This window comes from Aedes albopictus, chromosome 2 (genome assembly GCF_035046485.1).
Source record: "Aedes albopictus strain Foshan chromosome 2, AalbF5, whole genome shotgun sequence".
In the NCBI taxonomy this organism is placed as follows: domain Eukaryota; kingdom Metazoa; phylum Arthropoda; class Insecta; order Diptera; family Culicidae; genus Aedes; species Aedes albopictus.
The window spans coordinates 146,429,217-146,717,574 of record NC_085137.1 but is presented as its reverse complement, the minus strand read 5'-3'; the positions used below and the strand labels follow the sequence as shown (position 1 = coordinate 146,717,574).

The window sequence follows — 288,358 nt, the reverse complement described above, 5'->3', positions numbered from 1 at the left end:
AGAAATTCGGTAGCGAAAGTGGAGGTGGGTCAGCCACACTCTACGCAGGGGCGGAAAGGAAATCTGCAAACAAGCGTTAGACTGGAACCCAGCAGGACATCGCAGCAGAGGCAGACCCAGAGGCTCATGGCGGCGCAGCCTCAATAACGAAATCAAGCAAGTCGATAGAAATTTGACCAGGCCATAGGTCAAGGCGATGGCTGGCAATCGCCCAGGATGGAAATCTTTCAATTCGGCCCTCTGCACTACCATTGATGCCCAGGACTGAAAGTAAGTAGTAAGTACAAGTGTCAACCCAAATTTTCGAGTTCGCTTCTTCAGCTTTTGTTCAATGCTCATACACATGCTACGAAGTAATACATGTCTTCCCATCTGGCATCACTGCAGCTTACCTTAACGAAATAAAGGTTAGTGTGCAAAAATGATCATCATCCTCTTACTTTTTTATTACCCTCAATCTCGTTAAACATATCGAAAGAGAATGTACACATTCCTACCCAGTCAGTCGGTCCGGTGCGGAGTGCCGATGCCGACAATAACAAACTTGGAACGTACACAACAAACCGACATCGACGGCGGACGGGATCCAACCGAAAGAAAGAAAATAAGTGACCTTGTGCCGAGTAATGATGTAATACCCCGAGGCCGTTGCGCTGCTGCAGCCGCCGGCCGCCGCAGGTCTGCGATGGGTAAAAGTAATTCTCTTTTTTTGCCGTTTTTTCGACTTTACCTCATTCGAGCTATCACATTAGGTCAGATCGGATTTACGTTTACTTAATTTACGTACGCCGCTTGGCGTGGAACCACGCCGCCGCCGCAGAGAACTGGATGATGGGATGGCTTGTTCAATTATGGCGGCAGAGTAGCAACGCAACAACGTGGGGGAACTTGAGAGTTTTGCAGCGATGATGATAGCAAGGATGCCGGTGAATTGTTGCATGCATGTGAAGTGTTTGTATGGGGCATCTATGGAAATCCTCATCAGGTCATCGGCAGCAAATCTGCACAGTCACTGGCGGCGGACTCGCGTTGGACGAGTGGGTTTTTGACCATTGCAGCAGTCCAAGGTACCTTGGAAGAGGTCTTCTTCAGTGAAGGTAGCGAGTGTCCATTATTGTCCGATTGGACTTGTTGACATCTTTTGATGAGGTTAAGTGATCAAGTTGCCATCTGCAACGCTTCAAAAACAGAGAATGACAAGTTTGCGTTGACCATGACTTTGTCGGATGTGACGATATTAAAAAAGGTCCTATACTGGCAGCTGCTGTCATGAACCTGGGAACCTATTATTGAGAGGATAATTCAGAACACGGGTCCGAAACCTTACCATGATATAATGTTACGCGCCAACCGATGCAGCCAAATTTCAAGACAAAGACAACTGAATGTTGTCGTGGACAATATTTCGAAAGGTAATATCAAGATGCTCATGGGTGACTTTATCGCGAAAGTTATTTCCGACAACCATGGAAAGCCATGGTATCGGAAAAAATGAGCGAGAACGGTGAGCTGTTCGCAGAGTTTTGTGGCAACAATGAAAATTTAATCATTTAATGATGATTGGGTGATCGCTCTTTACTCATAGACCAGCGCACAAAGTGACATGACTTTCCCGTGATGGCGTCAGAGAAAATCAAATCGACCACATCTGCATCAGCCGAAAATGGAGACGGAGAATAGGTCCATCATCGAGGAGCTACACACTTAATCTCCAAATTTGATCTCGGTAAACATGAATAACGAACTCAATCGGTAAAGGTTATTTTAACTGAAATGTCGTTAAAATTTGACAGTTCATCAAAAATAACTTGTCAAAAATAACGAAATTCGGTAATTTGCGTTCATCACCGAATCTCGGCAAACTTTTTTGCCACAGCAATCGGCAATCTAATCATGTTGCTGAATTTCGGTAAAGCGCATCTGTCAAATATGAAAACGAAGCGCGTTGCCGGGTGCCATCTTGAAAAGAAAAGGATTTTTGAAGCGAATCATCGCTCGAATGATTTTCTCGTAAGTAAACCAATTGAATTCATTAACTTCATCAATAAATGGATGTCTTTCTTAATTTTCTTTGCAGTTTGTTATTTTGGTGGTGGAGCGCTGCAGGAGGAGTGTCGGATCCTCGCTTCCAAGGTGCATGTTTGTTTGCTGCTGGACTTAACAAGCCGAAGCAAAAATGGTCCGTACCGCTCGTAAATCCACTGGAGAAAAGGCTCCCCGTAAGCAGCTGGTCTCAAAAGTCGCCCACGAAAACGCTCCCTCGACCGGTGGAGTGAAGAAGCTGCATCGTTACCGACCGGGAACGCAAGTTGCCGTTCCAGCGCTTAGAGCGTGAAATTGCGCATGTTTTCGAGACGGATGTGTTTCCGAAAGTGCCGCCGTTACTGCCCTGCAGGAAGCCTGATCGGATTGTTCGGGAACATCATCTGTGAGCGATCGACGCCGAGCGGGTCTCCATCATGTCAACGGCGCATCCGTGGAGGAGGAGCTCGAGGAGGAGTAGGAGGAAGTGACTCAGAGGAAGTGTGAAATTTTGTTTTTACCATTGATGTATTGTTAAAGAAACGATTAAAAGCCAAAATGTCCTACCCAGGATTAGCGTAAATAAAATTGTTAACCTAATCATGATTTTCGTTTTATTTTACTTCTTCTTATCAATAAGCATGAAGGAAAATCAACATTTACTGAATTTCGGTAACCATGTATGCCGAACCTTTCGGCAATGTATTGCCGAACCACTCGTCAAAGTTTGACAGTTGATCTTTGTCAAGTTTGCAGACTAGTCGGCAATTTGAACTTTTACCGAGATTTTTACCGAGCTCTCAGCTGTTGGATTCTCGGCGATTTATTTTGCCGGCCTCGGCAAATTAAATTAAGTGTGTAGAGAACCATGCTGCGAATATTCCAGAAGGTGGAAGCGTAGAAGATCAATGGAGCGCCATCAGCATCGCCTTCATCGCCACTGGTGAGGATAGTAGGTGAGGCACGCACCCGAAGAAAGCAGTGTATCACAGATGATAAAGATAGAGGAGCGAGGGAACGCCAAAGCCGCGATAGAGCGAGCGAAAACGCGAGGAGCCAACGCCGTAGCCCATCAGCGATATTCGGCTCTCGAGAAGGAAGTGAAACGCTCATGTAGACGGGACAGAAGAGCGTGGGCGGACTCCCTAGACGACGAAGACGAGATAGCCGCAAACACCGGCGACATCTGTCTCCTCTATGATGATTCACGACGCCTTAGTTAGCCTTAGTTGCCTCAGCTAACCAGTTGAACCGCTCGTTCGAGCACCTTGGTGACCTTTTTTATGTATCGGCCACACCACCAACGCCTCAGCATGATCCAGCATGGGTTCGACGCATTACCCGTGTCAACACCGAAGCTCCATCATTACAGGAGAAGGAAACAGCCATCCGTAGCATAGAATCGAACTGAGTGAAAAGGATTTGGATCAGCGCGAAGAGTCGACCCTGTTAAGAAGAGCTTGGGAGCCCCTGGAGACAAGACCAGTTAGGTCTTGTCCTCAGCGAGCGATAACAATGTAAGGAGTTCTATACGAAATGAACTCTTCTGAAGATCCTTTAGCGACCAAGGAAGAACCGGATGAAGAAGACGTTCCAGCGAGCGCTCCTGAGTCGGAAACACGAAGAAATAGTGACAAGTTGCCGAAACGTTTTGAAGACTACGAGGTAGGTGTTGCTACTCACGTGGTCAATGAGCCAGCGAACTACGACGAAGCGATGAAGTCTGAATAGGGAAGATCCTGGAAAAGTACGATGGACGACGAATGCCTGTCGCACATGGTGAATGGGACCTGGAACTTTGTCGACTTGCCCGCCGGCAAGAAGGTAGTAAGCAGTCGTTGAGTGTACATGGCAAAATTGAGTGAAGTGGGCGAAGTGGCGTGATTCAAGGCTCGCATCGTAGCACAGGGCTATACGCAGAGATACGGTGTAGACTTTGATGCAGTCTTTGTCCCTGTCACTTGACACGCAACCCTGTAGACCGGTGATTCCCAAAGTGGGCGAAATCGCCCCCCAGGGGCAAGCCGCAAGCCGGAGGGGCGAAAATTTGAAAAATCAAAATTGGGGGGCGAAAATACTAAAAAGGGGGCGATTTCTTGAATAATTGAGGGATATCAAAAGTGTTGAAATACTAGACCAGAATGGCAACTGAATCATTAAAACTCCCTGGATCCCTATGGATTGTGGAGATCTAATATATGTTATGAAAATTCATGATTGATTTTTGTCGAAATTTTGAAAGGAAAGGTTTTGTTTTACTTGATGAGAAACTTTTATTTGTTTGAATTAAAATATGTAGTTTTTATTTCAAGGAATCATCAACATGAAGTTTATGACAAATCTTAAAAAACTTTCCGGATGATAGTCGTTCCACATTGTTTGAAAATATTTAAAAGAAGCTTTTAGGAGGAATTCCAAACATTGCGTATTGCTTGGAGCTATGTTTGAAAAATTTCCACAAATTCAACGTTGAATACCCTTAAAACCGAGTAATGACTAATGCATGTCTAGTTATTTGACAAAAAAGGGATCCAATTTATACGAAGCTTGTCAATTCGGATGACTGACTGGCTTTTCAGTATTTTCAATTACTGAGCAAAGTTGACTATATTTGAAAATACACCAGAGTTGTACTTTTTGCATAACAAAATGGTAATTATTTTTCAATTTCCCCCCTCCTCCTAAAAGCGCTTCTGGCACTAGCTGGGAGAGACGGACTTCTTCTGCGACAAATGGACGTTAAAACGGCCTATTTATACGGCGATATCGATGAGGAGGTATACCTGCCTCAGCCGCCGAGATACACAGTGCGCGGCCAGGAGAAGAAAGTTTTCAGATTGCGTCGAAGCATTTACGGATTAAAACAATCGGCTAGGTGCTGGAACTAGAAGCTTTTCGGAGTGCTGAAGAGTGTGGGATTCGTCGCTAGTTCGGCGGATCCGCGTTTGTTCACCGTGGTCAGGAACGGTATCAGGATCTACCTCATCGTTTACGTCGACGATCTGCTCGTTGCTTGCGCAAGTGAGGCAGAGATCCGGCATGTCTACGAAGCTTTGAGGAAGCATTTCGAGATCAGTTGGTTCGGCGAGGCGAAGAATTTTCTGGGTCTGGAGCTTCAGCGAGAATCTTACGGAGTCTACAGCCTGAGTGTCAAGAGCTACATCGAGAAACTTGTTCTGAAAGCTGGACTGGAGAACGGAAGGTGGTGAAGATTCCAAGGATTCCTGAAGAATAATATGGAGAGCGAAGCGATGGAGGACAGTATTAAGTACCAAGACCCGGCACGCACGTCGATCTTGGGGAGAAACTTAGCCTCGCCGACAGAGAATGACTGGACGGCCGCAAAGAGAGTATTCCGTTATTTTGATTGGAAGCTGAAACTGGGACGCGTCGAGACCAACAAACTAGTTGCGTTCTCGGCGACCCATAAACATGGAAGTCCATGTCTGGTGCTGCAACGTTCTTTACCAAAGGTATCGTATCGTGGATAAGTCGTCGTCAGGATTGTGTAAACCTTTCGTTCATGGAGGCGGAGTTTATCGCTTTTGGGGGAAACTTGCCAAGAAGTATTGTGGATGAGGGGCTTGCTGAACGACCTGAGCGAAAAGCAGCGATTGGGGAAGGTGAATAGAAGATCAAAGCATGTGGAGACTAAGCAGTGCTTTGTCAAGGACTTGTGCGAACAAGGACTGCTGTATTGTGAAACCGACAAAATGAGAGCCGACGTGCTGACTAAGCCACTTGGAGCGGTGAAACTCCATCGGTTCTCGGAGTCACTTAGACTAGGACCTCCGAGGGCTGACTGTTGAGAAGGAGTGTTAAGAGTAAAACAGGCTATCCCTTCTTACCTAACAGAGCATATATACTGTTGTACCTTTATTAAAATCTACTCTGATTGTTCACAGCAAAAAAATTCTTGTGATATCACATCACTATCGCTGCACATCAGTCGCGTCGTAAAAGTGATGTACAAATTACATCGTTTCCACACAGCAAATTAGCCGCCGCAGCTTGAAAGTGAGTCTAGCTATCGCTAGAACCGGACCGATAGATGTTTCATATATAAGTAAAATATTGGCATGGATTCGTACACTGATCCGCGGATTGTGAGGCATATCCTTTGCCTCTCGGCTATTTAACCGAGTTAGAAGGAAGGTGATAAATATGATACTGCTTCTAAGTATCCGTTGGAATGGGTTTGTTGACACTTTCCGGTGCCAACCAGGGTGTACATGTTGAGTGTGATAATTGTTGGAAAACGCTGTGTCCGAGTTTGATTACGTTCAAAAATGGATACATCGCCAAAAATTACGCGCCTGGAAATTACAAAATTATTTGCTGTGTTGTTGTCTTTGAATACAGAAGCGCTTTTCAAGAGTACCTTGTGCGTTATTATTTTGTTACGATTAATTCCTTGTTTCCCCGTCGATTCCCTTCCTGCGGACGCGTAATCCACTGTGTACCGGGTTCCGCCAAGCTCACATTCTTGACGTGACGTCGTCACTGGGAGAAAGCCTGCTTCTCAGATGCTTGTCATGCTGAATACCCATGGTCGGACGACGTGGGTTATCTGGGTCTTACCCTGGACCGAAGGCTGACCTTTGCCACTCACATGAAGAAAACTCTGGACAAGTGCGACAGGCTTACCAGAATGCTATACCCGCTTATCAACAGGCGCTCACACCTGGACAAGAAGTCGAAACTACTCCTCTACAAATTGGTGTTCATGCCGTCGATGACGTACGGTTTTCCTGCCTGGTTCGATTGCGCCGCTACACATCGTAAGAAACTCCAGGTGAAACAAAACCGGTTACTGAAGATGATGCTCAATCTGGACCCGTTTCACCCCACCGAAGATGTCCACAGATTAGCGACGGTGGAACTCATCGACGAATGGATCGAACGTGTGCTCCCCAAGTTCTGGTTGGGATGTGCAACTTCAGCAAACCCGTTACTAGAACAACTGATGGCGCGCAGACTGTGATATTAGCATAAGAATATTTTTACCTTTCCTCCAACTATCCCAACTCTATTTCCAATTTCGGAAGGGTTTTTCAATTGTTTTTCCTTTCCAATGTTTAGTTCATCCCATGCTACCAGTAAATTTTTGAATATAGAATAACTAAGCTGCTGCAAGGAAGTCCAAATCTCAGCTAAGGAAAAAAAAATAAAAACGAATCCAGAACGTATTGTGGATCATCACATCCGTGATGTTCATCTGGCCTCTTCATGTGAACCAACATGCCTACCAATCTGGTAAGTCCACTGTGACTCTTTTACACAAGGTTGTTTACGATATGGGGCTGTCCATAAACCACGTGGTCATTTTTTTGGGACTTCTTAACCAAGCTTTCCTGGACACCTCACATTGAGTTCAAAATCAAGAAAGCTTGTATGGCCTTCGGGCAATGCCGGCGTACTTTTGGCACAACTTGGGGTCTAAAACCCAAGTATATCAAATTGATTTACACAACTGTGGTTCGGTTAATATTGGCTTATGGATGTCTTGTGTGGTGGCAAAAGGGCGAAGTGAGAACGGGTCAATTAAAATTAGGTCATCTCCAAAGGATGTGCTTAATGGCGATGTCTGGAGCGTTCTCTTCAACTCCCACGGCAGCGCTCGAAGTTCTCTTTGACGTTGCCCCCCTACACATTCATCTCAAACAAGAAGCTCTTTCTTGCACTTACCGCCTATGGATACTCGGTTTACTAGAGGAAACTCCTATGAACCGCACATCAACACACACCTCGTTGTTTTCACTTTTGGTGAATTGGGACAAAATTGCTCTTGCTCCAAGTGATCTTACAATTGCTTGTAATTTTCCATATAGGACATTTTCCACGAAATTCCCTTCCCGGGAAGAGTGGACATCTGGTTATCTGGAAAGAAGTATTTCAGACGGCATCGTATGTTACACTGATGGCTCCCTTCTCGAAGGTCGAGCAGGTGCTGGTGTTTATTCTCGTCAGCTAAGGCTGTATCAGTCTTACTCACTTGGTAGACACTGCACCGTTTTCCAGGCCGAAATCTTTGCTCTTATGTGCGGAGTGCAATCAGCACTTCAGCAGCACGTAATGGGTGAAGTAATATACTTCGGTTCAGATAGCCAGGCTGCTATTAAAGCCCCTGCTTTGGCCAACTCTAGGTCGAAGGTAGTTATCGCTTGTCGAACTCAAATCGAGGAGCTGAATTCAGCAAACGCTGTTCAGTTCACCTTGTATGGGTACCTGGCCATTCTTCCATCGCTGGAAATGAATTGGTTGATGAGTTAGCTCGCACTGGAGCACCACATGACTTCATTGGCCCTGAGCCAGCTATTCCGATATCGAAGTGTTGGATTCACACCTGGACTGTCACTCAACACAGACAATACTGGAATAGTTTGGAGTCATGTCGTCAAACCAAATTGTATTGTACTGAGTCATCTCCAAGGGTGGCGAAGTATCTTACAAATCTGTCAAAGCAGAATTGCAGCATTCTGGTCAAAGCATTGACTGGCCACTGCCGACTCAGCTATTACATGGCGAATATTCAGCAAGCTGATTCATTTGCATGTGATAGCTGTGAATCCGATTATGGAACTTCGTATCATTTGATATGTAACTGTCCAGTTTTTGCGCAACTGCGTTTCCGAGTATTCGGTAAACACTTATCAAGTGAAACTGACTTCAGAAACCTGAATCTTCAGGATACTCTGTTGTTCTTAACCCGCTGTGGTAAAGAGCTATAGGCTCTCTTTCGCTTTATGCGTTATTACAGTGCCCTTTTCAGGGCGCTGTTTGAACCCATTGTGGTACGCTTGTGCGTTAGTATCCTCTTCCAGGGTATTTTTTCTATTTCCCTACCTGTCCCTATCCCCATCCAAATCATTTTTCCTTCCTTTTCCCTCAGGTAGATGATGAAATAGGCTGTTATTTTGGCGATGGCACAAACGTCCCAAATGGAGGATAACGTGCCTCTGGAGCCGGCCTTCTGATACCTGATACCTGATACCAACTGCTTCTCATGCAGAATACCCGTGCGCTTACCGCATCGGCTTTTCATACGAGTCAGTAGTGGTAGTCCTAGACTACCAAGCCCGTCAGTTCTTGCGCTGCTATTCACATCTGTCGAAAATCTCACTAAATTTGAAATTTAAAACGAATCCATGCTACTTCGTATGTAATAATTCAATGATTTTACATTCGTATGTAATGTTATGATTCATGTTCGAATGGTGTGACGACCTTGGGACATGAATATCACATATTCACCATCGATGTTTACCATTTTCGTGAATGGTCATGCAGTGTGATCTCTTTCAGTAGTGCTGTAAAAACACCTTCTTTCGCCTCATTCAGCTACCCATTACTGCCATCCTAAATTACAGTTTGATGCCACTCATTTCACATTAGTTGCGCCCTAAAGGCATGATTTGGAACGACATCGCTTCTCCGTGCCGAAACAGTAGTGGCGTAAATATGTTTAAGGTTTGATTAATTGCACTACACACGCACCCAACATATCGTTTTGGGCCGTGTTTCGGGAGGAACAAAAACTGCTGAGCAAAATGTTCCACAAACCACCAAACACGAAATGCGGTACAACAGTCTGCATGTGTATCTACATGAAGCAGCATTTTCGTAAATCAACGTCTTGGCGAAACTCCAAACTTTGCCAACTAAACCCCCTGTGAGAATGTGGCAAGTAACAAATGCACAATAGACAAAACGACCAGCCGGTGGTGGTGGCAGTGGGGCTGAAACCCGATTTTCGGAGAACTATACAATTTGTCCATACACAATCAAACCCACTTCACAATGCAGCAGTCAGCGACTAGCCTAGCCCGGCCGGGGTTTGAAGAGGGCCCTCGTTCCTCTCGGCTTGCAATAATGATGTGTGGTCATCTTTGGGCTAATTGTCCGGGTGGAAAGATATACCCATAGGCTATGCTCGTTTCTCACTTCTGGCATCAATCGGCTAGTAAAACGGTTTGGCGGCAGCATGTTTCACGCGCGCGCGGGAGGTGTTTCGAAATGTAGGTAGGCCTATGCAGACAGCCAGAAGATGATGAAGGTGGTTTGCAAAAATTGACCGGCTTCAAGAAGGTGTCTCATAATGACGGTGCAAAATTTGTATGCGCCAAATTTGGTTTTCCTTTTGGTTCTTTTGCTATAGCGCAGCGATGGCCAAAATTGCTTGAGAAAAGGTTAATTTGTATTGTGCGTACGCATGAAGCAAATGCATCAAAGAGGCAAAGTTTTTTTTTTTTGAGATTCAAATCAAAACAAAAAAAGACGAACCTAATTCCTGACATTATGCAAAGCTATCATCGGGAGGGGAATTTTGTTTATTGTTGGAGGTTACTAGCACTGATTTACTTGTTTCATAAGTTGCTTCTAAGCAGCCTTATGAAATAACAAAATCTTCAATTGGTCCCGTTGTAAAACAATCATCCTATCAACATACACGTTTTGGCTTCGTGGTCGTGCGGCTAAGGTCACCAAGCGTTTAGTCGCATCGTGCTAAGGAGCGCGCAGCTGTCAGGAAAAGTTTTCGGCTGTGCCACTGGGCGTTGCATGCTAGTCCGTTGTCTAGTGTCGTGCTTCCTTCAAAGAGCAAATAGCTCACTGGAAGCATTAAACGTGTCTGTGTCTTTTTTAAAAGTGACTGAGGGGAAAGAGTTAAGGTGAAGATAGATTAAAAAAAAAGGTTGTCCCAGCGAATGGTCGCGTTTGTCAGAATTCCAGAGGCTTGTCAACACTCAGTCTGCGTCCAAGTACGTGGCTTCAAGACATTATGTGTAGCGTTAGTATCGTCGGTGTATGTGTGTGCCTTGTTTGCATCACAATTTTAAGTAATCCGTTTTCCAGAAGCTGTTCATGGTTCAACGTCGAACAGTTGTAAAAAAAAAACTAAGCATGTGCTTTAACTGTACATATGAGAGAGGGCCACGGTTGCTTAGCGTGTTCCAAGATCAAGCCTTTAGAAAATTCAAGTATGTGCCAATCTCAAATTTTATGCCGCCGTCTTTCACCGATTGCAAGAGAGTTCGTGAGGTAATATCAGGCTGGATTCATGGTAGAACGCGATACAACGGATCAGATGTTCGCCACCCAGCATGTGTTGCAGAAATGCCGCGAATACAACGTGCTCACACATCATTTGTTTATCGATTTCAAATCGGCGTATGATACAATTGATCGAGAACAGCTATGGGGTGTGAAGAATTAGCTTAAGTTAAAATTCACGAATAAAAAAAAAATTAAAAAAGAAAACAGCTATGGCAGATTATGCACGAATACGGATTCCCTTATAAACTGATATGGGGCTGTTCATAAATCACGTAGACCAAAATTGGGCCATCTCAGAACATACTAGAAATTTCTGCAGAGATTGATCCAGCAAATTCTGCTAGGATTTATTTGGAAATTCTTACTACGATTCTTCTCTGAATTCTTCTAAGGATTCCTCTAAAAAATTATATTAGGATTGCTTCAGGAATTTCTGGTGGAATTATTCAAGCAATCTTCCTGGGATTCTTTCAGAAGTTCCTCCGGTGATTCTTCCAGGAATTCCTTCACAGATACCCTTCAGAGATTCGTCCAGAATTTTCTTATGGAATTCCTCCAGGCACTTATATTGCCCTTTAACAGGAAATTGTGGCAAGGGTTCTCAAGCAACTCCTTCTTCCAGCAATTTATCTTCTCCTATAAAAATTCTCACTGTGGTACCTCCTGGAATTCTATTAGCAAAGTTCTTCCGGAAGATCTCCCTGAGATTTTTCCATAAAATTCCTTCATTGATTCTTCCATACATTTCTTTAAGGATATTTCCAGGACTTTCTACAAAGGTTCTTGTAGAAATTCTACAGGGGATTTCCCCAAGAACTTCTATTGACCTTCTTCCAATAATTAAAGCTGGAATTCTTCAAGCAATTCCCATTAGGACGCCTTCAGAAATACTTCTAGGGATTTCCCCTGGCATACTTACTTGCTGTAATACTTTCGGCGAATCTTTCTGAGATTCCTCCAGAAATACCTCCTGCGATTCTATCAGGGATACTTCTACCGTTTCTTTCAAGGAGAACTGTAGGTATTCCTCCAGGAATTTGTTAGAGGAACTTCTCTTAAGATACCCCTGGCATTGCTGATTCTAGGGTTTCTCTAGACTAGAAATTACTTCTATGATAGCTCCCGGAGTTCTAGGAAGTCCTATAGATTTTCTAGCTGTGACTGCTCAAGCAATTCATGCGGTTCTTCCAGCTATTCTTTCTCCAGAAGTTCTAACTATGGTACTTCAGAAATTATGCTACGGATTCTTCTAGAGCTTTCTCCTGGCATTTTTGCTGAGACCTTTCCAGGCAATATTCCTGGAATTTTTGCAAAAATTCCTTTGGTTGCTCCACCAGGGATTTCTCCAAGGACTAATTCAGGAATTTCACCAGAGATTTTACCCAAAGATTCCTCCAGAAAATCATCATAGAATTCCTGCAGAACCTCTTTTTGGTCTTTCTCCAAGAATACCTTAAACAATTCCTCCTGTGATTCTTCCAGCAATTCCTCCAGAAATTCTTATTATGATACGTCCAAAAAATCTTTCTTTGTGATTTATATACGAATTTATTCTAGCATTATGACTGGAATTCTTCTCGAGATTTTTTCAGAAAATTCTCATGCGATTCCTTCAGGGATCGGATTTCAGCTGAGGTTTCTAAGAATGCCTCCTGAGATTTTTCCTGTGATTTCTTCAGAAACTCTCCGGTGATTCCTCCAGGATTTTTTGTCCAAGATATTTTGTCCACGGATTCTCTCATAAATTTCCCATGGGATTCCTACAGGAACTCCTCTTGGCCTTCATCCAGGAATTTCAGCTGGATTTCTCAAGCTATGGGGCTGTTCATAAATCACGTAGACCAAAATTTGACCATATCAGACCCCAACCCCCCTCCCTCCTCGTAAACTTTTGTCCATACAAAAACTTTGAAATTTGTATGGAGCGTAGACTTTGGTCGGACCCCCCTGCCCCTAAAAAGTCTACGTGGTTTATGAACGGCCCCTATTCCTGTTGTGGTTCTTCCAGAAATTCCTCCTAAAACTCCTCCAGTCAATCTTACTGTAATACCTTCCAGAATTCTTCAAAGGATTCTTCTAAGAATTTCTCCAGAGATTCCTTCAAAAACTTGCTGGGATCTCTTGGGAGTCTTGCAGAAGTACCTTCAGTGTGTCCTCCTGGAAATCCTAAAAAACAATTGGGATTTCTCCAAATATTTCTAGTTGGACTTCGCCAGGAACACCTCATGACTTTCATCCAGGAACTCCTCCTAGGATTCCAGAAGCGATTCCTGCTGCTTCTAATGTTTCAGGAATGCCTCCTAGGTCTCCTCCAGAAATTTTTACTGTGATACCTGCAGGAATCCCTCTAGAGATTTCTCCTGGAGTTCTTGCCGGGATTCTTCTAGGTAGTTTTCCTAGGATACTTCCATAAATGCCTTTGATTCATCCAGGGATTTTTCTAAAGACTCATTCAGGAATTCATGAATTACTCTTGAAATTAATCATGGTATTACACCTAGAACACCTCTTGGCCTTCTTCTAGCTGAAGGAATCCCAATAGAAATTTCTAGAGAAATCCCTAAACGAATTTCGGGAATAGTTGGAATTTCCAGAGTAATCCTAGGAGGTATTACTAGAAAAATATCTAGTGAAATCCTATAGGAATGTACGGGAAAAACTTGTAACTAATTAGAAGGCATAGACTGTTGCTATTTGACTAAATGAGAGATGAGTTTGTGGAAAAAAATCGCGTTCTCTTGGGATTCGTGAACACACAGCTCCGTATTTGCTAAACCGCAGTATGGAATTTCTATGAGGGTTCCTTGGACATGGTTGTTTTTTTTGAAAATTTCTACGGTAGTTTCATTGACACCCAACAAACATTTTAGCTTTATAGGATGAAACAACCCACTCTTAACCCGGGAGCGGTCGCGTCGTGTACTGAGTACACGCACCATGAAAAACGCATGCTTGTGATACACGGCGTGAACACAGTGCCGTTGCAAGTAGTCGAATACGCGAATGCTCGAGAGTTAAGCAAACTTTAGTTTAAGAAACTGATATTCAGCTAGTTACGTTTTTTGAGAATGCAATCAACAATTTCTTTGATTTTTTTTCATGTTTCAATAGCTATTCCTACGTAATTATTTCAGCAATTTCTTGTTCAGTTATTTTGCTAATTTCTCAGGCAATTTTATCGTGATAACTTTGGTAATTCCTTTTGATTTAATTGTATTTAAATTTATTGCTTCCGAACATTGTTGAACTCGAAATTCAAAAATTCTCAAATGAACTTGCTTAAAGAAAATCTTATGAAATTCACGAAAAATTTCCTGACAAATTCCCAAAGAAATTGCCGGAAAAAATCCATCAAAATTACCTTAGAGCTTTCAAAATAGTTGCCAAATTAATTTCCAAAGGAATTACCGAAGAAGTTTCTAAAGTAATAATATAAATATCAAGGATTTCTAAAGGATTTGCTGATAAAATTCCCAAATAAATATTCAATGCAAGCAAAATCGGAAATGCCGAAGGTGTTCCAAAATGATCTGCTGCATATTATTATTATTGAAGAAATCTAGAAGATATTGTCTAAAGAATTTTTATTTAAATTATCGAAGTGATATATAAAAGAACTTCCGAAGGAGTTTTCGAAGGCATTGGTGAAGAAAAACCTAATACCATAAATAATGGAAGTCCAAAAAATCAACGAAAATCCGAAAAAAAGTAGAATGACTTGCTGAAAATATTTTCAAAAAAAAATGTGTGGAATTTCCCAGAGTTAATGTCAAATGAATTCACAAAGGCTTCACTAAAAGAATTCCCAAAAAAATTGCCTGAAGAGTAATTGGAGAAATTCAAAAAGCACATATCAATAGAATTGCCGACATTAACAAAACATCACTTGAAAGACTACTAAAAATTTGGCAAAAGAACTCCCGAGATAAAATTTCAAAGGATTTGCCAAAGAAAAACATGTCAAATAAACTCCTAGTGGAATTGCCGAAGAAAATTCCAAAGTAATTTCCAATGAAATTCTCTAAGGATGCGTAAAAGGTGTTTAGTATCAAATTCCAGACACAATACCAAATAAATTATTAAAGGAATGGCCGAAGAAATTTGCCAAATTCAAAGGAATTACCGAGAGATTTCTGAAAGAAGTCCCAATTAAAATAAATTGTAAAACATTTTCCAAATAAATTACCGGGAATATTCCCTGAGAAATTACCGAATGGATATTTTAAAGTTTAAGAGATTTACACTTCTAATAACTGCTCTGAAAATGTATTCTTATTCTTAATCAATGTATTCAATCCACAAACAAAGGGGTTCCGCGACGTAGTATATCATTGTACTAATAAATTGAGGTTGGATCGGTATTTCTTTTCACAAAAAAAAGCAAAACAACCTGGAAGCCACTGAAACTGGCACCCCCCAGGCACCCCCAAGGAAAAAATTCTAGATACGTCTATGGATTCCATGTCTATTTGCATTTGAAGTAGAATCAAGAGCAATCAGCGTCCCAAGGAACTGAAACCGACTCTCTTAGATCCGGATCCAGTGGTGGAGGATTCTCCATGGGTTCCACATGACGAATTGTAGCCAAAAAGTTAACAAGCACAAACGACAAATTATAACCAAAACGAAAATAAAATCTACAATCCAAATCCAAAACAAACTTTCAAATTTGCAGTCAATAAATCAAATAGTAGCTGATTGGTATCACACATTTTGCAAACAACCAAATGAACTTGATTAGTCACTTTACCATACTGTCACACTTAGCGCTTATGCTGGTGTTGTATAATCTTTTCGGCAACGAACCTTTCAAGCTGAGATCAATCAGCAGCATGTAAGCATTAGTAAAAAAAATCAATCGTTGACAAACTGTTTGCCCAGCAAGAGTGAACGGTCGGTCATCCGAACAAGCTTTTGCATTTATTTCGATTTTTACGACAACTCAGCAAATCTGTCCGTAGTTTATCGCAAACCCATTGCGCAAGCTTTGTCGAACTGGTCGGTCGGTGGACGACGTCGTTACTACTATCAACCCAGGTCATAAACTTGCATAACACCTCTGACCGAAGAGTGTAAAATCGAAAACACTTCGCAAAAACAATGAATGACATCCCTAAATAAGGTTAACGGTGGTCGTACTACAAGCCATTACCGTTATCATTATAATCCAATGACCGTCAATATTCGCGCGAGCGCGCTTCTCGAATGCTACAACGCCTTAGGCAGGCAGGCTTACTGTCATCATTCCCGCACGTGAAAGTGCGCATCAAGCAAAATGCATTGCCACTGACTGCCCACTCGACTCGATGGAATATGTGTAGTGCCCCTGCGCTTGCATGCAAGGTACCGAGGACGAATACCAAATGTAAATGTCATTGCACCATAATTGGCCTACATCTTCGAGGCTTGGCTAATTTGCCTCATATGGACTGCAAATGCATCACGCTCGATTGAAATTCATGCCATGTGGTTCTTTCGATTCACTATTTTAGCTAAAAATCCAACCTCACGCACCAAATAGTGCCACGGAGAGATAGTTGAGCTTCACGGTTACGGGGAACGCGCGCTGCGGTGACATCGCCATCGCCGTGGTTGGGACCATTGCTAGTCGCCACCGCGACCGCGCACTTTTGGGAATGTAAAAACTTGTCGCGCATTTTACAACTCGGTCGGCCAGCTAGAGGTTAGTTCTCCTCACTACTATGCATATGGTGAGTGTGATTGCAATGCTATGCCGCCGCCGCCGCCCCTTATGATTACTGGGGTGAAGCATGGTGAATGCAGTAATGAGAACCATTAAACAGCCACCGAGTATTCAAATAATTGCCTATCAATTACGAAAAATCGTGCACCCCGTTCTGTTACCTCATCGCGAATAAGGGTGGGATTCATATTGCTCTTTGATTCTCAATGATTATGCACCTGTTTAGGGAATCAATTGCACAGTACCTTCGAGACATACTAAAATTCGAAACCCTTTCCAAATCAGGGCAACATTTTTACATACACAGTAAATCATTTTGTAATATCCAGGCGCGTAATTTCTGACGATGTATTATTTTTCGAATGTAATATCACTTCGTTACATCGTTTTCCAACAATTACCAAACTCATTATGTACACCCTATCCTGGTTGGCACCGGAGAGTGTCAACAAATCTATTCCAGCAGATACCTAGAAGCAGCATTATGTTCATCATTATCTTCTAATTCGGTGAAATAGTATTAATTATTTATTATTTTGACAAAGTTGTTCTTTGTGATAATATACACATCCTGCTGCTTTGTCTTCTTGCTTGAGTAACGCTTCAAGTGGAATAGCGCCTGCTCAACGGAGATATCTCAAAGCCGATTTCATGGTGGAGTTTATGAAAAAACCCTGAAGAAATAACGGTTGAAGTTTTAAAGAAATTCCTGGATGGATCCTAGGATTTCTGCAGAATTTATTGTTGCAGAGAATCCTACAAAAATCCTGCTCAAGGGCGTAGCCAGCTTTTCGGCCAGGGGGGCAAGCATCCTTAGCAATTTTTTACCTACTAGCTTTTATAACTAAACGCAACACGATGAAATTGAAAAGGATAAACCATAGTCAAAGTCAAAGTCAAAGGATATATGGGCCGAGGCGGTAAACGCACGGGTATTCAGCATAACCAGCAGGGTGACGGGTTCGATTCCCGGTCGGTCCAGGATCTTTTCGTAAAGGAAATATCCTTGACTTCCTTGGGCATAGAGTATCTTTTCGTGCCTGCCACACGATATACGCATGCAAAATGGTCATTAGCAGAGGAAGCTCTCAGTTAATAACTGTGGAAGTGCTCATAGAACACTAAGCTGAGAAGCAGGCTTTGTCCCAATGAGGACGTAACGCCAAGAAGAGAGAAAGAGACGATGAAATTGAATATAATAACAATATATTCTTAAAGCATTATTTAATCCTTCAGCCATTTGTTCAATACGAAAAAAGCTCACCTGTTCTACACAAATCAACGTGATGCTGATAGTGGTGACCAATTTCTGAAACATTAAGGATTTAATTTACTCGTGCATTATTTTGCTCCGTTTTTTATGTTGTAAATGTCTACAAAACAATCATAAGAAATTATAGCTGAAATCTTTTGGAAATTACGAGCTTTGAGGACTAACCTAGAATTTTCCGGTTCCTTAATGCATCCCTTTTAAATTATCTTCCAATACTTTTCGCTGGTGGAATTTCTCCTGAATGAATTCCTGGTGCAATTCCTACAGGAATGCCTGGAAGAAGCCCTGTAGAGTCCCTAGAGGAATTTCTAGAGGTATTTCCGGAAGAATCCCAGGAAGATTTTTTAAAAGTCTCCTGCATAAATTATGGGAGGAATACCTAGAGAAATTTCTGAAGAGATCTAATGAGGAAATCCTAGAAGAAATCCAAGATGATTTTTTTGGGAGATTCCTTGGAAGAATTCTTGGAGAAATCCCTGAAGGAATTCCTGGGAAAATCTCTAGCGAGAATGCTGGAGATACTTTTTAACAAATTCCGGGCGTAATTCCTGGAGGAATTCTTGGATAAGACCCAGCCGGAATTCCTGGAGAAATTTCTTGGGTGAATTCTTGGAGCAACTTTTGGAAAAATTCTTAGGAAATCTCCAAAGGAATTGTGGGAGGAATTGCTGTGGAAATTTCTAAAAAAAATCCTTTGAGGATTTCCTGGAAGAACCCGTGGAGGAATTTCTGGAGGATTCCCTGAAGGCATCTCTGGGAATATCCATGGAGATATTCGTGGAGGAATCCTTGGATAAATGTCTGAAGCAATCCCTGAATTCCTGAAAGTATTTCTGAAGAATTTCGTGGAAGAATCTCTGCAGAAACACGTAGAGGATTTCCTGGAGAAATTCCTGCAGGAATTGCTGACATAATTTCCGAAGAATGTCCAGGAGCAGTTCCTGGAGGAATTCCTGAAGAAATTCCTGGGATATTTCTGAAGAAGTTCCTGGATAAAATCCTGGAGGAATGTCTGGAGGAATTCCTTGAAGTATTCCTGTGGGAATTGCTTGAGAAATCTCAAGAGGAATTCATGAAAGAATTACTGGGTGGATTTCTAGAGGAATCTCCAGAGGGATTCTATGAAATTTCTATTTCTATTATTTTTCTAATTCTGAAAAAAAATCCATTGAGAAGTTCTCGAATCAATTCCTGAAAGAATCCCTGGGGGAATCCTTAAAGAAATTTGTGGAGAAATCCCTGCTGGAATTTCTGGAGGAATTCCTTGAGAAATCCCTGAAAAATTCCTGAAAGTATTCCAGGAGAATTTCCTGAAAGAATTTCTTAAGGTATTCCTAAAGGATTTCCTGAATGGAATTTCTGGAGAATTTCCTAGAGGAATCTTCAAAGAATTTTCCGGAAGAATCCCTGAGCAAATCCCTGGAGAAATTCGTGGAGAAATTTCTAGAGAAATCCCTGAAGCTATTCCTGATGGAACCTCAGGAGAAATTCCTGGAGGAATCCTTAGAGAAATTGCAAACATAATTTCTGAATGATGTCCAGGTACAATTCCTGGAAAAATATTTGGTGGAATTCCTGAAAAAAAATCCTGGAAGAGTTCCTTGATAAAATCCCGGAGGAATGCCTGGAGCAATACCTGAAGGTTTTCCTTAAGGAATTGCTGGAGGAGTCTTTGAGGGGATTTCTTCAGGAATCTCTGGAGGAATTATTACAATAATTACTGGATAAATTTCTGGGGGAATCTCTAGAGGAATCTTGGGAGAAATATCTGAAAAAAATCCCCTGAAAAATTCCTGGAAGAATTTCTAGAGAAATTTCAGGAGGAATTCGTTGAGAAATCCCTGGAAAAATCCCTAAAGAAGTAACTGCAAGAATTTTTAGCAGAATTCCTGGAAGAACCCTTGCAGCAATTCCTGGAGAAATCTCTAGAGAAATTCTCGAAAAAATTACTAGACGAATTTCTAAAGAAATCTCCTGAAGAATTTCCTGAAAAATTCCTGCAAGTATTCCTGGAGATTTTCCTACAAGAATTTCTAAAGAAATCCCTGGAGGATTTCCTGGAGAAATCCTTACGGGAACTTCTGGAGGATTTCCTGAAGGAATCTTCGAAGGATATCCTGGAAGAATCCCTGGGGAAATTCTTGTAAAAATTCGTGACGAAATCCCTGGAGAAATCCCTGTCGCAATTCATGAAGGAATCTCAGGAGAAATTCCAGGAAAAATGTCTGGACCTGGAGGTATCCCTGAAAAATTCCTGGAGAATTTCCTGAAAGAATTTCTGAAAAAATCCCCAAAAAATTTTCTGGAAAAAAAATCCTGGAGGAAATGCATTAGCAATTCCTGCATCAATTCCTAGAAAAATTCCTAAAGAAATTCTCGGAGTAATTCCTGGAGAATATCCTGAAGGAATTCCAGGAGAAATTCATGGATGATATCTTGGAGAAATGTCTGGAGGAAATCCTGACGGTTTTCCTTTCGGGAATTGCTGGAGGAATTCTTGCAACAATTACTGGATAAATTTCTGGGGAAATCTTAGATCTAAGGGTTAGAGAAACCTGGAGGAATTCCTCGCGGAGATCCTGGAGAAATTTCTAGATGATATCCTCGAGGAATGCCTGCATGAATTTCGGGAGGAATCCCAGGAAGAATTCCTGCAGCAATCCCAGGAGTCCCTGAAGCCATTCCTAGTAAAATATCTGGTGGAATTCTTGGAGGAATCGCTGAAAAAACCTAGACAAATCTCTGCAAGAATCCAAGGAGGATTCCTTGGAAAATTTATTGGAAGAATGCCTTGGAGAATTTATGATGGAAATATTGGAGGATTCCCTGAAGTAATTCCTGGAGAAATCTTGAGAGGAATTCCTGTAGGATTCACTAATAAATATCTACGGAGGAATCCCTTGAAGAATTCCTGGATCAATTTCTGTAGGAAATTCTTGGGAAAAACCCCGGAAGCAATTACTGAAGGAATCTCTGGGGGAATGTCTGGAGGAATTCATGAAGGAATACATGGAGGAAATCCTGGAGGATTCCTTGGAGGAGTCTCTGAGGAATGAGGAACGCCTGTATGAATTTCTGAAGGAATCTCCAGAGGAACTCCTAGAGAAATCTCTAGTGGAATTTCTGGCGAAATTTCTGGAGGAATCTCTAAATGAATTCCTGGAGGATTTTTTAGAGAAATCCCCGCAGGAATTCCCAGAATTCCCTGGAAAAAATCCTGGAGGAATTCCAGGAAAAAAAATCGTGAATTATCCACGATTTAATCAAGGAATTTGTAGAAGAATAATAATTCCAGGAATAATTCCTGAAGAAATCGCAGATGAAATTTTATGGAGAAATTCTGGAGGAATCCTTAGAAGAGTTCCTGAAGAAATACCAGATGGAACCCCAGAAGCAGTTTCAAGAACAATGCCTAAGAGAATCTCTTAACAGTTCTGGAAGTACTGAATCCATTCCAGGAGAAAATCCTTACTTACAGAATACAAATCCTGAAGAAATCCTAAGAAGAGTTCCTGGGAGAATCTTTGGATGAATTTTTAAAATAAGTTGTTCCAGAAAGAATCACAGAAGCAATTCTCGAGTTAAACCCTGTAATTCTTGGCACAATCCCTAAACGATGTCCTAGAGGAATGCCTGTAGGGATTAACGGAAGACTCTATAGAAACACTCCTGGAGGAATCTCCAGAGGCATTTCTGAAGGAATCTCTAGATGAATTTTAAGGGGAAACCCTGTAGTAATTCCCAGAGGAATCCCTGAAATAATTCCTGGAGAAATCTCTGAAGAAATTCATGGAAGAATCCCTTGAGAAATTCCTGGAGGAATTCCAGTAAGAATTCCTGAAGAAATTGCAGGTGGAATCCTTAGAGAAATCCTGAAGGAATTCTACGAAGAATTCATGAAGGAACTTCTTGAGGAATCTCTGTAGAAGTTCCTAAATCACGGAAGCAATCCAATGAGGAATTCCTCAGGAAATCCCAGGAAAGCTTTCTCAACAAATTCCTGGAAGAATTTCTGTAGGAAAAAAATATGAAAGAATCCATGTCTACAATAATTTTTGGAGGAACTCCTGGATTTTCCTGTAAGGGTTTCTGGAAGATATTGCTACTGAAATACTTCGAATTATCCCAGATTGAATTATTGGAGCAATCTCTAGTGGAATTCATAAGGGAATATATGGAGAAACAACCACAGAAATCTCCGAAAGAACACTTGTAGAAATACCTAAAAGAATTTCTGTTGACATTCCTTTGGAAATCCCTAAAGAAATTCTTGGAGGAATCCTTGAAAAAAGCACTGGAACAATCACTCTAACAATATCCCATGAGAAATTCCCGGAGGAAACTCATAGAAGAATTCTTGAAAAATTCTCTGGAGCAATCTATGAAGGAATCACCGAAGAAAGCTATGGAAAAAATCCTGGAGAAATTCGTCGATGCAGAAGTATCTGTAAAAAATGCTGAAGGAATCGTGGGAGAAATTCCTGAAGCATTTCTTGGAACAAACCCTGAAAAAATCACTATTGGAACCCTGTTCATGGAAGAATTCACGAATGAAAAAATCCTGGAGAAGTCCCTTGAGGAATTTTTGAAACAATCCCTGGAGAAGTTCTTGAATAAATGCCTCAAGGAATTTTTTAAGGTGTCCTCGATAAAAATCGTAAAGAAATCCCAGGTATTTAGCTCTCAGCATGACGTTTGTTTGAATTGAATACAAGTGAAAATTCGTGTATCAGTAGCACATAACTGCACTCTATAGGAGCAAAGTACTTCTTTTCTCTACCAGAATCAGTTCCGGCATATCTGGAAAATTTGACATGCTGTTTTTGTATTCCATGAATAAGCATCACAAAATTTAGCCATTCAACCAAGCTTATTATTTGGTATAATTCAATGATAAGATCGAAGTGGTTCTCTTGGAGAAATACCTTGCGAAATTTCCTGAGGTTCTCGTGTAAAAAAGTTTTGATAATTGTGGATGAAAATTTTAATTATTAGAATAGTTTATTTTTTAAGATATTTTTTCTGGAATTCTGAATTATCGATAATCTTTTAGCTGGCTACGCCCATCCTGCTGTGATTCCTCCAGATATATCTTTAAACTTTCCCACTGAAATAATACAAGAATATCTCCGAAAATTATAATTGTAATCGTTTTTGATTGACGTATAAAAAAGTTATGAACATTTGAATGAAAAATTATGTTGACCAAAAAATTGCTGTACGGACAATTGTTTGATAAAATGTACTTTATGGAGCTTATAATCGTTCGTTGCGAAAATTTCCTTGACCAAACAGGGATCGAACTCAGACACCCAGGTATATGTACCATTTCTTGGCCTAGTTTGCAAGCCGCCTTGACAATATTGACCATAACTCATGAATTAATAGCACTAGAAATAATATGTTGACCCTATTACACACTCTAGGCAATGCATGTTCCACCAATTGGAAGCACACTAACGTAAATATTCAAAAATTTACTTAACCCTTTATAAGGCAGTGGCAACTATATTGCCACCTTATACACATATTTTTTTTCTGTTCGTTTAGAAAATTTTTGCAACTTCTGTTTTAACTGATGGATACATAAGGCCTTTGTGAACACTCATGATTTTTTTGAGCCATAACAAATATGAATGGGCATTTTTAGAACAAAATGTCTCTCCAAAAACTGCCATTTTTGAGTGCATGAAGGTTTATAAGCTCGTAATTCTGTTATGGTGAGCGAATTGAAATTCGAAAGATGGGCAATGAAAGGCCTATGTTCCTTTTACAGGTATGTTCCGTTTTTATCAACACGGTCCGCGATTTTCAGTTGATAAAAACGGAATGGTGATAAAAATGGAATGATTTTCTTTGACAAAATATTTTGCAACATTTTAATATGAATTAAATTAATTTTACTGTAGAACACATTCCAAAAATAAAAATATGCAGTTTACTGTGAAATTTAATTGTTTTTTGATATCTTTTAGCACATCTTGATTGCACAGCTCAAATTACAGTTTTCTGACTGTGGTGCTGACAAGAGGTTTTTTCTATATTTGTGACCACATTTTTGAAAATTTATTTTCGTTGAACGCAAGAAGGACACATATTACAGTTCCAGTATCCAGATCGACGTTTTAAAATATGACATATTTGCAGGAATGATCAATCTCCAGGAACGTAATTTCGATATTCTAACAAAATGGATATATTTACTTCCTTCCGGAAGGCATTTCTCCACGAGTTTCGTATTCACAGATTTCTATAAAAGTTTCGTCTAGAATACTTTCACGAAATCTCCAGGAATTTTTCTAAGCAATCACTTGGAACTTCTCCAGAATATTGGATTCCTCAAGAAGTTCCTCCAGAATTCTTCTAGGTTACCTTGTACCATGCCGCTTGTTTATCTTTTGGAATTCGATGAGAATTTTTAGAGAAAAGAGGTTCTGCTCCTTATGATTTCTTCAGAAATGCCTTCTCAGATCAACCTAGATGTCTCTCTTTAAATTTTGGGGATCACTTCAAATATTCCACCAGGAATTGGAATTTATTAAACTTCCTTATGCATTATGATGGAAACAGCTCGCGCTGACGTAGTGTACGGTTTAGGTCTAGAAGGGCCCTAATGCAAAAGGTGGGCTAAGAAAATCATTCTAGGATTTAACCTAGACATCCTGTTGAAATTCATCCAAAAGTTGCTTAGGAGATTCACCAAGATTCTACTTTTGAAATATAGGAGTTTCTCAGTTTCTTCAGAATTTCTTACGGGAATTCTTCCAAGATTACTTTCTGAAATCCCTCCAGAATTTTTTTCTGATATTTCTCCAGGGATTCCTCCAGAATTTCTTTCTGGGATTCCTTCAACATTTTTTCTAGAATTTCATCAGAAGTTCTTTCTTGGATTCTTTAAAGAGTTTCTTATGATATTTTCCCTGGAATGTCCTCCATCCAAAAATTTCTTTGTAGGATTCCTACAGGACTTTGTTTTTGAATTTATGCGTAGAAAGATCTATATCTACTGGAACTTTTATTATGGATTCTTTCATGAAATTTTCCAAGAGGATTCTATCTTTCATCTTTGTTATTTCCCCTTGATTACAAGATGAATTAGCCTTGGGCTGAAAATCTCTTTAATAATAATATAATAGCAATAATAATTCTCACCGATTTCTTACTGTTTTTCCTGGGAATCTCCCAAAAGTTTAGTCTAGTAATCTTCCAGGAATTCATTCCTCAAACCCTACAGAAGTTTCTTCAGGGAGCCATCCTGATGCTCTGTATAGAAATCTCCGATGAGTTATTCATGAAAATTCTCCAGAAGTTCCTAGTGGGAAACCTTGAGAAATTCCATCTAGGAATCCTGTATAAGTTCTTTCAGGAAATCATCCAATTGTTCCTCAAAGGAGTTCATGAGATTTCTTTAGGATTTTAAGGTATCCTTCAGAAGTTGCTGGAGAAATCCCCAGATCGTTTTCCAAGATCCTAGACTTCTGAAAAGCTTTACTCCAAATTCACCTAAAGCAACTTCTGAAATATTTCCTGACGATTTCTCAGAAAAAATCCATTAAGGAATCTGGAGGAATTCAAGGAAGAATCGCTAGTGGGCATTACTGAAGAAAACCAAGATTGTATTTTTAAAACAATCGAAAATAAAATCCCGGAAAAAATCTATAGGAATCTTCAGTTAGACTAGTGAATATAGCAGTTTTGGTCGAGAAAATTTGGACAGGGTATCAAGGATGACAAAAGAGATCTCTGCTAGAAATTTGAGCCCCGTCGGGAAGAAATAGCGACCAGGAGAGAAAAATTCTGCTCATTGCGTAATTTCAAGAAAATCGTGTAAAAGATTGCGTGAAATTAATTTCACTAAACAAAGTCTTAGATTGTAATGTAAAAATTCAGGCAATGACAGGCAAAGAAATCCCTAAACTGTTTAAGTTCTCGAAGAAAACTTGAAGAGGCAGACCAAGTTCCAGTTGTTACGTAGAGCCATAAAGAAGCAGTAGAAGCAGGATCTTCAGAAGGAAATTCTTGGAGAAATACCCAGATGGACATCTTGGAGTAATCCCCGGAAGGGACACCAGTTAAGGTGCCCTAACACAATAGGCTAATGAAATAAAAATAATGTTCGATTATCTAGGGTGATTTTTTTTTCCTATTGGCGGAAAATCGAGTCCGTCCTTTGATGGTTTTATATGGACGTACTGTCTATTATTAATATACCATGATTAGCTACTTATGTTACACTTGGAAAATAATTGAGCCATTTTACAAAACTACAAAATTGTTGTTTATGATATTGATATTCACATGTTACCTCCTGCCACTTCCTGTCAGGTTTTCATTAATTAAATTGGCTCGGTTAAATTTTTCTATTGGACTATTGGTTTTATTTTTCTCATGTTCAAATAAGAAGTTTTACTTTGCGAAAGAGAAAATATGAATAAACATTATTTACAGCTGAATTAGAAATATGCTGAAAGCCACTGTAACGTAAACGTCTTCTATGTCATCATTGGTGATTGCTTCAAATTGATTCATGGATACATTGCCTCAACATTAATGTTTAACTATAAATAACTAGTGTTTGAGGGAACAAATTTGACAAAATTTTTGGTGTTGACAAAAACGGAATGAAATGTTGACGAAATCGGATAGTGACAAAAACGGATAGTGATAAAAACGAATAGTGACAAAAACGGAACATAGGGTATGTGTGCCATCAGTAATCTCATGCTCCCATTTTCATCCTATCCGAAAACAAGCGATTACGGCACCGATTGACTCCGTTCTTTTTGTTTTCATGGGTGCTCACTTCTAACAAAAAATACAAAAATAAGAAATAAAACAAACAGCGCTTCAATCCTTTGTTTTTCGTGGGATGAAAATGGGAGCCACATGCTTAATAAGGGAACCAATACCCTACCTGTACTTGTGAACAAAATTTCAACTTGATTGCTTCATTACTTTTAGAAACTCAGCCTTTTGAAAAAATGTACTATAATAAATGGACATGTACTAAAATTGCCATATCGTCCAAAATAATTGACCAATCGAGTTCAAATCCACAAAAGTATCTCATGAATATTAGGACAATAACCTGTCAAAAAATTAGCATGATTGATTAACGCATCACAAAATAACAACATTTTAAAGTTTGTTGACAAAAAGTTCAAATTTAGACCATTTTTTTTTCATACAAAATCGACCATCGAATTTTTTTGAAAATAAAAACGTTTTGTTCATTACACCACATGTACATTATCTTACAATGTAGAACGAGTGGATTCCGTGCCTGGTTCTCTCGGCCTTATAAAGGGTTAATTAAGTTGAAAAGATTCGATGCGATGGTATGCAACGTTGGTCTATGGTACAAAAATTGGCCTATTAGTGGATACAACGTTGGCCTATTGCTTTCCATGCGCTAGAATCACTTATTATCTCATTTTTTTCAATATTTCTGCTGAAGTGTTATCTCTGTTTGTTCACCAATCTTACTTATAAATTACATTTTCGGAGCCAATTTTCAAAAAACTGAAAATAAATTACGTAAACTAAAGTTCTTTCTTAATTTATTAACGAAAACAACGCAACCCTATTATTGTGTTATATTTTTACAGTCATCGTACACAAAATCTTTCTTCCTGTTCGTTCTTCCTGGTTCTTACGCAAGCAATGTTGTTGACGTCACTTTATCGATTTTGTTGACGTCACTTTACTGATGGGCCAAGATTTGGGTACATAGTGAAAGAAATGTCCTCAATATTCGGCCCATATTCAATTTGTAAAATATTTATTATTCGTTGAAAATAAATAAACAAGTTCAAACTAGCGTCTTTGACCGTTGCATCAAATGTTCAGTTATTGAAAAGTCAGTTCGAAATGTTCCAGAATCATGCCATTTATGATCATGTGTATAGACTACCCACTAAGCCGAAGAATCATGGCGTCTACAAAAGCTAAACAAAGTGACATTTTCATTCAATTTAAATGCTCCAAAGTGCTAAAATTAAAACGAAATTTTACAGTTGTTTGCAGCATAGCTTTTCCGATATCCAGTTATGCGTTTTTGGTTAACGTTGAGATAGGCCGAATGAGGGGACTATGCCAACGAAGCATCCCGATACCCTATCCCTTTCGGGTGGAATCAGAATTGCTCAAAACTTTTCGAGTAGCCGACGATTTTCAGGTAAGAGCGATTATGTTGAATGCGGAATCAGAAGCGCGCGACTACCTACTTTCGTTGGTCGGTCGGGTTTCTCGGTAGGGTGATGGGGACACGTGTGTGGATTCCGGGATCAGAATCGCGCGATAATTTTCGTGGAAGGTCGGTTTTTATGGTTAAGTAAACGATCAATGCGCTGACGCGTTTAATATTGATCGGCCGTTGACATATGGTGCATTACCCTATAGGGTAACAGTAGGTCGGCCCCAGAGGCACGTTATGTGGGGTGGTCATCGCGACAAAATAAATCATAATCCCGAGACAACTTTGGGAACGCGGATACCACGGGTTTTAGTAACAACGGTTGTCGAACTAACATTCCTTCCCTTTCCCGATGACCGTAAGGACGTGGCGGGCGCCGTTATTGACTTTCTAATATTGAACTCTCGAATTGTGCACACTGAGAGTGCGTAGCTAGTCCGAAGCATCATTCATTGGATCTCTGTGCAACTTCAATTGTTCTGGTCAATCACGGAGTCGCAACTACGATGTATACGGTTATCTTTGCTGTGCTGATATATCCCTTTCGTGCCGAACCAACATAATTGTGCTGTTAAGCAATCGCAGTTCTGCATTTTTTTGTACTCTTTGTTTTATGCGATGTAAATTGTTTCAAAAATTGAGAGTGTGCTATAGAATTTCGTCCGGGTGCCAGTTCGCGCGCGTTTGCTTCGGTGGTTCGATTTTTTTCCTTTTCTATTTTGTATTCCGAAGTGAGCATTTCGACGGCGGTGAGTGTGCGGTGAACGCGTCGTGGTCGTGGATCGAGTCGGTTCCGAATTTTTTGCTTCCCGTCGCGCTAGTTCCCAATACACTTTTAGTTGATAATAAATATTTTCTTTCATTTTTTGCATTTACACAAAAGAGTGAAAAGTGTTAGTTCGGGCTCACCGGTCGAAAAAATCCGAGTGCCGGCAAGTGAGTCGCGTTCAGTGTATTTCAGTGTGGAATAGACTACAGGTTTCTGCTCCCTAGTGGAGTGGAGACGCGCGGTAGAATTTTCTTTTTGCGTCGAAAAGTGGTCGGTTGTTAACGGCGGTTTGTGTATATTGATCCATTGTCAAATCATATCACCAACCATAGGTGACTCCCGGACTGACAATGTACCTTAACTTACTAACAAAAAAAATCCTTCCTGAGACAAACGTGGAGATGCAGCGATTCGCGGTCTTTATAACAACGTTTGTCTTACTAACATTCCCTCCCATCCTCGATGACCGTAAGGACGTGGCCGGCGCCGTTATTGACCCTATTAAAGTTGAGAGCTCTCGACCTGTGTACATTGAGAATAGTAAGCTAGTCCTAAGCCCTATTCATTGGTTCCTTGTGCAATTTCGATTGTTCTGGTCAATCACGGAGTAGCAACTACGAATTGTGCGGTCATCTATGCTCATGCTTATGCTCATGTAAATTGTTTCTAAAATTGAGCCATTACATATACCGTAATCCGGGGCCAAATTGATCACTTTAAAACCACTTTTGCGGATAACATCAGTGCCTGTTCAAATATTGCCAAAAGAATTACTGTAAAGCCAGTACCCAGTGGATCTCCATGGAACCATGTGACAGAATTTTGTTCAACAAATTTAAACTTTAAGTTAAATAACTTCAAATATCAAAATATTAGAAATGCCACTTTGGGGCGAAATTGATCAGTACACAATTAAGCATCAGTTGGAAAGGAAAATTTCCTTAAGAATTCTCCGCTTAATTTTGCTCTTCTGAAACCGATACTTTAAATACAAAATTAAATTTTGAAATTTCCCCTTAAACGCCTAAAGGTAGGCAATTTCATTTGAAATAAGTGATTTCTATCACAAAAAATGATTATTTCTTCATAAAATGAACTTTTTATAACTATTTCATTTTCTAATTAGCTGCATTACATCTCTACCAAGGCTCCACAAAAATATTAAAACAGTGAATTCACGGGAAGTCCTATTAGCAATTGATTGTTTAGTAGCAATGATTTCAGCTAAATGAGAAATACATTGCAAATTCCTTCAAAAAATAAGGCAAAACTAACTTTTTTCTAAAAAAATAAAAGTCTACACTCATCTCTAGACATCTACGAATCAGATGACATAAAAAGTCTAAGATCATTACGACGCTTAAGAGTTCCTAGTATGGAATTACAATGTAGTACCCGAGTGATCAATTTGACCCCTGTTTACGGTACTTGAATACGTGCAAAAAAATTGTCTTTTTTGTTGAGAAATCTGAGAGTTTAGGATCGCTAAAGTTGAGCCATTTGTATGGAGATTTTGCTTTTGTGCGCTCTGTCCCGAAAGGGATACAACATGTTTATTATTGTTTTTGGATGATCCAAATGCTCACAGAACAACATCAGTAAAATAATAAATAAAAATTTTACGTTGATGCATTCATTATTTGTTAGGTGTATTCAAAACACAACATTTCAAACAAGACAAATAGCGGTATACCAATGAGGCTTTCCTCCTAGTCACGATTCTAGACAACTGCTTCGCATTTGTTATGTGGGTTTTAATATCTTCAAATTCTGCTACGCTCCTTTAGGTATATCATATTTTATCTCCAAGTCAGATCGAATTGAATGCCGCTTAGTGTTGAGTTCTCCGTTGAATTCAGAAGAAACCTTTCCCTCCAATCCGTTGCATAAGGTACCATGCTCCAAGGCTGGAAATTGAATCCTCTTCTTTGCCATTGAAGTTTCATCCCTTTCTAGTCAGCTAGAATTGCATAATGCATCATTGGTATGCATACCCACCCCAAAAAGAGCTGCAGCGCGGCAGAACGTCGTCGTCGTCGTCCTTCTGGTTTCCCAAGAAGTAGCGAGTATCTCGGTCTCTGGTGCACTGGGGAACCTACTTTTCCCATTGCATAACACACAAGGTAAGCGCCTGCCTGCCTACCCACTGCTGCTAACCACACACAGGGCGCTCAGCTTACTCACGACTCAGTCTGCGGCCGCACTGGATGCGATAACACAGCACGTTGGTTATGTTTTTTACAGGTTGGCGAAGCTGGTTGGGATAGCCAACGTGCCACCAGTAATCTACTGTGAACGATACCTTTCAATTCAAAGTCTTCTGGCTGAAAGTTGAACCCGGTTCAGTCTGTACCTAGCTAAGATTTGTAGTGGAGAAGAGAGCGACACACCGCCGCGCCATGTCTTCAGATGGATTGAAAGGTGAAAATCGTTACTTCTCTGGGTGGACTGAAGTTGTACTATAGCTACAATTGGCGCATCGGTTCTGTAAGAACGGTGTAGTAAGAAATTATAAAAATGATATATTTGCTTTATCTGAATTTCAAAAACTAAAATATCAATGTACAAATGTGTTTCACTATTATGCTCTGGGCAAACAGTATCTTCTTGGCTGCTGCAGTGGTAGTCATTTATGGACAAATTTGGTAGAGTACAAAGATGGCCGTCACAATAGCCACCATTCATTTTACTGGAATTTTCTCGAGCACAAATCTGTAGATGCAGCAAACAAATTGATCTGAAAATGCTACTCGTTGTTTGCTTACTCGCAGTGAGCACTGAATAGTATTTTCAGACCATATTATATGATGCATCTCCTGATTTGTGCTCGAAAAATTGCGAGGCATAATGCGATTTTTAGAAAGTGGACGCTGGTGACCTTCACCTAAACAAAAAAAAAACTCACGATCAGTAATTGTGAACGTGCTCTAAATAGGCTAAGCCGGCAAAGCGGAGAAACAGGTCCAGTTTCAGTGTTACGCGTGTTTTTGAAAAAAAAAAACGCGGATTTTTTATACGACGATTTTCGAAATGACGCGGTTTTTTTAGGACGGACCGCGTAAAAAACCACGTAAAAAACTTCAGTGTACAGCTGTAATCTCCCAGGGTCGTCGAATAAATTAGTTGTCTTATTTTTATAGCTCGGAGCTAGACAATAACTGTAAAGCCTGAGAGGAAGTTGCACGAATTTAATGTTCACCTAAATGGATGCACAACCTACTATGGCCTAAACTGAATCTTGTTTGTACCTAATGGATTTCATGGCTTCAGGGGAGTTTAAGGAGCACAAGAGCTTAGAATATGTGAAGGTGACTTAAAAAGGTCTTAAGCGGCTCTTAAGGGAATTTCAGGGGAATTTCAGGGGGATTTCAATGCCGTTTGCAGCTGTTTCAGGGGAATTCAATAGGTTTCAGGGGATTTCAAAAGGGTTCTCGGTTTCAGGAGCATTAAGAAAACTTTTAGGTAGGGTTTCAGAGGGGTAACAAACAGATTTTAAAACATAGCGTTTCAGGGGGTGTTAGGAGTTTTAAGAAAATTTATGGTATTTCTAGCGAGCTTCAAGGGGGGGTAGGTTTCAAAAGCACTTCAAGGCGTTTCAAAGCATTTCCAGGCATTTCAGTGGGTTTCGGGTGCACGCAGGGGGTTTTTGTTCTTTAACGTGAAATTTCTGGGATCTAAGGCGGATTTCAAGGCGTCCCAGAACGTTTCGGGGACTTCATTGGAGCTATTTAAATAATATGTTTTAGATAAGTTCCAGCAATTCTTAAAGGGGGAGGAGTTTAGTGGGGTTTCAAGGTATTTTAGAAGAATTCATTCAGTATCAGAGGGCTTCAAGAGTGCATGGAGGAAGCTTACGGGCGCCTTAGGGGATTTAGGGAGTTTTCAGTGGATTTTGATGGGCGGTTCAGAGAAATTAAGGAGTCTCAAGAAAACTTTCAACGCATTTCAAGGGTTCAAGAGGATTCAGATCAAATCTGTTTCTTAGGAAATTTGGGGTTATCAGGTGGAGTTTGAGGGTGTTTTCAGTCGTTTCAAGGGGTTTCAGGATGCTTCAGTGGAGCTTCATGAAGTTTCAGACGGTTTTCATGGGGAAATTGATAAAACATATTTGAATGAGCCATTGATCCTATGTGAGTAAGTAGCTGATCAGATATACTGCAATACATTACTAGTTACACATGTAGATTCGATTACCCATACTTAATGGAGTTCTTGGAGACACTAAACATTACACAGAGGCATTGGACACACCACTTGACTGAACATAATTGCGTAAGGGCTGGAAGAGATTGAACTTTGTTCTTAGAATCGAAGATTTGAAGATCACCTTGTCGATCCATTACCCTATACTCAAGGGATTTTTCGGAAACCTTCGGACAGTTCCATAAATTCTTATGACTCCTCCCACCAACTTAAACATTTTTTGAATTCCCTCTTCACCTTTCCCCCGGAACCTCCCAAATCCCCATCTTTCACTTCTCTGGATACCATTTAATTCCACTAAGGTAATGTCACCTTAATGGAGGTAACTAATTTATCTGAATGGATGTTATCCATTCGAAGGTTCCAGGGTTTTTTATAGGAAGCTTGATATTAATTGGTGAAACCAAAAAAAAATCTCACATAAAAATACTAGAAAATCTCCTCCTAGATAAAAATGTGTTAAAGATAATCTAATCATTAACGGTTTATTAATCTTAGCTAAATGTTTAAGCAAACCGATGAAATTCCACTAAGTAAATGTCATAACGATGAAATAGTTGTGTATCAATCAATTTTAATAGCAAGAATAAAACATGAGTACTCTACAATGTAGGAAAAAAACACTAGTGCAATTAACCCAGCAGACGGGCTCAATTACTCCATAGCGAAGTTTATCTTGTTCAGTTTAAGAGCCAGCCTGATTATCACCCGCTGCTGCCGGCTGCATTTAGGAGAAGAAATGGAACCTGCTCTCTGTGCGCTGCACAAACCAACCTGGGTACCTACCTCGATCTAGCGGGGTTGCGACGCGCGCGCAAACAAACAACATTCGGATTGCAACTCTGCGATATGCACAAATCTGATATTATGAAACGAACCTGAACGGCGGCGATGGCGCGACTGACTCTCGCATGATCGTTTTATTTTTATGTTCTTCATCATTCGTCCGCGACCGTACTAGATGGGCATACCACACTAAATGCTGCTACCTGAGATCCTAAATAAGGGTAATTCACCTTTTCTCTAGTTGAACTTTACTTGCAAATAACAATTTCCAGAACATGGGAAGATCCTTGGTCGCGATCCAAAGTGATCCTCAACCGGATACAGGCGAAGATTGACGTAACTCTCCGACGGCAGCAAGCAGGATTCCGTGCCGGAACATCCTGTGTGGACCATAGGCGCCATCCACAAATTACGTAACGCTCTAGGGGGAGGGGGGGAGTACGACCAAGCGTTACGGCCCTTACAAAAATTTTAGGACTTTTATACAAAAAAGCGTTACGGAGGGGGGAGGGGGGGTCAAAAAATGTCGATTTTAGCGTTACGTAATAAATGGATGCTGCCATATCCCTTTCGGGACGGAGCACAAAAAAGTGAAATTTCCATACAAATTGCTCAAATTTGGCTCCCTAGAACTCTTAGATGGGGTCTCCAGTTAGCCTAGTGGTTAAGGCTATGGATCGCAAATCCGGAGACGGCGGGTTCGATTCCCGTTCCGGTCGGGCAACTTTTCTCGACTCCCTGGACATAGTGTATCATTGTACTTGCCACACAATGTACAAATTCATGCAATGGCAGGCAAAGAAAGCCCTTCAATTAACCCATATCCGCCCAGCGTCCTATTTATAGGACAGATGCCCCGAACGCCCAGCGTCCTATAAATAGGACAGTCCTTTTGATGTGAATATCTCCAGAATTATGCAAAATTTAAGAATACTTTCTTCAGAGAAGATGTTCTCCACACCCATACCTTGCTCATAGTGGACAATATAGTTTGTGACTGGTCCACTAGGTGGCGTAAACGATGCTGCAAAGAATGCATATTGTCACGATCTGTGAGCATAATTTTCAATGCGAAAAAAATGTGTTTCCCTGGAATCTTGACAATTTACAGTTCATTTCTTCGGCAGAGTTGTTAATCAATACATACAGAAGTCGATGTATGTATGATTGTATGTTTATATCTTTGTATGTTTGTCTATTTTTATGTTTATATCAGGCTTGGCATTGGTCGCGATGTTCACAAGCAAGCTACGGTTCTACTCATACGATGCGTCGCCAACGAACATGATGTTAGTAACCATACATCGCGAACGCAAAGCGCAACGACGCAACCAAGAAGCCAAAGGTAACCATAACGATTTTTTTCGTTATTCAACCATCATCACCCTAGACCATCGGACAGATTGACCGTCATGACCGGTAGTGCAGATCTTGAAATTAAAGGTTTGATTTGCAAGTTGTTCGCTTGGTAATAACAATTTTCATTTAAATACCTTAAATTTCTATTGTAGATGAGTACTTGCAGTGACAACTGGTTGAGTTTTCTATTCGGAAACTTCATGGGAGTGGGGCTTGGAGTGGGGCATGCCTATAGCGGAATTGTATAAATTGAAGATGATATTCGAGTTTGATTATCCACTTGTGAACCCGAGATTAGACCATTGGAATCAACGGCTCGCATTTCAACCGCGTTCAAAAACTAGAAAATGATAAGAAATGGGCGGGTAGTAGAAGGGAAGGGGGTGGCCAAACTATGCATCCATAAACCACGTGGTCATTTTTTGCGAGACTTTAAACACCCTCCCCCGCGTGGTTTTTTTGTTCATAAAGAAAAATTGTATGGATCGTGGTCTTTGCCCTAACAACCTCCCCACCCCCCTGGGGCAGGACCACGTGGTTTATGGATGGCCCCTAAACGATGGAGCAGACGGTCGGGTAGAGGGTTTGGGTGAAGGATAGAGTTGAGGGAGTGGAGTAGAAGGTTAGGGTAGAGGATAGGGTAGACGGTAGGGAAGAGGGTAGGATAGAGAGTACCCGAGAAACCACGGCGTTGAAGCCTTATTGCATGCTGATATAGGGTGTATTTAGAGCAATCATTACTTTACATGCAAACTTAAGGTTAATTTTAAGTGGAAATGGGCAATTATAGAATCAAAATACGATTATACTGGTATAATCTTAAATCAGTCGCATAATTGCTATTTCAACTTTAAATCAACCTTAAGTGTTCATGCAAAGTAATGATTGCTCAAAATACACCGTATATCTGCATGCAATAAGGCTTCATCACCGTGGTTACTTTGGTAGGGTTGAGGGTAGGAAAAATGTTAGGGTGGAGAGTAGGGTAGACGGTACGATTAAGCACAATATAGACACACAATATAGAGGGTACGGTAAAGGATACGGTAAAGGATAGGGCAGTGGTTATGGTAGAGGATAGTGTAGAGCATAGGTTCCCAAACTTTCTGGTGCGCGACCCCCTTTGGCCAGCAGAAGTACTTTTCGCGACCCCCCATAGACATTCTCTCATTTGTTGTCTGTTACAGAAAAATATACAACTGTCCCTCGCGACCCCCTGAATGAAGTCCGGCGACCCCCTGGGGTGTCGCGACCCACAGTTTGGGAAACCATGGTGTAGAGGGTAGGGCAGATGGTAAGGTTGAAGATTAAGATAGAGCGAAGGATAGAGGGTTGGAATAGAGGGCAAAGAAGAGTAGGGTGAAGAATTGAATTGAGATTAGATGAGCTGCGGTTCTTTTTTGAGGTACCTTCAGGAATTCTTTCCAGGATTTCTTCAGGCATTCCTTTCGAGAATCTTCTCAGGTTTATTCCAGAGATTCCTTCAGATATTGCTTCCGAGATTGCTGTACAGATTGCTCCGGAGTTTTCTTCAGGGATTTTTTCAGGTGTTGCTTAGGAAAATCTTGAAAGGATTCTTTTATTTATTCTTTTCTGCATTCCATTTGTGCTGAAAATTCTTCAAAGATTCCTTCCAGGATTATTCCTTTTCCTTTACGGGATTACTTCAGAAATAACTTCAGGGATTTCTGCCAAAATTGCTTCAGAAAATCCTGAAGGGGTTTTTTCAGATATTAACCAGCATTTTTTCACGGATTTCTTCTGGAATTACTTCACAGATTCGTTTTAGTATACTTTCAAAGTGATTTGTCGAAACATATTCAGAGAATCCTAATGGAATTCTTCCTACGAGCCGGGTTCCTCGTTCGGGATTTATACAGTAAATCCTCCCGGGATTCCATCTGTGATTATTTCAGAGATTCCTACCCAAGTAACTACGGTTTTGAAGTCTTATTGCATGCTGATATGGGGTGTATTTAGAGCAATCATTACTTTACATGCAAACTCAAGGTTGATTTAAAGTGGAAATGGGCAATTATAGAATCAAATTACGATTATACTGGTATAATCTCAAATCAATCGCACAATTACCACCGTACATCTGCATGCAATAAGGCTTCAGCACCTTGGTTACTTGGGTACCAAGCTTTCAGCCGAGATTCCCTCAGAACTCTTTCAGATATGCCTCTCAGAATTCGTTCAGTAAATCCTCCTGGGATTCCTTCGGGGATCTCTACCGGGAATGTTCTTCCCCCCAGCGTTATGTTTTTCAGACTTTTGTACGTAAATCTAAATTGCAATTGGTAGATCGAATAAAATTGAATTTTTGGGTAGTTTATCATTTTTCATGTAGCCGAAAGACACATTATCTTTTCGATGTAACTTTGATAGTGCCCAGAATAACACCATAACCCACACATTGTTCACGAATAAAAAATCATGGAGTAGTACAAACATAAATAGAGAAGCCGTCTAGAGTATATCTGGTTGAAATTTTATATCAAAACATGGAATGATGATGAACCTGGGCGTGTTAGTGGAATACCTGTAAGTACGAGACACCGAAGACGACCTTATAGTTGAGGTTGAAATACGTATCTGTCAAAGGATACAAATTAAAAAGAACAGTACTTAACACGATTTTCTTTTTAACATGCAAAATTTCTGAAAAGTTTACGTATGGTGAGTCGTAAAGAGAGTTTGTGGGGTGCTGAAGGCAAAACTCAATTACTTTATTAGAAATGATTATCTCTGTAAAATCTAACTTTTACAGTATATTAACGTTTGGTTATGCTACACATAGTGTGCTCTCTTAATTTGATTTGTTAAAAAAAATGAGATATGTTGAACACTGCAATCGAAATTACATGAAATTACAAGAACCATGCATTGCGTTTATCGGGTTATATTACTACCCCAATTTCAAAGTCCTTTTTCTATTCTTTTTGAGTGGTTATCATCTCTCTCACTTTTTTAGAGCTGTATTGTATCTTTACGGATCAGAATATTACTATAGCGTAGAATTTGTGCTGAAATAGAACACGAGAAAATTATCAGATATTGAGGACCTACAATGAAGATTTTTTTTGGAACTACACCATACACTTCCATATTTTTCATCAAATCATGTTTATTTTATTGGAACTCGACCTTTGATAACAAATTTATTTGAAGATTTAAATTGTGAGACACCTTGGGCGTTAACGGGTTAATAACTGAGGAAGTGCTTTAAGAAAACTAAGTTGAAGAGTGGCAGGCCAAGTTCCAATGCGAACGTCGAGCCATAAAGAAGAAGAAGAAGAAGAAGAAGAAGAAGAAGAAGAAGAAGAAGAAGAACTCTTAGATTTTCCGAAAAAGCAACAATTATTTTTCCTCATTTGAAAGAAATACTCTTTATCTTTCGATTTCTATCTTTGACTACCTAGATAAATCGGAAATAAATAATATGCGACAGATAAAACTTTTCCATGTTTTACGGTTTTTGCCCACTTTTTGTTTACCTTGTTGTGGTAAACTTCACAGGCAATGTAAACAAAAGTTTGTTTACACACAAATAAGTACAAGTATTTGCTGAATTATTGAAACAATTTACATGACATAAAACAAAGTCTAAACAGATGAAAAAAATATGCTGAACTGTTCCCGCTCAATAGCACAATTGTGCTGGTTCGTCACAAAAGGGATTTTGGCACGCTCCGTATCATTCTGGAGTAAATCAATGGATTCCAAGAGTCTCTCTACCTGGTGTTCATTGATTACGAAAAAGCTTTCGACCGTCCCAATCACGGAAACATGTGGGAAGCCATGTGTCATTGGCATTGGCGTAACTAGGATTTTTTCCTGGAGGGGGCCCAGGGGGGGCCTGACTTGAGATGAATTTTAAGCGGGATGGGCGCCCGATATGTGAATATGCAAATCGGTATTGTAGTTTTGAGTAATCAAAATGACTGTTTCAGATTTGTTCTCAGTTTCGTAAACTATATGAGTACGAACAATTCCTCCAAGATTATTTACCATAGCTTGCTTCAGTGATTCCATCATGGCTTCTTCCAGAAACTCAATCAAGAATTCATCTAGGGATTCCACTAGACATTTTTTCGGGGATTTTTCCTGGGATATCTTTAGAGGTTCCTCCAGTAATTGTTCCAGTGCTTTTTTCGAGGTTTTCTTCAGGAATTTCTCCAGAGATCCTTTAAGGTATTCAGAGATTTCTACATCGATTTCTCCATATATGCCTACCAGAATTCCACTAGAGATTGCTCCAATAATTACATCTGGAATGATTCGAAGTATTTCTGCAGGAATGTATTCCAGAAATTCTTTTAGAAAATTTTACTTAGAGTTTCTAAAAAAATACTTCAAGAATTGCTTGAAAAATTTGTACAAAAAACCTTTAGGGATCCTAGTATTCCTTTAACAATTACTGCAGACATTGATTTCTTCATTTTTTTTATCCAGGAATATTCCTACAAAAATTCTTCCAGGTATTCGCTAAGAAAGCTCTCCTGTGATTCGATAAAGAGTTCCTCATGGGGTTGCTTTCGGAATTCCTCATCGGGTTTCTTCAGAAATTACTTCAAGAGTTCCTCCAGGGATTAACCGGAAATTTCTTCTATTATTCTTTCAAAAACAAATTCCTGGATTATTTTAAACATTTCTGCAAGAACTCTTGTTTGGATTCCTTCAGAAACTCCCGCAGGAATTAATCCAGGATTTCCTCAGGAATTTCAGCGGTTTCTTCAGTATTTCCCCTGAGACTTCTTCAGAAATTCCTCCTATAATTTCCTCAGAAATCGAACTTTGTATTTCATCAGGAATGAATCTTGAGATTCCTCCAGGAACTCCTCAAGGGATTTCTTCGGAAATTCCTCCCGGATTTTTTTCAAGAATTATTCCTGGTATTCCTCCTGGCATTCCTCTAGGATTTCATTCAGGCATTTCTGCAGAGACTCTTGCAAGAGTTCTACCAAGAATTTCTCCAGGAATAACCCCAGGTATTTCCTCAGGAACTACTCCAGGAATTTATTCAAGAATAGATCCAGGATTTCTTCCATGAATTTCTCCGAAAATTCTTCCATGGTTTCCTCCAAGAATTAATCCAGGAATATTTTCTCTAGGGTCTCCTCTGCACATTCCTCCAGGATTTATTTCATGGATCCCTCCAGAAATTCCACCGATGATTCCTGCAGTAATTCATCCAGAAAATCCTCCTGGAACTCCACCAGAAATTCCTTTCCGAATTCCGCTAACAATTTCTGGATTCCTTCCAGAATTCCTCTAGAGATTCTTCCAGGAATTCATTCAGGGATTCTCAAGGTATTCATTTAGGGATTCCTCCTGGAGTTCTTCCATGAATTGAATAGTTCCACGGAATTTCCCCAAGATTTTTTATAGAGATTTGTCCAGCAATTCCTCCTAAGGTTCTCCCAGAAATTGTTTTAGGGATTCCTCCAGGTTTCTTTTGAAACGAGGTGGTCAATACTATCAGTGCCGGGCCGATTCAAGACCCAAGATTTCTCCGGCAGTCCCAGGGTCGGCTAGCTACTGGGTAATCAAGGGCACATTTCGCGATACAAAAACACTAAACCAAGAACTTCCACCCAGGAATTCTTCCAAGTAATTCTCTAGAAATTCCTCTAAAGATGCCTCCAGGAATTCCTCAAGAGGTTTCTTAAGAATTACCCTAAGAATCCCTTCAGAAAGTCCTCCAAGAATTGAATAAGGAACTCCCATAGGAATTCCTTCAGAAATTATAACCGCAATTCCTTCAGAAATTTCTCCTGAAATTCCTCCAAAAATTCCTCTGGGAATTCCTCTAGAAATTTCTCTTGGAATTTCTTCAGAAATTTCTCTTGGAGTTTCTTCAGAAATTTCTCTTGAAATTTCTGCAGATTTTTTTTTGTAATTTCTTCAGAATTGCGGAAATTGCTTCAGGGATTTCTCCAGGGATTTTCCAAGAATTTTCCCAGGGATTCTTCCAAGAATTTCTCCATAAATTTCCTATAGGAATTTTTCAAGAGGTTTCTTCAGGAATTTCTCCTGGGAGTTTCTCCACGGACTCATCCTGGGATTTCTCCAGGAATTCATTTAGAGATTGCTCCAGGAGTTCTTCTAAAGGTCCCTCCCAGAATTCTTCTAAAAACTCCACCAGGAACTCATCTAAAAATTTATCCAGAGATTGCTCCAGGCATTAGTCCAGGAATTTCTCCAGGGATTCTTCATGGAAATTCTTCAGAGTTTCCTCCAGGGATTTCTTAAGGAATTTCTAGAGAGATTCCTCCTGGAATTGATACAGGCATGTCTCCAGGAATTTATCCAGGGGTTCCTCCAGGCATTCCTCCAGAGATTTATAAAGGGATTCCTCCAGGCATTCCTCCAGGATTCCTTCAGAAATTACTACCGCAATTTCTCTAAGAATTTATCTAGAAAATCCTCCAGGGATTCATTAAGAAATTATCCCAAGAATTCCTCCCGGAGCTTATCCAAGAAATAATCCAATAATTCTTCCTGAAATTCCTGAATGAATACCTTCTGAGATTTCTCTAGGAATTCCTTCAAATATTTTTTTCAGAAATCCTCCAGGAAATCCTCAGGGGATTCTTTTAAAAATTTCCCCAGAAATTCTTTCCGGAATTTAATCAAGAATTATTCCTGGCATTCTTCCAAGATTTTATCCAGGCATTTCTCCAGGGACTCCTCCAGGAGTTCTACCACGAATTTCACAAAAAAAATACCCCAGGTATTTCTTCAGCAATACCTCCGGGAATTTATTCAGGAATGGATCCAGGAAATTCTTCGGAAATTTGTACAGCAATTCCATCAGGAATTCTTCCAGGAATTCCTCCAGAAATTCCACAGATGATTCCTCCAGTAATTCTTCCAGAAATTACTTCTAAAATTGCTCCTGTAATTCCTCCAGAAATTCCTCTGGAAATTTCTCCTGGAACTCCATTAGAAACTCCTCTCAGAATTCCTCTAGGAATTTCTCTAGGAATTTATTCAGAAATTCCTCCATGGATTCCTTCCAGAATTCCTCTAGAGATTCTTCCAGGAATTCCTCCTGAGATTCCGCGTGGAACTTGTTCGGAAGTTCCTCCAGGAATTCCTCCTAAGGTTCCTCCAGAAATTTGTAGCAGGGATATCTGCAGGGTACTTTCCGAGAATTCCTCCAGGGATTCTTCCAAGAATTTCTGTATAAATTTCTCTAAGAATTTTTGCTGAAATTCCTTAAGAGGTTTCTTCAGAAATTCCTTCAGAAAGTCCTTCGAGAATTCATATAGGAATTCCTTCAGGAATTCCTCAGAAATTACTACCGCAATGTCTCCAGGGGCTCCTCCAGAAATTCCACTAAGATTTACCGCAGGTATTTCTTCAGAAATTGATCTAGGAATTTATTCGGAAATTCCTACAGCACTCCTCCAGGAATTTCTGCAGGAAATCCTTCAGAGATTGCTTCCGATATTCTTTCAGGAGATTCTTCAGCAAATTCTATAGGAATTTCTCCAAGGGACTCCTCCGGAAATTCTTGCAGGTTTCCTCCAGGAATTAATCCATGAATTTTAACTCCTCTAGAAATCAGTCCAGGAGTTATTTTACGGGTTCTTCTAGAAATTCCACCAGGAATTCCTCCAAGAAAATACCAGAAAATCCTGTAGGGATTCCTCTAAGGATTCTTCCGTGAGATTCCTCCAGTAATTCCTCCAAGAATTCCTCCTGGAATTCCTCCAGAAATTTCTCTGGGAATTCTTCTAGAAATTTATCTTGGAATTTCATCAGAAATTTCTCTAATGCTGCAGGCGTTACTCCAGGAACTTCTCCAGGGATGCCTCTTTCAGAAATTTCTCCATTAATTTCTCCAGGGAATCCGCCAGGAATTTATCCAGAAAATTTTCTAGGATTTCTTCCAGAAATACATCTAGGAATTGCTGAGAAAATTTGCTTTTGATTTCACAAAAAAAAAATGTGTCTATGATGCTTCGTTCTAGAGTTATGATTTTTCAAAGTAGGTGGTGCCTGTGGAAAATGTTTGTTTTTCACTGGAGTTTTCCGGAAAATTAGGCAACCCTGATTTTTTTAGTTTAGTTTTTCAAATATATATGATCCTTACCTATGAAAAAAAATATTAACCTTCAGAACCTTCGTACCAATTTGTACGATAATAAAAAAAACCCCTAATGCTCCAGGCATTAGTCCAGGAACTTTTCCAGAGATTCTGCATGGAATTTTTCCAGAAGGTTCTTATTACGAAAAAATAATAAAGCACTGTAACTGCACAATAAAATATACCATATTATAGTGGAACACTACAAATGCGTAATGAAATTGGACATAACAGAAGGACAAATACAACACACAACATATATCTTGCCCTGTTACCTAGTGGATAACAGTTTCCGATGACAGAATGACGAGGTTTAATAAATGTTGTTGGTCCATCAGTCAATCCTGTAATCGTATTTTGTCTGGCAGGTTGCCCTTCGTTCGCAGCATGTGTTGCTTTCATAGCTTGAGTTTTGTCTAGGAATTTCAAATCCTAAGGGGGCCGTTCGATTCGGGTATCATCACTACAGTTCTATAACTTGAAGCCTGTGCCTGGGATAGGTTTACATCTTTAGTACTTAATCACGACCCGAAATGGCCTGAATGTTGGCAATCGAAATTGGATTGCGGGCCCCTATTCTGTTAGAGCCCTATGAATGTGAATTAATACTAGGAGAATATTTACAAGTTAAAATAGCACATTTAGCACAAAAATAAAACTTGTAATATTCTCCCGGATTTCCTCCAGAAATACATATTGGAACTCCTCCTGTGATTTCTCGAAGAATTCCTCCTGGGATTCCTCCAGGATTGCATCCAGAAATTTCTCCAAGGATTCATCTTACAAAAATTCTAGTAATTTCTACAGGGATTTCTGATGCGGATTCTTTAAACTTTTTTCCTGAAATTCCTCGCATAATTGCTCTTCGGATTCCTCCAGCAATTCATCCAGGGATTCCTCCAGGTATACTTTCAGAAATTATTCCAGGGATTCCTGCAGGTATTGCTCTGAGATTTCTTGTGATGATTTCTTCCAAAATTTCTTTCGGGATTTTTTCAAAAATTTATTCAGCGATTAGTTAAACATTTTCAGTATTCCGTTCATAATGTTTTTCCGGGATTCACCCCAGTTTTTTTTTGGATTACTTGTAGATTTTCTGAATAATTTGAAGGATTTCTAGAGGAATTCAACCAGCGATTTGTATTGAAATTCTTTTAAATAATTTTAGAGGGACACAGAAGTCAAGAAATTCTCCAAGAAGTCATCCCTAAATTCTTTCACAATAATCTCATGAATACCAAGTCTTTCACAAGTCCAATCATGAATACCTTCAAGATTGCCCCTTGCAGCACCAGCTTTTGAATATATTAAAACTTCCTCAATGACCATTTGAATTTGTGCGTTGTTTGATAGACGCAAAAATACCTTTGGTCCACGAAATAAAAGAAATCATTAATTATGTGACATCTATTCTCACTAGGAATTCAAAAACTTTTGCTGGAATTCCAATGCAAATTCAACCAGATTGTTTTCCTACATGATACTTGAATTCCATAAAGAAGCACCTATCCGAATTTTGCAGCAATGCTGCTAGAAAATTCTTAAAGATACTCATCAAGGAATTCCTGGAAATTATCATTTAGATTCAATTTCTCAGCGATTTAAAAAAAACGATGTACAAAGTATTGATTTTTATATAATTCTGGTTATATAAAATTTCAAAACAAAACTAACTAATTACCAAGCTAATTACATAGACCATTTTGGACAATGATCTTGTAAAGAGTGACAAGTTGAGAATTGTCTCTAATAACTGTCAATATAAACACATATTATGCCAAATAAATGTCTATTATAGATCTATGTTTGTCACCACGACAGTGGTTTTCAGATTTTTTTTCTAATTTCCATATATGAAGTCATGAAAAATTTCTGGGGGGGCCTGGCGGATTCTGGGGGGGGCCTGGCCCCCCTGGCCCCCCCTCTAGTTACGCCAATGGTCATTGGCCTCATTGAAGCACATTACAGGGCATTTTCGTGCAAAGTACTGCACAGGCGGTGTCTTGTCCGATCTCATACGGGTCGTTGCTGGAGAGTGGCAAGGATGTATCCTATCACCGCAAGGATGTATCCTATCAACGGCGCTCTGATATGCAGATTAAGCTCGATGCTCCTGCCGATCGCTCCTCGGCGGCAGGTCTCATCATCAACGTCAACATGTAACCACGGTTGGATGTAACCACGGTCAGCCCTTCCATAGTTTCACGGTAACTGGGTCAACAAACAACTTTAAATAGAAAATGCTTAAAACTCTGTTGAAAACAGGACAACTAACAATTAAACTTAAACTAACTTAAACAATTAAGTTATGGCAGAACGAAGCCTATGAGAACTAGTGTAACTAGAATATTATGCTGGTCAAGTGGAAACACTCATCGAGCAGAGCTGTACTGTGGTTTCACAAACTTTAAAAAGCCGCAGGGTTGCATATGCGATTGTTCGGCCATTTGACCGAATGCCATTAGGTCGAATCTTTATCAAAATAATTCTGAGGATCTTTTTTACTTCTTTAAATAATGAGCTGTTCTTTCAAGTCACTGATGTTGAGAAATATGGCATGATCACTTGAGTTCATCATTAACCTTTCGGCCAAACGGCAGACGGTCAAATTACCTGAAACCCACATGCTCAATACAACAAAACTTTGTTTATGAGGTACAAGGGTTTAGTGTACAATAGACGGGCTGAAACTGAGTTTTTAAATAATTTCAAAATTACCCTTCAAAATCTATGAATCTATTATTTTTTTTTCTAAAACAACGAAACGATTTGAAAGTAATGTGTTGACAACTTTTAAAAATATTTTAAAGGTACATGAAGTAAGCTTATCTTTTGTTGAAAAATATGAGCAATTCAAACAGACTGATTCCATGGCCATTCTTGAAATACAGCAACACATTATACGATGACGCAAAAAAAAACTAATTTCTGGAGTAACATTTGAAAAGGGCCCAAGAGGTCTTGGGTCTTTTTTCGAAAACGCTCCGTAGGGCATAACAGCAGCCCGCCCACCCAAATGAACACCGTTATCCGAAAGATCGATGTTCGCTCTATCTGATAACGGTCTTAGTTTGTGTGAATTAGCTGATGAGGGCTCTGGAGCGACGTGTGAAGTTATTGTTTATCAATGCTTGTATGCCCTTTTCAAACGTTGCTCCAGATTTGTCGTGCCCCATGTGTTTACGTTTGTTGATGCTCAGCGCCGGCACAAACCGACTGTTATCAATCCGATGTTATGAAGAAAAATCTCGGCGACTAATCTTTCGGTAGCTACACACTAAACGCTTTCAGCAATATTTTGCTGAATTTTGCCGAGCTGAAGGGTCCAGCAAAATTTTGTGCTGTACTTTCAGCAAAATTTGCTGAATTTCAGCAAAACGTTGCTGGTGATCAGCAGACTTTACTGAACATATCAGCAAATTTTGCTGAATTTCAGTATTTTTTTTGCTGAAACCTTCAGCTCGGCAAAATTCAGCAAAATTTTGCTGAAACCTCAAATCGATTTTTTGGTGTGTAAACAACCCAGCTTCCCCAATCGACCCGACGCCCGTCATTGCAATCGTCTGGGTAGTGACAGTTTAAAATTGGCAAATTTTTCCACCACACGCCTTATGCAATAGGCCACCTGTAGGTAGGAACGCCATGTGCACGCGCGAGCAAAAGTAACACATTTGATTGAACCAGTCCCCTCTGTCCGCGGGTCATTACCTGCTGCTATGCGTGAAGATCGGTCCAAAGCGGCGCGCAAGAAGCGATGCCCCGTTGAAATGCCACCAGTTTGAAGAAGCGTTTGAACTAACCAGCTGAGAAGATGCTGCACCAATCATGCTGCGATGATGCAAACCCCCATCCCATCGACACATCATCGCTGACAACTTCTGATAAATGTAATTGAAAGAACGCTGGATGCTGCGCGCGACGCCAACCGACGACGACGTCGCCGCCGGTACCTAGCGAAGAAGTTATGAATGAAGTGGTTCGATTAGCTGTTGGACTATCCCCTATGCAGTATCCCGGAGAACGAGTTTCCTCGTATGGGTTGTGTTCACGTAATGCCTGCGGATAATGTCGAAGAATCATTAGTAAAAAAAAAAAAACACAACAGCGAGTCTCTCTAGACCCAAGCATAACATTCATCGGCGTCTCATGACCGCGATCGATCGATTGATCTGCTGGGGCGCCTTCGGTGGCATAAATGAACCTTGGCTGGCTATAAGAAGCCATTACGGTTGTAAATCAATCGCTTTGGAAATTGATTTCATCTAATACCGGTGACGGTGCATCGAAACATCGACGTGTGGGAAACAGGAAGGTGATAGCAAATTTATGTAGGAGGTTTTATTACTCTTTTCTATATTCTCGTAAAAAGTACTTCCAGAAAGTTTCAAAATGGCAAATGAGTACCGGCAGAAGCTTGATTAGCGGACATAGGCTCCAACTTTTGACTTTCACGTATATATGAGCGGGTAAAAGTATTCAACAAACCTATTCAAGGTTTTAATTAGAGTAGAACCTTCAGTTTTGGCCATACATCGAAGTAGACGGTGACCGCGAGTGGAAGTGTTTTTGCGTTTGACAGCATTTTTTCGTGTGAAATTTTTCGCTATTCGGCTGATGATTCGGCTGGCCCTACGCCACCCGGATTACAGATATTTGAAATGAAACTGAATGTTTTGGAGGGTTAGCCGTGGTAATGTCAAGTGTTTCGTCTAATTGTCTTTACGAGTATGCTGATCGCAAACGGGTAAAAGAGGTTGCCCGGTTCACAACGATTGCATTGCGCCAGTCGTCGTTGTTTCGCGTGTGTATGTATCGGGTCGTGATAAGTGCTTGTTGTCTCGATTGTCGGATAGCGATCGATCTTAGTTTTGCGCCGTAGTATTGAGTGGTCGTACTATCAGTACTGAATGCAGTTCTGGTCACATGGCGCTCTTTCTTTGGCTGGACACCGGGGGCAACATACGTGGCTGGCGATCGAACGATTTGCTGTGGAGCACTCAATCGGAAGCTGCGGACCGAGTTCTCACAATAATCACCTGTATTCAAAGTTTCCAGTTGAATTCAATTTATCTTATTACTAGTTTATTTGTGGACGCAGTAGCGCCCGTGGCAAGTGTTTTTTTTTTTCAATATAAATGGTTCATGTTTTATTCACGCTTGTAGATTTTAAATACGAAAAGCGTTACATTTTTCTACGTTTCGAATAGTTTTTTATTCGTTGAATTCAATGCAGCTTATATTTACATCTGACCGCGTGTAAACTGTCGATCATCCCTCAATAGGTCTCCTTGCTGTGAATTAGGTTCGATGTGAACTTTTAACTGATTAGGGTTCCGAGATCGTGACAAAGCAACGTATAGTTGCCCATGCGAAAATACGGTTGACTGAAGATCAATTCTGTCCTTGCGATTTATTGATCGTCATACACAGTTAAAATAAAAATGTAATTTTAAGTTTAATTTGATGCACATATTTGGAGCATCAAAATAGACTCAAATTTCCATCACGATTTAATTTTACACGACTCAAAATAGGGAATCAATCGTGTAAATTTAAACGCCGTTGAATTTTACAACAAACAAAGCCGCGGCGGTGCCTTGCTTTGCTTCGATCCATTTTCCAATTGTTTCAACACTTCGTCCCGCCGCTGTTCTTCCCCGGTAAATCGGAAGTAAAAACAAAGAGACGCACTTCAAATAATGTGGGAAATTATTGATTTTATTGCCTTTTTGTGTGAACATTTTATATATAAACACCACTTTATACAGCTTGTCGGAGTCATCTGCTTCTTGCGTTCGGTGCTTGCTGATGCCATCATTGCAGTACCTAAAACGAGCAGGTTCGGAAATCGATTGTCACCGAATCAAATGGTTAAGCGGATCCTTACCTATGGAAAATTATCAACGATACTCTTGCGCCGGCGTATCCGCAGAAAGTATAACTTGCCAACTTCATTTTATTCCACGAAACTATCAGTCGATATCCAAAACTACCCGAAATTACTCAGCTCACCAGGTACACAACTGAACATGATGGCCATGTTTGTTTTTGTTTGGCACTAAACTTAGCAATTTTACACGTCGATTGAAAATTAAATTCTTCTCAATCGAAAAACCCATTGATAGAAATTCATTTTCACGACACTGGTTGAAAAATACATTGTATCGTAAAATCGTGTGCATAATAATGTACTATCGAGTGTTTTTTCGTGCTCTAAATATGTGCATTAATTTTAACTCAAATTTAAATCTTTCTCTTGATTCAAATAATGGAAATGTACAGTTTGAACGGTTTACACGTCGTTTAAATTTCACCAATTTTTGCTGTGTAGACTTGATGCAACACTCAAAAACATCAGTTCGAGTTCCTCTGATGACAACAGGCAAAGTATAGCGGAAATCTCCACCAACTACAAAAACTTTTCCACCAAATGGTTGCTGATTTTGCATTATGTCTCGTAACAGTCGGTCTATGCAATTCAGTCCATACTTTGACAACATCGTGATTTCATCGAATATGATGAGTAATGCTGCGCGAATAGCAGCATCTTCGGGGGATGTTAATTTCATCGAGGAAACGGATGTGTCCAAAAGCGGAACGGGGAGCTTGAAACCACTATGAACCGTTCTACCGTGGGTCTTTCAGCGATGAAATTTTTAGATTGACAAAATTGACATATTACGTTCATTGGGCCACAGGTATGAGGAACTTCTGCATCTACATCACTTACATTTCGCTGCCGTGTCAAACGAACAGAGGCAGCAACCGCTGTACGACGCGCTTGCGTTTGCTCCGGTGTTTCGCTTGCTCTACGATTCCGGTGAGCCTGTGCATCTCTCCGCCGTATCTCGCTTCGAACTGCATCACCCTGACGCGATCGCCATTTCTGCTTTTGCAGCCTTGCTAATCGTCGCCTCTTCTCGGCGGGAGACTCACTGGAATCCATCACAAAATAACTTTTCTTACCCGGGAGCACTATGTCACTCAACAAAAACTAAACAGAAACTTTTAACTTCTGAGTAACGCGTTTTTTGCGAGCGGTAATGACTACAAAATGTACTAACTTGAGGATTGTTTGCTCTTGAATTTTGACGTTTCGTGGAGACAAGCCAACTTCGCTTCGAGAATTTCCCCGCGTGCTGCGTCTGGTTGGCATGTCCCCGGACAGACAAACAGGGCTATTATATATATGAATGAATGAAATGTTATAAAGGTTGAATTATCTTATCTACTACAAATGTTTACTCTTTCAGCGGTAACCAGGTAAATTAAACTAAATTTATACCGATTTGTCATACGCTTTTTCGCCAAGGAAAGCATCCCATAAAACCCCATCCAACTTCCAACTCCAGATATCTATGAAGTGGCCCAAGTTCTTGGACATATTTTGAGTAGATATCTAATCAGCTTTTCCTCCCCATCCCCGCTGATCGTAAGAACCTGGCCAGGTGTCGAGAGTTCGTAAAATGAAAGGTTTGTCAAGTCCCAGGCAACTTTTCTGGCGCATTGAACGTCTCTATCGACAGCCACCCCAGGATGTGTACGGTCGGCTATGCTATGCTATGCTTTGCTATGCTATGCTAACCTTCAGTTTTGGCCAGTCCGGAGTTTTAGCCATAGTGCGGTATTGAACTTGTTGCGATCTAAATCGGCGTAAATTTATTTTTTACTAGTAGATTCTAATACAATATGATGATAACAGCTGTAAAAATCACACATTTTGTTTCAAAACTGGAAGAAAAAAATAAACTTCCTTATAAAATCAGCTCCCAAATATCTATTTTGGCCGGGGTGCTTCTAATTTGGCCACTCCCATAATAAATAAACGTGATTGGCCAAAATATAAACCAAACTTAAGAATATGGCCCAAAACTGCGGCAGTGCTTCTAGTCTGGCCAGTGTTACTTTTAATACAAAAATCAAGTATTGGCTTGATTTCTTCATTTTTCCTTCAAAATATAGATTGAAACCTTTCATTTGAGACATTTGTTATTTTCATAGGATTATTGGTTATTTTTATAAAAATGATTTCTCTTAGACTGGCCAAAACCGGTGCCCGCACCCTATGCTGGTTAAACTTCACGTGGCCGACACGGTACCCGGGTACCTAGCGCCCATTTAAAAAACACGGTGTAGAAAAAAGCAAAAAGTTTGTCGGACACATAACGGTTAAGCATTTTAATTTAGATTTAATATGTATTGTGCATAAGAAAATACAATAATGACGGTAACTATATCCACGACGGCCAGGAGTCGTTTATGGAGGAGAGCAAAAGGTGATTGCAGGGGTATCAGGTATCAGAAGGCCGGCTCCAGAGACACGTTATCTCCCATTTGGGACATTTGTGCCATCGCCATAATAATAGCCTATTTCATCATCTACCTGAGGGAAAAGGAAGGATAAGGATGGGGATAAGTTTAGGTAGGGAAATAGGAAAAAAAATACCCTGGAAGAGGGTACTAACGCATAAGCGTACCACAATTAGTTCAAACAGCGCCCTGGAAATGGCACTGTAATAACGCATAAAGCGAAAGAGAGCCTATAGCTCTTTACTACAGTTGGTTAAGAATAACAGAATATCCTGAAGATTCAGGTTTCTGAAGTCAGTTTCACTTAATAAATGTTTGCCGAATACTCGGAAACGCAGTTGCGCAAAAACTGGACAGTTATATATCAAATGATATGAAGTTTCATAATCGGATTCACAGCTATCACGTGCAAACAAGGGGACGGCATCCTATTTTTTTCACTATGGAGTTTGACAGGTTGGATTGTGCCTCCTTACGTGGAGCATAAATTTATGCTCCAGCCAAAATATTCACCAACACATTCGTGAAATTTGAATGTTTACCTTTTTTACGAGGGATATCGGTGCAAAACGCTCACATCACATTAGATCTCATAAAAGTGTTGATCATGAAAAAGCTGTATTATTTGATAATTTTCAATTTGAGAGTGTCGATGTTTAGGTAAAGTTCCTACAGAGAGTGATAATTCTTTTTTTAAAAAAGACACGGACAACGTCTTCAGCTTTCGGCTGTACAGACTGTTTTAACCTCACATTAGACAACGGACAACGGAGCATGCACCAGTGGAAACGGGGAAGAAACTATTCTCACGAAAAGTTTCAACGCCCGAAGCGGGAATCGAACCCTCACCCCATAGCATGGTGCGATTATAAGCTTGGTGACCCTAACCGCACGGCTACGAGGCTCCACCAATTCTTTGTGAATAGTCACCAATACCTCTTATTGCAAACTTTGTTCGCCAAAGTGCGTTTTTCCTTATTTTCTCCCGCTGCTGTATTGAGTGAATGTTGGTATTAGTGTGCTCTGGTTGCGCATGATAAGCGGCAACAAAATCAGATCACCGTAGCATCCCCGTGCGTGCAAATGAATCAGTTTTCTAAATATTCGCCATGTGATAGCTGAGTCGGCCAGTCATTGCTTTGGCCAGTCATTGCTTTGGCCAGAATGCTGCAATTCTGCTTTGACAGATTTGTAAGATACTTCGCCACCCTTGGAGATGGAACAGTACAAAACAACTTGGTTTGACGACATGACTCCAAACTATTCCAGTATTGTCTGTGTTGAGTGGTAGCCCAGGTGTGAATCTGAAGCTTTACCCAACACTTGAATACCGGAATAGCTGGCTCAGGGCCAATGAAGTCATGTGATGCTCCAGTGTGAGCTAAATCATCAGCCATTTCATTTCCAGCGATGGAAGAATGGCCAGGTGCCCATACAAGGTGAACAGCGTTTGCTGAATTCAGCTTCTCGATTTGAGCTCGACAAGCGATAACTACCTTCGACCTAGAGTTGGCCAAAGCAGGTGCTTTAATAGCAGCCTGGCTATCTGAACAGAAATATATTACTTTGCCCATTACGTGCTGCTGAAGTGTCGATTGCACTCCACACATAAGAGCAAAGATTTCGGCCTGAAAAACGATGCAGTGAGTAAGACTGATACAGCCTTAGCTCACAAGAATAAACATCAGCACCTGCTCGAGAAGGGAGCCATCAATGTAACATACGATGTCGTCTGAAATACTTCTTTCCTGATATCCAGATGTCCACTTTTCCCGAGAAGGGAATTTCGTGGAAAATGTCCTACCTTTAAGGGAAATTACAAGCAATTGGGTTTTTAAATTTTGAAAAATGTATTGATTTTTTGATTTTATACGAAAGAGCACCTTTTTCTGAGTCACTATGATTTTTTTTCAGATTTTTAGAACTTTGTTCTGATACCTAAAATCAATTTCAAAGAGATTTTTTGAAATCACCTTTTGACAGGTGAGCAACTGTTTGACAGCTCCGCCCAGTTCAAACTGCAACGAGGGGTGATTCGACAAATCGCTCCCATACAAACTTCAAATTGATTTTTAAATAGGTTCCCGGGCTCCAAAATTCATGAAAATTTGGTTTTCGGCTAAGTTTGACATGCAGATTCAGAATATCGAATTATCTCAACACCGTTAAAGAAGCCAATTGTAAGATCACTTGGAGCAAGGACAACTTTGTCCCAATTCACCAAAAGTGGAAACAACGAGCTATCCTAACCGTAGCCACTACCCAAACTAAGCAAGATTATACTCATCGCAACAACTTCACATCAAAGAACAGCAGCAATAAAGCCAGATCGGTATCGATTGGAAAACGCCAAAGGCGAGGATACACAGAATACACTGTGTAAATCGCATAATGCGAAACCATATAGGTGAAAATTTAAACTAATTAACAACATCTTCATAATCCCGCCCTTATTTAGCCTCAAGTGAGACTAAAGAAGGGCAGCTGATTGTCTCGGAGAAACACAAGGTCCAGTGCACCATTGCTCCGGTTAGCGCAGTAAAGGCAATATACTGTGGAGAGCGCCCTGGTATTGCACAGGCTCCGTTTGCGGTTAGGTTTTTACTAGACCCATTCCTAGGCACGGTAGGCATAAAGCCGCATCACACCATGAATTAGGGGTCACCTGTTGGTGGACTCTTACCACCGGAATAGGCGGTCCATGGTGTTATTCTTAGCCAATTGAGACCATCTCTACCGAAATAGGAAATACAATAGGAAATACAATAATGACGGTAACTATATCCACGACGGCCAGGAGACGTTTATGGAGGAGAGCAAAAGGTGGTTGCAGGGGTGACTCACAGGTCCCAAAGGGGTTTAGGTGGGGTATCAGGAGATCTAACGAGCGGTTCAGGGGGTTAGAGGGGGAACCAGGAGGTCTCATGAGCGTTTAAGGTGGTCTCAATGTTCTCTCAAGGAGCTTGAAGGAGTTCCAGGTTCCAGGGGATCCTGCGCTTCAGAGGGTTTCTGGGGCGTTTGAAGGGGTTTCAGGGGCATTTTAGGGGCCTCATGGGCGGTGTGCTGACTTATGGGTCTTTACTTACTTACGGGAAGGTTAAATCACTGTCCACGCGTATCCGTTCTTGATACTTGCTGTTCGGTTGTAAACAGGTGTGGTGTCGACCCTGTTTGCCTTACGAGGACGAAGGGAGTGGTGAGGAATACTCGGGAAACTGTCAACCTTGGGGGACTCTCCAAAGCAAATTATCGATGTTCGTTGCTGCAGACTACGCAGGTAATCTTAAGGGTACGATATGCATTAGCTTCTTTCTGAAGCAATGCCTTCTTAATGGTTCCAAAGAGACGAAGGGTTTGGTGACCATGAGAATATTGTTTAGGGTTTTTTTTTGCTAAGAGACGGTCCTTAACGATTCGACCTCCCTGTTCAGGTCTGTTGAGCAGATTATCCCCCATGGTTTAGAAGATAATATAAAAGAGGCATTTCAAAGGGTCTCAGGGGGTTCCGGAGGAGTTCCAGTGGGGGTTCCAGGGATGTTTCTGGGGGTTTCACGGGGCTTCAAGGGATATTAGGTGTTCTCAGGGGGTTTCAATGAGTACCAGGAGGTCCCAAGGGTTTCCCAGGTATCGCAGGGGCGCTTCAGGGTGTCTTAGAGGTGTTCCAAGGGGTCTCAGGGGCGTTAACGTGTGCGTTGCAGGGAAACCAAGGGTGCTGAAGGGGGGTACCTGAGGGTCTCAAAATGGGTTTCTGGAGGGTTTCACGGTATCTCAGGGGCGTTACAGGGGATTTTAGGGGTGCTTCTGGCAGTGAGCTGTACAGTATTTTGTTGTCACTATCGTCGTGATGCTTTTATCCTCATGGATAATGTTTCATACTACCATCACCCTCACAAACTACATTCATGCTACATTCGATGCATGAATGTTATTTGCCTTGAATAGCATATGACACCATGACTGTACCACAAATCAAGTTAAGGTGAGTATGAAATGACAGTTCCGCAAAATATACCTGGATTTGTAGTGGTTCCTAAAACTGCAAAAGAGGCATGCTCAAATGAGAATGTTGGGACATTGATTTTCGAAGCAAATTTCAGGGGCGTTTTCGGAGGTCTGAGAGGGTTTTCGAAGGCATTGCAGAGAGTTTCAGAGAATTCCACCAAGTTTTGGAGGCGTTGCAGATGCATTTTCTATGGTTTCGGAGGGTCTCAGGTGCATTACATGAGGCTCGAGGGGGATTTAGGGTGCTTTCGGAGGCATATCAGGAAGCTTCAGAGGATTTTCGGCAGGTTTTAGAGGCGTTACATATGCATTTTCGATAGTTTCTGAAGTTTTTAAGTGCGTTACGTAGGGACCCAAGGTGCTTTTGGGGGATTCCATGGATATTTCAGGCAGTTTCAGAGGATTTTTGGTGGTTTTCAAGGGCGTTACGGAAGCGTTCCGGTGATATCAAAAGGTCTTAGGTTCGCTACATGGAGTCCGTGGGGGCTTCGGAGAGCCTCAGGTGCGTTACATGGAATTCGTGGGGGTTGTAGGAAGATTTCGGAGGTATTTAAGGAAGCTTCAGGGGATTAGAGGTGTTAAAGGTGCGTTTCCTATTCGAAGTACCCCTGCAACCCCTTGGGTTTAAGGGTGTTCCTGCCTCGACTGTACATGCCTCGAAACGCCCCTGAAAACTCCGTCATTATATGGAAAATCCCTGGAAATTATCATAAAATGCCCCATGAAACCCTTTGGAACGCCTTTGAAACCCCTGAAGGCTCCTGAAACCCCTGAAACAAACCTGAAATGCTTTCAAACGCTCGTAACACCTCTCAGAACGCCCTTATATTATTCAAACGCCTCTAAAATATACGTTATCCCATTAAAACGCCAACGAAATCTGATGAAACGAGCTTGAAATCCCCCTGAAATTCCATGAAACGCCCCTTAGAACCCCATGTTCCCCATGGCTCTCTGGAAACTTCCTGGAAACCCCCTTGGTTCCATCTCAATTGTCCACAGAAGCAAGTCCGGTTCTCGCGAACTAGATTCCGCCAAGAAGCCCTGACCTTTATTTATGCACAAAATTCTCTCTTTTTATGCACCACCAGCCAATGGCAGAAAAGAAGTTCCACTTCCAGTACTACGTTCAACGTGATACAATAGGATGATTAAGAAGAGCATTGCCAGAAACCGGATGCTAGTGCTTGTTACTCAGCAGTTTAGGGAGCCAGAAGAGGGAAGGAATGGAAAACAGCCAAAAAAGAATTCAATCCAAAAAAATGAAAATGCAGAGAGTGTCATGTCATTACAGATTTGCAAAATAGTTAAACTTATAGTAGCTGCCAGGTGGAGAGAGCACTTCAACACTTGTTAATGTTGGAAGTTAGGTAGCGTTGAACGCTCGGATAGCGTCGAACCTTCAGGTACGTGAACGGCGGCAGTATTGTTGGTAGGTACAATTGTTGGAGAGATGGCAGAGGTATATTATTATGGAAGAAGATTGTAAAATTGTATATACCGTCGTGCGGGGCTTCTTTTTACACTTTTTCATGATTTTTCAACTTTATGACATCATAACTCCCAGAGTAGTGAATGGATTTCCACAATTTTTACACATAATAATTGTGAGTATGTATGTAGGATGTATGCAAAATTTGAACTAAATCCATCAATAAACAAAAAAGTTGTTCATACACCAATCGGACACATCTCATATAGAACCAGATGGGGGCTACTTTGGACATTTTTATCTATAACAAAATTGCATTTCAAATTCCAGGTTTATTTAGAAAACTACTTTGTACCAATACTGTAGTATACTATATCAGACATGATTTCAATAAATTTATGCGTTTGAAGATGGTTCCGTGCTACCTTGGTATTATGAGAAGCGTGATATTGCTATATAAATAGCCTGAAAAAAAGGACCATCAATCCTTTATTTGGGTGAAATGGTCATTTATAATGTATTACGATACAAATATTCGATTGTATATGCTACGTTGATATATTTTGAATGAATTGATCAACCCTTTGAAATTTACGAACTATAGAAACAATGCTTACAGACCAAATGTTCTGATACGTTATGTATATTTTATTGATTTATTCCATGTATTTTCGCGTCCTGCCAAGCAATAAACGGTCTGTTTGAAAAATAATTTCAACCAAATGGAGGGAAAACTATTGCTTCGTAATAGTCCCAAAGACATCAAACAGATTTGAACCATATTTCGAATTCAAAAAATCCACATTCGAAAGTGTCCAAAGTAGCCCCGCACGACGGTATGTACATACCTGAATGGAATAAAGAGAGTGGCGGTTGCTGATTGAGATATCAGTCGGCAGCCGTCTAGTTTGATGGAAGATGTCTAGCGTTCTTTTTTCATTGTAATTAAGAAACAGGCATCGACGGAGCTAGCCTCGCTATGGACTGCGTGGCCATGGTGGACTAGACTCCAATAGGTTATGGGCCCAGGAGCGTGTTCCACAGCACGTATCGGCCGGGAGAAGGATCGGCCGCATAAGTCGCGGAGTCGCAGCACGGGATCCTTGGGCGGATGGATTGGCTGCAACGGAGGACAGGATCCATGGGAATTTTGGCGATACTGGATGACTGCTGGCTGGTCACCGGACGGAGCTCGAGGATTGTTGGATCGGATGCAGCTCGGTGGTCGCATCTGGACGAAGAGGTTGGCGACAGGGGGAGTGATCCGGAAGACAACATGAACGTGGAGCTTGTAGATGGACCTGGTCGGAGCTCGGAACTGGTGTAGGGCTGGTGCAAGCGTCGGAGTTGGGCCACTTGCCAAGCGTTGGAGTGAGGAGGAGCTTCGAGCCAGGAGGAAGTGATCGTGTTTCGAAGGTTGCGACGCTAAGGAGGAGTGTTGGAAGTTAGGTAGCGTTGAACGCTCGGATAGCGTCGAACCTTCAGGTACGTGAACGGCGGCAGTATTGTTGGTAGGTACAATTGTTGGAGAGATGGCAGAGGTAGGGTCTGGGACCATTTAGGCAGGAGCACCTATTTTGGGCACTTGCTGCTATAACTCAGTCAATTTTGAACCGATTGACTTGATTTTTGAGATACGATCAGATACGCACTGTGTCTAGTCATGTGCAAAACTTAAGTCAATCGGTTTGAAATTGACTGAGTTATAGCAGCAAGTACCCAAAATAGGTGCTCCTGCCCAAATGGTCCCAGACCCTATATTATTATTGAAGAAGATTGTAAAATTGTATATACCTGAATGGAATAAAGAGAGTGGCGGTTGCTGATTGAGGTATCAGTCGGCAGCCGTCTAGTTTGATGGAAGATGTCTAGCGTTCTTTTTTTCATTGTAATTAAGAAACAGGCATCGACGGAGCTAGCCTCGCTATGGCCTGCGTGGCCATGGTTGACTAGCTTCAACAGTTAAATGGAGAGTGAATTCAAACAGGAGTTGAATCTAACTTGAATTCATCTTTTAAAAATTGTTTTGAACAGCTTAAATTCTCTACGCGTGTGATGCATGATTTTTGTCATATTCTGTTCAAGTTGTTTCACAGGGTGGAATTGTCACAACAACTGCAAAAAGTAGCATTGTCATTATCGTTGTACGATGCTTGCAAACAGATACGCTGCGTGGTCAGTGTTGATGTTGATAGCTTTGCATTGGTAACTCAAACATCCAAAAGTTCGGATTCCACTTGAAGAACGAACTCATAAGTTTGGTTCAATTCCGGTTTCGTTGAACTTAATTCTCCAAAAAGTTACTCATCCGACACGAATGCCTACTGTGGTAAAGTGTCGTAAATAAATAATAATAATAATAATAAAAGTTACTCATGTATTCCCAGGTAACCACTAAGCATTTGAATAAGCCATATATCAGCCCGTATTACGCATTTAAACTGCTTGCTGCTCTACATAAGCAGTTCGAATGCACAGCTGCCTTGAGTTAGCATAAGCTGTGCTGTTCAAAAGCTTTCGGCTGTTAATTAGCATTTCAACTGCTTGAAGCGGTTTCACTTAGGAGCATACAGAATGCTTTTCAACTGCTCTTTAAATGCTAGGAGCAAAAAGGTTGGGAGATATGTTACGCATTTGGCAACACATATTGTCTCTCTCTTACCAGAGCCTATGCTTCTAAATTTCCCCTACTCTTCCAAAAGCACCAAAGGAAACATTACTGCAGCTGGATTGGATTCGGAACTTGTCCATTAAAAAATCACCAATTATTTATCATTCATCGGAAGAGGTGGATGCTTTGGTGGATCATAGGATTGTTTGAATGAGGGAAGAAAGAATCATATTCCACAGATATTTAATCTATGGGATCGTAATGCTCTACCACAATGAAATATCTCAATGAAAACAAGTTTTAGATGTTGAATCTGAGGCTGTTATCGAATCATTCTCTATATTGGCGATTAAATCAACGCACGCCACCGGAACAGCTTTAGCATCGTGGATCAGGAGCAACAGAATCAGAAGCAGGTATGATTAATCAATCTCCGGATCGTAAGTTCAAACCTACATCACTACAAAAATCAGCAAAAAAGTACCACCTAGCACTGGCTGGAATATGGAAGGACGATGAAGTGGGGGAAGCAGGCTGAGAGAACGAGAAGCAGACGTCAATCTATTTTTTTTTTTGCTCGACGAGGCATTACGCTTCTTTAACATTCCGTCACGACGTTCCTGATGGGATAGCACTAAGACAGCCCGTTATTTTGCCAAAACCTGCTGTAAGGCAGCACTATAGGCGCATATACGGCTAATTAGCATTAAACGCCTTGTCGTAAAGGCTACTATAATGCTGAATGAATGCTATTTTAAATGCTTACTGGTTACTTGGGTTGTTTATGAACTTGCAAGTACATGTACATGCTTTTGACTTCTCTTCAAAACGACATTAAAATAGAAAAGAGGTCAAGAAAAAACTTTCTTTGAACTTTTGAGCAGAGTTCAATTAAAATTTAATCGAACTCATGTTAAACTTTTGCGTGCCTTTAAAGCTCAAATAAAGTTCAGTAGGACATATTCCAATAACTTGAAAAGTTCCGTTTTAAACTTGTTTCGTACTTGTTTTGAACTTACTACTCAAAGTTCAGATAAATATTAACCGCACCAAAAGTAAACTTCACTTGAACTTCGGCGACAGCGGAGCTCGGGAGAAGTTCTCATTCAATTAAATCACTCGGAAATTGAGCTCAGCAGCCACAGTAGTATGGGACAAACATCAAATTCTCGCTCCAGTCGACTTTTTTTATTCCATTTAGGTCCTATATGAACTGTGCAAAATTTCAGCGCAATCGATGAAACAACAAGCGGTTCAAAGTTTTCATAGAATTTACTATAAGAAAACTTTCACTTTCAGATAAAAAATCCCAGAGGTCTTCGAAGGAAAGCTTCATAAATGATTTTTCTACATGAAGCGTTGATGGATTTGAATTAAGAAGACAAAGCGCGACCTCTGGGATTTTTTCTTTGAAAAAGTAACTTTTTCCATAGTAAATCCTAAGCAAATTTATGGCTTTGCACTGCGAACCACAACAAACTGAAAATGTCAAACTGTGTAAGTTCACAAGAAGTTCCACGTGAACTTCTTTCGAACTTTCGACTTCAAAAAGTATTCCAAGTTCAGAGAAAGTTCACACGCGAACCTGATTGAGCTCTACTAAATGATATCAGCACATTGAGTAAAATTCTACACTGCCTAACAACACATACATGGAGTGGTGGTTAGGCACTGACTTTCAATGAGGAGAACCCGAGTTCAAATCTCAGTAAGTAAAAAACTTCAAAAATTATTTCAATGTATTAGTCAATTTGGATTCCACATGAACTAATGTCTCTTAATAATACATTACTTTTGAGGACAAAACACATTTTTATTCATTTTTTCGAAGCTTATTTTCAAGCTGAATAGCGTTCCTTTCAGCGATACAAGTGTACTTTTTGTAAACTCAAGTTCGGTTAATTACTTCCTTCAAATAGCTGATTAAGCCCAAACATGCTATTTTATCCGAACTTTTGGTTGCTTGGGAAGAACCTACACTAATATTTCAAGCATGCATTTTGTGTTTCTTTAAAACATCATGCTGAGTCACACACAAATAGCCTATCAAAGGTGATGTCGAAAACGACGAAAATTACCGCCAATTATGTTACATATGCATCTATGTATGCTTTGCCTAGCATTTTTGTTTAAATCTATCTACCATATACTTAATACCCACAAATCACATCGAAACTCGACTGCACCAGATGATGATATATCATATAAAAAAAACTTCACATGACGCCCAAATTCATCGCACTGGCGACCAACCGCAGGCACCATCAAAGTAAACGCTATTGTGTGGAAAATTTGTATCAGCACTTACACGAATAGATGAAATTTTTAATGACAACACGAACATGGCATTCCGGTCATACTCCGCAAAAAAAAACGCAAAATAACAAAACACTATCTCAACCTTTGGGCTAACCATATGACCAGCAGATTCGGTTCAACGACGACGTCTACGTCCTCCCTGCCTCGCATCAAAAGACGAGACCAAACAACTTCGAGACCAACAGACACAGCTCGTATGGAAATCTAAGCCACTAGACCTCCCTTAGATTGGAAAAGTAAGTTAAGTGATTGTACGCGCGCGAGCTGGTAAGTGAAGTTATGCTCTTCTAGCTGCCCGAGACGATCGACGGGGATTGCATCTCGTCTTCTATCATTTCAATCAAACGCGGTGTTGGTACACACAGCAACACAGCGACGACGGCGACAGAGCTTGTGGTATGGTGACGACTCGCGTGCCTTTGGGCATAGGTAAGGTAGTTGGTGGCAGTCCCAAGAAGGCCCATTTGCATTACAAATGGCAGTAAAGATGCATTTCACGGTAGCCCGGTACTGTGTTGAGGCAGGGTATGAGTTTTTGGACTGTTGGTTTGGTTGGTTGTTGCTGGTGCCTGGCGAGTCGGGTTGTGTGAACGACTACTTAGAAGATATTGCATTGCATTCGGCATCATTTTGTACGGTTAAGAGTAATTGACAACCACTACATCAGAGTTACACAACTGGTGTTACTTCTAGCGATGCGAGGGTGGCTGAAGCCCAGCGCTGCTCATCATAATTCAACGTCCTGCTTACTCTTCAGATGGTTATGTTCTGTTGCACACAGAAGCAACATTTGATATAATTGATTTGAGGTATACTGGGGACTTAAAATTTGGGATGTAAGCTATGTTAGATCATAATTGTTTTTTTTTCAAAAATTTAAGAAGTACAAAAATCACAATTTTGTCGTCTTTGAATAAAACATGTATTTTACCATAGACAATATCATTGTAGAACATTTGAAAATTCTTTAAAAATTTTAGAGTTACTAATGATACAATGAAAAATCTTATGTATAGGAGTCGTTTACAGAGAATGATCCATATCTTTAAAAATTCAGCATATAAAACAATAGCTTGTTCGGCAAGTGTTTGTATAATGATATTTCCTTAAATTTTCCTGAAGACATCAGCACACTATATGCACATATGATAAAAATTGAAACAGTAATATGTATTTTCAAAAGAACTTTAAGGTCCCATTACACATGACAAATATTTGGCCAAGCAAGCCCGATAAAAAGCCAACACAACGTGAGTCATGGCAACCTTGAATGAATGTCGGGCTACAATGACAAATATTTGGCATTACGACAAACAGTCTAATGGCACCTTATGCTTGTGAAACCAAAGTTTCAGTGTCAAAATAATTTACAACATGGAGTTGGGCTGTTCTTAAATATTGATCATGAATTGATAAAAATAATATTCTAAATAACATATCATTGTCATTGAAAGAAATACGTATTATATCAGATTTTTTTTTTGTTTTCGTAATTCAAATCGCTCAAAGGCGTGAACATTAGTTCGTGTCGATTTTTGCACAATTAATAGTCACAAATGGTTGCATAAATGCATATGCATATGCACCCAAATAAAGCCCTACAAAAAAACTAAAAAATCTGTAAGCTAGTCCGCAATTGACATGAAGTTTTATATGGAAATTTTATTTTTTCAGCATGGGGAAAGCATACTTTTCAAATTTAAAAAAAAAGGCACTTTTAAAGTAACTCTAAAAATTAGCTTCCTCCCCTGAAGATTTAGGGCATATATTAGTGAACATTTTGTTATAAGACAACTTTTTAGATGCACTTCAGATAAGGGTGTTATTAAATTTCGAAACAATGGACATTTGATTTGCATGATTTCTAAAATCTTTAATTGACATCACTGCATGTTTTGCGTGTGGATGAGGGTGGTAAGAGTCATCTGCGGCATCACCACCCGCCGCTGGATGGCGACGCAAGTACCTTATTAAAATCTAAAATTTTTAAAATTTGCAAGTTCACTAGCACACCTCGTGGCAAAATTTTGTCCATGACATACTGATCAACTTTGCCGAAGACACCAACTTAAAATTATTTATCAGGATTCTGAACTATGAGTTTTCTAAAATTTACAACTTCACTAGCGCCACCTAGTGGCAGAATTTCGAATCAAGTGTCCCGTTTTATGTAAGTCTCTGGCATGCTGATCAGTTTTGCCAACTCTCTATGTTATCAGGATTCTGAGCTATGAGATTTCTAAAATTTCCATGTTCCTTTCCGCCGCCTAGTGGCAGAATTGCGGAACACGTGTCCCATTTTATGGAAGACTATGTCATACTGACCAACTTTGCCGAAAACACTATCTTTCCAAGTGATCAGGGGTCCATCGTCTGTCAGTCATATGTCGGGCGACATCTTCACCGCAAACCAAAAAGGAATGCATTTAATGCCAGGTCCCCAACGCTTCAACGTTGATTGCTACAGTACCATAAAGCGGGGTCAAAGTGATCCTCAAGTTGAAACTAATCACACGTTTTTCCACTAGGTTAAGCATGTTTTAAAAAATTGTCTTACTATTATCGTATGTACATGATTAAAACATTAAGGAAACAATTTAAAATAAACATAATCTACTTGAAAAACATCTGATCAATTTCGACAAAAGGATCAATTTGATCCCGGTTTACGGTACTAACTGCTCAGCAAGTCATGAACGAGGGCAACGGTTTTCCCACAAACAAAGCTTTCCTGGGAAACTTACCAGACTGATAAACAGCAACAATGTATGGTATGCAAAACTGAGTAAATTTTAAGTTTTTCGGCTACGCAGTCTTTAATTACTAACGACGTTTATTGTTATCCCAACGTTTCAACGCTTGGTGGGCGTCTTCCTCAGGGGGTACTAAAATTTAAATTTATTATTTGTTTGAATTAGTTATAAGTGGGAATGTTTGGTTTGTGTGACTTTCAATACTTGTATCGTTATTTGTCTAATGTTTTGTCTAACTATAACTGTCGGGTATGTTGAATTTTGGTATATGCTGTGAATTTAAATTGTGTTACATTATAAAATAGTTTACATTGATCTGCTATTGAAATCTTACACTTTAAAATCTTTCACTTTTTCCCCACACAACTTGTAACACTGGCAATGGCGCAATTTTTCTATTTTTCAGTCTCTCTTTTTCTTAACTTGTGGATTGGTTAACATGCCCTATTGGAGAAATTGAGTCCCTCTCTTCTATGCTGGTTCTAGTGGTTTTGTTGCGCTCATCTATACTTTTGATGTCGTGCAACACTGCTGCGTATGTTGCACTGAGTCCGTCTATAGCTGTACGTCTATTGACTGTGTGATTTGTGTTTGTGATGTGACACATCTCTAAAAACGGCAGAGTGGAATGTCTGTAGCTATGGTCTATAATTTGTGTTTGTTCTAGATTGAATCTATGGCCTGTCTCAACGCAATGCTATATTAGCGCTGTTGTCGTTTTGGCTATTTCTGTGTTGGTATTGTTGTTATTGGTCAGTTTTTCTAATCTGTTTTTATTGGATCGGTGGCCTGTTAATCTTTTCCTCAAAGTGTAAGTGGTCATTCCAATATAGCAACTCTCGCACTGATTGCACGGTATTTTGTATATGATGTTGCTAACATTATCTTTGTTTACCGGGTGCTTTACCCGTGTGTGGATAATAAACGTGCACAGCCCTCACTCCGGAAGCACTGATGATGACAAAGACGCATTTTACGCGCAGCTCGAACGCGAGTACGACCGCTGCCCAAACCACGACGTCAACATCATCTTGGAGATTTGAACGCTCAGGTAGGTCAGGAGGAGAAATTCAGACCGACGATAGGTAAGTTCAGCGCCCACCAGCAGACGAACGACAACGGCCTAAGACTCATTGATTTCACCGCCTCCAAAACTATGGCCATTCGTAGCACCTATGTCCAGCACAGCCTCCCGTATCGTTACACCTGGAGAACACCACAACAAACGGAATCGCAAATCGACCACGTTCTGATTGATGGACGGCACTTCTCCGACATTATCAACGTCAGGACCTATCGTGGCGCTAATATCGACTCTGATCACTACCTGGTGATGGTTAAACTGCGCCCAAAACTCTCCGTTATTAACAATGTACAGTACCGGCGGCCGCCCGGTACGATCTAGAGCGACTGAAGCAACCGGATGTCGCCACCGCATACGCGCAGAATCTCGAGGCAGCGTTGCCGGACGAGGGTGTGCTCGATGTGGCCTCTCTAGAGGACTGCTGGAGTACAGTCAAAGCAGCCATTAACAACGCAGCCGAGAGCACCATCGGGTACGTAGAACGGAGTCGACGAAACGATTGGTTCGATGAGGAGTGCAGAGCGGTTCTGGAGGAGAAGGATGCAGCGCGGGCGGTAATGCTGCAGCATGGAACCCGACAGAATGTGGAGCGATACAGATAGAAGCGGAAGCAGCCGAGCCGTCTCTTCCGGGAGAAAAAGCGCCGCCTGGAAGAAGCGGAGTGCGAGGAAATGGAACTGCTGTGCCGTTCACAAGAAACACGTAAGTTCTACCAGAAGCTCAACGCATCCCGCAAAGGCTACGTGCCGCAAGCCGAAATCTGCAGGGATAAGGACGGGAGCCTTCTGACGGACAAACGTGAGGTGATCGAAAGGTGGAAGCAGCACTTCGACGAGCACCTGAATGGCGAAGAGAATGTAGGCACGGAGGACCAAGGCAGCGGAGGAAATGACTATGTTGGTGCAGCAGAGGACGGGAACGAACCAACTCCCACGCTGAGGGAAGTTAAGGATGCCATCCACCAGCTCAAAAACAACAAAGCGGCTGGTAAGGACGATACCGCAGCAGAACTCATCAAGATGGGCCCGGATAAGTTGGCCACCTGTCTGCACCAGTTAGTAGTCAAGATCTGGGAAACCGAACAGCTACCCGAGGAGTGGAAGGAAGGGATAATCTGTCCCATCCACAAGAAAGGCGACAAGTTAATGTGTGAGAACTTTCGAGCGATCACCATTTTGAACGCCGCCTACAAAGTACTATCCCAGATCATCTTCCGTCGTCTTTTACCTAAAGTAAATGATTTCGTGGGAAGTTACCAAGCCGGTTTCATCGACGGCCGGTCGACAACGGACCAGATCTTCACCGTACGGCAAATCCTCCAGAAATGCCGTGAATACCAGGTCCCAACGCACCACCTGTTCATCGACTTCAAAGCGACATACGACAGTATCGACCGCACAGAGCTATGGAAAATCATGGACGAGAACAGCTTTCCCAGGAAGCTTACCAGACTAATAAGAGCAACGATGGACGGTGTGCAGAACAGCGTAAGGATTTCTGGTGAACTATCCAGTTCATTCGAATCTCGACAGGGACTACGACAAGGTGATGGACTTTCCTGCCTACTATTCAACATCGCCCTGGAAGGTGTTATGCGACGAGCCGGACTCAACAGCCGGGGAACGATCTTCATGAAATCCGGCCAATTTGTCTGTTTTGCGGATGACATGGATATTATTGCTACACGCAACCTGAGATTGGCAGATTCTAATACAATTGGGTATGAAACATATACAAATATTGTATTAGGGCCTTGCAAATACAAAAATTGGTAGGTGGCAGTATACCAAAAATTGTATTGGCTTCCTAGAATCTGGAAAAGGAAAATTTCGCATGTGTGCGTGTGCTCTGTCGCACTGGTTTCTCATTATTTGTTCTATTTTTAGACTGATCATGGCAGCAGTGGCGGCATCAAATACCAATACATGTTTAAAAAGAAATACGGGCGGCGGCGGGAATCGAACCGAGACACTATCATAGTGATACAGAGTATCCTGCGCTCAAGACAAGAGGCTGAAAGCCATCATGATCAACACAAACGTGGCTTGGTGATGGAAGTGATACAGCCGCCACACTGCACAACGGGTCCACAGCCGTATTTGTGAAGACAAAACTGTTTATGTTTCAGCCTTAAGTTTTTAGACACATATTGTGTTTTAGAAAGTTTATTTTCAATTGTTGACCCTATTCCCTATTATTGTTATGTTAGGGTGGTTCGTCTGGTTAAACTGATTCAAAAATCTGCTTTCTAATAATTTTATTTGCGATGCCATGGTGGATGGTGATGGATCGTTTAATTAGAAATTCCACCAATAAACGGCAAATTCTAAATTTCATATATCTCAGGACTCTCACCACTTAGAAAGTTGGTGTCTTCGACAACGTTGTTAAGTGAATCAAGGGCTTTCAGTAAATGGTCCACTAGGCGGTGCTAGTTACACAAATTTGCAAAATCATTCAAATAATTGATATTTTTTCGTGAAGTAATCAACAAGCTGTAAGTTTGTTTTCTTTGAACGTGTCTAAGTCAAGTCAAAGGTTTTTCAAAGAGCTATGTATTAGTCATAATTGTGCAATGTCGCATTTCATTCGGTTCACTTGATCCAGAGATATAGCAATTAAACGAAGAACTAGTTTTTGACTTTTTTTTTCCTGTAGGGGTACACAACCACTGCGACCATTAATTGATCTATAGTGGTAAGACCCAGTTGCTTTATGCAGTACATTAGTACACTCACTAGTATTAAGAACTAGCGATTGTTTTTTTTTTAGGCCTGCATTATACCCCAGTCTGGAATAGCTTCCAAAATGAAAGTCACTATCTTTTTGGGATTTATATTCCACCAGATATCTCGGGGATGCATGATGCATCCACCGAAATAACGTTCTCTCTTCTTAAAGAGAAAACTACACTAACAAAGTAGATGTTCCGAGGTTTCAGAGTTGAAACCACAGAACCGACATTCTTCTGATTGAATCTTCTTGAGCTTCAATAAAAAGTGTCGAGATGGGCAGTGCCCGGTTAACAATCCTGTGTACACACTTAATTCGCGTTTACTAAGTTTCAGTAGTGTGTTCGTGTTTTTTACGCTTGGCACGATGAATCTCTTTGAGTGGGATATTCCAGGTGCAGTATGCCAGTTTGCTCCTACGCTCTGTTTCTCCCATTTTTTTAGCTCCATCGATAGAGCACTTGATGATACTCCACAGAAGGGTTGCGGTTCATACAAGCCACCCAGAGATCCCTCCCTAGCTAGCTGGTCCGCAATTTTGTTGCCTGCAATTCCACAATGACCTGGTACCCAGAATAATTTTACAGTATTCATTCCAGCCAGTTCCTTCAGTAGTGTAATGCACTCCCATACTAGCTTAGAATAACATTCAAATGTGCAGACTGCCTTTAAAGCTGCCTGACTGTCTGAAAAGATATAGATATTCGCATGTCTATATTTTCTTTTAAGACAGATGGCAGCGCATTCCAAAATAGCTTGAATTTCAGCTTGGAACACCTTTGGCGATTTACCCATTGGTATGGCGAGATTAGTCCTGGGTCCATATACTCCAGCCCCAGTTCTATCACTCATTTTCGATCCATCCGTATAGAATACAATAGATCCTGGTCGAACCGTTGGTCCTCCTGATTCCCATACGCTCCGATCATCAATCGAAACTTTGTATGGTATATCTAAGATGAATTTTGGTTCCATCCAGTCTTCATTTTGTATTACTAGTGGATTTACAGTAACATTGGTTAAGATTTCCAAATGTCCTGTTAGATCGCCTTCTAAGATGTTCTCATATCTTTTTAACTTCAAGGCACTTTTCTTCGCCTCTAGTTGCACAAATTGGTGCAAGGGTAGCAGATGCATTAAGGCATCTAGTGTTGAACCAGGAGTACTTCGAATAGCTCCTGTTATTGACAATGTTGCTAAACGTTGAAGTTTAGCCAGCACTCGTTGGGCTGTTTTGGTTTTGGTTTTAGGCCACCAGACTAGAGAGGCATAAGAGACTTTGGGTCTAACAACTGCCAGGTAGATCCAATGAACTATCCTGGGTTTTAGCCCCCACTTTCCCCCGATCACTCTCCGACAGGCCCAAAGAGCAGTTGTTGCCTTATTTACTACATGCTCTAGATGTTCACTCCAGTTCAGTTTTTTATCTAGTATGACTCCTAAATATTTCAAACTGGAGGAGAATGTCAACTGTACCCCATCCAAGGACGGTGCCTTTATATTGACATTTCTTTTTCTTGTAAAAATTACAAGAGTAGTTTTTGAGGGATTTACGTTTAGTCCCTCTCCTTTACACCAGGCAAGAGTGTAGTTTAACGCTATTTGCATTCTGTTTGATAGCGTTTCATCATGCTTCCCTCTTACCACTATCACGATATCATCTGCATAACCAATGACTTCGAATCCCATTGTCACTAAACTATTAAACAAGTCATCAACAACTAAAGACCACAGCAATGGTGAAAGTACACCTCCTTGGGGACAGCCCTTAGACGTACTTACTTTAATGGTTGATTCGCCCAGTCTGGAGACAATACATCGATTTCTCAGCGCTGCAGTGATCCAGTCAACGATTGAGCCATGAAAGCCCCGTTTATTCATAGCTGATCTGATTGAAGCATGTGTAGTTTTTGACTTCCGTTTATCAAATTACTGTACCTTAGGACTAAGCGAACCGAATTAAATTAAATTTTGAAAGTTTGTGACTAATGTATTGGTCTTCATGTATCGTTGGACTCGACTAAAATATGACCAAAGGCAAAAAAGTTGCAATTTATTGAAAACTTTTCGAAAAGTTCTAATGATTCGAATGTTTTATCCAAGGGCTGAAAGTCTCTTGAATAAAGACAAATCAATCAAATCAATCGAATGTTTTATTTTTGTAAATTTGCTATAACTTTGTAAAACATTCTGATATTGTATAGAGCAGCAGAATTTTGGATAAGCCACACTTGATTGACCGTAATTTCACAATAATGAAAAAAAAAAGAAATGACAGAACTTGGCAGAAACATTTTTGTCTTCGTAAATCGACTCTAGACCCATTGTGCACTGAAAAGCCCGCATCCAGCAGGTTGCTGTTTGCAAGTGGAAAATTCCATGTAGGCAATAGGACGCGAAGCTCAGCAGCGAAGCGAAAGTTATTTTTAGACGCAACCCGGTTCAACTTCTCGGGTTTCAATGGAGGTGTTTGTGTGTAGTGGTATGGAAGCTATGGAACCGTGTAGCGCATCTTAATACAACGAATGGATTATGATTTATCACATTTTCTGTACGTTTTTAATACATAAATTGGTAGAAAAGGCATATCTCAATTTTTGGTGGCTTTTCTTGTTTTGCGTGTAGAACATTTGGAACGGTGGCAGAACTTTTTTTTTTTTAAACGCGAAGCAGCAAAGGTCGGACTGGTGGTGAATGCGGCTAAGACAGAGTACATGCTGATAGGTGGGACTGAGCGAGACAGGACAAGCCTTGGCAGCAATGTTACGATAGACGGGGATACTTTCGAGGTGGTAGAAGAATTCGTCTACCTCGGTTCCTTGCTAACGGCTGACAATAACGTGAGCCGTGAAATACGAAGGCGCATCATCAGTGGAAGTCGTGCCGACTATGGGCTCCAGAAGAAACTGCGGTCGAAAAAGATTCACCCCCGCACCAAATGTACCATGTACAAGACGTTAATAAGACCAGTGGTTCTCTACGGACACGAGACATGGACGATGCTCGAGGAGGACCTGCAAGCACTCGGAGTTTTCGAGCGACGGGTGCTAAGGACGATCTTCGGCGGCGTACACGGTATTCCCTTTATCATCATATTCTCAGACTATTCCATTTTTTAACTATTTTCTGACACCAACAATATATATTCGCACTCACATAAGCGTAATAATAGACACATACAGGAATTGAAATATCAACCATTAGGCCAAAACATCCCATCAAAAAAGGCAAACTAAACGGAAGCAAAATCAATTCATTCCGGCTGACAGTATGGAATTGGTTCACTGATACAAGCCACGGGCAAAAGAAACGCACTCCAACCTAGTTTGCCAGCATTAATTTTCCTTCCCTGCAATCGATCTCCATAAATCTCCAACTCGATCCCCCATGTTCGGGTGGCTGTCGCCAACGTTCAACCGTGGTTGATGGAGCACGACAACCAATGTCATTATTAGAAACAGACACCGCAGCTAGCAAGTTACTCATTTTGATGGGAAAAAGTAACTTGCTCGCCGAACGAGTCCTTAACATGTGTGTCCCCTAATAAGGCGATTTGTAGGTACACGCACTTCCCCTTGAAGCAAACGGTCATCAGGCGAAGAAATGTGGCACTAGTAAGATGGATTTTGAGCTCAATGGACTGACTCTCGGTATTGGAGGTGAATTTATTAATGGAAAAATTTCAAACCGGTAGCTTTATCTGCTTTTATTTCCGCCGAGATCAAACCGTCCAAACGGAACATTTGAGTACAACGAACCTATGGAATATGAATTATGGGGCCTTGTGATTTACGTCTGAAGGAACAATGAGTGTTTTAATATGATGATAATTGCATAAAGAAATAGCGTTCAGTAGAAATTCACAAAAATATAAAAATTAAAAAAGTGATGATAGGGTATCGGGATGCTTCGTTGGCATGGTCCCCTCGTTCGGCCTATCTCAACGTTAACCAAAAACTCAAACAAACACGCATAACTGGATATCGGAAAAGCTATGCGGCAAACAACTGTAACATTTCGTTTCAATTTTAGCACTTGGGAGCATTAAAATTTAATGAAAATGTCACTTTGTTTAGCTTTTGTAGACGCCATGACTCTTCGGCTTAGTGGGTAGTCTATACACATGATCATAAGTGACATGTTTCTGGAACATTTCGAACTGACTTTTCAATAACTGAACATTTGATGCGACGTTCAAAGACGCTATTTTGAACTTGTATATTTGTTTTAAACAAATAATAAATATTTTACAAATTGAATGTGGGCCGAATATTGAGGACATTTTTTTCACTATGTATCCAAATCTTGGCCCATCAGTAAGTGACGTCAACAACACCGATAAACTGACGTCAACAACATTGCTTGCGTAAGAACCAGAAAGAACGATCAGAAAAAAAGATTTTATGTACGGTGATTGTAAAAATATAACACAATAAAAGGGTTGCGTTGTTTTCGTTAATAAATTAAGAAAGAACTTTAGTTTAAGTAATTTATTTACAGTTTTTTGAAAATTTGACTCCGAAAATGTAATTTACAAGTAAGATTGGTGAACAAACAGAGATAATACTTCAGTAGAAATATTGAAAAAATGAGATAATAAGTGTTTCTAGTGCATGGAAAGCAATAGGCCAACGTTGTATCCACTAATAGGCCAATTTTTGTACCATAGACCAACGTTACATACCATCGCATCGAATCTTTTCAACTTTATTAAGTAAATTTTTGAATAATTACGTTAGTTTACTTCCAATTGGTGAAACATGCATTGCCTAGAGTGTGTAATAGGGTCAACACAATATTTCTAGTGCTATTAATTCATGAGTTATGGTCAAAGTGGTCAAGGCGGCTTGCAAATTAGGCCAAGGAATGGTACATATACCCTATAGGGTGACAATGGGTATTATCGGCAGTTTGTCCTCTTCGTCATGGGGGGTTTTTGACAACCACATTTCCTGAAACTTGGCCATATATTTAAGTTTAGTTGGGAAGGATTTGAGACCAATTTTTGAGTTCAATAGGTTTCAAAAAACCCCCAAAGACGAAGAGAACAAAACGGCCGAGAATATGGAATTTCCCCTATCATCAGAGTTATAACTCTAGAAAACGCATTTTAAAGATGTGTTCACCAATAGTTAACTAAATCAATTCAATATAACATTGAGCCAGTTCAAAAACAAAACCATCAAATCAGAACATGTACGAACAACAAAAAGTGAAGGTTTAGATCAATTGATTTTCAAGAGACGATTCGTCAATAAGTTGTGCATCGCACTTAATGATCCATGAACTCATTGAACAGACGGTAGGCGTACGCACAGTAGTGCGTGCGTGCGTTGCCAGCCGTAATCGTTGATCGTAAAACAAATTTGAAGGCAAGATAACCTCAGCAAAAACCAATATTCGTTCAATGCTAGAAGTCACAAAAACATGTGGTACGGAGTGTTTGCAAGTAAATCAGCAGACTGACCTTTGCATTAATCTCAATCTTAGCTATATTACCAAATTTTCCAAATAAATTCCAGTCAATTTTTGAAGAAAATTCAACCTGCTTAAAGCAAACCCAATATTAAGAAATACCTACCCGGTGATAGAGGTGCTGAGGTGCATATTGCATATACGCTAATAACTTCCACCAACCGCTAATTCGCCACCCAAGAGGTTCGTCTGCGGTATGAAATAAAACACTTATAGCAACAGATGTAAAACTTGTTCCACTACATCACACGTACTTTTACGCCCATTTCGGCCGAAACAACCTGCGAGATACAGTTGTTGCTTGGGAAAATTTAACACCGAAACATACCTACTCGCGGCGAACACATTTTGGCAACCTGCTAGGCCCGGTAGGCACCCACTAGGTAGGTAGGTACCTGTTGTGAGGTGTGTGCAAATTGTGTTTGCACCCGTTTTATTACACAGCTTGGTCGCTGGCTGGCGCAAGGTGAAGGAGCTACAACTTCATTGCGGTACCTACCATTGTTCAAGGTGGTATCGATGTTTAGATTACAACAAATCGATAGCCGTGTGCGCGAGGATAAGCGTTAGTAGGCATTTGACAGCGATCTGATATTGCCAGAGCGTGAGGAAAATTTATATTTCTCGGTCGTACGAGAAATTCTTGTAGTAGGATCGAAATGATGACACGGTAAAGGCAGGTAATCCTTATTTCATGGTTTCCCAAACAGTGGGGTCGGCAGCCTTCATCCAGGGGGTTGCGAGGGTCAGTCGAATATTTTACTGTAGCAGACAACAAATAAGGAAATTACTATGGCAAGTCGCGAAAAGTACATCTGCTGGCGAAATAATAATTTATAGTTCATGTCTTCATGTCAAGCAATTTCCATCAAATTTGTCATACCGACGTGCGGGGCTTCTTTTTACACTTTTCATGGTTTTTCAACTTTATGACACGATTATTTTACACATAATAATCGTGAGTATGTATGTAGGATGTATGCAAAATTTGAGCTAAATCCATCAATAAACAAAAAAGTTGTTCATACACCAATCGGAGATATCTCATATAGAACTGGACGGGGGTTACTTTGGGCATTTTTAGCTATAACAAAACTGCGTTTAAAATTCCAGGGTTATTTTGAAAACTACATTGTACCAATACTTCATCTTCATCTTCATCTTCATCTTCATCTTCATCTTCATCTTCATCTTCATCTTCATCTTCATCTTCATCTTCATCTTCATCTTCATCTTCATCTTCATCTTCATCTTCATCTTCATCTTCATCTTCATCTTCATCTTCATCTTCATCTTCATCTTCATCTTCATCTTCATCTTCATCTTCATCTTCATCTTCATCTTCATCTTCATCTTCATCTTCATCTTCATCTTCATCTTCATCTTCATCTTCATCTTCATCTTCATCTTCATCTTCATCTTCATCTTCATCTTCATCTTCATCTTCATCTTCATCTTCATCTTCATCTTCATCTTCATCTTCATCTTCATCTTCATCTTCATCTTCATCTTCATCTTCATCTTCATCTTCATCTTCATCTTCATCTTCATCTTCATCTTCATCTTCATCTTCATCTTCATCTTCATCTTCATCTTCATCTTCATCTTCATCTTCATCTTCATCTTCATCTTCATCTTCATCTTCATCTTCATCTTCATCTTCATCTTCATCTTCATCTTCATCTTCATCTTCATCTTCATCTTCATCTTCATCTTCATCTTCATCTTCATCTTCATCTTCATCTTCATCTTCATCTTCATCTTCATCTTCATCTTCATCTTCATCTTCATCTTCATCTTCATCTTCATCTTCATCTTCATCTTCATCTTCATCTTCATCTTCATCTTCATCTTCATCTTCATCTTCATCTTCATCTTCATCTTCATCTTCATCTTCATCTTCATCTTCATCTTCATCTTCATCTTCATCTTCATCTTCATCTTCATCTTCATCTTCATCTTCATCTTCATCTTCATCTTCATCTTCATCTTCATCTTCATCTTCATCTTCATCTTCATCTTCATCTTCATCTTCATCTTCATCTTCATCTTCATCTTTATCTTCATCTTCATCTTCATCTTCTTCTTCATCTTCATCTTCATCTTCATCTTCATCTTCATCTTCATCTTCATCTTCATCTTCATCTTCATCTTCATCTACATTTTCATCTTCTTCTTCATCTTCATCTTCATCTTCATCTTCATCTTCATCTTCATCTTCATCTTCATCTTCATCTTCATCTTCATCTTCATCTTCATCTTCATCTTCATCTTCATCTTCATCTTCATCTTCATCTTCATCTTCATCTTCATCTTCATCTTCATCTTCATCTTCATCTTCATCTTCATCTTCATCTTCATCTTCATCTTCATCTTCATCTTCATCTTCATCTTCATCTTCATCTTCATCTTCATCTTCATCTTCATCTTCATCTTCATCTTCATCTTCATCTTCATCTTCATCTTCATCTTCATCTTCATCTTCATCTTCATCTTCATCTTCATCTTCATCTTCATCTTCATCTTCATCTTCATCTTCATCTTCATCTTCATCTTCATCTTCATCTTCATCTTCATCTTCATCTTCATCTTCATCTTCATCTTCATCTTCATCTTCATCTTCATCTTCATCTTCATCTTCATCTTCATCTTCATCTTCATCTTCTTCTTCATCTTCATCTTCATCTTCATCTTCATCTTCATCTTCATCTTTATCTTCATCTTCATCTTCATCTTCATCTTAATCTTCATCTTCATCATCATCTTCATCTTCATCTTCATCTTCATCTTCATCTTCATCTTAATCTTAATCTTCATCTTCTTCTTGGCGTAACGTTATAACTGGGACAAAACCTGCTTCGCAAAAGGAATCCTGGAAAGAATTCTAGGAGAAATCTCAGAAGGAATTTCTGAAGAAACTTTGGAAAAACTGCAGGAGAAGTGCTTGAAAAACACACACTCCTGGAGGTATCTCATCAAGAACTCGTTGGGGAATCCATGAAGAAACCTCTAGATTAATCCTTGCAGGGACTGCTGTACGAAACCCTGGGAAAACATCTGCAGGAACCCGTGGTGGGTCAAAAATATCTCTTAGAGGGAATTCTGCAGAAACTTCTGAAGAAATCTCAGATTGGAATTTCAGAGGAGAGGCCGTGCAAAAATTACCTCATGCTTTTAGGGGAGAGGAGGGAGTGCTTAAAGATTGTGATGAACCATCCAAATACTAGTGAGATCTTATACAAAAAAGGTCGGGTTGAAAATGCTTGATTTTTGCGGGACATAATTTATCACCAGAAGGAATCCCCGAAAAAAATCGAGGAGGAATCTCCGAAGAAGTTCAAAGGAATACGCCGAGAAATTCTCGAAGGAACTCAAGGAAGAATACTCGAAGAAAATTCGGGATGAATCTCAAAAAAAAATCAGGAGGAATTTCAGAAAAGAAGAAAAGGAATTCAGGAAAGCAATTTCCCAAAGGAATTAGAGCAGGATTCCCCAAAGAAATTTCAGCAGAAATTTCCAAAAGATTTTGAGGACGAATCCTCAGAGATTTTTAGAAATCATCGTAAGATATCCAGAAAGAATCTTCGAGAGATTTCCGGGAGGAATCATCGAAGGAATTCCAAAAGAAACCCCCAAAAAAATTCCAGGTAGAAACCCCGAAGGAATTCCAGGAGAAATACTAAAAGGAACTTCTAGAGGAATCCCAGAAAGAATTCCTGGAGGAATCACAAAGTAATTCCAAGAAAAATCCCCGAAAAAAATTCAGGAGGAATTCTCGAAAGAATTTCAGGAGTAATCCCCGAAGGAATCCCAGGAGAAATACCCGAAAGAATTCCTGGATTTATTCCCGAAAGAATTCCTGCAGGAATCCCCGATGGAATTTCTGGAGGAATCCCCGAAGGAATTCCTGGAGGAATCCCCGAACCCAAGTAACACAATTTGTTGTAATACTGTATATAATACATGTTTCATACAAACGTCCATGTTTTGTTTCAAATATGGGAAACGTATTTTCATACACCTATATAACCGAAAAAGCGCAAAAAATGGCGGCTTATAAAACATCTTTGATGTTACTGAAGATGTTTTTCAATACATTCTTATAACATAAAATTATGTATCGAATATGTTCTCAGCAACATCAAAACAACTTGCTTATTGCTGGCACGAAATTATTATTTATTAGCCACGCACAGCAAATAAATATGGCATCTATTATAAAAGCAGTATTTGGTGATGGCTCAAAATAATTATTGGGCCTTACATTTCGTTTGCAATTTACCATCTCGATGTTTGGGCACTATGACTTAATTTCATGTGCCGTTCAAAATTTATGGTGAAATAAGCACTTTTCCTCGTCATAAATTCATTCGCTTTCCATCGGATTGGAAATAAGGAGAAAATTTTTTGACATCTCTGTGGTTTGTAAGAAATTTTCAAACAAATTTTCAGACATGCAACATGGTGGCTTCTTGTCAAAGTACCGTCAGAATGTTTTGGGATGTTATTTTCAATTATGATGTATTAATGATGTTCTTTTAGACTGTAGAATTTGTCTTCATTATCAATAAGGAAATTATATTATTTCATTACATATTTAAAATGTTCCAGATGGATAATTATTGGCAGAAATATCAGTAAATGAACAAACGGCTATATATAAAAATGGTAGTGCGAAACTTTTTAGCAGGCACTGTAATTGGTCTGGCCTGATATACGGAAAAACTCAAAGTTCTAGAAATACGTTCAAGTTACGATTATTATACATCTCAATAACATGTTTGTCGAATACCACTAGAATCGAATGGAATATATTGAAATAACATCATAGAAACGTATTTTGAACATCTACTTCCCAATAGCATACGACGATGTCATTTTTGGTTTTGGATGATCTGTTTTGAACATACACTCCCGTTCAAAAGTTTGGGGTCACCCCCTCAAAAACATGTCATTTTTTAGGCCCATATCTCCGCCAATTTGCGTCCGATTTCAAAACCCTAGGTTTCATTCAAAAGATAATAAGTCAAAGAAACTTTAAACATGATTTAAAAGAAACTTTTTCAAAAAAAATTGTATGTAAACTTAACCCAAGGTTGCCAAATTTTCTAAAAAATGAATATAAACCTACGGCAGTGTCGCTGGAAGTTGGGTTGACCAAATTTTAAGAAGAGAGCGGTAATATGACCCATTTTCTATTAGCTTTCAACTGCTTTTTACAGAACTTAGCTAAAAAATCTGGAAAAAAAAGTTATTAAGTAAATTAATCCTTTATGTCATCGACCAAAAGTTTGGTCACCCCTCAAAATGCTGTATCGGTCAAAAGTTTGGGGTCACTATCGTAAAACATGGAAAAGTGATTTGATGATATCTTTGTCATCTTTCATTCAATTTTAATTCTTTTTGCCTTATTTGAAACAAAATGAATGATACTTACTGCACAGACATTGAACCACACATATTTGTTGAAATTTACATACTTAAACTTAACGTAAAGTTGCCTCATTTTTTGAAGCGTGGTAAAATGTGCTAACTTAACATAACATTTTTATATACAAAAAACGGTAAATACGTTAAGTTGAATACATCAAACGTAAATTTAGTTAATTATCTTTGAAATGAGCAAAAAATAATTTAAATTGAACTATAGATGACGAAGATATCACCAAATCACTTTTCCATGTTTTACAAAAGTGACCCCAAACTTTTGGCCGATACATCATATTGAGAGGTGACCCCAAACTTTTGGTCGATGACATCAAGGATTAATTTACTTAATAACTTTTTTTCTAGATTTTTTAGCCAAGTTCTGTAAAAAGCAGTTAAAAGCTAATAGAAAATGGGTCATATTACCGCTCTCATCTTAAAATTTGGTCGACCCAACTTCCAGCGAAACTGCCGTAAGTTTATATTCATTTTTTAGAAAATTTGACAACTTTGAAATAAGTTCACATACAATTTTTTTTGAAAAAGTTTCTTTTAAATCATGTTCAAAGTTTCTTTGACTTATTATCTTTTGAATGAAACCTAGGGTTTTGAAATCGGACGCAAATTGGCGGAGATATGGGCCTAAAAAATGACATGTTTTTGAGGGGGTGACCCCAAACTTTTGAACGGGAGTGTAGGTATAACAATAACAAAGTTTGAGTGCGTTTTCTAGAACGAATACCAATTAATTATTTTAGTATGTTTCGCGGGATCAAAAATAGTGTAAAAACTGTGCTGGTAAGTGAGATTTAGCCGCCACGTAAGTACCCCCAGTGATTTTTTGGTGACGGGAGACCTGCCATGCAAATAAATTTGAATAGTGGCGCCCATCTTTCGAGCCATGGTGATTGTGGTCTGCTTGGTGGTATGCGCCAAGTTTTCATACCCATTTGTTACCCCGTTTAGCGTACTTGTAGCGGGATCAAACCGCAAAGCATAAAATTAAAGTTGCTATCGTATTTGGATTGCCTTGAATTTTTAAGTGAAAGAGATGTTTCTTAAATAATGATCAAGTCAGTGAGAAGAGATATCAATCGGATAATGTTGTACATTAACGTATTTAGTACGTGAAAACAACGTTTTAATAACATGTTTGAGCTCAAAGGTTATAACTATGTGCTACTGATGTTATAAATATCATCTTCAATTGAAGGAAAACGATGACACAAATATCTTGTGTAACCAACGTTAAATTTACGTTATTTTAACTTGTAGTGAGGATGATAACATTTTTCAGTAACTTGTTATTGCCAAACACAGTTAAAACATGATTTCAACATAATATGTGTACAAATACGATTATAGTACTATACTACAACGTCTTTTTTAAAGTTTATTCTCAAAGATGTTATCTGTGTTACTTGGGAAGGAATTCGTGGAGGAATCCCCGAAGGAATTCCTGGAGGAATCCGCGAAGAAATTCCTGGAGGAATCCCCGAAGAAATTCCTGGAGGAATCCCCGAAGAAATTCCTGGAGGAATCCCCGAAGAAATTCCTGGAGGAATCCCCGAAAGAATTCCTGGAGGAATCCCCGAAGGAATTCCTGGAGGAATCCCCGAAGGAATTCCTGTAGGAATCCCCGAGAGAATTCCTGTAGGAATCCCCGAAGGAATTCCTGTAGGAATCCCCGAAGGAATTCCTGTAGGAATCCCCGAAGGAATTCCTGGAGGAATCCCCGACGGAATTCCTGGAGGAATCCTCGACGGAATTCCTGGAGGAATCCCCGACGGAATTCCTGGAGGAATCCCCGACGGAATTCCTGGAGGAATCCCCGACGGAATTCCTGGAGGAATCCCCGGAGGAATTCCTGGAGGAATCCCCGGAGGAATTCCTGGAGGAATCCCCGGAGGAATTCCTGGAGGAATCCCCGGAGGAATTCCTGGAGGAATCCCCGGAGGAATTCCTGGAGGAATCCCCGGAGGAATTCCTTGAGGAATCCCCGGAGGAATTCCTTGAGGAATCCCCGGAGGAATTCCTGGAGGAATCCCCGGAGGAATTCCTGGAGGAATCCCCGGAGGAATTCCTGGAGGAATTCCTGGAGGAATCGCCGTAGGAATTCCTGGAGGAATCGCCGGAGGAATTCCTGGAGGAATCCCCGGTGGAATTCCTGGAGGAATCCCCGGAGGAATTCCTGGAGGAATCCCCGGAGGAATTCCTGGAGGAATCCCCGGAGGAATTCCTGGAGGAATCCCCGGAGGAATTCCTGGAGGAATCCCCGGAGGAATTCCTGGAGGAATCCCTGAAGGAATTCCTGGAAGAATCCTCGAAGGAATTCCTGGAGGAATCTCCGAAGGAATTCCTGGAGGAATCTCCGAAGGAATTCCTGGAGGAATCTCCGAAGGCATTCCTGGAGGAATCTCCGAAGGCATTCCTGGAGAAATCCTCGAAGGTATCTCAAGCGAAATCTCTGAAAGAATTCCTGGAGGAATCTCCGAAGGTATTTCAGGAGAAATGCATGAAGGAATTCCTGGAGGAATCCCCGAAAGAATTTTAAATGGAATCCCCGAAGGAAATCTAGGAGCTATCTCTGAAGGATTTCCAGGAGGAATCCCCGAAAGAATTCCAGGAGGAATCCAGGTATGAATTCCAAGCGGGATCTCCGAAGGAATTCTAGGTAAGATTATCGAAGGGATTTCAGGAGGAATCTCCAAAGGAATACCAGGAGGAATCGCCGAAGAATTTCCAGGAGGAACCCCCAAAAAAAATCTCGGTGGAATTCCATAAAGAACTCCTGGTGGAACTCCTGCAGGAATTCCTGTAAGTACTTCTGGAGAAGACTCTGATGTCATCCTGGAGGCATCCGTTAATCCTCCTGGAAAAAATCTCAGAAACCACTCCACGAGCGATCCCTGGAAGAACTCCTGGCAGAATCGCTAAAGGAACTCAAGGAACTTCTGGCGCAATCTTAGAAGGATTCCTGGACTAATCCCTAAATGAACTTTTATATAGGAATCTTAAAGAAACTACTGAGAGAATCCCGTAATTCCTGGATAATGCTGTAAGAATCTCTGAAGGAACTTTTGGAGAAATACCTGAAGGAATTCAGGAAGAATCCCTGAATTAAGAATTCCTGAAGGAAATTCAGAAGGAATCCCTGGAAAAACTCCTAGATTTATTTCTAAAGGACCTCCTGTAGGAATTTCTGAGGCTTCCGGGTCATTTTGCCGAACGCTTACTTACCTTACTTACCGGTCAGGCTAAGGCCGGGGTGGCCTCTGCTGTACAGTACACAGTAGCCGCCTCTGAATTTCTCTGCTGGTGTCGTTGTCGCCGGTCACCAGTGAGCCCAAGTACACGAATTCTTCAACCGCCTCGATTTCATCACCGTCGATATGAATTCGGGGTGGCGGGCGCGGTGATTCCTCCCTGGAGCCCTTTGCCATCATGTACTTTGTCTTCGACACTTTAATGACTAATCCGATTCGCCTGGCTTCACTCTTTAGTCGGATGTACGTTTCCGCCATCGTCTCAAATTTACGAGCAATAATATCAATATCATCGGCGAAACCAAGCAGCTGAACGGACTTCGTGAAAATCGTCCCACTCGTGTTTATCCCCGATCTTCGTATTACACCCTCCAAAGCAATGTTGAACATCAAGCACGAAAGACCATCACCTTGCCGTAACCCTCTGCGAGATTCGAAGGGACTCGAGAGTGTCCCTGATCCTCGAACTACGTACATCACTCGATCCATCGTCACCTTGATCAACCGTATCAGTTTATCCGGGAATCCGTATTCGTGCATAATCTACCATAGCTGTTCACGATCGATTGTATCATACGCCGATTTGAAATCGATGAACAAGTGATGTGTGGGCACGTTGTAATCGCGGCATTTCTGCAACAACTGACGGATGGCGAACATCTGGTCCGTTGTAGGGCGTTCACCCATAAATCCAGCCTGATATTGCCCCACGAACTCTCTTGCAATCGGAGATAGTCGGCGGCATAAAATTTGAGAGAGTACCTTGTAGGCAGCGCTCAGTAGTGTGATCGCGCGATAGTTCCCGCAATCCAACTTGTCGCCCGTTTTGTAGATGGGACACACGATACCTTCCATCCATTCCTCCGGTAATACTTCCTCCTCCCATATCTTGGTAATGACCCAGTGTAGTGCTGTCACCAGTGCTTCTCCACCGTATTTTAGAAGCTCGCTTGGTAGTTGGTCTTCTCCAGCGGCTTTGTTGTTTTTCAACCGGCCAACCTCCGCAATCTCTTGGAGGTCAGGGGCCGAAAGTCTTTCGTCCGGTGCACATACTCCAAGATCTGTTACCACGTCACCTTCGGTACTTGCAACGTCGCCATTGAGGTGCTCATCGTAATGCTGCCGCCACCTCTCGACCACCTCACGCTCGCTCGTGAGAATATTCCCGTGATTATCTCGGCACATGTCGGCTTGTGGCACAAAGCATTGATTTTGCCGAACGCCATTTGGCCGAATGCCGTAAGGCCGAACGCCATTTGACCTTTTGTCGTTTGGGCGAAAAATGAATGATGAATTCATATAATCATGCAACTGTTCGTCGCATCAGTATAACTCGAATGAACAGCCTTCGATTCAGAGAAGGAAAAATCTTTGATAATATATTAGCAGTTTCAATGCCAACTAATTCCTGAATGTCAAAACTAGAAAGAAAAGCCTATGACCAAAAAAAGAAAATATTTCTGATGATCATATTGGAAGTTAGAATGTTCTTAACCTCCTCTAAATCCTTTGATCATTATTCGGCCAAACAACATTCGACCAAACGACCCATTCGGCCAAATGGCCGGACACCATTCCTGAGGAGTTTCTGGAACAATTCCTGAATGGTCTCTATAGGGAACTGCATGAAATTTTCTCCTTCTCTTTCACTCTCACAGAAATCTTGTAAACAACAAGGCCAAGAAACGTCAAAACCCCATACAAATTCAAAACAGTGCAGTGCCCTATAAGGCATCCCTAAATACACTTGAATTAATATCTGAAGGAGCTTCTGGAAGTCAACAATCGTCCAGTCAAAACTTGCCATCACTGAAGGAACTTTTGGAGCGACCCTGAAAGAACTACTATACTGCAAAAACCATGGCAAACACCTTCGAAGAATCCCTGAAGGAACTCTAAGGAAACCTTAAAAGAACTTCTGAACGAATCTTTGAAAAATCTTAATGAGGCATCCCGAAGAAATTTCAAGGAGAGATTCTACAAATAAAAATCCAAGAGGGACACCAGAAGAAACTTCAGGAGATCCTGGAGGAATCCCTGAAGGAACGCCAGGAGATATCCCTGATTGAAATTCTAGAGAAACTCCTGCATGAAGTCCTGGAAGAATCTCTGAAGGAATACCTGGACTAATTCTTAAAGAAACTGCTTCAAGAAATTCCTGAAGGAACTCCTAGACTAATCTCTATAGGACCTCCAATGGGATAACCTGATGGATCCTTCTTCTTCTGTATGGCTCTACGTTCCTACTGTAACTTGGCCTGCCTCTCTTCAACTTAATGTTTTTGAACACTGTCACAGTTATTGATTGAAGGGCTAAGTATGCCCAGGGAGTCGAGAAAATTTTCCCGATCGGAACGGGAATCGAACCCGTCGCCTCTGTATTGGCGATCCATAGCCTTAACCATTAGGCTAACTGGAGACCCCGTGTGTGTATGGCGCGTAAGATTTATCAAATCCATCCTTATATGATAAATTTAGAACTTAGATCTGGATCCTATTCACTTTAACTACAGAAGTGCGTTAGTATCATTATGACCCAGAGAGACACGCCGGACAATCACTAAATCAATGTACTGTTTGCAAATCAACCCACGAAGCAACTTATAAGTCTTAAGACCACCTATTCAAAAATAAATAAATGCCTTCGGAGCAGTTAGGATTTGATGAATAATCAAAGGTATGGAAAACACGGACATGTTTTCTGGAAAAAAATAACTAGGTCACTGTGTCGAACCGAAATTTGATACCTCACCGCAAGCGTGACTCCCACCTTTTTGGCGGCATTTATGAATGTGTGTACCTTTCATGTTCATTGCACCTTTCGAGGAAATACCCCATTCAGCCCTCGAGCGACAGTTATACGGGTGCACTTTTGAAACTTACTCAAAAGCTGCGTTCGGGTGACACTAACCGGCTGGACTGGAGTAAGATCAACCCATACCTACCGTCGGTTGGTGGGACAACAGCAAAAAAAAGCCACCAAGATAGTTACCTAACACTTTAATTGAGAAGAAGTGTGGCAGACAAAGAGGGAGCACAGAACTGAAATGAAAATGATGTTAACATACCTTACTATACGATTGTGGTGGACGCTAGTAGTCACTACTGGGACCCATTCATACACGAACGCAGCACCACCTTAGAAACTGGAATGCTGGTAGCATTACATGACGCGACCAAGTGGATCGTTGGCGTCGTCGTCTCCGCCGTTGTCATTGTAGTCGGGAGGCCCTTCATACCGAAGACTTGTCATCAGAGCACACGGAGACGCCATTCACTTATTCAGCTTGTAATCACAGACCCCCCTTGGGGTAAGTACTGACCCAAAATTCAGTTCAATCGGATCGGCTTGGCTTTGAGAAGAGAGAAAAAAATAGTCGGTGAACATGATGTCACAACACCTCTTGTAATATGTTGATTTTTTGGTCTGCTTCAACTGAGTGTGATGTAAGTAATCCCACTGACATGATATAATTGATTGATCTGTATTTTACATTGACACATGTCACTATAAGTAATTGACCCTTCGACTCATTCATGATGCTAAAATACATCCAAACCACCAGTCATTATGTCCAAAGTAAAACCATAGAAATATCATTGAGAAGCTGTCGAAGGCCTTAACAATGATCATAATAGCATTGACCCATGGGTAGCAAGATGACCTTTCCGCAGGCTGATTTACTCGGTCAAACGAACTCTAAAGTCTGGTACATCACGACGAGCTGTTTCGATGCCCGGTAGCGCTTTTCTCTTTGACCTCGTGTATAATACACATAAAGCCTACCTATCCCCACATTTTTTGTTACTTTTACCTTCCCCACATTTGAATGTACACATGTGGATGATGATTTATGATGGACCGCAGACCAACAGCCCATCGAATGGGTTTACTTAGGCATGCGCCATCGAAAAACCAACCAGCATGAAAGTGCACCATCATCATCATCATCATCATCGTTACCATCGGATCTGAAGACCCACACGACAGTTACGGGGTGGAAAACGAAAGCACCACCAGGGGTCATTTGAGTGAATGGTTCGTTTGCGTTTCATGTCAAATCAGCGGTATCTAAAATAACTCACCTTTAATGGAGTGTCGTCGTTCATTGTGAACGGTCAAATCGTTAGGGTAGTGGAACGCCAGCGATTGATGCGCCGGAATGGGTATGCGTGGATTTTTTTTTTTTTTTTTTCAAATGGAGATTGCGACTTGGGATCAAAAGACTACCTCTTCTGCCTTGCATTGAGAACAGAAATGGGTTCGAACAGCACCTCCTATCTTATACCTACTTTGTAGTTGCATTACTTTGTCTTCTATTACAGTTGTGACTTACCGAAATATCTTGGCAGCTCCTGAATGCTGAATCCTTCAGAAAATCAACAAAAAGATTTCTTCAGAAATTTCTCAAAAAAACACTTAGAAACTACTGAATGAATGTCTTTATTAAAATTCGGCATGGATTCTTTTTAAAAAATCTCCTATGGATTCCTTCGGAAATTTCTTCTTTTTTAAGAAAATATGCCTTAGAAACTCATCCATGAATATTTCCAGAAATTCCTCAAAAGTTTTCTTTTCTCCAAAAAAATTCTCGCTGAAACCGTGAGGTAGCCTTCCTTCAAAACATCATCCTTGGATTCCTTTCGAAGTTTCTTTACAGATTTCGATAAAAATGTCAGAGACTCTTTCGGCAATTTTCCACAGATTTCCTCAGTAGTCAGTCTCCCTTCAGAGATTCCTGCAGCGCTCTTCCTCTTCGCTATATTTTTTACGAAATTCATCTAGGGAATCTTTCAGATATTTTCATAGTATTTCTTTAGAAAGTCCTACATGGGATTCTTTATAAATCCCTCCAGAAAAAGTACAATAATTTTCCATAAATTCTTCAGCAATTGCTCCTGAGATTTCTTCAGATATTCTTAAGAAATTTCTCTAGAAATTTCTCAAAGATTTATTTTGGGAAAGTCTTTGATGGATTTCTTTAGAAATTTCTTCTACATAGATTTCTTGGGAAAATCATCCAGGGACTCCTCCTCAGAAAAAACAACCCCCTCCCTCAGAGTTCCACGGGTTACAGAAAATTTCTATGTATTTAAATAGAAATTAGTGTAGGATCTCCTCCAGATATTTCTTCAAGGATTCTTCTAAAAATCTTTCAGTTATCCATTCTGAAGATTTCTCAAAGGATTTCTTCATGAATCTATCCAAGAACACCTTCATGAATTTCTTTCAGAAAATCTGTCATAGATGGCTTCAGAAATTTTTCCACGATTTTTTTGTTTTCCTCTATGATTTTTTTCAAGAATTTCTTTAGAAAATTTTCCATCGTATTTTTTTCTGAAATGCCTCCAGGTATTAAATCTGAAATTCATCTAGGGATTTTTTAAAAGCTTAGTGGAATCTCTGGAAGAATTCCTGGTGCTAGAGGTTCTGGTGGAAGAGATCCACATGGAAGAGTTTCTGGTTGCATACTTGAAAAAGTTTCTGATGGGACTCTTGGCGAAATTCCTGGTGGAGCTCTCGGTAGAACTTCACGCGAAATTCCTCGTAAAGATCCTAGTCGCAGTTCCACCAGAAAGCGGGTGCAAACTGTGGAAGATTTTCTGAAGAGTTCTGGAAAAATCTCTGGAGGATTCCCCGGAGGAATTCCTGAAGAATTTGCTGGTAAAGGTTCTTGGAAGAACTCACGAAATTATTTCTGGTAGAATTCATGGAAGAAGGTGGAAGAGATCCTGAAGGAAGGGTTCGTGAAGGAAAATATTCTGGTGGGATGCTCGAATGAATAATTGGTGGGATCCCTTTTGAAGTTGCTGTTGGAATTCCTGGTAAAATGGCTGGTGAAATTCTGACTTTCTTGAGGAATTTCTGAAGGTTTTATTGAATGAATTTCCTGATGATTTACAGGAAGGATTCCTGGAGGAGTTGCTAGAGGTTTTCCTAGAGGAACTCCTGAGGGTATTCTTAGTAGTAAAGATCCTGTTGGAATTCCTGGTGACATTCATCGCGAGTTCGTGGTGAAGGTCCTGGTGAAATTGCTGGTTGGATTCCCGGTGGAGTTTCTCGAATTAAAGGATGGAATCCCTAGTGGAATCCCAAATTTAAAGTGGAATTGCTTGTAGCACATCTGGTAGAAATCCTGATAAAATTCCTGGAAAAACTCTTGCTGGAAGAGAAATTTCTTTAAGATTCCGGGTGGAATTCCTGGTGGAATTCGGTATGGAATTGCTAGCGAAATTCCTTGTGACATTGCTTGTGAAATTCTTGGTGGGAATTGTTGTGGAATTTCTGATAGATCCCGGAATGTCTGGTGGCTTTACTTAAGCGCTAAATACCTGGAAGATTCCCTGGAGAAATTCCAGGAAGATTCCGTGGAGGAATTTCTAGAGCTTTCTTTAGACGAATCCTTGGATGTCCTGGAGGATTTTCTGGGGAAATTTCTCGAAGAATTGCTAAGAGGTTTTTCTGAAGGAGTTCCTAAATGGAACTTCTAAAGGAAATTCGACCTGAAAGAATGTTTGATGGGAGTGATCCTGATGCAATACCAGGAAGAGTTCTGAGGCAACTCCTGAAGGAATGCGCTCAAGAATGCCTGGTGAAATGTATCGTGCTGTGATGTGATATGAAGCCACCACCAGTGCAGGACTTGCCATGTCGTACGGTTCCTCGTAACAGCAAGATCGAGATGTTGAAAGCATGGCACATTCTCAATGTTGTTGTATGAAGGGCCAAAAGGCAGTGTGGACCCATATATACTTTATCACTGGTGAAATGTCTCGTGGCAAAGTTCTTGGTGGAATTGCTAGTGGAATTCTTTGTGGAATTCCTTGTGGAGTTCCTGGTGGAATCCGAGGGACCGAGGAACTCGTAGAAAAGTCTCTGAAGTATTGCATTTGGAAATCCTTAGAGAAACTGGTGACGAAATACATGAAGTATTTTTTCAGTAATCTTCACGACAATTTCTGGAGAAATTCCTAGAAGAATCCCCAAAGAAGTACTTGGAAGAGTCCCACTGATATTCGAAAAGATTTCCGTAGGAATTTCTGAAAGCATTCCTAAAGGAATTGTTGGAGGAATTACCGATGGAGTCACTGAATGAATTGATGCAAACGTCGTTTAAGAAATCCCTTAAGCAGTTCTTAGAAGAATTTCCGCTGGAATATTTGAAGGAACTCCTGGGAAAATCCCAGAAGTTGTTCATTTGAAAAAACCTGAAGGGATTATTGCGGGATGAAGGAAAGGGCGAATGGCACCTCCTCCATCCTAATCTTCCTCGTGTTTGTTTTGGAGAGTGAACAAAAACAAGAAAGAGCTGGCTACGACCGTGTCGATGATTATTTACCAAACATACCTCGCGGTTAGTATCATACGGGCGTATCTACAATGATCACTTTCTCTTCGTCGATTTTCTCTTTGGTCAATAACTTGGCTGGAATGTCATTTTTGGTTGTTTTTGTTATTTTAGATGCTAGTCCTAGTCGTCCTTTACTGAAGCACACCGAGAGATCATCCGAATATTGGTCATATTTTCCGGAATAATCCGAAGAGAGAATCGATGAAGAGAATTCGATCATTGTAGATACGTCTGTATTACACTAAACGCGAGATATCTAAGAAATAGGCATGTAGTTTGAACAGCATAAAAGTGGAGTTCATGTGGTTTAGCCGTGACTAAAGTTTTCCTTAAGGTTGGTGATGATCTTATACATATTTGGCTTTTTCTCAACCAAAATGGGGAATAGTTCATATGAGGAAGAAATGGGGATTTTTTATTACCGTACGGGTTTGGGCCGAAGGGTCTCAGATTTTCATGAAACTTTTTCCACAGGCAGGGCTCATGGATATATGAACAAAAAAAATTGAGAAAAATTCAGGGTCGCCTATTTTCCCGGAAAACTCAGGTGGAATTTTTTTGTTTTCCCCTGACACTACACAGATAAAAACAATGAGATTTACACGTCATGTAAACTTCATTTTAATCATGTAAACTTAGTGTTATGATGGTTTACATGATATATCATGTAAATTTGTGTTATATGTCATGTAAACTCTCAGGGTTATGCTGAATTACATGACATATAATGGAAGTTTACATGATATTTCATGAACTTTACATGATATCTCATGTAAACTTCTGTGATATCCCACGCTCCAATCATGTGCATCATATGTCACATAATTTTACACTCTTTTTTCGATCTGTGTACTTACTTTGAAAAATCATAGCTCAAGAACGAAGCATCGTAGAAAAAAGGGTTTTTTTAGAAAATGGAAGCAAATTTTCGGAATGCACTTAATTTTCGTTCCTGAGTTATGGCAAATTTTGTGAAAAATGACCATATAATATAGGCTTACGTGGTCATTTGCACATAATTGACCATAACTCAGTAACGAGAAAAAAGTACGTTCCAAAAATTTCAAAGATCTTATAAAATTACATTCCCAAAAAATATTTTTTTGAAAATGTTTCCACGAGTTCGGACATAGTTTTTCCAGCTTATCTTCATGAATTTTCTCAACGGTGGAAAATTTTGTGGAAAACTTTTTCTACTTCATTTTTTTTGATTCCTGAGAAAATTTGCTTTCATTTTCATTAAAAACAAAACTTTGTTTCTACGATGCTTCGTTCTTGAGTTATGATTTTTCTAAGAAAAGGCTTTTATGGCACATTTGGACATTTTTCAACAAAATTGGCCATAACTCAAAAACGAAAAAAAGTGCATTCCAAAAATTTCAGCGATTAAAGCTTATAAAATAACCTTCTCAAAAATATTTTTTTCGAAAATTTTCCACGAGTTCGGGCATAGTTTTTCCGGCTTTTTTTTTACGAATTTTCTCAGCTGTGGCAAATTTTGTGGGAAACTTTTTCCAGTTCATATTTTTTTTTTTGGGTTTCTGAGAAAATTTGCTTTCAATGTTTCTACGATGCTTCGTTCTTAAGTTATGATTTTTCAAAGTAAGTAGTGTCAGGGGAAAATAAAAAAAATCCTCCTGAGTTTTCCGGGAAAATAGGCAACCCTGAATTTCCCTCAATTTTTTTTATATCCATGAGCCCTGCCTGTGGAAAAAGTTTCATGAAAATCTGAGACCCTTCGGCCCAATTTGTACGATAATGAAAAAATTCCCAAATGCATGGTGACAAGCCAATATACACGTTATTATTAAACATGGCAAAAATTGGGTCGACTACATTTCACTTCTAATCTTATAACTGGACGAAAACGAATGGGTTGTTCAAAAGGGAGTTACAGTGTTTCGAAATTGGTAACATAAACCAACGACCTTGCGCCTTGCATCGTCCACCAACGTGTTTTTGTTGCTCTTTATTTTGTAATCTTTTCAGCCTCCCATGACGCGATAATAGCGTAGACGAAAAAAGTAAAAGTTTATTCGGCGGACCCAACCTTCTCTGGTTCCCTCGATAACCCGTGACAACACGCTTGAAAAAAAAAATGCACGCGTCTACGCTTTTCAACCAAATAAGTGATCTACTTTAGCACATACCTACACACTCGCACAAACTTGTTGTCATCTTGTCAAAAAAAAGCAGTTCAAGTTATGAAACAAAATTCGAAAAATTAACTCCAAAAACAAGCACGTCGCGCCGCCGTGCCAAGTGCGGGATCAAATGGATTTATTGCACAAGTGCAGCCAGCCTCCTACCGCCCGAAATCCAAACACATATTTGGGCATGTCTTTCAGGGGGTAAGCGTCTCCTTATGATGGTTGGGGGTAAGCGTCTCCTCCTCTTGGTTGGAGAATCACGGAAAGGAGTAAAACAGGCAGCAGCTTTTATTTTCATGGCGCTTGATTTCATAATAAACAACAATCGGCAACAAACCATGCCAGTGAGTATAGGTAGGTAGGTACGGCCACGAGATGCCCGATGATCTCTGCTGATAAGGCGCCAGAAAAAGGTAGGCATAACAATAAAATAAATGCGGGTTTGTCGCCTCGCGGTAATTAAGGCGTTGATGTCTCTTGATTGGCGAAACCGAACTGTGTATGATTTATACCACCTGTGGTTGCGTTTTGAGTTATTGTTAGTTTGGGTTGGCAAAAATATGCGCTGATGTTGGCATATTATGATTCGTGTAGCGAAATCAAGACCGTGCATTGTGGAATTTGGTAGCAAATTGTGGAATTGATGTCTTATTGATTGTGTGTAGCTTAGATTCTCGTCGTTTCGACGGTTCGGGAAGCTCCTGAACATAAATAAAGCCTAAGCACTTTAGAATCGGCACATTTCCAACCGGCTGCAGATGAAAAACGGCTTCACCTAGAAAAAAAAGTGTTAGCAATTGAAGCTTATTAATTTTAGTTTGTAGGAAAAATAAATATGTGTGAAATATGTGCCGATTTTATTTTTTTAGAAGCAGTCATCTTAATTTATAATAAGTACCAGTTTTTTTTTTCAGTACAAATAGAACGAAAATCAATCATCGTCAAATTCAAGCTGTGTGTAGGAATATAAAATTGCCAAACCCGCCAATTACGCAGTATAGAATTGTTTGAGATATTAGGAATGTTGAATTAGGAAGGTAAAATATGCCATGGATGTTTTGAAATGACCCATATAGCTATGGTAAACCTTGAAAGGGTTTTATGAAAAATCAAAGGCTTTCACACATATTTAAAAGCAAAGCAAATCAAATCAATGAATGGTGCTTGGAACTAGCTACATACTCTCAATGTGCACAATTCGAGAGTTCAATATTTTAAAGTCTATAACGGCGCCGGCCACGTCCTTACGGTCATCGGGAAAGGGGAAGGACAACCGTTGTTACTAGAAACCGTGGAATCCACAGCACCCCCACAGTTGTCTGTCTCGGGAAGAAGTATTTGTTAGTAGGGTAGGGTAAGGCGTGGATCTTGGAGCCACCTTTGGTGATATGATCCACTAGTTATATGAAAATACACGACACGGTCTTCATCCCGATTATGATTTATTTGGTCGCTATAGTAACGATCGTTCAATATTTAACGCGTCACCGCATAGATCGTTTATTTAACCGTAAAACCCGACTTTCTCACAGTATTGAACTTAGAGTATACGGTGAATATACTTTCAAGCTTAGATTGCTTTTTCGAATTATGTATTTTACTAAGAGTAGTCCCATGTGTTAACTTTGTTCGACATCCGTTGAGGTAATGAAGCCAATTATTTTTAATTTGCTCAATGATTGTTGTGAACTGCAATTATTATTTTCTAACATTTTTATTGCTTCAATATTAGGCCAGCATCAGAGCTACAAGATTAATTTGCAGATATTACAGACTCCAGGAGTCCTCATGAAAAAGCATTGGCAAAATTATCCCAACTCTTTCTAGGATGTAAAGAAAAAAATCGGAATGATCTCTCCCAGTTCTAAGTCGTCGAATAACCGCAACCAGTCCTTGACTCCTTCAATTTTCTGCAATACTGTTGGCTACCAAGAGTGCATCCATTTTTATCACTTCACGAGAAAAGACAATGTGCACCTGCCCCAAACACGCGTCACTTTTCGTTTTTTTCTTCTTCGAACAATGCCACCCGATCGAGATCCCCATCGCAGCTGCCCCAAACACGCTGCTTTTTTCACTTTTTCCTACGAACAATGAAACGCGACCGAGATCCCCATCGCAACTGCCCAAAAACACGCGGCTTTTTCACTTTTTCCTACAAACAATGTCACCCGATCGAAATTCCCATTGCAACTGTCCAAAAACACGCGGCTTTTTCACTGCCCAAAAAATGTTCAAGTAATCGCCAATGAATTAATCGAACAACGTACCGGAAACCACAAAAAAAATGAGACACACAATTTTGACTCCTCGTGTTGATTCTTGTGGCTCTACTTTTCTCTTTGTCTTTCACATATTTTCTTCTAATGCTTCGCTTCCACGCAAACTATTACGGTGGGAGCGCTTAAAGATAAAAAGAACAAAATTATCAAATTTTGCCCATCTTCGTAGCAAATATTAAGCCTGCCTGAAAGGGTAATTGTAGAACTCCTCGGAAGAGCTTTTGAAAGAATCCTTAGAAGGAGGATTCCTTGGAGGAATTTCTTGGAGCAATTTCTGAAGAAAACCTTGGACGAAATTTTCGGGAATCCTTGAATGAATTTCCGAAACAATCTTTGAAAATATATCTAAAGGAGTTTTTACTAAAGGCATCTTGTGATGATTTACTGAAGGTGGAGGAATTTCTGTAGGAATATTTTAAGAAATTTCTAAATATATTTTTGAATCAATTTTTGTAGGAAATCTCGAAATAAGGAGCGTATAAAAACAAATAAAACAAATCGTATATTTTTGGCACATTGTCGCAGTAAATGACAAGCCTGTCTGAAGGAACAATTGGAGAAATTTCTGTAGGAGTCCAGTAAGAGTTTCTGAAAGAATCCTGGCTTACTGAAGGATCCCTTTGGAGAATTCCTTAAAATATCTTTGGAGAAATTTAAGAATCCTCAAGAAATTCTTGGAGGAATAATTGGAGGAAATTCCGACGGAAATCTTGAAAGAGTTTCTGAAAGTATCCTCAGAGAGTTTACTGAAGCTTGAAGGACTTTCTTAAGATATATTGTGAGGAGTTTTCAAAAGAATGCTAAATGAATTCTTGGAGGAATTCCTGAAGGATTAGGGCTGTAGTACAATTCCTAACAGAATCCTTGTAGGAGTTCCTGAAAAAACTTTGGAACAATTTCTAGAAAAAACTTTAGAGGAATTCCTGGAGGAAAATTGTAGACGTAATCCAACATGTTCCTTGACGAGATTTCCTAAAGGTAGCATTTGGGAAAATCCTATAGAAATCTTTGGATTTTTTAATCTATCCCATGAGGGTATTCCTTAATAAATCCTTGGAGGAATTCCAGAAAAATCTTTAAAGGAACTCCTGAATAAATATTTGGAAATATTTCCGACGAAACCGTTAGAGAATTTTCAAATGAATTGAAGGATTTCCAAGGAAATTCTTGTGAGATTTCCAAGTAAAATTTCCAAATAAATCCTGGAAAAACACCTCTCGATGGTATTTATGCAGGATTTCTTATTAGAATACTTGAAAGAATTCCGGGTTATTTTCAAAAGTTGATAGAATTATTAAAGACATTCTTGAAGGAGTATTCCCAAAAAAATGCAGAAATTTATGAAAGAATCCTTGGAGGAACTTATGCAGAAATCTGTTGTGAAATTTCTGAGGAAATCCATAGAGGAATTGCTGAAGAAATCCTTACTAAATTATTAAAGGATTCCTTGGATAATTATTTAGAATAAACTAGCTGTCCCCGTCAAACTTTGTCTTGCCTACTGCGTTTTTTTGACGTCCCAAGTTCAGGTCCCCGTTGAGTCCCTGATCAAAATGTATGGAAGATCGACTTTCAAAAAATCTCAATTTCTCCATGTTATTGCCTCATAAACCTTCCTTGGGTAAAAACTAACAGAACAAAACAAAGACGACCCAAATCCGGCGTTCCGTTCTCGAGTTATGTGCGGTCCCACGTATGCCACTGCATTTTTATACATATAGAAGAAGAAGATTTCCGAAGAAGTATTTCAAAGGATCATGGGAAGTATACTTATAGTATCCTTGAAAGGATAACTCAGAATTTCTGCAGATATTCCTGAAGTAAAAATAAAAATTTACGTCAAAAAATCCTTGGATTCGTTTTTAAGAGAATCATTGTAAGAACTAATGATGGATTCGTTGGAAGAATTTGTTAAGAATTTCTGTTGAGGAATTATGAAGGAATTGGGCAAAATTTCTGTCAAATTGCCAGGCAGAATCACGTAACGAGCTCCTGAACAAATCCTTGGAGTACTTGTTTAGAAAAATACCTCAAAGAATCAGTACTAGAATTCCTGATAAATTATTGCAAAAACCGTGGAGGATTTGTTTGAGAAAACTCTGAAGGAAATATTGACGGAATTGCTGTAGGAATCCAACAAGGATTCTGTAAGGAATCATCCTTGGATAACTCTATTGAAGAAATCTTGGAGGTTTCCATATTTTATTAGGAATCCTTGGAGGATTCTATAAATCCTTGCGGGGCATTTCGGAAGAAATCATTGGAGGAAGGAATGCTTCCTAGAAATGTTGGAGGAATTCCTGATAAATTTCGCGAAGTAATTTTTGAATGAATTCTGAAAAAAAAAATCGAAAAGCAACCCTTGGCCTTGGAGGATTACACAGAAGAATATGCGACGAAATTTCTGAAGAATTATTTGCATAACTTTCTGATGAGTATTGTGTTGTTCTTGGCTGTGCATGCATCACTCTTGTAGGGGTGAGTATGGCAGCATAATCGATCGCGTTCGCTATTGTCTCGAGTGAAAATCAAAACAATAGATGCGCGGGTGTTTAGTGTTCAGTATTGTGTTGTTCTTTGCTGAGTATTGTGTTGTTCTTTACAGAGAAGAACATTAATCAAGACAATTAGATGATCGGCATTGAACCACAAAAACCCCACAACAATTGGTGAGATCTTTCTAATATTATTTATTTATAAATATTTCTATTTCAGTATATTTACTTTATAACTGCATATAAGTTGAAAATTCGCTATTTTCAACATCCTTTCATCTATTGGAAGATGCTTCAGTTCTGGGCTCTTTCTAAGTTGATGAAGGGATTTATAAATGCTTGCAAGGACTTGGCCAGGTGTGTGGAGCTGAGTGAATCTATGACATTGTAGATAGTAGCGACATCAGCAATGTCAATGGAAATATTCAACTTTGCAACTCCATCCAAGATTTGTGCAAGTATTCATGCTATGCTATGCTATGCTAAGCTATGCAATGCAAAATTCTCGCAAAATGGTTGATATTTCATAAGTTCCCGTATTTCTGCTGTTTCGGTCATTTTTTCCGTTCTCGAGTTAAAGTTTTTACATTCATTTTTGCGGAAAATTATGATTAGAATTTTGCTATGGATCTGAAAGTCTTTAGTTAGTCATGGCAACAAGTGTTCAGTGCAAATTTTTTGTTCGAATTCTGCCTAAATTGTTTTCATGGAATCTTCGACAAAAAAAAGCTGTCTGTTCTGCAAAAAGTATATGAAATTCGCTACCATACAAATCACACATGTAAACCTGTATCGTAAAACTCCAACCATGCAGAAAAAGGTTAATCGCACGGGTTAATTGAACGGTGTGCAGCTCTACAAAGTAATAGTTAGGTATCCTGGCAGCAAAAAAAAACCTTGCTCCATTTAATTGCACACTTGCGACCCGTGAATTGATGTCCAACATGACCAGCATCAACGAGGGCGTGAAAATACTAAATCGAAAATTAAAACATAACAAACGGCGCAAAATTGGCACGGGGTGGGCAAAAACGTTAAGCATATCTACTAGCCCGATGACGGACGTCGCGTCGTGACCATATCGTTTCAGTTCTCGGGCTTGTTTGAGACAGCACCACTAGCAGCCGCCCGTAATGAAAACTATATATTTCTCTTGATAGTGGTTGCATAATGCTGTCGGTCGGTCGGTATCCCATATCCATCCACTCTCTATAGGGTTTTAGGTGAAATTCCACATCTCGGTAGGAATCTAGTCTAGTCTGGTGAGAGACGGCGACACCGGTGTTGTGGACAAGACATGCCTCGTTCATGGTGCACCCCAGTTGGTTAATCAGTGGGTAATTTTTCCTTATGTCTGTAAGATGTGGTTCACGGTAGGAAGAAATGGTGCTCGTTGAAGGGCAATCATTTGCCAGTCGGATATTGATGAAAAGTCTGTTACGGTTAGTTCAACCTGTCTGTGATCTATGGTGATCATGCCGGACAACTGGAATTAGCGTAGGTGAAACATATTCATTATGGTCAACGTGAAGTCTACCGGGTTTCAAGGGAGTTGCTTATTCTATATTTATAAAAATCATGAAAGAAAACCAGATAAAGTGTTACAATCCTGATTTAACGATAAATACTAGAACAAAATTAACAGGCAGTCAATCAATGACAAGGACAATATATTTTCTTCATATTTTCATTGACATCTAAAGTGGTCATCATAATTGAGAAAAAATACGTAAATAATCACCAACTGCCACAACAATTACCGCGTCAACAACTGTTCCGAACATCATCAACACCTGCTCATCCAAAGCACGTGATATCGCTCACAGTCAGTGTCATCAAGAAAACGTGTCGCTGTTCCGGTAATGCTTTCGTCCTTTCATTATCATCGGGTGAGCTCGAATAAAGTTAAAAAATAAACCGGTCGTTGGCGTTCAGTGCGGCCGACTTTTGATCAAAGCGTCCGACATTGAAATTCGTACTTAATACTATCCATTTGGTTCATCTATCACCCTGCGCAATCTGTTCGGTTGTTCCAACCAGCGATCATTTACAATATTTTGTGCATTGACAGGCAACCTCCAACACTCACGCAGTCGGTAAAAAACGATAAACAAACTTCGGCATCAACATATCGTACCGGACCGGCATCATGTCCAGTCCACCTCAGGCGACCGGCACCACCCGGCCTGAACCCGACGATGACCGGCCGACGACCATCGAAGACCCATAATTCAATTATCTATTCTGCACCACACTGCCTATACACACGATTTGACAGCGGCAAGCACCCGTCAACTGTACAATGTGTGTAAAGCACATAACCGATCAATGAGTTCACCACAGTTGTATGTTGGCCGCATACCAATTATCGGGAACTTGACACACGTTGGCGCAGTAATGGACCGGTAAGTTTTTTGACCTTAATAGATTTTATGGGTGTTTTAGGTGAAAAGAATAACTAAGTTTAGGAACCCTGGAAAACTTGAAGAACAACGATAAGTGCTTGTGGTAATGGTGCGTCCATACTTTGGTGATTTCCATAAAAAATTTAAAAATTGAGCATGAACTTTGGTGACAATACACTTCGTAGTTGCTACTCCATGATTGACCAGAATTAGCGGAATTTCACAAAGAACAGACGGAAGAGGTTTGGGATTAGCACAACATCCTCAACGTACACGTTTCGAGAGCTCTAACTTTATTGGGTCAATAACGGCGCCGGCCACGTCCTTACGGTCAACCGGGGAAGGGAAGGTTAGTAACTGTGCCTTCCACAGTTGTCACGGGAAGGAGGTTTTGTTAGTAGAGATGGATAGTTATATAGATCAGGATTCTCTTAGAAATGTGATATGATCCATGCAACTGTGAGCATATACAATACACATATACAAACAATTGAGTCACCTCATAATTTAGAAGATTCAGAATGAAATTTTGGAGGATGTCTGCAACGAGAGAGATCTTGCGTTATCTCGCAATTTGAACTGGTGAATCATTATGCAATGTTACTTGTTGTCCTTACCATGACGTCGAGATATTGAACCAAAACATGCTAACGGTGCGATCCTAACCACTCAAATACTAATTCGATCAAACAGAAACCAAATCGACACTCACAGTGGCGAGCCGAACAAATTTGGCTAATGATTGTTATATATACATGAGATAGACAAAAACAGTTTATATCTCAAACATCAACAGAAAAACTGTAATTCAATTCTCGCAAATAGAGTATAAATCCAAACATGAATATTCAACAATAATATGGAACTAGCTCACCCATTAAGATACACCTTAACGTCCACCAGAAAAAGTTCCGCATCAGCCAAAAATATTTGCATTGATTTTGATTTATTAAGAATGTCGTAACAGATCTGGTTGGATGAGTATGTTCCATTTATTGAACTGGAAGTAAAATAATCAGCAAGTTGGGTCGAATGTATGACGAGAATGTACCAAGAATGTAATCAAATTCACGACACTGCATTTGATTGATTATTATTGATTATTGTATATTTATTAAGTTTTATGACGAACACGAAGATCAGATTTAGGTTATCAATTTGATGTCTAACCGTTATGAAATATGAAATACAACTCAGGAACAGATGTCCAGAGTTTCGATTTTGACTGTTCAATCACACAAATCCAAGCGATACTTTGCTATCTACCCGACGTTTCGGCAGTGAAATGAGATCTATTTCACCCAGACGAAACCAGCCAAAAACTACTGAAATGACGGGCAGTTAACAATTTACCTTTTTTGAATTCGTGTCCGTGAGACTGAAAAGTCGAAACTCCTAATTTCAGATTATACTCGTCGAAGATTATTTATAGTGATTCGATGTCCGGCCATTTGGCCGAATGCCGTTTGGAGGAATTTAGTGGAAGTTCTTGACATTCTAACTACCAAGGTATGATAATCCGAAATATTTCCTTCTTTTAATCATAGGCTATTCTTTCTAGTTTTGACGTTCAGAGATTAGTTTGCACAGGAACTGCCAATATTGTATCTAAGATTCTTCCTTCTTTGAATCATAGGCTGCTCTTTATAGTTATAAATACTGATGTGACATGGTCACTTTAGATCATCATTTATTTTTCGGCCAAACGGCATTCGGCCAAATGGCGTTCGACCAAACGATCCTTTCGGCCAAACGGCATTCAGCCAAACGGCGTTCGGCCAAATGACCCGAAACCAAATAATTCAGGATGGATTTACATACGCAGTACTACACTTAATGTGCGTGATTACGTCAGATAGGGTTGATATCATTGAGGCTCTGTTTTATATTCGGGATGATGAATAATTTGGATTTAAAATCGTCAATAATTCGCATGGTACTTTAAAGGATAAACAACGCCTTAGTGACCTGTTTGTCCTATCATGCTTACATCAAGAAAAACCCAATATAACAGGAAATTCATTTTAAGAACAATTTCGACCCATATAAAAATGTATGGGAAAAAACCAAGATGGATTATTTTAAACCACACATTTTCTGAATCTAGAGGTCCAAAAATATGGTTCTAGCGAATAAATTTTGAGGTACATTCACTTTTCATAATACTTCCCTTTCGACATAGCGTGCCACATTAAATTTTGATCTTGCTATTTTTCTTACAAATATAGCCAGGCTGCTGTAGGAACATTCCAGGATCAAGACTTGATGTAATTTTTTTGTTCGGTGTTCCTGTTGGTGTGTTAAGCTCTGGGTGCAAAATGTTCATAGTCATTGACTGAAAACAGCATGAATTTGAATGATTCTGCACTGAATATTCAAAACAAACAAATTCATTTTCGCTCTCCCTCTTCACACATGGGAGTAAGCTGGCTGTCAACTGGGAGCAACTTACGCCTACAATTTATACTGTTCTGCAGATAAGGAATCGTAAATTACTCTACACTGTCAAAAGCTAACAGCCATTTTTTCTTAAAAATTAACAATTTACGTAAATTTGTAGGGTGTTTTCTCAAATCTGCCGGATACTTAAAATTTCGCGGTCAAGGCCCAATTTCGCGGATTTCTCGGCTTCCGTGAAATCGCGAATTTCCATTGTCCCTATTTATGATCACTGTTTTTGGTAAATATCAAAATGTCTTGAGATATAGTATTGAACTGTTCTCACATTTTAGCAAAACAGACGCTCAGGGAGTTTTGAATTTTCTACCAATTTCCACACTCCAAACAAAACATAAACAAAAACAAACGAAAGTAGACGCTAATATTCCATAATGGTGAAAGCCTCGGGCTGAAAATCTCTCTAATAAAGATACCTAACCTAACCTATAATGGTGAAAACAGACTACTGCTTTTTTCACAATAAAAGTTATCAGTTTAATCCAATTGACTATAACGTCCGTAAGGTTTGAATCACATGCTGACTTACTTTTAGCATGATAAAACAGTGTTTAAATTCTTTTTTTTTCAACGGAAATTGTTATTTTCTCGTTAGGCAGTTACGTCCTCATACTGGTTCTAAAACAGTATAAATGGTATGCGTAAGTTGCTCCCAGTTGACAGCCAGTTGCGCACTACTGGTTAAGCTGTCTACATCCTTCATAGGTGTTCAAAACTAACCATACTTTCCCATCCCTCAGCAGTCGTAAGGACGAGGCCACGACACCCAAGTAACAATCAGCATGCCTTGAAGTTTTATTCATGTTTTATCCTGGTTTTATACGAGCATGTGAAAAAGCTAGTTTTTCTATATTAGTTTTATGTGGTAGTTTTTTACTTTGCACCTTTGGCATTCCATAAAGGGTGTCCACGATAAAATTGGCACACAGAAAATATTGTATAACTTTTGATTGCGTTCGCCAAAATAGCTATTTTTTGATCATAAATAGTATATTATGTGTAGCTAATACCATAAAATTTTCATTAAAATCGGTTGAGTATTGGCGAAGATATCGTTGAAACAAGGGAATTGCCACTTGAGAATCTTGTGCAAACAAACATTTTGGAAAATATCACTTTTTCGCCATTTCAACTCTAGCGCCAAAAATACTGAACCGATTTCAATGAAAATTTTTATTTACACTCCCGATCAAAAGTTTGGGGTCACCCCCTCAAAAACATGTCAATTTTTTAGTCCCATATCTCCACCAATTTGCGACCGATTTAAAAATCCTAGGTCTCATTCGAAAGATAATAAGTCAAAGTAACTTTGAACATGATTTAGGAGAAAGTTTTTCAAAAATATTTGTATGTAAACTTAATCCAAAGTTGCCAAATTTTCTAAAACATGAATATAAACTTACGACAGTGTCGCTGGAAATTGGGTCGACCAAATTTTAAGATGAGAGCGGCAATATAACCTATTGTCTGTTAGCTTTCAACTGCTTTTTACAGAACTTGGTTAAAAAATCTAGAAAAAAAGTATTTAAGTAAATTAACTCTTGATGTCATCGACCAAAAGTTTGGGGTCACCCCTCAAAATGATGTATCGGCCAAAAGTTTGGGGTCACTATCGTAAAACATGGAAAAGTTATTTGTTGATATCTTTGTCATCTTTCATTCAATTTTAATTTTTCTTGGCTTTTTTGAAACATATTGAATGGTACTTACTGCATCGACATTGAACCACACATATTTGTTAAAATTTACATACTAAAACTTAGCGTAAAATTGCCTCATTTTTTTGGAATGTGGTGAAATGTGTTAACTTTACATAACATTTTTAAATATAAAAATCATTGAACACGTTAAATTAAAGACATCAAACTTAAATTTAATCAATTATCTTTAAATTAAGCCATAAAGAATTAAAATTGAACTCTTGATGACGAAGATATCACCAAATAACTTTTCCATGTTTTACGACAGTGACCCCAAATTTTTGGCTGATACATCATATTGAGGGGTGACCCCAAACTTTTGGTCGATGACATCTAGAGTTAGATTTTTTAGCCAAGTTCGGTAAAAAGCAATCGAAAGCTAAGAGAAAATAGGTTAGATTACCGCTCTTATCTTAAAATTTGGTCGACCTAATTTCCAGCGACACTGCCGTAAGTTTATATTCATTTTTTAGAAAATTTGGCAACTTTAGCAAAAGTTTATATACAAATAATTTTGTTAAAGTTCCATTTGAATCATGTTCAATGTTTCTTTGACTTATTATCTTTTGAATGAGACCTAGGGTTTTGAAATCGGATGCAAATTGGTGGAGATATGGGCCTAAAAAAATTACATGTTTTTGAGGGGGTGACCCCAAACTTTTGATCGGGAATGTATGTAAAGTATGTATGTAGAAGTAGATTGTCAAAATTTCATTCAATTTGATCATACCGTTAAAAAGTTATAGCCATATATGTCGCACTATGTCACAATAAGCAGATGTGGTTTTTGGTATAGTGCTCTTACTTTGAAAGTACTCAACAAAAATGGCTGAAATTTTCACTGTAAACAGTTCAACACAACAATTTTACACTGTCAAAGTTTCATAAAAATCAGGACTGTGTTACCAATTCTACAGTCAAAATAGTGCACGCGGAACTAAAAATGGTCAAAAAGTACCTAAAGTTTACCTTGAAGCGATTTGAGCTTTGAAAATTTACTAGAAAAAGTACTGAGCCGATTTTGATCAAATTTTTACCACTTAATTAACACTATTTAAAGAATATCGAGTGAAATTTTCAAACGATTTGATGAGGTAACAAAAACGTTATAGCCTAAGCAATTTTTTGAAATGAGTGCCCAAATTTTCTAAAAGCCCATTTTATGATATCGACAATATCTGCGCCAATATACCATTCATGGTAAAAAATTAGCTATTTATAAGTTATACAATATTTTCTGTGTGCCAATTTCATCGTGGACACCCTTTAAAACTATCATAAAACTTCTGCTATAAACATCGTCAGTTAGAGACTTGCAAGTGGTCATGCATTTGTTTTATCACTATTATATGCCATTTCAATAAAACTTGCATTTGCGGTTGTTGTCGGAGAGATTTCTTTTTGTAAGCAAATATACAAAACTGTAAGGCAACGCCTAAAACCAACGAAAAATTCCTTGGCCGTATCATAGACCAAGAAATGCTGTGATAAAACCGTTAGTTCTATCATGAGCACTCATTTTTTGTCATTATTACAGTCACATTCACCACAAATTTCCCGTGGCATGTCTCCTGACACGTATTCAATAGGAAAACAAACCTGAATTCCAGATCGGAATCTTTCCAATTGATGGCTGGATAAACAAGCAAGCATAATTTATTCTGACAATCGAACATTGATAGAGAAAAATAAACAAAACAAGTAACCCAGAAGGTTGTATCGGGGATACGATAAAATTATGATACAACCCAAAATCCTAAGCCGGTATGCATACGAAGTCCTGTGGATCATAATAAGATTGGGCCAACTAGCCTGAACGTGGGCTTTTGGTGGCATATAAAATCTCGAGATGACTTTCAAGTCGGCATCAATGGTTTTATTATTAGGGTTTTTGAATCGCTCAGCAGAGAACCAGGAAGGGGTCGTCGGCTTCGTGGAAGGCCGCGCACACGTTGACTTTTTGCAGTTGAGGAGGACCTAAGGACTCTAAACGTTCAGGGCGACTGGAAACGATTGGCCCAGGACCGAGGCCAGTGCAGGTGGATACTTCATTCGGCGTAGACTCACCGCTACGAGTTGTAGCCCATCAAGTATCAAGTAAGAATCGCTAAAAAACTTCGATAAAATCAAAATTGTTACTTGGGCAATTCTCGACCAGTGTGAAGAATTAGCTTAAGTTAAAATTCACAAATCAAAAGAAATTAAAAAAAAAGTTCTCGAACATTGGAGGATTGCGTCAGTCTTGTCTAAGAGTCAGAGATTAGTCCCAAATCTTTGTGCTTTGGTTCGGACGGGAAGAAGGCAAGCCTCATAACAGCGGTCTAGGACTGTACCACCTAGGTATATGAAGTTGTGCGACTCGCTTAATGCTATTGCTAATTTCTTCTCTTTTTTCGAATTTGTGGAAAGTAATAATTCGTGCCTTACCGAAACAGCAAATATAAAATATAATTTTATAGTGCCGAGTTGCAAAAAAGAATTTTTACAACTCGGCACTATAATATTCTATTTTATACTTGTCGTTTCGGTAAGGTAACGGCCTACTTTTCCGCACGATACCAAACAATTGCATTATGGTTCATAATGCAACTCATTTTGGTTGCATTATGAATCATAATGCAATTGTGTAATTAACAACCTCAGTCTGATCTCAGTTTCCACGGCTAGAGCTTGAAAAACTGGCATGCTTGATCCACATTTTGTGTCTTGCACGATAGAGCACGTGGCCATTCTCATTCAACCATCGCGAAGCACGATGATATTGATGGAAACGGTCATATTCTAATAAAAGTTTTTCTTTCATTGCAAAAAACAAATTGGTATGCAACTCGGCAAGCCTCGTTGGATACATGTACAACTCGTGCTATAAAATCACCATTTTGCAACTCGTTACATAAAAAACTATTATGTAAAATCGAAAGAAATGAAAAGAAAATTTATACGCTCTTTTATTTACGTAACGTGTAGTTTTCAGAATTTCTTTCTGTGTAGGCTATACTTTCACAGCATCGGTTAAATAGGGTCTTGTATCATTTGGGCAGGTGTACCTATTTTGGGCACTTGCGGCTATAACTAAGTTAATTTCAAACCGATTGATTTGAATTTTTGTATAGAGTTAGGCACGTGCAGTATCTAACTCTTTACAAAAAATCAAATCAATCGGTTTGAAATTAACTTAGTTATAGCCGCAAGTGCCCAAAATAGGAACACCTGCCCAAATGGTACAAGACCCTACTATCAGAATAATTTTAGCCCCTCATATTGTTCACAAATTGTCGAATCATTCTACAATCGTTTTCAAATTTCCAATCTAATTTTTGATTTATTCTGATTTCAATTCAAACTTGTGTATAAGAAAAGCCTTTTAAGCAAACTTAGGGTAATACTTATGTGTGCCTCTATAGCCACAGCTGTAAAGGCGTGGGCATTCAGCATGACCATGCAAAATGGTCATTGACAGAGGAAGATCCCAATTAATAACTATGCGAGTTCTCCATAGAACACTGAGCTAAGGAGCAGGCATTTTCCCAGTGACGACATAACGCCAAGAAGAAGAAGTGTAATTCTTGCATAAGATGCAAATAGTGGAATGGAAAATAATATTTCAATTTTTCAATGGACATGTCAAAAAATATTTTTTAAATTCTATATCAATTTCATAACTTAGAAACATGCCACCCCCTCGATGACAGTCTCATTCCATAATTGCATGGTAGTGTCACTTTACTTGCTCTTATTGACTCAAGCGGATCAATTACGCCAAGGTGTAGATTACGCCGCCGCCGCTGCGCTGGTGCACGAATTTCGCTAAATTTATACAAAACGAAACTAGGTGTCTCCATTCAAATTATGTCACGAATCACGAAGAGGGTAATAATTTGTCGTTCACTGGTCTAGGCCAAACCAACCCAACAACGGTTGGGAGTTGCAAAGTTGCTACTGCTGCTACATATTCCGAACGTCAAATCGTCGTTAGAGCGTACGCCAGGCAGCCGCCAGCAGTTGCACAATTTAATCGCGCATCAGTTTAAAGTGGATAACAATATCCTCTATCCTCTATCATGCTTCGATTGACACTCCGGGTGGCGGCGGCATCACCGCGTGGCTGATGTCATTGTATAGCTAGCGTATGACTGCCACCGAATGCTTCTCTATCATTACACGCTGTAGGTGTCCGTGGCATGGTGTAATTCTACTTTTTTTGTTGTGTGACACACTTAGATTGGTGCAGGAAATCGTAAGCGTTAGTGGTTGATGCGATCCGCATCCCAATTATGAAAATTACCGCGTAAATGGTAAGATATGGATTAGAGCTGGGATTAGAGCAGTGGTTGTAAAGTTCTGGTAAGGTAAAACTTCAAAAATATGACTATCACAATGGTCGACCCCTACCCGAGCAAAAGATTCTAACCAAAATATAACATAATTATAACAAATCATCGTAACTGAATGTAGGGGACTTGTTTACTTTACGGGTTAAATATAAAACAGACCCTTCTAATTGAATGGTAAACATTTGCTTTATGGAATTCAACCCAGCGGGGCAGCGCGGACGTCAACCACGAATAGATGAGCCGTAGTCCACATGAATTTGACATGTTTGGGAAATTGACACTTTTGGGCACTCTGACAGATCTGGGATGTGAACGACATTTGCGAATTAGTCATTACCATAAGTTATTACTTGAGTAAAACGTGTAAAACTAGCAAAAGGTTATCAAAATTTTAGCGTGCAATCGTTCGAAATTACACGACAACGCGAAGATAGCAAATAAATCAGTAAGAAATTGTGTAATGCATCGATTTACAGCACAAACAATTTTGGACGTGTTTTTGTTGTGAGCTACGGGGATTTTGGCTTTCGCTGCCCCCCTGATTCAACCGGCATTTCGCTGATAAATAACTTATTGACAGAACAGCTTCGTCGGTGGTACAACATGGCATGTGGGAAAAGGTATCGCCCCGAAGGGGGCCAACAGTAAAAAAAAAACCCTTATCGAATTTATCAACAACCAACAAAATGCATAATCAAACGAAAACAATGCACCAAACAAGTTGAATTTCAATAAACAGGCAGGTAAAAATGTGCATCCACCCATCCATAGGTGGGCAATGGGCATACGAACGTGGCTACTATAACCAAGTGAACTAGTTTCCACGCCTCCGGCTCGCTGCCCGATATAAAAACAATTTTCCTTAACTGCGTGCTCGTGTGGGCGGCTTTGACATATTTTCATTCACGTGTTCGTTGTTTCAACCGCACCCTGTTTTGTATCATCGAGTGCCGGTCATTGATTTGATTCATATTTTTTCCGACACATACATGAAACGTGCGATGATGCCCAACACCGACCGACAGTTTTCAATTTGCTTTACAACTCTCTGCGAACACATGATTGTCGATATTCAATTAAATTTGAAATTTAAATTCAGATTTAGCCGATGTTATTTTCATTGCACAAGTGGACAATCGGACAACACAGCTCTTCTAATTTTCACAATTTCTTATCTCATAACTCCGGAACGATTATCTTGATCACCAGTGATCGCCTAAGCGATCTGAAGCATGAGTCGGAAGAATATGTTGAGGTTTTATGTAGTTATCTGCACCAGTGAGTGTTCGCCATGTGTAATGACCGAGAAAGGAATTTTCTGATGGAGAAAACAATGGTGGCAGCCAGGTAGAACGAAGTTTTGACCCTACCCAGCACCTGATTTAACATATTTAAGAACATAGTGGATCCTTCAACCTTCACAGACAATTTTTTGAAAGCCATTTCTCCTAATCCAAAAATGTGTTAATGTTTTTTGGAACAAACAGCATACAATTGGAAGCTACCGGATTCCCACGGCACTGCTTCTGATCTGTCAACACCAATTTAGGCAGAAGCAGCAAATTTATTCCAGCAAACAACAAATAAGTACAAATTTTCACACTTCATTATCTCAATTCATCACAGTCTGGTTTTTGGTTTGAATTCAAGTGCAGCATTGGCACCAGATGCTGTTTAACCAACAAGCCACGGTTGGTGGTCAGTCAGTGGCTCAGCAATATTGTGGAACCAATAAAAATGGCATGAAATTGAGCGTCGCGAGTACCTATGCCGCCGGCCGTTTGATCACGTTGTCCCATCACCGTCAACTTGATTGGCAACACTTGCTACTTTTGACTACTATAAAACGGTGATTGATCGATGGTAATCACACCCAGTGATGTAAAATAGAAAAAGTGAACGGTAGAATGGGATAAACATAATGCTGTTGTATTTTTATGTTGTCTGCAGATTCCATCGGATAGCGAATGCATGCAAGTCATCAGGCAACATTTGTCTCTGTCTGTGACATAATGTTGCATGCTTAAGCATATTCATCTGCTGGTGTTTGTTGCAAATTTGTGAACTTCTTTAGAGTTAAAACTTTGTTTTTGATGAAGATGAAAGGCAAACTAAGTGTAGAATAGGCCTTAATTAAAATACACGTAAATAAAAGTTAAAAGTGGAGCGGACCTGGTGTGGTGGTCAGAACACAAGACTATCACGCCGAGGACCTGGGATCGAATCCCACTCCCGACATACTCACAAAATGTGGGTTCTTCCTTCAGAAGGGAAGTAACACGTGGGTCCCGAGATGAACTAGCCTAGGGTTAAAAATCTCGTTAATACAGACAAAAAAAAAGGTTAAAACCCGGATTAATCAACCTAGTGGTGATAGTGCCTTTCTCGTCGAATATTTACTCATGATCTCTCCGTCCACGTAACTCGTATTCTTGAATGCTGTGAATACTTTAAAGCAAGAATTTTATCCAAGCCGTCATAGAGTTGGGAAACTTATTGATGGCACTCCGAAGTTATGTTCAATGTATTTGCAGAGCTGAAAAATATCGGACCTCTTAACCCAGGCCCGTGCACAGAAAAGGCGACAAGGGAGGGTTTTTCATTATTTTTGGCAAAGGGCGGAGGGGCGCCTAGTATCTGAAATATCGACAATGGGAGGGGTTTAACACCCAAAACCCCTCCCTTGTCCACGGGCTTGTCTTAACCACCTTTACTTTTACTGGAGGCCGATCAATACCAAGACGATAATAACAAGCTGAAATACATATAACTTATTTCACAATCAAAAATCAGTTTGCAGTCTTCGACAAACTTTTTTCTGCATACTTTAGGTTATATTCTACTATCATCAATTACTAGATTCATAAAATTTGGCCAAAACCATGGAAGCAAGTGAAATTTTTTATACTAAATCCAATTCAAATTTGAACCATATCACAGAGCGGGAGGTGCAACTAGTCGGATAAAAATTTTGCGCAGTCATTTTAGACGCAAAAGGGGATTGAAAAACTTTGTTCGAGGTTGATGCGATTAAATTTCAATTTTCCCATGCAACCCCCACCCTGTATATTTAAATCTCAGGAATTTTAAAAGGTGTGATTTGATGAGCCTGCTTCAGTTTTGTCACGATTTTGTTCTCTTACACATATTTATCGCTTGCATTGATTATTTTCACTGTTTTTACCACTTCCTGTGAGATACCGTAAACCGGGGTCAAATTGATCAGCGGGGTGAAATTGATCATTTGGGAACTACATTGTAATTGCATACCAGGAACTTCTAAGCGTCGCAATGATCTCAAACTTCTTACCTCATCTAGTTGATAGATGTCTAGAGATGAGTTTAGAATTTTATTTGTTTAGAAAAAAGTTAGTTTTGCCTTATTTTTTTAGAAATTTGCAATGCATTTCTCACTTAGCTGAAATCATTGCTTCTAAACAATCGATTGCCACTAGGGCTTCCCGTAAATTTTATGTTTTAACATTTTTGTGCAGCCTTGATTGGAAAGTTATGAAGCTATTCTGAATAGGAATAAATTAAAATAAGTTCTTTTTTGACGAAAAAGTCATTTATTGTAACAGAAAACACTTATTTCATAGGAAATTGTCTACCTTTAGGCGATAAGGGGGAAATTTCAAAATTCAATTTTGCATTTTGAGTATCAAATTCACTAGTTGTAAGAGTTTTGACGCGTTTTTCGTGTTTAGAAGAGCAAAATTAAGTGGATAAGGAAATTTTGCTTTTTAACCGATGCTTAATTGTATACTGATCAATTTCACCCCAAAGTGCCATCTTCAATTTATTGACTTTTGAAGTAATTTAAATAAAAATTTAAATTTGTTGAACAAAATTGTGTCACATAGTTTCATAGAGATCCACTGGGTACTGATTTTACAGAAATTCTTTTGTCAATATTTGAATCGGCACTAATGTTATCCGCAAAAGTTGTTTTAAAGTGATCAATTTGACCCCGGATTACGGTACTTGGAACCGGTTCCAAGACTGTACCTATTGTCTCAAATATGGTCTAAGACTAGTTTCTTGCTAACTGTTCTACAGGTTTTCTGAAAAGCCGCGAATTGATGCGCATGCATGGATTTGATTCATTTTACATTTTGGTCATTCTGGCGGGACATACTTTGGTTCACTTTTATGTTCGCCCAGTTCTGACTATAGACACTAAAGATTCCATAGACTCGCGGAGGCGAAGACAACTGTAGCCAAACGAACTGTCAGTTCGTGTAGCCAAACGAGCATGACGTCACGATTTCAATAGCGATAATGGATTACGTGACGTCATATTTGCTTGGTACACTCTAAATTCACGGTAAAACACACTAAAATCGTATTACTCAACCATGTCTCCGCGAGTGTATGGAATCTATAGTGTCTATAGTTCTGACGGGACACCTGGAATCGATTCCGGAACACTACCGGTTTAGCTATGGTCTGAGATTATTTTCCTGCTTACTGTTCATCAGGTTATCGAAGTGAGGTGTCGCATGCATGGGTTTGGTTTATTTTTGCACTTGACCAATTCTAGCGGACAACCGGAACTGGTTCTGGAACACTACCGGCAGTCTCTGATGTGATCAAAGGCTGTGTTCTTGCAAACCGTTCATAAGTTTATTTAAAAAGCCGCGATTTAATGTGTCGCATGCATGGGTTTGGCTTCCATATACATTCGACGGCTTCTGGCGGGACACTCGGAACCAGTTTCGGAATACTACAGGATTTCACAAATATGGTCTGAAACCATTTTCTTGCTAACCGTGTATCAGGTTATCTAAAGAGCCGCGATTTGATGTGTCGCATGCATGGTTTTGATCTAGGGTTTGGTTCACTTTTATATTTGACCACTTCCGGCGGGGCAACCCGATTCCGGCACACTACCGGTAGTCTCTGCTGTGATCTAAGGCTATTTTCCTGCTTACCGTGCTTCAGGTTATCGAAAAAGCTGCTATTTAATGTGTCGCATACATGGGTTTGGTTTCCATCTACATTTGACCACTTCCGGCGGGAACACGGAACCGGTTCCGGAATACTACTCTCTCTCTCTCTCTCTCTCTTCTTGGCGTAACGTCCTCATTGCACGCTCAGAAAACCGTTCTGATAAACAAGCAAATATACACCGTGAACTGGAACTAGTTCCAGCTGTCAATATGGGCGTTCTAGAAAACGTGAAATCTAGTTCACGGTGTACATTTCTTATTGTTGTTATCGTTGCTATGCATAGTTCCCGTTGCCGTGATTGGGAGTGCACGTATATCGAAACGGATTTTTTTGCGTGTGGGACAAAGCCTGCTATGTGTTCTATGAGCACTTCCACAGTTATTTACTGAGAGCTTCCTCTGCCAATGACCATTTTGCATGCGTATATCGTGTGGCAGGCACGAAGATACTCTATGCCCAAGGAAGTCAAGGAAATTTCCTTTACGAAAAGATCCTGGACCGACCGGGAATCGAACCCGTCACCCTCAGCATGGTCATGCTGAATACCCGTGCGTTTACCTCCTCGGCTATATGGGCCGGAATACTACTGGTTTCCCTAATATGATCTGAATTCATTTTATTGCCTACCGTTCATCAGGTTATATAAAGTGCCACGATTTGATGTGACGCGTGCATGGGTATGGTTCACTTTTATATTTGGCCACTTCCGGCGGGGCACCCGGATCCAGTTCCGGGACACAACCGGTAGTCTCTGCTGGATCTAAGGCTGTTTTCCTGCTCACTGTTTATCAGTTTATCGAAAAAGACGCTATTTGAAGTGTCGCATGCATGGATTTGGCTCACTTTTAATTTTTATCACTTCCGGCGGGACATCCGGAACCGATTCCAGAACACTATCGGTTCAGATATGGCCTGAGACTATTTTCCTGCTTACCGTTCATCAGATTATCGAAAAAACCGTGGTCTGATGGGTCGCATTCATGGTTTTGTAGCATTTTCATATATGGCCCCGTGGGGTACCGGTCCGGAACACCATAACTCCGGAACGGCTGAACCGATTCGAACCATTTTCAATAGGAAACAATGGAACCAGATTCCGCGTATCGGTTGAGGTTTACTGCCAAAAAGTGATGTGAGTTTTTTTGTACACATACACACATACATACACACACACAGACATCACCTCAATTCGTCGAGCTGAGTTGATTGGTATATGTGACTCGACCCTCCGGGCCTTCTATCAAAAAGTCATTTTAAGAGTGAACATATAGCCTTTCCAGTATACTTAGTGTACGAGAAAAGCAAAAAAACGAAAAGCAAACTTAGAATACGAACACTTATACCCACCCATGAATATTGTTGAACCTTAGTCTTGTTTTTGGTAACAATCTAGTATCTATCTAGTAGTACTGTCCCTAAAAGTATTTTAGCTAAATACAAATTTCTCACATAACTAAAAACGTTAATCAACTTGCTGGCTGTTTTTGACGAGAGTATCCATATTCTTATAGTTCTTATAGCCGAAGTAATAAACGCGCGAGTATTCAGCAAGACCACGCTGATGGTGACGGATTTATTCTTGATCGATCCATTGTCTTTTCGTCATGGAATTCCTTGAGTATCGAGTATTTTTCCGCCTGCTAGGCGATATACAAACGCAAAGTGGCCATTGGCACTGCAAGCTCCTATATAATAATTGTGAAAGTGCTCATAGAAACGGAATAGCTGAAAAACAGGCTATATTCCAGTAAGAACGTCACGCCAAGGTAGAAGACTGGTTGAAGGGAAGCTGTGAATTGAACGAAGAATAATTGAGAATCTACTTGCACTAGGTCACTCGCTACGTTTCCACTGTACAATAAAGTCTCAATGAACGTCTGCTAAATCCATAATAGACCATTTGTTTCTTATGTCTTCTTGAAACGAACCTTTGGGAGCCCGAAGCAATCTGGCCACAATCGAGCACAAACATTCCATAAACAGCCTCACACCCGCAAGGATTGTCTGATTGCTGTTGGCTGATGTTGATTATCTAACCAAATCGGGCCGGCCGAGCCTACAGCAACAGGGCAGAAGAATCACGCGGCGGCGTCCATCGTCAGTCGATAGGCCTCTGCTATATGTTAGGTTCACAAGACAATCTTTCCCGTCAAAGGTTGGATCGTTGAAAGCCGATGGTAGTTGGTGGTTTTGTTGTTTCTAACTGCCATGGAAGGAATTGGGCTCTTCACGTTGTTGTTTGATTTGACCACACAGGACATAGGCCTAACTTGAAGAAGGGATCTACCATTTGACCGTTGGTGGTGGGCTAGTTGACGACAGACAGCTTGTCAGCAACGCGGCTGTTTGAGTTGAACCAGCAATAACCAGCTCAATCGAAAAGTGAATGTAATGAATTACTTCATTTTATGTTCATTTCAACACACTAGGGCCCATATAGCCGAGGCGGTAAACGCACGGGTATTCAGCATGACCATGCTGAGGGTGACGGGTTCGATTCCCGGTCGGTCCAGGATCTTTTCGTAAAGGAAATTTCCTTGACTTCCTTGGGCATAGAGTATCTTCGTGCCTGCCACACGATATACGCATGCAAAATGGTCATTGGCAGAGGAAGCTCTCAGTTAATAACTGTGGAAGTGCTCATAGAACACTGAGCTGAGAAGCAGGCTTTGTTCCAATGAGGACGTAACGCCAAGAAGAAGAAGAAGAAGGAATGATGATGCTGGCTGAAGTGAATCGTTAAGGCAGTGGTTCTAACTCTACTGAATCTTCAGGTCCAATGGTCATGAATTCAATTTGAAGATTTCTGCATGTAGTACCTATGTCTGCCAAACCATAGTTATTGCATTCAAAGCAAGTTTCTACACTTAGTTCAAGAACCACTCCACTACCCTCCAATTTTAGTATTAAAATATACCTATAAAGTACCGAGTGAATGGATAGTACCTACCTAATCGCAGCACCAGCAGCCCGCGTAGTCGGTTCAAATGGTCAATGATTGGATGTCATACAAACATCGTAGGGGAGATCGAGGTAATACGCGCACCTCAAACAAAACTTGCCACATGAAAAAACATCCAGTGAATTAAGGCATGAAGTTCACGTATTGAACGAATACATCGAATGGGTGAAACCTTTGCCAAACGACCTGGAACAGATCACTTGGTTGATGGTTTACGACACCATACCAAGGCTGGAGTCACATAATTTTAAAACCATTTAGGGTAGGGCCCATATAGCCGAGGCGGTAAACGCACGGGCATTCAGCAAGACCATGCTGAGGGTGACGGGTTCGATTCCCGGTCGGTCCAGGATCTTTTCGTAAAGGAAATTTCCTTGACTTCCTTGGGCATAGAGTATCTTCGTGCCTGCCACACGATATACACATGCAAAATGGTCATTGGCAGAGGAAGCTCTCAGTTAATAACTGTGGAAGTGCTCATAGAACACTAAGCTGAGAAGCAGGCTTTGTCCCAGTGAGGACGTTACGCCAAGAAGAAGAAGAAGAAGGTAGAAAGCTATTTCGAGAAAATCTTCAGTAAATTCTCCAGGAATTTATTCAGGGATTTCTGCAAAAGTCCCGTCAGGAGATTCTACTGAAGGTAATTCAAGGATTTCTCTAGTAGCTTCTTAAGAGATTCCTCCAGAGTTTTCTTCATGAATTTCTCCACAAATTTCTTCACGAATTTCTCCAGCAATTGCTGCAGAGATTCCTCCAGGATTTTACTGTAATTAAAATATCTTCAGGGATTCCTTTTAACCCTTTATAAGGCAGTGGCAACTATATTGCCACCTTATACACATATTTTTTTCTGTTCGTTTAGAAAATTTTTACAACTTCTGTTTTAACTGATGGATACTTTAGGCCTTTGTGAACACTCATGATTTTTTTTGAGCCATAACAAATATGAATGGGCTTTTTTAGAACAAAATATCTCTCCAAAAACTGCCATTTTTGAGTGTATGAAGGTTTCTAAGCTCGAAATTCTGTTATGGTGAGCGAATTTAAAATCAAATGATGGGGAATGAAAGGTCTATGTTCCTTTTACTTGTGGACAAAATTTCAACTTGATTGCTTCATTACTTTTAGAAATTCAGCCTTTTGAAAAAATGTACTATAATAAATGAACATGTACTAAAATTGCCATATCGTCCAAAATAATTGACCAATCGAGTTCGAATCCACACAAGTAACTCATGAATATTAGGGCAATAACCTGTCAAAAAATCAGTATGATTGATGAACGCATCACAAAATAACAACATTTTAAACTTTGTTGACAAAAAATTCAAATTTAGACCATTTTTCCCATACAAAATCGACCATCGAATTTTTTGAAAATAAAAACGTTTTTGTTCATTACACCACATGTACTTCATATTCCAAAGTAGAACGAGTGGTTTCCGTGCCTGGTTCTCTCGGCCTTATAAAGGGTTAAAGCTCTGTTAGGGGTTTCTCCGGAGTTCATTCGGAAATTCCTTCAGAAAGTTCAGGGATTCATTCAGGAGTGCCTTCCAACATTCCTCTAGAAGTTCTGTTGGAGAGGTCTCCTGGAGCTAATTCAAGGATTCCTCTAAAAGTTCCTTCAAATACATCACCAGGAATGTCTTCTTGTATTCCTCCAGGAATTCCGTAAGGAATTCCTCCGTGGTTTTGTCAGGAGATTGCTTCAGCGATTCCTTTTTTTCAGGAATTCCTCTAGAAATGCATTAAGCGATTCCTCTGGAACAAAATATTTTTTCAGGGATTCCTTCAAAAATGTCTTAAGCGATTTCTACAGGAGCTCTGTTATGAATTATGGATTCGGCCAGGAATTACATCAGAAAATTCTCCTTGAATTCTCTGAGGAATTTCTCTTGGAGTTTCTTGAGGGATTTTGTTCAGCAATTTCTTCAGAGATTCCTCGAGGAACTCCTTCTAGGATGGCTACTGGGATTCCTCCAAGAATTTCTTCAAGTTTTTTTTCCTTGAATTACTTGATGGATTTCTTCGAGGGATTTCTCGAAAAACTATTTCAGGGACTCCTCCAGGAAACTTCTTCAGAGACTCCAGGGATTACCCCGGAAATTTCTCCAGAAACTCTTCCTCTGGGAATTTCTCCAGGAAGAATTGCTCTAGGTATTTCTTCAAGAATTTCTCCTAGAATTCTTTGTGTATTTTTTTGGGGGATTTTTTAATAAACTTCTGCAGGGATTCCTCCAGGAACTCTTTCAGTGATTACTCCATGGACGCCTCTTTGAATTTCTTCTTGAATTCCTATGTGAATTGCTTCAGGGGTTTTCCTGACCATATTTGAAGGATTTTCCTTGGAATCGTATGAGAGATTTCTCCAGTAAATCCATCAAGGATTTCTCCACAAACTTCTTCAGATTTTTTTTTCTCAAATTCTTTCAACGATTTCTCAGGAACTCTTTGTTACCGGTATAAATATTTATTACATTAGTAAGACAGATTAATTGTTTAATGTGCTACTTGTTTCACATTCGTGCGTCGTTGAATTGCCAACGTTCAGGCCATTTCGGGCAGAGGTGAAGTACTAGAGATGTAAGCCTTTCCCTGCCACGGACTTGAAGTTATTGAGCTCATGTAGAAACCCGAAACGGGATGCCCGATTAGGATTAGTTTTCCTAGACAAAAACAACTATGAAAACAGAAGCAATGACTGCCAACTAAAAGGCGAACTGCTCACTAAAATGCAATTCCAGGATGACTGATGGACCCAAACCAATACATGAAACCTCGCCATCCTGTGAACAGAAGATGTTATCCATCTGGATAACAGGGCTTTGTTGTGCTGTGTAAATTTGTGATGTTTCTTGTTTGTGCATTTGTAAGGTTCTGTGTATCGTGATATGCTAATCCTTTGTAAATATTTTATTTTCTTTTATTTTTGTAACATCTTCCATCGATTTCTGCAGCAGCTTCTTCAGGTACTCTTCAATGAACTCCTTTAGGGATTCCTCCAGGAACTTCTTTATGGATGGCTTCAATAAATCCGCTAGAGATTTCTCCAGGAACTTGTCAGGGATACTTCCAGGAATTAATTCATGGATTTCTTCTTTAATTCATTATTTATGTTATTTTTCCTGTAATTGCATGAGAAAGATCTTCATAAACTCTTCAAGGATTTCTCCAGGAATTCATTCAAGGGTTTCCTCCTGGAATTCCTTCAGAGATTAGTAAGGAACTTTTTCAGGGATTTCTCCAGAAACTCCTTCTGGAATTTCTACAGGCACTCCTTCGGGAATTTCTCTACGAACTCCTCCAGGAATTTCTCTTTAGATTCCTTCAGAATTTTTCAGGAATTAACAAGGAACTTCTTCAGGGATCCACGCAGCACGTTCTTTCGGGGTTTCTTCACGGAACCATTCGCGACTTGCTCCTGGAATTCCTTCAAAGCTCCGTCAGGTGTTTCTTCTTGATTTCATTCAGAAATTTATTCTGAAATTCCATCAAAGATACAATCAGAAAGTTTTTCAAGACATTCCTTTAGAAGATCTATCAAGGGTTTCTCTTGGAGCTCAATCAAGGATTACTCCGAGAATTTTTCATGGATTTCCCAAGCAATTTCTTCAAAGATCTCACCAAGAGTTTCTACAGTAATTCAAGGACTCCATCAGTGATTCTTCTAAAAACTACAGCAGTTCCGTCAAAATTTCTCCTAGGGTTCCTTGAAAATTTTCTATCTGAGTTCCCTGGGATTTATTATTATTATTAGCTTTATTAGGGAGATTTTCAGCCCGAGGCTGGTTCATCTCCATTGAGGGGTTTCTCAAGGAACTTCTTCAAGGACTCCTCCAGGAGTTGTTTGAGGGATTTCGCCTGGAGTTCTCAGATGATTTTATAGAATTTCTTCAGGGATTTCTCCAGCAGTTTTTCATGCTATCACCAGGAAGTGCTTCAGAGATTTTTCCACAAATTCCTTCAGCGATTTATCTAGGAACTTCTTCAGAAATTTCTCCAGAAACTCTTCCAGGGATTTCTCAAGTAATTCTTTCGGGGACTTCTACAGGAACTCTGCAGAAAATCCTTCAGGGATTCCTACTGAAATTCATTGAGGGATTTATTCAGGAATATCCTCGGTGATTCCTACTGTAACTCTTCGAGGGATTTATCCTGAAGGTCCTTGAGGGATTTCTTCTGTAATAACTTATGGTATTCCTCCAGGAGTTTCTTCATGAGTTCGTTCATGAGAAAGTTTTTCATGGATTTCTCCAGTATGTAATTTCTTCCGAGATTTTCCCATGAATTTCTCCTCGAAATCTTTCAGGAATTTCTTCAAGAATTCCTCTAGAAAATCTGTCAGTGGATTCTCTTGGAGTTCATTCAAGAATTTTTCTCGATGTTTCTCCATGGTTTCCTGCATGAATACCTGCAGTGATTTTTCCTGGTTTCCTTTGAAGAATGTCTCCTAGAATTGATGAAGAGATTTTTCCTGATACACCTTCAGGGATTGCGAGGGAGAACCACCGTCTTGTATTCTTCTAGAAACTCTTTCAGGGATTCCTCCAGGAATTTCTTCTTGAAATTCTCCATTAATTCATTCAATTGGCAAAGGCCCCTTCTTTCTCCCCGCTCTTTCTCGTGATTATCAAGGAGAATGAGCGAAAAAAAAAGAAAAAAATAGACGGTTTCAGAAATTATAGATACACTTTATTTGTTTAATAAAATGAACTATTTTGATGAATTCATCCAACTTTTTTCAGCATACAGCATATTGTGATCCATATTTTTGTATTTCCTTTCAATTGTCTATATTTTGGAGAACAGTCGAGTTCTCTAACAATTCACTTCATTCTTCAAATTTGCATTTGCACAAATGAGTATTTTAATGATTTCAACACTATTTATCACTAAATACTAAATTTTATCTAACTTTTTATCATATTCGCTTACTCAACAAGATGTCTAAGAAATGCTTTGATCGAAACCTAGAAAAAATCGATAAAGGCATCCGCACAAGATTTTTTTCCGACATCAAGTTTCTTATTTTTCAAGGTTTTCCACGGAACATAAGAACTACCGCACAGTTTCTCAGCTTTTTTGAACACATTTTATCTAAACTAATTTATTTTTTTAGCTCATTCGATCCTTCAGATTGCATAGTTTATCATACAATACAAACGAAATTATCTAGTTTACATGTCCCTTTTTTTATTTTTTACAAGAAACATCAACAAAATTGGTATTATTTGCTACGTCAGAATGTGTACTCTAATAGCTAGAAGAAACTTTTTTAGATATTGTGCTCGAATTGAAATGGCAATCAATCACATTAAGTGTATTTTTAATTTCTGAAACAGTCTATAGCTACGCCAATGTCCTCTTGAAAATCCGTCGGAAGTTTCTCCTGCAGTTCATTCAAGAATTCCTCTAGCTGCTTCTGCACGAATTCCTACAGCAATACCTTAAGGGATTTTCTTAGGATTCTTTGAGGAATTTCGCTTGCTGCAGAGATTATTTCTGCTTTAGGTTTTTTTCAGGAACTGCTCCGGCAACTCCTTCAGGGACTCCTCATGGAATTCATTCAAAGATTTCTCCAGGAACCCATTCCGAGAACCATCAAAATTTCTTCCAAAAGTTTCTTAAGATTTCGCCACCCCCTGTTAATTTGGCATGCAATATCTTTATATAACGATTTAGAAGACCGGTAGGAATAACAAAATATTCTATCAATTAGTGCAATAAAAAGTACATCATAACTCTTGTTTAAAGAAGATATTAGGGTGGGTCGTTTTACTCCAACTGCGCATTTTAAACCAATTCTACACACCGAGAGATAGAGATCAGCCGCAAATGTAGGGCACTAGGTGGTAGGCACAAGCAGCACACGATGGGCACGAAGGAATTGAGCGTAATCGAGCATTTTCTGAATGAGTCCTCCTTTCCTACGGTGCGACTGTTTGCGGCTGCGACGAGCCTACATCGGACCTATAAACCCTCTTGAGGGCTGGACGGACACTAGCATGTGAAGTGGTCAAGTTTACATGGCTGGTTGGGTTTCTGCGTTGCTGCTGGCTGGTGGCTAGTGGCGATTGTTTCTATTATAGGTACGTTTCTTTGATTGGACTTTGGGGGGCAGTGCTGTTGCTGCCGCCACGCCGTTCGAGAGCTGATGGCTGTGTGGTGGGTTGTTTTGGGGTGTTATGCTCAATTGAAGGGACTGTAATTACTAATTGGTGAATGTTACCTTTGTTGTCGATTATGAGTTTTTATCGCATAAATGGGCCCTTCGAGGGAAGAATTACTTTGTACATTAAGACTGAATGGGCCTGTGGTAATAATTATTGTGTGAATGTTGGTTTTAGTTTGCCGTCGCTTTGAGGAGGAGGATTATTGTTGAGTTGTGAAATTGATCATTTGGCTTGATGGCTCCATTAGAAAGAGCTTCATGGTTGTGTAGGTGTTGATTTATGTTTCCATAATCTGTGATGTATGAGTTGATGAGAAAAACAACATTGAGGGCATCTATTGGTAGTACAAATTGAGTAACGAACGAATATATGTGCAACATGCGCAAACTGGAAACTGCTTCCATCGTGATGGGCGATATGCAGAGGCGTGTGATCGGTTGGTAGACGATCGACTAAATAATGTGCATGTTGAAGATCAAATGCCGAGCTTGTCCCAAGAAATACTTCAGGATTCCTACCACGACTCCTTCAGAAATTCTTACATTTCTGCAAGAATGCATCGAAGAATTCCTCCAGGAATTTTCCCATAGCTTCCATCAGTGATTCCATCACAGATGCATACAAGGAGTTCCTCCAGGGAGTTCCAATGGAATTTCACCAGAGTTCCTTTTAGGTATTTCTGCAGGTATTCGTTCAGAGATTTTCCGCTAGAGATTGTTCCAATAATTCTGCCTGGAATCATTTAAAGTATTTCTGCAGGAATTTCTTACAATAATTCTTTCAAAAAATTCTACCAGAGATTATTCAAAACCGAGGAATTTCTTCTAAATTTTATATAAAAAGTTCTTCGGAAATTCTTCCAAGGATTCCCTCAATAATTCGTCCAGAAATTACTGTAGACATTGAATTCTTCACAATTTCTTTGAGAGATTCCTACAGAATGTCTTAGAGGAATTCGTTTTGAAATTCATCATGGGATTTCCTAAGGAATTCCTCCAGAGATTTACATACTAAAGAATGCCTCCAGGAATTCACTCTGTAATTTCATATGGTATTCTTTCAGGAACTTTGCCAGGAATTTCTCTAGGAATTGTTTAGATTCCATTAAGAATTCTTCTTGAAATGGCTTCCAGGATTCCTTCTGGAGATCATCCGGAATTTCTCCCGGATTCTTCCAAAAGTTCCTCCACGAACTCTTCTTGGGATTTTTACAGGAATTCTACTAGGGATTCCTCCATGAATCCTTACAGAGATCTCTCCAGTAGTTCCTGCCTCCGGGAATTACTTTAAAAATACCTCCTATGGTTGCTTATAATAAACATTGCGAAACGATTGACCTTACCACGTTTAGCCAAAATTCGTGTAGTCTACATCGCACAATGGTCGGAAAAAGATAAAGTTCGGCCAAAACTCTTTTTATGTGTTTAATCGAAGTTATAGGTTGTCTAGATATGTTAGAGTAAAGTGGGGCAAAAGTTCGAGTGGGGCAAGAGTTTCTTTTGAAGTTTTTGAGCTCAATTCAAATTATTTCTTTCGGGTGTCAAGGTTGTTCGAACCCTTTTTGAAAAAGAGTCTTTCACTCCAAAAATTATGAAAATTGATCAATATTTCGAGAAGTTATGACAAAATGTTGGTTTTTGATCAAAAAATTGTAACATGCGATGGCCCTTCCAACGCATGGAATGAAATTTTAATGAAATCGAATTCGATATTTTATTTTGGGGCGTAACTAGGTATATTTTGAAGATGCTCTAGCATGTATAACTTTTTGCAAAAAAGATTTGGAAATCGTATTTTACACATAGTGGGGCAAAAGTTCGAATTGTGGGGCAAAAGTTCGAGTCATATGGCAACTTTAGGTATAAACCTAAAATTCTGCAAAATGTACATATTATCTCTAAGAGTGGTGGAATTAGTGAGAAAATTCGATTAAAGTTGAAAAAAATGTTGTTTTATCTGAATTTGACGGAAAACTACTAAATTTAGGTGTAGTAAATTTAACCCTGATTTGGGTAAAATCCAAATCGAATTTTAAAGTGTATTCCAGTTCTAACATCAAATATTAAGTGGTTTCAGGTATTCCTATTACCAAAGTGTCAAAATAGTGTGCTACGGTTAGCAAAATTCCACAAACACTAGATTCGAACTTTTGCCCCAGTGGTGGGGCAAGAGTTCGAATAAAACACACACATACAAAAAGTGTTGTAACTCAAAATTGAAAAGACATTTGGCGTAACTTTGTTCAGCAAAATTTTAGCTCATGGATGGTAGAATCACCACACGCTATTTGTTTATTTTTATCTGCTTCGATTTTTTTAAATACGTTGAATTTTCAACTAAGGTCGAACTTTTGCCCCACCTTACTCTATATAGTATTTTTAGTGTTTAAAAAGGGGTATTCAAAAATTACGTAACTTCAATAATTTCAAAAAACGGTAAAAATCAGTAAACCCCACATTTTTGCGATTTTTGTTAAAAAAAATCAATTTGAATTTAATTAAATGATCATCTTTCGATCAAAACCAATTAGGTTTGTTCAAAACGTTTGAAAAATGTGGGAAAATAAATACTATTTCAGTCAAAAATGGAAAAATAACGTAAAATATATGAAAAAACATGACTTTTTCAAATGGCTCTAATTTGAAAAACTGCAAATTTCTGCAAAATATTTAAAGGATTTTATGCAGCCCTAAGCATGATGTTTCAGATGTACTATTCGAAATTGCGGCGACACGTGACGACACGAACCGTTTTTTTACTTAAAAACTACCAAAATTTCTAAGGTACAATATATGAAAATTTGAAAAGTTTTGTGACATATTAGTTTTGCACCATGCGTGCATTCAAACAGTCCAATAACAAGCTTTCATATGCTGGATAATATAAAACATGTATTCCATTCTCAAAATACTATTATTTTACTTTTTTCGAATAATTCCTTTTTCAATTTTATGACTTAGGCCACTTTGGCAGTGAAAATGTCATTGAAATACAAAAGCTGGTATGCTTTTAATTAAGAATCATAAAACTACAACACATTATCTTTGTTATAAGGTGAAATAAAGTTTAAAAATATCAATTTCGTTTTTTAAGAGTTTTGGCCGCCCCTTTGTATGGAGCCCGACCAATGTGCATCGGTTGACGTAATAAATATCAATAAAAAAAAATCTCCAGGAATTTCTCTAGCGATACCTCCAGGAACTCCTCCAGGGATTCCTCCTGGAATTGCCCCAGTCATTCTTCAAGGAATTCCTCCAGGATTTTCCTACAGTAATTTCTTCAGGAAGTCCTCTTCGGATTCCTCCTAGATTCTCTCCAGGAATTCCTCCAGGACTACATACTGGTATTTCTCCAACAATTCATCCAAGAATTCCTTCAGAGATTCCTCCAGGAATTCCTCCAGACATTCCGCTTGGGATTCTTCCAGGGCTTTTTCCAGGCATTCCATCAGGCATTCCATCAGGTATTCCACCAGGAATTCTTCTAGTAGTTACTCCAGGAATTCCTCCAGGCATCCTTCTATGAATTCATCCAAGAATTCTTCCAGGAATTACAAAAGGTATTGCTCCAGAAGTTCCTCCAGAAAATATCCCACAAATTGATCCAGGCGTTCCACCAAGATGTGATCCAGGGATTTCTTCAGCAACTCCTCCACGCATTTTCGCTTATTTAGCATAACATCATAATCATAATCAAACTATCAACAATTATTCGCCACAACACTCAGTTCGTGGCTGCAGTTCTCCATCCTCGACCGCGTCCAACACTTACCAGATCGTGCTGTACTTGGCCCGCCCACCTTGTATGCTGCCCGCCAGGTCTTTTTGTACTATCCGGGTCTCTTGCGAACACCAGCTTTGCAAGGTTCTTGTCCGGCGTTCTCACATGTCCCGCCCATCGTATCCTTCCTGTTTTTGTCACCCAATTTCCCTTGGAAATCCTACTAGAATTCATCCAGGTATTCTAGGAATTGCTCCGGGAATTTCTCCAGGAATTCCTTCAGAAATTTCTTTATTAAATCTTCCAGGGATTCCTCTAGAAATTCTTCCAGGCATTCCTTTAGGAATTCCTCCAGGAATTCTTAAGAAAGTTCTTCCATGAATTCCTGTGGGAACTCTTTCAGAGTTTCCAACAGGAGAAGGGATTCCTCCAGGGATTCCCCCAAGAATTCCTCCAGATTCTTTTCTATGAATTCTTTAAGAGATTTCTTCAAAAGTTTTTCCAGGGATTCCTCCAAAAATTCATGTAGGAAATTTTCCACGAAATCATCCAACGATCTCTCAAGAAACTCTTTCAAGAATTTCCCCAGGGATCCCTTCTGGAATTCTACTACGGATTCCTTCAAAAAATTCCTTCAAAAAATTCATTCACTAATTTCTCAACAGATTCCTCCGAGAATTCCATCAGGAATTCCTCTAGGGTTTTATCCAGAAACTCCTCCAGATATTTCTCCAGAAAATCATCCCAGAGATGCCTTCAGAAATTCCTCCAGGAATTTGGCCAGGCATTCCTGTAGATACTCCTCCAGGAATAACTCGAGAAATTCCTTCAGGAATTTCTCCAGGCATTCGTTTAGGATTTTCTCTAGTACAGACATTTTTCCGGGAGCTCCTGGAAATACCTCCAGGAATTCCTCCATAAATTCATCCAGGAATTATTCAGGCATTACTTCAGGACCTCCTCCAAGCATTCTTCAAGAATTTCTCCGGGAATTCCTCCAAGAATTCTTCAAGAAATTCTTTCAGAAATTCCTCTAGGAATTTCTCCACCGAGTCCTTCAGCGACTGGATTCATTCAGGAATTTTTCGAGGCACACCTGCTGGTATTCCTCAAGAAATTCCTCAAGGTATTTCTTCAGACTTTTCTCCAGAAATTCCTCCCAAAATTTTTCTAAGAATTGTTCCAGGGATACCTCCAAGAATTGTTCCAGGAATTTCTCCAGGAATTGTTCCAGAGATTCTTCCACGAATTCTTAAATGGATTCCTTCAGGAAATTCTCCATAGATTCCACAACGGATTCCTTCAGAAATTCCTTCAGTGATTTCTCCAGGAATTCCTCCAGGGATTCCTCCAAGAACTCTTCCATGAGTTCTTCCAGAGATTCCTCTATGGATTTCTTCAAAACTTTCCCCATCGAGGAATTTCTCAAGGAATTCCTCCAAGGATTCCACCAGGAACATGTCAGGGAATTTCTCCATGGATTCCTCCAGGCATTCAAGCGTTCCTGCTGTGATTTAGCGAACTCCTCTAGTGATACCTTTCGGGATTCCTCCGCGATTTTCTTCAGGAATTCCTCCAGGGATTCCTTCAGAAATTCTTCCAGGCATTCCTTCAGGAACACCTTCCGGAATTCCTTCATGCATTCCTTCAGAAATTACTCCTGGGATTCTTCCTGGAATTTCTCCAGAGATTCATCCCAGAATCTCGCTAAGGATTTCTCCGAAAATTCCTCCATGGATTACTCTAGGAATTTTTCTTGTAATTCCTTTAGAAATTCCTTTCGGGATATTTTGAAAAAATATTCCTTCAGAAATGTCAAAAATGCTTCCATCTTTTTTCTTTAGGGATGCCTCCAGGAATTTCTGCAAGTTTTCTTGAATTACTTTAAGGCCGTGGTCACCAAAGTGCGGCCCACGTGCCGCACGTGATGTCGAGTTCTCTATGTTTCCGTAGAATTTCTTGCAATGTTTGTTATGGAGGTTGTTCTTCTTCCAAAATAATCTAGAATAACGTGTTGAATGTTTCGCAAATGGATCCAGGAGGTGCAATACAAGCAGTTGAAAAAATAGGGTTGAGGATCACTGCTTTAAGGAATACATGAGGAATTACTCCAGCAATTTATATTGCAATTCTGTGCGATAACTTTAGATGGAGGCATACATGAGGCAGGAAATTCTCCCATGAAGTCATCCACAAATATTTTCCCAATTTTTTCCAAGAGATCCTTAAGGAGTTATTCAGGAATCAATCCATGAACTCCTTCAAGAATACCCTCTGCAGCTCTAACAAAGTTTTTTTAACCATTTGAAGCCGTGTATGCCCCCAACATAGAAACGGCTGTACAAATTCACCCGTTCAATAAACAGAAAACTGTCGGTAAAGTTTTTGCAAATTGAGTCCTTTGTTAAGGAAAAATGGGAATATTTGTATTTGAGGCTTTATTGACAACCTAGAACATCCTGAACACCATGGAATTTGGAAAAAAAAAAAAAAAAAACAAATAATTGACATACCAGTGCAGAGTTTGGATATGGGCTACGTTCATATGTATTAATTCAACCTTCGTTACGAATATCAAAAGGTGTTCTATATTCTGGGATGTTCTAGATGTTCCAAACTGTCCTAGAGTGAAGGCCTTCAAATCTACAAGAATAGTTTTATGTGTTTTCGCCATAAATAATAACATTGCAAAACCTACTGGGATCCGTGAAGCTTTTGACATCTACAATTGAAATGTTTTATAGACACTATAAGGATATTCCAGGTCAGCCAAACTATCTTGGAGTTCAGAACTTCAGGTCTACCTACACTCGTAACAACAGTCATATCTGAGAAACGTTGCATAATCAATCGCGTTGACTGGACCAAACTGAAGTCCAAATACTGTATATTATTTATGAACCTTTTGGGAGATTGAAGGTCGTCCAAACTATCCTGAAGTTTAGCTCTTGATAGTAACAGCCTTTATTCGCACTACATTACACATACAACAGTAATCTGTAATTCCCCTGGCATTTCATGAGTCGTTCCAAGATAGTTTTGAGATATTATGGGATTATGGGCCATCCTTACTGTTATGGAGCTTAGTTCATAAAAACAACCACTGTAACTTGAAATGATTTTGTGGGGCATCCATTAAGTACGTCACGGTCCTAGGTGGGAGGGGGGGGGGTTGTTGTGAAAGTGTGACAAGCAATGAATTAAGTATAGGAAAAACCCGTACGAAGGGGGGAGGGGGGTCAAAATTCCCGATTTAAGCGTGACGTACTTAATGGATGCTCCCTTGTTTTAGATAGTAACGTTACCAAATAGGATCCATGAACCTCTTAACTCTCAAGGGTCACTTCATGATAGTTTGATTATTTATGTTATTCAACCCTTCATGGACCACAACTTTATATCTACACTTGCAATGCTAACCTGCTACACTGAATTATGATTCATTATGAACCATATTTACTTATATTCTTCAAAAAATAGGAGGCTGTTCTACACCTTGCTTGCTCAAACTTTTATGATACTTTTTTTTCAAATCTGCATTGGTTATAGTCATTATTTGTGCTAGTAATAGTTACGTTACTCAGTCTAACCCACCCAAATCCGTGAACATCTGTGAAACTCAGAGCCAAAATACCTTTGAGATATTTCAGGATTACTAAACTTCCCTTTAACTAAGAACTTCCAGCTAAGGTGAAGATATGACGAAACCACATCTCGAGCACAAATCTTAAGGCAAATGTGGGACACGACCGAGGATAAGGACTTCAGTCACGAACCGAGTGTTGTGGTGAAGATTTGTTGACTTAGTTTTATTAGTTATAACCTAAATGAAATAGATACAATCATTGCGGTTGGTAATGTTGTGTAACTCAAAACCGCAAAAAAATTTATTACGGCTGTAGACTCCATGTAATATATTACAGGAATGTGTACAATTCTGAATATCTCGAAGCTATGTCATAGTCTCTAATTGTGTTCTGTGAGCTCCAGTATGTATAATAAGATGATACATAATAACTCTATATTAACAAAACGGAAACTTCAAGTGCTGTGGATGCTAGATTATGAACATCATAATTGTACGGATGACCTCAGTTGATCTAATGATGTCCTTTGAACATTCAGAAGATTACCTGGACACGATACCCCGACTGATCTAATACTGTCTATTGAACTTTTAGAAGACTTACTGGACATGATAGAATACAAATTGTAGCTTTGTATGATGAAAGAAATTACCGTTACACCCGTAGACTTTAGGATCTAAATTCAAGAACAATTTAGATGACCTAGAATATCCGCACTGATCTAATACTGTCTAATGAACATTCACAAGACTTACTGGGCATAATAGAATACAAATCATTGCTTTGTATGATGAAAGAAGTTACTGCTACACCAAGATCTCAAAGGCATCTAAACTCAAGAACAGTTTGGATGACCTAGGATATCCCAACTGACCTAATACTGTCTATTGACTGCCTTTCAGAAGACTTACTGGACTTCTTCTTCTTCTTTTTCTTCTTAATGTCTCGACGTTCGCACTGGAACATGGCCTGCCTCTTTTTAACTTAGTGTTCTTAGAGCACTTCCGCAGTTATAAATTGAAGGGCTTTCTTTACCTGCCATTGCATGAATTTGTACATTGTGAGGCAAACACAATGATACACTATGCCCAAGGAGTCGAGAAAATTTTCCCAACCGGAACGGAACCCGCCGTCCCCGGATTGGCGATCCATAGCCTCAATCGCTAGGCTATCTGGAGACCCACTTACTGGACATGATAGATTACAAATCGTAGCTTTGTATAATGAAAGAAGTTATCGCTACTTTCGTAGACTTCAGGATCTAAACTCAAGAACATTTTGGATGACCTACGATATCCAGAAATAATATTTTGCATCATATTCTACCCTTTTCAAGTTGTTGAGAGCCAAAAGCACAGAAATACATAGGAAAAATTCTATCACATCGCTTGGAAAAATTCCGACTTCAAAGGGTGAAATGATTCTTTCAGGAATATATCTTGAGATTTTTTTTTCCAAGAAATCCTTCAAGAAATTATCCATGGGATTCTTTAGGAACTCCCCAAGAGATTCTACTAAGAGTTTTTCCAGGGATGTTTTGAGGGTGTTTCTTTAGAAAATCGTTCAGGGATTCTTCCAAAAAAATGACAAGAGATTCCTTCAGAAATTCCCCTGGGAATGTATCGAGAATTCCCTTCGATAATTGTTTTAGGACTTATCCTAGGATTCCTTCAAGAATTCTACCATGGAATCAGTACCACGCTGATGTGTGTAGAACAGGCGAGTTTTTTTATCGTATTGTACAAAATACAACAGCATGACTGTTGAAGAGTAAAATCATTCTTTCACGATATAATGTTATCATATTCAATTTCATCGTGTTACGTTTAGGTATAAAAGCTAGCAGGTATAAATTTGCTATAAGGATTCTCAAATCAATGTCCCTCGCCTTTCCCAGTAGGAGGATGTCCAAAACTTCAGATTTATGAGTTTCTAGTCGGGAGCAATCAGAAAATGTTAAGTTTAGAGCTGAGCTGAATAAAGTTTGTTATTTTGTCGGACCGTATTATCATCGTGTGGTAACAGGTGGTACGTGTCTTCATTTGATCAAAAAATCTAGGTATTTTGCATGTGATCACAATCCTAATTAGCACCATGCAAAACTTTTACACTGTTCGTCATCCCAGATCATCCAAACAAGTGTTTCTATATAATATATTTTTACTGGCAAAATTGGATTCAAAGCCATTACACATTGTTTGACTTTGTCCATTATCAAAGTCAAGCGATCAGTCAATTGCCACCGCCAGCTCTGTCATGCTAATCAGGTGTCCTAAAATCTAATTTTCCTCCGTCCTCAGCAAACTCACCGGTCAACATATTACGGAGTCCACATGCCGATGACGTAAATGTTGTTTCAATCGTGTAACATACACCCAATTGATTAAAACTAAATAAAAACGCAAGATCATGTGATCGAGCATAAAATTGGCGCCAAATGACACGCTTTTCGTGCACCAACTGCGACACATTGCCACATGATCCGGTATCAGAGATTGAGCCAGCCCCCTAAATTTAGTTCATGCAGTAACAGGGTTCGTAATTTTCGTTTCAGCGATACGAAATATGGCTATTCTCACGGCGGCGGGAGAGCTTATTTTCGCTATTTTGCTTGAGGAACACTTTTCCCCTCCAGCACTTCTTTCGAGAGTAGCGATTCATGATAACTGAAAATCGCTTCAACCTGCAGATAATTTCTTTTCGTTCTGTTAAATTTTCTCTCACCCAATTTTCACGAAAATCTTTTCAAAGCAGATTAACAAAAATTGTGCCCGCGACGGGATTCGAACCTGGAACATTACTAAAAACATACGCGACACGCGTACTCTATCCACACTACCACGCCAACCACACAAAGGGTGTAGAAAATATAATGCATAAAACCAATCATCGTCGGCGTCGTATGAGTCAAGGAAAGACAACATAATCGGCCGACAAAGGGCATACGGAATTCTCGCACCTTTGGGAGTGAGTGAAAAAATGTTTTCGCTCTGCTCTTTGTGCGGGAGATTTCTCAAGCCAGATTTTCGCTGAAAATTGGCGTGAGGGAGAATTCTATTTTCGTGAGAATGAGCGAAAATTCCGACCGCTGTGCAGTAGACAAATAATCCAGCTGGTTGGCATCTTTGAACCCAGATCAATGTGGTCCTTTGCGTCCGTGAATAAGCACGCGATAGCTACTGTGGCGGGTATGCCATACAAAAGTACAAACTTTCACTGAACACCTTTGAATCTCAACGGCGAAGGAATCGAGCGTGGCCGCATCTCGTTTAGGAGTTCGCATTCCGTTATTCAGGGGGAAGCAGCCGATTATCGCATACTTGCCCGGCATTTGTCCCCGCACCTGCTCCCACAAAAACAGAGGTTTTTTTTCGCTTCGTGCACATATGCCAATCCAGTTCAGTTACACAGTCAACGAACCGGCGCGGCGCGGCAGCAGACCTGTTGTGCCTCGGTCGGTCGTGGCATGTGCTCATGACTTTGACTTCGCATTCGATCTGGTTAATGACAGAAAAGTCGATTGTTTTTCTGTTTGGCGATCAACCACCAATTCCAGACGGCATCCGTTTCAATGCGAGGATCAACTTTGTATAACCTATGGGCCGCTGGCTGGGTGTTACCGTGCGACAATCAATGCATGGATCGAGCGTACAACCTCGATCTCGGTAATGCGGCGAGTGACTTCAATGCTATTACCAACGACGAACCCGAAGCAGAAGTCAGGTGACAGAGCGGGTGCAGTTCAAGAGTGACGACGACGACTCCGATGAACACATGGCAAACGGAGGCTCAACAAATCTTCGCATGTTGGAATGTTTGAATTTTGGCGCGCAGGTTAACGGAGCACTGAAATGGCTGAAATGGACTTAGTGTCGACTGGCTGGTATTACGATCAATCGGTGGATTATATCCGTAAGCTTATTTTGCGTGTGCTGCATGTGATTTGGAACAATTTCTCGGCACAGCAACTGATTGGAATCCAATGAAAATTCCTACATCACGTGATTATATAAGCGCCTTATGGGCCAGCTGACTGATCGAACTTTGTCCTATTCCAAATGTTCACATAGAAGCATAGGACTGATTATTTCCGTGAGTAACTGGAACATGTGTCCGCCGTACTCACGACTTAAGTCATTGTGTTATTTGTCACCGAAGATTGAGACCTATAGGTATACATGTACATGTTTGATTAATACATGTTTGATAAATCGACTCACATGAATCTGTCGTCTGCGAAGCACACGAATTCACACAAAAAAGTATGCTGTCCTATGTAAAATCCCATACGAATTTCAAACACGTTGCACAAAACGTAGACATAACCAATCGCGCCCAAACTTTGTATAATTATTTGGGTCCTGAAATGGGACCTAAAAAGCTTTGATCTGATGGGTTCCCATCAAATTTTCCATTTTTCCATATAACGGATGACCCACTCTAGGCATGACAGTCGATCACCTTGTCACAGTCCCCGGAGAGATCCGAATGAACTACACTGTGATGCAGCATAATTGATCGGAAAACGTCGATTTTCATACAAACCGGCCAAGTTTAGGATGCTGTAACTTTGGTTTGCGGTGATGGATTGAACTCAATTTTTGGCACGAATTTACCAATATACTATTTTTTTACGTACACAAAGTACAGAATGTTTTCGTTCACAGGTTTGGGCGTGGCAAGGCGTTCAAAATATGAAAAACTGATCAGACAGCGGCACTCGTGTAAATCAAAAGGGTACCGCTGGCGCTGTCCGATCACGTTTGCACAATTTGAACGCCTTGCCACGCCCAAACCTTTAAACGAAAACATTTTGTACTTCGTATACGTAAAATTCAGCATATTGGTAGTTCCGTGCAAAAAATTGAGCTCAATCCATCAACGCAATCCATCAATGTAACTAAGCAGCATCTCAAACTTGGCCATTTTTATGAAAATCAGCGTTTATCCGATCAATTATGCACCACAGTGTATGTAGATATTTCTTCCGAAATCCTTACGCATTTTTGCGTACCGTCCGTCGTTGCTTTGATATACACTACCAGTAGAGTAATTCGCCAATCGTTGAACAGATAGTACTACAGTGGACTAGCCCAAATACAAAAATGTCGAAAAATTCCACGGGGCACCCTCTAGAATCGTGCCTTTGGATGAGAAGAGCAACCTGTGAAAATTTCAGCTCAATCGGTTTAAAACTGAGTTGGCGCAAATGAGTTGAAGGTTTGTATAGGATCTTCAGTCCAAATATATGGGAAATTGGATGACCTCCAGTCTCTCATTCAGCACGCTAGTTGAAAGAGTTTGATTTGGCTCATTATTGAAAAAATAATAGTTGATACCGTAAGGAACAACTTTGTAGAAGACCATAAAGCCTGTATCCGCAATAATCGGGACACCGAAATACAGCTGTAACTCTGCAATAGATACATTAAAATTGCTCCAATTTAGCCTAATAACAACTTAAGATGTGTTCATTTCACCTACAAAATTTCATGTGAATCGATGTAGTACTTTTTTTTATAACAATGAAAGAGCAGAATGTGCGCCATTGAATTTTGTACAGCCCCTTGTTTTGCTTGTCAGCGCTGTAACTTCTGAATTTGGCAAAGGAAATGGCTGAAATTTTGAACACAAACCTCTTAATCTACATCTGTTGCATAGGCAAAATTTAAAAAAAATCGATGCACTATCAACAATGTTATAGCCGAAACATGTATTGGGACTGAACGTGATTTTAGTCCCTCAGACAGCAATTAGTCAGCACCCTTTATTGTTTCGATTGTACTACTGAAAGTACTATACCAATAATCATCAAATTTTGCAGGCATAATAAACACAAAATCAACTATCGTCTGCCAAAATTTCATGAAAATTGGCAGAGAAATTCAAAGGTTATGAATAGGCAAATATCGCACATGAAAAACACGAATAATCAGGGCCCTACATTTTCAATTTCAATTGAAATTTTCAGGTGAAGTTTGTAAACAATGTTTTCAATCGTCAATGGAAGCAAATCGCCGTCGTCGTCGCCCAGTCCGACTGTCATCGTCACCGATGAATCGACGGTGCTGCGCCGTCGCAGATGCCGCTTTGTTTCGCACTCACAAGCTCACGCACGCTCGTTCGACATCAAATGAATTTCTCTGTTGTAACTCAATTAATGAGTGTAACAACCAACAAATCTGTGTAATGTTGATGTATGCTATACATATTTTACTGAAATAGTCTATTACCCATAAAAAAATTAAGCAAACAAACATTTTAGATAATTTGAAAATTTCAATTGAAGCCCAGTCGGTGTCAAAATGAGCCGCCGCCCGTCGTTGCGTCGAAGAAAGCGACAAAAAGAACGGATGAAGCGAAGCGCTTGGATGTTGTTGTGAATGTTCCCGTCGTCGGCGTCCGTCCGATGCTGATGGGCGCTCGCTTTCAGCGTCATGTTTTGGTTTCGACGATGTAGGCCCCTGATCAACACTAGTAGCTTTCAAACCAATTGATAAAAGTTGATGAAATTTTTCAAGAAAGTGTCTCCATAAGTATAACTGCTAACGAAGTTTCATAATTATCATCACAGAACTTTGAACTGTGGCGTAAAAGAGCTATCTATAATGTGAATGAAAATTGGTCATGATTGTACAAAATGCTTAAAACCACATCTGTTTGTTTTTCATCCACAATTAAAAGTAATGCATCGATTTTTATGAAATTTGGCACAAATAATAAACATACACCCAAGAGTTCTCAGTCAATTTTTAGGCCTATTTTACCGATTCATTTAAGAGCTACAGCCGTATTTCTGTGTCCCGATTATTGCGGATACAGGCTTTATCATGATAAAACTTAATTTAGTTGCGGTTTCAGCTAACAAAAGCAGGATGAGGACATCTTCCCTCGCTTAACTCTGGTGGTTACATGCAGCACGTGTTTGCTGTTCGAAACTTGCGCTCTACATCATAGGCGGCTGGAATACCGTTCAAATCTCCCGGAACCCCCTGGAATTCCCGTGGAACTTTTCTGAAAGCGCTTGAAACTCTTTTTAACGTCCTTAACCCTTCTTAAACTCCCTGAGATTGCCTGGAATACTCCTGGAACGCTCTCTGAAACTTTATAAATCCCCTGCCACAAAAGTTCAGCTTAGTGGACGCAGGGGCCTAGATGGCTTCAACACTATTCTTTCTGTATTTGCATTTAGGGAAGTTTTCTGCCCTTCTAAGTAAGTTTACAGGTAAGTAAGTAAGTTCACATGAGTTACTTTCGACCACAACCGAATCAAATGCAATTGACAAAATTTATCTTTGTCGTAGAGCCATCTTTAACGTATCGGTTCGGGTTCGCTTTTCAACCCAACATATATTTGAATCGAACTTGACAGTTTTCTCATGAGTTGTTATGTATTTCAAACTTAAGTAAAACAGGAGCCTCAATATTTCAATAACGATTAAGCACGCTGTAATGATACTTATGTACCTCGTCACCCACTTCATGCAACTACATTAGTGGTCTAATAATACTTAGCGCGCTCGGCATAGTTCCATCATGCCGCTCAAAGTGTTGCCCCCCCAAATAATGCTTAATTTGCAAAACCCGGTTATCTGGCTGGTGGGGCATGGGAGCCTAAGCTTCAACTGTTAATGCAATCAGAGACTACTCAGACTTAGACGTGGGCGATCCAATATATGAAGGGTTATCCAAGACGCTCTAGAGAGTGCCCAAGGCGCATTCTAATAATGTTGAACTTGATAGGTTCTAGTCCGCACTATCTAAGATAGTTCTATTTAACATTGTTTTCAGCTTAGTTTAGCTAGAAACCCTAAGATGCCATTAACAGGAGGAAAATGACAAGATCAAGGACAAGATAATATAACATTATATGGTTTATGTAATGTAAATCAATACAACATAACACAAGAGAATTATTTCTAAACCATTTGATTAAATGTATAGTCAGTAGTGAAATTACAATTCAAAACAATACATTTACGATACATTTTATTGTTTAAACCACACATGTACCATACAATGTACGGTATATTGAAACCCACGTATCAGTATTCAGAACAATTCATTTACAATAAAATGTATGGTTTTGCAAAAATATATATGGAGAAAAATATTGTTTGTATTGTTACGATACTTAACAACCTGTACAATATATTCTAAAATGCTTATTTACAATTCACTGTATGGTGCCTACTTTACATTTTATTGTGTTTGTAATTTTATGCTTATTTACCGTGGTGCGGGCAGTGGTGTTTATTGTAAAAAATATGGTTCTGAATAGTACTGTTACAATACAACGTTCGGTTTTTTTACTGTTTTTATTCGGGATTGCATTGGTCTGGAAATGCTGCCCCTCGTTTAATGTAGGGTAAGAAATCAAACTTTGAACTAGTCAAATTGTAATCTTAATTTGAACCATTTCGAAATCCATTAAAACGACGTATTTTTTAGGCAAATATTGTCCCGAAAAAGATGTTAAACAGTTTTCCGTAATATAACCTGATTACATGGTCTTTGAAAGCATTGAAAAAAGCGTTCTTGTCATGGAAAACAGGCAATTGAAAAATCACTGCGATTTCACCCATTTCCCCCCAGAGAAAGCACATTTTCGGTGCACTCGTAAAGCTCATGCATTGTATCACACGCAATATGTGAACACGTCAAATGAAAGCTTATTTATCGTAGAATCGACCAACCGAATGATATTTCGCATTATTTGTCATAAAATTATCAAATTTAAGTAATTCTTGCTTGGAGAAAGTTAACCATTTGTAATCAAAATTTGAACTAGTGAACGGGGGCGAGCTTCCAGTGTTGGCCTGCAGACTGCGCTAGTGGTTGTTTTGTTTACTCTTGGGGGATGAAAAATTTCAAATTTAGTTTCCAAGTTCCTGAAGAGTTTAGAACTTTCTTAGTTGAAATTCCGCTGTCTAATGAAAAATAGTTATGGGAATTAGCAGATCCATGTGTTTTTCTATTGATCAGCACAAAATTGGCTGTTGTGGGAGATGCTCGAGCTGCCGCCCCCAGTAGTTCAAATTAAGATTAAAATTGGTTCAAATTATGATTACGATGGTTCAAATTAAGATTAAAATCATTGTTGACGAATAATCGAATTTTTCAATGAAATTCGGTGCAAATACAAACTTTTTACCACTGAACAGAAAGCTTATACTCGTGGCTTTCATGTACATAAGATTTTGCCGTAGTAAATTATTTCCATGTGAGAGAAAAAATCACTCAAAATTCGCACTACTTCGGAAGGCCACAATTTGGTTCAATTTTTGATTACCTACCCTATAGGACTATTTCTTCGCTTCTTGATTGCTGCGCGCATCAGGCCGATGTTTACGAGCTTCAGTTGTGGTGTTTAGAAAACGGGATGAAACTGAACACCAAAAAAATGCAAGTGCATCACATTCACCCGGCGTTCTTCAAGCATTCACTTTGTGTACGCAATTGATCCGGAACGTGTTGAATCTATTCGCGATCTAGGAGTCACCATCGACTGTAAACTGCAGTTCAACGATCACATTAGCATCACTACTGCGAAAGGATTTTCCCCTCTAGGATTCGTTCGCACCCAAAAATTCCGAGATATTTACGCATTGAAAACACAGTGAGCAGTAAATCACTCGTTCGAAGCGTTTTGGAATAACTTTTTTTTTATCAGTATTAACGAGATTTTTTGCCCTAGGCTAGTTCATCTCGAGACCCACGCTTTACTTTCCTTCCGAAGGAAGAACTCACATTTTGCGAGTTTGTCGGGAGTGGGATTCGATCCCAGGTCCTCGGCGTGATAGTCAAGTGTTCTAACCATCACACCAGGCAGTGTTGGGAATACTCACTTGCTTCTATCTCAGTTCAGAAGCATGCTATCAAGAGATAATGTTTGAACGGCTTTTAGATTGCAGTTGAATCTAATAGTTTGTCGAATAAAGTAAAGGTCGCAAACGCATACCAAAGTTGTAAGAGAGCTGTGAGCACGAGGTGAGTAAAATTCGTGTAATTTATACTCACCTTGTGCTCACAGCTCTCTCACGGTTTTGGTATGCGTCTGCGACCTTTACTTAATTCGGCAAACTTTTAGATTAAATTACAATCTAAAAGCCCTTCAAACATCATTTTTTGATAGCATGCTTCTGGACTGAGATAGAAGCAAGTGAGTATAACTTTTTGCTAGTGAATATTCCCAACACTGACACCAGGTCCGCTCCACGTTTTGGAATGACGCTGTTTGCATGTGGTCACCCCACTACGCAGATCATCCGAATGAAGAGAGTCCAACGCTGCTTCATTCGGTACGCGCTATGCCAAGCCAACTGCCCGGGCCGATCCTGCAGACCTTCTTGATTATGGAAGTCGTTGCGCCCTGATAGCATTAGAGACGCTCTCTTCTAGACGCAAGAATTTGCAAAGATTGTTTATATTCGATTTGTTAGTAGGCAACATTAACGGTACGTCTTTGTTCGATAATGTGTCTTTGTATGCTCCTTCCCGACTAATACGTGACCGTGACCTTCTCTGTTTGTTAGTTTTTATAGGACATGCTACGGCCTCAATAATCCATTGGAGAAATGTATTCGTGCTTTTAATAGTGTTTGTGCTCTATTTGATTTCCGTATTTCAAAGTTGGTCTTTCAAAATAGAAATAGGAGTTTAGATTAAGATGCAGTCTGAGGAATTTGTATTAAAATTCAAGACGATTGTTGAGATGAAAATGCTTTGTGAAACTGTCAACACGGGTCGAATAGAAGATAACGGCAAAAAGTATAGCAAATTGTTGATAGGAGGTTGCATCTTAAAAGAGCGCGGAATAACATGCTAAAATGTATGTAAATCATTATTATGTAATAAGATAAGCTAGATAAAATAAATTGAATTACAGCATTGAAGCTGCACAACAAGAAAGCTGCTTTCAATCTTTGGTGTATCGCGCAAAGGATGATCTGCCTCCGCAACAACGGTGATGAATAAAGAAAAAAAAATACGAGTGAGTAAGCAACTAGTAGCATTCCCAGTTCATTGTTTGATGGATCTCAAAATTTGTGCTAATGAAAAGTCGAGTGGAAGAAAGGCGGCCATCTTTGTACTCTAGCATCCTCGTCCCTCAAAATCCTGTAAAACCCTTCGAACCTGAATCGCCCTTGAAGTTCTTCGAACGCCGTTGAAATCCCTTGAATGCCCCTGAAGCCCCTTGGAAACCGCTAAAACTTCTCTAACACCTGGTACGGTCCTGAAACTCCCTGAAACCTTTTGGAACGCCCCTGAAGCTCCCTATAACACACCTGAGACGGCCTATGAGATACCTCTGAAATCCCTTGAAAACCCCCAATGCTTGGATTTGATCGCGAGTTACTGAGTGGTCTATAGTTTTATACAACTAGCAACTCGAAGCGTGAGTCAATGCTTCATTCGCATCCACTGGTCAAAGTCCTGGACCAAGTCGCTTCCAATCTCCCTGAACGCTTAATATGCCTACTGCCCCTATTCGCATAACAGTCCCATGTTGCTGGGTTTCCTATTCACATGGGACTGTTGTGCGAATGGGGGCAGCCTAGGTCCTTTTCGATTTCCCACAACGACTGCAACGCTAATATTCCGAAGCAAAATCATTCCTGAGGTAAGAATTTTTGAGTTCCTATGCAATAGTTGACGCTCCCACTCACGTTTTCGAGTTCGTTCCTGGGATTCAATCCCAGGACCACGGCGTAAATGTGGAATGCATCTGCTTTTACCATCACTCCAGGCCCGGTACTTTAAATTGGCAGTCATATTAAAACGTCACTAACATTAAAAAAAACTACTCGTGATTTTCAATCGAATCAGTAGCCCCGCAAAGATAACGAGCATAGCAATAAACTGATCTTGATAAATTGTGCGTGCTCATCATCGTTATTGTTTGCGGTGCGAAATTGGCCACCGAAACGCACAAAAAGGTTTAATTATATCACTTGCAAAAAATATACGGCTGCCTGGTAGACGCGAAACGTAGAAAATGTTACCAATATGTATTACCATTACCTTCCATATTGATGATGGTCGTGATTGATAATGGATGCCATCCATTATCATCAACGCAAGCCGCCAGGAACCCACCCAATTTCAGACGGTGCGTCGTGCGTCTTTCCGCCGACATACGGCACCTTGTCTGTTGATGCTGGCAGCGGCGGTGCGGTGCGGTGCGGTGGGCCGTCGATTGTGTAAGCGCAAAATTTAGAGCCCCAGATAAATCACCCCTCGGTCGGCTCCGGAGCTCGATCAGGTGGTGGTGGTGGAAATAGCTAATGAGCTAATGACAAAGAAAGTGTTAACGGCCTCACGGCACAGATGGTTGTTGCACTTCTTGTTTATCATATTTGGGAGATAGCTTGAAGGATAGGATCCCATACACTGTCCTTCTCAAGCATATCTTTTTCATGTTGTTTTCAACGTGCTTGCACTATTTTCAAGTCAGAAATATGTCCAACGTTGGCATATTCAGTTATAAAACAAATTGATTTAGAATAGCACTACACTACTCACTACTCTCTCAAATTTTATGCCACCATCTATCACCGATTGCAAGAGAGATCGTGGGGCTATATTCATGGGTAAACGCGCTACAACGGACCAGATGTTCGCCATCAGCCAGGTGTTGCAGAAATGCCATGAATACAACGTGCCCACACATCACTTGTTCATCGATTTCAAATCGGAGTATGATACAATCGATCGAGAACAGCTATGGCAGATTATGCACGAATACGGATTCCCGGATAAACTGATACGATTGATCAAGGCGACGATGAATCGAGTGATGTGCGTAGTTCGAGTATCAGGGACAATCTCGAGTTCCTTCGAATCCCGTAGAGGGTTACGGCAAGGTCTTTCGAGCTTGCTTGAAGAATTTGTGTACTTGGGCTCACTGGTGACCGCCGACAACGACACCAGCAGACAAATTCAGAGGCGCATTGTGGCAGGGATTCGTGCTTACTTTGGACTCCGCAGAACTCAACGATCGAATAAAGTTCGCCGTTACACGAAGTTAACTATCTACAATATGCTGATTGGACCGGTACACAGATAAAAATAATGAGATTTACACGTCATGTAAACTTCAGTTTAGTCATGTAAACTTAGTGTTATGATGGTTTACATGATATATCATGTAAATTTGTGTTATATGTCATGTAAACACACAGAGTCATGCTGAATTACATGACATATAATGGAAGTTTACATGATATTTTATGACTTTTACATGATATGCCATGTAAACTTCTGTGATATCCCACGCTCCAATTATGTGCATCATATGTCACAGAATTTTACACTCTTTTTTCGATCTGTGTAGTTCTCTATAGGCACGAAACATGGACCCTAAGTGCAGAGGACCAATGCGCCCTTGGAATTTTCGAACGGAAGGTGTTGCGTACGGCGGAGTGCAGATGGAAGGCGCGAGTTGGAGAAGGCGAATGAACCACGAGCTTCATCAGCTGCTGAGAGATCCAACCATTGTCCATACCGCGAAAATCGGGAGGCTACTGTGGGCGGGTCACGTCATCAGGATGTCGGAAAGCAACCTGACTAAAATGGTTCTCGAGAGTCATCCGACCGGTACAAGAAGACGTGGTGCGCAGCGCGTTAGATGGGTCGACCAAGTGGAGGACGATCTACGAACCCTATACGCAATAATATTTATCAATATCATCAGCGAAACCAAGCAGCTGAACGGACTTCGTGAAAATCGTTCCAATCGTGTTTATCCCCGCTCTCCTAATTACACCCTCTAAAGCAATGTTGAACAGCAAGCACGAAAGACCATCACCTTGCCGTAACCTTCTGCGAGATTCAAAGGGACTCGAGTGTGTCCCTGATACTCGAACTACGCACATCACTCGATCCATCGTCGCCTTGATTAATAAATGTTATTTTGTTTTTGATTTTAATGTTTCACGCAAGGCAAATAAGTGTAGTTTTAAACGTGAATTATGTAAGGTACCACGGCAGTCTGTAAATGTTAGTTAAGTGTCATTGGGGTGACTTGTATTACCTGTTGACTTTATGTAAATAAATAAATAAATAAATAAATTTTCACACGCTTTATCTCCATCGCACCAACAATGGTCAAACGTACAGTCATAGCACAATCATGGGTCACCCACAATTATGGGTCAATTCCATTTGAATTGCATGGTGAACTGTCTGACTAATAATTGTGACAGAGTGACCCATAATTGTGCAATGACTGTATGGATAACTTGTTAGGTAAAATCATTTATATTTGCAAAACTGCGCTACTAGAAAGTTTGATATTTTAGACGGAACTAAAACACAGGCAAGCAACATGGCTGACTATCAACTATTCGAGCGGCGGTCGTGCCAGCATCGGCAACAATGTTTTACATGAATATCGTGTAAATCTGTGATAGATCCAGCTGAACTTTCATGCTCATACTAGAAGTATAATGTTTCCACCATTAAATTTGATAACGATCGCGAGATTTTACTTTATTTTCATTACCAATTCTATTTACATGATATGTATTGGAAATTTTCGTTTGATATATGATTACGCTGCACATAGGGTATCGCGCTACTTGGGCGGTGGCTTCTATATTCGTTTGTTTTCCACTATAACTCAGTCAATTTTAAACCAATTGACTTGAAATGTTGTACACGGGTAGATACTACATATACCTATCTCACTGCATTCCAAAAATTGTGTCAATTGGTTCAAATTTGACTGAGTTATAGTGGAAAACAGACGAAAATAGAAGCCACCGCCCAAGTGGCGCGATTCCCTAGTTCCACTAATTTTCACATTAATGTCGAATTCGTTTTTGAACCTGGGTTGGAACTGGATCGGCGGAAAATGTGTAAACAAACAACGTCAAATAGACTTTAGTACAAGCGAAACCGAAGTCGGGTTGGGGTTGAAACTGTGGTCTGATCCAGTTCCAACCCAGGTTGGAACTGAATCAAAAACGAAAACGACATAAGCTTCAGTTAAAATTCATATTTTTTTTTTCTGTGTTTGCGGGATGCGTTAAGCTTCTGGTAGAAATACCGTGTTTCTTGAGAACGGCATAATAGTTGCATTTGTTTGCGTCCCGCCTCTTCTATGCGACGTTTTCTCTCCCGAAAGAGTCAGATCAGCTGTTTCCGCGTTTTTTTTATATCGTTCCTCGTTCTGCCGAGTTCCGTCCTGCAGCATGACTGCCCTCGCTGCATTCTTCTCTTCCAAAATCTTTCTACACTCATAGTCGAACCAATCCTTTCTTCGGCTCTGATCCCAACGTTGGTCTCAGCTGGGTTGTTGATGGCTGCTTTTATCGTACTCCAGCAGTCCTCAAGAGGGGCTACATTGAACTCGTCCTTGTCCGGCAACTCTGCGATATCCTGTTGCTTCTGTCGCTTCAGCTTATACCGAGGCGGTCGTCGGTACCGTATGTTGTTAGTCATGAAGCGTTTTAGGCGCATTTTACCATCACCAGTTTGAGAGGCCCCCGCGGAACCTGTTTCAGGTGTTCCGGAGCGGCCATATCAGTTGCTTCATATTTCAGTCATTTTTTTCTGCCCCGTTCTCTTGAAATCATGAAGTTTGATACGTCGCACGGTTTTGTTTGCAAACCAGAAATGTCCACGATGTCACCCCCGTGGAACCTATGCTAGATGTTCCGTGGTGGTCATATTAGTTGATACAGACTTCAGGCTCAGGGTATCATTTCTGACTCAGTCATTCGAAATCATGAAGTTTGATATGTCGCACGACATGTTTTGGATGAAAACCAGAAGTGTCCCCAATGAGGCCCCCGCGGGACCTGTCACGGTGATCCGGGGGGGTCAAATTATTCAAATCTGATTATCGAAGATGTGTTTTATTGTTCGCAATGAAAATTCCGCCGAAAATCGATGGTTCAAACACAATAACACACGAAATAATCATTTTTTTCCATTTCGGCAAACTCCCTGACCCCAGTACAATCCGGAATATCTCCGGAATGGTTCCGGATATTGCTTGATCACTTGAGTGTAATAAACTAGCACCAATTTATGATCGATTGAAGGCGACTTCAAAAAAGTTGGATGAAAATTGACGAAATGCTAGCATTTTGAAAATTAGATTTTGGGGGTCGGGTACGTGAAGGTTAATCGTATCAGTTTATCCGGGAGTCTGTATTCGTGCATAATCTGTCATAGTTGTTTGGCATGGTACACAAATGTCAATTTCTTGATTTTGCTTTGGCTGACCAAGCCATGTGGGAAATTACACTGTTGAAAATGCTTTGACATCCATGTGCACAACAGAACATGTGCTCGATGAACAAATTGAGATTTGAAATTATGAAAAGAAATCCACGTACTCCGGTGAGACTCGAACTCACGACTCCCAATTCGCTAGACGGGCGCTTCTATTCCTTCAAGCTACGGAGTCACTCGACTATCTCCGTCGCCAGCAGGCCTAGAACTGAACTCGATTCCACAATCGCACATGGTTATCTTCTTTTCACAATCCAAACCCCCTTCGGATGGGATTAGATGAACATCTAACACATTGTCTGTTGTGCACATGTATGTCAAAGCGGGAGAGGAAGTTATTTTTAATTGTCGAGAGCGTCGGGCACTGCCTTCCAATCACTTATTGGTATGGCAATTAGTGTGCAGTCGGACTCTCGACGGGTCGGTCCTCGGCCGACCGAATACGGTAAGGGTGACCGTAGCACCTTACAAATGTCAATTTCTTGATTTTGCTTTGGCTGACCAAGCCATGTGGGAAATTACACTGTTGAAAATGCTTTGACATCCATGTGCACAACAGAACATGTGCTCGATGAACAAATTGAGATTTGAAATTATGAAAAGAAATCCACGTACTCCGGTGAGACTCGAACTCACGACTCCCAATTCGCTAGACGGGCGCTTCTATTCCTTCAAGCTACGGAGTCACTCGACTATCTCCGTCGCCAGCAGGCCTAGAACTGAACTCGATTCCACAATCGCACATGGTTATCTTCTTTTCACAATCCAAACCCCCTTCGGATGGGATTAGATGAACATCTAACACATTGTCTGTTGTGCACATGTATGTCAAAGCGGGAGAGGAAGCGGGATGCACACTAATTGCCATACCAATAAGTGATTGGAAGGCAGTGCCCGACGCTCTCGACAATTAAAAATAACTTCCTCTCCCGCTTTGACATACATGTGCACAACAGACAATGTGTTAGATGTTCATCTAATCCCATCCGAAGGGGGTTTGGATTGTGAAAAGAAGATAACCATGTGCGATTGTGGAATCGAGTTCAGTTCTAGGCCTGCTGGCGACGGAGATAGTCGAGTGACTCCGTAGCTTGAAGGAATAGAAGCGCCCGTCTAGCGAATTGGGAGTCGTGAGTTCGAGTCTCACCGGAGTACGTGGATTTCTTTTCATAATTTCAAATCTCAATTTGTTCATCGAGCACATGTTCTGTTGTGCACATGGATGTCAAAGCATTTTCAACAGTGTAATTTCCCACATGGCTTGGTCAGCCAAAGCAAAATCAAGAAATTGACATTTGTAAGGTGCTACGGTCACCCTTACCGTATTCGGTCGGCCGAGGACCGACCCGTCGAGAGTCCGACTGCACACTAATTGCCATACCAATAAGTGATTGGAAGGCAGTGCCCGACGCTCTCGACAATTAAAAATAACTTCCTCTCCCGCTTTGACATACATGTGCACAACAGACAATGTGTTAGATGTTCATCTAATCCCATCCGAAGGGGGTTTGGATTGTGAAAAGAAGATAACCATGTGCGATTGTGGAATCGAGTTCAGTTCTAGGCCTGCTGGCGACGGAGATAGTCGAGTGACTCCGTAGCTTGAAGGAATAGAAGCGCCCGTCTAGCGAATTGGGAGTCGTGAGTTCGAGTCTCACCGGAGTACGTGGATTTCTTTTCATAATTTCAAATCTCAATTTGTTCATCGAGCACGTGTTCTGTTGTGCACATGGATGTCAAAGCATTTTCAACAATGGTACACAAATTACGTAACGCTAAAAACAGCGATTTTAGACTCCCCCCCTCCCCCATGCAACGCTTTTTGTATGAAAACCAAAAATATTTTGTATGGCTCGTAACGCTAAGCTAGACTCCCCCCCCTGTGCACGTTGTATTCGCGGTATTTCTGCAACACCTGGCGGATGGCGAACATCTGGTCCGTTGCAGCGCGTTCACCCATGAATCCAGCCTGATATTGCCCCACGAACTCTCTTACAATCGGTGATAGACGGCGGCATAAAATTTGAGAGAGTACCTTGTAGGCAGCGCTCAGTAGTGTGATCGCACGATAGTTCCCGCAATCCAACTTGTCGCCTTTTTTGTACATGGGACACACGATACCTTCCATCCATTCCTCCGGTAATACTTCCTCCTCCCAAATCTTGGTAATGACCCAGTGTAGTCCCGGATAAAAAATAACCATTCATTACATGGTAAATATTATTAACATATGACTGGTTTTATTGTTCACAATAAAACACATAGTAGATATACTGTTACTTTTTACAATAGAAATCAAGCCCATATAGTTCGTACAATAAGTGAACATTAGCTTTATTAGTGACTAATTGATTCGATTGTTTTTCAATAGTTCTATAATAATTTAAAGTTACTATCAGTAAAAATTAATTTAAGTTGTTTTTATATAGTTGCAAAAGTGCCTGCCAAGTTCTCATGGACTTTTTATTAAAAAAGAGTTTATTTCTCAATTACACTTAAACACAATTCGTAACAAATAAATAACAATAAATATTATTGTTGCTTGGATCATGTTTGTATAATCAAATACAAAATCACTTGACATATTTTTTTTTAGTTTTCGTTTTAAATTTGAGTACAGTAGATGTTTCGGTTATTGAATGTTATTCGCTAAAACTTCAACGACTGACAGACGTCAAGCCTTGTTGGCAGAGGAAGCTCTCAATGAATAACTGTGGGAGTACTTATAGAAAACTAGCTGAAAAGCAGGTTTTAGTCAAAGGAGGACGTTACGACAAGAAAAAGATGAACAGTGATTTTTCTAATGTTTTCCAATAAATTAAAGGAATCTAGTGAATAGTAAACTACCATTGATAACAATACAAATACAATTAGTTTAATGGGGTCAATTGAACCGATGTTAAAATAAACATTTAATAATATTTGTTGTTATGTAAACAGATTTCGCCTTTGAAAAACCAAAGAGTTCATATTTCTCGGTAACATTTTTCTCCAGCATTTACAGATACTAATGGCCACATAAATTGTGAACGATTTATGGTATGGATCATACGACCTGAGGTCTGACTTGTGATATTTGGCAGTTATTTGAAAAGATTGATGATAGATCTTATCAACAGCTGCCAAGCAATACATACCAAACAGACATCAGAGTGTTTGATTCTTATCATAAAATGTGCATATCATTTTGGCGGCCGTTAGTGCTCGTAAATGCTGGATATAGGAAATATAAATTCTATGGATTTTAAAAGCTAAAACTACTTACAAATAACAACAAATTTTATTGTATTTTTATTGTAACAACGATTCATTTGACGCCATTCAATGAATTGTATTTGTATTGTAAGAACAATGAAAAAACATTAAGATATATTGTTTTCTTTTGAAAATTGCCCTAAAATGTCTCATAAAAACACAATACATTCTATTGTTTTTCGCGAAAAAGTGTATGAAAATTTTCTCAAAATTTTATGGTCAAGATACATAACGACCACCATTTTTATTGTAAAAGTGCCATTTACCATTCGCTGAATGGTATAGAACAATAGGGGTGATGGTGAGTATGCCGTGTAAGTTACAATACGTTTAATGGTGAATATTTTTCGAAAAAATGGTGTTGTAACAATAAAATTTATTGCATTTTTATGATATTTTTTTATCAGGGGTGCTCTCACCAGTGCTTCTTCACCGTATTTTAGAAGTTCGCTTGGTAGTTGATCTACTCCAGCGGCTTTGTTGTTTTTCAACCGGCCATCCTCCCTTCTCAATCTCTTGGAGGTCAGGGGCCGGAAGTCTTTCGTCCTGTGTACATACTCCTAGAACTGTTGCCTTCGGTACATACTTGCAACGTCGCCATTGAGGAGCTCATCGTAATGCTGCCGCCACCTCTCGACCACCTCACGCTCGTTCCCGTGATAATCTCGGCACATGTCGGCTTGTGGCACAAAGCCTCTGCGCGAGCGGTTCAGCTTCTCGTAGAACTTTCGTGCGTCCCTAGCGTGTTACAGCTCCTGCTGGCGGAAGACTGAGTTCTGCCTGTTCCACGCCTGTCTATAACGTGCCTCATTCGCTCTCGTATGGTGTTGCTGTGATCTCGCCAATGCTGCATTCTTCTCGTTTTTCAACTGTTCACATTCGTCGTCGTACCAGTCGTTTCTGTGATTCGGAGACGTGAAGCCTAGTGCTGCAGCCGAGGTACTACCTATGGCAGCCATCTTCAAGTGTAGTTGCTGCAAAGTTTACGCATCGCTGGCCGTTATCATTCGATACGGCGTGCAGGCTGTTTCGCCCGATTACCGGTCTGTATATTTCCTCCCTTCCTACCTGCGCGTTCATGTCGCCGACAACGATTTTCACGTCACGCGGCGAGCAACCACCGTATGTTTGCTCTAACTGCGCGTAGAACGCTTCTTTCTCGTCCTCAGGTTTCCCTTCGTGTGGGCAGTGGACGTTGATGATGCTGTAGTTGAAGAAATGGCCCCTAACTCTCAACATGCACATCCTTGCGTTGATCGGCTGCCATCCGATCACATCTTACCCAACACTATAAATCCTGTTCCCAGTTCATTGGTGGTGCCACAGCTTTGGTAGAAGGTAGCCGCTCGATAGTCGATGCCCGCTTTTCCACACTTTCTGTCCAGTCCAACAAAGTTCCTGCAACGCCACGATGTCGAAGTTGCGGGGATGTAGTTAGTCGTAGATTATCCTGTCACATTCCTGCGAAACCTAGTGACTTGCAATTCCATGTTCCAAGTTTCCAATCGTAGTTCTTATTTCGTCACGTGGGTCTTTGCCGATTGTATCGAGTCGTATTTTCTCCTATGTTATTCATAATGGGAATTTTTACGGGTGGCTTATAGGGCCTACGCCAACACTCCTGTCTCGCCGAAGGGCCATCGTGCCAGTTCTGCTGAACGTCCTAACCAACACTGGGACGAACACGCTGATGGGGCTACCACCTTGGATCTAGCTGGGCGTGGTGCAGCGTTTCTTACTCAGTCGCTGCTGGATGCCAGAACAGACGCTGTTTGAGCCGCACTTCCTTGGTGAACAGACGCTTGGGTCGTACCTTCTCAATCTAGCTGAAGTCAGAAGGACAACAGTGGCCAGGCTGCACTACCAGCTAAGCACACAACTCTTAGCTGGCGGTCTTTGTCATCGTTTGACCCGTGGAAGCATGAGGTAGGAACTTGTGAGGATCAGAGCGATTCTCACCCCGCGTTCGGAAAACGGTACATGCGTTGCGCGAAAGTGTTGCAAAAGTGCCTTTATTTTTCGATAGAAGTGGAGAAAAATCTTTCGGAATTAGTGAATCATAAAAGGAGAGTGCATTGGGGAATTAATTGAGTGAAGTGAAAGCCATAATATAAGAAGCAAGAGCGAAATAAGTGTTAAGATAGAAGGGCGAGAGGACGCCAGTGCTAGTGGACACCATTTTGAATAGTGTATAGGAATAGAAGAGAAACGAAGAAGAGCAGACAAGAAGAAGTGGATATGTCGGACCCTCCGGGTTCGGAGGAGAGCGGGGCGGTTGGCTTCCCCCAGTGGGGAGAGAGCTCACCGGTCGTCGCCGACAATAACCAACATGACCAGATGCAACACCAGATCCGAGATCAGATCCCACCACGAACACAAACAAGCTGCCAGAACGAGTGAAGTTATTCTCCTGCGTCACGCGAGTGCTGCCTTTCTTCAGGAAGGTTGACTTTTGCAGTCACTGCTTGCGTTACGGACACAGAACCAACAATTGCAAGGGAGCTCGCCGCTGCAGGAAATGCGGTAACCGACACGAAGAGGAAGACGAGTACGAGCAATGCGACAACCCAGTGAAATGTGCCAACTGCAGATCATCGACACACACGGCAACCTCGAAAGATTGCCCGGAGAAGAAGATACAGGAAAACATCAACGCCATACGAGCAAGGAAAAATCTTACCTATGCGGAAGCCAGGGAACAGTGTCCTGTCATATGCCAGAATAAGTACGACCTCACACTAAGATTCAGATGTTCCAGCTCAGTAATTTTTTCACTGAGTTCAGTATTTTTTCCATCTTTTTACTGAGTTTTCAACAGCAGATTTATTTCGGTACACTCGGTAATCGTATTTACCGTTCACCAGTAACGATATTTACCGTGCTTCAGTAACTTTTGACAGTTTGTGAGCTGAGCTCGGTAACTCATTTACAGAATATCCGCAAAATAAATAACCGAGCGTACCGAGTTAAATCTGCTGTTGAGAACTCAGTAAAAAGATGGGGAAAATACCGAGCTGATCTTAGTGTGCTGTTGAGCGACCTGCAGGACTACCCATTACCAGCGGAAAGTTTCGCTTCGGCGGTAAAAGCGAAAGGAGCAACCCTACGAGAAGTTTGGAATGAGCGCTTGCACGCTGACGTCATCATTATCTCCTTCTCTTTCTTTCCTTCGGCGTCGGTCCATAAAGCCGTCCTTGCCCTCAAAAAAAATTTGAGGGCAATGTTTACAAATCGTATGGGAATTCGATGAGGTTCTGTTTTTGATGCAAGCCTCTATAAGACCAACACAATGCGAAGCCCAATCAAGCCGGCGGTAAGGTTGCCTGAACCTGCCAAGCCCGAGGAGAAAGGTAAGAAAAAAGGACATAAACGGCGGCTCTCTCGAGAGGAACCGACAGCAGACGCAAAGGAGAACAACAAACAGGTTAAAAACGCAACACAGGAACCAAGCAACTATGTTTTCGTTGAAAACCCACACAAGACAACGGAGAAAGAGCGAGTGGAAAATCTCGTCAAAGAAGCGAAGCGCAAGACGCTAGAAAACGCAAATGCAGGATTTCAGGAAAAAATCATGAAATTCTATTCGACCTTCATGGAGCAGGACCTTCCAAAAGAAGTTGAGGACAAGTTCAAGGCTTTTGCCAAAGAACACTTTGACCTCGACAGAACGTTCATATAAAACAGCAGCAATGGAGCAATCACTGAAAGTATTCCAATGTAATATACAAAGTTTACAGAAGAACAAAAGCGAACTACAACGGATCTTGACGGCGGCAGACTACGACGTGGCTCTGCTGTCAGAAACCTGGACGAAAATGGAGCTAGAAATCAGTAAAACGTACCGTATCTCATCTTACTACCACCTCTGCAATTCTCGTTACGACAACTACGGAGGAGCAGCGATATACCTGAGAAACAACTTCAACTACTACGTGGTCAACATCCCGCAGCTGTCTGATTTCACTCAGGCGGTAGCGGTACGCATAGCACGATTGGATATCGTTATCGCATCGGTATACGTCAGCCCAACTTTCACGAACCGCGACTTCGAAGAAGACCTGGAAAAAATGGTGCATGTACTACGACCGTTCAAGAAAGTTCTACTAGGAGGAGACTTGAATACGCATCACACCAGTTGGGGAAACGACAAGAACAACGCTAGAGGTCAAATATTTCTGAACACGGTCAACAAAGAAAACTGGATCATTCTGAACGACGGCACGAAAACCTTCGTCCCGATTGAACTGAACAAAAAATCTAGTGCAATAGACATGACAGTTTGTTCGTCAGCAGTATTTTCCGATACTACTTGGAAAGTACTGGAACATGGAATAGGAAGCCATCATCTACAGTGTATCAAACAATTGTCCGTACAGTAATTTTTTGGTCAAAATAATTTTTCATTCAGGTATTCATAACTTTTTTATTCGTCAATCAAAAATACTGAAATTTTGACTAATCATGAATCATATATTAAAGCTCCATTGGTAAAATTTTAAGCGAGATCGAATACGTTTTCTGAAAATTATAGAACTTTTTGGAAAACTTATGAGATTTTTGAACACATTTTCAAAACATTATATCTCGGTATGTACTCGATGAAACTTTTTCAATTTTTTGTGTGTTACAGCTGATACCTAAGGTTTTCATATGCAGCCACTTTTGATGTTTTATATTCACTACAAAAAATATAAAAAATGTGCTTATGTAGTTGACGATGTTTAAAAATTTACCTAATTTTGCACATATAATCTGCCAAACGTTTTCCACCAATAAAAGTGCATTAACTGAACGAAAAATACATAGGACCTATTCTTCATATGTAGTTTAGTAGGTCCTGTATAAAAATATTACATTAAGAGAATTAAAAAACGTTGAAAACACTTGACACTTTTATTGATCAAAATATGATAAATTTCCAAATGACACGCTGAACATATACAGATTTTTCATATTTTTTGTAGTGAATATAAAACTTCAAACGAAGCTGCATATGAAAGCCTTAGGTATAAGCTGTATCACAAAAAAAAATGGAAAAAATTTCATCGAGTACATATTGAGATATAATGTTTTAAAAATGTGTTCAAAAATCTTATAAGTTTTACCAAAAGTTCTATAACTTTCAGAAAACTTATTCGCTCAAAACTTTACCAATGGAACTTTGAAATATGGTCAATGATTGATCAAAATTTCAGCGTATTTAATTGACGTATAAAAAAGTTATGATCATTTGAATGATACATTATTTTGACCAAAAAATTGCTGTACGGACAATTGTTTGATACACTGTAGCAGTGGAAACTGTTATAAACGCGAACGTCGGAGCTCCAATTAAGTACATCTATCATCAAAAGAAAATAAACGAAGATCTGGCACTGCTGGGCGATGCGGAAATACGCGGAATTGAGGACTTGTTCACAAACGTGAAACAAATCTGCAAAAAACACAGACGAAAAGAGAAGAAAGTACCAAAGTTCTGGTGGTCAAACGAAGTGGACAACGCTTGGAAGGAAAAAACGGAGGCTCGCAGAACCTTCAACAGAGTGTCGAATGAAGCGAATTTGATAAATTTGAAAAGGAAAATAGCTCAATTCAAGAGAGCAAAAAAAGTCGAGATAATGAAGAAACTCAACGAATTCCCGGACGAAATCACCCCCTTTACCTCCTCCAAGGAACTGTGGGCCAAAGTAGGACGTTTGACAGGGAGAAAATACCACCAAAAGGAGAACAACATCATCTGCGAAGATCAGGAAGAAGCTGAGAAGTTTCTGGACCTCCACTTCGGAACAACACAGTTTAACAACGTGGAATCGATGCCGTGTGTTGGCGCTCCCAATCTACTGAGCGTAGGTAAGTGGAATGAGATTTTGAACAGTAAGAAGAAACACTCCGCACCAGGTGAAGATCGGGTAACGTACGAGATGCTCAGAAGCTTAAGCCTGGAAGCCACGACGAATATTGTAGAAGAAATCAACAAGATGTGGAGAAATGGTTGTGTAAACGATGCACTAAAAACGATAAAAGTAATAGCGATTCCGAAACCTGGGCGAAATCAAAACGAAGCCGCTGGAAAACGTCCGATATCTCTCGTGTCCACACCAGCGAAAATCGTGAATACCGCAGTACTGGAACAGCTGCAAACCTTTTTGGAAGATAAGCAAGTCATACCACACACTTCTTTCGGATTTCGACGGAACATGTCTACGAACACCTGTCTGCAGTACGTGATAAACAGCATAAAAGCCAACAAGCGAGAAAAATGTATAAGTGCAATGATTTGCGTAGATCTAAAGGCATTGGATTTAATGCTGTACAAGTGGCGCAACTAGAAACAATGTTGGTAGAAATGCAAACACCCAGGGAGATAGTCGCGTGGGTGGTCTCTTTTCTCACCAACAGACGAATCCTATTCAGAACAAGTCAGGAGATGCTACAAAGGACAGTGACGAACGGTCTTCCACAGGGTGATGTATTATCACCAACTTTGTTTAACGTGTATACTGTAGGCCTGCATGGAATAGCGAACGAAGACACCGTATTGGTTCAATACGCTGATGATTTTGGCATAATCGTGAAGGCCAAAAACCTCGAGGATCTAAAAGGAAAAGCTCAAAATAGCGTGAACGACTTTGTCACACGTGCAGAACGATTAGGGTTCCAGATCAATCCAGAAAAAAACCAAAAACATTCTCTTCACCAACAACGACAAGACTCTGGACATCAGCATTAACGGGAAAAAGATCGAGACAGTCAAAAGTTGCCGACATCTTGGCGTTACCTTGGACCAGAGATGGAAATACTCTCATCGTGAATCAACTCGCGAGTGTAAAAGCAACAAACGGTTTACTCACGGTGCCGAGAGTAAGCCGTGTGTGAGTTTATTCGCACCCGCTTGCTTCACGAGTATAAAGCAAAACAAAAACAAAAACACTCATGAATTTTTATTCGCGAAGATCAAGTGGAGATGCGGAAACTGCATTTTTGTGCGATTTTAATAGCAAAACAAATAAATATCCATCAGATAGTAGTGTTTTGTGCTTTATTGTTCCTGAAAAGTTAATCTGTCGGCCGTGTAAATTCGTTTTTTCGCAAAATTGAAAAATGTTCAGAGCTGCTTCGCGAATCAATCACGAGTGCGACCAGCTTCGTTGGCTCGCGAGTGAAGGAAGTGCGAATATATTCTGGCTTCTGTTGTTCACGAGTAGGATAGCACTGCCTTGGACCGATTCCTAAGCTTTGGAGAGCACATCCGAGAAACCAGAAATAAAATAAATGATCGTTTGAACATGATCAAGGTGATCAATGGAACCAAGCATGGAAGTCATCCTCAAGTATCCGTCAATATCTACAATGCCTTGGTAAGGAGTATAGTAGAATATGGTTCATCAGTAACGTACAACGCGAAGAAGACAAATCGACAAATACTAACGGTGGCCACTAATCAGTGCCTCCGAAAAGCCACGGGTTGTACCAAATGCACACCCATAAACGCTTTGGCAGCAATCGCTGGCCAGGATCCATTGGAACATCGATTGGAGTACATCACAGGAAATAGTATAGCACGGAGCTTCGAACAAAGAAACGTTATATCCCGGCAGCTGAGTACAGTTTCACAAATTGAGGAAGAAGATGCGGATAAATACTCCTACATGGAAAATGTATACAACAAGGACAAAGAGGTATACAACAACATCATGCCCATAAGATCGATACCTACAACACAACACGTTGAGATCTTTTCGTCCCTGGAAAGCGTCACGGGACCGAAAAGAAACCTGCCACCGATAAAACTGAAGCAAGCGGCATTGTGCGTTATGAATGGAAGATTCAAAAACCGCGGCCGTGTTTTCACGGACGCATCTTAGGATTGCAATACCTGCGGTATAAGAATATACATCGAAGGGACGGCAAGATATCACTACAAGTTGGCGAATGAGGTTAGCAACAGCACTGCAGAACTTCTGGCTATTAACGAAGCAATGAATGTCCTTAAGGATAAACAACTCTACCACTACGTGGTATACACGGATTCCATGACGGCTTGTGGAATGCTAGAGGAAGCACTACATGCACACAAAGGGCAAGCGATTTTGACGGAAATATTGAGAACAGCATACGAAATGGGAACAGCGATACAGTGGGTGCCAAGTCACGTGGGGCTAGGCGGTAACGAGATCGCAGATCAGTTAGCGAAGCTGGGAACCAGTGCAGCAGCTGAAGTAATGGATCACCAAATTTTCTACAAGGACGCTAAACAGCAACTGAAGAACAAGAAACACGCACGCACCCAAGCGTGGTACAAAAGTTACTCGGAGGAGAAAGGAAAACACTTCTACCAGATACCACTAGCGTGCACAGGGGGGGGGGGCGCAAGGGTGGGCACTTGCCCCCCCCCCCTTCTATAAAAAAATCTATGCACCATTTTTGCAATTCTTGCACCTTACCACGCAATGTGGAGAATCACTGAGCTATGGTGCACCATTGACACATACAATTTCTTAGTATCTCATGCACAACCATGATGTTCTCAAAATCATCTAGGCTAAACTCACGCACCATCTTTTAACTAATCAGTGATGTCAGCACCACATTTGAAAAACATGCACCATTTTGGCATTTTGTATTCCAAAACTGTATTCCATGTACGTGAACCATGGTGACTTCGGCACCACATTGAATTCTAAGCACCATTTTTGCAATTCGTGCACCTCGCCATAAAAAATAACGAGTATCACTGAATAACAGTGACGATTAATACAGCACACTAACATCATGCACCTTCTTCAAAGCTTTCAATGCACCATCATGATGTCCACAGAATGATCTAGGTTTCCAAGCATTATGATGATCGCATGAAATGTCTTTTTATCAATTAACGTTGAACCATTCGTCATTGAAATCATTGTGATCATCAAACATTTGAAAGCAGTTTTTTCGTTCAAATCAAACATTTTTGCAACGAAAATGGATTCACTGTGTTCTACATGAGGAATAGAATACAGTGAATACATTTTCGTGGCCATTGTTTTGATTTATAGTGAAAAAACTGCTTTTCTGTTTCCGAAAAATGATGACGGATGCTTGAGCCTTAAGTATCTAATACCTCATACTTATATGCACCATCATGAAATTTCATGCACCATCCCAGCTCTTCAAGCACCACTTCAGCGTTTATCATATCATCTAGGCATCTAATGCACCATAATGCCGTGAGCATCACACAAAATACATTTTTTTGTATGCTATGCACCATTTTTCCAATTCGTGCACCTAACCATAGGCTTTGAAAAACGTTGACAACTAATGCATCATCTAGTATCATGCACCTTCTTCGAAGCTTTCCAACCACCATTTTTGCATTCACTATATCATCTAGGCATCTTATGCACCATTATGATGTGGTTCACAAGTGAATTTGATGCACCATTTTGGCATTTCGCATACAGAATAGCATTCCTTGTACCTGGACTATGTTGATTTCTGTGCCGCATTGAGTTGCCCGCACCATGTTTGCAATTCGTGCACCTACATATGGAATTTGTTGAGTATAACTGAATCATGGTAAAACTAATGCACCATACAGACATCATGTAGCTCCTTTGCATTCCATGTACCACCATGATGATCACATAAATATCTAAGCACCATCTCACGCGTCATCTAAGCATTTAATTCACATTTGAATTTCATAAGCTCCATTTTGCCATATCGTACACCCAATTGTATTCCATGTACCTGATCCATGTTGACTTCCGCACCACATTAAATTCTATGCATCATTTCTGCAATTCTTAATATTAGATCTAACCACCCAATGTTGAAAATCACTGAAACATGGTGGCAACAAATGCACCCCTGATACATACAATTTCTTAGAATCTCATGCACAACCATGATATTCTCAGAATCATTTTTAGGCTAATCTCACGCACCATCTTTTAACTAATCAGTGATGTCAGCACCCTATTCGAATAACATGCACCATTTTGGCATTTCGTTTTCCAAAACTGTAAACCATGTACGTGAACCATGGTGACTTCGGCACTACATTGAATTCCAAGCACCATTTTTGCAATTCGTGCACCTAGCCATACACAATGTCGAGTGTCGCTGAATAACGGTGACAACTAATACAGCACATAAAACTGTACCTTCTTCAAAACATCCACAAAATGATCTATGTATCCACGCATTATGCTGATCTCATGCACTATCTTTTAATCAACTAGGAAGCTAATGCATCATACTGATATGCACCATCATTAAATTTTATGCACCATCAAAGCTTTCCAAGCACCATTTAAGCGTTTATCATATCATCTAGGCATGTGATGCACCATTATGTTGTAAGCATCACATAAAATACTTTTATTTTGTATACTATGCACCATTTTTGCAATTCGTGCACCTAACCATGCAACATGTTGATAATCTTAGAATAACGGTGACAACTAATGTAGCTCACAAGCATCATACGCCTTCTTCCAAGCCTTCCATGCACCATTTTGGCATTCATTATACCATCTAGGTATCTTATTCACCATTATGATGTGGCTTACATTTGAATTTGATGCACCATTTTAGAATTTCGCATACAAAATAGTATTCCACGTACCTGGAACATGTTGATTTCTGTGCCACATTGAGTTTCCTGCACCTTTGCACGATTTGCAAGTGCACCTTAATATGAAACATGACGAGTATAACAGAATCATGATGAAGCTAATGCACCATACAGACATCATGCACCACCATGATGTTCACAGAATCATCTAGGCAACATCTCACGCACCATCTTTGAATCAAATATGTGTCTAATTGCGAAATAATGCACCATCGTTAAATTTCATGCATTACTAAAGCATTTAATGCGTAATCGTGGCGTTCACTATATCATCTAGGCATCCATTGTACCATTATTATTGTATGTAGTTTCGTACATCGAAAAAGCATTTCTTGTACGATGTCAGCTCTAATGCATCATTCTGACATCAAGCACCATCTTTGAATGACATGTTCCATATCAGCATTCAATGCACCATACCAATGAACTGAGTGTTATCAGAAGATCCTATACACCACGGTGACATCATGCACCTTTATTGCCGCACGCAATTTGGTTTTCACGCAGCACCAACATTTTTATGTTTACACCATCTCCAAATCTCATGTTTTATCTTAGCATTCTATAAATCAAATTGCAATTACTTGCCACGCATGCATTATCTCGACGTTCCCTTGATCATTAAGGTATATAATGAATCATACTCACATCACACACCTCTTTATTATTCTTTACACCTTCTTGATGTTCATTGTATCATCCACAATTGAATTTTATATACCATTTTGTGATTCGCGCATCAAAATAGCATTCCATGGATCATTTTGAGAATCACTTTACCAGCTCGAGAAATATCTGGAGTAATCCGTGTAGGCATTCTAGGAGAAATCCCTGGAGAAATTTCAGGGGGAATCCTTGAAGAGCATCCTGGAGGAATCCCTGAAGGCATTACTAAAGAAGTGCTTGAAAAAAATCTTGAAAGAAGCTCTCAAAAACTGGAAGAGGAGTCAAGAAATTCCTGTAGAATTTGCAGGAGGAGCTACTAAAGGAATTCCTGGAAAAATTATTAAAGGAATTCCCTGGAGGCATTCCTAAAGGAATTCTTGAAGAATTTCCTGGGGGAATCCGTGGAGGAACTCATGAAAGAATTCATAGAGGAATTTGTGGAGAAATATTTCGAAAAACTCCTGGACAAATTTCTTGAAGAGTTCCAGCAGGGGCTCATTGACGAACCCCTGGAGGATTTCCTGGAGTAAACTCTGGAGGCATTCCTGGAAGAAACCCTGGAGGAATTCCTGAAAGAATTTCTGGAGGAATCTCTGAAGGAATCCTTGGAAGAATGCCTGGAGTTTTCCTTGTAAGAATTCCTGGAGGAACTTCTGGAAGAATGTCCGGAGGAATTTCTGCAGGAATCCCTGAGGAAATTTCTGGAGAGACATTTGGAGGAGTTTCTAAGAATTCCTGGAGGAAGCTATGAGAAATTCCTGGAGAAATCCCTGATGTAAACCCTGGAGGAATTCCTGAAGGAATCCGTGAAGGAATTACAGAATGAAACACTGGAGGGGTAACAGAAGGAATCCATGAAGGAATCCATGAAATAATTCATGGAGGAATTCCAGGATGAATTGTTGGAGGAATTCCTGAAGGTTTTTTTGGAAAAATTCCTGCATGAATTTGTGGAAGAATTACTCGAGGAATGCAATGACGAATCCTTGCAGAAATTACTGGAGGAATTTGTGGAGCAATTTCTGGAGGAATCAGTGGAGGCATTCCTGAATGAATTTTTAGAAGAATCCGTAAACAAATTCTTGGAGGAATTTCTGGAGGCATTCTTTCAAGAATTATTGGAAGAATTTCTGGAGGATTTTCAGAAGGAGTACTTGGCTGAATCACTGGAGACATTCATAGAGGAAATCCTAGAGAAAGCTTTGGAAAATTCCTGGAGAAATCCCTGCTGTAATCCTAGGAGGAATTCCTGAAGGAATGCGAAAAGGAATTCAAGGATGAATCCCTGGAGAATTACTAGAGAAACTTCTGCAAGAATCACTAGAGGTTTTTCTGGAGAAATTCCTTAAAAATGTAGGAATTCCTGGGAGAATTTCTGGAGGATTTCCTGAAGGAATTCTTTTAAAATTTTCTGGAAAAATATTTGCGGCTTTCTGGAAGGATTAAATGAACTCTTCGAGCAAAAGAATTCCTAGAGGGATTTTTGAGGAATATCTGAAGAAATTAATTGAAGAATCCCTGGAGGAATTCCTGGCGAAATCCATGGAGGAATATCTGAAGAAATTTTTCGAGAAATTCCTGGAACAGTTCCAGGAGAAGTTTTTTATCTGGAGAAATTCATGGACAAATTCTTGTAGGAATATCTAGAGGAATTCTTGGAGGAATCCATGAAGAATTTTTTAGATGATTTTCTGGAGCAATTAATAAAGAAATTTTTATAGTTGTCCCAGGAGAAATTCCTGGAGAGATTCCTTGAAAAATTCCAGAAAAGTTTCTCTAGGAATTCCTGGAAGAGTTCCGGGAGAAATTTCTTCAGGATTTTCTGGAGAAAACCGAGCAGGAATTCCTTTAGGAGTCCTTGCAGAAATTCCTGGAGGAATCTCTGTAGAAATTCCCGGAAGTATTCAAGATGGAATTAAGGCGAAACTGGATCCATTTCTTAATTTTTTTGGGTTTTGTTTTTTTTATTAAATAACGTAGCAATATTTTCAAAATCGGTTTTCGTGCATATATAGAGCATGGATCAAGGTAGCTCCTGATTTTTTTTCGTGGTGGAAAATATTTTTCGTTTTTGCAGAAACCATTTTTGAATAAAATTTCACAAAAAAATGGTTTCTGCAAAAATGGAAAACTTTTTCCACCAAAACAAATCAGAAGATACCTTGATCCATGCTCTACATATGCACGAAAACCGATTTTGAAAATATTGCTACGTTATTGAATAGAAAATCAAAAACCAAAAAAATGAGGAAGTGCTTCCAGTTTCGCCTTAACGAAGGAATTTTTGAAGTACCTAATAATGGAGGAATTCCTGGAGCAATTTCCGAAAGAATTCTTTGAGATATTTTTTGCGAAACATTCCTGGAGACATTCCTGGAAGATTTTCTTGAGGAATCTTTGGAGAAATTCCTGGAGGAATCCATGTTTGCATTCCGGGAGGTATTTCTGGATAAATTCCTGAAGATTTTTTTGGTGGAATATCTAGAGAAATTCCTGGATGAATTCTTTAAGGAATTTCTGGACAAATATTTAAGGCTTCCTGGAGGAATTTCTAGAGGAACTCCTCGAGGAATTTGTGAAGGATTTTTTTGAGTAATTTCTGAAGAAACTCATGGATGGACTCTTGGATGAAGTCCCGAAGAAATTCCTGGCAGGGTGTCTACTCGCTTACGAAAATAAAATTCCCTGATTTTTCCAGGTTTTTTCCAGGTCTGAGGAAATAATTCCAGGTTCAGATATAATAACTTACAGAAATAAATTGAACGAACCATCAAATTTGCCATATAGGGGAAATTACCTATTCTCGGCCGTTTTGTTCTCTTCGTCTTTGGGGTTTTTTTAAAACCTATTGAACTCAGAGTTGGTCTCAAATCCTTCCCAACTAAGCTGAATTATATGGCCAAGTTTCAGGCAATTTGGCTGACAAAAACCCCTCATGACGAAGAGAACAAACCTGCCGATAATACCCATTGTCACCCTACATGACAGATAAGAATTTGCTGAATTTTGTTAGAAAATGGCGGCATTAGTAGATTTATTTCTGGTTTAACTTCTGGAAGAAATGGAGCAGCTCCAAAAATTTTCAGCGGATTTCCGATATAAGTAATTATGGAATTTCAAATTCAATCTAATGCATAAGTCTATTTAAATTATTTGTCAATAGACATTTTTTTTTTAATCATTAAGATGCTGGTGAGAATCTTAAAGAAATTTAGACAAATATTTTGAAAATTTATGATAGCATAAGATAAAAATGAGCTGTAGAAACACATTATATTATCAATTTTCTTCAGGAAATGTCGCAGAAAATTTTACATTGAAATAATGATTTTTTTGCAGTGGCGATTCCCTAACCTCAAATCTACCTGTTCAACAAATGTAAATTCTTGTATTTTCTCAACAAATTTAGCTGTAACTTGTAGAGAATGACGAGAATAGCCGTTTCCATTTATTTTCAATTTGATTCAGAACCTTACTCTCTGCAATTTCAAGTTTTTGCTGTCGACATTCTTAAAAAATCCTTAGCAAGTCAGATTCCAAAAAAAACATTAGAAAAGTCTATACAGAAATGTCTTTAAACAATTCGCTTCTAAGTGTTCTGAATTCCATATTTTTTTTTAATTTTCTGAAAAAAAAACTACTAAACTATTATTTAAAACTACACACTCCTAGAAAATCCAACAATGTGAGAAGTTCATTGGTTCAACCAGAAATTTTACCAACCATTCCTTTTAGGGGATTTGTTAAAAATTAAGGAATAATCAGGGATTTGCACAATACTCTTGCAGGGGTTCCATAGAAATACTTCCAGAAGGTCCTGCACAAACTTGCCTAGGTGAATTTCAAAAAATTTCCTCACGGTTTGTACCCAAAGAATCTATTAGAAATTTCTCAAGCAATCACGTCAGGCATTTTTAAGGAATGCCACCAGAGGCTAGACTCATACGACTAAAATCCTGAGTGGAGATTGTAGAACTGCCTGCTTCTGATTTCAATTATTAGGTAGGTGTACGGTTTTTCTCTAGCTACTTCAGAGAGTCTCAATGCACTTATTCATAATTCCCGTTAGATGTCAACAGTCAGATAAGAAAATGCTTTAGAAAATTATGCAAGATTTTTTTCATGAACCTGGAATTTCCTTGTACAATTTTTCTAAAATTTACCAGATTCAAAAAAATCTCGAAGCATTTCAGCTTAATATCAAAATAACACTATTGATTATTATTATTACTATTATTACTTTATTTTAGAAATTTTCAGCCCTAGGCTGGTTCATCGCTTGAATCCATTTAAGAACTGTTAGAAAAGTCTCCCAAGCTTTGGACGCCAAATCCCCTCGAAGATCTATCAAAATCAACTCCAAGAGTTCTGAAGAATCTTATTCAAGAAACGCAAGCAATGGTTTCATATATTTAACCAGAATTTCTTTATAATAATTATATTAGTCAAGTTTTATTCAAACTATTTTCAATAAAAATTCCTTTCCACCAAGAAATTCCCTGATTGACTCCGGAATTCCCTGATAATTCCAGGTTTTTTCCAGGGTAAATTAAATTCCCTGATAATTCCAGGTTTTCCAGGTTTTTCCAGGTAGTAGACACCCTGTGGAGGAATCCATGGAGAAATCCCCAATGGAATTCCTAGAGAAATACCCAGAAAAGATCCGGGAAAAATCCCTGCTGTAATCCTAGGAGGGATTCCTGAAGGAATCTGTGAAGGAATTCAAGGATGAATCCCTGGAGAATTCCTAGATAAATTTCTGGAAGAATCCTTAAAAAAATTTCTGGAGTAATTCCTGAAAAATGAAGGAATTCCTGGAATATTTTCTGCAGGACTTCCTGAAGGATTTTTTTTTCAAAAATTTCTGGAAAAATATTTGCGGCTTCCTGGAGAAATGATTTAAGGAACTCCTCGAGCAATTTCTGAAAGATTTCCTAGAGGGATTTTTGAGGAATATCTGAAGAAATTCATTGATGGAATTCCTGGCGAAATTCATGGAGGAATCCCTGGAGAAATTCTTCGAGGAGGAATCCTAGAGGAATTCCTGGAACATTTTTATGGAGAAATCCGTAGATAAACTCTTGGAGGAATACCTAGAGGAATTCTTGGGGGTATCCATGAAGATTTTTTTTTTGAGGATTTTCTGGAGCAAAAACTAGAGAATTTTTTATAGTTGTCCCAGGAGAAATTTCTGGAGATATTCCTGGAAAAAATCCAGATATTAAAATTCTGTAGAAATCTCTGAAAAAAAATCTCGAGGAATTCCTGGAAGAGTTCCGGGAGAAATTTCCTCAGGATTTTCTGGAGAAATCCGAGCAGGAATTCCTTAAGGTATCCTTGATGAAAATCCTGGAGGAGTCCCTGTAGAAATTCAAGATGGAATTACTGAAGAAATTTTTGAAGGAATGAATGGAGGAATTCCTAGAGGAATTCCCGAAAGAATTCTTTGAGGTATTTTTTGCGAAACATTCCTGGAGGAGTTCCTGGAGAAAATCCTGGAAGATTTTATTCATGAATCTCTGGATAAATTTCTGGATTAATCCATGTTTGCATTCCGGGAGGTATTTCTGGATAAATTCCTCCAGAATTTTTTGGAGGAATTCATTTATGAATTCTTAGAGGAATAACTAGAGAAATGCCTGGATGAATTCTTTAAGGCATTTCTGGACAAATATTTAAAGCTTCCTGGAGGAATGTCTGGAGGAGCTCCTCAAGGAATTGATAAAGGATTTTTTTAGCAATTTCTGAAGAAACTCATGGATGAATTTCCGAAGAAATTTCGGAGGAATCCATGGAGAAATCTCTGGAGGAATTCTTAGAGAAATTCCCGGAAAAGATCCGGGAAAAATTCTTTTAGAATCTGGAGGAATTAGTCGAGGAATTGCTGGAAGAATCCCTGCAGACAATATTGAAGTAATTCTGGCAGAAATTCTTAGAGAATTTTCTGTAGGAATTGCGGCAGCAATCCCTGGAGGTATTTCATGAGGATTCCATGGAAATATCCCTGGAGGAATTCCTAGAAGTGTTCTGGGAGATATTGATTGAGAATTATGTGGAGGATTCCGTGAAGGATTTCCTGGAAAAATCCCTGGATGAATGCCTTGAGAAATTTCTGGTGGAATCCATGGAGGAAGGAATTTCTGAAGGAGTTCCTGAAAAAAAATCCTTGAAAAATTACTGGAGGAATCCATGGAGGTATCCCTGAAGGAATTCTAGGAAGGGTTCCGGGAGACATTCCTTTAAGATTCTCTGGAGGAATGGGGCACGTTCGGTGTAGTACTAGATTTGTAATAATGAGCTGAATTTTTGTATGGTGAGAAGGTCAATTCTCCGTTTCTGCAATAAAATGGTGCAAAAAGCGTGGGTATTATGATTCCTTGCCTGAATTGATGCTGTTTGAGCTAAACTTTGGATAACTATGTTGTTTATGTTGCAAGAAATATAAAAAACAACAACACTGTTACCCAAAGTTTTGCTCAAACAGCATAAAATTAGGCAAGGAATCATAATACCCACACTTTTTGCGCCATTTCATTGCAGAAACTGAGAATTGACCTTCTCACCATACTAAAATTCAGCTCATTACTACAAATCTAGTACTTCACCAATCTGTCCTATTCTGACAGAAATTCCTAGAGGATTTTCAGGAGTAATTCCTGGAGGAATCCATTGAAGAATTGCTCCAGAAATTCCAGGAGGAAATCCTGGAAGAGTTCCGGTAGAAATTCCTTTAGGATTTTCTGGAGGAATCTGTAGAGCAATTCCTTGAAGAATCCCTGGACCGGAGGAAATATTGAAGAAATTCTGGCAGGCATTCCTAGAGGATTTTCTCTAGAAGAAATTTCATGAGGAATCTCTGAAGGTATTCCTGGAGGTAATTCTGAAGAAATTTCTGGAGTATTTAGTGGAGGAATTCCTGGAGGAATTATTTGGGGAAATTCTGGAGAAATATATGAGGCTTCATGGAGAAATTTCTGAAGGAACTCCTCGAGGAATTTCTGAAGGAATTCCTGGAGGAATTTCTGCAGGATTTTTTTTAAAGAATTTCTGAAGAAATTTGTTAACGAATCCCTTGAGAAACTTCAAGAAAAAGTTCTGGAGGAATTCTTTGAGGAATGCATGGAGAAATCCCTGTAGTTTTGGTGAAAATTCCCAGATGATTTTTTAGAGGAATCCCTGGAGGAGTTCCTGGTAGAATTTCTGGCACTCTTCCTTAAGAAATTTCTGAAAGAATTCCCGGAGGAATTTCTGAAGAAATTCATGGATGAATCCTCGGAGGAATTTCTGAAGAAATGCCTTGAGAATTTCCTAAAGGAATCCATGGGGGAATTTTTCGAGGAATTCTAGGAAGAATTCCTGGAAGAGTTTCGTTGAAAAATCATCTAGGATTATCTGGAGGAATGATCAGGATCGAGGATCAATTCTTAGAGAAATCCCTAGAAGAAATATTGTAGGAATTCTGACAGTCATTCCTAAAAGAAAATTTCAGGAGGAATCTCTGGAGGAATTTCTGAAGACATTCATTATTGCATCCCTGGAGGAATTCCTGAAGAAATTTCAGGAAAAAAATCCTGGAGAAATTCCTGGTGGAATTTCTCGCGGAATCATTCGAGGAACTCCTGGAGGAATTCCTGGAAGAGTTTCGGGTGAAATTACTTTAGGGTTTTCTGGTGGAGTTCATGGATGAATTTCGGGGAGAAATCCCTGGAGGCATCTCGGAGAAATTTCTGGATGAATGTCTGAAGGAACTACTCGAGCAAATTCTGAAGGAATACCTGGAGGATTTTTTTGAGGAATTTCTGAATAAATTTATGAATGAATTCCTGCAGGAATTCTTGGATAAATTGCTGGAAAAATCCTGAAGAAATTTCTGAAGGAATCCGTGGAGGATTTCCTGGACAAACTTCTTGTGGAATTCCTCGAGAAATTCTTGGAAGGGTTCCGGGGGACATTCTTGGGGAACTCAGGCAGAAATTCCTAGAGGAGTTGATGGAGGAATTTCAGGAGTTCTTCCTCGACATATTTCTGAAAGAATTCCTGGTGAAATTTCTGGAGGATTTTTTGTGGAATTTCTGAAAAAAATCATGGATAGATCCCTCGAGGAATTCCTGATGAAATTGTTTGAGAATTTCCTGGAGGAATCCATGGAAGAATCCTTGGAGAAATTTATTGAGGAATACCTGGAAGAATTCCGTGAGAAATTCCTTGAGCATGTTATGGAGGCATCCGTGGAGGAAATATTGGGGGAATTCTGACAGGCAGACATTCAGGATTTTTCCTAGAAAAATGTCAGGAGGGATCTCTGGAGGAATTTTAGGAGTATTTACTGGAGGAATTCCTGGAGGATTTATTTGAGGAATTTCTGGAGAAATATATGAGGCTTCCTGGAGATATGTCTGAAAGAACTCCTCGAGGAATTTCTGAAGGAATTCCTGAAGGAATTTCTGGAAGAAGTTTATGAGGAGTTTCTGAAGAAATTCAGTAATGAATACCTGGAGAAACTCCTGAAGAAGTTTCTGAAAAAAAAATCTAAAGAAATTCCTGGAGGGTTCCCTGGAGGTATTCCTGGAAGAGTTTTGGAAGAAATTCCTTTAGGATTTTCTGCAGGAATCCGTGGAGGAATTCCTGAAAGATATCACTAGATTCATATTGGAGGAATTTCTAAAGAAATGTTTGAAGGAACCCCTCGAGGAGTTTCTAAAGGAATATCTGGAGGTATTTCTGAAGAAATTCATTATTGAATCCCTGGAGGAGTTCCTGAAAAAAAATCCTGGAGAAATTACTGGAGGAATCTGTGGAGGATTTCTAGTAGAGATTCCTCGCACAAATTTTGGAAGAGTTCCGGGAGACATTCTTTTAGGATTCTCTGGAGAAATTCTGGCAGAAATTCCTAGAGGATTTTCTGGAGAAATCCCTGGAGGAATTTCATGAGGAATTTTTGGAGGAATTTTTTTGGAGGAATTCCTGTAGGAATTTCTGGCGTTATTTTTCGAGAAATTTCTGAAGGAATTTCTAGAGGAATTTGTTGAGGAATTTAAAAAGGATTTTTTGAAATAATTCATGGATTCAGGAATTCCTGAAGAGATTCGTTGAGAATTTCCTGGATAATTTTCTGAAGAAACTCCTGAAGGAATTTCTCGAGGAATTCCAGGAAGATATTATTTAGAAACTCCTATAGAATTTTCTGGGGGATTCCGTGGAGCAATTCCTAGAGGAATCCCTGGAGGAAATATTGGGGGAATTCTGGCAGACATTCCTAGAGGATTTTTCCTGACAGAAATTTCAGGAGGGATTCCTGGAGGTAATTTTGGTAGAATTCCTGGAGTATATACTGGAGGAATTCCTGGAGGAATTATTTGAACAATTCCTGGAGAAATATTTGAGACTTCCTGGAGGAAGTTCTGAAGGAATTATTGGAAGATTTTTTGGAGGAATTCCTGGAGGAATCATGCACAAATCTTTGGAGAAATCCTGGAGGAATCTCTGTAGATTGCAACAAGGATTCCGATCAAAATGTTCTATCTAGGATTTCTGACATTCTTCAATTCTAGCATCACTAATTGTCCAGGATCAAAATTCTTTCACAACGACAATATTTTTTTCTATAATTGATAATTTTCTCGATATTCTCCATTGTATTTGATACGTTTATAAATTTTTATAAGAGTCGAGATAATGACTTCATATTAAAGTTTCGTAATGCCTTGAAATCATCACCATCCGAAGCCTTCTCCAGAATTCAATATGAAGTACTTGGCACCACAACATGTTGAAGCCCCTACTTGGGAATTCATATTGCGTGTAACACCATAATTATATTTTGCACCATGATCATACATATATTGCACCATTATTATGGTGCCCCCCCTAAGCAAGAACCCTGCGCACGCTAGTGCCAGATACAGGAGGAATACAGCGACAAACCATGGTACTACGGGCAAGACCTAAAAGGATACGAAGTACGACTAATCAACAGATTGATGACAGCACACAACTTTTCAAAAGCATGGCTTGCAAGAATGAAGATTGTAGAAGATCCGGATTGCGAACTTTGCGCAGAACCGGAAACAGCGGAACACTCGATTATTCACTGTCCGCGGTTCAACATCGAACGGGCTGAGTTTTCCTTCGATGGCAGATACGCAAGTTTGGTGGATATCTTCAAGAAAAAAGATATAAGCTTGTGCAAAGAAGTAGTTGCATTCGTTAAAAAATGCAAACTTGATCTGTGAATAGTGCACCAACGGTGCACGCATAACAACAGGGCATATGGTCATTAGTCACCGGCCCTCAACCCGAGTCGCGAAAACGGGCTCAAGCAGAAAGAAGAAGAAGAAGAGGATCAGAGCTATGTTAGACGCTCTCCTTATCGACTCACCGTTTTGCAAGCCCAATTGTGAGGCCACCATGCACGAATTATATACCGCAGGCATCTATTGATGAAGACCTGCAGCCGTTGAATGTTCTACACTGCCGTGAATCGCATATCAGTCCCATCTTTGCTGGATTTCCTATGCAAATGGGACAGATATGCGATTCGCGGCAGTACACTGATACACACCAGGTTTCACTGGCGTATAGCAAGTACAGATTTCACGTTCTAGTTGAAAATTCAGATTTTGGTGCGTCGACTAATCTGAACTTCCTAAGGGAGAATTTAAGCAGTAAAACAAGGGTGATGCTAGGTTTCCAATGCATGGCCAATTTATGAGTAATTAACTGTATCGATACTTTATTGCCCTTCAATGGCAATATAGTAATAGTATTAATGCGACATTCACTACACTAAGCATACAGGTAAAGTCACAATAATAACGCATCTAAATAAAATCGTATAATGAACATTGATTCACGACATCATTATGTAATAAATATTCATAAATATTCAAAGTGTTTCCTTGAGTGCCACTATGATAACACACTGAAAATAAATTACCAAAGTGAAAGTAAACGTTTAAACAATCCCGATTATTCGCTGACGATGACATTGACATTGACAAAGCAATGTTTTCGTTTGGATCTACCTAAAATTTATTCAATCATATTACACATATTGCGGCAGGTAGTAGGCTTTTTGTTGAATTAAATTATATTCTAGCAAAATTAAAGAAATTTTAAAGGCCTAGACCTGCCGCACAACAACCCATAAAACAAACACAATATCAAAAAGTAAGTATCAAAAGAACATAATGAATAATGTGAACTGTATATAACAACCCACAATGCCGTAATGCAAAGCCCTGCTGGAATTTAGGGGAATCACTGAACAGCGTAAACTGATTAAATGTCGCAATCACCAAGGCAACAATTGATTATTTCTTCCACAAGTTCATAAAACATTTCAATTATCAGATAATCACAGCTTACGCAGATATTCAATCTGTTTAGTGAATACCCCTAGGGTAGAAGCTTCAGTTTTGGCCAGCCCGGAGTTTTGGCCATAGTGCGATATTCAGCCTGTAACGATCTAAATTGGCATAAATTTATTTTTACTAGTAGATTCTAATATAATAATATGATTGCAGCTGTTAAAACCATACATTTTGATTAAAAACCAGAAGAAAAAAATAATTTTCCTTAAAAAATCAGCTCCCATATATCTATTTTGGCCAGGGTGCTTCTAATTTGGCCACTCCCATAAGAAATACACGTGATTGGCCAAAATAGAAACCAAAGCTAAGAATATGGCCAAAACTGCGGCAAGACTTCTATTTTGGCCAGTGCCACTTTTAATACAAAAATCAAGTATTGGCTTGATTTCTGCATTTTTCTAATAAAGTATAGATCGAAACCTTTCATTTAACACATTGGTAGTTTTCATTGGATTATTGGTTATTATTATAAAAATAATTTCCCTTAGACTGGCCAAAACCGGTGCCCGCACCCTATAATGATTTCTTAAAATATTCGGCATCAGATTTTACCAATGTTCCGTATTTCTAAGGTAAATTAAATTTGTTACGGTAGAATATTGGTCTAGCGTCTGGAAAGTCATGACTCATGAGGATAACTATAAGAAAGAAAGAAATTTTCTATTATTTACTACTCTGGATTCATCAAGATTCCTGAGAAGATTTAATGGAGTTGTTAACTATGTTACATATAAGGAGAAATAATTTAAAGTAGTTCAATAGTTTTAGTAATAGTTTTAGTAATTAGGTGTTGCTAAAAAAATTGAGGAATCTTATCTTAATTAATTGCCTACAATAATTTTCTATTTTAAACAACAGTTGTTAACGAGTTACTCGTTAAGAAACACTGTTAGTAAAGCGGCGATGCATTAGGAAGCAAAAAAAGTAATTCAAAAATACAGGGCTGTTACAAAACTGTCGATTTGGAAACCGCAAAATCCGCGCCAAGCCATTTGAAATCCGCGCCGAGGTCATCAAATCCGCGCCAGTACAAAACATATGATTTTGATGACTCAAGCTCATAAAAAGCCTGATTTTTTTCAATTTTTCGAGCATGTTGTTAGTTGCACTCCTGATGAAGATCATTTCTAATATTAAAACCGATTTTAACTATTATTAATCCATGCATCTTCCACATCAACCAAGAAATGTTGCAAACAGGTAAGTTTCTTTCAAACTGGAATAAAAAGTTTCGATTAAATAGTTCTTTGATTGCTGGTCAATCAGGGTGACTACTTTTTTACGAGAATGGGATTTTCTGTTCCCTGAAACAGTTCCAAAAATGAAGAATTTTTTGTAATAATTATAACCAACATTGTTGTAGAAATCCTGCTATAAAATCTGTAGTAAGTCTCAGAAGATCGTTCGAGAGAACTGCAAGAAAATTTTCAGATTTTTTTGTGAAGATACAAATTGAGTAGTTGATTTTAGCGTAATCCATTGATTAAATAAATCACCAATTCCAAAAGGAATAAAATCTAAGGGTGATATTTATTGGAAACATTTCATAAAAAATGTCAGGCAAATGTGCTCACCTTTGAGCAAAAGGTATGTAGAGAAGTATTAATTTATTAGAAATTTGAGATAAGAGTTTCTGCCCATACAACGACCTTGGAAATTCAGTAAAGATTTCAGCAAGAATGTCCTGCATAGGATTCCAAAAGCTTCATGTTTTCATGTAAAAAAATCCTCCACAATTCTACCAAGAAACCCTTCATTAACTGTGCTTGCTATTCCCCTCTCAACGAATGCTCCGATTGGGAATCAAAGATAAATTTTACCATTACAACAGAAGTTTATTTTTAGGATAATTCTACCAGAGTTTTTAACAAAAATCGTTTCGACAACAGATCTTCAAGCAACAGAGTCAACTACAAAACCAATGATTTTCAATACAAGATTCTTCTAATTCAATAAAAAGTTTATCCAGTGAGAAAGTTTATCCAAAATTTGCAAATTCCATAAAAAATAGATTTCAGAATTACCAAGAAACTCCAGGAATTTATGCAGAAATCTTGCCATGATTCAGTGTTTTCAAACCTCAGACATTACTAAATAAGTTCCGTCCAAAAAATTCTATCCAAAAATTTAGCCGGGTTAAGACAGAAATGACTTCAAGAGGTTGACTACGAAATTCAGAAGAGGAACTTCTCTGTTTTCAAAAATTGAGCGTTTAGCGCAGTGCAACTTATTTAGCACTCCAAGCTAGCGACTAATAACATAATTTTTACTCAATCACAAAATTCATAACTCCAATATGGAAATATTCTTTATTTATTCTGATTGTGTTGAGCTACATGGCTACATATTTGATGTAAGTGCATTTGAAAACCATTTCCGCAAAAACCGCGCAGAAATTAGCAAAAACGCGCCAAATCCGCGCGAAACGCAAAAACCGCGAAAAACGCAAAATCCGCGCCACCTGTAACAGCCCTGAAAATATTTCACCCTAATTTTTAGATTCCGGACAAATGGACCGCAAGAACATGCTGAAACTTCTGCTCGGAACGGTAGTAACCCTACACCTGGGATTTTACTTCGTCAAACCGCTCATTCTGCCTCCAACGGAACCCAGTCGGACAAATTCCTTACCGGAGAGACCTTCGTACCGATAGAATGAAAACAATCGGAAGATACCGGCGGCTGTGATATCTTGCAAACAGGAATAAACTGGCAATTTCTGATTGGGTTGATGATTGAGAGTGTAATATAATTGATGAAACAAATTTTGCGGAATTTTGACTTCCGAGATAGAGTAAAAAGAACTAGTAGTTCGTTAGTTCGGGTGGGAGTTTGAAACAGGAATTGCACCTTTCATCAAACTCCCACCCAATAAATGTTCCTCCAGGTTAAACCAAAAAAGGGACAATCGACGGGATGACTCCCTAGAAACGACTTAGACAAACCGGAATAGCCCCAACCGAGGTCATCACCACCGCCAGGCTCATCGTTCAGCGTTTCCTCCGAGGCACTCCGCTTTAGCTTTCCATCGCCACGGCTGGGGTCGGATCGTTTGGGGGTTGCGGCTGGTCATCGTCCGCCGGCGGCTGGCCACCACTGGGAGCTGCTTGACCAGCGGCACCTCCACCGCCGCGACGTACGATGTTTGTCAGATACTGGGCATTCTCGTGCTCCTCCAAGATGCGGAACTTTTCGTCCTTTCCGACGATCGCGATGGAAATGTTCTGAAATCGGAATGAAAGCGTTAAAATAAAGCTGAAGATCATAAAAATCTGCCTTCCAATACCTTATTGTTCAGCTCGACTTCGTTGGGCAGCGTGTCCTGCAGAGCCTGCACTCCGTGGCGGATCAGTTCCTCCTTGCTGCAGTCGGGGAACTCGTTCAAATGCTTCTCCAGGTACGTCCTGGCACTCTGCGACCTCGAGCCAATGGACATGGCCTTGCAGTCGAAAAAGTTGGCGCTCGGGCAGGTCTGGTAGATGTGCGGGCCCTGATCGTCATAGCCGGCCACCAGCAGCCCCACTCCGTAGGGACGGCGATCGTACCGCTGAGTGCAGACCTGCATCTTGTTGCCCACATTGGCAATCAGTCGTCCCACCGGATAGTGATCATCGTACGAGTACTTGTAATTCAGACACTCCTGGCGCATGTACCGACTGAGAATTCGGGCATCGGCCGTGATTCCGGCGATCGAAATTCCCAAATGGTCATCGATCGAGATGATTTTCTTCTGATAGCTGGAAAGTTCCGACGACGCACGCTTCAGAGCAATCAGGACGGCGTAGTCCTTGTTCTTGAGACCGACCGTGGCGGAGCCCAGCTTTACCGCTTCCATGGCGTACTCCACCTGGTGAAGGCGACCCTGGGGGCTCCATACCGTGACGTCACTGTCGTACTGGTTGCGGAACTGAAAACAGAGGTTAGAAATTGTTAGCCACGGAATCCAGGAAAATAACAAGATTTTAAATGTAACTTCGGAAATCATCAACCACAAACATGATAAATCACTTATTGTGCAACAATTTTGCTAGTGAAATGCGCAAATAACACAAAAATTACCATTTTAAAATCTTCACTGATGCTTTGTCACTTTTGGTTGGCCAAAATTTTGCCGATGACTTGCGAAGCGCCGATCGTTGTCAAACGAAGTTGTGTTAGCTGTCAAAACAAAGAAATACGGTCGGCAAAGTAGACTCAAAATGAGCAGGGCATGCATTATGCGCGCACGGCAGAGAAGCACCCCTGTTAAAATCTACACGGAATCACCAAACTACCCAGTTTGAGTTCGTTTATTGAAGAAATCCCGATTAGTCAAATTTGAGTAAAACGAGAGGTGAAAACGAAGCAAATCAAGGAACTTGTTCATTGAATTTTGCACGATGACGTCACGAATGAACGTTAGGTTCATTCATGTTCTTCCTGTCCCCTCAAACACGAATTTTGAAAGTCTCTGGTGGTTTGTTTTGATTCCCGTTCGTTGCCGTGCTCTTCTCTCTCGGGGAGAAAATTGCGGTTAAATTTCTATGCAAAACTCAATTGAACGATCAAAATGCCAAACAAAATGCCTGCGGAGTAGTGATTGATTTTCAAATTCCCCTTTTGCTAAGAATTTGCAAGAAATGTCAAAAACATTTAATATTTATAGGGCACTGCATGAAATTCTCTCCTTCTCTTTCACTCTTACTTAAATTTTGTAAACAACAAGGCCAAAAAACGTCAAAATCCCATACAAAATCTAAACAATGCAGTGCCCTATTCACTGAGCGAAAAAATATAACTATAAATAAAAATTATGGGTGTCATAAGAATACTTTATGAAAATTTATCGTGCTTGTTAAATATGACAAATTTCATAAGATACACTTATAAAAAAAGCACAAATATCTTAAAATGATGCAAACTGGATTCGATTCATTGACGTCGGGATCACTAATCTCGTATTCAATCCCAAGATTCAATCCCCATGTTGCGAAACATATATTTATAAAAGCCAAGCTCTGTGACGATTTTGCGTCATATGAAATTCATTCTAATCATTATGAATATTTTAAAGACCGTTTTATAAGTTAGATCTTATCGAAGACGGCTAATAACAAGACAGACACCAACCCTCTTGCTGCATATACTTTGGGAGCTACAAGCACACTAGCGCCAAGAACGACTTCAGGGAACAACATCATGAATGAGTGTGCATGCAATCTTAGATAATTAATATTTCTGGTTGCTTTCAAAGATGGATTTTTGATGCACTTCAGCTATCACACTATGTTTGTGCTCGGGCACGGTTGCCGACATCAACATCTTGAATTCCACATTTCACAAACTTCTTCCATGAGAAGAAACGCACAAATCTGCAAAACTACCCGCCCGGCTCCGATTCTGGGTGAGAAAAAAGAGAGAAAGTCTAATCGGAGAGTTGTCAGATGGATGAGAATCAAAACAAAAGCGGGGAAGAATCAGGCGAATCACACACCACGTGCTAATTTTTGACATTTCTCGACGTCAAACTGCTGTCAGACAGCCCGATTGCACTTATCGTCACACTTTTCAACCATCACACTTTCATACTGTGCAGTCCAATTTGGTGCGAACTGTGCAATACATAGATGTCCAACTAACGCATCGCAGTACGCATGTGAGTAGCTTCACTGCGTGTTACGCCATCTGTTAGTCGACGGGTGAAATAGCCTCCTAAATAGGGTGCGCATTTTTATTAACCTGCCCTGCACACTTGATTGATTTTCTGGAGCATTATCAGAGCAACATTAACGGCGGCTACTATTCGAGCAACCCGCGCAGCGCTACCATTTTGACTTAACCACCCCTTTCCACACCGGTAGCAATCAAATTAGTCACTCTGATTCGTATCGGGAGGGCTGTCATATTCCCATAACATTTTTAGCAGCGCAACTGTCCCGCTACTATATTTGGTCACCCACCCATAGCGCTACTATTTTGCGAACGCATCCAGCAGCGACCGGTAAAGTTTGCTGCAATGATGGAGGGCTGCCAAACGGGGTATAGAAGCGCACCGTTAAAGGTGCTCTCAGCTGACAGCTATCATAAACAAATCTGTTGTTCGTCAAATTAATTTGGGATGTCGGTTGATGCGTTGCAAAATCTTCTGACCCCGACTGAATGTGTAGTTCGAAAAGGAAACTAGTGTAGACTTCAACCAAGACTTCAACCTGTTAGCCCAGTTCTGATGCTTCAGGTCCCAAGACAGTGCAGTGTGGGCAATACAGGAGAGTGTTTGCCGGAGAGAAGGCCATTTCAAGCTGGTTCAGGGCTCAGGGCTGGAAGTGACATTTGGGCTGGTATTCAGTGTGCGTCGTCGTCCAGGCCCGTCTGGTCGAATGTACCCTAATTAATTCTGGGTAACCGATCATTGACTGGTTGATAGTGAACTGGGGTACCAAAGATTGGGAGTCAGTGCGACGCGGAGTCTACCAACAAGGGGCTGTCGGGTTTTTCCGATAAGGGCTTCCTGTAAACAATGCACATGATTTGGAACGAATAGCTACCAAATAACAGCATTTAAATAAGGGCATTCCTCTGATGTGTTACGCATTTTTTTCAAACAGTATTTGGCGTTTTAAGGGACATTAAATTTTCGATATTGCAATAGTAATTAAAACAGCCCAATAAAAATTCAAATGAAGACAAAAGAAAGGTTCAAACAAATTTATTACAAACAATAAGCATAGACATATGTCATTTGTATTAGTGCAGGACTCGCTACTTATTTATCCGATGCGATCTTGAGCTGCAATTCGATTGCAATTCACCAGCTGAATTTCTCTTGGCGTGTCACGCACTTTAGAACTTTCGGACGCTGGAGTATAGAAACATCATTAGAGCCTGCATTCAACTACACGCCGTGCACCATTAGGTACTTGGTGCCTCAGCCCTTGACCGCTTTGTCGTTCATGCGCAACTCAAGCACCTGTGAATAAATTATTATTAATATGTTGCAATTTTCTTAAATATTTTAAGAATCATCTACTTACGCTTAGGCATTCTTAAGGGATCCTTTTGAACGGGTGGAAACAAATGCAATTTTAAGGATTCCGGTGTAGGTGCTCGCACATCTTGAACTGTTACTGACAAAAACTTTTTTCAACCTGTTGCAATTGTTTGTTCATTTTGTTGGCTGCATTATTGGACTACTTGATAGATTTCTTAAAGCGTCGACCTGAAATGCGCAGGGCAGCTCAAATGTGTAGTTAACCCGTCGACCACCGTCATCATGTAGGCGCTGCTGTTTTGTTGCCAGCTTATATTATACGAATCAAAATAAAATCTACTATTGACTGTCAAACGATAAACTGCAACGATCGACGCGCCACCATCTTTCGAATAGTGGTGGGCGTAGGTACCTTTTTCGCGGTGTTGTTCACGGTGAAGCAACACCGCGAAAAGGGTACCTGTGCTCTCCAACATTCGAAAAATGGTGGCGCATCGATCGTTCTACGCTAGCGATTTTGCGGTGGGGTGATGACGTTTGGAGGCGAATAGCGACTACTTTTACCCGCAGTGAAAGATACGCGCGAGATAGTCGCCTAAGAAAACAGACCTGTCAATCATAGCGCTCTTTGATAATTCTTTGGAAAAGGTCGCCACATGGCCGGGTGAAGTGTTGACTACTGCGACTGCACGTGGCATTTGCACTGCGCTTGAATTTGGTCCATCATTGAAGGCCTTGGAAAATAGTCGCCATAATTGTGCTTTTCATGCAACGCACAATATTGTCGCGCTTATCTTAGATTCTCAGCAAGCTGCGTTCGAAACGCGCAGCCTCAGATCGCGCCAGACCGCGCACGTATGATTTGTACACGGTGTGCACCTTGGCTAAAACTGTTTTGCAGCCGCCGGGTGGAGCTGTCAGCCGCCGTGTACAAATCCAACAGGCGCAATCTTATGGCGGCTGACTCAGGTCAGCAGGATCTGAGTGATTCAGCTAGGATGCACAATAGCATAAGTGGGAAATCTATGTATTAATTATCTAAGATGCAATGTTACCATTTCCGTATACGTATCCACTTATCCGCGAGCGGTAATGGCGGCGACGAGCATATCCAACCGGTTCGGATTTTGACGTTTCTTGGGGGAAAGTCAAAACAGTTTCATTCTCCTCCTCACCTCTTCTCCCACCGTTCGGTGGCGCCAACCGATTGCGATCCCCAAGAAACGTCAAAATTCGAATCGGTTGGTTATGCCCGCCGCCGCCATTACCGCTCGCGGATAAGTGGATTGGCATGTACACGCACACAATCTTGTTTCATTTATATTTTATATGTTTATTATAATGTTCCTGTGAATCATTGAGGGCGCTTCGACCATGTCGCCTGAAACAGGGTGGGAGCTGTCTGTCTTGTTATTAGCCGTCTTCGATCTTATGGAAATCAAGCTTATTTTGGCTGAGTATTGTGCGTTTAGCACTAAATTGATTTCCGAAAAAACTTCATTGACTTCCGCTGCCTTTCCTATGCGTTAAACATAACATCGGAAGTAGTGCGCTGTATAGAAAACCAGATTTACTGTACAGCGCACTACTTCCGACGTTATGTTCAACGCAAAGGAAAGGCAGCGGAAGTCAATGAAGTTTTTTCGGAAATCAATTTGGTGCTAAACGCACAATATTGAGTTTCTCCTGTGTTGAATTAAACGAGTGTGTTTGATTGCCCCTAGGACCGAATCGAAGGAGACGCCCATGTCTTGTTTACCAACAGCCGTTTTTTTTTTTCTTTCACCGGTGCTTCGAATTCGCAAAAACGGCACAACCGCCCGAACAATTTCGCAAACGCTTCGCCTCCAGTTTGACAGATTGTTTGCCTGCGAGAATCGCGTCAGCAGCAGCAGCAGCAATCGGCGTTTGTTTCCAAATTTTCTTTTGGATTTTTAATGTAAAAACTGCAGTAAAAGTGGTGTTTTTGTAAAATTTTGACTACAACGGTGATTTACTTGGACAAATTGGGAAACCTGCTAGGTTTTTGGAGTGCTCGATTTGGAAATGGATCTTCTGTACACCACTCTGCGGAAGGGGAACGCCAACACCTTTAGCTTTACGGAAACGCAGTGAGTGCTGGGAAAGTTATCAACCATCGTCAACATAAACTTTAAAATTCTTTTTATTTTAGACAAAATTTCGAATTCCTTTGCAACACCTCGTCGTGCAATGTGCTTGCCTTCACCACGACCAACGAGCTGACGGAACCGTCCCCCATTCAGGGCTGGGGCTTTCACATCTATGTGGTGGATTTGAATGCTCCGTGGTTCCCGTACCGAGTCACCTCCAACAAGTATCCCATTTCGGTTCTGCAGTGGGACGTCCTCGGGCGGTACCTGCTGGTGGGGGACCGCAATGGACATGTGCAGATATTCGTCCAGAAGGACAATCTGCTGTCGGAGTGGAAAGCGCTGTACAGCGTAAAGTTCCCTGGGGAAAACATAATCGCAGCGGCATTCTTCCACAATGGGCGGAAGTTGAACTTGCAAACGGACAAAAAGGATCAGTATTTGTATCTGGAGAAGTTCCAGAAGGTTAAGTTCGCGGCCAGTGTGCGACAGTTTGGCGGTGTTCCCGTGGAAGGTGTGCTGATCGTTTCGGCTACGGGTATGCTCGGTGCGTTTGTCATTCCGCCGGAGTCCAACGCAAACATACAGAAGATGTTGGAACCGGTCAAGCTAGATCCGGTGACGGAGAGTTTGGCCGTTACGAGGAATTACTACACCACAGCTGCTATTAGCTATGGAAAGAGTGAGTATATGTTCATTTTAATCAATAGTGTGAAGGTACCTAGAAAAGATATCGAAAAATTGATTTTCGGTCATAGATTTACTAAATAAACGTTCCAGTTTCAAGTCTCAATCATAACATTATTTAAAAAAAAACTTACCATTTCTGTTTGTTTCAGATGGCTTTTTCCGGGTAGCAGTAGGCAATGGGGACTCCAAGTCCGCCAACTCTAGTATGATCCAATGCTTCCGTGTGGCAATTAAACAGCGTGAGGAATCCTTGGAAATCAGCAGCACGGCACTACCCAGTTTTTTCCTGGCAGAGGGAATGGGTAAAGATTTGAAAGATCTCCGCGTGGCTCACGTCCAGTGGGTGTTCAGCGAGGATGCCGATTCGTTGATTGTGGCCTCGAACCACACCGGCGGTGGCTGTTTCATTGAGCAGTGGGAGTTGACCGAGGAGTCTACGCCGATTCATAAGCTGTTCCAGAGCAGCAAGAACGAACCCTTCAAAACGTTGCTTTGGGTCAGCAAAAGCCAATATATGTACAACTCCAAGGTGATCAAAATCTGCACCACCAAGTTGAATTTCCTGAGTAGCTCGTTTATTTACCTGGCAATGAACGATAACAGCATTCACTGCTTGCAGAGGGACTCTTTGAAAAGACTGACTTGCACTAACATCGTGTCAATCCGTGATCCAAACGACCACTCTAGCAAGCAGATTAGACTGGGAATTAAAGTCGGGGCAATCGATGTCACCCACCTGGGTCACCTCTTCGTAACTTTGGACACCTTTGGGCAGCTTTACGTCTATCGGTGCAACTTCATGTGTCAAGATCAACTAGGAACACCGGCACTCATCGTTCAAACCGTGAATCTTCTAGAGTACTGCCTTGTCACCGGACTGGACTCGCTCGACATACTTCTGACACTGAAGACACAGATTCTGGAAAATGTTCTCGAGAGACTCACGGAAAACTTCCACCGACAGCCACCCAACGTACAACAGTATTATTACGTTAACTTCCTCACCATGAAGATCGCTCTGTATCGACTATCTATCTCTGGACAACAGAAAGCTCACGATTTGTCCAATTTGCTGATCCTACATTCAATACTGATTGCCTTTAAGAGTCTGTTGCGGCCCTCGGATCTGACCTCCCATGATAAAGGTCCCGCGGAGAACCTAGCCAGTAAGTATACTGTTTCATCAATCTTAAGATCTCATTTATTTTACTGTACGCTCCCAAACAGTGGTCCTCTCAGAATCCGTTCCAGACGTGGACAAAGTGCTGCTGAACGTCGAGGCAAAGGAGTTTACCATGGAGCGTCCCACGCTTCAAAGCTTGCAACAACTGATCCAATGGGTGGCCGACTTGGCGCTGAACATTCTGGCAAAACTGCCGGAGAGTCGGTCCTTCATGTCCAATAAATCTCAAGGGGTAAGTTTGGTTGTTCCGATGCGGTGAATGACGAAAAAGTTTCTTCATTGTAGGCGATTAATTTGTGACACGAAATCGAATATTAAATCTTTCTCAAACTTTTCCAACAGTACGACATCAGCAAGGACAGCATCGCACTCAACAGTATCCGCGAACTCCTCGTAATGATACGTATCTGGGGTCTGTTGAATCCACAGTGTCTGCCGGTATTCTCACGATCAGCGGATAATTTGGACATCCTGGGAACCCTGTTCCGCTTACTGACGAAGCTATCACTAAATCCTAACGAACCGGACGACCTTCTGCTAGACGAATGCTGTCTACTACCGAATCAGGTTCTCATTCCTCAACTGCAGTATGTTCCATCGCGAACTATGATCGCGTCCCCGCTGCTACCTCACGTTAGCCTTCCCGTTATGGTGAGTAATGGAAGTTTGTATCTGATCATTGACAATGTTTTGAATTGTGACCGTCATCTTCAGTGCGACTACGGTGTGGAGAACGAATCGCTCAAGTTCTGCCCGGAGGTACCGATCGTCGAGGGAGGCCTCTCGAACGATAATGTGATCGATTCGGTGATGTACCTGCAGTTGGGCCGGCGGCCACCCTCGTTGCGACGGTGCACCCGGTGCGGATCGTGCAGCAGTGTAATCAGCGTGGCCAAGACGGCCGCCATGAAAGCCTGGGAGCAACGGTGGATCGACAAGTGCCGGTAAGTGTCTAAATCTTCTGAACATTGCTGTTTATAGGACACCTCCAAGAGTTTAATTTTTTTTACGAGATGGGATTCCTAGAGGTATCCCGGAGCTCTTGGATGAATCCCGGAATTCTTGGAGGAATTCAAAGAAAAAAATATTTGATGAATTTTAGAAAGAATTTCTGTAGGAATCTCGGAATGAATTCATGGAGAAATCCCGGAACGAAATTCCTGGAGGTATTCAAGAAGAAATTCCTGAAGAAATCCTGGAAGTCCCGAAAGTATTACAGAAGAAAATCTTGGTGAAGTTTCGGAAGCAATCTCTGGAAAAATCTTTGAAAGAGACCCTGGAATCTCATTAGGAATTGCAGAAAAAACTCGGTGGAAGATTCCCTAAGGAATCCCAGAAAGAATTCCTGGAGTAATCCCGGAACCAACACATTTCGGAACTGAAAGAAACTTGAAACTTGAAGAAATCCCTAAAGCAAGCAAGAAAGCGAAATGTCTTTCTCAGAATCCCACATTTCGGGTTCACCCAGAAACAATTGAATTGGTACAGCCTAGGGCAATGCAAGCCGTGGTTGCTAACGAATTTTTTGATGTTTTGTGACCATTTTGTTTACGTTCGGACTTCAAGAGATTTCTTCCAGAATTTCTCAAGAAGTCCCCGGAATCCTCCAGGAATTTCTTCCGAGATTCTCCGAATAGGTTCTTCTAGGATGTCTCTGGATTTTTTTTTTGGGCTTCCAGAAGGTATTCCTGGAAATTCTAGCAACTTCACCCAGAATTTTTCTTGGAGTTCTTTCGGAAATTATATCAGAAATTCTTACCGAGATTCCTTCAAAAACTCCTTGCAACAATCCGTAAGGATTTGTTCCTAGAATTTCATACGAGGTTCTTCCCGGAGTATCTTCGGGGAATTCTTCAGGAATTCCTTCTGAATCCTTTTCAGAAAACCTACAAGATCCCTGGCAAGAACTTCATTCAGTATTCCTCTAAAAGCTTCTCCGAGATCCCTCTAGGAACTTCTTCCGGTTTTTTTTTTTCGAGAGCTACTTCTGATTCAAGTATTTCTTCTGGGATTCCTACAATAATTTCACCAGGTAATCTTTCTGGGATTTCTCCAGGATTCTTTCGGAAATTCCACCCAGGATTCCTCCTGGGATTCCTCCGGGAATTTCTTCTGGGTGACTGTCAGGAATTACTCTTCAGGATCTTCTTCCGGGATTCCTCTTAGAGCTTCTTCTAGGAATTCTTTCAGAAACTGATTCCGGATTTCTTAGAGAACTTTTTCCAGGAATCATTGAGGAACTCTTTTCTGGTTTCTACCAGGTGCTCTATCAGGTATTCCTGCAGGCAGACCCTTCTGGAATTCTTTCAGATGTTTGTCATGCATGGACATCCTCCTAGAGTTCATTATGAATTTTTGGAGTATTTTGTTTATGAAATTCCTCATGTAGTTTCTGTAAGATTTTCTTGAATAAACACAGGAAAAAGCAACTTAGTTATAGCTCCGTCCTAGAGGAATTCAAGAATAAGTTTTTGGAGAAACCACGAAAGGAATACCTGGAAGAGTTTCAGGAAAATTTAAAGTAATTCTAGAAGGAGTAATGAAGGAATCTCGAAATTAATGTCTACAGAAATCCAGAAATCTCTGGAAGAATCTCGGGGAACTTCCTGGAACAATCCTGACAAGAGCTTTTGACGGAACCCCAAGCGGAACCTCTTAAGGAATCTCAGAAAAAAAAAAAAACTCATGAGAAAACCCCAGAGGGAACTTCTGAAGGAATCCTAAATAAAATTTCGGACGAATTTCATTGAGAGCTTACGGTATCCCAGAAGAAAGCTCTGGAACAAATTCGTGGACAAACCACGAGGGGAGTCCCGGATGGAATTCTTGTGGAATCCCAGAAGGAACTCCATGAGGTGAGCCACCAAGCCACTATCAAGTTATAAAACAGCACACGCACGCATACCCCCCATTTTGAGTTAAATCCAACCACTCATGATAAGCTGGCGATTTTTTTTTTTAAATCGAGAGCTGAAGTCAGCACAAGTCAAGTGGCGTTGTGCATTTATGTTGACCCTCAGAATAGTAATTTCAACCGCAAGCCGTCTTTCAGTGTAGTAATAATAATAATAATAACTACACAGCTATTCAGGCTGATCGGGAAAAGAAGTTAACTTTGATGGTCAACTTTCAACGAGCCCGCCTTGTCAACCAGTGGTCGTATAAGATTCTTATGCAATTCTTATGCAAGATCTAAAGTGGAGGCGATATGCGTACATTTTACATGCGCCTAAATGGAGGCATGCACGCATATGGCCTCCACTTTATCATCTTATGCAACATCTTATAACATTATACAAGGCGTGTGTGTTTTTCGGAAGACGTGATCAAAGTTTGCTCGCGATTGAACGCAAATTTCTATGTTATTTCAACGGTTTTATTCCTTTCACGATCAGTGTATCATCTCGTCGTGTACATTTTACAACGCTTCAGTGAGTGATACTTGTTCAGTTGTGATTAAACCTTCAAAATCTGCCCATTTATACCCGGTGGTTGGCGGTATATGATCTTGATCCTCGATCAATAGCGCTCCATTGCTATTCACCATGAACTGCGAAAAGTGTTCGGGAGCCATCCACGAAGTTGACATGTATGCAGTGTGCGAAGTAGAAATCCTCTACATAGAGATGAGCGGAAGTTACACACGTCGATTCGGCAACGCTGTTTGTTTTGCTTACAACAGCTGCCAACACTTGCTACAAAGCTAGATGTTCAAACTTTGTGCGTGACTTCGTTGTGGTTCAAGTTGTTTTGTTTACATTTTCTAACTATGGTAGAATTTTTTTCCAAAATTTTGTTGAAATAGCGGAGCAATCGAAGAAATCTGAAATTCATTGCAAAAGTGTTACGCTAATCATATCGGCAGAAGTGAAGCAAGAAGCAGCAATGGAAGTTTTTTCGACAAGTTCAGCAACAAAAGTGTCGTCATAAGCATGAGCTTTTGAAAGCAGAATTAATAAATTTTTATCTTTTTAATAAACATACATATGCCGCCAATTTCTCGATATTAAAAATAAATAATTTTTATTTATTTAGTTCCGATTGCAATACCGTTCAAAAGACGCCTTCCTACGAACGATAAGCATGTTCATTTGGCTCACACTTTGACAGTTCTCTCTGCACGATTGGCTCACAATGGCCGCCTCCGCAGATCTCTATAATGTAGGATTACTAGTGCGAAGGCAAGTGTGGTAAACGCTTCCATACATCATGTGTCGGTATGGACAAAGACCAATGGAACGCTTTATTCAACAACGTCATATGGCTGTGTGAATTCTGTATGACTGATTTCTGCAAATACTGCGATCGGCAGCAGTCGGTTAATGTTCCCAATGCAACTCGATCCGTAGATGAGGAGATAATGGACTTGAAATACAAAGTTGCAACGATATGCGAAACGTTAGCCACTATTACCGCACCTAAGCAGCCCTCGTCAGATGGAAACACACAACGGCATTCTACTCCTGTGTCGTCGCCCGGCTTTCGTGGAGAAACTAGTTCTTCGTGTGTTTATTTTCACGCAGATGGATGTAGAGCTGATGAGCAGCACCCGCAGACCGACAACAATACTTTTGAGTTATTCCTTACGAATATTAATCCAAATGTGTCAGAGCATGAAATAAGCCTAATGGTATCTCGATGTCTTGGAACTAATTCGAACGATAATTTAGACGTAAAAAAATTAGTGTCTAAGCAAATTGATAGTTCGAAACTTGATTATGTATCTTTCAAAGTAGTGTTGAACGAAAATTATAGAATACAAGCTATGAGTGGTACTACCTGGCCAAAACGAGTCAAGTTTCGCGAGTTCGTTAACCGATATAATGATACATGGAGGCCCTAGTTGATGCAACTTTGATTACTTTTAACGCGTAAATTATGTTTCTTGAATTGAATGTGTGTATTTTTGTATGTAGTATTTGATACAGCCACAGACAAACAGACGTAACAGCTTGAACGATTTTCATGGAAATCCATCGCCCAGGTCACACTACCATCACCTGGTGGAAAAGATGCACGAATTACTGTGTTGTGCCATATCATCAACAGAAGGCGCTAGTGTGAAACGTCAAACGCATAGAAAAACGATGCGCGCGCCTCTGGTCGTGAAATCCACAACTTTAAAAATTTAAAATGATCGTTATAAGCGTGGTCGATGGAAATTTCAAAAGTGTTACGTCTGTTTGTCTGTGGTACAGCGTTTGAAATTGATATGTTTGAAAATTATTGATGTAGTTGTTTTTAAAGACTGCCCCAGAAAGTATGGACGCACCTAGTCTTCAGTTGTCTGAGCCTGATCGATGGTTCTTGTTTCGGGCTTCGTTTTGGCTGTTTCTGCTTACTATAGGATCATAAATTCAAATGTTCTTTGCCACGATGAACATTGGAATTCGGAATGGGAACTTTGTGGTCATACCTCGTTTTGTTTAAGTTAGATGATTTTTTCTTGTGCTCAAATACCTTCATTATTTGTTGATCTAAAGGAGAGTTGAATAGATCTTTATTTTTTTACCAATTTTTTTCCCATGCTAAAACGTGTTATCCCCACCGTGTTTTCTGATTGCTGCTTGCATGGTTTTCTCACTTACACCCACCATATTTTGCTCATTTCCTAAATGACCTTTCAAGCTCTGTACATCGTTTGTGCACATTTTTTCGATGATGTTCCGCTGAAAGTTCATGTATTTTGAAACTAACTGTTGGAATCACAAAAAATAGTGGTGAGAAAACAGGTTGACCAACAGGATGTAGCTTTCAAAAAAAACTAGCCATCAATAGTTTTGAAATGCCAGTATTTTCTTACTGCGTCCATACTTTCTGGACCGGTCTTTATATGGTTTTAGTTTGTAATTTTGTATCATTATACGTTTTTAATGTGTTATGATGTAATCTAGTTTTTAAGATTTCATTGAGACCAATTAGGTCAGATGGATATACAAATAAATACAAATACAAATACAAATCTTTACGATTACTGCCCAAGTAACCACAAGCATTATATCATAACATTAATTCCATCGTATTATAGTTTAGCTAATGCAACATAACTTTTATTTTACATCTGTCAAGTAATGAAGCGTTTAATCTACATTATGAAAGCATTGAAGCATTACGAGATTTTGACAGTTCTGTATAGTTCTATAGAGCCGTTGTTAAATGCTTCATTGCATTACCATGTTAAAAGCATTATAGCAATCAATAATGCAAGCATTTATTACTTTATATGTGCCTTTACTAAAGCTTCCATCGTTGTAAACAGAAAAATATCGCTCAGTTCGAAAAAAAAAACTGTAAAACACTTTTAGAAACAGAACCATTCAAAACAAACCAAAATTTTCATGGAATGCTGCGGAGCACTTAGATTATCATGCGCTGATGTTGCTGTGTGAAAATTTATATTATGTATGGTTTTTTGGGTTTCTGGTTGGGACATGAAAATAATCAGATGCTGAGGGAACAAAAATTATGTGGGGTATCGGTTTCCTTGTTTAACCCGATTTCATAAAAGGAAGAATTGAAGCGCTGTTTGTATTGTTTCTTATTTATTGTATTTTAGGTAGAAGTGAGCACATATGAAAACAAAAACAAAAAAGAATCAACACAGACGAATTTATATTCGAGAGTAACATAACTGATGGCATTCAGACCCTGGCACATTTTTTAGAGTTGCTGAAAACACAACTCAATAAGGCACTAGCTAAGTATACTTTACTTTATGTTGCACATTTTTCCAGGTGCAAAATACATGGTATCGTAGCATACAGCATTAGCGCGTCCGAGTTTCATCGTGGTCAGTTTCAGCAGTCTAGGTTCAATTCCCGAAATACAATAAAAAACATCAAAGTGAGAGTATCGGAAGATAAAAATAGATAGAAAAATGATAAACATACTTTTTTTCTTTTTTGACACGATGCATTAAGTGTGCATTCCATGCGATTTGATTGCATTAGCTATAAGGTACAAGCATTTTATATGCTTTAGCAATCACCACAGTAAAGCTTGCTGTAAATCAACAATAGTAGCGCCACTTTCGACTTTAAACCTACTTTAATGGTGCCTATATGACAAAACAACTTTATATCGCATGTCATATAATACACTATAAAGCGAAAATAATGCTCTATATAAAGCGTCATGGTTACTTGGGTGGTTGTCTGGGCGAACAGCCCTTGGCGTGATCAGACATTGTGGTTGTCCGACATTTCGCGGTAAACCATTTCGCGGCGACCCATTTCGCGGTGAGCCATTTCGCGGTATGTACCATTTCGCGGTTTATGGTTTCGCGGTGTGTACTGTTTCGCGGTATGCCATTTCGCGGTACATACCATTTCGCGGTTTTCCGTTTTGCGGTTTTCCTTTTGGCGGTGGGTTTTTGTTTTTCAAAAAACTTGATTATTTTTAAGCTTTCTTCAGGAAAACTCGTACGCCACTTAAATCTCAATTGAGAATGGCAAACGTTCCAAAACTAAAAAAGCACGTAAGGACTTTTTTTTGCGAGTTGTATATTCCTCCTTCTTATTGAATAGGCTGTTCTTTCGAGTTATCTTTTCAAAACATTTGTTGGCACAAATCAATCTGATAATGTTTTCATCAGGTATTTTTCCTTCTTTTAAACATAGGCTGTTCTTTCTAGTTGTACTGGTCAAATAGTTGTTGGCATTAGGCTGCTAATATTTTCATGGTATATTTCCCTACTTTATCACATAGGCCGTTCTTTCTAATTACATTTAATAAAAATTTATTAGCATTAAGCTGTATACTTTTTCATCTATTAATTTAGCTTCCTTCAAACATACTGTTTTTCAAAGCTATGTATTAGTTTTTTGCATCAAACTCGAAGCCTTTAAACAGCTATTAGTTAAGATCAAGGTTGCAACCAATCTTAACTTACCCTTTTTAGTTTCATAAATTGTTCTTCAAAGGCACGCACTCCAATAGACATTCACACATATAGTTAAACACAATTAATAAATATTCACCCTTCTTATTTCCATGAGGTGTTCTTTCGGGTTAACCCTAGTCGTGCATTGGGGTCATTATGATCCAGACAGGCACGCTGAGCAAATACTACGTCAGCGGGGTGAGCATCAGCTAATGCACGAAGAGGGTTTAATACACAATAAATGGCAAATATGAAACAGGAACAATTAAGTATATTTTTCTTTTATTAGAGTTCATTAAAACATCACATAAATACATTCTAAAGTCTAACATAGTTATTTTACTTATTTTGTAAAATAAGAGCGATGCTTTGGATGAATTCGAAAAGGGGCATGTCTTCGATCTCTCTCCGCAGTAACGTTTTCTTCAACTTTTCCTCCTTGATTTGCAGCTTAGGATTCGGCCGCTGCAAGACGTCGCCTTGCAAATTCTGCAAATACTTCGCGGACGTTTCGTGTTCTTCCTGCTGGAATGCTCGCAACACTTCATAGAATTTACAATGAGTCCTATCCTTGAAGAGGCCCCCGTACTTATTGTGCCATCCTTCAACTGCGTTGGACGTTCTGGGCATATCATTCTCCGTGCTCGATTTCACCGACCAGAACTCCGGAGCGAACCGCGGTTTGCCTCGACGCCCACTGCTTTTCATCTTACCAAGCACGTATGTTTTTTCGAAATAATCGAAAACGGCTTCATTGTGTTCGGTGCTGAAGCACGGATAGCAGCAAGGCCTTGGTCAACTTCTTGCGGATCCAAGAAGGCTAAGGCCTCTGTTTGCCTGAATGCCATTTGGCATTTGACTGATTTGGCATAAGAATTAGCAAGACCCAGTTTTTGGATGTGTTTCCACATATTTTTTGCCAGATGAAAGTAGCATCAGGACACACGCTGGCTACTGCTTTGATTCCTGCAGCTTCAAAATCCGTTAGCACGATCGGCGGATCAATTTTGATTTTGAATTGCTTCGCCGCTCTTTTCAATAACTTGAATGCTTTCTCGTATGTAGCTTCTTTCTTATTTGGAAGAAGGAAGTACAGTCAGGTTTTTTTTACCCGGGGGATAAAAAAACCGCGAAAAAAACCGCGTAAAAAAAACCGCGTAAAAATAAACCGCGTTAATTCAAAAATCCGCGTAAAAATAAACCGCGTTAATTCAAAAATCCGCGTAAAAAAAACCGCGTTAATTCAAAAATCCGCGTAAATGAAAACCATGTTTTATAAATTTAACTCATTAATTTCCTTCTTAATTTTATATTAAAAAATGAACTCAACGAATTATTTTAAGACAACATTTTAAGATTTTTGTCTGTCACTCAAAATTTCTACAAGTTACACAAACTGCCAAGCTATTGTTTAAAGGTTTAAAGCTTTTACAATCATTGATGACGTCAAGCCCGACATCAATCTATCATTCACCTATTTTTATTTTGGCCACCAAACCCAACATGGACCCAATACTTGGTCGATGTTGGTCCAACAGTGGCTCAACATTCGATAAAAATTGACCCAACTTTGACCCGACATTCGATATTTTTTCAGTCTGGCGGAATTTTGCAGGGTTTTCTCGTGTTTCGTGCCCAGCTACTCATTAGAGTGACAATGTATTCAATTGACAAGGATTCGCTTCTCATTTGATAGGTGTCCTGACTGAATGATATCGTTTTGAACATGAATAGAAGTAACAATGTTTGAAAAGATTTGTTGGCTAATGTTCAAATGAATGAGATGAAGTTTTGCAACACTGGTTGTTAAGACTCCATCTCACAGTTGTCGCATAAGTGTCGAAGTACAGGCAGTAAATCATGTTCACTTAACCTTCCGTCACTCGCGCGGTTGCCCACCACCGTCAACACCACGCTTATTACTGAACACGAAAAGCGAGATTATTTCAACATGTTGTACAAAATACAACAGCGCGATTGCTCGAGGATTGGTAGTTAAAGGTCACAAAGCATTCTCAGAAAAAATTGGGATATTCCAGGTAATCCTAAGTGTTCTGGAACTCAGTTTTTAAAGTCTATGGCTATGATAGTAGTTTCTCAAGCTGAAAATAGTAACTATACATAATTAGACAGGGTTTAAATCAATAATTATTCCAAAATAGTTTTAAAATATTTCAAATCAGCCAATTGAACAGCCAGAAATAGACATAATAGACATAATTATCTGATAGATAGATACAATAATAGATATAATAATAATCTCTGGACATAATAGATTACAAATCGTAGATTTGTACAATGAAAAAAGTTCATGTAATCTCAAGAAAGGTTTGGATGTCCTTAGACATCTCAACAGATCTGATGCTGTCTATTAAACTTTGAGATGTTCAGTAAGTCATGAAAGATTACAAGTCGTAGCTTTGTATTATGAATGAAGTTACCGATACACCCGTAGACTTTAGGATCTACACTCCAGAATATTTTGGATGACCTAGGATATCCCGACTGATTTGAAACTGTCTATTAAACTTTCAAAAGACTTACTGGGCTTGATAGATTACAAATCGTTGCTTTGTATGATGCAAGAAGCTACCGCTGCACCCGTAGACTTTAGGATCTAAACTCCAGAATAGTTTGGATGACCTAGGATATTCCGACTGATCTGAAACTGTCTATTGAACTTTCAAAAGACTTACTGGGCTTAATAGATTACAAATCGTTGCTTTGTATAATGCAGGAAAATACCGCTGCACCCGTAGAATATGAGATCCAAACTCCAGAACAGTTTGGATGACCTAGGATATCCCGACTGATCTGAAACTGTCTATTGAACTTTTAAAAGACTTACTGGGCATAAAAGATTACAAATCGTTGATTTATATGATGCAAGAAGCTACCGCTGCACCCGTAGACTTTAGGATCTAAACTCCAGAATAGTTTGGATGACCTAGGATTTCCCGACTGATCTGAAACTGTCTATTGAACTTTCAAAAGACTTACTGGGCTTAATAGATTACAAATCGTTGCTTTGTATAATGCAAGAAGTTACCGCTGCACCCGTAGAATATGGGATCTAAACTCCAGAACAGTTTGGATGACCTAGGATATCCCGACTGATCTGTAACTGCCTATTTAAAAGACTTACTGGGCATAATAGATTACAAATCGTTGCTTTGTATAATGCAAGAAGTTACCGTTACAGACGTAGACTTTAGGATCTAAACTCAGAACAGTTTGGATGTCCTTGGATATCCAGAAAATTACTCTGCATCATATTCTACCTTTTTAATGCTGTTAAGCGCCAAAACTATAGAAATATGTAGAAAAAACTCTATAATAATGCTTGGAAGAATTCCGGCTTAAAATTAAAAATCCACGTAAATGAAAACCGCGTTAATTCAAAAAACCGCGTAAAAATAAACCGCGTTAATTCAAAAATCCGCGTAAAAATAAACCGCGTTAATTCAAAAATCCGCGTAAAAAAACTGCGTTAATTCAAAAATATGCGTAAAAAAACCCTAATTAATCCACCTAGCGGTGATGGCGCCTTTCTCGTGCTTTAAAATATCCTTTCAACAAAACTCGAGCGACATGTTGATGACATTGACATAAATACAAAATGGAAACTGCTTGCTAAATCTACTCAATATGGATACATTTTATATTAGCATAACATCCAATATTCAGAAAATATAAGACAACGATCCAAAACTCAAACCAAACAAGTGTCATGAAGCCGCAAAATTTTGAAACGTCATTTTAGATTTTCCGGTCATCATTTTATGACTCCGGATATCTACCCCAACTAAACTAACTTGAACATTGAGACACCATCTTGGATGTTCTGGTATTAATTTTTGGACTCTGCACCTAAAATTACATAAAATAGTCGCTGTATTGAATTTTGGCATGTCATTTATGTTTTTCTGGTTACCAGTTTTGGACGAAGACCGGCATTCTTCCCCATTCAAACTATAGTCATATTGCAGACCTTGTGAAACAGCGCACAGCTTGGGTTTTCTGAGTACAAAAATTTGAATTCTGGGCATATTTTCATACAAAATATACCCATAATGCAAGAATTAAAAATCCTATAAAATAGGCACTAACTTGAATACTGGGCCATTATCTTGGATACTCTGGTGGACTCCGAACATATTTCCCATACCAAATACACTTATTTTACATAGTTTTAGAGCTCAAAATTCCTTAAAACAGCCAGCATCTTCTGTTGACGCGATCAAATTCTTATTTTTCCATTCAACGTTGACCCGTTCTGCTATAAATTTACACCTTAGGAATCTGAAATGGTACGATTTGATGAGATCGCTTTAGTTTTGTCTACATTTTGTTCTCATATATGAGAACTTTGACCTATTTGTCACTGTTGTGGATACCTAATGTTTATCAGGCCATTAAAGAAGGCCACGATTTAATTTTTCACATGAACTTTGGTTCTGCTACACAACAGCTAGTCACTAATGTGAACTAAGGCTATTTTCTTGCTAACCGTTCATTAGATTATCAAAAAATCTGCGATCTGATGTGTCGTATGTATGGGTTTGGTTCATTTTTATAATTGGTAATTTCCGGTGGGATAGCCGGATCTGATTCCATGAGTCATGGACCATGACACTACCGGTTGTCCCAATTATGGTCTGAGAATATTTTATTGCTATTTATTCACCTTTACCTAATCACCGCGATTTGATATATCGCATGAATGGGTTTGCTTCACTTTTACTTCGAATCACTTTCGAAGTCACGGCTGAACCCGCAACACTACTGGGAATCTAATGTGGTCTGACCCTATTTTTCCATCAGGTTGTCGAAAAGTCGTGATCAGTCTTGTTAGAGATCACAGTCTATTGAACCTTTTCGTCGATATTTGGCCTCCTTTGTCTCCGACATTCGCAACACAATCAATCAAACTACTTTTCGAAACAAAAATGTCAAACGAATGCACTTCACCACGATAGCGGCTTCGGGAGACGGTTCGGCTTTTGTTATTCCTGTCTTCTTCCATAATAAGAGCTGTGTGTCGTATTCAATGCAACATGCAATAATAACCTTACTTACCGGTCAGGCTAAGGCCGGGGTGGCCTCTGCTGTACATAGTAGCCGCCTCCATTCCACTCGGTCCATGGCTGTTTGTCTCCAGTTCCGCACTCTACGTAGGGTCCGCAGATCGTCCTCCACTTGGTCGACCCACCTAGCTCGCTGCGCTCCACGTCTTCTTGTACCGGTCGGATGACTTTCGAGAACCATTTTAGTCGGGTTGCTATCCGACATCCTGATGACGTGACCCGCCCACCGTAGCCTCCCGATTTTCGCGGTATGGACGATGGTTGGTTCTCTTAGCAGCTGATGCAGCTCGTGGTTCATTCGCCTTCTCCAAGTCCCGTCTTCCATCTGCACTCCGCCGTAGATGGTACGCAACACCTTCCGTTCGAAAACTCCAAGGGCGCGTTGGTCCTCTGCACGTAGGGTCCATGTTTCGTGCCCATAGAGGACGACCGGTCTAATCAGCGTTTTGTAGATGGTTAACTTCGTGTTACGGCGAACTTTGTTCGATCGTAGAGTTCTGCGGAGTCCAAAGTAAGCACGATTTCCTGCCACAATGCGCCTCTGAATTTCTCTGCTGGTGTCGTTGTCGTCGGTCACCAGTGAGCCCAAGTACACGAATTCTTCAACCGCCTCGATTTCCTCACCGTCGATATGAATTCGGGGTGGCGGGCGCGGTGATTCCTCCCTGGAGCCCTTTGCCATCATGTACTTTGTCTTCGACACATTAATGACTAATCCGAATCGCTTGGCTTCACTCTTTAGTCGGATGTACGTTTCCGCCATCGTCTCAAATTTACGAGCAATAATATCAATATCATCGGCGAAACCAAGCAGCTGAACGGACTTCGTGAAAATCGTCCCACTCGTGTTTATCCCCGCTCTTCTTATTACACCCTCCAAAGCAATGTTGAACAGCAAGCACGAAAGACCATCACCTTGCCGTAACCCTCTGTGAGATTCGAAGGGACTCGAGAGTGTCCCTGATACTCGAACTACGCACATCACTCGATCCATCGTCGCCTTGATCAACCGTATCAGTTTATCCGGGAATCCGTATTCGTGCATAATCTGCCATAGCTGTTCTCGATCGATTGTATCATACGCCGATTTGAAATCGATGAACAAGTGATGTGTGGGCACGTTGTATTCGCGGCATTTCTGCAACATCTGGCGGATGGCGAACATCTGGTCCGTTGTAGCGCGTTCACCCATAAATCCAGCCTGATATTGCCCCACGAACTCTCTTGCAATCGGTGATAGACGGCGGCATAAAATTTGAGAGAGTATCTTGTAGGCAGCGCTCAGTAGTGTGATCGCGCGGTAGTTCCCGCAATCCAACTTGTCGCCCTTTTTGTAGATGGGACACACGATACCTTCCATCCATTCCTCCGGTAATACTTCCTCCTCCCAAATCTTGGTAATGACCCAGTGTAGTGCTCTCACCAGTGCTTCTCCACCGTATTTTAGAAGCTCGCTCGGTAGTTGATCTGCTCCAGCGGCCTTGTTGTTTTTCAACCGGCCAACCTCCTCCTCAATCTCTTGAAGGTCAGGGGCCGGAAGTCTTTCGTCCTGTGCACATACTCCTAGATCTGTTACCACGCCACCTTCGGTACTTGCAACGTCGCCATTGAGGTGCTCATCGTAATGCTGCCGCCACCTCTCGACCACCTCACGCTCGCTCGTGAGAATATTCCCGTGATTATCTCGGCACATGTCGGCTTGTGGCACAAAGCCTCTGCGCGAGCGGTTCAGCTTCTCGTAGAACTTTCGTGTGTCCTTAGCGCGGTACAGCTCTTCCATCGCTTCGCGATCTCGTTCTTCCTGCTGGCGCTTCTTCATCCGGAAGACTGAGTTCTGCCTGTTCCGCGCCTGTTTGTAACGTGCCTCATTCGCTCTCGTACGGTGTTGCAGCATTCTCGCCCATGCTGCATTCTTCTCGTTTTTTAACTGTTCACATTCGCCGTCGTACCAGTCGTTTCTGTGATTCGGAGTCGCGAAGCCTAGTGCTGTAGCCGAGGTACTACCTATGGCGGATCGGATGTCCTTCCAGCCATCTTCAAGTGTAGCTGCGCCAAGCTGCTCTTCCGTTGGTAGGGCCACTGCTAACTGCTGCGCGTAGTCTTGAGCCACTTCTACGTTACGAAGTTGCTCGATGTTGAGCCGTGGCGTTCGACTTCGACGCATGGTAATAACTGTCGAAAGTTTTGAGCGCATGCATACAGCGACTAAGTAGTGATCCGAATCTATATTCGCACTGCGGTATGTGCGGACGTTGGTTATATCTGAGAAGAATTTACCGTCGATTAGAACGTGGTCGATTTGGTTTTCTGTTTGTTGGTCGGGTGATCTCCAGGTGGCTTTGTGGATATCTTTGCGGGGGAAGAAGGTGCTTCGGACTACCATACCACGGGAGGCTGCAAAGTTTACGCATCGCTGGCCGTTATCATTCGATACGGCGTGCAGGCTGTTTCGCCCGATTACCGGTCTGTACATTTCCTCCCTTCCTACCTGCGCGTTCATGTCGCCGACAACGATTTTCACGTCACGCGGCGAGCAACCATCGTATGTTTGCTCTAACTGCGCGTAGAACGCTTCTTTCTCGTCATCGGGTCTCCCTTCGTGTGGGCAGTGGACGTTAATGATGCTCTAGTTGAAGAAACGGCCCTTAACTCTCAACATGCACATCCTTGCGTTGATCGGCTGCCACCCGATCACACGTTGTCGCATCTTGCCCAACACTATAAATCCTGTTCCCAGTTCATTGGTGGTGCCACAGCTTTGGTAGAAGGTAGCCGCTCGATGCCCGCTTTTCCACACTTTCTGTCCAGTCCAACAAAGTTCCTGCAACGCCACGATGTCGAAGTTGCGGGGATGTAGTTCGTCGTAGATTATCCTGTCACATCCTGCGAAACCTAGTGACTTGCAATTCCATGTTCCAAGTTTCCAATCGTAGTCCTTATTTCGTCGCGTGGGTCTTTGCCGATTGTATCGAGTCGTATTTTCTCCTATGTTATTCGCAATGGGGTTTTTTACGGGTGGCTTATTGGGCCTACGCCAACACTCCTGTCTCGCCGGAGGGCCATCGTGCCAGTTCTGTTTAACGTCCCAACCAACACTGGGACGACCACGCTGATGGGGCTACCACCTTGGATCTAGCTGGGCGTGGTGCAGCGTTTCTTACTCAGCCGCTGGATGCCAGAACAGACGCTGTTTGAGCCGCACCTCCTTGGTGAACAGACACTCGGATCGTACCTCCTCAATCTAGCTGAAGTCAGAAGGACAACAGTGCCCAGGCTGCACTACCAGCTAAGCACACAACTCTTAGCTGGCGGTCTTTGTCATCGCTTGACCCGTGGAAGCATGAGGTAGGAACTTGTGAGGACCAGAGCTATATTGGACGCTCTCCTTATCGACTCACCGTTTTGCAGCCCATGCAATAATAAACTTATATTAAAATTCATAATCGGAATTGGCTGGAAATCTATTGATCTTCGTTATACTGCTCGTGTTGTGTGTAAGTAAGAGGTAACGATAGCGCACGAATGTAACAAAGCCGACTGACACTCGACTGCGGCAACGAAATGAAGGTAGTAAAAAGTGTCGAATGTTTACAAGACTGGTCGTGATTTGATGTACCGCATCCATGGGTTTGGTTAAATTTTACATTTTACTACCCGGATCTGATTCCGGGTAACTACCGGCTGAACCAAATATGGTCTAACATTATTGTCTTGTTAACTGCTCATCGGTTATCCAAAAACGCTGCAAATTGAAGGTGTCACATGCAGGGTTTGACAATTTCGACGGGACTCTTGGAACCAATTCCGAACACTACCAGTTGTCTTTAGTGTGACGTAAGGCTATTTTCTAGCTAACTGTTCATCAGGTTATCGCAAAAGCCACGATTTGATGTGTCACATGCCTGGATTTGGTTTACTTTTACATTTGGCCTCTTCCGGCCACTCAAAACCGATTCCGAAACACTTGCTGGCCGTTCATTAGGTAATCTAAAAAGCCGCTATTTGATGTGACGCATGTACGGGTTTGTTCTCTTTCAGATTTAACCACTTCGGCGGAAACCCCGGAATGGGTTCCGGAACACTACTCGTTTAGATATGGTCTGAGATGGTTTTCCTGCTCATTGTCCATCAGGTCATCGAAAATGCCGTGGTTTGATGCGTCGCATGTATGGGTTTGGTTCAATTGTATATTTGGCCACTTCCAGCGGGACGCCTAGAACCGGTTTCGGAACACTACCGGTTCAGATATGATCGGAGACTATTTTCCTGCTTACCGCTCATCAGGTTATCGAAAATGCCATGGTTTGATGTGTCGCATGTATGGGTTTGGTTCACTTGTATATTTGGCCACTTCCAGTGGGACGACTAGAACCGGTTCCGGAACACTACCGGTTCAGATATGGTCTGAGATGATTTTCCTGCTCATTATCCATCAGGTCATCGAAAATGCCGTGGTTTGATGTGTCGCTTGCATGGGTTTGGTACAATTGTATATTTGGCCACTTCCAGCGGGACGCCCAGGACCGGTTCCGGAACACTACCGGTTCAGATATGGTCTGAGATGATTTTCCTGCTCATTGTCCATCAGGTCATCTAAAATGCCGTGGTTTGATGTGTCGCTTGCATGGGTTTGGTACAATTGTATATTTGGCCACTTCCAGCGGGACGCCCAGGACCGGTTCCGGAACACTACCGGTTCAGATATGGTCTTAGACTATTTTTCTGCTTACCGCTCATCAGGTTATCGAAAATGCCGTGGTTTGATGTGCCGCATGCATAGGTTTGATGCATTTCCATATCTGGTCCCTTCCTGGGGTACCGTTCCGGAACACCTAATTGGCCATATCTCCGGAACGGCTGAACCGATCCGAACCATTTTCAATAGGAAACAATGGGACCAGATTCCGCGTCGAATGAATCGTCGGTCATTGAAATCGGATGTGGTTTACTGCCAAAAAGTGATGTGAGTTTTTTTGTACACACACATACAGACACACACACACACGCACACACATACACACACACATACACACACACAGACATCACCTCAATTCGTCGAACTGAGTCGATTGGTATATGTGATTTGACCCTCCGGGCCTTCTATCAAAAAGTCATTTTTGGAGTGAACATATAGCCTTTCCAGTACACTTAGTGTACGAGAAAGGCAAAAACCGCGTAAATGAAAACCGCGTAAAAACAACCTGACTGTAAGCTAGAGGCACGAACACGTGGCCATTGCCATTTTTGACAGATCCATGGATGGTGAATATTTGATTAAAGCCGTTTGGCGCCGATGAAAATGTGCCGTCCATGATCAGAGCTTCGCAATGTGCCAGTTTGTCCAGATGAATCGAAGTTGTAAAAAGCATAATGCGGCCATGTTCGAATTCCACGTTCTTCATCAAAAATGGCCTGCCATCAAAAGTGACGGTAAACCGTTCGTCGACTTTCGAAAAATCATCTGGATCAAACGGCAGGGAGCTGATGCGTTCGCGTTGGCAAATACGCCTTTGTGCCTTTTTGGATACCACGGTCTGGACCTTAAAACGTGAACATTGCTTTGTATTACTTTCGAAAAAGAGAAAATGTAATGTGTAGACTTATGGCAAGGTCAATGTGAGAAATTCTGCCATAATAGACCATTCCCGTGAAATTTTTTTATTTGCTTATACGCTTTCTTTCAATTTATAGAGTAAACTTTCCCATGAGACCACTATTTTTTAAAGCCTGCAACTATTGAAAAACAGCAAAAACTGTGCGAAGCTTCATTTTACACCACTTGCCCCTTTGAGTTTTGCTTTGGTGAAAATGCGTTTGATCCCATCCTCCCTCCTCTAAGTTTCTCATTTGAGGTGAATTCACATTAGCTGACTGGGCTGGCTGCTTGGCTGGCTGTCACCTTTGTTTTGTTTTGGTTCGTTCGGAATTCTATAGGAGATATATTCGCCTTGACGGAACTCTTTGAGAGAATTGCTCTGTGCGTGAAAACATTTTTTTTTAACATGGGAAAGGATAGGAGCTGCATTTTCAAATGCTTCTAAAATATTTTAGGGACTTCAGATTGAAAAAAGAGTTAATGTTTTGCAATATACTTTCAATTAGCTACACTATAACTGGTTTTAGACAAAATGTTTTTAAATCACAATGTTATGTCTATAATATAGCGTATCAAAATCTCATTCGATAACATTAAGAACGTTTTGCTTAAAAAAATTTCTATAAAGAATTAGAAGCATTTGAAAATGCAGCTCCTATCCTTTCCCATGTTAAAAAAAATTGTTTTCACGCACAGCGCAATTCTCTCAGAGAGCCTCCGTCAAGGCGAATTATATCTGCGTGCTGCATAACAAACTGATGGAGTGGCAGAAAATACTGTTTTCCTAGGTAGGTATGTAGATATTATATGTTTATATATTCTAAATTTATTATAATATCCGTTTTCATTCCAACATCTTCTCGCAGCAGAAAAGCTAGAACGACACGTGTAGATTGTGCACCTCGAAAGTAATTTGGAGGAAAAATGGTGCGTGCTCCCGTGGAATGACAGCGCGGAATAATGATCACGGTCACCAGCAGCAGCGCAGTTTTTTTTTATCTGTCCTCTTGTGGGAACAGGCTGGTGCCAGGGTTGATCCAACTCGCCAAGAGCAGCGCAGTTTGTCGCTCAATCGTCGAGAAGAAAAAAACGGTGGTGGCAGGATCGCTTCCACTTGGATGTAAATTTCATCTCAAAACTTAGTGATCTGTCGGTGGAGATGGAAAAATAAGAGAAGTTTATTTATTTCTTTGTATTTTGTAGTACTCCTTTCGAATCCGAAGAAATTGTTTTCCGGGCCTCAGCTTTCGTTAGTAGACATGTTTTTGGTGTTATTGCCAATCTGTTTCGTGCACACCGTGCAATATCCTCGGCTAGCAAAAAGCCCCAAGATTGATCCCAACACGGCATTGAAACAAAAAAGTGCTGCCGTCCACGCCTGTGCCGCTCTTCCGAGAGCTCGTTTCCAACTATCTGGACATAGGCGAAAATCTGAACGTACCCGCTGACTTCTTGCAAAGCAAAATACAGAGCTGCATGTGGCGGCGACTCCTAATCAAACTGAGAATAAAAGACTGTCTGCAGTACATGCTGAAGGAGGAAGGCGTACAGAGCCTCTGGCGGAATAGCTTCATCAACGTCTCAAAATTAGGACCAAGTGCCCCTAGCACTGCGCTCTTCCATACACTGATCTTGCTGGATCACACATTGGAACCGAACAATCAACAGGACCAATTTTGCTTCACAAATGCGACTTGTGCTCTGTTGCTGCAATGTCTGTCGCGCAATAAAACCAGAACACAGTCTGCAACACCACCGGCGTATTTCGGAACAACGTCTGGTGATGTGATCATAGACGTAGTTCTACCGGTGGAGACGATGAGGCCAATGCCAATGATGTCCTGAAGGAAGCCGGAATGAATAAGTTTCCTCAAAAGAAAAGCAGGTAAGTCTTGCGGTGCCGTCTATAAAAACTGTGTATCCTAATAGCATGATTTTTTAGATTTCCAAACTGAGCAAGACGATTAGAAAGAATCGGTCAAACAGGAGCTCAAACAAGTGCTGGAAAAGTGGACCTTAGATCAGTATATTTACTAAGTTCCATTAGCAGCGCATAGATGTGCAGTTTTTCCAAGTGATTGCAAATCCAAAACTAATGCAGAAGTAAGAGCCAATTTGATCCAAGTTTTTGCGTGAAACAGTTTGCCCGGATAGAACTCACCGGTGGAATCTTTGGTATTGCAACTAGTGGAAGTGTTTAATTCACACGGACAAGGAATCGAAGAAGAGTACGTGCTATGCCGGAGTTGCTTCAGTTACGCAAGATCGACGTTTAAGAGTGAAATGGCCTCCTTGAAGGTTTTCGCCGTAGATCGCGGATTCAAAGCCAAGTTGGACGTCTACGTTGTAGTAGGCTGCAATGTTCAAATACGTCAGAATAAAACAGATCGTAGACCGACTACATGTCTTTCCTTGTAACTCCCTACAATTCAGAAGTGGGATGGATTACCCATTTTTCGAAGCTTTGGATCAAAATTTCAAGTTATTGGTTGACAATACTACGGAAACGTGAAGGCATTATTGATTGAATAAGACAAGGCAGCGGAATCATAATTAGAAGAGGACTATTGAAGGCTGGAAAGAATACTGCTGAAGCGTAATGGGAAGCGGTTCACTAAAGATGGGAGTTGAAGTTCGGAGAAGAAAGCTGAAAGCGACTGTGCATTACTTTCGAGTTAAAAAGGTCTGCGAAAGGAGTTGCGTCATGGATGGAGAGAGTAGCTGTTGCCAGAACTGGAGAAGCAGCATTACAACTTCGAGTCATCGAGTTGGAGGTTTAAGGAAAATGTTGGTTCACATCGAGGACGATGTGTTGTCAGGGTGGCCGAACTGTAGTAGGCTGCAATGTTCAAATACGTCAGAATAAAACAGATCGTAGACCGACTACATGTCTTTCCTTGTAACTCCCTACAACGTATTAAAAGAGAAAGGAGCTGATTGTAAGCCAAGAAACTACGAAACCAGCTGCCCTTCAGCATATTCACCTGACTTACCAACGTCGAATGAACGCCGTTGATATTCATGCACACGATTCATCTGTCGTACGATCCGGACGAATGCAAATTACATTACTTAAATGCGCTCGATCAGTTCCCTCGAACAATCGGACGAATACTGGGAGTTCGACTGGTAGCGGCAAAAAGATTGTTGTTGGAACTTTTACTTGAGTGTTAATAAATAAATAAAAGAAATTTACAGACATATTACATTTAAATTGTACAAATTAATGCACGGGTTCTCTGAATCCTTATCACATTCTTTGCATCATTTCCACTACGTGTGTCCAATTTTCATGCGGTGGCACAATTTAGAGCAAGATTTTTGTGAAACTTGTGGAGTTCTGTCTAGAGGAGGTCAAATTCAAAACTAAACGTGTTTGCGTCACTTGGCGCAGTTTTGATTATGTGTGATTAAATTCCTGAATAGTCTAGAAACTATTTCAAAGTTTTCATATAAAAAGTTTTAGTCAAAAAGTGGATAAGTAATGCGTCACCTCGCAACTTCAGAGGACTTGGTGATCCAGCTTTGATTATTTGTGATTGAACTCTTGAATACTTTGGTAACTATTTTAAAGTTTTCATATTAATAGTTTGAGTTAAAAAGTAGATAAGTTATGCGTCACCTCGCAACTTCAGAGGACTTGGTGATCCAGTTTTGATTAAACTACTGAATAGTTTAGAAACTATTTCAAAGTTTTAATATAAAAAGTTTGCGTTGAAAAGTAGATGAGTAATGCGTCACCTCACAACTTCAGAGGACTTGGTGATCCAGCTTTGATTAAACTCCTGAATAGTTTAGAAACTATTTCAAAGTTTTCATATAAACAGTTTTAGTTAAAAAGTGGATAAGTAATGCGTCACCTCGCAACTTCAGAGGACTTGGTGATCCAGCTTTGATTATTTGTGATTGAACTCTTGAATACTTTGGTAACTATTTTAAAGTTTTCATATTAATAGTTTGAGTTAAAAAAGTAGATAAGTAATGCGTCACCTCGCAACTTCAGAGGACTTGGTGATCCAGTTTTGATTAAACTCCTGAATAGTTTAGAAACTATTTCAAAGTTTTAATATAATGAGCTAGAGTTGAAAAGTAGATGAGTAATGCGTCACCTCGCAACTTCAGAGGACTTGGTGATCCAGCTTTGATTAAACTCCTGAATAGCTTAGAAACTATTTCAAAGTTTTCATATAAACAGTTTTAGTTAAAAAGTGGATAAGTAATGCGTCACCTCGCAACTTCAGAGGACTTGGTGATCCAGCTTTGATTAAACTCCTGAATAGTTTAGAAACTATTTCAAAGTTTTAATATAAAGAGTTAGAGTTGAAAAGTAGATGAGTAATGCGTCACCTCACAACTTCAGAGGACTTGGTGATCCAGCTTTGATTAAACTCCTGAATAGTTTAGAAACTATTTCAAAGTTTTCATATAAACAGTTTTAGTTAAAAAGTGGATAAGTAATGCGTCACTTCGCAACTTCAGAGGACTTGGTGATCCAGCTTTGATTATTTGTGATTGAACTCTTGAATACTTTGGTAACTATTTTAAAGTTTTCATATTAATAGTTTGAGTTAAAAAGTAGATAAGTTATGCGTCACCTCGCAACTTCAGAGGACTTGGTGATCCAGTTTTGATTAAACTCCTGAATAGTATAGAAACTATTTCAAAGTTTTAATATAAAGAGTTAGAGTTGAAAAGTAGATGAGTAATGCGTCACCTCGCAACTTCAGAGGACTTGGTGATCCAGCTTTGATTAAACTCCTGAATAGTTTAGAAAATATTTCAAAGTTTTCATATGAGCAGTTTGAGTTAAAAAGTGGATAAGTAATGCGTCACCTCGCAACTTCAGAGGACTTGGTGATCCAGCTTTGATTATTTGTGATTGAACTCTTGAATACTTTGGTAACTATTTTAAAGTTTTCATATTAATAGTTTGAGTTAAAAAGTAGATAAGTAATGCGTCACCTCGCAACTTCAGAGGACTTGGTGATCCAGCTTTGATTATTTGTGATTGAACTCTTGAATACTTTGGTAACTATTTTAAAGTTTTCATATTAATAGTTTGAGTTAAAAAGTAGATAACACAAAGCGTACAAATTTCGACATGTGTGAAACGTATTTGGTTTAGAATTGAACGATAGCTTCGGCAGACTCGGATTTTCGGATATTTCATATAGCCCAGCAAAACAGCCCCCCCCCAGTTTTTTTATTATCTTTACACAAAATTATTAAATTTATATAGTAAACACAGAAACCTTTCATGGTTACGTTGACCTGAATGGGGATGTCTATGATGATGTATGACGTGTAGGTCGTTTGGAAAGTGGAATGATAAATCTTCAATAGCCATGATCGCCAGAAGAAACTGCAAGATATGAAAAAAAAGGAAAAAAAAATTACAATGGAAGTGCATCTCCAACTTGGAACTTAGGGAACCCTTAAAAATCTTGAAAGAAGAAATCCCTGGACGAAATTCTGAAGGAATCGCAGAAATAACACATGGAGGATTCCCTAAAGGAATCCCTGGAGATATCTCTGAAGGGATTCTTCGAGGAATCCATGAAGAAATTCCTGAAAGAACTTCTGAAGGAATCCGTCAAAGAGTTACTGGATTAATCCCTGAAGATACTTCTGGAAAAATCTCTAAAAGAACTCCTTGAGGAATTTTGAAGGAACTCTTGGATAAATCTCTAAAAGTATCCCTTTAGGGTATATATGGAAGAATGCCTGGAGTAATCCCAGAAGAAACTAATTTAGGAATCCCGAAAGAACTTCAAGAGATATCCATTAAGGGACTCCTGAATGTTCTCCAGAAGTAACTCTAATAGGATTCGATGAAGGTATTTCTCGAGGAATCGCCAAAGGAACTCCTAGAGAATTCCCTGAATAAACTCTTGAAGGAAGCCCTGGAGTAATCCCTGAAGAAATTCCTGGATAAATCACAGAAAGGATATTTGGAAAAATGTGTGAAGGAATTCCCTACGGAATATTTGAAAGAACTCCTGAGTAATATTTACGCGCATTTACATCCCTGCAGAACTGTTCGAGAAATCTCTGAAGGAGCTACTGGAGGAATTCCTGAAGAAACTCCTAGGGGAATCCCTAAAGGAACATCTCGAGGAATACCTAAAGGAACTCCTGGAAAACGCCTCGAAGGAGTGCCGGAAAAAAGTTCTCGACAAATCGCTGGATGAACTGGTATCAAGTTGGTCATTAAACAGTCATATCTATATATATAAAAATGAGTTTGATGTTCCTTTGAGGCAACAAAACTCAAGAACGGATGAACCGATCAACACGATTCTTGAACGGTTCGGTTCGTATTCGTGGTGGCTGTGTTTATATGTACAAAAAGTTACGAAAATCAACTAGAAAAGTAACAAAATTGATAAAGAACTGTTTTTCCATGAGCTGGGAAGGAAATTAACACGACCGAAATAAAATCAATCTAGAGTGCGGTGCTATTTTGAGCTCAACAGTTGTCAAACCACCACAAGACGGCAAGACAAAGTTTGCCGGGACAGCTAGTATCTGATAAAAAGTTGTAAAATATAAATAAGTTGTGATAGGGAAAGCACGCTAGATCAAACACGAGGCCGCTTCACTGATTAGCTACATTTATTATTCCTCTTCGTATGCTTACAGAGCTTTACCATAGATTGGTTACAGACCTATCACCACATCTCCCCTTGTTTTAGATAATAGTATTCAAAGATTACAAAAGGATATATTCATCAAGTACTTAATGTTAATCAAAATATTCCATCAATCAATCACTGCATGAATCGGCTTGGTCGTTTGATTACACGTTGTGGTCGGCTGCGTCCTGTTATCTCAGTCTCGACTATGGGCTCCGGACTAGCAACCCGTTTTCCGTCCTGCTCATTAATCGGATCCTGAAGCCCCGCGTCTTCCTGCTGCAGCATATCCGATGTAGCCTCGTTGGATGATGTTCCGTTTCTGTTATCATTTATCTTTTTCAAGTGGCTTGAATTCCTGTCAAAGGACCTTCCGGATTCCTGATCCAGGACCGTTACACGTGGCCCATGTTTATCAACAACTGTCATAACAGTGGGGTTGAATGTAGGGGTAAGCTTGTTACCGGGAATGACATTTTTCATCAGAACCTTGTCTCCCGTAACAATGTCCGAAGGCTTCGCTTTCCGCTGTTGGTCCTCAGTTATCCTTCCCTTCTCCTTCATCTGTAGGTCTCTATCCCTGTAGTCCGTAGAACACTGTGTAGCATCGGTGCTGACGTCTTGAAGCGATGGTATTTTAGTCCGGATAGTCCGGCCGAACATCAGCTCGCTTGGGGTTTTGCCCGTTGTGCTGTGAGGCGTAGCGTAGTACATAGAAAGATACGTGTTCAAATCGGCCTTCCAATCACTATTTAAAGCTTGGCTAATTTTGAGCCTTTTTACTAGTGACCGGTTTTGGCGCTCCACGAGGCCGTTTTCTTGTGGCCAGTATGGGGTCGTCTTATTCAGTATTATTCCACGTTGCTTGCAGTACTGGTCGAAATATGTACTCACAAACTGTCTACCGTTGTCGAGAGTAATGGTTCTCGGATATCCAAGCCTCACAAATATTTTTTCCAGTCGCTCAGCTGTCTCATTTGCCGTGATTTTCCGAAGGATCTCAACCTCCTTATATCGACTAAAATAGTCGATAATCACCAACAAGTATTCTCCCGACGGAAGTGGCCCAAGGAAGTCGATCGCAACGTCCACCCACGGCTTCTCCGGAAGAGCTCTTCTCATCATGGGTTCTGGTCGGTCCGGCTGGCTAACCAACCTACATCCCGAGCACTTATCGATCATCCGGACAATTGAATCATCCATTCCTGGCCACCAGCATGTACTTCTTAGACGTTGTTGCATTTTTGTTCGCCCGGGATGCCCTTCATGACCCAGTTCAAGCAGTCTCTGCCTAAGGCTTTGAGGTATAACGAGCTTACTACCCCGAACAACCATATCTCCAACTGTGCCGAATTCCAATCGAAACGCCTGATAAGGTTTCAACAGGTCATTAGCGTAGTTCCAAATTCCCTTTTCTAAACATTCCCTCAATGCTTGTATTTCAGGATCGTGCGAAGAAGCAACCTCAACTTCATGAACGTCGACGGCTGTATGTTCCACGACATTTCTTATGTACACATCGGAATCCGGATCGAACTCTTCGATCTCTGCAGGATGAGACAGACGCGATAGAGGGTCTGCAATATTAGACTTTCCCTTACGATAGACGATGTCATAGCTGAATGCTTGAAGCCGCAGGACCCAGCGCTCAATACGCAAACAAGGAGACGAAGTCGGAGTGAAGATCGATTCGAGGGGTTTGTGATCGGTTTCAAGCTCAAACCGTATCCCGAAAAGATAAATCTGGAATCGCTCCACAGCCCAAACTAAGGCCAAGGATTCCTTTTCCGTTTGCGCGTATCTACATTCCGTACTAGTTAGGCTTTTGCTAGCATAAGCGACGACTTTGGGATGACCTTCATGAAATTGAAGCAGCACCGCCCCTAATCCCACTGGTGACGCGTCCGCCACTACCCTGGTTTTAAGTCGGGGATCGAAGTGAGCAAGTGTCTCAATTGTCAATTTCTTGATTTTGCTTTGGCTGACCAAGCCATGTGGGAAATTACACTGTTGAAAATGCTTTGACATCCATGTGCACAACAGAACACGTGCTCGATGAACAAATTGAGATTTGAAATTATGAAAAGAAATCCACGTACTCCGGTGAGACTCGAACTCACGACTCCCAATTCGCTAGACGGGCGCTTCTATTCCTTCAAGCTACGGAGTCACTCGACTATCTCCGTCGCCAGCAGGCCTAGAACTGAACTCGATTCCACAATCGCACATGGTTATCTTCTTTTCACAATCCAAACCCCCTTCGGATGGGATTAGATGAACATCTAACACATTGTCTGTTGTGCACATGTATGTCAAAGCGAGAGAGGAAGTTATTTTTAATTGTCGAGAGCTTCGGGCACTGCCTCCCAATCACTTATTGGTATGGCAATTAGTGTGCAGTCGGACTCTCGACGGGTCGGTCCTCGGCCGACCGAATACGGTAAGGGTGACCGTAGCACCTTACAAATGTCAATTTCTTGATTTTGCTTTGGCTGACCAAGCCATGTGGGAAATTACACTGTTGAAAATGCTTTGACATCCATGTGCACAACAGAACACGTGCTCGATGAACAAATTGAGATTTGAAATTATGAAAAGAAATCCACGTACTCCGGTGAGACTCGAACTCACGACTCCCAATTCGCTAGACGGGCGCTTCTATTCCTTCAAGCTACGGAGTCACTCGACTATCTCCGTCGCCAGCAGGCCTAGAACTGAACTCGATTCCACAATCGCACATGGTTATCTTCTTTTCACAATCCAAACCCCCTTCGGATGGGATTAGATGAACATCTAACACATTGTCTGTTGTGCACATGTATGTCAAAGCGAGAGAGGAAGTTATTTTTAATTGTCGAGAGCTTCGGGCACTGCCTCCCAATCACTTATTGGTATGGCAATTAGTGTGCAGTCGGACTCTCGACGGGTCGGTCCTCGGCCGACCGAATACGGTAAGGGTGACCGTAGCACCTTACAAATGTCAATTTCTTGATTTTGCTTTGGCTGACCAAGCCATGTGGGAAATTACACTGTTGAAAATGCTTTGACATCCATGTGCACAACAGAACACGTGCTCGATGAACAAATTGAGATTTGAAATTATGAAAAGAAATCCACGTACTCCGGTGAGACTCGAACTCACGACTCCCAATTCGCTAGACGGGCGCTTCTATTCCTTCAAGCTACGGAGTCACTCGACTATCTCCGTCGCCAGCAGGCCTAGAACTGAACTCGATTCCACAATCGCACATGGTTATCTTCTTTTCACAATCCAAACCCCCTTCGGATGGGATTAGATGAACATCTAACACATTGTCTGTTGTGCACATGTATGTCAAAGCGAGAGAGGAAGTTATTTTTAATTGTCGAGAGCTTCGGGCACTGCCTCCCAATCACTTATTGGTATGGCAATTAGTGTGCAGTCGGACTCTCGACGGGTCGGTCCTCGGCCGACCGAATACGGTAAGGGTGACCGTAGCACCTTACAAATGTCAATTTCTTGATTTTGCTTTGGCTGACCAAGCCATGTGGGAAATTACACTGTTGAAAATGCTTTGACATCCATGTGCACAACAGAACACGTGCTCGATGAACAAATTGAGATTTGAAATTATGAAAAGAAATCCACGTACTCCGGTGAGACTCGAACTCACGACTCCCAATTCGCTAGACGGGCGCTTCTATTCCTTCAAGCTACGGAGTCACTCGACTATCTAATCCAATTAAAAATAACTTCCTCTCTCGCTTTGACATACATGTGCACAACAGACAATGTGTTAGATGTTCATCTAATCCCATCCGAAGGGGGTTTGGATTGTGAAAAGAAGATAACCATGTGCGATTGTGGAATCGAGTTCAGTTCTAGGCCTGCTGGCGACGGAGATAGTCGAGTGACTCCGTAGCTTGAAGGAATAGAAGCGCCCGTCTAGCGAATTGGGAGTCGTGAGTTCGAGTCTCACCGGAGTACGTGGATTTCTTTTCATAATTTCAAATCTCAATTTGTTCATCGAGCACGTGTTCTGTTGTGCACATGGATGTCAAAGCATTTTCAACAGTGTAATTTCCCACATGGCTTGGTCAGCCAAAGCAAAATCAAGAAATTGACATTTGTAAGGTGCTACGGTCACCCTTACCGTATTCGGTCGGCCGAGGACCGACCCGTCGAGAGTCCGACTGCACACTAATTGCCATACCAATAAGTGATTGGGAGGCAGTGCCCGAAGCTCTCGACAATTAAAAATAACTTCCTCTCTCGCTTTGACATACATGTGCACAACAGACAATGTGTTAGATGTTCATCTAATCCCATCCGAAGGGGGTTTGGATTGTGAAAAGAAGATAACCATGTGCGATTGTGGAATCGAGTTCAGTTCTAGGCCTGCTGGCGACGGAGATAGTCGAGTGACTCCGTAGCTTGAAGGAATAGAAGCGCCCGTCTAGCGAATTGGGAGTCGTGAGTTCGAGTCTCACCGGAGTACGTGGATTTCTTTTCATAATTTCAAATCTCAATTTGTTCATCGAGCACGTGTTCTGTTGTGCACATGGATGTCAAAGCATTTTCAACAGTGTAATTTCCCACATGGCTTGGTCAGCCAAAGCAAAATCAAGAAATTGACATTTGTAAGGTGATACGGTCACCCTTACCGTATTCGGTCGGCCGAGGACCGACCCGTCGAGAGTCCGACTGCACACTAATTGCCATACCAATAAGTGATTGGGAGGCAGTGCCCGAAGCTCTCGACAATTAAAAATAACTTCCTCTCTCGCTTTGACATACATGTGCACAACAGACAATGTGTTAGATGTTCATCTAATCCCATCCGAAGGGGGTTTGGATTGTGAAAAGAAGATAACCATGTGCGATTGTGGAATCGAGTTCAGTTCTAGGCCTGCTGGCGACGGAGATAGTCGAGTGACTCCGTAGCTTGAAGGAATAGAAGCGCCCGTCTAGCGAATTGGGAGTCGTGAGTTCGAGTCTCACCGGAGTACGTGGATTTCTTTTCATAATTTCAAATCTCAATTTGTTCATCGAGCACGTGTTCTGTTGTGCACATGGATGTCAAAGCATTTTCAACAGTGTAAGTGTCTCAATATTGCCAACCAGCCGGATGAGTTCGTTGAATGCAAGTTCCTGATCCCGTTCCCAGATGAAGGTCGAGTTACTCTTGATTAGTTCACGGAGCGGAAAGGAAATCGTCGCTAAGTTCGGAATAAAGGATCCCACGTAGTTTACGAGTCCTAGGAAACTACGAACTTCTTCACAGCTTATGGGTGGACGAAACGTTTGAATGGCTTCAATTTTCGTTTTAGAAGGTATCATCCCACTTTGGTTAAACCGCTGGCCAATAAATTCAATTTCGTCGAGCTTGAAAGCACACTTCGCTTGATTCAGAAGAATCCCGTATTCACCGAGTTTCTTGAGAACTTTCTGAAGAGCCGCGTCATGTTCTGCTTCAGACCTACCTGTGACAATAATATCATCGATAAAGTTCACCGTGTTCTCACAATCTGCCAGAATCTGTTCGAGAATCTTCTGGAACATCTCCGGTGCACACGAAATGCCGAAGACTAGACGCTTGTATCGAAAAAGTCCGCGGTGGGTTATGAAAGTCGTCAGATGCTTACTCTCATCGTCGAGCTGGAGTTGATGAAAGGCATCCTTAATATCGAGTCGGGAGAAATACTTTGCCCCATTCAACCTCCATCGTATGTCCTCAATCGTTGGCAACGGGTGTGTCTCACGGAGTATTGCCCTGTTCAACTGACGCATGTCAATACAGAGCCGGATATCTCCACTGTCTTTGACCACTATGACCATCGGTGACACCCAGCGGCTTGGTTCAGACACCTTTTCGATGATGTCCTTGGAAAGCAATTCATTTAACTTCTCGTCTACCTTGTCCAACATCGGTAAAGGCAACCGTCGGAGACGCTGGGCAACGGGTTCTACCGACTTATCTATGGGGATACGAATTTTCACTCCACGGATGCAAGGGAATGCCCGGCAAGCTTCTACGTGATGAACCGATTCTCGCTGGCTGGGTAATCCGACAAGCAAAACACCTAATTGCTTCGCTGTTGTCTTACCTAGAAGTGGCTGTGGTCCGTTTTCCACGACATAAAACCGTGAGATTGCTTTTAGTTGTTTGTCCCCGTCCGGGATGATTATTTCTGCATCAAACATAGCGATTACTTTCAGGCAATCTGCTTGAGCATAAGCTTTGAACCTATATAGAAAATTAACCTACTTATTTACAAGTTCCAATACCTACAAAACTGGAGATTAATCAGCATTTTCTGGCTGAAAATCTGCTAACCAATCAAAATAAAAATTAAATTCATACCTTCGATCCGACTCCCGAACATCTCCAATAATGCCGACTCCGTTCTTCGTCATCGATTCCCACGTACGGTCGTCAATGATGTTAGACTGGACGCCCGAGTCAATCTGCATTTCTATCAGCACACCGCCGACTTTTGCCCAAATCAGTTCATCTGAATCGTTACCGGAAGTCACCATCTCAACCAGTTCGAAATTCTCCTCTTCGTTCTCGCCCTCGATGGCGTGTATCTTCCGAGCGAATTGCATGGCTTTCTTCTTCGCCACTGGACCAGAACCAGCGGGAACTGTTGCTTCATATGGTCGTTTTAGAGAAGGGTTTCTGCTTGGTTTATTGCTGTGCATTTGTCTGCTTGATGATGCGTACACTGGGGAAGAATAGCAAGCCACGGCAAAGTGACCCCGCTTGCCGCATTTCGCACATGTCTTATCACGAGCTGGGCAAGGCTGATGCCCGTGCGATCGGGCACAGAATTTGCAGGATGCCGCTACAAACTGCACGTTGTCCATCATTGGCCTACTTGGTTGCATCTGAACACCTCTTCCGCTCATCTGATCACTGGCTACTCGTGACGTTTCATACGCATTTACTTGCTTAACAAGCTCCTCCAGGGTGAGATCTTTCTCCTGAAGCAATTTCGCACGCAATTGATTTGGTACGAATTGGAGCATCTTGTCAACAATCGCAATACCAGAGCTCTCCGACGCCGTTCTTCCAAAGTTGCATTTTGTTCCATGAGCCTGTACCCGCATAAGGAACTTTTCCAATGTTTCTTCCGGCTCCGGTTTCATCGACCAAAACAGGAAACGTTCGTGGGCTTCGTGACGTTGGGGGGCGAAATAGTCGTCCAACTTTTTCATTGCCACCATGTAGGGATCAATCTCGTTCTCAGCATCCGCAGCCACGTCTGCTCCCGGTATGCTGAAAAATATCTCTTGGAGCTCAAACGACCCGCACGCCAGAAGCATATCTTTCTTTTCGGTTCCATCTTCTATTTTGGCAGCACGCAGACAGATTTCAAACCCTCGCTTCCACGTAATCCATTTATTCCTGCGGTCCGTCAAGGGGACTCCCACGACTGAAAACGGAGGTAGCTTAGAAAGCAACCGGTTTTCGTCCATCGCAAACAGCAGTATTTCTCTCGTGGGTGAGTATTCTGTCGACTCACGAGCCTGTCTCACCGATCTGAAATTACCCTCCTTCAAATTAGTTCACCCAACAAAACAAATCTCTTTTTTTTTTGCTTACCAGCCGCAGCGTATATGACTCGAAAAATTCCGCTTCTACTATACGTTCTTTCTGTTCTCTTGACACAGAGCCAATTCTAGGCGGACGCCGTGTCCGTATCCACCACTTGTTTTTTTCTACCGCTATCGTGACGCGGACCTTTCTGTTTACAAGACACAGAGCTTTATCACTTGGACTCTTCTGTTTACTAGACACAGACCAACGCGCAACTCACTGGTGAGGTCGGAGGTGCGGTTTTCTCATCGAGCTTTCCTCTCTGCTTTCTAGACGCAGGCCACCTCTCACACACACTCCTGTAAATGAATCGTGGTAAGAATCGAGATGTGAGCTTTTTTCCACTCCCATTGCGGTTTGATGCCGAATGTTTATTTTGCCTTTTCTTTTCAATAATCACTTTTATTGATGTGATTACTTACCGTAGTTATTCCTTGGGTACTAACGCACAAATAATCACCGAAAAACGTTAAAAAAAATCCAATCCTGTCGCCAATTTGTGATAGGGAAAGCACGCTAGATCAAACACGAGGCCGCTTCACTGATTAGCTACATTTATTATTCCTCTTCGTATGCTTACAGAGCTTTACCATAGATTGGTTACAGACCTATCACCACATAAGTCATTCTAAAAGTTATCAAGATCCGTGACCCACCTCCTATCCTACCTTGTTACTGTTGTTGATTTTCACCGTTCCGGTCCGGTTCCACCAAACCAATCACTTCATCCTCACAATCCTATAGACTCGGAGACTGACTTTTCAGCCTTCTTGGACTGAACACATTCGTCACGATCCATCCCCTTAGGGAACGTCCATAAATTACGTCACGCTTTTAGGGGGGAGGGGGGGTTCAGTAAAGTGTGACAACTCATACAAAAATTTCAGAGGTCTCATACAAAAAGTGTGACATAGGGGGGAGGGGGGGGGTTGAAAATGGGCAATTTTTGCGTGACGTAATTTATGGACGCTCCCTTATAGTAAGGAGCGTATCCATCAGAAAGGGTGTGCAAATTGAAGAACAAATGGATTGTTGAGAGGATATTCTTGGAGGATTGCCGCTTCCAGATGCTAGGTAATTTGTAAGAGATATTCGGATCGAGGACTGAAACTACTTCTTCGTAGCTTATGAAGGAATCTCCTGGCAGATCTCGTTCAGTCTGAGAAAGGCAGTTTCGATCAGCGAATTTGGTTGCTGCATTTGGCCATCCGTTTTCTCTTGGACGTTGTCCTGTTTCCACCGTACCGATGCACCCCGCATAAGTCATCGCAACGGCAGTGCGCTTGATCCTCCCTCCACATCGTGTAAACACTACAGCAGGCCGTACTTTTCGTTCTTCTGAAACAAAACAAAAATGTGTGTAGCAAAACTACAGCTAATCAACCGTATAAAAAGTACAAACCTGTTAGTTCCATCGAAAACTACGACGCATTGCCGTCGTCAGATTGAATGTAGGTATTCGCCGCCGAGTCGTTTGGATCCTGTTGGCCAATATTTACCTAGACCAGGTCTTTCCGTTCTGCTGATAATGGAAACGATTGCAGTTTGTCCTGATCCAGTCGATGCAGTTTGCGCAGTTTGACGTTACCAAATGTAAATAAACATTTCTGAATAGGGCTCCCAGGTGTTTCTCATTTTCTGAGAGGTGAAAAAAAAGATCACCATGTTAGGGTAACCAAAAACTACTTCGCATGCTGGTTTTTAATTAAAAAAGTGGTGAAATTCTCGGTTTTTGAAAATTTGTAAGAAATTCAGGAGCGCATAGAAAAAAAATCCGAAGGCGGCAATAATCATCACAAGCAATTGTCTTTAGAAGAAAAATACAAAAAAGGGGGGTTAGGTCAGACGGGAATGGTCTATTGCTACATCCACGTTTTAGTCACTTACCTCAACCGGTGACTCGGCCGCAACCAAACGAATAATCTTTTCCGGTCGTTCGTTACCTTCACGTGCCTTACGCTTCAAGGCCGTCCTGTATTGGCAAGTTTCAACGGCTAAAGGATCGGGCATATGATTGTGTTCGGTTGAAGAAATAACAGTGTGCTTTCCGGAAACGATCCTTGTTTTTGCTCGGGCCTTGCATTTTTCTGTGGCATCTTTTTTGCGACGTCGCACGCACTCCCATAGCCAATAGTCTGGTGTCTATACCAAAGTTTTTTTTTTCAATATTTTCATTTTTTAAAACGTAATTCAAATTGCCCTTACCTCTGAATCCTGGTAATAAATATATCCGTCGTAGGACAGCTTCAAACCTCCACGATTTGAAGGCACGATTTTGCAGCCATCACCCTTTATCACTTGATCGTCAAAGCCAAAAAATTCCTCCTCGCTTTCCATATCACATGTGTCTAACTAGCCTGACAAACAAATGCTAACTGATAGCAAATGTAACGAACGCACTCAAATTATAGTTTCGCATTGTGTTCATTTAAAAATGTTGCACTTGAAAAGGTCTATGCTTATTGCAACAATATCAGACGTGTGTGTATTGTATATAGTACTGTACTCATGAACAATCACTTTTGGTTTCAAGGTCATTCGGCACAAGTTGAACAATTGGTACGTATTCTTTGGGAACAGTACACGTTCTATGTGCCATGCATGTTGGTTCATTTGTACTGATAAATTATAAGAAAAAAAAGGTGAAATGGTACGTACCGCGAAATTATTAACCGCGAAATGGTCCAAACCGCGAAATGACGTACCGCAAAATGGTACAGACCGCGGAATGACATACCGCAAACTAGTACAAACCGCGAAATGTAAAACCGCCAAATGGGACACCGCGAAATGGGTTACCGCGAAACGGTTTACCGCGAAATGTTATACAATCCGTGGGGCACTTAACACCCAGATTGATATAGTAGTTTTTACAACAACATTATTTTCCGTGCTGGAGCTATTGCTGATATTTTTCATTGAATTCTTCCCGTGATTTCAAAAAGACAATTCACAAGTCTTCAGCCAAAGGCTGCACAGACTGAATACATTACATACATTAGACAACGGACAACAACACAGAACACCCAGTGGCCCAGTGATGAATTTTTCGTTCCACGAAAAGTTTTCACCGACTGGAGTGGGAATCGAACCCACACTCCGAAGCTTACGATACGCCTAGATGACTGGCGCCGTTAACCGCACGGCCACGACGCCCACTGATTTCTTACTGAGATAGGCTGTTTCTCGTATGTAGTTGTACTGGATTTATTGAAGTGATCTACCTTAGATTTTTTTTTACAGATTTTCTCTGCATTATTCCCACAACTTTTCCCAGAGTCCCGGAAACTTTCTTTAGGGATTTCTTTGATAGATATTCCGAGAGTTCTTGCAGGTATTTTTGCACGGGTTTTCCACAGAATGTCTTCTGGGATAACTTATAAGAATACAACTTATGAGAATATTCCTATAATATCCAAGCAAAATCTTGCGAGAAACTTTGCACAGTCTTATTGAAGAAATCACGACCGGAATTTCTGAAAAAAAAACTTAGATAAAATGAGGTATCTTAAAAAAAAGTTCTAAAAGTAATCCCGAGAGGAAATATTAAGGACATCCAAGAAGGAATTCTGAAAAAAACTTCGTGAAATCCTGGGTGCAGGTACGGGTGAAATTCCATTAGAAAATTCAAGAGAAATACCTGAAATCTATCGGTACTGTTGGAAAGCTATTCCGGAATACCACTGAAGGAACTTCAAATAATTTTGGATGGATCTTTAAGAGGAACCCAGCGAAAAACTCTGGAAGCATATAGGAAAACCCCTGCAATAAATATCGGGTGGTACTCAAACAAATGTCTCGTGAACAACTGCTGCGTAAACCCAGGAAGGAACTCTGGGAGAAATCCCAGGAACAACTCTCAAAAATCTGTTTACTTAATTTTATGTTACATTATTGTATAGTTTTTGAAAAAAAGTTTTCAGAAAATTTGTTTTTCTTTTTATTATAAACTTTTTAAATTTCCCCTGGAAAACCTTGGAAAATCAGGGAGTTTTATTTTGAGTTATGAGTAGACTGGACCCTGGACCCAACCTGTACAGAATAAGATAAAGATCGCACATCACGAACAGACTTGAATTGAGATTTTCGAGCGGTAACATTCGATTTTGGATTAGTATTTAATAATCAATTATTCACGGTCGGGAAAAGTTTTCGGCTGTGTAACTGGGCGTTGCATGCTAGTCCGTTATCTAGTGTCGTACTTACTTAAAAGAGCTAAAAAGCTCACTAGAAGCATTGAACGTATCCGTGTTTTTTTTCTTATTTATTTATTTTTGGATAAAAACATGGAAGGGGAAAACTCTATGAGGGCATACTTGTTAGAATCCCAAAATGGCCGATTTTGACACCTACTCACGATTTCGAGGGCACAAATTTCATCGTTAACAAAACTAGCGCACCTGAGATTTATATTTTAAGTGAGCAAGAACAGAATAATAAAATGCACTGTTGTTTGAAGCTTGCTTCTTGAGATTTGTGCGTCTGAAATTGTGATGCACTGTTAAAGTGGGAAATCGTGACGTTTGTCAATTTTCTTTCTAATCTAATCAAATCTAATCTAACACATACACAAGAAAGTATTCTGGAAAATAATCGGGTTAAGTGTGACCTAACTATTTTTCTTGTCAATTGATGCTTGAAGTATATAAAAAATGTGAAGCAAGCGTCAAAACGGCTAGGCCTTAATACTGCCTAGCGTTTACCGCAGAGATGATAATTTTTTTTTTATCTGTATTAACGAGATTTTTAGCCCTAGGCTAGTTTATCTCGGGACCCACGCTGTACTTCCCTTCCGAAGGAAGAACCCACATTTCGTGAGTTTGTCGGGAGTGGGATTCGATCCCAGGTCCTCGGCGTGATAGTCAAGTGTTCTAACCATCACACCAGGTCCGCTCCACCAGAGATGATTATTTGAAATTCTTCGACTCACAGGGGTGGAATGATGCGTGGAGATTAGTGTGGGTCATCGGAACCGTTTTCTCAGATCAAAGCTTTTTTGGTTCCGTTTCGGGTCCTGAGTATATGTGCAACTTGCGCATTGCAATTGAAATTTGTATGGGATTTTGTATGGGAAAACATACTTTTTGCATTTTAGCCATAAGTTGAAAAAGTTTGTCTGAAACTTTTTAACCGATACTGTAAAATGATAGCCTAGGATGTTCTGAAAAACTTTGTTGATGATCACAAAGCGATCCGATGCTTGTGAAAATAGGTACCGTGCATGCACCAAACTTTGCGCAGTTAAGAAAAATCAAATTTCTAATCGTTATAAAAAATACAAATAAACAAATAATATCATGAACAACATGCTCATACGATAGACTAATGACCCTTCTTTGAGTTTGCAATATTTAAAAAATCATAATATGAACCAAAATAGTTATTTATGCAACGAGTTGCAAAATGATGATTTTTACAGCACGAGTCGTACATTTATCCAACGAGGCTTGCCGAGTTGGATAAATACGAAGAGTGCTGTAAAAATCGAGTTTTGCAACGAGTTGCATACAACATTTTTTGCAATGATCAAAACTATTCACTAGAATATGATCATTTCCATCAATATCATTGTGCTTCTCGGTGGTTGAATGGGAACGACCACGTGCTCCCACACGAAATCTGAATCAAGCAAGCCGTGCTATAACCATCACAGTTTTTCAAGTTTTTACTGTGGTAACACAGGTTGTCAATCAAACAAATGCATTATGATTCATAATGTTACCCAAATGAGATGCATTATGAACCATAATGCATTTGTTTGGATAGTACGGAAAAGTAGACCGTTAGGATATTGAAACGGCAAGTATAAAATGAGTTTTATAGTGCCAAATTGCAAAAAATACCTAAAATAGAAAAAACTATTTCATTGCCTTGTTCCTAACTTTGCGCACAAAATCTTCGATTGTTCCTAACTTTGCGCATGGTGTGCCTAACTTTGCGAATGCTATAGATTGCTTGAAAAAATCATCAAAAATACTATTATTTAATGTTTCCCCATTGAACTAAAGTTATTCAGAGCGGCGTCGGTGGTGTAGTGGTAAGCGTGGTTGCCTCTCACCCCAGTAGGTCTAGGTTCAATCCTAGTCGACGCCGTCGGTATTTCTGAGACAAAAATATCTGATCACGCCTTCCCTCGGATAGGAAGTAAAGCCGTAGGTCCCGGCCCATGTGTTGATGGGTTCGATATGTAGGGTGTCAGGTGTGTGTGGATGTCTCCCTGACCGTCCGTGTTTAGGCTTAGTACCAGAAATAGGCGGACGTTAAACTAGAGCTGATGCCGAACGGTGTCGGCTCGCCAGAAATAAGAAGAAGAAAGTTATTCAGGTAGTGTGCTCTTAACTGATCTTTGTTGAAATACTTTGTCCTACGAGACAGGGGTAACGGAGGCCTCCGGCAGTTCTTGAATTCGTCTGCGGTTCGTACTAGGCACCTACCCTGTGAACAATCCAAAATTCATGAAGGGTTTTCCAGTGGGTAGAGATCAAAGGTGAAAGCTTCCTGATAAATGGAGTGATCGTTACGGGTATTGGTACTAGGAAGCGTGACAGGGTAACACGGGGGAGGAGGGGGTTCTAAAATTTAAAATAAATGGTGGACGTCATATTTGAATCGTCCCTAACATTGACCGCCGGAAAAGTCAAATGAAGGACTATTCACAAATCACGTAACATTGTAGACAGACCAAGAGTGCCTGCCGTAGTGCTACGGTTCATATAATTTTCTACTAATTTCCATACAAAATTTGGTGGAGGCAGGCCTGAAATTGTCAATACAATTGTTACATAATATTTAAATGGTTCATAAGTCATGTATTCACGTTCATCATGCATTTACTGAAAGTGCGCAAAAATTAGGAACACAGTGCAAATATTGGTTCCAAACATTGCGCACCACTATTTACTAGTTAAATTGAAAAAAATATTACGAACTGTGATTGATATTACTAGAATATCACCTTTTTTGTCAATTAACTGCAAAATTAATCATCGTTGCACAGTTTTATCGAGGAAAATGTTGATTTTAAGTAGAGTTACTTCTTGGCAGCCGTGTTAAGGCGAGGCAAATTTTGACGTTTTTGTGTATTTTTTGTTTATTATTCAACATAAACAAAGATTTTATGTTAATATAATTTTCGTCAAATAATGTTTATGTTTACACAATGCTAGTGCAATGATTAAACTGGTGAAAATGTTGACATTTAGTTATTTTTTTAATTATTTTACAAGAATGCGCAAAGTTTGGACCTGCGCAAAGTTAGGTGCGCACACGGCAAGGAGAATACATTTTACTAAGGTGGCGCAGATAAACATTGCAAACCACTGGTTGTCTCTTCCACTCTTCTGGTGTTCTTATGCAACTAAAATAGTGACGTCACTATTTCAGTTCCATAAGAACACCAGAAGAATGGAAGAGACAACCAGTGGTTTGCAATGTTTATCTGCGCCACCTTAGTAAAATGTATTCTCCTTGCGCACACGGTATAACCAACGAACAGCATGCACGTGTTTATGTTTTAACATGTAAAGGAATAACAATAGCAACAAAATCATGCTGTTTCGCCAAGCAATGTCAACGCTATAACTTTTTTTCATAAGCATCAGATAACTTCACGGTCTTCGACGAAGTTTTTCAGGACACCCTAGGCTATGTTTTCACTTTATCGGTTACACGGTTTTAGAAAAAATCGAGCTTGTTATGAGAGAAATGCAAAAAAGTGTGTTTTCCTATGTAAAACCCCATACAAACTTCAAACGCGATGCGCAAAACGTAGACATAACCGATCGTGGCCAAATTTTGCACACTTATTTGGGTCCTAAAATGGGATCAAAAAAGCTTTGATCTGATGGGATACCATTGAGTTTTTAATTTTTCCATATAAATGATGACCCACTCTAGTGGAGATACGATGCCGTACCAAACGCTCCGAGATATTTGATGCATGAAGCATCCTCATCAAGCTCGTTGCTTTATATCCATTAAACGGTCGACTTTTCGAAACCAGAGACATTATTTGATTAACTTTCTTTAGAAGTCTTTCTCAAAGAGACAAGCTCTTAATCTAAGAAAAAAAAAATAATTTATTAAAAAAGAGATTGAAGCTGATGGCTCGAGCGGAAGAAATCCATAGCAAAGTCAGATTCTCGAATTGTTCGAATCGTATTACAAGGATCTCCACAAACAGGGCAGGGGTGGCAAAGAAATGAGTTTTGAGTTAAATTGAAATCGTAAATATGTGCTTATTTATTGAGGATCAATTTATAATCAACAATCACTAGCTTACAAAGATTCACATCAATTACATTAATCATTATCTTTATTACTATACTTTAAATGGATAGTGCTTGGAAGCTTTCAGCCAATCTAAGTGCATTGATCGTTGCTGTTCAACCAGCGCTTCCAGCGCTCGCACATCGTCGTCCTCCAGTTTGAAACTGAGGACATCCAAATTCTCCTTCATCCTTTCCGCTTTCGAAGACTTGGGTATCGGAATAGTCCCTATTTCGATCTGAAATTAAAATCATTTCTGTAAAAATAAAATGTCAACAGTCAATATATTCATAATAACTCACCAAAAATCTTAGCGAAATTTGAGCCGAGCTCCTTCCATACTTTTCAGCAATCTTGTGCAAGTCAGTCGAATCCAGGAATGGGTGTTTTTTCCCGGATTTCGGTTTCCCCAGAGGACTGTAAGCCATAATTATAATTCCCTCCTTGTTGCAAAACTTCCGCAAATCTGCTTGGTGAAAACCGAGCGAACATTCTACCTGATTCACCACTGGTTTTATGCTTCCTTCGATCATAATTTCTTTCAACTGTTCCTCGCTGAAATTGGATACTCCAATCGACCTGGCCAGTCCCTTTCGTTGACATTCCTCCAATGCCTTCCAAGTCTCCAGTGGAGTCACTTCGTCATCAACCGCCGAACGATCGTTCCCATCGCCCGGATCTTTAGCGGCGACCGGCGTATGCATCAGGTACAAATCCACATAATCCAATCCGAGCCGTTCCAACGACCGCCTGCATCCCTGCTCGACCACTTCCGGCCGGTGGAATGTTGGACCAAGCTTGGACACCACGAAGATATCTTCCCGCTTGATGGCGGATTGCGAAAACGCTTCGCGGAACGCTTGTCCCAGTAGGTGTTCATTGTTGTACACGAATGCCGTATCGAACAGCCGGTAGCCAAGGTCTAGCGCTGTTTTGATGGCCGCTTTGACTCCTTCGCTTTCGGCGATTTTGTAGGTTCCGAGACCGATCGGAGGTATCGGTTGTCCATTGTTGAGCGACAACATGTTTCGAATCCAGTTATAATTGTCACGAAATGTATATGAGCAAGCCGAATCGTGTTTTGCTTTTGACTTGCATTCGGCTGGTATACATAACCTCCAATTCAGATCAAAACAAAACAAACAAGATGTTGCTTGCTAATAAGATTTATTTTACAATGTTCAAAAAATATCGTTTACATTGGAATGTCGATTATGCTAAGAAATATGAAAATTATGTACACGCAGAATGAAAATTCAATTGCGCACAAAAATGTTTAGACCTACTTATTGTAAAATCAAATGTGTTTTAATTTTTTTATCCATTCTCAGCATTTTTTTTTTAATTTCGATAAAAGTCTTTAAATTGTTGTCTAATACTTGTTTCTTGTAATAAATTCGATGCCTAATATTTTATAGTTAGTTAGGGGTAGGCGGGGCATTATGGACACCCGGGGCAGAATGGACACCCTCAATATTTTGAAATATGCGAACTTTTTTGAACTTTTAATGAATGGAGGATATAGTCCATTTGTCTAAAACGTCGTTTCAGGAAAGAAACATTCGAAATTAATATTATACTTGATTTTACACGAAAAAGTTGCGTCCTCCGTTTTTTGTGCATGGAAATTATAATTTTCACACCATCTAAAATAAGATTTAGTGATTAATTTATTGCAGGTCGATTAAAAACTGATATTTCTAGAACACATGCAAGTAGTTTTGCTGTATCTACATGCTTAACATGTTTATATTTTCTTCTTTATTATATCAAATATCAAGTTTGGAAATATCTTCTGCTGCCGGGGCAAAATGGACACTCACCTTTTTGAAAGAAGCGGCAAGGGAAAAATATAAGCTAAATCACAAACCAACCAAATTCTTCCATTTCAGTACATTTCCGGTTAAATGTTCACTATAGTAGACATAGGGTGAAACAAATTGGTCAAAAAACGAAAGCAGTGGAAAATAGTTGTTCTAGGCACAGCTGTACATGCCGACAAAAATGAAGCTTTATCTAAAATAACCTGAATTTAAATTAACTGAACAAAAATGAACTACTTCGGCGTATTATTCATCCATAATAGTTGTTTTGTAGTGAAATGACTTTATAAGTGTAAATAATGTACGAAATTCGTAAAAGTCTCATGGTGTCCATATTGCCCCATGGGGGTGTCCATTCTGCCCCGTATGCTTGAAGACGGTCATGAAAAACTAACATTTTTCGTAACATTTTTTGAAGTGGATAAATCATTTTTCTTCGTGAGCATTCTTATGCAATAGATGCTAAATAGACTTTAAAAGGATACACGTATCAAAAAACTAAACTTTTTTGACATCTTGCCAGGTAAAGTTGGCAAAAACCTTAGGGTGTCCATAATGCCCCGCCTACCCCTACACTAAATTGTGAAATTAAAAATAAATTTGTAAAGATATATTCATACTATAAAGCTATAAAGATTATTAAAACCAAAACACTTGAACCCGATCTTAACTTTCATCATCATCTTCTTCTTCTTCTTCTTCTTCTTCTTCTTCTTCTTCTTCACCCGCATCGTGGAGTTCGTCGAACAGTCTTCGGACCTCTGCCACCGACTGTTGCGTTTGTATCGGCTGGTACACATCTCGTGGAAAGCCGTTATATCCGGCAGCTAAGCCGAATCTGCCGGTTGTACCTTGCAATAGGGCGTAAACTCGCCTGATGGCCATTACTTGTCGATGGTCGTGCGCATTCAGCTCGATATGATTTTTAATGTAAGTTTCCGCCATATCCCGATCAGAATAGATGTACGCGCATTTGAAGTAGTAATCGAAACTCAAGTTTCCCTTCGTCACCGTGCGTGTGAGATTCTGTCCTCCATACACCTTAAGCAGTATGTGGACCGCTTCCGAGAACACCTTTCGACTATCGAGCGGAGAGCTCATCATAATCAAATAGATTGCGTAGTTTTCGAGGGTGTGTGCGTAGATGGCGCTGCATTGGCCGAAGTTATGCCATGCTCGGCTAACCGCCTGCGTTATCATCAGCTTTGCCTGCTGGGGTTGTTTCTGAGAAACGCAAGTCTTGGCCAACTGTGAGAATACCTCAACGATCAAACGATTGCACGTTGTATCATCATCCAGCAACTCGAATGCCTTCAATGCGTTTGTGTGGCTTGCATCGCAGCTGTAGGTTTCATACTGATAAATTGAAATGGCCAGATACAAGCTCGCCATAAACGGTTTGGGAAGATCGGTATTGCTTTCTAGAAGCGATTGGGCGACTCTGCTGGTTTTTAAAGCACAAAAATGCCATATGTAGGTCTGGGAAATTAACTGCGGCCGGATTGCTCTGAGTTGCTCCATTGGACGTTGTTTTGCTTGCTTCCTAGCTATATACAGCACTTTAGAGGCTTCATTGTGCCAACCAGTTTCCGATAGGAATGTTCCCAGCCTCAAGGTGGCTTCGTACCCCAAAGGATGTAAATCGCCTTTTTTGGGTTTTTTTCGGTAGCGGGAGCAGAAATTTGCTACCATGTCACTCACGATACTCTTGTCGAACAACTCCAACCACTGTAAACGTGCTACCAGCTTGGTTTGGTTATTCTCCCGATCCTGGAGAATTCTGCTGATAATCCGTGGGTTTTTTAGAAGTTTGCGTAGAATCCACAGTACCTCTAACAAACCACACATCTCCTCCAGGACATCCATGATGATGTGGGTCGGTAAGCGTTCGATTTCCGCAGTCACATTTTCCTTTTCTGACGCTTTACGTAACCTTTCAACGTATGCGATCAAAGATTTTTGGGCGAGACTGGTCGGATTATGGATTTTTCTGGGGGGCACTTTCTCGGATTTCAGCGTTTCCGCGCTCACATGCCAGTAGAACATAGCCATCGTTAAGACTTTCCACACACTGACTGAACGCTTGTAAAAAAAACTAATGTATCACCATATTCTCTTAGGTTTTCAAATCGGACAGGTATCGAGCAAATCGGACATACGGTTCTTTTTTTACATAGGTAACTAAATTCTGTGAGATAGATACCACAACACTAATACCTGGGTGCCAGGTTTATAGGTGTCTGCTTTTATTAGAAACTATGTTCAATGTTGTAAATTCCGATGATCTTGACAGTTTCTAATAAGATCTAATAAAAGGTTTCGTTTAGGTATATGTTATCTTTCTCAGATCCATCCATCTACTTACATGTATTTTTTGTTAGAAAAGAGCACCCAGGAAAACAAAAAGAAAACAGAATCAATCGGTGCCGTAATCGCTTGTTTTCGAATAGGATGAATATGGGAGCGTGAGATTACTGATGGCACACATACCCTACATCCTAAAATAATCAATTTTAGGAACAAATGGAACAGATGGTTAGTATTCCAATAATTACTATACCCAAGTTTTGTAGTGATTGGAAGTTCAATCAGGAGTTATGGTCTAGTATTGTTTCTCAGTAAAAATTGTCAATGACAGAAAAACGAATGGAAAAGTGAAAAAAAATCATTCACCAAAATGAATTTTATTTTGATCCCTCCGCTGAGAATTTTCAAAATTCTCACTCATTTCACTCATTGAAAATGAAAATTTTAAACTCTGATTACAAATAGCGAGATATATTATTTAAGAATATGTTGGGATTGCTATGACTATGTTGTTCAGGATTTGTAGCTTGTTTTTTTTTTGCAATAATTATTATTTATAAGCAAATTATCTAAAAAACAAAATCGTATAAAGTGTTAATAATTAGCGATTAAAAGTAGAGGCTATGTCGTGAAATTTGGAAGAGAAATACCAGTTCTCTGTCAGCTTAATCATCAAATTTTTGATATATTTTCCAGTAAATCGTTTTTTTTACCCGGTTTTTATAAAAAAAACCCCGATTTAATCCACCTATGGTGAACAGAACCCTTCTTACACTTATTAAAATTATTGTTGTATTATTTTTATTTAACATATTTACTTTGTGTAATTGACCAAAAGTTCTAGAAAATATTGTGGATTTGGCATCTAGTGGATTGGTTTCCAAAATAGCATCATGTACCATGGACTTAACTACCAGAAATGACAGACACCTTCTAGAATCTTGTGTGAAATTTTTAAAAAATAGCTTACATATTCTGGAATATTGTATCTTTTGTTAACTGCCAAAAGATCTTGAAACGATTAACAAATGGATAAGAAAATCAGCGAGATACACTTTGTCTAATATCTCTTAATCAATCGAATAAATTAGCTCCGAAGTACTTGGTATTCATGGTTATGGTGTAAAAACGACAAAGTTAATCAATTTTGGCATTAGCTAGTTATTTTGGCTGTCTGGTTCTTGCATTTTTCCCACAATATATAAATTCAAAGCTTTCATTTACCATATTGTTAGTTTTCATAAAACTCCTGTGTATTTGTAATTTGTTATTGACAATTTTGTTGAAAACAATAACCTGCTAGTATACACTTTGTATGAGGTCAGCATTATTTATTGAACAATAATTTCCCATAGACTGGTCAAAAACAAATGCAAGATAACAAGTGAATATAATAATAAAAACCCGATTTAATCCACCTATGGTGAACAGAACCCTTCTTACACTTATTAAAATTATTGTTGTATTATTTGTATTTAACATATTTATTTTGTGTAATTGACCAAAAGTTCTAGAAAATATTGTAGATTTGGCATCTAGTGGATTGGTTTCCAAAATAGCATCATGGACCATGGACTAAACTACCAGAAATGCCAGACACTTCCTAGAGTCTTGTATGGAATGTTTAAAAAAATAGCTTACATATTCTGGAATATTGTATCTTTAATTAACTGCCAAAAGATCTTGAATCGATTAACAAATGGGTAAGAAAATCAGCGAGATACACTTTGTCTAATATATCTTAATCAGTCAATTAAATTAGCTCCGAAGTACTTGGTATCCATGGTTATGGTGTAAAAACGACAAAAATGATATATCTACTAAGTTAATCAGTTTTGGCATTAGCTAGTTATTTTGGCTGTCTGGGATCTTGCATTTTTCCCACAATATATAAATTCAGAGCTTTCATTTAACATATTGTTAGTTTCCATAAAATTCCTGTGTATTTGTAATTTGTTATTTATAGTTTTGTTTAAAACAATAACCTGCTAGTATGCACTTGAGGTCAGCATCATTTATTGAAAAATAATTTCCCATAGACTGGTCAAAAACAAATGCAAGATAACAAGTGAATATAATAAAAAAAAGAATTTATTGAAATACTCTTCGTAAGATATGTCAGTAATCAAATGTCGAATCGAAATAAAATTTCAGTGCCTTATACAAGCATATTGTAGCTTTCATTTGGTGCTTAGAGAACCCAAATCGGTTGATAGACGGCTGAGATATTTATTATGGTACCCTTGGTCAAAAATCTTTCAAAAAGTTAACCTGTTTTACTCCCAAGTACTCTTTGAAAAAAATCTCGGTAACCAAATGTCCAATCCTAATGAAATTGTATAGGGTTATACTAGAATGTTGTAGCTTTTATTTGGTGCCAGGATAACCGAAATCGGTTGACAGACGGCTAAGATATTTATTATGATATTTTTGGTCAAAAATCTCAAAAAGTTTAGTTGTATAAATCCGAAGTACTCTTCGAAAGATATCTCTGTAACCAAATGTTCAATCGAAATAAAATTTCTGGGCGATCTACTAGGATGCTGGAGCTTTCATTTGATGCCAAGAGAACCCAAATCGATTGACAAACGGTCGAAATATTTATTATGATACACTTGGTCAAAAATCTTAAAAAGTTTAGAAGTATGACTCATAAGTACTCTTCGAGAAATATCTCGGTAACCAAACGTCCAATCGAAAAAAAATTCAATAGCGTTCTACTAGGATGTAGTAGCTTTCATTTGCTTCCAAGAGAACTCAAATCGGTTGACAGACGGCTGAGAAACGTGCGTGACTTTTTTTTGTAACGCACATACACACACACACATACACACATACACACACACACACACACACATACAGACATTTGCTCAGTTCGTCGAGCTGAGTTCATTGGTATATGAGACTCGGCCCTCCGGGCTTTGGATCGAAAGTCGGTTTTTCGAGCGATATTTATACCCTTCTTATGGGTGTAAGAAGGGTAAAAAGGAATTCATTGAAATACTCTTCGAAAGATATCTCAGTAACCAAATGTCCAATCGAAATAAAATTTCAGAACCTTTTACAAGGATATTGTAGCTTTCATTTGGTGCTTAGAGAACCCAAATAGGTTGACAGATGGCTGAGATATTTATTATGATACACTTTCTCAAAAATCTCTCAAAAAGTTAACCTGTATTACTCTCAAGTACTCTTTGAAAGATATCTCAGTAACCAAATGTCCAATCCTAATAAAATTGTATAGGGTTCTACTAGGATATTGTAGCTTTCATTTGGTGCCAGGAGAACCGAAATCGGTTGACAGACGGCTGAGATATTTATTATGATGCACTTGGGCAAAAATCTCAAAAAGTTTAGTTGTATAAATCCTAAGTACACTTTGAAAGATATCTCGATAACCAAATGTCCAATCGAAATTAAATTTCTGGGCAATCTACTAGGATGTTGTGGCTTTCATTTGGTGCCAAGAGAACCCAAATCGGTTGACAGACGGCTGAGATATGTAATATGATACATTTTGTTAAAAATCTCAAAAAGTTTAATTGTATAACTCCTAAGTACTCTTCGGAAGATATCTCTGTAACCAAATGTCCAATCGAAATAAAATTTCTGGGCGATCTACTAGGATGTTGTAGCTTTCATTTGGTGCTAAGAGAACCCAAATCGATTGACAAACGGCCGAAATATTTATTATGATACACTTGGTCAAAAATCTTAAAAAGTTTAGATGTGTGACTCATAAGTACTCTTCGAGAGATATCTCGGTAACCAAACGTCCAATTGAAAAAAAATTCAATAGCGTTCTACTAGGATGTAGTAGCTTTCATTTGCTTCCAAGAGAACTCAAATCGGTTGACAGACGGCTGAGAAACGTGCGTGACTTTTTTTTGTAACGCACATACACACACACACACACACACATACACACACACATACACACATACACACATACACACACACACACACACACACATACAGACATTTGCTCAGTTCGTCGAGCTGAGTTCATTGGTATATGAGACTCGGCCCTCCAGGCCTCGGATCGAAAGTCGGTTTTTCGAGCGATATTTATACCCTTCTTATGGGTGTAAGAAGGGTAAAAAAAGAATTCATTGAAATACTCTTCGAAAGATATCTCAGTAACCAAATGTCCAATCGAAATAAAATTTCAGAACCTTTTACAAGGATATTGTAGCTTTCATTTGGTGCTTAGAGAACCCAAATAGGTTGACAGATGGCTGAGATATTTATTATGATACACTTTCTCAAAAATCTCTCAAAAAGTTAACCTGTAGTTCAAGTACTCTTTGAAAGATATCTCAGTAACCAAATGTCCAATTTTAATAAAATTGTATAGGGTTCTACTAGGATATTGTAGCTTTCATTTGGTGCCAGGAGAACCGAAATCGGTTGACAGACGGCTGAGATATTTATTATGATGCACTTGGGCAAAAATCTCAAAAAGTTTAGTTGTATAAATCCTAAGTACACTTTGAAAGATATCTCGATAATCAAATGTCCAATCGAAATTAAATTTCTGGGCAATCTACTAGGATGCTGTGGCTTTCATTTGGTGCCAAGAGAACCCAAATCGGTTGACAGATGGCTGAGATATTTAATATGATACATTTTGTTAAAAATCTTAAAAAGTTTAGATGTGTGACTCATAAGTACTCTTCGAGAGATATCTCGGTAACCAAACGTCCAATTGAAAAAAAATTCAATAGCGTTCTACTAGGATGTAGTAGCTTTCATTTGCTTCCAAGAGAACTCAAATTGGTTGACAGACGGCTGAGAAACGTGCGTGACTTTTTTTTGTAACGCACATACACACACACACACATACACACATACACACACACACACACACACATACAGACATTTGCTCAGTTCGTCGAGCTGAGTTCATTGGTATATGAGACTCGGCCCTCCGGGCCTCGGATCGAAAGTCGGTTTTTCGAGCGATATTTATACCCTTCTTATGGGTGTAAGAAGGGTAAAAAGAATTTATTGAAATACTCTTCGTAAGATATCTAAGTAATCAAATGTCGAATCGAAATAAAATTTCAGGGCCTTATACAAGGATATTGTAGCTTTCATTTGGTGCTTAGAGAACCCAAATCGGTTGACAAACGGCTGAGATATTTATTATGGTACCCTTGGTCAAAAATCTCTAAAAAAGTTAACCTGTATTACTCCCAAGTAGTCTTTGAAAGATATCTCGGTAACCAAATGTCCAATCCTAATGAAATTGTATAGGGTTCTACTAGAATGTTGTAGCTATCATTTGGTGCCAGGATAACCGAAATCGGTTGTCAGACGGCTAAGATATTTATTATGATACTTTTAGTCAAAAATCTCAAAAGGTTTAGTTGTATAAATCCGAAGTACTCTTCGAAAGATATCTCTGTAACCAAATGTCCAATCGAAATAAAAATTCTGGGCGATCTATTAGGATGCTGTAGCTTTCATTTGGTGCCAAGAGAACCCAAATCGATTGACAAACGGTTGAAATATTTATTGTGATACACTTGGTCAAAAATCTTAAAAAGTTTAGAAGTATGACTCATAAGTACTCTTCGAGAGATATCTCGGTAACCAAACGTCCAATCGAAAAAAAAATCAATAGCGTTCTACTAGGATGTAGTAGCTTTCATTTGCTTCCAAGAGAACTCAAATCGGTTGACAGACGGCTGAGAAACGTGCGTGACTTTTTTTTGTAACGCACATACACACACACATACACACATACACACACACACACACACACACACACACACACACACACACACACACACACACACACACACACATACAGACACTTGCTCAGTTCGTCGAGCTGAGTTCATTGGTATATGCGACTCGGCCCTCCGGGCCTCGGATCGAAAGTCGGGTTTTCGAGCGATATTTATACCCTTCTTATGGGTGTAAGAAGGGTAAAAAAGATTACCTCGAACGACACTATCACTAAAATACGAAATGGGATTAAATTAACATAACCTGACTTTAGGAGGCCAACAGGCATTGCTTGAAACTCTCTTCTATAGTACACAGTGTCTAATTAGTTCTCATACAAAATACATATAAAAATGTATGCGGTATATTGTCGCCTTGGTTTAGTTCAGAGATATTGCGCAGGGTTTTTTTTTAGAGATTCAACCAGAAATTCATCTTGGAACTTCTCCTAGAATTTCTATTGAAAACACTGAACATTCGTGGTGAGATGCCTCTAGAAATTCTTGCTGTGATGCCAGAATTTTTGCTGTGATTCTCCTATGAATGTCTGCAGGTTCTTCCAGGAATACTTCCGGAGATTTTTATAAGAATTCCTTCAGATATGTCCTGATATGCATTCCAGGCATACACTCCCGATCAAAAGTTTGGGGTCACCCCCTCAAAAACATGTCATTTTTAGGGCCATATCTCCGCCATTTTCCGATTTCAAAACCCTAGGTTTCATTCAAAAGATAATAAGTCAAAGAAACTTTGAACATGATTTAAAAGAAACTTTTTCAACAAATTTTGTATGTAAACTTAATCTTAAGTTGCCAAATTTTCTAAAAAATGAATATAAAGGGCGAACACGATAAAACTGCCACACAGAAAATATTGTATAACGTTTGATTGCGTTCGCCAAAATAGCTAATTTTTTTACCATGAATAGTATATTATGTGTAGCTAATACCATAAAATTTTCATTAAAATCGGTTGAGTATTGGCGGAGATATCGTTGAAACAAGGAAATTGCCACTTGAGAATCTTTTACAAACAAACATTTTGAAAAATATCACTTTTTTTGCCGTTTCAATGCTGGCGCCAAAAATAATGTAGAAGTAGTTTGTCAAAATTTCATTCAATTTGATCATACCGTTCAAAAGTTATAGCCATATATGTCGCACTATGTCACAATAAGCAGATGTGGTTGTTGGTTTAGTGAAATTCAAACTGCTCTTACTTTGAAAGTACTCAACAAAATGGCTGAAATTTTCACTGTAAACAGTTTAACACAACAATTTTACACTGTCAAAGTTTTATAAAAATCGGGTCGGTGTTACCAGTTCTACAGTCAAAATAGTGCACGTGGAACTAAAAATGGTCAAAAAGTACCTAAAATTTACCTTGAAGCGATTTGAGCTTTGGATATTTACTAGAAAAAGTACTGAACCGATTTCGATCAAATTGATACCACTTAATTGATACTATGTTAAGAATATCGAGTGAAATTTTCAAACGTTTTGATGAGGTAACAAAAAAGTTATAGCCTAAGTAATTTTTTGAAATGGGTGCACACATTTTATAAAATCTCATTTTATGATATCGACAATATATGCGCCAATACTCAACCGATTTTAATGAAAATTTTATGGTATTAGCTACCCATAATATACTATTCATGGTCAAACAATTAGCGATATTGACGAACGCAATCAAAAGTTATACAATATTTTCTGTGTGGCAATTTCATCGTGTTCGCCCTTTAAACTTACGGCAGTGTCGCTGGAAATTGGGTCGACCTAATTTTAAGATGAGAGCGGTAATATGACCCATTTTCTATTAGCTTTCAACTGCTTTTTACAGAACTTACTTAGCTAAAAAATCTAGAAAAAAAGTTATCAAGTAAATCAACTCTTCATGTCATCGACCAAAAGTTTGGGGTCACCCCTCAATATGATGTATCAGCCAAAAGTTTGGGGTCACTTTCGTAAAACATGGAAAAGTGATTTGGTGATATCTTCGTCATCTATAGTACAATTTTAATTCTTTTTGGCTCATTTCAAAGATAATTAACTAAATTTACGTTTGATGTCTTTAACTTAACGTATTTGTAACGTAACGATTGTAACGATTTTTGTTAATAAAAATGTTATGTAAAGTTAACACATTTCACCACACTTCAAAAAATGAGGCAACTTTACGTTAAGTTTTAGTATGTAAATTTCAACAAATACGTGTGGTTCAATGTCTATGCAGTAAGTATCATTCATTTTGTTTCAAATAAGCCAAGAAGAATTAAAATTGAATGAAAGATGACAAAGATATCAGCAAATCACTTTCTATGTTTTACGATAGTGACTCCAAACTTTTGGCCGATGACATGAAGAAGTAATTTACTTGATGACATTTTTTCTAGATTTTTTAGTTAAGTTCTGTAAAAAGCAGTTGAAAGCTAATAGAAAATGGGTTATATTACCGCTCTCATCTTAAAATTTGGTCGACCCAATTTCCAGCGACACTGCCGTGAATGAAACCTAGGGGATTGAAATCGGACGCAAATTGGCGAAGATATGGGCCTAAAAAAATGACATGTTTTTGAGGGGGTGACCCAAACTTTTGATCGGGAGTGTACCTCTATGAGTTTTTTTATGTTCCTTCAGAAACTCCTACTGGAATTCCTATATTTTTCGTGCAGGAATTATCTCAGGAACTTCTACAGAAAATCCTCTAGAGATGTATCCAAAAATATCTGTAGAGAATTATGTAGGGTTTCTTTTGTAATTTCATCTACTGTTTTATTCAGGACTTCATCCAGAAATTCTACCGGGAATGCATCAAGGAATTTGTCTGGTAATTCCTCTAGAAGAAAAATGCTATTCCTCAGGTGATTTCTCCACGATTTCGCTATAAATTTCCTCATAGGGCTTCTTCTATGGATTTCCCGTGGGTTCCTCGTTGGATTTCTCCAGGATTTCCTCGTGCTATTTCTACAAGAATATCATTTGGTATTCTTAAGGTATTTCTCTTGTGATTTCTTCCGGAATTCCTACAGAGATTTTCCTAGACTTTGTTGCTGGGATGTCTCCTAGAATTCATGCTAATTTCTCCGTGGATTTCTTCGGAAATTTCATGCGGAGTCCTAACAGAGATTTCTTCAGAGGTTTCAATGGGATTTTTTTTCAGGAGTTCCTCTAAAAATGCCACGCATAAGCGTAATTAGATCACTAGGGGGGCTATGGGCATAACGATACTTTTATACTCCAGAACTGAGGCTCTAAAGATACTTCTTTTTCCGGCATGGATTTTTATGTTCGGGTCACCAAATTTCATAAGAATTATATTTCTTGTATTCTAATTGCACATATGTTCATGATAGCTATTTGATTTTATACGTGATAACATCTTTGCTTTTGAACGTTTTATATCAAATCATTTTAATGAATTCTGATACACTACCCGTCATAAGTATAGAGACTCACAAAAAGTATTGCAACAATATTGCATTACATTGACTCACCTCGATATCTCAAAAACCTGCGGACCTACAAAGATGCTGTCTTCATCAAAGTTATTCGGTGTCCCAAAAGCAACAACTTTCCTGAAGGCGGCATTTTTGTAGGTGTTCTGGTTTTAAAAATATAGGCGAGTCAGGATGATACAATATTGTTGCAATACTTTTTGTGAGTCTATACTTATGACGGGTAGTGTATGTTTCAAATGCTCATAATGATTTTTAATAATGTTTTCTTTCATTGAAAATTGTAAAATCAACCGAATTGGTAGTTGGGAAGGGGGTTGCAGAACTTGATTGTGTTTATAGTTCCGAAGACAACGCGTGATCAATAAAGAGTCCATTAGACGGACAAATATATTTGTCATTGTAATCCGACATTTATCCAAGATTGCGATGATTCACGTTGTGTCGGTCATTTGTTGGGCCAACAAAAATATTTGTTATCATAGCAAACAATCTAATGGCACCAAGGAGAAACTTCAGAGAATACAAATATGGCTGCCAGAATGGCCGACTTAGACCCCTACTCACGTTTTCAAGAGCACCACTCCTAAAAATTTGTAAACAAATGCGCTCGATTTGGAAAAGCTGCCTCTTTTTACAAGTGAGCAAAGCCAGGATTAACAAGTGCAGCTTAGTTCGATGCTTCGTTTGTCAGATTCGTGCCTCTAAAGTTTGTATGCAAAACTGCAATTGGATTTCTTGATGTTTAACCTTAAGACGTATTGTTGAAGTCAATGCATCTTGACTCGGCTTTGACATTTTATATGAAGAGCGAGAAAGTATGAAATGTTCTCTACAAGTAGGACTGTTAGGACAATTTAGTTGCCAGGGTCTAGGAGCAAAACGTGTGTTTGTATAGGTTCATCAGTTGTGACGCTAGGTTGATGTTGTTAAGGTCAATGAATCTGAACATTTTGATCGAAAATTACTGTATTTTGTACAATAAATGACGCATACGCATATTGGCCTGCAATTCCCAACATAATGGGAATAACATTTTGACATAACACTTCAATAAAGTAGATACTACATTATTTCGTTTGACGATACTAATCGCAAAGCAGTAACACCATAGACTAATTTCAAGACCTCGATGTACCAAAGAAAACCATTAAATTTTCTGTGTCCAGTCCGGTACCCAATAAATATTCATTACCGTGTATTTTTTTCCGTGTAAATTGCCTTTTGTGTAAATTTAGCGTTTTACATCGATCTGACAGCTCTGACAGTAAGGGCCTAAACATAAATTACATAAAGTGGGTACCGAGGATTGTTCACAATCTGCGAACTTGACTGCGGAAAAAATCGCGACCATGACGCCGCTGGTAACACTACTTAAGTTTGGAACAAAAACAAGACCTGACAAGACCTTACTACAACATCAAATTTTCACACTTTCTACCGTAACCTTCCGGGGCAGTTTGCAGCAGTGTCTTCTTGGATGCCGCCCCATCCGTGCCGTGCACGTCTGATGAAATGCTTGAAAAAGATTGTTACTTGTTATTTCCTATCCAAAACCTAGTTTAAGGACAAACGTCTTGAAATCCCGCAACAAAAGTGCATCAGAACTTCAGACGCACAAATCTCAAGAAGCAAGCTTCAAACAACAGTGCATTTTATTATTCTGTTCTTGCTCACTTGCAATAAGCTCAAAATGAGAAGCTCAGGTGCGCTGGTTTTGTTTATGAAGAGATTTTTGCCCTCGAAATCGTGAGTAGGTGCCGAAGTCGGCCATTTTGGGATTCTAACAAGTCTGTCCTTAAAGGTTTCAGCGCTAGTCAGCGACCGGCTATAGTAACCTTTCAAAAAGCAGAAAAAAAGGATTCTTCCACATAGATTTTTCCAAGAATTCATTATTGAATTTCTCCAGGAGTTCCTTTAGGAACTGTGTTTACTGTCGTGATAAGCGGACACGCTGCAGATGTTGCTTTCGGCCAAGAACACTTTCAAACCCATTTACCCATTTCAAATTAAGCGGCTTAGGGCCAATTTCATCACCTCGGCTTAACTGGTAAGCCAGGCTTACCCATATAGTGAAACCTGGTTTAACGCTTAAGCCAAGGTGAAGAAATCGGCCCTTAACTTCATAATGGTATTTGTACTCTCTACTAGAATGAATAGCAATGAAAAAATGGGTACGTGCACGAAAGCATGTGTGAATATCACAATTACTATGTCCTGCGAGTAGGCTGTGTTTCAGAAAGAAGTCGCTCATGGTGAACAAGGTGCCGGGTACAGATGGTATTCTGACAGTGGTCAATACGACAAAGCATGATTCTTCTGCCCAAACACGGGACGCCGCCTGGTGACCCGTTGGCTTACAGATCAATCTGTTTACTGAATACCACCACGTGTCCGTGTTTTCAAGGAAGGTTATTAGTTCAGTGACCTTAATAAACGAGATAACGCTCCAAAAGAGGCGAAGGTGAATCTGCTGCATTGGATTTTCAACAATACTGAAATAAATGTTATGAAACACGATACTTGTTTTGTTTTTAGGTTATTTTTATTTATGTTAAACATACAAAACTTATAAAACTAAAATTCAGTTGCACAAGAATGATAATATTCAGATAACTAAATGACTAATTATGAAATAAATTTCAAATTTTGAACACGGTTTTAGCATATTATTGACATTTTAATGAGTTTCCAAAGCATTGTTTAATACTTGTTTCAGGTAATAAATTTTACGTTTAAGATTGTTTTTCGTTGTTAAATAAGTGAAATTAAATTTCAATTGCACACTAAAATGACTAAATCGTAAAACATTTGAATTCGACCTTAACATGTATCGTCAACTGTATGGTGGAACTGATCGAACAGTTTTCGGGCCTCAGCCACCGACTGTTGATTTTGTATCGGCTGATACTCATCTCGTGGAAAGTCGGTATCAGCTAACCCAAATCTTCCTGTTGTACTTTCCAGTAGGGCGTAAACTCGTCTGGCTGCCATTACTAATCGATTGTCAGGCGCATCCACCTTGGTTTGCTTGGTTTGGGTTCGAATATAATTTTTCGCCATATTCAGATCGGTGTAGATGAACGCGCAGTTGAAGTAGAAATCGAAACTCAAGCTTCCCTTCGTCACCGATCGTTGAATATTCTGAGCTCCGTACACCTGCAGCAATACGTTGACTGCTTCTGAGAACACCTTGTAGCTATCGTGGAGAGAGTTCATCATTACCAAATAGATTGCGTAGTTTTCAAGGGTTTCCGCGTAGATGGCGCTGCACGGGCCGAAGTTGTGCCATGCTCGGCTAACGGCCTGCGTTATCATTAACTTTGCCTGGCGGTTTTGTTCTCGAGAAGCGCAAGTTTTCGCCAAATGTGAGAACACCTCAATGATCAAACGGTTGGACGCTGTTTCATCATCCAACAACTCGAATGCCTTCAATGCGAATGTGTGACTTGATTCGAAGCTGCAATTCTCATACTGATAAATCGAAATGGCCAGATACAAGCTCGCCAGGAACGGTTTCGGGAGATCGGTATTACTTACTATTAGCGTTTGGGTGGCTATGCTGGTTTCGAAAGCGCAATGATGCCACATGTAGGCCTGCGATATTAGCTGCGGTCTGATAGCTCTGAGTTGCTCCATTGGCCGATGTTTTGCTTGCTGCCTAGCGATATTTAGCACTTTAGAGGCTTCCTCGTGCCACCCGGTTTCCGATAGGAATGTTCCTATCCTTAAGGTTGCCTCATACCCCAAAGGATGTAAATCGTCTCGTTTGGGCTTCTTCCAGAAGCGGTAGCAATATTTTGCTACCATGTCACTGACGATACACTTGTCGAACAATTCCAGCCACTGTAAACATTTCGCCAACCTGTATTGGTTCCTCTCCCGATCCTGTAGAATTCTGCTGATAATCCGCGGTTTTGTCAGAAGTTTACGTTGCAGCCAACCTAGGTTCGAATGATTACACATCTCCTCCAGGGCATCAATGATGAAATGGGTCGGTAAACGTTCCAATTCCTCGGTCGAATCTTCCTTTCTTGACTGCATACACAACCTGTCAACGTAAGCCTTCATAGATGCTTGGACAAGGCTGGAAGGGTTATAGATGCCGGAAGGGGGCACCTTCCTACGCATCGCCTTCAACGATTCCAGGCTCACAGGCCAGTAGAACATGATGGATAGTAGCTTTAGGACTTTTCCGACACTGACTGAACGCTTGTCGAATGACACTGACGTTTTACATCAATCTCTAAGGTGTAGAAATACCCCGGCCAGGTATCGAACAAATCGGATTTATGGTTTACTTTTTTTTCATACCTGAATTCGGCGAGACATGACATCACCACGCTGATACCTGAGTATCGTGTTTAGGTGGCTGTTTTTGTTGGAAGCGTGATACAATGCTAACTGACATGAAAATGTCGACAACTGTAACAACTTCCTATAAACATCGTACCTAAATTACGTTAAGGTATATTTATTCGATAAAATTTTTCGAAACTATCTACACACCTACATTGTTATTCAAACAATCAACTGCTATACCAAATCGTTCAGCATATTTTGTTAAAACTAGTATTTAATTTCAACAAAATTTAATTCAATAGCATACTTGTGATTATGTCCATATTGTTTAGGTTTGAATGAAATTCACACCTAGAAAAAATATTAAGAATCGTGAAAAAAATATAAAACTATTGACTTAGTTTGTCATGCTTGCAGAAAATTTCTTGCAAAATCTATGGAGTCAAAATTTTGGAAGTTTTGAAGAAATACTTGAGGGGCCTAGAATCAAAGGGGTGTAACTGACCATTTTGTCGATTTTGAGCTGAGCATATTATAAAATTCTTCAGATTTCTAGCTTTCAGGAACTTTTTCAAGGTTGTTTCTACGATGATTGGAAAAATTACAATAAATCAGACAAAATTGGGTTGATTTGGAAACTCCATACATTTTGTATGGGATGGAAAATTGGTTAAAAACTTTGAACCTCATTTACTCGAAAGTGGATTTTTGTCACTTACACCCCTTTACTTCTAACCCCCTCACTTGAAAACTATGCTTTGGAGGAATACCGGGCACAGCTGCTCGGAGTCGTTGTTTTGAAAATATCTCGAAAAACTATCAGAATTTTCTGGATGAATGACCCATAAAAGGTTAAAATCCCCGATAACAAACAAACAAATAATTATCAGAATTTTTCCAAAGGTTTTTGGTGGATTTTTAAGAAACTGAGAATATGTATCGGAACAACTAATATCCGCTTTCTTTTTGTTTCCGTTCAGAACTTCACACGTCCGTGTGCAACAACAATCGTTAGTGGAATGCCGTATGCGTCTTTCGGACGTGCCATAACCTTAAAGGCTCCCCCAAACCGACGCGACTCTTTTCCAGCGACACGACTTTTTGTCGCTATGTTTTTGTCGCGAAATCGCTACGCACTGATTTGAAGGGGACCTTCCACACTGCGACGACGTCGTCGACGGCGACAAGCGACAGTGCAGCGATTTTTGTACTTGTCGCCGGTGTGTCGCGGCGCTGGTCGCTGCATGCACAGTTTTCGTCGCTGTCGCGGGGCGACTAAGTTTTGTTTGTGGCTAGTTTTCGCGTTGGTGTAGATGGTTGATGCGACGCATTTATCGCTGTAGTCGTTGAGAAAAATCGCGGCGATAAAAAATCGTGTCGCCGGAAAAGTCGCCTTGGTTTGGGGGAGCCTTAACCCGGAAGATTTCGTCGAACATCTCGCTCGCATTTTCTCTCCTCTCTTTCGGATCGATCTCACGATTCGGTCAAGCTCCAGGCAGTGCATCCACAAGTACAGATTTTTTTGTAATTGTGTACATTTTTACATACCTACATATGTATTTACAGTCAGGTCTTTTTTACGCGGCTGCGTAAATGAAAACTCCATACATTTTTTTTATCATCGTCTTATTTTTGCATGATTCGTCGTGGAATGGTGACAGTTTTTTTTTTTAATTTGGAACTGAGTTCACAAATTAGCGCGGTACGTATCCCCCGTGTAAAAAAACCTGACTGTACATATGTATTTTTAGAACTCAATAAAGAGATTCTCGGTACATCTGGATAGCCTGTTTAAGGATTTATACGATAAATCTCTAGATCGATTATCTGGGGATAATCGATTTCAAAGCTAAGTTTCCTGTTCCCAAAAAGACCGCTCAAGAAAAGTTTAACCTTTTTCTGCAAGTGGAAACTGGCCTTAAATCATGATAAAATTAAGAACCTCCTCAAATTTATTCAACTTCGAAGTGGTTTACTTCGCAGACTCTCTGTTACGCCCATCCTTGGACCATCGGAAATAATCTCTACTGTAACAACAAGGACAAAGCTGAACATCTTTATATGTTTAACACTTCCCTTCATTAAACATGTATAAAAATATACTTTTTTTTATAGAAGTTTTTTTTTGGCAAAACCAAATATGATCAGTTAAGGATGAACGATGAACGTAAATATGATATTTGGCATACTTGGAATGGTGAAACCCCAAAAGAAACACAAGAAGAAATGAATGATGCCTTACGTTATTAATACACAGCCTCTGAGGTACACTTACTTCGTCTATTTCGTTTAATTTTTTAAAATAAATATTCAAAAAATTTACCTAGTTTTCTCTCTGCACATAATCCATATTCTACTTGGTGTGATTTGGAAAGAACAGATAAAACTAAGAGTAAATTTCTTTGCCTAATCCGTGAACCAGGTAAACCAGCTTGAATTGTAAACCAGGGTTTAAATTGAGCTGAACGCAGGTCGCAGCTTACAATAGCTTGATGGTATTATTTTCAGCACACCACTCCGATTGGCTGATATGGCAGCATTGCTTTATTTGCAGAAAGAAAAGGTTAGGTACATTATCATAACTCCCTATATATTCTCTTGCATATCTAATAAATAAAATAAAACAATAATTTGCTCTGCTATCGGCGTACAAGGGTTGACGCCCACGAAACACAAAAATAAGCAATGAAAGACGTCCTAAAATCACAGGTAAAATTCACGTACCTTCGACTGCATTTGGCACAAAAGCCTTAGCTAATTGGACAGTCAATGTTCCCCAACAGCAGGTAGGGAAAAATACACATACATGCACAGAGGTGCATAAAGTGTCCTTTCTGAAATTTGGATGGATTGCTGAAGGATGCAAACATCCGTTGAATGCGGTCTAATTGGAATTAAAACCTATAACCTACTCGTTTCAACGTTTCTTATTTCGAATTGGAACAGGTATGTATACGGTTCAGCTCATTGAGTGTTAATTATACACTAGTTTACAAAATAAAACGAAAGTTATGAACTTCTATCAATGATTTTATCCTGCGGGACTGTTTCTCCATCCTCTCTCCTCTTCTTGGCGTAACGTCCTCACTGGGACAAAGCCTGCTTCTCAGCTTAGTGTTCTATGAGCACTTCCACAGTTATTAACTGAGAGCTTCCTCTGCCAATGACCATTTTGCATGTGTATATCGTGTGTCAGGCACGAAGATACTCTATGCCCAAGGAAGTCAAGGAAATTTCCTTTACGAAAAGATCCTGGACCGACCGGGAATCGAACCCGTCACCCTCAGCATGGTCATGCTGAATACCCGTGCGTTTACCGCCTCGGCTATATGGGCCCTCATACTGTTTCTCCATACATTGCTTAGATTAGCAAAAGCAGACCTCGCCCTTTCGATCCATTCACCTATGTCAATCTTGGTGTCACCATCACGACCGCCATTTGGCTACCAAGATATTGGAAGGTTGTAACATTTTCCACTGCTTGTCCAGCTATCTAGAGCTACATGGTAATGGGCTGCCACAGCAACCCAAGAGTTGGTTCACGATGACTCGCACGTACCAGGAACGCCAGGAACTCGTCGATTATGATACAAGTACACTCCCGATCAAGAGTTTGTGGTCACCCCCTCAAAATCATGTCATTTCTTCAGACCCATATCTCCGCCAATTTGCGTCCGATTTCAAAACCCTAGGTCTCATGCAAAAGTAACTTTGAACATGAATTAGGTGAAATTTTTACAAAAAATATTTGTATGTAAACTTAACCCAAAGTTGCCAAATTTTCTAAAAAGTGAATATAAACTTACGGCAATGTCACTGGAAATTGGGTCGACCTAAGGGAACGTCCATAAATTACGTCACGCAAACATTGACAATTTTCAACCCCCCCCCTCCTTCCTATGTCACACTTTTTGTATGGGAACTCTAAAATTTTTGTATGGGTTGTCACACTTTTCTGAACCCCCCCTCCCCCCTCAAAGCGTGACGTAATTTATGGACGTTCCCTAATTTTAAGATGAGAGCGGAAATATAACCTTTTTTTCTATTAGCTTTCAACTGCTTTTTGCCGAACCTGGATGAACAATCAATAAAAAAAGTTATTAAGTAAATTAATTATTGATGTCATCGACCAAAAGTTTGGGATCACCCCTCAATATAATTTATCAGCCAAAAGTTTGGAGTCACTTTCTTAAAACATGGAAAAGTGATTTGGTAATATCTTCTTCATCTATAGTTTAATTTAAATTCTGTTTGGCTCATTTCAAATCTTATTAACTAAATTTACGTTTGATGTCTTTAATTTAACGTATTCAACGATTTTTATACAAAAAAAAAGTTATGTAACACGGTTCACCAAATTTCAAAAAAATGAGGCCATTTTACGTTTTAAGTTTAACGTTTAAGTTTTAGTATGTAAATTTCAATAAATATGTGTCACGGTGTACCAAAAACCGTTATTAACAAATAAAAATGCCCACCCTAATGGCACCCGGCATTCGAAAGATATACTATTCTAGTATCTCCTCCGAAAATTTGAAAATGTTTCATCGAGAGAAACGATAGTTTTTACTGTTTGAGGATTTTCCTCTATTTTCATAGAATTAGCTCATATATGGCAATATTGTCATAGGATGTTTCATTGGCTCTTCAAATCATAAACAAATACTAAAAAGTTTCACAAACACCATTCCAAAGATACAATATTCAAACAACTTCTCTGTAAATTTGACAACAATTCAGTGAAACGATCGCAAATTACAGTGGTTTGAAAATATAAGATATGATAAAATATATTGAAAATGTAGTAACTTAATACAATATTATTTCAACTTTTCGTGTTAATCAATCCTCGCAATGAGTATATATATTTTGTAACTCATCTAAAACTTTGATTATACATGACATTTTTCTCGACACTGTTACAAAACTTAGTTGGTGTTTTTAACGTGTTTATAGACAAAGTGATAGTATGCATATCTTCATTGAAATTGAAATTAAAGCTTAAAACTGTTGTTACTGATGATCATTCAAATAATATATGGTAAAAAAATAAAACATGACGTATAAAAGCTGGCTAGTAAAAACTGGATCAAAAAGAAAAACGACATTAGAAAGTTTATGTAATCAACGCTCACGGCGTGCCACATTTTTATTTGTATTCGAGTAGCAGGTTTTATTCGGGAGGTAGAACTAAAGAATATTAATATTTAAGATTCTCAAACCACGGTAATTGACATTCCACTCAATGAAATGTTGTCAAATTTTCAGAGAAGTTGCTTGAATATTGTACTTTTGGAATTGGTGAAACACCGTTCAATACTAGTTCGCGTTATGGGATGAGAAAAAATAGGGGTTTGGGACCCTAGAAACCCTAATGCGTATTAAACACCCCAAGTTCTCAATTCCAACTTGGGTCTTGAACTGTGAAGTTCCGTTCCAATATTTTTCGAAAATTCTTTCATTATGACACTTCTAGGGTTCCAAAACCCTGTTCTTTTTTTCTCATTTCATAATACGAAGTTTTTTAAATTTTGTTGAGCAGTGTTATTATTTGTTAATGATATGAAGAGCACCGTATGACAATATTCCCATATGAGCCAATATTATGAAAACAGAGGAAAATCTTCAAACAGTAAAAACTTTGATTTCCCTCGATAAAACATTTTGAAATTTTCGGAGGAGATACTAGAATAGTATATCTTTCGAATGCCGGGTGTTAATTTGAAGTACATTTTTATTTGTAAATAGCGGTATCAGGCACACCGTGCGTGCATATTCACTCATATAAGAAAATCCTATAGAAATGGCTCAAAATCTTCAAATAACGAAAACTTTAGTTTCCCTCGATGAAACATTTTCAAATTTTCAGAGGAGATATTAGAATAGTATTTCTTTTGAATGCCGTTTGGGTGGACATTTTTATTTGTTAATAACGGTTTTTGGTACACCGTGGTGTGATTCAATGTCTATGCAGTAAGGACCATTCATTATGTTTCCAATAAACCAAGAAGAATTAAAATTGAATGAAACATGACAAAAACGATAGTGACCCCAAACTTTTGGCCGACACATCATTTTGAATAACTTTTTTTTCTAAATTTTTCAGCTGAGTTCGGTAAAAAGCAATTAAAAGCTAATAGAAAATATGTTATGGGGGTGGAAGCTCAGGTAAAATATTATCTCCTGGGCGCCCATTAAAAACACCATCCCCGGCGAAGACTGGCGATCGAGCCTAGCTATTTAGCACTGTAGTTGGAGGAAATGCCAATGCAGAACCCGTAGCTTCCGGGAAGGTAAGCCCAGCTCCCTGGGTTAGTGGGTTGGTGTCAGGCCCTGCGAGCCAGCCGTAAAAAAGACTAGCACCGGAAAATCAACAAGAGAAGAATGCGAACCGATACCAATGGCGACGACCACAGCGACGAAAAGGGACTTGCGATTGGAAGCTCGGTACGTGGAACTGCAGATCTCTCAACTTCATCGGGAGCACCCGCATACTCGCCGATCTACTGAAGGACCGCGGGTTCGGCATCGTAGCGCTGCAGGAGGTGTGTTGGACAGGATCCATGGTGCGAACGTTTAGAGGTAATCATACCATCTACCAGAGTTGCGGCAACACACGTGAGCTGGGAACAGCTTTTATAGTGATGGGCGATATGCAGAGGCGCGTGATCGGTTGGTGGCCGATCGACGAAAGAATGTGCAGGTTGAGGATCAAGGGCCGATTCTTCAACATTAGCATAATAAACGTGCACAGCCCTCACTCCGGAAGCACTGATGATGACAAAGACGCATTTTACGCGCAGCTCGAACGCGAGTACGACCGCTGCCCAAACCACGACGTCAAGATCATCATAGGAGATCTAAACGCTCAGGTAGGCCAGGAGGAGGAATTCAGACCGACGATTGGAAAGTTCAGCGCCCACCAGCTGACGAACGAAAATGGCCTACGCCTCATCGATTTCGCCGCCTCCAAGAACATGGCCATTCGTAGCACTTTCTTCCAGCACAGCCTCCCGTATCGTTACACCTGGAGATCACCACAACAAACGGAATTGCAAATCGACCACGTTTTGATTGATGGACGGCACTTCTCCGACATTATCGACGTCAGGACCTATCGTGGCGCTAATATCGACTCTGATCACTACCTGGTGATGGTTAAACTGCGCCCAAAACTCTCCGTTATTAACAATGTACAGTACCGGCGGCCGCCCGGTACGATCTAGAGCGACTGAAGCAACCGAATGTCGCCACCGCATACGCGCAGAATCTCGAGGCAGCGTTGCCGGACGAGGGTGTGCTCGATGTGGCCCCTCTAGAGGACTGCTGGAGTACAATCAAAGCAGCCATCAACAACGCCGCCGAGAGCACTATCGGGTACGTAGAACGGAGTCGACGAAACGATTGGTTCGACGAGGAGTGCAGAGCGGTTCTGGAGGAGAAGGATGCAGCGCGGGCGGTAATGCTGCAGCATGGAACCCGACAGAATGTGGAGCGATACAGACAGAAGCGGAAGCAGCAGACCCGTCTCTTCCGGGAGAAAAAGCGCCGCCTGGAAGAAGCGGAGTGCGAGGAAATGGAACTGCTGTGCCGTTCACAAGAAACACGCAAGTTCTACCAGAAGCTCAACGCATCCCGCAAAGGCTACGTGCCGCAAGCCGAAATCTGCAGGGATAAGGACGGGAGCCTTCTGACGGACAAACGTGAGGTGATCGAAAGGTGGAAGCAGCACTTCGACGAGCACCTGAATGGCGAAGAGAATGTAGGCACGGAGGACCAAGGCAGTGGAGGAAATGACTATGTTGGTGCAGCAGAGGACGGGAACGAACCAACTCCCACACTGAGGGAAGTTAAGGAGGCCATCCACCAGCTCAAAAACAACAAAGCGGCTGGTAAGGACGGTATCGCAGCAGAACTCATCAAGATGGGCCCGGAAAAGTTGGCCACCTGTCTGCACCAGTTAGTAGTCAAGATCTGGGAAACCGAACAGCTACCGGAGGAGTGGAAGGAAGGGATAATCTGTCCCATCCACAAGAAAGGCGACAAGTTAATGTGTGAGAACTTTCGAGCGATCACCATTTTGAATGTCGCCTACAAAGTGCTATCCCAGATCATCTTCCGTCGTCTTTCCCCTAAAGTAAATGAGTTCGTGGGAAGTTACCAAGCCGGTTTCATCGACGGCCGGTCGACAACGGACCAGATCTTCACCATATGGCAACTCCTCCAGAAATGCCGTGAATACCAGGCCCCAACGCATCACCTGTTCATCGACTTCAAAGCGGCATACGACAGTATCGACCGCACAGGGCTATGGAAAATTATGGACGAGAACAGCTTTCCCGGGAAGCTGACTAGACTGATAAGAGCAACGATGGACGGTGTGCAGAACAGCGTAAGGATTTCGGGTGAACTATCCAGTTCATTCGAATCTCGACGGGGACTACGACAAGGTGATGGACTTTCCTGCCTACTATTCAACATCGCCCTGGAAGGTGTTATGCGACGAGCCGGGCTCAACAGCCGGGGTACGATCTTCACGAAATCCAGCCAATTTGTCTGTTTTGCGGATGACATGGATATTATTGCTAGAACATTTGGAACGGTGGCAGAACAGTACACCCGCCTGAAACGTGAAGCAGCAAAGGTCGGACTGGTGGTGAATGCGGCTAAGACAAAGTACATGCTGGTAGGTGGGACTGAGCGAGACAGGACAAGCCTTGGCAGCAATGTTACGATAGACGGGGATACTTTCGAGGTGGTAGAAGAATTCGTCTACCTCGGTTCCTTGCTAACGGCTGACAATAACGTAAGCCGTGAAATACGAAGGCGCATCATCAGTGGAAGTCGTGCCTACTATGGGCTCCAGAAGAAACTGCGGTCAAAAAAGATTCACCCGCACCAAATGTACCATGTACAAGACGCTAATAAGACCGGTGGTTCTCTACGGACACGAGACATGGACGATGCTCGAGGAGGACCTACAAGCACTCGGAGTTTTCGAGCGACGGGTGCTAAGGACGATCTTCGGCGGCGTGCAGGAGAACGGTGTGTGGCGGAGAAGGATGAACCACGAGCTCGCTGCACTTTACGGCGAACCCAGCATCCTGAAAGTGGCCAAAGCCGGAAGGATACGATGGGCAGGGCATGTTGCAAGAATGCCGGACAACAACCCCGCAAAGCTGGTGTTTGCTAACCATCCGGTTGGTACAAGAAGGCGTGGAGCGCAGCGAACACGATGGGCGGACCAGGTAGAGCGTGATCTGGCGAGTGTTGGGCGTGACCGACGTTGGAGAGCTGCAGCTGCAAATCGAGTATTATGGCGGCAAATTGTTGATTCAGTATTATCATGAATTTGATGTTAACTAAATAAATGAAATGAGAAAATATGTTATATTAACGCTCTCATCTTAAAATTTGGTCGATACAATTTCCAGCGACATTGCCGTAAGTTTTTATTCATTTTTTAGAAAATTTGGCAACTTTAGCTGAAGTTTACATACAAACATTTTTGTAGAAGTTTCCTTTAAATAATATTTAAAGGTTCTTTGATCCATTATATGTTGAGTGAGATCTAGAGTTTTGAAACCGGACGCAAATTGGCAGAGATTTGGGCCTTAAAAAAATGACATATTTTTGAGGAGGTGACCCCAAACTTTTGATCGGGAGTGTACTTGCATACAAACATACACTGAGGATACTGTTCCTTATGTTTTTCATAGTTTATATCTTATGAATCAGTTATTGTGCATTTCCCACCCCATTGGACCCCTTTCGCAGTTAGTATAAATGCGGGATCGTGAATAAAACTGCGATTTTGCATCGAATCGTTTCGGTGTCTTCTGCGCACTTATTCAGCACTGTAAGGGGATTTTTTTTTATTATCGTACGGGTTTGGGCCGAAGGGTCTCAGATTTTCATGAAACTTTTTCCACAGGCAGGGCTCATGGATATATGAACAAAAAAATATGAGAAAAATTCAGGATCGCTTATTTTCCCGGAAAACTCAGGTGGATTTTTTTTTATTTTCCCCTGACACTACTTACTTTGAAAAATCATAACTCAAGAACGAAGCATCGTAGAAACAGTTTTTTTTAGAAAATGAAAACAAATTTTCTCAGGAATCCAAAAAAAAAAAATATGAACTGGAAAAAGTTTTCCACAAAATTTTCCACAGTTGAGAAAATTCGTAAAGAAAAGCCGAAAAAACTATGCCCGAACTCATGGAAAATTTTCGAAAAAATATTTTTGAGAAGGTTATTTTATAAGCTTTATTTGCTGAAATTTTTAAAATGCATTTTTTTTCGTTTTTGCGTTATGGCCAATTGGGTTTTTAAATTAAGAAAAATGTATTGATTTTTTGATTTTATACGAAAGAGCGCCTTTTTCTGAACCACCATGATTTTTTTTCAGATTTTTAGAACTTCATTTTGGTAGGGTTTGTGTTCCATCAGTAATCTCACGCTCCCAATTTCATCCTATTCGAAAACAAGCGATTACGGCACCGATTGATTCCGTTCTTTTTGTTTTCATGCGTGCTCACTCCCAACAAAAAATACAAAAATAAGAAACAAAACAAACAGTGCTTCATTCCTTTGTTTTTCGTAGGATGAAAATGGGAGCCACATGCTTAATAAGGGAACCAATACCCTACCTAAAATCGCTTCCGAAGAAATTTTTCGAAATCACCTTTTGACAGCTGGCCAACTGCTTGACAGCTCCGCCCAGTACAAAATGCGACGAGGGGTGATTCGACAAATCGCTCCCATACAAACTTCAAAATGATTTTTAAATAGGTTCCCGGGCACCAAAATTCATGAAAATTTGGATTTCGGCTCAGTTTTGTATGCAGATTCTGAATATGGAATTATCTCAACACCGCTAAAGAAGCCAATTGGCTGTGGGTTGTCCCAGTTTTAGCCGAAACTGAGTAAGAATACAAAGGATTTTTCGATTTCTGAGTAAGACCTGGCTGAGTAGAAAATTTTCTCGGTGTAAAAACTGTCTTCAGCAAACTTGCTAAAAATTGATAGGTCTACAACTTTGCCAAGGAATGTATATAGTTATTCTTGCCAATAAAAAAGTTTGGTTTCCAATTTCTTTGAAAATATGGACCACCCTAATTTTCATGCACATTAGAAATAGGGCCTTATTATTAGAGACATCTTTGTAGAAGGCTATATTTGTCTAAAAACTCATTTGAAGGCGCCGAATGTATCTTTCCTCGTAAATCTGGTTCGTGGACCACTGTGCAATGGTTTTGAAAATGTTAATTTTCTTAATTTTCTTCTAAAGGCTACATTTAATTTCCACTGAAAACTATAACATTTGAGAATCCGGAAAATTTTCAAAACTATCGGGAAAAACTCGGGAATTTTATTTGCCGTTCTGAGTGGCCACCCTGAAGATACGTGCCAGAAACCAAGGATTTTCTATTCATAAATCAGAAGTGAAGAATCAAATAACTTACCTGGACCGTTTCCACATCGTTTCCATTCCAGATGCAACGGCTTCTGGCGACTCGAAGTTGCTTAGACTAGATGTCGTCCCCCTCCGAAGCAAAGCCAAGGATCATGAAGGTGAGATTCCACTAGCGTGATGAATAAGGGACTCTTCGCCTTGTCCCGTACGATTTGACTCCAGGTGTATTGCAGTAACTCTCGGTTTATTACGGATTCTCAATCACATCGATCTGACCGACGATGGACAGCGTGCGGTCGGCACATTATTGATGACCTTTCACAATACATATGTTTTATGTTTTTTTTTAAGTTATATGGAATACATATTGAATTGTGTTCACGTTTTTTTACGTAGCTTCGTAATATAGAATATAATTATTTAATAAAAGTTTATCATATTTTATGTGTATTGAAATGCCCTCAAACTTTTCAATTCAGTGCGGAAAGAACAAATCCCTATTTGAACTGTGAAGCGCTGATCCTCAGACCGATCACGTCCTTGCCCACTTCGGCCACCCGACAGACAGCGCACGTCACACCCTTGTACGGCGGAAGGTACGACGCCGAGCAGAGGGAACATTTCTCCTCCGGCTTTCCTCGATAGATGGGCTTGTACGTGACGGCGCACAGGGTGAACGGATTGTGTTCGTCATACTGGAGGGTGTGCTCATCGGTTTCGTTCATTTCACATGCTTGGAGAATTTTACGGGCTTGCTGGGCGACTTCCGGACGAGGACCCAGTTCGAGCAGGCGCCGAGCGAAGGACGCTGCCGTTTTGTAGTTTTTCAGCTTGAAGAATAGGTTTAGAGCGGTACGAAGGGTCAGGATCTGATGAACCGGTTGGAGGTTGACGTGGGTGAAGTAGGCGGCCAATTCGCAGATGCGCTTCTGCTCGTCTAAGGTGTTCTTCGGTAGTCCCTTTCGGATGGTTTCCATCTGAAGACCGACCACATATTCTCGACAGATGGTCAGCAGCTGTTGAGCTTCGGCAATTTCTGTGCGGGATTCTACTACAAGCAGAGGAATGCACAGGATTATGTGTTGAAGTTTTTCGATGGCTTCAGTGAATTTGCCCGTCGTGGTCAATTGATAACAAGATTGAAGAGCTTGAACTAGATCGTTCAATTTGAAAGCTAAGGTAGGGTGACAGTTTTTAACGTTCATTTCTTTCCAGTTTCGGTTCGGGTATGCTCCTAGAGGACCCATATTTGGCAAGCAAGTATACGATGTTTTTGATCCTAAATGAGACTCCATGAAGAGATCCTTGTAAGGAGCGAAATTGACGACCCCGATCTGGTCATGTAGCAGACGGAATGCCGTTTCGTATGATCCAGCACGTACATGATCCGCCGCCAGTTGGGAGTTGATGGTCCAGAAGTGCGACGGAGGCAAACCCCTTGGCGGCACAGCGTAGAAGCCTTTGTCTCCAGCTGCACTAGCGGAAATCTTGGACATCAATTCTTCCGGCAGTTCGAGATCTTCATCGCCAACATCCCAGCCGGCTCCTTCGCCTCCCTCCAGTTTGACATCATCGTCATCCTTAGCGTCCTCAAACTTATCATCATCCTTCAAGTCGTCATCCACGCCCCAACCGTCCTCGTCAGCAGCTTCCGCAACGGTTTCGGTAGCAGCCAATGCCTGGTGAACGGTGGCCGCTCCACGGGACATCATCGTTCCCTCGAAGAAGCCCTTCGACACAGTCAACAGAGGCCAGTTGCTCTCCGCCTGCTGAATCGGAACCGGCGGTCGCAAGAACATGGCGTTGGGATTGACCTCTGGAAGATCCTTTCCTGCAGATGTAATTGTTTCAGCTAATTGGCTGGCATCCTCCTCCAGACCGTGGGTCTTTGCGGTCAAGTAGGCCAGCGATGTCTGGTTGCAATTCTTGAGAATTGAAACACGTTCCTTCACATCTCCCAGGAGCAGAGCACCTTGGTACTGAGCAGACACGTCCTTCCGGATCTCGGCGATTTTGTTCATCTTCTTCAGCTTTTCCAAGTTACCGGTTATTAGATAGAGGAATGATAGCTTGTCAAAGTTCTTGGTGCGTTGGTAGCACATCTCCACGACCTGGTGATTTCCTTGCATGAGGGCAACCTGGAAAATAAGATAAACGTTGAAATCGTCAACAACTGTTCTAGGCAGAGAAGCCGAAGACGAAGTCAATAACTCAAGCGCTTCGATAGGACAAAATTGTAAATTGTTTGGAAATATAACTATTTATTGTGAGGCAAGTACAATGATACACTATATGCCCAATAGGCCTGTCCATTTTTTCCAAAAAGTGAGTCTCAATTTCAAAGGATTTAGCTGGAATTTTGACCAGTTACTTCTTTTAGGATGCCAATCAAAATATGCGAGTGGACTTGAGAATCAGTGAACATTTTTGGAAATGTGGACAGGCCTAATGCCCAAGGAGTCGAGAAAATTTTCCCGACCGGAACGGGAATCGAACCCGCCGTCTCCGGATTGACGATCCATAGCCTTAACCACTAAGCTAACTGAAAACCCCAATATTCCAATATTCTACAGATCAAATTTACTGCAAATTTTACAAGGAATCCGAATATCAAAAAATATATGAGGTTTACGGTCGAATTTATGAGTTATAGGGAGAAATCTGATCAAAGAAGCATCAAAACGTTGTAACGTCAAGGGTAGAATGTGACTTCAACTTCCAAAGCGTCAAAAAGTAGGGTAGAAGCTTCAGTTTTGGCCAGTCCGGAGTTTTGGCCATAGTGCGGTATTGAGCCTGTTGCGATGCGTAAATTTAATTTTTACTACAGTGATAGACATTCGTTTAGCCGAGCACAAAAAAGTGTCAGGAAACGCATACAAAAGATTTTATGATAAAACTTTTTTATCGTAGTAATAGTATATCTAGTATAGTTTTATAAAAATGTAATACATTAAACTTACATATACACTGAAACAAAACCGGGGGTAAAAACCCTTCAAATTTCATTTTTTGCCTAGACATTCGTTTAGCCGAGGTAAATGAAAAATTGGTTTTTAATAGATTTTTTTGCAATTTCGTGAGTATATTTCGAGAATATACTCCAAGGCATTTAGTTTATGACGTGTTAGCAAGATGTTTGACCTTAAAAGTTTATTTATTTGTGAAATTCAGAGAAATATTATAAAACAATGTCCCGATAAGGAGAAGCGACGATAAACAAATTTATTTAACCTTCCGTTAATCGCGCTGTTGTACTTTGTACAACACATAAGAATTATCGACTATTACTTTGAAACCATCTTTTCTATCGATGTCAACCCCAAATGTATTCTACAGGAATCTTATTTGGAATATTATAAGACCTTTTTTGAAAACAGTATAACTCCTTATAATGCGGAAAGTTGAAAATCGCAATATGAAGAACGTACTATATTTAAGATAAGATAGACAGTTGATTGTGAATTAGTGTATTTCAAAATCTAAATGATCTAAAAATATGGTGTCTTCGGCAAAGTTACTTGGGATATCAAGGGCCTTCGCGAGGTGATCTGAGAAATCCAGATTTCAACCGATAGGCGGCGCTAGTGAGCTTGTATTTTTTATATCCCATATAACTCAGGATCCTGAGTACTTAGAAAGATGGTGTCTTCGGCAAAGTTGTTTGGTTGGTTAAACACTAACTGATGGAGAGCCGTTTGGTTTGAAACTCTACATCTAGGTGGCGCTAGTGGGCATTGAAATTTTATAACTCATACATCTCAGGACCCTGATTACTTAGAAAGATGGTGTCTTCTGCAAAGTTCTTTAGTAGATCAAACACTAACTGATGAAGACAAGTATGATGTGGAGTTCCACATACAGGTGGCGCAAGTGAGTACTCAAATATTTTAACTCATATATCTCGAGATCTTGATTAGTTAGAAAGATTATGTCTTCAGCTAAGTTGTTTAGTAGATCGAACACTAACTGATGGAGAGCCGTATGATTTGAAACTCCACATCTAGGTGGCGCTAGTGGGTATTCAAATTTTATAACTCATGTGTCTCAGGACCCTGATTACTTAGAAAGATGGTGTCTTCTGAAAAGTTGTTTAGTAGATCAAACACTCACTGATGAAGACAAATATGACGTGCAATTTCACATCCAGGTGGCACTAGTGAGCATTCCCATTTTATACCTCATATATATCAAGATCCTGATTACTTAGAAAGATGATGTCTTCGACATTGTTGTTTGATGGATAAAGGATGGATGTACTTATCCCGTGACATTGACAACCTTAAGATAGAGTATACTGAAACACGATGGTCAGATATTGAATATTTTACTAAGCGCTTTAACTTCATGTAAAATTAATCAATCAAGTGCAAATTTAAACAAATTATAATCAACTAGTTGTGTAATTTTCAAATTTTGAAAACTTTCGGAAGTATAAAAATTTACAGCTCGTTGATTTTTTTTCTAGACGAACACGTTCATGCTTTTGCAAATTTACAACTAGCGTCTTCTGGTGGCAGAAGCACGAATCAAATGGTCAATCAACTGAAAGCCCTTGATCTACCAACCAACCTTGCCAAAGATATCAACTTCCCAGGTAATCAGACTTGGAGATATCTATCTATATAAAAATGAGTTTGAAATCCCTTTGAGGCAACAAAACTCAAGAACGGGTGGACCGATCAGCATGAGTCTTGCATGGTTCGATTCGTATTCGTGGTGGCTGTGTTTATATGTACAAAAAGTTACGAAAATCAAGTCCAAAAGTTAGAAAATTGATAAAGTACTGATTTTTATGAACTGGGAAGAAAATCAATATGATCGAAATCAAACCAATCTAGAGTGCGGTGCTTAAATTAGCTCAAAAGCTGTCAAACCACCACAAGATTGGCAAGACAGAGTTTGCCGGAACAGCTAGTATAAGATATATATAAATATGAGTTCAAAGTTTCTTTGAGGCAACAAAACTCTCGAACGGGTGAACCGATCAGCATGACTCTTGCATGGTTCTCTTCGTATTCATGGTGGCTGTGTTTATAAGTATTAAAAATTACGAAAATAAACTGAAAAAATAAAAAAAAAATGACAAATTACAGATTTTTCATGAGCTGGGAAGGAAATCAACACGATCTAAATGAAACCAATCTAGAGTGCGGTGCTATTTTGTGCTTAACAGTTGTCAAACCTCCACAAGACGGCAAGACAAGGTTTGCCGGGCCAGCTAGTAAGATATAAAATTTGCATACTCATTAGCACCACTTACTGGCGAAGTATTGATTTCAACGACCCATCAACCAAATACACTTAGCCTATTTGACAACTTTGCCGAAACCACCATCTCTCTTCTAGTAACCAGGATCCTGAGAACTATTGCATATACATTTTTTATGTTCACTAGCGTCATCTCGTGGTGAAAATACTATTCAAACGGACAACTATCTGTAAGTTTTCGATCTTTTAGAAGGTCGGCACGAGAGGTAACTTTGCCTCCATTTGGTCTTTGATCTACCAAACAACTTTGCCGAAGACACCATCTTTCTGAGTAAAGTGGAGCTTCGTGGCCGTTCGGTTAGCGTTACCAAGCGTGTAACCGCACCATGCTATCCACTGGTGCATGTAATGTATGTCGTGTCCATGGTCTAGTGTTAAGTTCTGTTCAGTCTGTACAGCCTCTGGCTGAAGACGGTGTCCTGCGCCTTTTTAAGGATCCTGAGCTACATGAGATCAACAATTTACGTGCTCACTAGCGCAACTATCACTCATCTATAAGCCCTTGATATACCAAACATCTTTGTCGAAGACACTATCTTTCTAAGTAATAAGGGTCCAGAGATACATAATATATGTTTACGTGCTCACTAGCGCCGCCAAGTGATGAAATTTCAAATTAAACTGTGAATCATCCGTAAGTACTTGACCTACCAAACAACTTTGCCGAAGACACAATCTTTCTAAGTTATCAGGTTCCCGAGATACATAGGATACAAAGTTTATTTGCTCACTAGCGCCGCCTAGTGGTGGAATTTCCAATTAAACGGCCAATAATCTGTAAGCCGTTTACCTACCAAACAACTTTGCCGAAGACACAATCTTTCTAAGACATCAGGATCCTGAGATATAAGATATAACATGAAATTGCTCACTAGCGCCGCCTAGTGATGAAATTTCAAATTAAACTGCGAATCATCCGTAAGTCCTTGACCTACCAAACAACTTTGTCAAAGACACCATCTTTCTAAGTAATCAGGATCCCGAGATATATAGAATATAAAGTTTATTTGCTCACTAGCGCCGCCTAGTGGTGGAATTTCCAATTAAACGGCCAATAATCTGTAAGCCGTTTACCTACCAAACAACTTTGCCGAAGACACCATCTTTCTAAGATATCAGGATCCTGAGATATAAGATATAACATGATATTGCTCACTAGCGCCGCCTAGTGGACGTATTACGAATCAACTTTGTCAGCATCAAGTAGCCCATGAAATTTACAACAACTTTGCCAAAGACAGTCCTCCTCTAAACAATCAGGATCCTTAGATATTTCAGAATGTATGGGTGTTGTATAAAGTACAACGCGCGACTGCTCGCGTTACAAAAATTGGCGCGAGTACTGAAAGGTTAAGAAAACTGATTTCTGTAAACACTCAAACGTAAGCTAGATTAGCAGTTTTGAAAATATGGCACAGAATTATTGTCTGAAATGTTCAAATTATTGCATAAAATGTCATGAAAAAAATAAGTATATTGGTTTTTGGTTGGTTAAACCACAGACAAACAGACGTAACACTTCGAACATTTTTCGATTCAAATCATAGTCACGAAAACATATTCGCCCAATGCTAAAAGGCCTATGTTTGGCCGACCACCAACTAGGTGGCGGTAGTGAGCAAACGTCAAACTCGAACAAAAACGATGCGAGCGCCACGGTTGGGCAGTTGGCCAACTATCAAATTTTGAAAAAGACCGTTAAATCGGTGTACGATGTGAATTATTAGAGTGTTACGTCTGTTTGTCTGTGGTTAAACTTTAAAATGGGATTGATAAAAGCTAAAATAAATATTGCTAATTTAGAGAAAACTTTCCGTTTTACGGTAGAACGAAAAGCTACCGCAGCTGTCAGACTACTGATTTTCACTGAGGTATCATCGATCTACCTTAGCGAGCCCTAGCGATGCCTTGGATACGACGCCGATGATCATTGTTTGTTGTTGGTTTTCAGTTCAAATCACCTTGCAAGCATGCTTCGATTTGGCCTTCAGTTTCAATGATAGGATGATTTTCAAGCCTGCGGTAGGACTTTGACAGCTGCGGTAGAACTCGACGGCTACCGCAGAGTGGAAATTTTTCTAAAAATCCGCAATAGTTCTGCATTGAAATAAATACGTGCCCTAATGCCTGTGGAGTATACCTGTTTGATACTACCATTACTAAATGAGTTAGAAGACTGCAAAGTGAAAGAACTGCAAGAAGTGTCAGATTTTATGTACCCTGATTATTCAAAAGCAAATACTCATACAAAAATGCAAGATTTGGTAAAAAAATGGCTTATTTCATTCAATCTGAAGAAATATATTATAAATGAGTCTTAGTTGTGAACCACATTCATTTTTAACATGATTTATTTGAAAAGAATGTCTAAATTATGAAACAAGTAGTTCATGCTAGAAGTTTGAATACTTTCGGTGCCATTTCTCGAAATATGAGCCGTCCAATGTATATTATTTCAGCCAGAATACAGTCTAGAAGATATTGGGAGCTATTAGAAGACGTAATAGTAGTGAACTCTGTGATTTATACAAGTGAAACCATCATATTTCATCAAAACAATACTTAAATACGTGATTTTTTGATGGTTTGTGTTATTTTTACCCTTCTTACACCCATAAGAAGGGTATAAATATCGCTCGAAAAACCGACTTTCGATCCGAGGCCCGGAGGGCCGAGTCTCATATACCAATGAACTCAGCTCGACGAACTGAGCAAATGTCTGTATGTGTGTGTGTGTGTGTATGTGTGTATGTGTGTGTGTGTGTGTGTATGTGCGTTACAAAAAAAAGTCACGCACGTTTCTCAGCCGTCTGTCAACCGATTTGAGTTCTCTTGGAAGCAAATGAAAGCTACTACATCCTAGTAGAACGCTATTGAATTTTTTTTCGATTGGACGTTTGGTTACCGAGATATCTTTCGAAGAGTACTTATGAGTCATACTTCTAAACTTTTTAGGATTTTTGACCAAGTGTATCATAATAAATATTTCGACCGTTTGTCAATCGATTTGGGTTCTCTTGGCACCAAATGAAAGCTACAGCATCCTAGTAGATCGCCCAGAAATTTTATTTCGATTGGACATTTGGTTACAGAGATATCTTTCGAAGAGTACTTCGAATTTATACAACTAAACCTTTTGAGATTTTTGACCAAAAGTATCATAATAAATATCTTAGCCGTCTGTCAACCGATTTCGGTTATCCTGGCACCAAATAAAAGCTACAACATTCTAGTAGAACCCTATACATTTTCATTAGGATTGGACATTTGGTTACCGAGATATCTTTCAAAGAGTACTTGGGAGTAATACAGGTTAACTTTTTGAGATTTTTGACCAAGGGTACCATAATAAATATCTCAGCCGTCTGCTAACCGATTTGGGTTCTCTAAGCACCAAATGAAAGCTACAATATGCTTGTATAAGGCCCTGAAATTTTATTTCGATTCGACATTTGATTACTGAGATATCTTACGTAGAGTATTTCAATAAATTATTTTTTTTATTATATTCACTTGTTATCTTGCATTTGTTTTTGACCAGTCTATGGGAAATTATTTTTCAATAAATAATGCTGATCTCATACAAAGTGTATTCTAGCAGGTTATTGTTTTCAACAAAATTATAATTAACAAATTACAAATACACAGGAATTTTATGAAAACTAACAATATGTTAAATGAAAGCTTTAAATTTATATATTGTGGGAAAAATGCAAGAACTGTACAGCCAAAATAACTAGTTAATGCCAAAACTGATTAACTTAGTAGATGTATCATTTTTGTCCTTTCAACACCATAACCATGAATACCAAGTACTTCGGAGTTAATTTATTCGACTGATTAAGAGATATGAGACAAAGTGCATCTTGCTGTTTTTTTTATCCATTTGTTAATCGATTCAAGATTATTTGGCAGTTAACAAAAGATACAATATTCCAGAATATGAAAGCTATTTTTTTAACATTCCATATAAGATTCTTGGAGGTATCTGGCATTACTGGTAAGTCCATGGTCTATGCTATTTTGGGAACCATTTCACTAGATGTCAAATCCACAATATTTTCTAGAACTTTTGGCCAATCGCACAAAATAAATTTGCTTAATACGCATAATACAACAATATTTTTAATAAGTGTAAGAAGGGTTCTGTTCACCATAGGTGGATTAAATCGGGTTTTTTCTGTTAAAAACGTAGTTTTTCGCAAAATTTCAACCTGCTTTGGTCATGAAACTTTCATTAGATTCTTTTGAAACACTTCCGATAAAAATAACTACACCAAATCTCAATTGAGAAACATTTAAAATATTATGACATATTTATATGAGATGTATGCAAAATTAATATGGCAACACTTCCAAAAACGATCTAATTCATGATTTACAAGTCGATCTATAATGCAGATCACCATACAAAATGACTTTGTTAGATATTTTTCGAAATTTGATAGATTTTTATTATGTAATTCTAAAAATTGTACAATTCGGCTAAACGAATGTCTAGGCAAAAAATGACATTTGAAGGGTCTTTACCCTCGTTTTTGATTCAGTGTATATGTAAGTGTGATATATCACATTTTTATAAAACAGTACTAGCTATACTATCACTACGATAAAAAAGTTGTATCATAAAATCTTTTGTATGAGTTTCCTGGCACTTTTTTGATTTTTTTTTAGCCTCGGCTAAACGAATGTCTATCACTGTAGTAGATTCTAATACAATATGATAATTACAGCTGTGAAAACCACACATTTTGATTAAAAACTAGAAGAAAAAAATATATTTCCTTAAAAAATCTGCTCCCATACATCTATTTTGGCCAGGGTGCTTCTAATTTGGCCACTCCCATAAAAAATACACGTGATTGGCCAAAATAGAAACCAAACTGAAGAATATGGCCAAAACTGCGGCAGAGCTTTTATTTTGGCCAGTGCCACTTTTAATACAAAAATCAAGTATTGGCTTGATTTCTGCATTTTTCCTTCGAAATATAGATTGAAACCTTTCATTTGACGCATTAGTTGTTTTCATAGGATTATAGGTAATTTTTATAGAAATGATTTCCCTTAGACTGGCCAAAACCGGTGCCCGCACCCTACATGAGTAAAGTTAACTGCGTTAATAACTTGTAAGTTCCTTTTTCGAATGAGGATGACTCATGTAGATAATTGACACTGAGGAAGATTACAAGTGGTAGTCGAAATACGCGTATCTGTCAAAGAAGAAGCAGAATAGGGCGGAATTTAAAGGTACAAAACTGATTACACTCATTCGAAGAGGGCATTCTGCTTAGAGGGTTCGAAAAGTCGGTACAAGATATAAGATCCGATAAACCCTTCAACTAGTGATGATGCTATGCATGCTGCTTCCGTTGTACCTTAAAATCGCTGCGCGACATTGGTATACCACTAGTGACTGAAGGTGAGCTACGGGATGCTGCCAAGAAGATGAAACCGTCTATTACGCCATGGGCCAGATAAGATTCCTGCAATCGTTTTCAAGAAGGGCATAGGCTCACTCGCATCTCCTCTGTGTTATATCTTCAATCTCACACCGCAGAATAAGAAGTTTCCTTTATGTTCCCAATCTACAAAAATGGTATAACAAAAGCGATGATCGTAACTACAGAGGTATTACATCACTGTGTGCTGGCTACAAGCTATTCGAGACGGTAATCAACAACTACCTTTTTCCACTGTCCAGCATGGATTCTACCCTGGCAGGTCAGAAATGAGCAAACTTCTTTGCTTCTCCTCCACCTGCATCAACCAGTTAGAAGATGGGAAACAAGTTGACGCAATCTTCACCGATTTGAAGGCAGCATTTGATAAAATCGATTATCGTATCTTGTTATGCAAGTTGGCGAAGCTTGATGCGTCGGACGACATGGTAAAGTGGTTGGAGTCATACCTTTGCGACAGGAAGCTTTGCGTCAAGATCGGATCGTATACTTCTACCTAGTTTACTAATTCCTCCGACGTACCGCAAGGGGGTAATCTTGGGCCGCTTCTTTTCGCACTTTACTTCAACGATGTCGCTGCTTTACTGGGCATTGGATGCAGACTGATATACGCTGACGATCTTAAGATCTATGTTGTTGTTGAAAGTCTAGCCGACTGTGAAGGATTGCAACAATTACTAAAAGCCTTCGTCCGTTGGCGTGAAGTCAATCGAAGGAGGCTCAGCATCAATAAATGCTTCGTGATAACCTTCCACCGTTGCACAGCTCCTATTCGCATGGATTACAAAATTGGCGATACATCCATTCAGCGAGTCAGCCAAGTGAGACTTGGGAGTGCTGCTAGATTCCAGATTATCCTTCAATGAGCATCGCTCGGAAATCATCGATCGTGCAAATCGACAGCTGGGATTCATTATGCGAACATCCAAAGATTTCGATGATATCCGGTGTTTGAAAACACTTTACACCTCGCTGGTTCGGTCGATTTTGGAAACCTCATCCGTTGTTTGGTGTTTATATCAAGCAAGCTGGGTGGACAGTAGTATGGTACACGCTTGTATGGAAAAAATAAATCCTCGCTCCAGTCGACTTTTTAGATTCCATTTAGGTCCCATATGATCTGTACAAAATTTCAGCGCAATCGGTGAAACTATAATTTAGCGCAAGCGGTTCAAAGTTTTCATAGGATTTACTATGGGAAAAGTTACACTTTCAGATAAAAAATCCCAGAGGTCGCCCCTTGTCTCCTTAATTCAAATCGATCAACGTTTCTTGTAGAAAAATAATTCATGAAACTTTCCTTCGAAGACCGCAAAACAATTGGATGCTTGTGGAAAAAGTTATTGATTTATTACCGATTAGTGATCCAACGAACGGCTTTTTATTTTGTTTTATCAGCAGCACTGCTGCTGCCGTTGTTGCATGGGGAGGCGGGAGGCATCACCACCCCCAGAAACAGCAGCAGCCAAGGCAGCAGCTACAGTGCTGCTAATAAAACAAAACAAAAAGCCGTTCGTTGGATCACTAATCGGTAATAAATTAATAACTTTTTTCACAAGCATCCAATTGTTTTGCGGTCTTCGAAGGAAAGTTTCATGAATTATTTTTCTACAAGAAACGTTGATCGATTTGAATTAAGGAGACAAGGGGCGACCTCTGGGATTTTTTATCTGAAAGTGTAACTTTTCCCATAGTAAATCCTATGAAAACTTTGAACCGTTTGCGCTAAATTATAGTTTCACCGATTGCGCTGAAATTTTGCACAGTTCATATGGGACCTAAATGGGATCTAAAAAGTCGACTGGAGCGAGGATTTGATATTTGTCCCATACTAGTGGACAGGCTGAAACGTATTCAAAAACGGTTTGTGCACTATGCCCTACGGCGACTTCCATGGAGAGACCGTACCATTCTGCCACCATACGAAGACCGGTGTTGCTTACTTGGAATAGAAACACTAGAGCAACGGCAGTAAATTCAACAGGCTGTTACCTACCTTGATACCTTGTTGGCTACAAAGTAACTTTACTCCAATGCCGAGCGTATAGTAGAGCACCATCTTCGTCGGTCTTGGGCGATGTTCCTCCAGTTTCCCCGAACGTGTAGGGATCGTAGATCTTCTTCAACCGCGTGCAGCCAGCGAGTTCGCGGCCGCCCACGAAGTCGCCTACCTCTACCGGGTTCTCTGCTGAATATTGTTTTCGCTATTCTTTCTTCCGACATTCGCACTACGTGTCCAGCCCACTGAAGTCTGCCGTATTTTATACGTTTCACAATATTCGCATCTTCGTACACTTGGTACAACTCGTGATTCATGCGTCTGCGCCACACTCCATTTTCTTGTTTCCCACCGAGAATTGTCCGCAGCACTTTGCGCTCAAAAACTCCAAAAGCTTTTCGGTCTACCTCCTTTAACGTCCACGCTTCGTGACCGTAGAGGGCAACCGGAAGAATCAGCGTCTTATACAGAGCGAATTTTGTTTGCGTTTGCAAGTTACGGGACCTAAGCTGGCTACGCAATCCGTAAAAGGCCCTATTCGCAGCTGCAATACGCCTTTTCACTTCACGGGAAACGTCATTGTCACATGTCACAAGTGTTCCAAGATAAACAAATTCTTCAACAATTTCAAACACTTCCCCATCAATCACTACCTCAGCACTAACACCACTAGGCCTGCTTCTGTCTCTACCCGCTATCATGTACTTCGTCTTGGTAGAGTTAATCATCAAGCCTATCCTCGCTGTCTCTCTCTTCAGTGGAGCATAAGCTTCCTCCACTGCCCTACGATCGATGCCGATGAGATCAATATCGTCCGCAAAACCGAGGAGCATGTGCGACCGTGTGATGATAGAGCCATTCCTCTGCACGCCTGACCTCCTAATCGCTCCTTCGAGTGCAATGTTGAACAATAAAATTTGAAAGAGCATCCCCCTGCTTCAATCCATCCAAGGTCACAAACGACGTAGACACTTCGTCCGCGATCAACAGGCTGTTATCGCTGCCAAGATCCTGAATGGAGAAATAGACTGCCCAAATCTTCTTACAAGGCTATCTCTGAATGCTTCCAACAGGATTCAACGTAGAAGTTTTGAACGGATGCTCGCAACACGATTTCATCGTTCAGTGTATGGCTGTAATGAACCGATGTCCTCCATAATAAGCGCTTTCAATAATGTGGCCTATTTGTTCGAATTTGGAATGTCTTCAACGCAATTCAGAAGCCACGTCAAACATTCATTGCTCCCAATTGGGTTGTTTAGTGAATCAAATATTGCCATTTTGTTTAGCCTAATCGAAAGAGCTCATTTTTCCGAGTATAAGATGATGTTATTGCGTTCCAATTCCTTTGTTTTGATGGTTAAATAAACAAAACAGTTTTAATTTTCGTGGATAGAATGACAGTTTAATCAATAAAGTGACAGTTCGCCCCTAACAAAAAATTTTCCCCATACAAACTTTAAATGCATTTTAAAAATAGTTCCCGGGCACCAAAAATTATGAAATTTTGTATTTCGACTAATTTTTGAACGGAGATTCTGATTATGCAATAATCTGGATACCCCTAAAGAACCCAATTAATGTTTAAATTAGTATAAGTAACATTCATTAAGACTCATATCAAATGGATTGATAAATAATAACAATAAAAATAAGTATTAACAATCAGACAGTAACTGCCATCAACACGGAGATGAACCAGCCACTGGCTGAAAGTCTCAATGAAGATGTTCATTCACTACACAACAACTATGTAATCAAAACTCACCTGTGCCAATCGCTCCCAGCACTGCTTATCATCGAGGGCCTTTGCCGCCTCTAGCGCCACTTCGATGTTGCCGCATTCCAGTGCCAACCCGAACCGGGTCTTCTCATCCTTGACAAAGTGTAGCGCCACCTCCGGGTAGCCCTTCTGTTGCAGATAGGCAATAATGCTCTGCCCAACGAGCCGCGCATTGCGCACCATGTGCAGAACCTCCTCGTACTTCCGGTTGATCAGCGCCAGCTTGAACTTGTACTCGGTGGTGTCGATGTTGAGGACGCGGGTGCGACACTCCCGATCCAAACAGAACACTTGGCTGTTCTTGACCCGGGTGATGTAGATCGGAAGATCCAACGTACGGATGATTCCGTGATCTCCGTTGATGATCGCATACTTGATGTGGTTGGAGGTGGTGTAGATGAACACTCCCGATTCGTCCCAGGCACCACTCTTGATACGAGCGCTTTCGTGGATAGAGCAAAGAAGATCCAGACGACGATTACAGATATTTAGGGTATGCTTGGCCAAGAGGGCAACGTGGCTCATATCAGCGGACCAAACAACGTATTTGCACTTGGCGATTTTCACCTGAGCCAGGGTGCGAAGTTGCTGTACGTCGAACAGGGTCACGTGCTCCGGTTCACGGAGGAGCAACATTCCAGTTCCGGCGTAGAAGATCTCATCGCAAACCGGGGTCTGAATTTTCTTGGTGACCTCGTTCTTGAAGTTCTTGATGACCAACTGGTTCGAACGGTCCAAAACAGCAAACCGATTACGGGCGACCCAAACGGCAGTCATACCGGAAGAACGCTTGCTGTCGGTTTCGTTGTTCTGGGAGTTGCTGTCCTTTTGCGGAATGCTATATAGATCATAAGTGCTGTTCTCCAAGTTAGAGGTTCTGGTGCACAGGAGGACTGCGTTCAACGCAGGGTTATACGACATGCTGTAAACCGGAGTCTTTCCACCTCCACGAATCGTCATCACAACGGAATCGGTCGTGGTATTGAAATCGAGTTCTCGGAGGAATCGTTCCTTGACGTAGTACAGGCAATTACCATAGACTGCGTAAGCCGGACGTTCACGTTCCAACTTGAACACGATCATTCCGGAATCATGGCCAGCTGCGAACAGATTCAAATTGGGATGAGCAGCCAAAATCCAGAACCGCTCATGTTCCCTACGGAACGTGTGGATGCACTGACGTTTGGTCATGTCCCAAACTCGGATGCTTTTGTCCTCGCTGTTGGAAACGATCAGCTCCGCCCGCGGATGGAACAGCACACAGGAAACATTGTTGTAATGTCCGCGACAAGTGTCCACTTCCCAAGCCTTGTATTCATTCATTCGCCACAGCTTAATCTGACGATCGTCCGCTCCAGACACGATCAGCGGCAGAGTCGGATGGAAATGAGCCCAGTTAACACCGCGATCGTGACCCTCCAAAACATGTTTCACCACAGCATCCGCTTGACCAAATAGATCCGTGGCCGTCGGATTCTTCAGGTGATCATCCAAACCGGAAGGTCCCGGTGCCACATTCTTTTTCCTCAGACCGGAAATGTCCCAAATCCGCACGGTCTGATCCAGCGAAGCCGACACAATGATGTCATCCGTCGGGTGGAACTGGGCACACATCACGTAATGGTTATGCCCGGTCAGGACACAGATGCACGACCGCGACTGCCAGTTCCAGATCCTGATCGTCTGATCATCGGATGCACTCAAGATCCACGGATACTCATGATGGAACACCGTCGTCCGGACGTAGTCCAAATGTCCCAACAGCGAAAAAATGCAGCGCCTCTGCTTGTAGTTCCACACCTTAATCTTAAAATCATCTCCCCCGGACACGAACAGCGGCTGCTGGCTGTGGAAGGCAATTCCACGGACCGGCCCGTCATGTTCATCGAACTTCTCGATCAGTGTACTAATACGATAGTCCCACAGTTGAATCACGCCACTGTGCAAACTGTTACGCAAAGAAAAAACATAAAAATAAAATTTAACTTCAATCAAAATCCATCAGACAAAACTGTGCTTACCTGGCCAGAATCCATGGTCGCTTCGGGTGGAACGAGAGACCCTTCACTCGAGCCGACTTGGTTTCGAAATTTGTAAGCATTCCGGTTGACAATATTCCACTTTTTCTTTGCACAAAATATTTTCCAGCGTCAGAGCTTAACTTTCACTTACAGCTAACGCCCACTTTGGATGCGTTTCGGCTCAATTTGAGCAATTTCACAGGAAAATTGAAAATTTTACAAAATATTTCGACTTTTGCACTTCTTTTTCGACTCCTTTTTCCCTGCGATGTTGTGTGTTGACACGTCGGACGAAATCTGTCAATTTGATCTAGACCAGTTGGATTGCCCAGTGGTAGTCTTTTGCACACTCGTGTAAATTTACTCAAAAGTGAGTAAAATTTAACTCATTTTGGCCAAAAGTGGAACATCTGAACTGAATCACAGACCGAGTCACAGACAAACAGACGTAACACCATAGACTTCATAAATAATCAAGAACAAATTGAGTTCGATTCGTGGCCAAGTTCGTGGCACCAGTTTTCCCCACGGTTCCCCCAGTAAATCGCCCTATGGATTACTGCACGAATTTATTCTGGCCTGCTTATTCTCACACGAAATTTGACGTTTAAGAGGTGTCGGCACCGCTCAAACGTCAAATTTTGTATGAGAGTAAGCAGGCCAGAATAAATTCGTGCAGTAATCCATACTGGTTTTCTTAACGCGACGCTTTTAACGTCAGTTGGCTCGGCCCATCTTCAAGAGCCTAAGTGTGATTTTCATAAAAACCAATGCATTTAGCTTCAAAGCGTTTTTGTTTTTGTTTTTAAGTCTAGTTTCCGTGAGCCTTGCAGTGAGCCTGAACGTAAACTCAAAAACAAAAATTTTTGATACTAATATTCAATTTCATTGAAACAAATGTCGCGTTACATTTGAAAAGGGTCTATCCCTGGAACGTAAACATTGAGAATTTTTCAACATGCTTTCCGTTCTAACGACACAAGATTGAATGTATCACGGAGAAAAATCAGTCTAGTTTGAATCAACAAACACGTTTGTTAATTTTCAAACCAACCCATAAGTAGTTTTGACGGTCCAGTTTGTTGTTTTTAAACTGTGATTTAGGTTAATAATAAACTGCTGAATTTGTTGTTTCTACTATTGCGAACTACCGCATAATATTGGTAATGGCAAATCAATGTTTTGTTATTTTTACGGGGAATGGGTGGTTGAATTAACTATTTTTTTTGTTTGTCTCCATCGTGCTAACAAACCAAAATATCGGGTTGTTTTCGCCTGTTTGGCAGTACAATCAAACTGGTGTTTCGTTAGAAGAAAAAACAACTACCATTTTGGTTTGAATCCTTTTGATACAAACCAAAATAGTGGTTAATTTTGTCCGCTGTTATTCTCATCTCACTTGTGAGCCGGCAAGCACAACCCGGGCTTGCCGTCATTCTGTTGTAGTCGAAGATTTAGTTTACGGCCGGTGTGTTAGCTAGAAAATTATGAATTTAATATTTTCCGGCGATAAATAAAATGTTTTCTCAAATATGGTAAGTTGATCTGTGCTCAAATGTATGCACACTGTGGTTGTTTAGTATTTGTTTTGTTATATTTTCATAGGAAAATAATCATAACAATTGTTCGCTGTTGGCTTGCGCAACCAGTGGCAACCGAGGTGGCAACTCAGACGCCTGTAATTCCGACTTCGAGAAATTCGTATGCTCCGTAGCGAGGAAGAAGAGACAGTCGACAAATTCGGAATTGGAATCATACTAGAAAAAATAACGTTAGGAACACCCAATTCTTCCGAGGATACTGTACGTTATAAGCGGTCCGAATCTACACAAGGTAAATTATATATTATGTTATATTATGTGTTATAAAATGTGGTAAATATCTAATAAAGCTGTAAGGAATAATGATATTTATGCGTAGTTATTTATGAAAACAATAAAGAAACGTAACAAAGGAAGGGGTAATTTCAACCGGGAGGATTTTTATTTCAACCAATTGTTTGGTTTGTTTTAAATGCCATTCATCCAAAATCAAAATTTGTTTGAAACAAACCCTACGCGTTTGTTGAAACAACTAATAAAAACGGTTGTTGCATTGGTTGTCAAAACAACCGATGAATTAGTAGTTCCAAACAAATATTAGTAAAAACTAACCAGTAAATCGTCTGAGAAACAACGTAAAATTTTAGTTAGTTACAACTGCCACGGGTAGTAAAATTAAACTAATATTTCGTTTGTGCCGAATTCAACCCGAAAATCCGGTTAAAACGAATCGAAATTTGTTTGTATTTACTAATATTTTTTCTCCGTGATTTCAGGCCAAACATTTCAACAGGTCCTAAATATCTGCATTTGAGAGGCTCTCTTTGTTCACTTTCTCTTTCAATTATTGCAATGTAATGGCACACTTTTCAACTATTTTTGCAGTACAAATCAAAAGACGATTGTTTTGATCATCGTTCAATGCAAGGAGACAATTATAATACAAATGATATTAACGAAAGAGAGGGAAACCAAAGAGAGCCTCTCTTCTGCAGATAGGACCTTTAGACATGTTTGGCCTGATTTATCTAATCTAATCATGTTTCGTACCAGCTCCCCGAATAGAAAATTATGGTTCATGGTATCGTGCATATTATAAGATATTCATTTGAATATCATGATTGAATGATTCAAGTCTTTGAAATCAGATCATTCAATACTTTTCAATAACCGTAGTATTAATGATAACGATTCCTTCTATGATTCATGAATAATTTTCAATAATTGGGTTTTCATGAGTTCGCTGATCGCAATCAATAGTTAATGCTTTTTGACTGCACTTAGACCAGAGAAGAGAAGGCCATCTCCCGAGTCAGAAATTGATAAATATCTCATGCTGTTGGTCGCGACACCTAGCGGTTGAAGCCACACTTTTTACACGGAAAATTTCAACCGTGTTGACACGAAAGAGCAAAGTATTTTTGAGGCAGGTACTCCAATTCCAAAACTGATTCACAAAAAAATGTATTTAAATAGAATGTATTTCGGGTACACAGTCAAAGTTGCTTATCTCTTAAAACCGTAAATAGGGTACGCGATACAATAGTGGTGGAATTATGTATAAAATCGTAATGATAATTAAGAAAAAATGATAAAACACCATTATTATGCTTTATAACAGCCTGCAATGGACTACCCGCTTGGCGCACACCCACAGTTGATTAGCAGGAGTAAATTCATTTTATTTTATATGGTGAAAAGCATCTAAACTTGAATTAATTGAAATAGAAAGCTGTTACTGAAAAAATATTTGGTAGGCTTAATAGTAGTCACCATTGTGCACAACCACTACCAAATATTTTTTCGAATCATGTATTCCACTTCGATAAATTTGCCTTTAGATGCTATTCGCCATACAATATTTTTGCGATTTACGTTTAGCGATTTTTCGCGCATAGAAGCTAGCATCACATTGGTCGATGCGGAGAGTAGGATAACAGCCGATGTAATTAATTCATTTTCATTGCAAAAAAAAAACAGCTTTGGTACGTGTACCATATTATAGCAATAGTGGTCGAAACAACAATTGATATGCTCTCAATGAAACAAAATTTCGAAGAATAAGATAATTAATCATCGATATGACGTCATCTGTTCATAAATTCTGATTATACCTGAAGAGACGAACCAGCCAAGGGCTGAAAGTCTCTCTAATAAAGACAAATCAATCAATCAATGATTATACCCAGTGCCGGATTTAGAGGGGGGCCAGGGCCCCGGGCCCCCACATTTTAGGGGCCCCCACAAAATTCCACTTCACGAAAAAAAAAAATGTGAAGCATGTGCAAATAATAGTGCAAGAAACTTGATTTGAGTTATGTCATTAGAACTTCAAATTACTGTCTACTGGCAAGATTTATGGATTATGTTGTGATTTCTTTTGAGAAAGACTGCAACTATTTGTCCAGATATTTATGAAATAATGAAATTTGCCTCCAAAACTTATTATCATTTACTTTTTTTATGCAATTGCTTAAGAAAATCTTCGATTTAATTCTAAAGAATTCCTGCTATATTTGTTTGTTTTTTTTTTGTCTAAGGCTTTTGGAAATATCTTAAACAATTTCTCATAGAGTTGGAGTAATGGATTTTTTTTTCTCAAAACTTAAAAATTTCTATTACGTGGGTTTCGGCTTCTTAGTCATGAATTTTGCGTCGACTACTTGGTTATCTTCGCCTACGTTTCGACCCGGGATGGGGCCTTCGAAACGTAGGCGAAGATAACCAAGTAGTCGACGCAAAATTCATGACTGAGAAGCCGAAACCCACATAATACCAAATTCCAGTCGAACTCCCCTTCCTTAAAAGTTTCTATTTGGGTACTCTAGAGTTTTATTTTACTTAGACAGCTTTCGACTAACTCAAATTGTAGATCATCAAAACTGTTGAAATCTAGCATGAATTTTCGAAGAGTTTCTGATTGTTTTGAAGAGTGTCAGTACGCTGTTTTTAGGATGAGAGATTCGCTGACTGAAGTGACTGTTCATTAATTAAGTAAGGGTTTATGGGGAAGAAGGGGTTTTTAGAAATCTTACGCGTCATACAAAAATATACTGGTTCTAATACAAAACATCTTACAAGGGAGGGAGGGGGTATCGAAAAATCGTGAAAATTTCCTTACGTAATAAATTGAAAGCTCCTTTAAGTAAATTTTTGGAGGAATTGGCTCAGACCAAGGGGTTGGTCACTCGGCACATTGTGCCCGGCACACATGCCGGCACATCTCGGCACACATGCCGGCACAATCCGGCACACATGAGCACAACATAGAAATCCAACTTTGCGGTATGGAATCAAACTGTCATTATACTTACGATTGCAAAAAATCCCTTCATACAGATTCTAGACAAGTGTTCTGGGTGGAATTTTGTCGGTAAACACCGACTAGACCAATAACATTCGCCAAAAATAGACAGGATTATAATTAGCGCAAAAACATTCTAAGAAAATATTCCACTGGGCACATTCGGCACACCTCCGGCACGTTCGGCACACTTCGGCACACACTGAAAAACAACCGGCACAGTTCAGGCACATATTGGCACACGCTCAAAAATCACGGCACAAATGAAGTGTGCTGAATGACCAACCCCTTGGCTCAGACATTTCCACCAAAGATTTTCGAGATATTTAATTGAAAATTCTATTGAAAATAAAATCAGAAAATCTATCAGGAACTTATCATGGGTTCCCTTTGAAATTTCTTCATCATTTCTTATAAAAATTTACTCTTTGATTTTTGAAGTTTTGTGGAAAATTCTTTTGGGAAGCCGCCAGAACTAGGAGAGGTCGTGTTAAGACATGTTTTTGTTAAGTGTTCATTCTTTATGGTGATCGACCAGCAGCTTCTCCAGATTGCAGCACTGATTCATTAGAAGTTCTTTCTGGATTTCGCAAAAAACGGCACCACCGGTTGTGCAACAAACTTTACTTGGATTTTTTTGAACATTTTACCTTTGAATTCTTCTTGCAGTTTCTCTAGGAACTTTGACATGAATTTTAAGTAGGCATGGAATCTAATAAATAAATTTAATGGATATTAACATTTTTCCTAGTTCTGCTTAATGTTCTAGATTCATTTTTTTCACAACGACATTAAAATTTCTTAATGATATTTATTTGCAAGAATGATTATTATTTTTTACATTTTTTTTCTATGTTACATGAACAAAAAAAAAATATCTCCTCTAAAAAGGGCCCCCACAACACTGTGGCCCCGGGCCCCCACATTTGTAAAACCGGCCCTGATTATACCTGAAATAATAATTACACTTTGAACCATGCAGTTGTTTTGACGTTTATACACGATGGAAACGAAATGGGCAGAAACAAAATAAATCAAGTCGATTTTTTACGCCTAAAATTAATCACTTTTCGTGTGTTCGGTTTGTTCTGAGATGCCCTTCTCTTCTCTGCTTAGACCGTACAGTCATAATCGAAACGCAAATATGGTGAATTATAACAAGCATACCTTGTAATCCCAGTCAAATCCGTGGTCTAACTCGTCAGCAAGCCTGTCAGTGCTTGAAAAAAAAATATTCCTGGTGACCGATTCCCAATCACCAACACTCGAGCCAACAGTATCTCGCTACGACGATTTTGTGAAGAACATGGGAAACATTACATGCCGCAGGTGGTAGATGTATTCCCGTGCACATCCTCCGTCCATCCGTCGTCACTGCACTGTGAGTATCGGCTCCGGCATGGGTTTTCTCTGGGGTTCAAGTTACTAAATCGATGGATCAAAGAATTTTCCTGCCTAGAATTTTTTGTCCTTCGCGCCTTCACAACATTACTGCATTTCGGTCAACCGCGAGCACAGATTCTGTTTGGTGTCGTGCGTAAACACCACACGAGAAACTATCAAGACCGATTGATCAGGTTCGATTCCCGATCCTACAAATAAAAAACGCCGTCGAAGTAAACAATGATTCACATAATCGTCGCCAAACTTGACAGTGTCCGACAAGTGCCCGCAGGGGTGTGCTTTTTTCCTGTCGGTAAAGTAGATTTGGTGAAATATTTCCGTTTTGTTTTTATTATTCATCGTATCATAAAATAGATGATACAGTGATTATAACATGTTTGATTCTGCAAAATTTTTGTTCGAGAAATCGGGCATTTTTGAATGGTAACGATACTTAACAACCCATTCAGCCTATCATCAAAACTCCCGGAATGATAAATGCTATCATCAAAACGATTGGTCTTATCATCGATTTATAATCCACTTTATGATAGCACAAATAATTACTAAAGCATACGCTGTACAATTAATGTATCATACCGTTTTATTCGGGTCGTCATCAATTCGAAACGTTGGAACCCCTCGCCTCAAGCTTATAACTGGCCCAAAGGAGTAAGATGCCGTGAGTTCAAGGAGCGCTCTAACGAAACCTGGCGACCGCTCTGGCCATGTCAACTGAGTTTCTGCATTCAAAGATTATTGTTGTAATTGTTGTAATAGGTAATATGGTTCAAGAGTACATATTTACTCATTTTTTGACGTTTTTATTAACCGTAGTTGAAAATATATAATTTTTATTTTTTAGCTTTTTGTCTAGTCCCTAGCTTATAACACATACTTTAGTGATTTTTTTTTCACCGTGTATGTCAGATAGGAACATTTTTGAAATCCCAGTGCGAAAAATGTCGAGCTCAGTCACACAAGGTTGACCTCAAATGTCAAAGTAGAACTATTTACAATTTTACTTATTTCGAATTTTCTCATTATTCCTTTGTTTTTCAAGTTCGAGTAAAGTACAATTGGGTTTTTTAAATTTAAAAAAATCAATGATTTTATACTTTTAAACGAAAGAGCACTTATTTCTAAGCCTCTATGATTTTTTTCAGATTTTTAGAACTTTGTTTTGATACCTAAAATCCATTTCAAAAAGATTTATTCAAATCACCTTTTGACAGCTGGGCAACTACTTGACACCTCCGCCCAGTACAAAATCCGATGAGGGGTGATTCGACAAATCGCTCCCATACAAACTTCAAATTGATTTTTAAATAGGTTCCCGCAAGGGGTTGGTCATTCAGCACACTTCATTTGTGCCGTGATTTTTGAGCGTGTGCCAATATGTGCCTGAACTGTGCCGGTTGTTTTTCAGTGTGTGCCGAAGTGTGCCGAACGTGCCGGAGGTGTGCCGAATGTGCCCAGTGGAATATTTTCTTAGAATGTTTTTGCGCTAATTATAATCCTGTCTATTTTTGGCGAATGTTATTGGTCTAGTCGGTGTTTACCGACAAAATTCCACCCAGAACACTTGTCTAGAATCTGTATGAAGGGATTTTTTGCAATCGTAAGTATAATGACAGTTTGATTCCATACCGCAAAGTTGGATTTCTATGTTGTGCTCATGTGTGCCGGATTGTGCCGGCATGTGTGCCGGGCACAATGTGCCGAGTGACCAACCCCTTGGGTTCCCGGGCTCCAAAATTCATGAAAATTTGGATTTCGGCTCAGTTTGGCGTGCAGATTCAGAATATGGAATAGGCTCCTAAAGTCCTATCGGGATTCTTGTTTTAAACCACAATATATGGTTCAAGAGTACATATTTACTCATTTTTTGACGTTTTTATTAACCGTAGTTGAAAATATATAATTTTTAATTTTTTAGCCTTTTGTCTCGTCCCTAGCTTATAACACATACTTTGAGTGATTTTTTTTCACTGTGTATGTCAGATAGGAACATTTTTGAAATCCCAGTGCGAAAAATGTCGAGCTCAGTCACACAAGGTTGACCTCAAATGTCAAAGTAGAACTATTTACAATTTTACTTATTTCGAATTTTCTCATTATTCCTTTGTTTTTCAAGTTCGAGTAAAGTACAATTCCGATTAGAATACCATGCTTGATCGTTTTATTCAATATAAGCGAGATTTCGTCTTTAATTTTAGGACCCTATTATCTCAACACCGCTTAAAAAGCCAATTCCGATTAGAATACCATGCTTGATCGTATTATTCAATATAAGCGAGATTTCGTCTTTAATTTTAGGACCCTATTGTGTTGTTTTAGTTGTTTATAAATCTAAGTAATTGTAATTGTTAGTTCATGCTAAATTTATGATGAATGTACTACAAAGTGTTAATTGTTATAATTAAAATGTATTGTATTGCATCTTGCATTGCTTTATAGATTACCGTGCAAATGTTCAATCGTCTAAAATATTTGTTCACACGTCAAACACCAAGGAAAGTAGCAAGTAAACAAACCGATTATTCCATGCACCACCCAAAAAGTGTAACCGACGCTTAAACTTTCTAGCAGCGAAACGAACCAATGTATGCTTCGAGGTATGCTTAAACTGAAGGGAACATATTGTGGTGTGACAAAAAATTTCTGCAGGGGGTCGAATACGGTGCAAAAAAGCAATATTTCGTTAGTTAATGCAAACAATCATTGGGGCTACATAAGCCTGTTGATTGAACCCTTGATTGAACCCCAAATATTGTCGTCGCGGTTGAAACCCGATGTTTCCCCACACCCGACAGTCAAATTTTCTCAAAATCCATATGTGAAAGCTAATACCCCGGACAGACATGTGATACGAGTGTGATTCCTGTACAACGGTACGCAGTGTCAAGAAAATTTTAACAAGGCTGACTTGAACTGAGAGAATTTTCAGTATGGCACTCATTTCAAGCGCAAATGTACAGTGATTCTTGTATCACATGTGTGTCATAAGTATAACGTCGGACGTATAGTGCGCTGTACAGCGGACTCGGCCCTCTATCCAGCGCACTGTGCCCGACGTACCTCGGCGCCGTCCACAAATTACGTAACACTCTAGGGGGAGGGGGGGAGTGTGGCCGAGCATTACGGCCCATACAAAAATTTTCATGTTTTCATACAAAAAAGCGTTGCGGAGGGGGGTGGGGTTGAAAAATGTCGAATTTAGCGTTACGTAATAAATGGATGCTGCCCTCCGACACACGGCTAAGGAGAAAAATACGATTTTCGCGTGTGAAAAATTCCGATTTTCAACTGCACGAACAATAAAATTTATTATTAATTATTATTAATATTATTTAATAAATGTTGTTTGGGATGTTGAAGTGTTAAGGGATTTTCCCCTTACATCGAGCGTGCAGAATTTTTACCATGCACTGAATTAAGCAATCAAAACAAAAACATTGGATGCCATGTTGAATCGAATTCTCGGTTGCTGATTCTCAAACTGATTCTGGCCCTTCGTCAATCGTCATCCTCCTGTTCAAGATGGATTCTTTTCAAATGTCACGCGAGAGTTATTATCCCATACTTCAACACCCACTGGGCTACTTCTTGCTTGAAATTGCCCGACCTGCAAGAAATTTTCTGACACTCACTGTCAGTGCCATCAATCGCGTCACGAAGCGGAAGTCCAGTCGCTGTCAAACGCAACTGTCTTTCGTTCTTTTTCCGGCATCTTTACCAGTGTCGAGCACACATCGAATTTTGCTGCGAGCTAAACAATGTCGAAGAGAGGTAAATTTCGGTTATTTTTCGTGTGATTCGAATGGCGAATGAACGCGGCGGAAGTGTCGATATGTTGTGCATAGCGGAACTGGTGCAAAACGCCGGGAAATCCGTGTGAAAATGATGGATGTTTGAGTCGAAGTGTTGGTTGTGGACGTTCGTGCTGAAGCGATATCACCGAAGACTAATGCTGTCTGTTTTGTCTGATTATCCCATCTTGTAGGACGTGGAGGTTCCGCGGGAGGCAAATTCCGCATCTCGCTTGGTCTGCCCGTTGGCGCCGTCATCAATTGTGCCGATAACACCGGTAAGTACGTGGAATCTGTATCCATGGGATGCATTGTTTTGGTTAACCTCAATGGGACGAGCGATCTCTTGTGGAAGCAGTAAACATTGAATGTAAACCATACAAGATTGTAATCCGTCCTTTCTATGTTCTCTGGTTTCGGTTTTTAGGTGCCAAGAACCTGTACGTGATCGCCGTCCATGGAATCCGTGGTCGCCTGAACCGATTGCCCGCCGCCGGTGTTGGTGACATGTTCGTCGCCACCGTCAAGAAAGGTAAACCGGAACTGCGTAAGAAGGTCATGCCAGCGGTCGTCATCCGGCAGCGAAAACCCTTCCGCAGGCGGGATGGCGTTTTCCTCTACTTTGAGGACAATGCGGGCGTCATAGTGAACAACAAGGGCGAAATGAAGGGTTCGGCCATCACCGGCCCAGTGGCGAAGGAATGTGCTGACCTGTGGCCCCGTATCGCGTCCAATGCTGGATCGATAGCTTAAGAGACGGATTGGATTGGATATGATACCGTTGTTTTTGGAGTAAGATTCCATAAATTTAACCAAGCAGGAACAACATTGAAGAGGAATAAAACATGATGGAAACGACAGTGAGAAAAGGATACGTTTAAACAAAGGTGTTTTCAGTGTGGACGATGACAGGATCCTGGAAGTGTTTCGGTGATGTTCCGGAATATAACTGATATGTAATGGAATGGACTTCGGTTGAAACAGCCAAGCAACTGTGCAGAGCAAGTGCTATTGTTTTGGTGAAATGGTTGATGGTAAGGTGGATCTATCTTCGGGTAAACATAATGAGCAAACATACATGCATTAAAGCTTTTGTGGAATCAATCGCGAACATTTTTGACAGTGCAGCATCGCACGCAGAAGCTCGGTGAATAACAAATGTGAATGTTCAAAATGAGCAGCCTTCAAGCCTAGTTTCGTGTTCAAGCAGAATCGCTAAAGAAATGTATCTATCGATTCCCGGCAGAACCGTTATACCCTTTCTAAAGATAGGGCTTATGTTTGTCTTTTGTTAATATCTGCTTAAAAACAGTTTCTTGAGAACTACAGACAAGACATTTCTCACACATCGAAATATTTAAGCCGTGAAAATCCTAAGTTTTGACCCTAGTGAGGTGTCAATATGACAGGCACGCTGATCGTGCATTACACCAGTGTGATTCGCATAGTGTTACTGTTACATATCAAGCATAATTTTTCAAATCGACGTATCTAAGTTTTTCACTGAGCTGAGTAAATTCATGGTCAATGTTGACGACCATTTCACTAAAATAGTTTTTTATAAAAAGACTTTTCATAAGTTTTTTCGTGCTTAACATCACCAGGGATATAGCACGCACTAGGCAAGAAACAAAACCTACTCATTCCATATCATTTTTTTTTTCTTTGGATTTGTCTGCTCGACAGGCTAAGACCATTGGTTGGTCCATCTCGCTCCATATCATTTTCACAATGAATTTTGACAAAAATACACATACACCGGGTTGGTTCGAGATACGTCATGCCAGATACGTCGGTTTTGTATGGTGCCAGTTTAGTGTATCTGTTACTTTTGATTTTGACTAGATACGTCGTTTGGTTTTCTCATATATCAAAACGGTGTATCTATCAGTAAAGTTGTAAACATCAAAATAGTTAAATACGTCGTTTTTAACAATATACTTAGTTAAACAAATTAAGCAATAAATCATCAAACAGTGATATGGGTTCTTCAATTTGCTTTATGAATCATGCATGCAGCAGTTAACCCGGATTTGTTTACACTCTCGAGTTACGTCGGATTGAAAAGTTATGCTTGATATGATCCCAAGCAACAGAACTAGCTGAATAACAGTTTCATAAGCTTAAGTTGGCTTAAGGTAGTTTGTTCAACTCTTGTACAACGAAAATGTTTTTTGGAACATCTCTAGCAATTTCAATTTTTATAGCACTTACAAACTCGCCTTGTGCTCTTCTGAAGATGCCCCAGATGCATTTCGAAACTTCCATACGCTGCTGCAGAACAGATGGTCTTAGGAAAGTAAAATTATAAACCGCCAATCACGAAGCACTGACTAGTGGTAATTCTACGCCGTGCTTAGGGTGAGGGGATCGATTCCCGGTAGATCCAGATTATTCGTAATAGCTTGACTTTCTAAGTTATAAGGTATCTTCGTACCTGCCACTCACACCAGGTCCGCACTTGCACTTCATTAGTGATTGCAAAAATTCAGAAAAACATAATAGAATTGGCATAACATAACGCGAAACATCTTTCTAGCTTCAAAAACGTAAACAAACAGTTCAAGCATAATTTTTCAATCCGACGTAACTCGAGAATGTAAACAAATCCGGGTTTACTGTTGCATGCTTGATTCATAAAGCAAATTAAAGAATCCACATCACTGTTTGATGATTTATTGCTTAATTTGTTTAACTAAGCATATTTTTCGAAACGACGTATCTAACTATTTTGATGTTTACAACTTTGCTGATAGATACACCGTTTTGATATGATGATGATGATGATGATGATTGTGTACCCACCATCAGCGCAAGGATTACCTATGGCTGCAGAATCATACCGTAAGGGAATGATCTACCTGATGGTTTGTTGTAGCAGGGTAAGCTAAATTTACTGGAGACCTTCGGAACACAACACGATGGTTGTTATCTCGTGACAAAGTCTGGCCACCCCACGAACATTTGTCCAGAAACCAGTTCATTTAGCTTCCTTAGGCTACCCCTCCCAACATCCCAAGTATCATGTAATTTGAATATATTTAATTATATAGTTGACCAATTACCATCAGGGTACCAGATTCCGCCCATCTAAGGCCAGTTTCGCAGAAAAACTTCATCTGTTGAATGACTGTTAAGCCAATTTGTGATGTTTTTCCATTTTCTGTTAGTTCAATCTAAGTGCAATCAGATATAAATCAAGACTTATGTAAAACTTTTCATAAGAGTATGATTTTATTACATTTGGTGTGAGACCAAAGTGGTCCTAATTCCGCTCACGAACAAATTTATGCCATCTTTTAAATAGACTTTTGCGGAAAAGTGCATTATTTTTGCAACTCTATGTTTTTACAATTATTTTTTCCTGTTCCGTAGGAGTGTATTATAGGGATTAAACACACTGTGTACTAAAATCGGTAGATTTTACAATTTTGACGTATTTTTTTGTGTAAGCGGTTATTGGGACACATGAAATTAGCTACAGCTTTTTTGGGCCCAATAGCCGCTCAAAAAAATTCATTGTTTTGTTTTTAAAATTTATGTTATCCGGTAAATATTGCATAAAATGGCTTTGCTCTCGTCTAATTCATATTGTCCAAGAATATCAGCACCGAAAAGAAAGTATTTATGCGTGTAAACTTGATTTTTGCAACAGTGAGCGGCTATTGGGTCATGAGCGGCTACTGGTACACTGACGGTACCTGATTTTACCTGAAACAATAAATATTATGATTATGATAAATAGAATGTTAATTGACTTACATTACAGTCAGGTCTTTTTTTACGCGGTTTTGATTTACGCGGCCGCGTAAATGAAAACTCCATACAAAAAAAAATTTCATCGTCTTATTTTTGCATGATTCGTCGAGAAATGGTGTACAATTACAACTTTATTTACCTGAACAGCCCTGGCCAAGTTCGCAGGGGTTGACGGTATTAAAGTGAAGGAGTTTCATTTTGATTATTGTAATGTAGTGTTCTTTAGTGAAACTTATCACCTTTTTAACACTTTAATGCGCCTCCAACGGTTCATCACGAACCGGCTGCTGCATATGGAGTATGGCTGATCATATGCATCAGACATGCTCGATAAACAGGAGGAACCGCCGGGGCTCAGTAGAGTCTATTCCCAAGCAATAGTTCCAAGTCGGTTGGATTTAAGAAGGTTTTGATGATCGTTACAAATCCTAATAAAAGTATTATAGGATTTGTGACAGGTTTTGGAACCTTTTACAGCCATCTGACTTCAAAATGTTGTTTGGGCTCTATTTCCCACGTTTCTCGGTTGATTTTTATTACATAGTAATTTATTAATGTCATAGTCGCTTTTTCGAATTTTTAATATGTTAGTTGGTCATATTTTCTTTAAATAAAGCAATTAAAATCGACCGAAGAATCAATAGTGGGAAGGAGATTTGTAGCACTTAATTGTGCTGATAGATTCAAAGCTAACGTGCGAACACTTAAACGCATTGTTGACGTCAATGCGTTCGACGTGACATTTTGGACAAAAACTGACTGCTTTATATTAACCCTTCAGCGCGCGCGCTATTGTAAAAAGTACAACACTACCAAAAAAACCTCGCTTTTCGTATACAGCGCGAGCGTCCTGGAAGGTTAACTGAACAACGTTACTTGCGTATGACTAGGTTGACATTCCTAGGCTACGCTTGAGAAAATGACATGGTTCATCTAGGTAGGACCGATACGACAATTGAACGAATTTGAATATTTTTAATAGTATTTGTAGCGGGATAAAAGTTGACATGAAATCTTTATTATTTTAAAATTTTATTGCTATCAACTGACCAACTTGGCGTATTTTTGATTATCTCTTAGATGTTCAGAAGTTCAGTTACATGTTTCTGTGGATTTTGGACCAATGACAATTTAAGGACACAAGAGATGAACACAAGTAGAAAACGATTAGCGAAATCAAGAAAACAATTTGACACAAGATCGACTATATTTTAACATACAGGCAGTGCTGAAAATTTCATTTCGTCATATCTATATTCAATCATCTACAGCTCATTTTACAAGCTGAACCTGAGATTATGGTATATGAAAAACTTGTGCGGCTAGACCAGTTCTGCAAGAAAGTCACCGCCATTTTTCGAATATTTAAGGTAAATGTCACGGGCTACCTTTGAAAAATGCCAAATGATATTCACTGTGAATATCATTGGCATTTTTTCAAGGTAGTCCGTGACATTTATCTTAAATATTCGAAAAATGGTGGTTTTCCGTGACTTTCTTGCAGAACTGGTCTAGCCGCACAAGTTTTTCATATATCATATTCTCAGGTTCAGCTTGTAAAATGAGCTGTAGGTGATAGAATTTAGATATGACGAAATGAATTTTTCAGCACTGCATACAGGGTTCGATTGATTCGATGAAAAAAAAAACAAACATGCGACAACTGACTTAAAGAGCAGAAAAACATATTTAACCATACCACAAAATCAAACAAGGAGACAAACACAAACCGTGTGACCATAACACTACATAGACAAATCCTGACTGACTGACCAATTGAAAACTTTCCAATCTTCTCCAGTAACTTTCTGAGTCAGTTGCAACAGTGTCTTAATGGATATCATTTTCCGCGTACGGCTGGCAAACTGCTTCTGAAAGATTACGTACTCTTTTCTATCTTCGGGTCTAGTGTAGAGGTTTCAACTCTATTCAGAGTGCAGCTAGAAACCTAGCAAAAAAAACTTTATTTACCTAAACAGCGCTGAAACAAATCGTTATTTTATTAAAGTTGAAGTTAAAATCAAGCAAATAACACGAAAACAAATGGTATATTAGTAGTAAAATAACAAAATACAAAACACAGAAAAGTAAACCAAATTTTGATCTCATAATTTTCCTGCATTTAAACCAATCTGGAAAAATACGAAATCAAAATTGGTTATGGTAGATCTTACACCGTAACGCATCATTATAAGGTAATCTACCCACGTTACGGGTACGATACACTGTTTTGGCATATGAGAAAACCAAACGACGTATCTAGCCAAAATCAAAAGTAACAGATACACCAAACTGGCACCATACAAAAGCGACGTATCTGGCATGACGTATCTCGAACCAACCCGGTGTACAGGCCTGGTAGCGAGTCTCTATTTAGTGACTTGGTCACTATTTTCGGGTCAGTCACTAAAAAGTCACTATTTTCAAGATGTTTCAACTAAAGCCACTTTTTCTGTTAAAAAGTCACTATTTTCAACTATTTTTAATGTTTTGTGTCAAATGATAATCTATTCAGCGAGAAAAATAAGATTTGGAGTGATAAAAGTGCAAATGAAGCATTGTGTGACTGGAAACAATAACATGTTTAGTAGCTGTGTTAGCAAATGTATCAATTGTTAAAATGGTTGTCCGACATTTCGCGGTAAACCATTTCGCGGCGACCCATTTCGCGGTGAGCCATTTCACGGTGTGTACTATTTCGCGGTTTATGGTTTCGCGGTATGACATTTCGCGGTGTATACCATTTCGCGGTTTACCATTTTGCGGTTTCCTTTCGGCGGTGTCATTTTGTCTTTCAACAACTTGATTATTTTTGAAGCTTTCTTAGAGAACACTATTTACCAGCAGTTTTCATATTTGCTATTTTAAACAAATGAATACACAAACAAGGCCACAGAAGGATTAATTTATTTTATCATATATTTACGGTTGGCCCGTCATTTCCGGTAAAACCATTTCTCAAAATGCCGAATTTCAGAGAAATTCACTTCCCAGAATACATCATATCTCGAAAGATACGTTTCAGTTTTCAATCTATCATTCATGTGTGGCAATAGCATAATGATAGATAATTGTATCTGTATATGTATGTAATACATAATTGGCTGAATTTTAAATTTTAATGACATTCTTGGATTTTTTTCAATGTAAGGATTTTTTACAAATAGTATATTCTTCCTTCTTATTAAATAGGCTATTCTTTCGAGTTATCTTTTCGAAACAATTGGTGGCACAATCAATCTGATAATGTTTTCATCAGGTATTTTCCCTTCTTTCAAACATAGGCTATTCTTTCTAGTTATGCTGGTCGAATAGTTGTTGGCATTAGGCTGTTAATATTTTCATAGTATATTTTCCCTTCTTTAACGCATAGGCCGTTCTTTCGAATTACATTTAACAAAAGCTAATTAACATCAAGCTGTTAACTTTTTCATTGAACAATATACTCTCTTTTGAACGGTTGTGTTGCTTTTCCCCGAATGTCAGTTCCCCGAATGCCGTTTCCCCGAATGGCACTTTTCCCCAAATGACCCATTTCCCCCGAATCACACCCTTCTTTATTTTAGGTATAGGCGGTTTTTTCAAGTTCTATCACTCCTCAGACCTGCTGAAACACTGCTGAATGAAGAATGGTTTTCGGGGAAACGGGTTATTCGGTACGTACAGCAAAATGGTACCGACCGCGAAAATGTTAACCGCGAAATGGTCCAAACCGCGAAATGACGTACCGCAAAATGGTACAAACCGCGAAATGTAATACCGCCAAATGGAACACCGCGAAATGGGTTAGAGCGAAGTGGTTTACCGCGAAATGTTATACAATCTGTTAAAATAGACTGGCTGATTTTTGAGTATTGTAGTATTGTTAAGTCAAGTTAGGTGTCTTTAACAGAAAAATCTCCAGTCCGAAACTGATTCATCTATTCAGTGAAAGGGTTGTCTTTTTGCACAAGATTCATACGGCAAACTAAAAAGCATTCTTTCCCATTGAAGTTTCTGGTCATTCTACGAAAAAAAAAAGTTCTCGACGGAATTAACGTTACAATAATTGTCGATGCGGACTTCGAAATATGCTCCTGTATGACCTCCATGACAATTTCTGCATAAATTCATGCAGGATTTTGGCGAAAATCACTGAATATTACTTGTGAAATTTTATCTCTAGCTAAGCTTTTGTCTAAATTTCTGTAGGTATGATATTCTAGTTCCACGCCTAGAAAAATTTCCTGATAAAATTCTTTGACGAATGTTTGGAAGAGAAATCTTCGAAATGATGTTTTCCATTCGATTTTCAAAAATTGTCCTCTACTTTTGACAACAGTTTTTTCGGGAACACCGTCAAATACTGTTTTGACTATTTTGTTTTTAACTTTTTGCTTTCCTTTTTGCTGATATTTTTGAAGCTTATTGGAAACGGGGTCCATATAGCCGAGGCGGTAAACGCACGGGTATTCAGCATGACCATGCTGAGGGTGACGGGTTCGATTCCCGGTCGGTCCAGGATCTTTTCGTAAAGGAAATTTCCTTGACTTCCTTGGGCATAGAGTATCTTCGTGCCTGCCACACGATATACGCATGCAAAATGGTCATTGGCAGAGGAAGCTCTCAGTTAATAACTGTGGAAGTGCTCATAGAACACTAAGCTGAGAAGCAGGCTTTGTCCCAATGAGGACGTTACGCCAAGAAGAGAGAGAGAGAGAGAGAGAGAGAGAGAGAGAGAGAGAGAGAGAGAGAGAGAGAGAGAGAGAGAGAGAGAGAGAGAGAGAGAGAGAGAGTGGAAACGATAGCTATCAACACTGCATGGTGCAGCTTCCCAGATTTCCAGATAGGGGTAGGCGGGGCAATATGGACACCCTAAGGTTTTTACCAACTTTACCTGGCAAGATGTCAAAAAAGTTTAGTTTTTTGATACATGTATCCTTTTAAAGTCTATTTAGTATCTATTGCATAAGAATGCTATATTCTTATGCAATAGATACTAAATAGACTTTAAAAGGATACATGTATCAAAAAAAAAAGGGGCCCATATAGCCGAGGCGGTAAACGCACGGGTATTCAGCATGACCATGCTGAGGGTGACGGGTTCGATTCCCGGTCGGTCCAGGATCTTTTCGTAAAGAAAATTTCCTTGACTTCCTTGTGCATAGAGTATCTTCGTGCCTGCCACACGATATACGCATGCAAAATGGTCATTGGCAGAGGAAGCTCTCAGTTAATAACTGTGGAAGTGCTCATAGAACACTAAGCTGAGAAGCAGGCTTTGTCCCAATGAGGACGTTACGCCAAGAGAGAGAGAGAGAGTATAAGAATGCTCACGAAGAAAAATGATTTATCCACTTCAAAAAATGTTATGAAAAATGTTAGTTTTTTATGAC

The 288,358-nt window shown here is 40.1% G+C and overlaps 6 protein-coding genes and 1 long non-coding RNA gene across 7 annotated transcripts; 3 read left to right on the top strand and 4 right to left on the bottom strand.

Annotated features, from left to right (window-relative positions):
* The first annotated feature begins 171,209 nt into the window (after positions 1-171,209).
* Positions 171,210-174,374, top strand: LOC115258641 (uncharacterized). Its single transcript, XR_003893726.2, has 2 exons — positions 171,210-171,406; positions 174,109-174,374. It is a non-coding gene; the product is annotated as an uncharacterized LOC115258641 (long non-coding RNA).
* A 91-nt stretch (positions 174,375-174,465) lies between these two features.
* On the bottom strand, positions 174,466-175,809 carry LOC109429097 (proteasome subunit alpha type-1). Its single transcript, XM_019704940.3, has 3 exons — positions 175,669-175,809; positions 174,896-175,516; positions 174,466-174,833 (listed from the first exon to the last, which is right to left on the bottom strand). Exons 1-3 carry the CDS (start codon positions 175,669-175,671, stop codon positions 174,627-174,629), a joined length of 831 nt encoding a protein of 276 aa, XP_019560485.1. The 5' UTR covers positions 175,672-175,809; the 3' UTR covers positions 174,466-174,626.
* Positions 175,810-180,430: 4,621 nt separating this feature from the next.
* On the top strand, positions 180,431-253,104 carry LOC109429119 (mediator of RNA polymerase II transcription subunit 16). Its single transcript, XM_029876773.2, has 7 exons — positions 180,431-180,687; positions 180,750-181,369; positions 181,527-182,543; positions 182,605-182,792; positions 182,903-183,211; positions 183,275-183,504; positions 252,735-253,104. Exons 1-7 carry the CDS (start codon positions 180,623-180,625, stop codon positions 252,766-252,768), a joined length of 2,463 nt encoding a protein of 820 aa, XP_029732633.2. The 5' UTR covers positions 180,431-180,622; the 3' UTR covers positions 252,769-253,104.
* LOC109421056 (aldo-keto reductase family 1 member D1) lies at positions 222,852-225,030 on the bottom strand. Its single transcript, XM_019695544.3, has 2 exons — positions 223,914-225,030; positions 222,852-223,849 (listed from the first exon to the last, which is right to left on the bottom strand). The coding sequence occupies exons 1-2, from the start codon at positions 224,634-224,636 to the stop codon at positions 223,664-223,666; spliced, it is 909 nt and encodes a 302-aa protein (XP_019551089.2). The 5' UTR covers positions 224,637-225,030; the 3' UTR covers positions 222,852-223,663.
* LOC134287751 (uncharacterized) lies at positions 226,011-232,309 on the bottom strand. The gene has a single exon (XM_062850577.1). It carries the CDS (start codon positions 227,484-227,486, stop codon positions 226,101-226,103), a length of 1,386 nt encoding a protein of 461 aa, XP_062706561.1. The 5' UTR covers positions 227,487-232,309; the 3' UTR covers positions 226,011-226,100.
* On the bottom strand, positions 252,880-269,465 carry LOC115268660 (coatomer subunit alpha). The gene is made up of 3 exons (XM_029876772.2): positions 269,185-269,465; positions 267,149-269,111; positions 252,880-254,792 (listed from the first exon to the last, which is right to left on the bottom strand). The coding sequence occupies exons 1-3, from the start codon at positions 269,262-269,264 to the stop codon at positions 253,152-253,154; spliced, it is 3,684 nt and encodes a 1,227-aa protein (XP_029732632.2). The 5' UTR covers positions 269,265-269,465; the 3' UTR covers positions 252,880-253,151.
* A 9,621-nt stretch (positions 269,466-279,086) lies between these two features.
* LOC115268659 (large ribosomal subunit protein uL14) lies at positions 279,087-280,096 on the top strand. Its single transcript, XM_029876771.2, has 3 exons — positions 279,087-279,204; positions 279,419-279,502; positions 279,652-280,096. Exons 1-3 carry the CDS (start codon positions 279,192-279,194, stop codon positions 279,975-279,977), a joined length of 423 nt encoding a protein of 140 aa, XP_029732631.1. The 5' UTR covers positions 279,087-279,191; the 3' UTR covers positions 279,978-280,096.
* The last annotated feature ends 8,262 nt before the right edge of the window (positions 280,097-288,358 follow it).

Coding starts and splice junctions, on each gene's coding strand:
- LOC109429119 (XM_029876773.2), top strand. CDS start 180,623: ATGGATCTTCTGTACACCACTCTGCGGAAGGGGAACGCCAACACCTTT. Junction 180,688..180,749: donor TTTAGCTTTACGGAAACGCA/GTGAGTGCTGGG, acceptor TTTTTATTTTAG/ACAAAATTTCGAATTCCTTT. Junction 182,793..182,902: donor TGTCCAATAAATCTCAAGGG/GTAAGTTTGGTT, acceptor CTTTTCCAACAG/TACGACATCAGCAAGGACAG.
- LOC109421056 (XM_019695544.3), bottom strand. CDS start 224,636: ATGTTGTCGCTCAACAATGGACAACCGATACCTCCGATCGGTCTCGGA. Junction 223,850..223,913: donor AAATTTCGCTAAGATTTTTG/GTGAGTTATTAT, acceptor TTTTAATTTCAG/ATCGAAATAGGGACTATTCC.
- LOC109429097 (XM_019704940.3), bottom strand. Junction 174,834..174,895: donor AAGTCGAGCTGAACAATAAG/GTATTGGAAGGC, acceptor TTCCGATTTCAG/AACATTTCCATCGCGATCGT.
- LOC115268659 (XM_029876771.2), top strand. Junction 279,503..279,651: donor CAATTGTGCCGATAACACCG/GTAAGTACGTGG, acceptor TTCGGTTTTTAG/GTGCCAAGAACCTGTACGTG.
- LOC134287751 (XM_062850577.1), bottom strand. CDS start 227,486: ATGGCTATGTTCTACTGGCATGTGAGCGCGGAAACGCTGAAATCCGAG.
- LOC115268660 (XM_029876772.2), bottom strand. CDS start 269,264: ATGCTTACAAATTTCGAAACCAAGTCGGCTCGAGTGAAGGGTCTCTCG. Junction 269,112..269,184: donor CGACCATGGATTCTGGCCAG/GTAAGCACAGTT, acceptor TTTGCGTAACAG/TTTGCACAGTGGCGTGATTC. Junction 254,793..267,148: donor GCTGGGAGCGATTGGCACAG/GTGAGTTTTGAT, acceptor CTTATTTTCCAG/GTTGCCCTCATGCAAGGAAA.